This window comes from Anser brachyrhynchus (genome assembly GCF_964034855.1).
Source record: "Anser brachyrhynchus genome assembly, chromosome: 2".
Classification (NCBI taxonomy): domain Eukaryota; kingdom Metazoa; phylum Chordata; class Aves; order Anseriformes; family Anatidae; genus Anser; species Anser brachyrhynchus.
In genome coordinates this window covers 26,510,830-26,727,391 of record NC_137695.1, presented here as the reverse complement: position 1 = coordinate 26,727,391, position 216,562 = coordinate 26,510,830, and the positions used below count along the sequence as shown (strand labels likewise).

The 216,562-nt window shown below is 41.2% G+C and overlaps 2 protein-coding genes across 14 annotated transcripts; one reads left to right on the top strand and one right to left on the bottom strand.

Annotated features, from left to right (window-relative positions):
* The first annotated feature begins 15,513 nt into the window (after positions 1-15,513).
* LOC308190602 (serum paraoxonase/arylesterase 2) lies at positions 15,514-32,190 on the top strand. 2 transcript variants are annotated; one of them, XM_080582189.1, is made up of 10 exons: positions 15,514-15,682; positions 18,371-18,441; positions 22,972-23,027; positions 24,204-24,369; positions 25,422-25,548; positions 26,417-26,617; positions 27,278-27,359; positions 27,890-28,018; positions 28,821-28,989; positions 31,748-32,190. In XM_080582189.1, exons 1-9 carry the CDS (start codon positions 15,609-15,611, stop codon positions 28,977-28,979), a joined length of 1,065 nt encoding a protein of 354 aa, XP_080438315.1. In that variant the 5' UTR covers positions 15,514-15,608; the 3' UTR covers positions 28,980-28,989; positions 31,748-32,190. The 2 variants fall into 2 exon arrangements, with proteins under 2 accessions (XP_080438315.1, XP_080438316.1); XM_080582190.1 differs by lacking the exon at positions 31,748-32,190 and adding an exon at positions 29,636-29,951.
* On the bottom strand, positions 31,981-192,790 carry PPP1R9A (protein phosphatase 1 regulatory subunit 9A). 12 transcript variants are annotated; one of them, XM_080582169.1, is made up of 20 exons: positions 192,630-192,790; positions 179,601-181,279; positions 99,354-99,486; positions 98,743-98,863; positions 93,304-93,408; positions 78,261-78,396; positions 70,084-70,239; positions 64,715-64,768; positions 62,121-62,350; positions 60,702-60,798; positions 60,418-60,589; positions 53,377-53,534; positions 52,511-52,811; positions 48,296-48,383; positions 48,122-48,199; positions 44,816-45,014; positions 42,117-42,236; positions 40,170-40,193; positions 38,829-39,011; positions 31,981-37,836 (listed from the first exon to the last, which is right to left on the bottom strand). In XM_080582169.1, the coding sequence occupies exons 2-20, from the start codon at positions 181,053-181,055 to the stop codon at positions 37,624-37,626; spliced, it is 4,023 nt and encodes a 1,340-aa protein (XP_080438295.1). In that variant the 5' UTR covers positions 181,056-181,279; positions 192,630-192,790; the 3' UTR covers positions 31,981-37,623. The 12 variants fall into 12 exon arrangements, 10 of the variants coding, with proteins under 10 accessions (XP_080438295.1, XP_080438290.1, XP_080438293.1 ...); XM_080582164.1 differs by lacking the exon at positions 192,630-192,790 and adding an exon at positions 182,398-184,130; XM_080582167.1 differs by lacking the exon at positions 192,630-192,790 and adding an exon at positions 182,115-182,351.
* Between the last annotated feature and the right edge of the window lie 23,772 nt (positions 192,791-216,562).

Genomic DNA, 216,562 nt, shown 5'->3' with positions numbered 1-216,562 from the left:
CACTACAACTTGCTTGCCTTCAGTAATTTGTTTGGCCCTGCTCTATTCTCATAAAAATCTTCGTTAACACTAGTGAGCTTAACATAGAGAAAGGGAACAACTACAGGTACCTACTGCCTTTATATTTACTCTTTTCCTGTAAGCTGCATTCAGGTCTAACCTTGTCAAATCTACTCCCATAAGTACACTGGTTGTTTCACTACCCTGCTGCTTTCAGCACAGTTATATACAAGAATAAAGAAATAATTTTTTAAAAACAATAACAAAAGACTAGATTATTTTTTCACAGGAAGACAAAATAACTTCTATTTATTAGCTTGAAGTGTAGCAAAACCACATTGAAGAATATGAAGATAGGGAAAGCCATTGGTGGGGCAAAGGGAGCAATTTTTACTGTGTCAATATTTTTGCGATGTATCTAACTTCCTACCGACTTCTCCATCACCATACCACAAGGTGGCAGTTTGATTTTGAAAGTCAAAACTGATGTCAACCAAGCCCCAAAGCTGCCAAATATTCTGAACATCTCACTGTGAAACAATGTCTCATTACTTTCTTAAAATAAATAACAGTACTGGTATTAATGATATTTGTAAGTTAGACTTGAGGCCGCTGTGATGGGCACTGCAGACACTCACACATTATATCCTCTAAGAAATGTAGTTTCGGTATTTAGGATCAATTGTCTAAATTACACAGCTAACACAGGCACATTTTTAGAGGGAAGACAGCTCCTGCCTCCATCTCCTAAGCCCTCCTCCTGCCCCACACAGTGCCCCACAGCTCACCCATCCTCACAGTGTGAGCCACAGGCACACAAACACCCGCACCTCACCAGGGCTGGATCTGCCCCTCATAAGTGACTACAGCAGGTCAGAAGAACCAGGTGTGAAGGGTTGCAGAAAGAAGAAAAAAGGCAAACAGCACTTCTGGGGCACAAGCTGCTTTCCACTTCAGGCAACGGGAGTGTCACCATGGACTTCAGATGGGCCGCGAGGACCCTCTTGGTCAAACAAAGCAGGTTATCACAGGCCTGTTCCAAAGTCCATTGAAGTCAAGGGAAATATTTGCACTGATTTCAGTGGTCCGTGTTCTTTATTACGCTGGGCACTGGGCAGCAGAACTGAGCCAGGGAGAGCTGCCTGAAGGCGAGTGCATGAAGGTAACATCGGGGTGATATTATGAGATGTGTGAGTGGTGGCACAGGAGTTCATGTGAAAGCCAGAGATGTGATGGCTAATAAAAGACAAAGACAGCCTTAAGGAGAAAATGAGAAAAGATGTACTGGCAGGCTGTGTGGAGTGTGTCTCCTGAGGAGACTGAAGGAGCCAGGGCCCCCTCATTGGCACCTGCTGATGCAGAGCAATGATATATTGGCAGCTATACAACTTGCACCTCCACAGCAGTGTTGGAAGAGCTCTAGCACCACAGAGCCTTGGAGGTGAAGATCAACATCCTGAACTCTATGCTGGGGCAGGCAGAAAGCCAGCAAAAGGAAAAATGCTCCAAAAGAACGGTTGTGATGCAGCTGGAGTAGTGGAGGAGAAAATACAGAATATACAGCAATACAGAAACCCGTCCTAGCTGAGATCCAAGGCAAGCACAGCTCCCCATCAGCCTGTGTACAGCACCGCTGTCCCAGGGGCGATGGCAGTAGCAGGGGCCTTGAAGCGTTGTGCACACCCTACAGCGCTGAACCTTGCAGCAGTGTGTGAGCACACTTGGCTGGTGAGATTTCAACTCTATCCTTTCCTTCCCTCAGCAGATCACTGGCTAAAGCAGGTTAGTTAAGCAGTAACACTGCAGCCTCCATGCGAAGCCGTCTGGGCTGCTCGGAGGCCTGACATGTTAAGGAGGAAAATGTACTGACGTTCAGGTCTGTGTCCCCGAAGCAAGAAACATATCATTGAGTAAATCCGACGCTTTCTTCTCTTCTGAGCAGTGCATGCTCTTAAAAATGCTGCTGCAGTAGTGATCACAATCCGCCTGCTTTGCTGTGGCACTTACAGCACCTGCAGCACCAGGCCAAGTCTGCCACCCCACTGCCCATGCTGCTTACAAATCCCTTGTTTCTTCCTGGCTGCTCTCAGTTCCCAAGCTGGATAGAGCACAATCCTTTTATCTATTCGTATCACACTTCTTTTGGCAATATTTGCACTGATTTTTTTCCTTGTTGTACATCCTTCTGCCTGCTTTAGCCATTGTTATATTTTATTTGATTTTCTTCTTACAGGGTGCTGACTGTGAGTGTGAAGATTACAAAAATCTATTCCATGTTCCTTGCTTTATTTCTCAGTAGAATAAAAATATTAGAAAAATCTCTTCAGCTGTGCCAGGTGCAAACTATTTTCTCCAGGTGCTCAGCTTGTAAATCATCTTTTGAGAAAAGTCCTCTCTGTAAAATCATCCCTGTGGCTGGTTAACCTGAAACCACCTAAATATCATCAGTTTGGAATCCCCCTCTTGTTCTTTGATTCGCTGTTTCACTCTTGTTCTCATTCGCTAGGGATGGGGAAAAAAATGACACAGATTCCTCAAAGGCATTTAGACATAAGATTTCTGAGTCCCTGGAAGTCAAAATCCCAGAAGCGAGGCACCTTCCAGAGCCTGGGCATTCTAGTTTTGTCTTCAGTAAAGCAAGTATAATTTAGAAATATGTGTCAACAGAGGTGCTTTGTCTTAGGGACATGTGTGTTACAAAACCAAAGGTTGACACCAGCAGTCCTGAATTGGAGCTTCATGACTGAAAACTTCATGACAAAGGCTTAGCCTATTCTTCCATGGGTTTCTTTGTGGTTTTCATGAGTGCTATTTCCATCTTCAGCTCCAAGGATCTGCTTCCTTTGTTTCTGCAGATTTCTCCAACTTCTACTACCAGTGTATTTATTAGGATGTTCAGGAGTTACAGGGGGTTAGGGTTGCCTTAGCTACTGATGTTAGGATCTTAGCTCTTGAACTAAGGGTGTTTCAAAACTAAGGAATAATCTCTCAAAAATGACCACAGACAATATAATTAATAGTTTGTTGACCTGTATAAAGCATGAACCAGATCCAATTCCTTTGCAAAACAGTGAAAACAGATTCCACCTTTATCCACACGCAATGCTTCTAGGTTCTCTTTGCTTCGAAGAGCATGAGTATTGTAAACATACATGTATAGAAAGAAAAATTAAAATCTTATGATGAACAGCATCTTCAATGACTGGGAAAAAATCTTACCTAGCTATCTTTACTAGAAATTTTTTTTTAATCTTTTAGCTTTGTATGGTAGTATCTTACAATATTTAAAACAGTGGGATTTCGTAACCAAACTGACATGAATCTCTTACGCTTCTTTCCTCCTGTTGAAATGAAGCAAGGAGTATGGATTTAAATGAAGCCTGTGGAAAGCGTCTCTTTAAAGACAAGTGTTGCTTCACAACAGCGAGACAAAAATAATTCATTGCACACAGAAAGAGCCCCGCAGGTGGCTGTGTCTCTCCCACTCTCTTTCCGAGCTGACTGCGGCTTGGCCATGCTCCCTGGCAGGGCTGGCTATTGCTGAACTCTGACAGCTGTTGGCTGAAGACGAGACATTCTCATCAGGCTGTTTCTATCCACTCTGCCTTGCCTGCTGAAGTGAAATTTGTGCAGAGCTGAGCTGTTGTGTGTGAGAAGATTCCTATATATGTTTTGCAAGTGTGGCAAGGCTCTAAAATGCCAGACTTTTGGGGTCAACATACTGATGCATGGAGGAGTATTAACGCATTCAGCAGAAGCAGTATGGAATGACTATTCCTGCTCTCAGAGACTAAATTTGAACTGATGTTGAAATAAAGCGTGTGGAATAATCTGCCAAAAGGGTGGAATGTGTGAAGAGGGAAGATGAGATACCGCTAAATAAGCAGTGCATAACCACCAAGGCTAGATGCAGCAGAGATGCAGATAGGGACAGTGCAGGCCTGTGGTGGCTCAATAATCATCATGCACTCTGGTGAATGTGCCAAGGGTTTGGTGAATATTTTCAGTCTCCTGTGTTCTCTGTATTTCCCGCAGTTCCCTGATAAATCAGCCACTGATAAACAGCAGTTTGTTTGTTGCATTTCTAAGCAACAGAAGCTGTTAAGCTTGCTTCTTTCTAGTGTTAACACCTACCTTCCCTGAATGTGACAGACCAAATCATTAGCTGAGTAAGTAATAATACAGCTATGTTAGTCTAAGTAAGAACATGCATATTAGATGCGTTTTTTTATCAGTGCAGCACTGGATAAATCTTGCTTACACTGCAGGAATTCCAGCTCTTATTCACAGATATCAGAAATTTACATGAATGATGCAAGGCTGGCTTAGCCTTGATGGTATTGTAAGGGACGCAAAGCAAAGGGAATGAGAAGCGAATCCTTACTCTCCCACTGACCATCAAAGTGGAGGCTCTGTGAAAAAATTCTTACATTGTATCGAAAGAATTAAATATGTTGATTCACCATTCTGAGTCCTTTAGCACAAAAGCAGAGAAAACAAAAGCAAATATTTCTCCTTTAAGTTTACAGTTGCCTTGATTTACACCAGTTATTATAAGATTCCCTGAGGAAAGAAAATAACTAATGCTACCATTTATCTCCTGAGCTTCTGAATGACTGAACCATTAATATGCTAAAAACATCAACATCTTGCAGTTTATATTTTGATTCTCCACGTATTGGTGTCAGTAACGTTATATGGAATACCTATTGTAAAATTATATTCACTTTAATGAGGTCTAAATGCATTTACTAGACCTGTATAGAAAAATGTGCTTGCAGTATCAAAATAATTTTATTTCCATTTAAAATCTGTTACCATAGTGACTAATCACAATTTCCTCAGTAGCCTTGTCTAAGAATTGGTTGTAGGCTTTATTTTTGCTTTGTTTTATTTTTTCTCCTCTAATCTGTGGGCCAAGTACTCATTTAACTAATTTTTACTCTTTTTATGATCTGTCCTTTTCCAACCATATTCTCAATTAAGTCAGTAAGAGTTCAGACTGAGTTTAAAACAAAGGTCATGACTTTGGCTCTTCCTTTTCAATAATTACGTGAGAAATAAAAAGATACAACGCTGCACACTGTGTGCTTAATTTTATCATCAACAGAGCATGCTAACCTAGCATAAGAAAGAGTCCTGAAGTATCAAAAGCCTTGGGAGGCGGGTACCTTTTAGTATCAATATAATAGTCATGTCAAAGTTATGGTGAATTGCATCTAAAGCTGAAAAGCACTTGGAGAAAAGCCTCGCTATTTCAAGAAGGTTCTTTGTAACCAAGCCTTTTAAAAGATCAACCCACTTATCACTCAGTTGCAGTCCTAATCTTTTCAATAATGCGCTTCCTTTTGAGAAATGATAACTTGAAGTGGTGTTTATATTCCTGCTTGAGGTGTGTGTCTTCTTCCAGGGAAGAACAATCTAAGGAGCCTGCATACCACCCTGTTCTCTCCTCGTGAGGCTGCTGGAAAATTGTTGCACTGGGAGAGGCAGTGAGAATATTTCTGAAGCAACAGTCAGTAGGTAGGAGAGATGCCGTTACTCTTTTTTTGCCATCACCTTTCTCAAGACCAGCCTTGTTTTTTTTTCCCCTTGATGCACAGAGAAGCATAAGAAAACTATGCAAAGATAGATACAAGCTGGAGCAATTTAGCTGGGCAGATTATGTGACTCTTGCAGCATGATCACTCTGATCAGACAAGAATATTTTTGCCTCATGCCGCTGTGAGGGCACCATGGGGTGAGCCCTGCACAGGGGTCCCTAGGGTCGTGCAGGAGAGAGGGCTCACGTTCAGCCAGGTTGTGTGGCTCTTTATGGTTTTCCTCTGATTTTCACGCTTTCATGTCTGGTGCTGGTACTTCTCCCCACCAGCTGGCTCTGGCTGTCATCTTGGCTCCTTCTCATTCACATCTGTGACATTTAATGGCTAAATGGGAAAAATCAGCTTGAACTCAGCAAATCCCTCACACCAAATCCCTCTCCAGCCAGGAGAAATATCCCCATCACCATAATCTGTTCTGCTTTTTTTTTTTTTCTTTTTTTCTTAAATTCAGTCAACATCAATTTTTCAACACAGTTTTTTCTTCTGGTCAGAGTCCAGCTACACTGTAACTGACTACCTGTTTTTGGAGATCTGTGCTGCCGTGGCAGGGCTGTCCTAACCTGCATAAAGCCTGAGCAGATAGCCTTCAGCAACACGTAAACCACTGCCAGACAGAAGCAACTGGCAAGAAGGTGAAGTTTGCCAAAAGAATAGGCAGATAATATATTACCTGGACTATTAATGAATAAACCAAATAAGTGGTACTCTGCAAGGGCCATCCATGAAACTGAGGCAGCAACATATAGAGTTCAACAAAGTCCTTATGAGAGGGTAGCTACCAAGTGGCATAATATAAAGTATTCCACAATCTTCTATGTTAGTAGCATGTTCTCCTGTGTTTGTAGTAAATGGAAAGAGCAGTCTGGTTGCTTCAATGGTTGAATCTGTAAAGGCAAGCCAATTGTGAAAGTGACGGGAAAGACTTAACAGCAGTAATGATTTATGTGAGGTTAACGATAATCCAAACACACTGCTCTCAGCATGGCTGTGTGTGCGAAAAATCGATTGATACAAAGAAGATTAGAAGCATAAAATCTCTCTTTTTTTTCTCTTTTTTTTCTTTTTTTTTTTCTTTAGAAACTAGTTCTTGCCAGCTCTACAAAGGAGACTGTATGGGAAAACAGAATTAACCCTCTGTGTTTCAAACAGCAGGTTCTGCTTCCTGTGTATTGCAAGACAGAATTTCAGCTGGTATCTGCACTAGTTTATGCCTTTCTCAGTAAGGTGTCCCATGGTTTTGTGATATAGTTTCAGCCCTGACTACCGAGAGCTGCACGTACTTTAAGTCACTTGATGTAGATTCCTGGCTGAGTTCCTCATTTTCTGGAGAGTGGGATAGTGGGATGTGTTGTAGCATCTTTTCTGAAAGACATACAGATGTTTTAAAAATATTTAAGAACTTTTAATTCTCTTGAGAATGCCTAATATTTAAAGATGAAAATACAAGACTGGTATCTGCTGACTGTTTTAACCAGCTTTGACTAGACATATACAATGCACAACTCAATAATACTTTTTCTAGAGACGTAGTTCTTAAAATCCCCTGGTATTTTAACAGTTTGCCAGCTCTGAGAGGGTATTTTTTTTTTCTTCTATGTGTGCAGAACTTAGTGCAGCATCGTAGGGGTTTGTTACCAGGACTTCCAGATACAAGAGTAATATAAACACATAGTAGTCCTATAAAGAAATTTCCAACCTTCTTTTAAAAGTAAATTATAGATTTTTCCAAATGCAGTATTTTCATCAATACTTAGTTTAACCAGTTGTTTTTAGAATGCTTAGTAAAAATACACAGAAATAAAAGTTAATTAGTAAATAAGGAATGTGTCATGGTGATACTAGAAACTGCTTTCAAATACTGAGAAGAAATAGAACATTATTTTTCTTTTATTATTTAAATGTCTTATTTGTCTAACACCCAAATCAAACTTGTGATAAAAACATCTGCTGTGCTATTCAACAGAATAAAACGAATTAAGTTAATCTAACTGCTCATCACTTGGGAACGTGCAGTGAAAGAACTAGTTACCTTGTAAATATACCTGATTCTTGGAGGATAGGTCTACTAAAAAATCTGTATCAAAGTCAAAATCAAGCAATGTCTCCTAAAAAGTTGTTGGCAGCCAAATCCTAATAGTTTAAACTACACGATACCACACTGCTCGTGCTGTATGCCTGCTGAAGGGCTGCTAGGACCAGCCACCCAGGGTACTCAAAGCAGATGAAGAGAAATATCAGTGTTTCTGGGTATCAAGGGTCCAACGCCCCGCTCTGTGCACCTTCCAGCTCTTCTTTGTGTTTTCCCTGTAATGATATTAGGCAGAAAAGGCAAAGTCTAGTTTCTTTTCTAGAAAGTCCATCATGGCCTGATGGAATTCATGTACAACCTGCTGTTGAGCTGAATGAGGTTGAGAGCAGGGTGGAAGTTCACATCAGGCAGTACTCTGCAGCATCCCATGGTTGCCTTCTCAATCTGCCACTCGTATTTTACCTCCTCCAGAAAGGCAGAGTGCAGAAGGGGTGTTTTTGGACTGTGCAAAGGCTCTGGCTCCACCAAGGCCACATTCTTTGCTCCTTGGCACATGTTTGCATGCAAGAGGCTATGATGTAGCAACTCAGTGATTTCAGTGAGAGCTGGATCGGATCCTAGATTTTTCCCCACATTATCCGTTCACACTTTATGCTTAAAAGAGTAAAATAGCTTATGAATTCACATGAATTATACCTTTACATGTACATACGCTGTTACAACTGTGTATATCTGTATATATCCATATAACATTATATCTGAATGAAAGTATTTTGAGAGCTAAACAGTAAGAGCATTACCACAAATAGGTAAACCATCTTGTGTTTAGCAGTATAACTACAGGAATCTGTTTGCTTTTTCAGACTTACAGTGAGTATAATTTAAACGGACTCTTCCATGGGGCTAGTATTGGTTTTGTTTGCTCTTCTAGCTTAAGTAAATCTTAGCTGAAAGATTTTACACATTATCTTCATCTTAATTCTAGGGAAGGGTGGGTAATCATCCTGTGTGTAGGGACCAGATGTTACTTGCATACTCTATATTTAGTTGTCTGTCTCACCCTTTATACCCTGAGGATTAGATATCAGTATGTTTTCAAACCATTGCTTTATGACAGTATATTTAGTTTTCACATCGGTTGTACCAGAAGGGTTTGAAATTTCAGAAAACAAATCTAGACACAGACAGAAACAATAAAGCAATACCTGCGTAAAGTTCTTCCCACTGAAAGCAATGCTAAGAATGTGTCATTCTGCTTGCTTGTGCTTAGGCAGGCCCGTGGGCTGGGTTTGCAATAACCCAGCGTAACTGCCAAATATCTTTTAAGACTATTACTCAAAATTGCCAGAAAATACAAGCAGAATTGATTCTGTTACTTCTCATGCACTGACTCTTCTGTCTTGCTGTCTTGGCCTCCAGACTACTTTGCCTCCGTCTAGGTACGCTTCCCATGCTAAGGGAAATAGCTGCTCATTGCAGTGCTGCGCTCAGGTTTGTAAACACTTTGCTCTGTACACCAGTAACAAAGTGAATGATGAGGGGCTGTGGGAATGTGTTTACCCATATAAACAACCTCCCTACCACAGCAATTCTGTTTTCACTGAATCTGTGATTCTCTCACTGGTAAGGGAAGGACCTTAGCTGGAGCTCCCTGAGCACCCTGACAACAGCCCTTGCCTCTCCCCGCACATCTCCTGCCTGCAGCTGTACACGAATCTGTGCCTGCCCGATAAGAGCGTGGCTCAGCCAGCTCATTGCACACTGGGTGATCAGGACAAACAGGTCCATCAAAGACTTGTTGCCATCTCACCTGGAGGTGAGCATGTTAATTTTGGTCTCTGCTGGTCCTGGTTCTCTGAATATTCCAGTCATACATTGCCTATAGTCTTGATTCACCTCTAGAGTTTCAGGCTGTGGCTGCCATCCCTCCAATCAAGGAGTATGAAATACTTTCCATGACACAGAACTGATGATAATTCTATTATAATGTTCTGCTTTGAAGGTTTCCTTACCTTTGAGTCATGTAAAAGCCTCCACAGGCAACACCTACACTTACGTATTTGAAGCAACTCCAGTAATGCAAGTGTAACCAGGACTTGGAGCTGTGAGATTAAATCAATCTTGGTGGTGTTAAACTGGATTTACATTGATGTAAATCTGAAAGTAGGCTTTGGTAAACATGTGGGACAGTCCAGAAAGTGAGGAACCAGGGGTAGGAATCATAGTTCATGAAGAAACAAGCGCTTCTGTATTTATTCTTCATTTCCATTTCATCCTTTTCTTTATGCTGCATGGTGCCAATACAATTTAAGAACCCCACATTTTATAAGTAAGCTGCATATACTAAAACTCTTAACCAAAAAGTATCTATTTTAGCACAAAACATCTGAGCATAGTGTGTATAATAGCTTTTCTTGTTTGTTACAGGGTATATGTGTCAAGGCTATTTCTTTCCTTTCTTTGTCTTGAAGTATTTTAAAAGCTGTAGAATTTTAAAATCTCACTTTGTACCTTTTTACTGAGATATTGTACCCTGAAAATTCAGTGCTTGAATTTTCTTTTCTGAGCAACTTGCCTGTTACTTGCAATGCATACAAAAATTGCGGTAGCACAGAAATAATGCTTAATTAGGCATTTCCCTCTCGTTCCTTTTCTGTGTCATTGGGTTGTTCCACTTCAGTGAGAGGCTGTGATGGCATCAATACATCACCGCCACCACAGCAGACAGCAGTGAGCCTCCTGCGTTGTGGATGTCTTCTCATAAGGCTGGGCTGGACTTCACCGCACCTTCCACCGCAGAACACAACTATGTGCCATGCCTTGAATGCTGCAAGCACTGGTGCTCACACCAGTGTAGCTAAGCCTCCAAGAGACACTGGCAGTGGTTAATATTTGACAGTGCTTCAAATCTCACTGTTCAGGATGTTGTCCTGACTGCTTTTTTATCTGAAAGAGTGTGAAAGTAGTGTGCACAGAATGGGTTGATACTCTCGGTGCAATGCTTTTGTATCGCCTGAGACCCCTAATGAGCAGAAGAGTGATGAGGACAGGAACACGACTCACCTTTACTTGTATGTGAAGTCAAGTGGCTCCTTTATTTCACACACAGCTTTAATCTTTCAAAAGCTGCATGACCCTCTCCCTCCTTTGCATGACTGTTATCAGTCGTGGTGTTTGTTCAAGGCAGCTTGCAGCCAAGACAGCGGGATTTCACCTGTAAGTCTTCGGTATTGTATTGCAAGGCACACTACTAGCTCAGCATGCTTCTGCCTGGAAAAAGGCAGCATTATTTGCTTTATGCTTGTGACAAGGCTGAGCCATGGCAGCACGATCAAAGCCATCAGTAATACTCTGCACACCCAGTGCTCTGTCAGCAGCAAAGGGCAGATTGCCTGGGAGGACCTCTTTGACTTTTGATTTAGCCTGGCATCTCTCCAGCTTAGCAATTCTACCACCTATAAAATAATTAAAGCAGCTCCCTTCACTGCTGCTTCCAGATGCAGCAAGAAGTACTGCTGCACAGCAGACAGTAAACAAGAGCTGTGCTAGGACATAGCCTTGCTTGGGGCTGTTTTTGACAGTGACAGGTTTTGACATCTTGTCATCACCGAGAACCACTGCATTACCCCGTGCCATCATGAAATAAGCAAAATAAGTTCACAAACTTATTTGGACATCCACATTTATGCATGTGCCTCCGGGCTGCTTGTGGCTGACAGTGCTGGAGCCTTTGGTTAGTTCTGCAAAGGCCAGGTAGAGACCTTGACTCTGCTCTCCTCAAACTAGGACGAGGATGAAAGCCAGACTGTTTCTGCAAAAGCCTTTTCAACAGCCTCACGAACAAATCTGTTGATGTCATTTTGACATGGATTTTTCTCAGCAGTTGAGAAAATCGATATACCTCGGTGTCACTGCAGGAATGTTTTTACCTTTTTCTTTGCAAAGGCACTAAGAATCTGTATTCTTGAATCCCTTGAGATGCCAACTCTTCAGCAGGTAATTATCATAAATTCCAGCTTTCTAATTGGTGCCACCGTATTTACATATAATGGTGAGGTGTGAGCAGGGACTATGCCTTGCTCTGTGACAGCTGCCCAACAGCTGTAGGAATCTCTGCTCCCTGCTCTTGAATGGGGAGCAGAGAAATATATGTATATATATGTGTGTATTTTTTTTAGCTCTAGCAGAAATGAAGAACGCAGGGCTTAAGAAATTGCTGAGATCTTTGAGTAAGCAATCTGCAATTTCCCTTTGATCAGCTAACGGGGTTAAAATGGTTTTAGGCCACAGCCTTTGCAGAGATTTTTGTAATTTTTTGTGACTGGCAGCTTTTGAAGCTCTTTCCCTCATTTTTATCTTTCAGCATGCAAGCCACAGGCTTTGCTTGTGCTTTCTGCCTGATTTCATGGTAAGCAGTTTGCTTGCTTGCCAGATTTTATTTTTACCTGAAGCTGGTGCAGCACCTGCATGTCAGCAGCCATCTGATGGATTTGCCCTTGTCGTTAGTCCAGTCCTATGATCTGCATTCAGCAAAACTGATGGGTTCAGATTAAGATTTCAGCAGTCTCTCTTCAAGACATTCCACTTTGTGTTGCCATGTTCTGCTTATTTCTACAGTTAAGCTGTAGCAGCGTCAAGGTTGGTCTCTGGTTGCTTCCTCATGTCTGCCTTGTCTTCATGCCCACACGTCCTCTTCCGAATTTGACTAGGTATTTGTAAAGCAGCTCTCGGACGGTGACTGCTGTCTGACTCCTCACTGGTTATGGATCAGAATTGCTCTCAATGCCCTCCATAGCTTGGGAATTATTGCTCAATAGTCAGTACAATAATGATCTATTTCTAAATATTTTTGCAAGCCTCTTCCATCTAAGAGTGAGCTAGCACATCAGGAAGCTTTCTAAATTATTAGTTACTTATCATGAAATCATAGAACAATATGGGTTGGAAGGGACCTTAAACATAACCCAGTTCCAACTCTCCTGCCATGGGCAGGGACACCTCCCACCAGACCAGGTTGTCAAAGCCCCATCCAGCCTGGCCTTGAGCACCTCCAGGGATGAAGCATCCACAGCTTCTCTGGGCAGCCTGTGCCAGCGCCTCACCACGCTCATTGTGGAGAGTTTCCTCCTAACATCTAATCTAAATCTCCTCTTTTTTATTTAAAACCATTACTCGTTGTCCTATCTCTGTACTCCCTGACACAGAGTCCCTCCCCAGCTTTCCTGTAGACCCCCTTTAGGTACTAGGAGGCCACTGTAAGGTTTCCCCAGAGCCTTCTCTTCTCCAGGCTGAACAACCCCAGCTCTCTCAGCCTGTCTTCATAGGAGAGGTGCTCCAGTGCTCTGATCATTTTTGTGGCCCTCCTCTGGACTCGTTCTGATAGATCGGTGCCCTTCCTGTGCTGGGGGCCCCAGAGCAGAACGCAGGGCTCCAGGTGGGGTCTCACGAGGGCAGAGCAGAGGGGGAGAATCCCCTCCCTCGCCCTGCTGCCCACGCTGCTTTTGATGCAGCCCAGGATACGGTTGACTTTCAGGGCTGCAAGCACGGATTGCCAGCTCACGTTGAGCTTCTCATCCACCAACACCCCCAGGTCCTTCTCCTCAGGGCTGCTCTCAATCCCTTTGCTGCCCAGCCTGTGTTTGTGCTTGGGATTGCTCTAGCCCAGGTGCAGGACCTTGCACTTGGCCTTGTTAAACTTCATGAGGTGCGCATGGGCCCATTTTGTGTTGATACATCCTGAAATAATCTGAAGAGTCTAGTTAAGTTTGTCATGTTTGTGTTGTAAAAAATGCAATTAAAAATGTTTTAGCTTTTTAAAAGTTGCTTTGGTAACACACATTGTGTTTCATTAGTGCTTCAAACCTGATGCATTTTGAAATAGTTTGTTGTGAAATCCAAATCTGTGTGGACACAGCTTCTGTATCTTATCTCTCAAAAAAGATGATACTTGATAGAGAAGCAGGCATAAAGGGCATATCTTCCATAAGTGAGACATTTAAGGTTTCCAAAGGTTTTAGTAGAAATGATTTCCTTTACCTTTAGCCATGTGACTGTTACCTTTTGTTTACTCAGTGAGCTGTCTACCGTCCTACTGCTGTGAGCAGAGATAGAGAGGAAGACTAGGCATCTATGGAGTGCTACTCACCTGGTTCTCCACACGAAATGAATCCCCCCCAGCATATTTACAGGGGGCCTCTCTGCTTTCCTTGTCTCTAGAAGAGTCTAAGTGATTAAATCAGAAGAAGACATCCCATCTCCCTGCTCTGCTCACTCCCTCCGCTCCCCAGCTTGTTACATTTTCCCCTGACATGAACTCTACAGCTGATTATGTGCACACAACTCATTTCAGCTTTTAGCCATCATTCTACACAGCGGGAGATCACTCCCAGGTCTCTCCTGCATTCCCCAAAGGCAAAGAGCTCGAGAAATCGTAACAGACCGAAGAGCGGCGGGGGGTGAGCAGCAGGGGTTTTGTAGCATTGCCGCAGCTGCTCGGCCAGCCAAGGGGTGCTGGGGAGGGGGATGCTTGGAGGCTGGCAGTGCTGAGGGGCAGATCGCGGGCTGGCGGGGGTTACGCTGAGGAGGTAAGCTGGCGGTAAGCTGCCGAGACAGCCAGGCTCTTCTTTCAGTCAAGAGGGACTTGATGGGGAGAGACTTCAAGAGAGATTCAGTCCACCTACTGTCAGGCATCTAGAGAGCAGTTTTTGTGCTTGGATTAGTGACTGAAGGCTCCTCGTCTAATGAACGCAGAGAAATGGCCACTTTTTAGGGAAGACGTCGCAATCTGTTTTATACTCCTTTCATATGAATTGCTACCTCCATGTAACTGTTTTCCTGCCCTGACTATACAGACTGCCTAGGTGGTGTGATATTAGCAAGGATGTGATAAAAGCACTACTCACTTCAAGAGGAGACAGGGAACTACTTGAAAGCCATCTAGTGAGAGTTACTAAACAGGTAAAGCTCATCAAACTGAGCTGAAAATAATTAGAAGCTGGGAAAGAGACTTGGGGGATTAATCCAACTTGCCTCTCATTTTCTTATGTTTCCATAAGCCCCTGGCTACAGCTGCTGCTGGCTGTCAAGCCAGACAAACCCTTGGTCTGACACAGTAGGGCTACACTTGGCACCTTATGACCAACTCTGATGTCTACTCTTCATCTCCGCTGTTGATATCCACATTTTTTCAGATGAATGGCACCCACTTGGGGCCAAAAGTGGGACACAGGCAGTAAGTAATATGTGCTCTTTCAAATTTAGCTGTGATGTAAATAAATAAATGAAAAATAAGATGCCAACAAAGTGGTGCTGCAGCAGGCCGAAATACAGAAGCATTCTTCTGTAAGCCTTTTTACTCTATTGAACAGTATGTTCCAAATTGGTCACAATATGTTTTGTGATCTTACATTTTTATATTTTTGAACATATATGTTTATATTTCCAAAAGTTACACGTGACCCTGGAGAAGGCAAAGGGTAAAGGAAAAGGGAAAGAGCTGCTGAGGGAGCAGCCCTGCAAGGGCCTGCAAGGTGCGCACCCCAAAACGCTGCAAGAGCAGCCTGCTGCGTGGGGATCCCAGAGGAGAGCAAGGGGAGAAAGCTGCCGGTGGGAGTGGGGCGAGCATCACCCTTTGGGGGAAACCGGGACGTGGGGTCACTTTTGGGGGGAAACTGTGACATGGGATCACCCTTTTTGGGGGAAACTGGGACGTGGGGTCACCCTTTGGGGGAAACTGGGACGTGGGGTCACTTTAGGGGGGAAGACGGGACGTGGGTGCTCACGGACCCCCGTGAGGCCCGAGGGCAGAGGCACGCCACCAGCACCAGCCCGGCGCCCGGGGCAGCGCCGTGCTCCGAGGGGCGGCCCGGGGCGGAGCGGGGCGGCCAGGCCCGGCCCGGCCCGGCCCGGGGCGGAGCGGAGCGGGGCGGGAGCCGGCCGGGGCTCGGGGCTCGGGGATCGCGGCTCGGGGAGCGGCCATGGGGAAGCTGCTGGCGGTGGCTCTCGTCGGGATGGCGGCAGCCCTGGCGGCGGAGCGGCTGCTGGCCTTTCGGTGAGGGCCCGGCGGGGGGGCGGGGGGCGGCCCGGGGAGCTGCGGGCCGCCGGGCACGGCCCCTCAGCGGGGGCACGGCTGCCGCGGCCGCCGGTGGCACCGGGAGCGGGGCTGAGGGGAGCTCTTGGGTTATTTTCCTCTGGTTGACACAGCCCCTGTGTGGGTGAGCTCTCCTCTGACCTCTGCGGACCTCTGTGGTCCTCAGGTTGGAGTTGGATGATCTTGGAGGTCCCTTCCAACCCATTGTATCTATGCTGCTATGCCCTCCGGCTCTCTGAGCCATAAGCCTGCGGTAATTGCAGCTAATTGCAGAAGGAGGTGTGCACTGCCTGCAGCCAGACCCCCAAAACACAGGACCCCCCCCCCAGGCACAGGTGTGAGTGCACCTTGCGCTGAGTCCACGACTGCTGGCGACATGCAGTGACCGTGGGGATGCCCCTCTCCCAGTCCCAAGAACAAATGCCGTATCGGGAATCTGGTAAAGCCAGGTATCCTGTTAAAAGCAGGGTCCCCCAGCGTCTGTGGCGCTCAGTGGGTTTTCCTGCAAGTGGTGTTTTCAGCAGGCTGCGGCAGAGCAGCAGCCATCGGGCGGGCAGGGAGCTGGGCAGCGTGCGGCTTCTGATAGCGGCGTGCCCTGCAATCGTGGAGGCACAGCCTCAAGAGGAGAGCTGTTAGTCCCAAATTCTCCTGGCCTCCCTGCTACCCACCCCCACCCAGAAGGCAGGAATCCAGCAAAGCCCTTTTGCTCTTCGTGAGAGTTGGGTATATTGTGTCTGCATAGTAGGACACAAAAATCCCTGAAATGCTCAAAAGATAAGGCTTGAAGAACTGTTACAAGTCCTACAGACCTAATTCTTCTTAAATCGGGGTTGTTTATGCATCTGTTATGTTGCTGATAGCTGCGAAATGGTCTTGAGTAAGACTCGCTCAGTGGAAAAGAAATTCTTGTGTGTTACTGACTGAAGTGACACAGATTCTCCTATTGACAATTTGGAGTTGCTAATTCTTCCCTGAAGAAAGCCCTTATCAAATCTATGAAATCCGAGTGTGAATTATACTGTATTACTGGTTTCCTCAGAAGAATATACATGTATGACATTGTTCATATATACATGAACACAGTGTTCCTATGTGTATGTATATACGGGCATATATGGATTGTATATATATGAACGATATCTATATGACCAGTATCTGTTGTTCATATATGTACACAACGTTATCATTTCATAACGCTCTGTACTGATACAGCCCTCAGCTTGCGTACTGCTCGAAACAGCAGCGTGCTTCCAGAAAGGTGCTGGCGGTTCGAAGAGGACTGGGAGCAAAACCAACAGTTGGAGGTGATTTTCAGTCCTGTCAGGAAAAGGAAAGTTCTGGGACTGCTGAGTCTAGAGAAGAGAAGTGAAAGAGAGAGAGGTCTTTGAATATGTAAGAGGGCGCTGCTCAAGGAGGGGGAATGCCTGCTGTGTGCGTCTCACAAAGCGGGACAGGAGGCGGAGGACTGAAGCTGGAACAATGAAGCGGGTGGGGAGAGGTGCCAAGCACTGGGGTGGCACCAGCTGGCAGAGCTCCTGCTTTTCTTGAAGCTGCATCCCCCCCAGTCCGCACGTCCGATATGTTTTTGGAAGGCCAGCTAGCTATCTAGGCCATCTGGCTCAGTAGCCAAGGCTGCCGGAGCTAGATAAACTGACGCAGTTTGAAAAAGCCTCTGTATGTGCTGTAGGCTTGTGACCAGTGTCCTTTTGAATTACTCTCATTCCAGTTCACAAAGTGTTTCCCTGGGAATGCCGTCGGGATATCATCATCTCTGCCGGGCTGCTGGCTGGGTTCCTGCTGTGCTTTTGGCGCTGCGGGGCTCGCAGACCGCTTGGGGAAAACTCCTGCAAATGGGAAAGGGAGAAGTCCCAGGCAAGCAGCAGTGCAGACGCTGGGCGTGATCGGCCCAAGCCAGGGCACGGCTCTGCAGGGGACACCGGGGGCAAGCGTGGCTAGATTTTGCTGTGGGATCTTTGCATTCAGAGTGTCCTGTGCTTGGAGCAAGTACGTCCTCAACAGGACCGCACAGTGCGCGTGCAAAGAAGGATGCATTATTAGATGTTAGTCTAAAAGCTTTTTAAGATGAAGGGACAGGGAAATAAATCCTAAAAGGCCTACTCCCAAGTCCCACTTGTTAGGACATGAGCAGTCCTGCCTTGTAACAACACTGTTGCTGCTTTTGGATGTAGAATAAGAAATGGAGCGAGTAGCTGCTGGTGGCCTGGCCACCAGATGTAGCTGGAGGTTGGGGTAGAAGGTTGCCCTCTCCCCATCGGAAACGCTGGGCCTGACTGCAGGCTGCTGCTAGGCTTAGGTGGCTGAAACCTGAAGAAAGCGTGGCAGACCCTCGAATTATTTTGTCATTTTAGCTGTGGTGGGTGGCACAAGCTCATGAAAGCTTGTGAAACTCCTGAAGTGGGTCAAGCTCCTGGAGATACTCAGTTTAGGAGAATCATTTAATCTCTGGAAGTCTGTAACCACTGTGGTGGTTTGGAGCAATTGTTGTTGTCAGGTCTGGGTTTTGCTTATTCAGTAATTTACATCTGATTCATCGCTGAGATATGGCAGGCAATAAACTAAAGACACACAAGGAGTGTTACTTTCTTTAGAAGTGGCTGTGTGCTGTCAACCTGCTCTTTTCTCTTGCAGGAACAGACTCAATGCTGCACGGGAAATCGACCCTGTAACCCTCCCGAATTGCCAGCTCATAAAAGGGATTGGTATGTATTCAAAACCACCGAGTCCACTGCTTTTGTCTGGTCTTATTCTGAAACAGGTTGTTAGAGCCAGCTTCTCAGCCTGATCCTGAAAGCGCATTTGACTTTCAGACATACTTTGCTGCTTGGGCTTTCAGGGTAGGGAGAAGACACAGGGAGAAAATTATACTGAAAAACTAGTTTGTTTGGCATCCTGCTTTTTGTCATCGGTATTTAAAGCTTCTGTTCCTTTTTTTTTTTTTTTTTAATTTTATTTTTTAGATAACAAGTACCTTGCAAACGCGGCTCCTTCGCTAAGTCACTGAGTTTATTTGGCATTCGGATGAGGGTGTGCTGGCTGGTGGGGCAGGTGCCTTCAGGTGGCTGTCAGCTGGTGACAGCTCTAAGACAGGCCACGCTGCGAGGGTGGAAGCCTTCAGACGACTCCCCAGGCATGTGGTGAAGGAGCTGCCCGCCTGCTCCATGCCAGCCAGGGGCCTCTGGCTCAGCTCCTCATTTTGGGGACGTTTAGGATAGGACAGTGCAAACGGCAGACGGAGTTCAGCGCAGTCGCACGAAGTAGCTGTGTGGTTTCAGAGACCAAGGGGTCATATTTGTCGTCTTAGTCTGGTTTGCGAAGAGGTTCAACAGAGCAGCTGAAATGTTGACTTTGTACTTTAGGTCACGTGCTTAACACATGGGAATGTTTCTAACTTTTTTTTCCTTCTTCCGTTCGTATAACCCGAGTATAAAACTGATAGCTTTAAACATGTCATCCATCTCCCTTTCCCCCAGATTCTACTTTTTAAACGTAATAGAGCCTTAATGGCTTCTTTTTCCCCCTTCCGTGGTATTTTCAGAGATGTCTTATGTTCTGTTGAAATTTGCATGGATTTTGCATGGGTAATGAAGTCTTTGGACGAGACTTAAGAGCCTCACCTTTCAGCTTGCTGAGTCACTGTGGTGATTTCGTCAGTCTTGCTTCTTCCTCACGTCAGGAACACCTTTGTAAAGTCACATTACTGCAATGAATGAGTGTCTACAGAGTTCCTTCGCCTGGGGTTATGTGCAGAAGAAGTCATTAGAAATTGCAATTGAAAAAAACTTTCCAAGTCTTCAAGACTGAGCTGTAACTTACTCAAACAAGACTCGGGATAGTGCTTGTTTGATGATGATTTGTGTGTACATCACTTCTGAGTAATTATTTTAAGCACATCACTATATCTGTTTTACAAGACCTTTGCAAAATGCTTGCTCGCTTGAGGAAGGAGAGAGAACTGGAAATCGCAGCCGTAGTTTTGTTTAATTTCCAAACAATATCTCATTTTTGGTGCCTGACATTTACATGGGGATTAGGTGAGTTCTGAGAACCCAGCTCTCCTTGGAGGCTGCAGCAGATCAATTTACAGGGCTTCATTTCTGCTTCTCCACGGGCTCCTAAAACACCGGCCCTTCACACGGAGCCGTGCGCCTCGCCTCGGCTCCGCTCTGTCATTTGCTGCTCTTCAGAAAAATCAAACGGCGAAGCTCGCTCGGCAGGTCCAGTGTGGCGGAAATGGAAACAACAAAGGGTTGCTGCAGATTTAAAAGTTTGCAGGTCCATGCAAATGTCTTCTGAGATTCGTTTCATGTGACTGGGAGGGCTAAACTTCTCGGGGAGACCGAGGAGCCCTAGCGTCAAGGTGCTGCACAGGTAGTGCTGTTCAAACCAGGGCTTTTCCCCAGATCTGTACATTTGCTCACGTGGGTGGCTTTGTTTGAGATGTCTTTGTACCTGTGCATCTTGGTCCTCCTGGGCCTTTGTCCTTTAAAATTCTAAGATACTCTTGACCAAACAGTCTGTCTTTATTTTAATCTTTAAAATAGTCCTCGTAGCCTCTTAAGTGGGACATAGGTAACGGGCTGGGTCAGCTCTGAGCAAAACAATCTTCGGCTATCCACCGTGTACATGGAAGCACAGGCATCTGGTGCAGTCTGTTGCAATGGCTTGGAAAGCGATGTGTCAGTAGTAAAGGAAGCAAACCTGGAGTAAATGGAAAAATTCGCTAGTGGACCCTTTTATTTCTGCACAACTTCATCCTGCTTTCTCTCTCTTTTTAAAGACTTCGATCTGTTCTGCTTTTCAAATATTGTGCAATATAAGCAAAGATGCAAACATTGAGCAAAGAAACAAAAAAAAAATGTAGCTCATCCTAAAGCTCATTCACAAATAGGCAGAAAGGGATAGATTTGTTGAATAAACACTGTCTTCTGAATTTTATGGGTGTCTAATCATGTTGCTGGTTTATAATAAGCTAACCATATGCCCTGAAGTAATTCCTGAAGTTCAAGAAGTGACTGCATAAACTGCTGGAGAAACTTGCATTTTGGAAAGATGCCTGGGATACAGGCATGCTGTCTGCTTCCTTTGGGACACAAAACTCATTTTTTTTGTTAGATGCATCAGCAGAACACCGCGTACTACGATAAAATAAAGAACAGACTAAATCATGCTTCTAGGATAGACAGCAACTTTTCTTGGTATCTTGATTTAAAAAAAAAAACACAACCCTGCCTATTCCGATATTCTGGTGGACAAGCCCTCAGCGTGGCACAGCCGGGCACTGCGTTGCCCAAACTTCAGCTGTTTTGGACACCTAACAGGTCAGTTCCTCTCCCTTCTTCCACAGGTGCCAGTGAGGGCAGACCCTCCCATCACGTCCCCCCGGGGTCCCCGCAGCTCTGTCTCCCTCTCCAGCTCCTGCAGGATGCTGCTGAGCGAGCTTTTTCCTGCTTTTCCAACCCTGCTCGCCCTCTGCCACAGGCGCCAGGAGCCCAGGAGTGCCCCGAATTTGCTTTGCTCTGCAGTTTCTAGGCGGCAGTGAGTGCTTCTGCAATTCCTAAGCAGCGGGGCAGTGCTCTCGCTTCGCTCCTCTCCCGTCCCAAATTTGTGCTTTTTAACCACCCGCTGCCAGTGAGCTCTCTTGTCTCCGTGCTTGGCTGCATCTCGTTCAGAGGAAATAAATTACACCTCACGCTATTTGCCCGCTCACCAGCGTGGTCTGCCAGCAAACGCTGTCTGTCTAGCTCCTGTCACCACGAGCCTCTTGACGTTTATCCATGTTATCTTTGCAGCAATCCCAGCAAGTGGGGAATTGCCACCAGCCCCGTTTTATAAACGGGTCCAGGCTTGTGGAGCCCAAGAGCTGGGGCAAAGAAAAGGAGCTTGTTGCTTAAACCAGCACGTCAGTAGAGCTGAACATTCAGATTTTGGTTGGGAAATGCAGGCTCTGAACATCTCTGTGCCCGCTGCCTCCCAGCCCAGTCGAAATTCAGGAACAGCTGGGAGGTGGGGAGATGGGCTGGCTCCCCGCACAGCGTGGCTCGGGACCTTTTGCTCTTAAGAAGGCAGCGATGTTCAGCTTGTCAGTGCAGTGGGTGGCACAGGGTGGGGTCGTGAGGCTGTCCCCATCCCTTGTCCCTCCAGGGGAAGTCGTGACACCGTCTCCCCAGGGAGGAGGGTGCTTCTGGCACTTGCCTGGACGGGTGAGTTCGGGGATCCGGTTCCTCCCTGGGTAAATTGCAGCCTGGCCGGATTACTGCTGGGACAATTAGGACTTGCATACAACCAAGCTCTTCGCTCCCTGGAGCAACAGAGCTCCAAAGTCCGTGTCAGCAGCCCTCCGTGGCTCCGCTGCAGGCAGCCCCTGCAGGACTGCAGGACGTGGCTTGGGAAGTCCCCAGGCTGGGATGGCCCCGGTGTGTCGTGATAACGTGAGGCAGGGGAGGGCGTGATGTGATGGTGTGACCCACGGGGTGCAGCTGGCCCCTGGAGCACAGCTCGTCGGGAGCTCTGCTTGTGCTGCTGATTTGCTGGGGAGCGCTGAAAGGATGGGATGGCAAACGTGCTCCTGAGTCAGACGAAAGCTCTGTGGAGAGCACTTGATCAAAGCCTGAAATTGCTTTAGTGCTCTTACTGAAGGGCTTTTATTTTATGTTTTTTCTTAGCAGGGAAAAATATTGCAGGGGCTGCAGGAACTGGCGATATTGGAAGTGATTACCCACAGTTAAAAACGCGGTCTGCCTATTCAAGTCCTTAGCTGTTAAAGATAGAGCGGGTTCTCTGCCAGTCGAGAGCTTTAACTAAATATTTGGCTGTTCGTCTTAACGAAGTGTCCCAGCCCAGCCGCAAGAATCGGCGTGCAGAATTCCCTGGGTTGCCTGGTGTGAGCACGGGGGCTGAGGGATTCCCGCAGCCCTGCCCGACAGCCCCTCTGTCTGAAACCTGCACCAAGCGCTCGCTGCAGGGCTGAACATCCCACGTTGCCCGGGGGCTGCGGCGCTGGGGGCACCCCAAAGCCTCTGGGGAGAGGTGGTGACCCCGGGGCTGTCGCCTGACCAGGAGCGCTGCTCTTGCTTTCAACACCCTGCTGAATTTTTCCGCTGAGCTTTATCTGTTGTGCAGCCGTACCAGAAAGCGGCATTCGTGTGAGCTGGGATTGCGCTAAATGGGAGTTGCATTTTTTTTTTTTTTTCAGCGGAGAATTGTTAAGCTGTTTTATCTCTTTCTTGCAGAAAGGGGCTCGGAAGACATCGACATCCTTCCTAACGGACTGGCTTTCATCAGCTCCGTAAGTGCCCGCGCTCCCTCTCTGCGCAGGGGCCGGCCTGCGTCGCTGTCTGCAGAGGGCAGAGGTGAAACCCGCAGCACGGGCTCCTTTTCTGCCCCCCTGGCTGGCTCCTTGGGAACAGCCCGGTCCTGAGTCGGCTTCCCCAGCGTTTCCTTCTGCTTGAGCAAGTGCATTTCTCAACACAGAAGTGCTGGTGGCGGCTCTCACGCGTGTATCCCACTGCACTTATGTAACCCTGAATTTCTTTCATGCTGCTTGCTTGAAATGTTGAAATGTCAACCTCTCCCTTGTTGAAAAGGTGTGTCAGCTCCCTATCATCTTAAAAAAACCCACACGAAACACAGATTTTGTGTGCTGATTTTGTTGTTCCTGATTGTTTCTTTTAGCCTCTAGGCTATAGTTTCTCAAGCTTTTCTTCAGAATCAGGAGGCCCAGGGATTATTTTCTAAAACAAAAGCTGTTTTTGTTTTTATTTTTTGGATTTATGTGCTCTGGGGACACACAGAGAACAGTATCGTTGCAAAATTCATGGCAGAAATTGTGAGCTGCCACAGAACTGCCGCTCACCGTGGCTTTCGTTTGTTTCTGCTGGATGCGTTTGGCTGCGCTGGACTTCCAGTTTGTCCCCCGGTGTGTCAGTTCTGGAAGTGGTCTGAAACACAGGGAGAGCCTGGAGGAAGCGTGCTGCCCCAGGGTGGTTTTGAGGTCGGATGATGGCCCAGGGGGTGTCTTGGTGTCTCCTAGGTGCGGCAGTCCCATTCCTGTCCCTGACCCCGGTGCTGTGCTCGGTGCTGGCTGACGGGGACGCTCGGGGTCTGGCAGGGATGTTCTGTGCAGCCTGTGGGCACTGTGGTGGGGCTGGTGGCACCTCGGTGGTGGCAGGAGGATGCAGGGAGCTGGGAAGAGAGGCGGGGGGAAGGCTGTCCCGCCTGGGATGGGTGCCACCACAGGGTAGAAGCTGGTGCCCTGTCCCCAGCAGCGTGGCTCCCTCGGCCCTGTGACTTCAGGGTGCACGGGGGGAGCAGAGCCTGCCCCTCTCCCTGCATTGCGGCACGGTGGGGTAGAGCAGAAGGCAAGGCTGATGCACGCTTGCAAGCCCAAGCAAGCCTCCAGTGTTTTCAGCCTTGCGGTGCTCCTCGTACTTGTCATCCAAAAACGATTTCTTATATTTTACAGGGTTTGAAATACCCAGGATTAAAGAGCTTCGCACCAGACAAACCAGGTGAAATATTTTTGATGGATTTGAATGAAGAGAAGCCCAGAGCAGTTGAACTGAGAATCAGCCGTGGGTTTGACCTGGCATCCTTTAACCCTCATGGGATCAGTACTTACATAGACAAAGGTAAAGAGAGCTCTGACCTGAGGTGGTATTAAATCTCAGCCTAAAGAGCAACGGGAATCCCTTTGGGGTCTTGCATTGTAGTCCCAATAGCCTGCGTGCACTTGGTGGGGGAGAAAAAGGTTTTCAGGCATTTGGTCTCTTGGGGTTCTTTTCTAGAGGTCGGCTGCAAACTGCCTTTGCATGCAGTCTCAGCCTGTCTGAGACAGAAAGCTGCCCTGTATATTGAAAGGGAAGAAAACACGAGAGATGTTTCAAGAGTTGTAAGCCACACGAGATTTACTTTGCCAGTTTACATCTGTCTCACCCTCGGGTTCAAGGGCTTTCAGGAGACACATGCTTCACTGACTAGCAGTGAGCAGACAAGAGGCAGCAAGTGCTCTGCAGTGACAGGCCATGGCCACCACTAGAAGATCCCTTATGCTCTCCGTCCTCTCTTTCTCCCCTGTCCTTTCACTGAGGCTTTGAGCAAGACAATTAGAAGTCCTGCAAATGCTAAGAGAAAGAGACTCATTCCTGCAGCTTCACCTGCATACAAAGGCAGGTACCCTTTACAAGAAGCGCTACTGGAGAAATTGGTTGGCAGATAATTTAGGGTCTCACCTGCAGAGGGACTGCAGCTTTACAGGGAGTACAAGACAAGGCTTGAGGGCAGCTTTCTCAGGTGAGGTGGATAAACCAAAGCGCCCAAATTTGCTAGGGTTCCAGCCCTCCTTCCCAGCAAGCTGTGGCTATTTCATATAAGCAGTCGCTGTAGGGCATCAGATTGCAAAACCCAGTGGCCTGGGCACGGAGATGGTGCCCTTACTTAATTTCTCCCTTGGTAAAAATAGTAAAAATCTACTTTATATGGCAGTGCTCCGTAGGGTGAGCCCAGTCAAAGGGTAGCTGGAGATCTGGATCCGGTTGCTGTGGCATCCTGTATTGCTTTGTTACTCGTCATTCTGCTTCTGAAGAGCTGGGGGGAAGTGCACCAAAACCAAACCCAAAGTGTTCCATACTAGTGTTGCAGAGATCTAGTGAAATTCATCCTTTTTCCATTTCCTTCTTTTAAGACGACACCGTGTACCTCTTTGTTGTGAATCACCCACACCAGAAGAGCACAGTAGAAGTGTTTAAATTTGTAGAAGATGACAATTCTCTTCTACATCTGAAAACCATTCGACATGACCTTCTGACAAGGTACTGGAGCCAAATACAGTCTTCTCCCAGACGAACAGTAAAATCCGATGTAGGATGATTTTGGTTTTAGAGTATTATTAATAAGAAACATTTTCTCTTTAATCAGCTTTCTGCTTTCTCTTATTGATTACTTGTTATCCCTACCATTAAAAACTGTGTTCCGCCAGTCTCTTCTATAATGAGATTTTTAATAGTTGTACCACTAAATCACTCGTAATCTCCACTGCGACTGATGCCAGTGAATTAGCTTGGTTTGGCACTCACTTCATCTCTCATGTAACCCGGTCTCAGCTGATTGCAGATATGAATCTTCAGATACTCTATTATTCTGAATTTGCGGTGTTGTAAAAATAAGCATACTTTTAGCTATTTCTTTTTTCATTTCTTTTTGCGTACAGAATTTTCTTGCTCTGCACTAACGCAAAATGACTGTAAGATAAAGGTAGCCTGAAAGATAAAGTTGTCACAATTCCTACTGTTTTTTTCTGGTTTCCAGCTGAATGTAATCAAAAGAGAGAAAAAATTCTGTGGGCTTGTAGACAGGTAGCCAGATCTCCAGTTTATGTCCTACCATCCTGGTCAGGTTTCAGCACTGCATAGTTCTGGGCGTTTTTCCTTTCCCTTTCCCTTTCCCTTTCCCTTTCCCTTTCCCTTTCCCTTTCCCTTTCCCTTTCCCTTTCCCTTTCCCTTTCCCTTTCCCTTTCCCTTTCCCTTTCCCTTTCCCTTTCCCTTTCCCTTTCCCTTTCCCTTTCCCTTTCCCTTTCCCTTTCCATTTTCTCATTTTCTCATTTTCTCATTTTCTCATTTTCTCATTTTCTCATTTTCTCATTTTCTCATTTTCTCATTTTCTCTCTCTCTTTTTTTTCAGTGTGAATGATATAGTGGCTATGGGGCCAGACAGCTTCTATGCTACCAACGATCACTACTTCTCCGACTTCATCTTGATGTTCTTGGAGATGTACTTGGGTTTAACCTGGTCAAATGTTGTTTACTACAGTCCAAAAGAAGTTAAAGAAGTAGCAGCTGGGTTTTATTCAGCCAACGGAATTAACATTTCTCCTGATAAAAAGTAAGTTTCTCCTTGCCTCAGATTTTGTTCAATCAGACACAAGAATCCTGAAATCCTACTCTGGGCACAGAGGACCTCTGTGGTCAGTGGCTAAGCTGGCTCATACAAGGCAAGGTGCTACCTGTAAAAGATAAGCGATGCAAAGGGTTTGTAGAACAGAAGTCAAATGTCTTTAACTGCACGCAGTGTTTCCTGCTGTGCGTGGTGGTTTGTGTACAATTGGAGCAAAAGCTGTTCCATTTTAACCAGCTGATACAGAAGTTTGTGCATATTGCTTGCAAGGATCAATGGGGCGGAATTTCTGAAAGCGAGGAATGCTCTACGGTCCTGAAGTTTGTACCCTGTGTTAGCCAGTCGTGTGGCTCAGACAGGTGGCCTTAAATTTAAAAAATATAAGAAAAAAATAGATCTGGGGATATGACAAACCCAGGCCTGCTTCAGTGTCATGATGGAAGAATTGGCACAGTGTGAAGCTACATTAGTGTCTCAGCAGGCTGGCTTTGGTTCAGTGCACTCTGGCCTGCTTGAAATTTCTGTTACTATGCGAGGACTGTGAGCTGGCATTCCCTGCAGGAGGAGCTGGGTTTACACGTGAGGAAGTGACTGTTTTTGGGGGTCTGCTTACTCGTGCACATTGCTAAGAGGTGCTTTCTTTTGAAGGTACATCTATGTTGCAGATATATTAGATCATAAAGTCCATGTTATGGAAAAGCATGCTAATTGGAATTTAACCCATGTGAAGGTAAGGTGCGGCTGTTCCCAAAAAAAGAGCTACGTGCAGGTTTCAGACAGATTAGTCCCCGTGAGGCTTCACCTCTCAACCTGCTCACGTGTGAAGTTCTGAGCTGGAACAGCTCCTGCCGCGGGCTGGTGCCCCGCTGCAGAGCTGCAGGTCTTCACCAGCAGGTCCCACCAGCAGCAGGGAGGGATCCTGGAGTGCTGCTAGAGCCATGGCGAAAGGCTGCCTTGGGCAGCGTGGGTGAATCCACCAAGCACAAATAAAACCAACATCAGAATGGCTTGAAGGCAGCTGAAGGGGAAAGCTCAGAGCAGCAAGCAGGCTCCCAGCTCGGAGGAGGGGATAAAGCACACTGGGTGGGGGGAGACGGCCCAAGGGGAGGAGAGAATGAAAAGAAATCAACCTAGGTTGTGTGCAGTGAGAGTCGTGGATAAGCCTATTGATAATGACTGAAAATAAGACAGGCTTATACTTTGCATCCAGAACTTCTGATAGATTTAGTGTCTCTCTTGTTTTCTCTCTGTGTCGGATAGACCCTGCAGCTGGACACGCTCGTCGATAACTTGTCTGTCGACCCTGACACTGGGGACATCTGGACAGGATGTCATCCCAATGGGATGAAGCTCTTCTACAACGACCCAGAAAATCTTCCTGCCTCTGAGGTGCCTTTTGGGAGATGTCACTGGTCTCTGGGCTATGTCTGTGCCAGAAAGTGGCAATGTCCATATCATCCTGGTTTAACTTAACATAGAAACAGTGCCTGGCCGGCCTCTGTGAAGGCAAAGATGACGCTGGCTCCCAGCTGAGAGCTTCTGCTCTCACATGGGAAACCTGAGCAGCACTCCCTCAGTTTACAAACATCGATTCAGACCCTTTTGGGACAACAGAATAATTTCCACTTAGCAGTTCAGTCAGTCCGGACTCCTTAGGCTGCTTTCTGTGCAGCTGTGGTGGCGCATTCGGGTTTTGATGAACTGTGTTAATTACTGAGCCAGCACCTCTTTGCCAAAGGAAAGCACTGACTGAGCGCAAAGCAGGGCCAGAAGCGTTCTCTCTGGAATGATTTGTCTGTGCAAGTGCTGCTCATCAGCAGGTGACACTGCAGTCCTTCTTCCCACTGCAGTCCTTCTCCCCTCTGCAACCAGCGAGGCCCTGCCAGCGGAGCGCTAGCGGCGGGGCTTGCAGGTGCTGCTGGCCGGACGTTCGGTTTTAGAGCTGTCTGATGCTCCCTGTAAGACACTTGTCAAAATTACCCCGTTCGGTAGCAGTAGATTTAGGGTAGAGGGCAGTTGTTTACTCTGTCTGGAAAAAGAACCCGTGGCCCTGTCACAGGGTGAAACTGCTGCCGTACGCAGCAGCTGATCCAGCTGATTTATTTAAGTTAACGTCCGGATGTTCCCTCTGCCCTCGGGGGGGATTTCTACCCGCAGCACTCTCAGTAGACGTGTCCCCCTCCTCCGGCAGGTCCTGCGCATCCAGAACATCCTCTCGGAGGAGCCGGCGGTGACGCGCGTGTACGCCGACGATGGCTCCGTGCTGCAGGGCAGCTCGGTGGCATCCATCCACGATGGGAAGCTGCTCATCGGCACCGTCTTCCACAGAGCCCTGTACTGTGAGCTATAGCTGGTCCCGGGTAAGAGCTGTCACAGGGGGAAGGATTTAATTCCTTGTGAACTCACCTAGTTTGTGCTAGATTTCCTAAGGATGAGACTGTGCCAATAAACATTAACCAGAGCCATGGAAATGCATTGTAGCCTTCCTCTCCAGAAGAAGAGTTTTACGTAGCGGTAAAGGAAATGGAACTGAAGGTGAGAAACCAGCTTCTCTTTAGAGTGGAGTACCTCACGACAGTAACAAAGGGTAAAGCAGAAGTTCAAATTCAGATGACAAATGACTGAAACTGTCAGACTTCGAGTTGTCTGTTGCGACTGGATTTCTGGGCTTTGTCTGAGAAAATTGGTTTTGTTAATGAGAATTACTAACGACCAGTCTGGTGTGCTTTCTTGTCACTGACCCTGGCCTTCCCTAGGGACTGTGCTAGGGGTTCTTTCTCTAAGCCTTCCTGATCCGGGCTTTCCCTAACACTTCAGAAATCAGTGGAAGGAGAATAAATGATATTTTAGGCTCACTTCTTCCCTCTTCCCCTTTTAAACCATTTCCTAACATTACTTCACTTTCATGAGTCTTAATCCTGCTGAGAAAAGAGGGGGCATCGCTCTGGAGTGGTTTCTTACTGAGCCTTCCAGAGGGAGCTTAAAGAAGACTGTTTTTTTCTTAAGGAGCAGGAAACAAGTCCCAAAGACCTCCAGTGAAAAGCACATTAGCTGTCATTGTCTGTCACAGCACAGGGAGCCTTCGCGGGCGCTTTGCCACAGTGACTGCCACCAGGCTTGGTTTGTGCCTGTCCTGTGCCGAGCTGCAGGCGGTGCGGAGCGGAGTTCAGCACGGCTGGGCACCCACTCCACAGTCACTCATGGGCACTTATCAACAGCACTGTACTCTGCCCTGCTAAAGGACCTAGCTGGGTTTCCATCCACTGATGTTTTGAGGGTGGTGGTGGTTGGTCGTCGTTTTCAATAAACAGAGTTAAGCGTCCTCTGCAGCTGGCAATCAGTCCCGTGCTTTGCAGCGCGCACTGCGGGACGCCGGTCCTGGCGAAGCCGCCATCTGAACCACCGCTTGCCTGCCTGCCCCTGAGCGAGCTCTGCTTGCCTTAGCGCGGCTGGCCTCGCACACCGAGCAGCTCCTGCAGCTCCTTGTCCCACCTCTGATCGCTGCTGCTGCCTTGTGAAGGACACCTGTTTGCAGCTGCTGGGCTTGCCCCTGTGCTGCCCGGCACTGCCGGCCTGGGGAGCTGTGCCTACGAGGCGCTCTGCGTCCCACCTGCAGTGTCCCACCCGCAGCAGCCCTGCCCAGCGGGTGCTGCAGGGGCCTGGTGGTGGCTAGAGGTGGTGACGGGTGCTTCGGGCTGTCAGGACGCAGCAGGACGCCCTCCCCTCTTGGGCACAGCGCTGCGTGAGTCGCTCGGCGCACAGACTGTGCCCGCAGCTCCTCTCCAGCAAGGTCCAGCCCTAACCCGGGGAGCTGAGCGCTGCCCAGGGGCTGCTATCTGCCTCTGGAGGCTTTGGTAACTGGGGGCTGGTCCAGCTGCAGCAGGGTTTCAAGTTGTTTGCTCGCCACAGCGTGCAGAAGGCTGATCAAGTGCCGCTCCACTGCACAGAACTGGCCCCAGATGAGGATGACTTTTGTCTCATTCTTTGCAGGACTCGGCTTTAGCACCAGCCAACAGCACCACGTGCTCAGCGATGTCATTTACCGCAGCTCTGCCTTTGCTGCTCCTTCCTTAGCCATTTCTCTCCCCGCAGGATATTTTCAATTTCCCTGGGAAGCGGCGTGCTTTCCTGCAGGGACCTGCGGCTGAGGAACACACGGTGTTCCCGGAGCAAAGCAGCGGGACTGATCTGAAGGAAGGGCTCACAATAAAGAGGGGCTGGGCTATTGACTCACTAGTGATTAGCCATCAACATCTTGAGCTAGCTCTGTGAAATGATTGCTTTGTTTGTGTCACTATTTGTTCTCAAGTTCAAAGCGGTGGTAACAGAGCCGAAACACCGACTAGGCACTGTTTTGGGACTACATTTATGCTAACCCTAACCGTAACCCTAAGCCTAACCCTAAAACTAACAACCCTACCCCTAACCCTAACCCAGGCATTTCAGAAGCCAGCCTGCAGGTATCGGTGACAACCTGTACCAACTACCAGGACACAGGTGTGATGGCTGCAGGCTCGGGATGCTGCTGGGCAGACACATTTTACACGCAAGTTTTGGACTTAGAGCCTCAATGCTGTAATGTACCTATTTTAACTAAGTTCATCTGGTTTATGGGTTGGGGATGCTTTTATCTTCCTGCAGGTGGTGGCCGTATTGGCAGAAGGAAACCTTTGTGATTCAGCCACGGGGAAACCCAGGCTGGGTTAGGAGGCTTCCCATCCAGATTAAGGGCCGCATACTTGGCCTAGATTCGGCCAGATGTAAATCCTAGGGGCTGTAGTCACCAGACAAATCGGACAGTCAGTGCCCTCCTAATTTAATGCTTTACTAAAACAGAATAAATAAAAATACAGGCTTGTTACCATGTCCAGCAGGTGAACTGTACTTTGACTATGCAGAACATCCATTACCGCTAAGCTACACTTGAGAGTAACATGTTCAATAAACCAAAACTAACGCAGTTTTAAAGACAAACATCGGCCAGCATCAGTGTGAAGGCGGCCGATTTGTACATCAACCTGCGGCAAGACTGGCTGTACATTTCATCTGCATATTCAGATAAAAACGCCATTATCTTTCCTTACCCTATTTTTTTAACCTCCTTTAACATAATTACAGACTGTACATGATCCAACCTGATGCCTGGGAATCGCGGCCCTCTGGCCAGGAGCTGGGATTAAAGCAATCTTCGGCAGCGACCAGAAGGGAGGAAGGAGCAAGTGGGGCAAGGCTCCCCCCGCTGCGAACCCGGCGCGTGCAGCAGCAGCTGCCCTCCCGTGCTTACCACTTATTGTGTCTTCCGAAACAACCAACAACTGGCCAGGAAAGTGAGGACTCGGAACAAATTCTAATAAAGATTCAGGATTTCTCATTTTATTGCATTCGTTGTCTAACAACAATAATACTCATTGGCAAGAAATTTATTTACACTAACAAATTAACTTCAAACCACAAGGCTTTGTTGTTTGTATTTAAACTGTAAGAAAACAAAGGGCCACCATGATGTTTTGTTTTGATGTCTCCAAATAACTAAATATTAAAGAAAATTGTTTCGGGGAAAACTCAACAATCTATAGAAGTTCTTATTAACCAAGCACAAGGGAACAAGCTCAGACATGGCACTACTGCGTCTTTCATGCAGATGATTAGACACCAAGATGTACAAACAAAAAGTTCAGGATCAACATGCACTTCATATACATTTAACCTCTTTAAAAAACAACAGAAAAAGGAAAAAATCTGAAGCGCAACCACCTCTTCGACCGTAGAAAAAGAAACAACATAAGAAGCCAATTTTTACAGTGAGCACAGTGCATTTTAGACCCACCTCTGTCAAACCATTGCTTAACGCCTGCGGCAGAAGCACCAGTCCCACCGCCCCTTGCAACAGGAAGCGCGCTTTGTTATGAGGGATTGGAGGGCTCGGTGTCACGGTGATGGCGTCACAGCTTCGAAAAAATCACAGTCCTACAGGTGGAGAAGCTACAGTAAGACACGCGGAGGAGGTTAACGAAAGGGACTCTGCAATCCCGCCGTCAACTGCGATGCCTGGGTACGTCACGTTGGGTGTCACGCACTGCCCCGCTCAGAAACGAGCTGCTGAAAGCGCGCCAACAGAAACCAAAGTCAGGTGTAGGAAATATGAAGATGGGTTTTTGTTCCCAGAATAGTAATGCGGACACATCAGTCCTGCCAAGCTCCCCCTCACCACAAAACCACCCCAAGGCCAACAAACAGGAAGACCTCCAGAGGAGCGCCATGGGGATGGTTTTAACAGAACTCCAAAATCTCGCCATCTGCTAACTACTGGAGACCCTACAAAAAACACAAGGGAAACTCAGGGCGAAGGCTTCACTCCTCCGCATCCCCCCCAGCCCCGCAGCTCCCAGCTGTTGGTGAAGGGGCTGCATGGGTAGCGATGGCCAGACCTGTGCGCCTACACACACAAACCCACGTGCACCTATTTCAGGAGAAATCAAGCCACAAACAACCCGAATGTTTCATTTCTAGAAAGACCAATTCATTTCCTTATTTTCAGCCACTACCAAAACGAGACTGAACCTGAACCGTTCAACTCCTCTGTGCACTTTGCCCAACTCAACTGCTAAGGACTTACAAGTTAATTAAGCATGTGCCTGCTTCTTTCAAACGTTTATTTATTTATTTATTTTCAGTGTTTTGGCCCACGGCACAGGTTTCCTGAGGTTTTGAAGTGAGGGAGAGCATGGGATGAGGGAAATACAACTGAAAGGGTCCAGCCCCTGCGCCACTGGGTTTGATGATACCGCAGGGGAAGTGGCCACACCTAAAAAGAGCCAGATCGGGTTTTGCTTTTCCTTTGTAAACACATGGCTAAACAATTAACACATGACTTCATTCCTGCAAGCTTCCCTTAAATTTCAGCACTGATAAATAGTACGGGCGGCACTGCAGGGTCTTTAAGGAGCTACATCTATGCGCAAACCCTTTTGGTTTTCCATGTTGAGATGGTGCCTACAGTGGCGCTTCTTGGCTATACACGGCACTTCTTGGCCATGCACAACTAAGTAAGGATCCTTCGCCTTCCTACTGTACAACTGGCTTCTGCACTAGTAACAAGTGGCATTTCTTTCCCTGGCTTTGCATGGAACAGAATTAACTCTCCAAAATTGCTGTGCAACATCGCCCACTTCTTGCTTGCTGGCACATGAGCCAGAAGGTGGAGGGGGAGCAGCTCAGGAGGCCAGGAGGCTCTGATGGAAGTGATGCAGCTGAAGTATCCTGGTGCTGGGTGTCAAGCGCCTCTGAACGTCAATCAGAATGGAGGACTGGCAAGCCTCAGAGGCAAGCTGCTCAGTAATTCTTCTAAAACCCAGCTTTTTAGTGCTGGTTTTGTTCCACTATGAGATTTTAGCCTGTGATCGAGAACAGGCTCTGCTCACAGCAAGCACCACCGGTCCTGCTCAGACGGGGGAAATGCAAACAGAACAGCCTGGGCTCCTGCCTCACCTCCTGGTCCTGATCTGCCCAGGCAAACGGACACCTAATTGGGAGTTTTAACTCACAGCAGATGGCTGCAGGCACCCCACGTAGGAAAAACTAGCTGGCAGCAAGTGACACCAGTATGTCCGGGAGATCTGGATACAGCAAAGAGCCACCGTGCTCTCCTGAGCCTCAGCGCAGGACTTCAGGAATAAGGCGCCCTGCCTTGTCGCATCTCCTACTTCTCCTTTCCAAAGCTCCACGTCCACCTAACTCCCTTCTGCACTGCGGGCTGTGCCTGCTCCCTGCCAGGCTCGGTACCTGCATGTCCACAGACTGGCAAGGTGCAGCAGGGTAAGCACAGCCAGCGCTCACAGAGGTGACCCCACCGTGCAGAAGCCGACTTCTCCAGGCAGCTGCGTCGCCCCGCTGGGCAGCTGACACAGGGACACGGCTAACGCGAGCCGCCTGCACAGCACTCTGTAGCCAGCCCATCCAGAACAGCTTTAACTCCAGAAATAAACGGGCAAAAGTAGGCTACAGTTACATCTGCAGGTGAGCCCAAAGAAAAACTCTTTCCAGTCATTTAGCGTGGGGCATTTGTCTCTTCTTAATACCCCCCCACACAAACCATTAGGCTGACTTAGCACTGGTTTACAGGAAATTAAGCTGACAATGATGAGACATCCTCATCTTCTGCTTCGTGTATGTCATTACACAACACAAGGGGAGGAAATGCAACGCAACTTTAAAGATCCTAGAGAACAGGAATAAAAGTTTCAAACTGCTGCACCGGTCTTTATGTCTGTAATCTGGTGACATTTCTGTATGTCCCCAAAATGTTAACATACTTAGTAAAAGGAACCGCATAAATCTCTGTTATCACAGAAAGAGGAACAAACTCTTGACATTGCTTGGTTTCTTTTGGTTTTTATGTGTTGATCAATATGCATTTTATGGTTTTATTTTAAATTAAAGCTACTGCTTTTTAAGTTAGATTTTTTTTTTTTTTAATCAGAGACTAACAAAGTAAAATTACACATAGCAATAAAACCCACCGGATACTTAAAGGACTTAAGTCGAATTAGTTATTCTGCAGAATAAGAGCTTGATTTACAAAGAAATTCATGAGAAATTGTTCTAAGCAGCAAGAAGGAAAACTCCATGTATATGCCGAGCAGTCTGCTCAGGTTCCTAGGAAAACAGAGAACACAGAACAGGAACACCACCATAGATTACTGCATACAACCACTTAAACATTATAATGTAAACATAATTTAAAATCATCGAATGCATTTTATCAACATTGTATTTAAAATATTAAATTTCCAGTTTCTTCCAGATAACTTCTCTTGAATGTAAATTCAAAACCTCCTAAAATAACAGAATGTGAGTTTTATGAGGCTATTAAACATCTGTATATTTTTTCTCCAACGAAGAGTGCAGAAAGATTCATTTCAATGCAGAATTCTTGTTAGCAGGTGTATTTTTTTTGCCAGTGGTCTATCTCAAGAAAAATATCACAAGCCTTTAGAAATATTATGAAGTATTTCTTAAGGTAATTTCATTTTTGTATTTGAATAGAGCATACATCAGAAAGTTGTAGAAATTGGATTTGGAAGGAAAAATAAAGCTAAGACTAAATAGATCTGTTGTGCATTAGTTTTGAATGAACTAGGCTCTGTCAGCTGACAGAGCATTTTACACATCAAAGAAATTGTTACGATCAAAGACATTTAACTCTAAACATTGCACCCCAACTGTTTCAAATCTGAGCTTCACAGAACTCGACAGACACAGATCTGAATGCCATAAAGTACAGAGCAGAAGAGAAGCCAAGCCAAACTAAACAAACATTTTCTTCCAAAGAGTTCAATGTTGGCATTTTTTAGGCTGGCAATTGTTACGTTCAAATTTGTAACTGTGCATCAACGTCTTAAACAATTCACATGTTAACATGACTAACTAGATGGAGACTGCAACTCGCAGGATGCACAAAAGGAAAGTGATATTTTTCAAATACAGACGCTGCTGCATAGTTAGCTTTGACTAAAAGCAGTAATGTAACACCTTCAGCTTCTTGTTGTAGATATTTGCTGGTTGTCTTTCCATTCCTTTCAAGAAATACTGAATATTTTAATACTGCTCTTAAGAGGCAGTAACATTATCCACTGCTTCTGTCATAGCCAAAACTACTCAGCAGGCTTCGCCAATGGACTCACAGACAGGGATAATAGAAACCTCTGACATATGCAACAAGACCACTGTTAAACCATCCAAATATTCTACAGCCTACGCTTCAAAATTCTTGTTTTGTTAGGGATATTCTTTAAACACATCAATCAAAATAGTTAATACATGGCAGCTTTGGATTTAGTAACCTTCACCTCCAGGGCAGCATTGATCTTAACAGCAATGTACAGAATTTAATTTTAGCCAGAATCCCTCTTCTTCCTCTTCTTAAAGTGCACTTCTGTAAAAACTGAAAGTCTTTAGCAGACTCTGATAATGTTTCCAATGACAGCTTCATAACAGCACAGCACAAAACTTACACTTCCAATACTTATTGGAGAATGCATCTGAAGATGTGGTGTTTTTCTTGGAAAAAAATACAAAACAAAACAAAATAAGCCCAGTTTCCTGTTCAAAATACATGAAAAAGAAAGCGGAGTGTGCTATAAGAAAGTTGCCTACACACTGGGAGCACAAAGAAATTTATACAGATCTATATGCTGTGCTCTAGTTAGAAATTCATCCTCGCTCAGATACCTAAAGGATAAATGTTATCCTCAGATTTCTGTGTAAACCCACATAATCATTTAAGGCTTTGCCTCCTTCCTGGATTAACTATTGTACAGTTAACAGAAAGAGTTTCACCTCCTGTCTTTTACCCAGGGGGGATGTCAACTCTTCTGTCTTTATCTCCAGTGTATATTAAGAAGTCACTGAACAGTTGTGTATCCGGAGCAGTGTCGCTTCAAGGTACTGATGCAAGATGAAACTTACTCCAGTAGACGGAACCGAGTATCAAAGCCCGGCAGAGAAGCTGAAGTTCCAGTTAGAAAGTTAGGTCAGCTCCTATCAGGCAGAGAACGACTCCTTTTACCCAGCTGAATAAGCGTTCACTGGTTGCTTTGACTGGCCATCCTGTTCAGAAGAGGGGAAGCAGTGGACCATGCTCCTCAGCATCATGCTGGTTATTGAAGTGACCAAACACACAGAGCTCGATAGAAAAGAGTAGCTTGGAAGGAAACACCGCCACACAAATATGAAATCTGTTAGTTGTCAACAACAACAAAACGAACCGAGGGGCTGGGACTGTTTAACATGGCAACAACAACGAGCGTGAGCTGGATATGCGGGAAAATAAAACTACACGATATAAAGTTCCCTAGTCGTCCTATTTATAGCCCCATTTCTCTGTACACACTCGTGTCATGAATGCAAGAAAGCTGAAGGGGCAACAGAGTGGATATGAGTTTCTCTTCCCCCGAAGTGCCTCCACATCACTAACTCAGCAGCACTTCTGCTCATCACTGCTCATTAGTGCCCTCTGTTGCATCTGATGAACACTTGTCTGTTTTCTTCGATTTCCTCTGCAGTTGCTCTTGCTCCTTCTTCCGAAGCTTTTCCCTTTGCTTTTCCATTTTCTCTTGAGCTTTGCGAGCCTTCTCCAGGGATGCTTTCATTTCCTTTAGCTTTTTTTTAATGATTGCTCTGTCCTGGGAGGATGTCATACCAAGAGCCTGAGATGGGGAAAACAAAATTAAAAAAGAAAGAGATTTTCATACTGTTTAATCTCTCATCAAATTTATCATATTCTAACAATAACAACTCTTCTCAGGTAGAAGAATATCACAATTAAGCAAACTTGAGGTATAGTCAGATACATTACTGAAGTGAAAGTAATAACATTTTACACCTGTACTACTTTCCATGCTTTCCACTTCTACAATATTAAAGAATTAGGTCTCATTGTAACCAAAATTCTGTTATACTCATTTCTTTGATCAAACAAGACAAAGAAACATTAAAGTGTTTGCCTGAAGTCATTGAAATCTACACAGAACAAGACTTCCCAATTCCCACAGCTGTGTCTTAGTCAGAACCTCACTTGCTGTCTTTTAAAAACCCTAGAGTTAGTGAAATTTCAGAAACACCAAACTTTGACTTTCAGATATGCTGAGCCTCCCACAACTCCTTCCCGTAGTCATTTTTGACAACACCAAGCTCGTATTTTCACTACAAGACCCAATGCATACTTTATACATCAAAACTGTATTTAGTTCTAAGACAGTACGATTGGTACCCAGCCTCCAGTATCACAGTAATCCATGTCACAGTTGCTACTCCTGATGCATTTCTATTCACAATCTTCTCTGAATCACCTTCTTGTAGAAGAGAGCTGGATGAGAAATACATGCATGCAAATACCACTTACACGTGCTACTATATGAGTTGTGCATGCAAATATGGGTACATCGCGTGCACCCAGAGTTTTCACACAGCAAATGCCCCCTGTTTCTGGAGCTTCCGAACCTACGTGCACATGAGAATTTCTCCAAGTGCTGCTGCGGCTTTCTACTCCCTGTTTATTATTCTAGTCTATCACCACTCCACGGACAAGGGTCCTCTGCTTTCTGGATTCTTCCTTTTCTCTGAATTCTTGCTTCCTTTAAGATAATCTCCAGTGACAATAAATAATACAGTTACTCCTTAAGTCCAGTCAGGCAGTTACCTTGAGCTTACTCCCATCCAGCTGAAGAAGATGCTCCCCGTTAATGTTTTGGGCACTGAATTCAGACACGTACTGTTCAAGGTTGAGGCTCATTAACCAGTGGGAAACCTGCTGCACGCTCCACTCCTGAACAGCCCGGTTCTGGCACTGACTGTGTTTTGGAGACTGTCCGTCATCCAGGATCTGTGACAAAAACATGCTGCGTTATTATTAAGAGGGAAACGCCGACCAGAGACAGCATTCTTCTGTACAAGCCGCCAGCAGAGGTGCCTGTGCTATCTTTATACTGCTATAATAACAATTTCACGCCACTGTGTTACATCTGTATCTAGCCAGACACCAGAATTGATGCGTGGTACCTAAAAAGCTTTTTATTTATAAATAGAACAAGAAAAAGGAACTGGCATTCCCTTTAACACAAGCAGGGACTGAAATGGCCAGGTGGCACAATTTAAAACAGGTACGCTCCTACGCCATCTCAAGACTTTTATTCCCCAAATTACGATCTTTCTACCAGATGCAGTGAATTCTGCATTCCACTTCCTAGGCACATTCACCGATCTTTACGTTGTGTTTAAGCTATGAAACAGGAAATTCAGGGGGAAAAAAAAAAAAAGCCAACTCAGAAAACCAGTCTGAAGTTCAAAGCGGTGACACCGAACAGCCAGCGAGACCGATGCTACCCGTGGAGGACTATGGGATGACACAGAGGAGCGGTAAGGAACACACAGCAATCCCACAGCCCTGTCTGTGCTGCAGAGGAGAGCACGGACACGGCACCAGGAGGGGCAGGTGGGGCTTCAGCTGCTTTAGCCCCCCCATGTCCCCCCTCCGCCACTTTCTTCCCCCCAGGGTATGACAGTGGGGCCTGAGACAAAAGCTGCTCTGTTCAAGCTCCGGTCAGCAAAGCAGCTGCTCTGGGCTGCAGCAGCTGCCTCCTGTTCCTACAGCTTTTCCACCGGGTTAGACGATGCTGGAGCTCTTTCAGCTTCTGGTCACTCATTTCACAGGGACAGGAAAATGAGCGTTTAAGCTCTATCTTTTCCTTCTCGTGTAGCCAGCAGAAGCTTGGTGCTGCTGCTGCTTGGCCTGGTGGATGTGCTCTGACACAGACCCTCCTCCCCCTTCCAACACACACAAAAACTGCACTTTGCCATGGCCTTGAGAGGAGAGAGGAACTGAAGACGACGCGAGAAGAGGCAGTGACAACTGCGTGTTGTGCTCGAACGAGGGGCTTTGCCACACGACACGGTAAAACAAGAAATGCAAATCTGCAAATGAGACGACACATTGCCACGCGATGGTCACACAGTTCACCACAACAGCACACTGGTATCTCACCTCATCATCAATCATATCCAGGCTCTGAGTGAGGGAGCAACAAAGAAATGGGAAAGAAAAGCATTATAGAAACAAAATACAGAACATGTAACAGCATGTAAAAGTTTGGGCAAGGGCAGCACCAAGATTTGCAAACAGATATGGCTAGTCAAAAAAACAAAGAGATTTCTTTAAAACAAAATTATTTCCAGAAGCAGAGAGATTATGTTGAAAGCTCAGCACACACATGGTTTGGCAGCTAAGCCTGAGATTGTGCCCGTGAAACCCCTTGAGCTCCTGGTCTTGACACACTGGAATCAATGGGACCTTGCCTGATGGCTCCGATTGCAAGAGCAAAAACTCCTTAGTGAGAGGACAACAAACCACAGGCCCAGGGTTCCCTCCCTACCCTCTCCTTTAGTTGTTTTGTCTCCTTCAGATAATTATGTCAGATCTGCCCCAGAAGCCTGAGCGAAGGAGTGCTCTCAGCAATGCCCTACAGCGGGTTCAAGAGCAACGGCAGCCTAATCCCTGCCAGGGCGGCTGCACAGGTTTCCCCTGCAGCTCTCGCTGACCTTGCTGCCTTATTCACAGGCTGCAGCTTGGGACGCTGCAGAGGATGGAGAAAACACATTTGTTTTTATAGACCTGTTCAGACTTGGAATTTTAGAAGTGTCCAAGTAGAAAATCGAACAAGCCAACTGAAAGCATTCTCCAATTTTTAATTCAGCGCTACTGGGAACAGGGCATTATCACAATCAAATACATAATATAACTCGAAGGAAAAATGATAAAAGAATGAATTATATTATCAAGATAGTATCAACACTAAACAAAGCATTAATGATCTTTTTGCTGTCTTCAGTAATTCAAAGAATATACAGATTCCTGTCTACCACTCTCCTATGATTCTTTAAAATTGTTGCCCTTTATTATCTGCAGTAAGTAACCTCTAAACAATGGTTGGTCTTGCAGACTTCCATTTTGGCAAATGATGTTGGCATGGAATGGCTTTCATTCTTTAAACCTATGCAAAGCATGCCAGCAGTAATAGCACAAACTTAACTACTGTCATTAAGGAAAAAAAAAAAGCCACAGATGCTTAAAGTTCCTCCTCTCTAGAAAAATCCCTGGTTTAAATCTCAAGTGAGAAATATTAAGTTTGTAATGAGTGTTTATAAGAGAACAAAAGCACAGGCTTCTTGAGTCCACAGGACACATTGTCAGCTACTGTCAAATTGCACAGCTTCACTGACAATTGAGATAAAAAATAGAATCACGGAAACGTGTTTTCAATATATTATATTCCATTCAATTCTGTTACCAATTTATGGGGTTAGGAATGCTTTTTCACATCATCACTGTTCAAACATCTAGTTTGATGAACTGAGCTCAAATCCACTGTGTATGTGCAGAGCAAGCACAAAGAGGAGGCAAACTGGATTAACACATACACATTCTAATCACTATATACACAGTCAGGTACAGGAATACACAATAGCTGCATGTACAGGTCATCATTATTTTAATGTATGAGGGTAAAAAATAGTCTAGGTGAAGGTACCATACACTTCAACCACATTTATCCAGTTATACTGTATCTTTACTATCTCAAAACTGCCTCAGCTATGTCTTTTTTAGTGCATGTACATATAGGTCCACATATACATATTCAGAACGTAGGAAAAGTGTATTGAAATATGTGAGGATAGAACATCTCTTAGGAAACCAACTGCATTTTACAATACTGCATAACAATCCTATGATAATACCATAGGACCTTCATTTAAAATAATCATTATATGAACAACAGCAACAAAATATATAATCTAAAAACCAAGATTCATTTCCTTCTCTTCCCTTCTACTGCCTCAAAACATCCCTTCATTATCTGAGTAATTATCAAGAAAAATGCCACGGGAGAAAGAAAATGACTATTTCCCATCTTAAACAATTTCATCAACATACCTCATCCGATGACAGTGCTAAGGAGTGTGAGAAACCCGGGGTTTTAGGCTCTGCTCCTAAACCACTCAGATCAGCTGAACTTGTGCTGCTGGGGCTGAAATCATCGTTGAATGTGAAATTCTGTAGAGAAAAAAGATGAGTTAGAATGACCAAACAATCTCAAATGTGTAGCTAAAAGGGAAATTGGCTTTCTGTCTTCCAGGTTGGCACAGGTCAGGAGTGATATCAATTATGTACCAAAATAGTAACAATACACATGAGGAAGCCTAATCTTTTGTATTGTTAATGACTTATAGAATACACTATATTTTTGCCACTGTGTATTTCAAGAGACATCTTTGCCAGCTTAATGTCTCAGTGAGCAGTAAAGCGGCCTGAAAGCAATTTATAGACTTCCTCTTAAGATACTGTCTGTCATCATGGAGCTGTATTATTGCTTCTGCCGGTTAATCGATAGCATTTTGCTGTCCTCCAAATATTTAGGACAAGCATAGTGCACGCAGTAGTACAAAGAATAGGACAGAGGATTAATTAGCAGAGAGAAGTGAAAACTGCTATTGAAAGAGCAATGAGAATATCCTGTGAACCCATTTCTGATTCTTCCCTCTTTGCCTATACCTTTAGAAAAAAAATAAATTGAAAATAAAAGACATCTTCAGATATTGTATTGAATGTTATTGACTGAAATAATAACCATAAAACACCAAAGAATATCAAAAGTGTGCACATTTTTTCAGGAATGCAGCAAAATTACCATCAGAAGAATACAAAAATTAACATGTTAGACTGGGAAAGCTTGATTTGGGAACCATAAAAAAAAACACACCAAAATCTAAAAAAAAAGACAACGTAATATTCCATTTACATCAAATATACGGTTGATGATACAGACCTCTATTCTCTTTTGAGACCTCTAATTTCTACCCTATCACCCAAATGAGTATCAAACTTGATTTATCTTTGACATTCAGTTTTAAAAGAATCGATCCAAACGTCAAAACTAAAAAGAACAACTAAAAACGTATTCTTTTATCCCCCCCAAAAGACATTTGACCTATTTTATCTGAAAAAACAAGCCTTCCAAAACACCAAGTGTTGATCCTCTTCAGTTTTGCTGGAAATCCATCTGAATTAGTGGTATCATGCTGTGCTTTAAATCCTAAATAACAGCATAGATACTGTTAATTTAAGAACTTGTAAGCTTAACACAGAACACCAAAAAGCTTTCCTGTTCAGTTTTCTCACGCTTACTTTTAGAATTAATGTCCTGCTTTTCCTATTTCTTTGCAGTAGACAAGAAAATCTTTTAGCCCCCACAGCACTCTTAGGCCAGGAGTTCAACAACTATAACTCCTGTTGTGTGAAGAACATTTTTTTTTCCCTTTTAAGTACTCTGATTTTTCTTTTAACTCTATTTTGTGTTTCACTTCTACGTGAAGTTTTAGTCTTTTTAATTGTCTGTGGGAAAAACACAAGATAGCCAAGGCCTGCTAGTAATAATAATGAGAGAGCAGGATGAAGAAAAACTGAACACAACAACCTTCACAGCCTCACAGTAACTGTAAAAGGGTACTTTTTTCCCAAATTGAAAATTATTTTTACATGTTTGTTTAACAGCACAAACAGGATTTACACGTCTAATCCTCATCTTTCTTTTAAAAAGAAACCAGGTAGCTGATTATTATTATTATTATTATTATTTTTTGTCTTGAGACTTCATCCGTGGTCTTCTCTGTCAATCTGACTTGCACGGGCCAACCTTGTGCTGCTCTCCCTTCCATACGGCACAACCACAACTGTGACCTCGCGTGGCTTTGTGCACAGCAGAAGTAAGGTATCACAAGCTTATGGCACCAAAAGAAAAAGAAATACCCGTGGAAACAGCTATTAGGTACGTGCATATGCATGCCTCTGCAGCAGTCAGAGAAATTAGATTTCTGATTCAAATTCCTGTATATACAGTTGAGAACCACATCTGTTTCTTCCTACCAGATCGATATAAAAAGTAAATTGCTACAAGTTAAGAGAATACAGGCAGAGAAATATTTTCCAGAAGTGAAAATAAACACGAAAAAGCTAAGTATAGTACTAGAACTAAGGGTTATTTAATGAGTTATCATGCTGAAATATTCATGCACATAGAAGGGAATAACACAGATGTATTAAATCACAATAGTTCGTATTTGTAGTTCAAGCATCTTCATATATAGAATTAAATCCAACATCCAGCATGCATGACAAGCAGATTTCATTATTGGGGGAGAAAAAGGCAAATGACTGACAGCATACAACATTTCTTCACTTGCAAACATCTCATTTGAATACATTAAAAATGGGTAGGTATTCCCACAGTCAGTCCTGAAGAATGCAGAAAATATCTACAATTGAATACACAAATCTAGCATTTGTTCAGTGGATCCAAATGCTAATTTCCACTGGCACCACTTGCTTTTGTTACAGTACAGCACACCACAGTTAGTTTACTGAATTAATGTACATTAAGAGAAAGACAGAGTAAAAAGGCAGAATGTGGAATGGTACAATGATGGAGATGCTCTGCTCAGATGAACTTTTACCGTACAATGAACACCATGCACTGTTTATTGTAGTACTAACATATTGGCCTGTTCTTTTTCCAGAAACATGAAGCCAATTATGCCACTCAACACAGTGGGAATAAGGTAGTTTTTATTTTCTACCTTTGACCCTTTTTTAGCTGGACTTATATTTTCAGAGGAAGGTTCGGTTGAGCTGGTAGGTGATGGCAGGTTGCTGGAAGAATTGGATCCCTTGCCACTCTCTCCATACCATGTGAATGGTACACAGTGTGGGAGAGAGGAGGATCGCTCTGATAAAGATTTAGTGTTTGCTGATTTCTGCAGCATCTCTCTGGTGTTCCTGTTTAAGAGAAAGGAGCAGGAATTTGTGTTAGAGTAGCAAATACGAAAAAATGCTACAGAGGTAGTTAATTGTAAAAAGAGTGACATTCCACGTAACTGTGACTAATCACCAGAGGGGCATGCAGCTGGTAATGGCATTCTTGAAATCTCTCTTTTGACAAAAGAAGAAAAAAGTGTGTTCTGATTCTTTTTCTAACTCAAGCTCTCTCAGATAACATGTATCCAGCAAATGGGACAGATGCCAACCCAAAAGACCTGTGTTTTATTGTGAACCACCTCTAGTCAAGAAGCCACACGTTGTGCTGGTGCCTTTCCAAGCCCTGGTGGTGTCTCAGCATGATTAAATAGATCAGAGAGCACTGTCCCAAGCAGGCTCTGGTTCCCAGACAGGTCTGGCTTAGATTTGGACAACAGGCAGAACGAACCAGGTGTGCCTGTATCCACTACATAGATGTACCTTGGTTACAACACCTCAATGCTGATAGAGATCTTGATTTCAAAATTATTACATATTAAAAACACTAATAGAAAAACCTATGTAATATCAGTAGCCTGTCTCTTTGTACTAACAAATATTACAAGGGATAATGTGATCAAAGCAAAGGTATCAGTTATGAAATAAAATGCCTGAATTATTGGCATTTTATAAATATTTATATCATGTCAACAACATAGTATGCACATTAAAGATATCTGTTCAAAGTGCCTACATCAAAGAACTTATGCATATGTCATGTTCTCATATTAACTATATCAAGTTATATATTAATGTTAACTAAGCCTGCTTCAGAGCTTGAAATTTGTACTGCCCTTAGCAGCCACCAGCAAACTGCAATCATATAAATCTCCCCTCAGCTTCTACCTTCTGGACAGCTTCTAAATCATGATGAACATAATCCCTAGCTCTGTGTATTGTGAAACCTCTTCTCTGTATGGATGAAATGGAGGTTGTCAGAAGGCCCCCAGGCAGCGAAGCAGAACAAGAACCCTCTCCCCCTTTTGCTTTATAAAGGTAGATATGTCTGACACAGTCCCGTGCTCCCTCCTCATGCTCAGATATTGCTCGAAAAAGGAAAGGAAAAACCAATGATGTTGCCTCAATCACCTAGCGCCAGAATGGGGATTATATACTTTCTGCTTAAATAGGAGATTTTTTTATATATTTAACATCAGTGGTAGTCTTAGGAAATAATTCAGGATTTTCTTCTACACGTTTTGAGTGCTATTTTTTGGCAATGGCAAAATAATGCTTGCAACATACATCTGACAGCACGATTAATCCTATGTCAGTCAGTTGCTCTAATGGACATAAATAATTGTAACAGGATGCTGTCTTTTGATCATTTTCCTTCTTTCAAAGATCTTATGCAGCTTTGGAATGTAAAGAAAACATCCTCACATTTTTCTCAGGCAAATTCTGTGGAGTTACTAACAAAGCAAGTGACAACTGGTGTTTAAAAAGTTACACTGAAATAATAACATTTCAGCTTACAGATGCACAGTGAGGATTATAAATGCTTACAAATTTTGAGTTTGAAAGCAGTATTAAACTTTGTTTTTGGTAACTGCATCCAAACTCAGAAATATTCAGTAACAAACAATACAAATACCTGATTTATCAGATGGTCTAATAAGCAACTGATCATCTTATGCTGAGATCTGCTTCCTCCAAGGAAGATAACTATTGGATCTCACAAGCATCTGTAACATACCGTGTTGGCATTAGGAACACACCAGGTTCTGTGGGGTGTGCTTCCTACAAACAAGTGTATATTCCTTTCTCCCACGCTGTGTTTGATATTTAAATGCTACCCGGTGCTTAATGCCCTGCTAAAGGCACTAGCTGCCTTGCAGCTATGCACAGGTGCAGAGAATTTGGTTTAACAAATCTCTCTTTTCCTCTCTTCCACTAAGGAAATAATGAGCATTAATTGCAGGGCACACTGCAAGCACTTATGCCAGTGGAATTTCGACTACAACAGCTTTTCTGACACTCGCGTAGAGGTGCTGACTGCTGGAAGTTCTCTGAAGATCCTGCCAGATCCGTGCAGAACACGGATATATGCTGCGTTAGAGCATTGACAATTCAGTACAGCGTGCCTAAGGGGTAACTCCGGAGTCTAATGTTTCTTCTGCTTCTCTGATTTTATGGAGACTTGTCACTGGGTCTCCATGTGTTAGACTGTCAGCAAAACTCCACAAACTGTTACATACTGATTTTCAACTGCATACATTTTCTGAGTAGCATTTGAACTCTGCTTTCTTTAGCTAGCTCTTCTACCATGTAGGTTTTCTTTTGCATTATTTCCTGTTCAGAGAGTTTTTGAGTTGCTGTGTCCTTGGGACTTTCAGAATGCATTATGGTTGCTTAGCATTCCCAACACTTAACTGAATGCTTGCCTCTCATACCTGGAACCAGGTACCACCCCCTTTGTCTGGGACTGTGTCAGACTCATCAGTATACAAGGAGAGGCCTTCAGTAAAAATCCACACTAGCTTTTGCAGAAAAGATTTCTTCCTGACATTGAATGTTCATTTATTTATTCATTCAGAGTCTGGATGCCGATGATGTGGTCTCATCAGATCTCACAATTCCTTGCCTGAGAATTGGTGACATGGCCAATGCAGTCAGCATTTTTCCTATCTACTTTCAACTTATGATGTTTACCTTCAGAAACAAACTCTTCTGAAAGCATTCCTGAAGTGGGTGCAGTGAAGTTGTAGTGAATATCTGCTGCTCATCCTCACTCTGGGGGCTTTTTCCAAAAAACATGTGGAATTGTTAAGATTTCTGAATCAATGGTATTATTAACTTATTCTGAGTGTGTATGTATCTTGCAGGCCAGCTCTAATAATATATTTCTGCAAATCCCATCAGTGGATGCAATGGCAGAAGTGATGCAAGCCTCCAAGTGTTTTTAGATTATTGGTTAGTCTTCTCTTAGTTAAGAAATCTAGGTTTGTAAGCTCAGAAGGTTGCCTCAAAGTTTAAAACATATTATCTGAGGGCAGTAGGACTGTTAACACTCCCAACTGCCAGGATGATTAGGTTTTCCCAGTGTTTCTGGCATACCATTTCTTGCATACTCCATCTTTGACCCATACCTACTGCCACAGGTCACCCTAACAGCTTCTTTCTCTTTCCGCTTCTTGCCCTTGTTTGAACTCCTTCTCAAGGGAGCCCTACAACAATATTAGAAAACATTAGGAAATGTTTTTTTCAAATTTTACTTTCATTCCTTTCATTAAAAAGTATATTTTAAGTAACGAAATGCTTACCCAAGATCTGCAAGTTTTCGCTTTAGTTTTTCTGCATGCCCTATAGTAGGGAGAGTTGATCTTGCTGCCTGGGCACATGTGGCACCATCTAGGACACATTCGTACATGGGAGAATGTACATTATTATTTTTAATTGCTACTGATAGCTATTCCACTTTCCATCCATCCAGAACAGTTTGTGTATCTGTTCGTAATTAGATACATGTACACAATTTAAATATGTGCATTCTTCTCATTTTTAAGAAGATGGTGTGAAAAGGAATACAAACAGATTAATAGTTTCACAACTTGAAAATACACATGAAGAAATCTTATTTTAATCAAAGAAAATGAAAAAAAATTGTTTGAGCTTTAATGAATACGTAGTAAGACAAACAACAAAAGGGATTTACAGGTAAATGTTACAGCGAATCCATTTTTGAACTCAGCAGTTCACCTTTTACAGAAATCATGTGGTATGTGCTCTCTACTTCAAAAATGATTGCTGAAATCCTTTCTTGAACTTTGAAGCAGAGGGTACTTCTTATGATGGACAAGCTAGGTGATAGTTATCTGTTAACTACTCAGCTAAAATGAGTATTTAACTTGAAATCCAACCATTTCTATTAATAAAAAAATAAAAATAAAATTAAAAGTATTTTAGTCAATAAATTTGCCCTAAGACCTCTACCAATTTCTGATGGTTTCTACACAAACTGTTAAAACCTGAAGAGGAAATACACTGCAGTGCCCATAAAGTAAAAACAATGACTCTAACTATGCAAAGCACCCTGTGAAATCTACATGGCAGCTAAAACACGCAGCAGCTGAAAAAATCAGACACAGTTTCTGTGATTCTTAAACACAAAGAGTGCTCCCAAATCTTCTAGAGGGAGCAAATGAAGGTCAGTTATTTGTGTCACTTGCAATTTGGTGACTTTACAACGCGACCTCATATTTACAGTGGCTTTTAACCAAAACCACTGCTAGGTTTGTGGATTTCTCCTAAGGAGGCTGACAGAAATTAAGCCCTCAGAATTAGCCCAAAATACCACATGGCAGTGTATGTTGCTTTGTGGATAATATTTGGCTAAGTTTTCATTCAAGTAAAAAATCCAATGTGCAAGTGACTCATAAATCATTATGGAAAAAGCAGGAAAACAAGCCTCTTGAGACATCCATGCTCCAAAGGCCATACTATTTCTACTAACAAATGTTACCTTATGTTAACAAAAGCACTCAAGAACAACTGACAAGTAACCTCATGTCAAAAAAGTCAACAAATAAAAGCTCCCCATGAGGAAAAAAACCAACAGAGTAATACAAAATGACAAAAGGACAATGTCTCTTGAGAAGAAACCCACCCCACGGCCGGTGTGGAGAACCTTAGGCAAGGAGTACTTTGCACTACCTCTACGCTGTGCACACTGCTCTCTTCTCTCCTCAAAGATCTGCTCATGGTTCCTCTTTCACCTTCAACGTATACTTTTCATTTTATCACTGTCGAAATTGCCGCTTTCAAGAATAAAAGATCACAATGCCTCTTTTCACACTCTGTATTCACAGCCAAGCGGGGTTTGGGAGCTGGGGGGTGGTGGGCTTTTGGTGAAACATCTTAATGAAAGTAAATGAAACTATAAGATGCCCCGCTTTAGTGGTGGGCAGATAATAAAAACATTTAGTAACTGGAGGTTTTGCTTCCATAGCAGAGGAAATATTCTGTAGAGCTTGGCAGGGACACGTAGCAGCTACCAGCTACAGCCAGCTCCTGTCAGGCTTTTACATCACTCTGCTCCCACTCACACACAGCTTGGCCCAGCTGGAGCGCTTTGAATCGTGAGGATTTGCTGGGAAAAGCATTCATGCCGGCTGTGAGATATAGGGGAAGGTGGATCAGCTAGGCCCCTGTAATAGCTTCAGCAGAGGTTTAAACCTACAGGAGCTTGCATATGTGGAGGTACATACTTGCTGCTTGACTCGTGGCAGAGGCCACAGAGCAAGACTGCAGGGAGGGACATTTGACCACCCTGGAAGGGCGCATCTTCCCTGACTCCTTCAAGTTCTTCAGAGAGGGTGGCAGAGAGCTGGTTCCTCAGCATAAATCACACACAAGCCATTTAATCTATCACTTTTGGCCTCCGAGAGCTGGTGTAAGTGATCTGCAGATGATGGATGTGAACGGAGCCTAGCCCTAACTTCTTGTCTCAAGGTCGCAACACAGCTGAAGTCAGCCTCACATCAGCAGAGGATTACCCACAGCAGTCACCTCAGCTGCCTTGTCAAACAAGGTTGCACAAAGCAAGCAGAAGTGAAGAAAAAAGAATCAATCGCACTTGTACATGAAAAAGTCGTGCTTAAAAGACAAAGAAGCAAGATTTTCACCATTTTGCAACAAAAGTGATCTCCTGACATTTCAGCTTGTCTACAACATTCAAGATCTCATAAGAAAAAAAAAAGTGTGAGCTTGCTAAAGCTCACATTTGCTAATCAGAGATTAATCAGTGGACATGCATGTGTTCTCTTTCTATCTCTGAAAAAAAACCAAACTAGCTAAACACACAGAACAAATAGAATGACTTTTTATTTTCTGCAATGTTAGCGTTTGACAGCCCAATTAATAATCAATGAAAACAGTAACACTACAACACTTGTTGCAAAACAACCGCTTTAGGATATTGTTTGTAGAACTTATTAAGTGATTTTTTTTTTTTTTAATTTGAAAGAAAATTGCTCTGCTTTAGTTTTCACATACCCATTAGAATCTGGGTGCAGTACTCATTAGAATCTGGATACACCCAAAAGCACTGGTTGTTTATGTAATAATCGCAGTGGGGAAGGCATGATATCCTTCCTTATTTAGACATGGGTTATTTTTCAAACCTAAATTGGGAAGGAAAAAGCAACACACCAGGTGGAATATAATACCCTATTCCTTATACTATAAGGCTAGTCTCCACCAAATTTTTATCAAGATATTTTTTATACATCAGATGTAAATGCAGGAGTTATGACCCCATTGATAGAGTAATCGCATGCTTACGATGAGGAGTCAGGAAAGTCATGTTCTTATGTTCACACCCTTATTTTTCACTTGCAAAATTCAGGCTCGGAATTTAACCCTGATTCATGAAGAAGTATACAATTAGCAACTATACAATTAGACTAGCCATTTCAGATCCAATCTAAAAACTCCAGCATATATTAACCTATTCTAAGTTAGTCAAAACTCCATTAATCTGTCTTTAAAGAATTGGTATGAGAGCCCTGTATGATGATGAAGAAAACATAGGTTGTAGATGAATGGCAAGTCTTTTCATTTACACGGACAAACAAAAATCCTCATCAGGTTGTTCTTTTCAGTTAATTCCACTTAGTCAAAGACTATTCTGAACCTATCCAGGCCTATTCCTGCAGTTCTTACTCATAAACAATTTTATCACGTATTTTAGCTGATGTTACAGTTAGAGAATGCAATGTGCATAGGCAAGAATACTAATGTGGTGTAAATTGCTAATTCTGACTTTGCAAGACATCTAAAACAGAGGGCTCAGAGTTCTGTGCAATATTGTATTGCTAATGCATTGAATAAACAAGTATTTGAGAAATGGACCTCAACTAGGTATGATTGCATTGTGTTTCATCCAGTTTACATTCAAAGAATCTGAATGAAATAAATAACAATGTGGCCAACTTTTCTAACAAATCACTCCTTTTCTTTCTATAAATGCAGAGTCCCCAGCCACTGACCTCTTGTTTAATCTAGAGTCTGTTGCCTCTCTGCAATTAAAAGCTACAATCTGTTACTCTTGCTTTACACTCTTTCTGACCCTCCAAAAAAAGCATCTAGCAGTGCCAAAATCACATCATTCAAATAAGTACAATATGTTAATCCTGTTTCTAACACAAAGATGTCCTGAGGCCCAATAATTTTATGTTTTGAAAAAAATAGAGAAGATTTTCTTAAAGGCAACTTCCCCATATCTTTTTCAGAGTTCTAAGAAAGAAAAAAAAAAAAGAAGAAGAAGAAAGATAGCTGTTCCTGAACTCATTTTAACTTTGTCCTTTTCTTATACCATCATACGAGGTCAACTGCAATTTTCTGACTTCCAGGTAAACAAAAGAAGTTATGAGAAGATGGCCTTCTAGTTGCTACGGTTGTACTACACAATAGAAGTTCATAAATTAGATGTAAGTGAGCAAACTGATGCACCAATTTATTGTAAAAAATAATAATACCTTTATCTTGCAAAACATTCCTGCCAGATGGGTGACGCAAAGGAGATGCTTCAGAGCTGTGCCCAGATTTTGAAGGAGAGGAAAGTGGAGTGTGTCCCCGAGCATACAGGGAGAGGACACCTCCTTTGTGCTGCTGTCCTTCTTCTTGGTTTTCAGTTAGGTTGTCAAGAGAGATTGCTGCACTGCTAGCCACTGGGGAGAGGGAGGAAGCACCAGAATCTGATGCTGGTGAGGATGCTCTCATACATATGGGCAGTGGTGATTTTGAAATGTGCATGGGACTACTGTAACTGTTTGACGGCTGTTGGTATAAGAGATTATAAAGCAGGTTATACCATTTAGTAACCAATCAGAGCAAGGTTTACTTTGAACATGCACTTCTTTTATTCATTATTTATTCTTCTATTTGTTAGATACACTTTAGCAATTCATGTCATTCATTACCTTTTAATACCACATAGTGTTTATTGATATTTGCTTTCAGGCAGAAGTCAGAAGCAGATAAAACAATGAGTAAATATCATATCAATTGTGTTAACAAATTAACAAACAGAGAAATGTAGGACTTAAGTTCCTTCCACCTCCTGCGTAAATTAAAGAACCCACTTTGCATTATAAAGCACTCATAAATCAGGAAGGCCAGGACTCCTGTTAAAAACAGAAAAAAACAACCAAAAACCCAGGTGTGCTGACTCAAAGGAGACTGGACTCACACATCACTCAAGGGCATTCATAACGAACTGGCCACAGAGGAATGCATACTGCCTGTGCTACAATGCAAGGACAAAGACAGAGGATGAAAAGACTTACAGGGGCAATCTAGCATTCCAGAGGAAGCCTGAGAGAGAGGGCAGAGTCCTTCTCACCTTTCGTTCAAGACTGTCCTCTCCATCAGTTGAACTGATGCTGTCATAGAGCCTTGTTCTCGTCGGCCTCTGACGCTTGTTCTTCACGGAAAGCTGAGCTCGAGTTTTCAGAGCTTTGGAGTCCAGTCTCTCTGTTTCTGGCACTGCTTCATTGAAATCTGTATGAGAATATGATTTAAAGCTGTTTGTAAAATATATATCTTTTGGAATTAAACTAGTTTCTCCTAAGATATGACCTGCAATTGCTAACACATGCACTTTGCATGTTTTACTCACATGTGTATTTTTGGAATTGCTAATGGACATGCAGAAACCTAAACCTAAACCACTGACAGATCCAGATCTAGTAGCTGCATCACAATGAATCAACTGCAGAATTTAAAATTCAATAGGTTATTCCCAATGTTACGTGGGACCACAGCAAAACAATGTAGTTGTTAAGCACAGCTGCACTAGCCCAGAGAGCAGGGCCACTGTACTCCCCCAGACATACTTGCATGCGCTTGGTCTACAGAGTGCTCCCCACTCACAGCTTTAAGCAAAGCAATCCTCACATCACTACTGTTCAACAGACATTTTCCAGCATCTGGATGAATATATCGGTTGAGACCTAGTAGGCCAATTCATTTATTCCCAGTCCTGCCTTTCTGAGCCACCCAGAGGACATACTGGACTGCCACTTCCTTCGACAGCTGCCTCACTAAGCGTTTCCCTTATAACTTCACCAGTTTTGCAGGCTGCTTGTTGAATTACAAAAGAAATATCCAGAGCAATCCTCAGGCTGCTCTACATGTTATCATAACCAGAATGGCTGACAAATTTGAAGAACATGACTTGCTCTCTCCTGTACCAAGTGCCCCCCAAATAGCCTTGTACAATATGTGCAAATTATAGACGAGCAATGTCTGCAGTCAGTAGCACACAAAGCGCGATACATCTAATATCCAAATAATCAGATAACCATTTGGAATTGGATTGATTTACAAGCAGCCTTTTTCAGGATTATGAAACAAGTACTAAACTCATTCCTTTGGACCTTTGGACAGTGAAACAACTTGCTTGCTCTGTCACAATATCCCTCACAGGGGGGGACAGCAGAGAGAAATCTCATCCTCTTCTGGATGCTGAGGTAATGCATTGTGCAAAGTTATATGTGACAATGCAAATAAGGTGCCCAATTGTTTGCTCAAACCCTTCTGCAAGCAAAACCACCTTTTTATTAGTACTGGCAATCTCATTTGTTATTTCCTCCCTTATTGCTCTGTCCTCAGCACTATCATCTCCTCTTGCAGATCCTTCTTTGCTTTATTCAGAGTTCCTTCAAACTCCAAAAACTTAAGCGAACTTAGCTAAACTTAAGTAAAACGTTGCTGTCAGCACCATGCCTCATGGTCCCTCATACAAACCAATTAATACGAGCCACCTGACACAAATACAGCCTTGCCTCACTTGCTCTAAGATCACATCAGAAGCTCCTTTCCTTAGTGGGAGTCTAGAGGCCGCAATTATTATCATGATTATCACCATGTACTGTAGTTCTCTGTTTCCGACCTTCCAACAGCAACATATTTTGGCAAAATCATTAGCGAGGTAGCGTTACAGCTTTGCAGAAAGACCCCAGAGAGCTGAAATAAATTTTCACTGCAGGCAATTGCCAGAGATGTTCAATAAAGTTTATCATGACAGTCAAAATGGAATGGAATTAATCCACCCGGGAGATCCATGAAAGGCACCCTGAGTTATAGCCATTCAAGACAGGAATGGGAAGGCCATGTGCTGTATGCGTACATGACAGAAGGGACTCAGTTTCTACCTGATCAACTAGACAAACAACTATATTGTGTTCGGCAGGACATGGACTGTTAGGTCTGTTATTACTGTTATTATGCTGATCTAATAGCTCAAAACCCTCTGAGAGATTTACAACAAACAGTAATTATCCTAACAAAAATTAACAAGACAGTCACCAGAGGACCTGTGTGAAAGCTGGGAGATGTGCTCTACAGTCCCGTTTCTTAACCTCTACTGAGCTGCTGTGCTTTCTGAACAGCTGGGGTTTGTGTAGATGTTGTATTCTACCACATTTACTTTAAAAGATCAAAATGCAAAGGAAATCCAAAGCTGCGTTACTTTTATATATCATCATAAAAGAGCTGGACACTGTCACTCTCACACCTACTCCCTGTTGTCTTCATACATATAACTTTCTGCTGGAAAAAAACAAGAAATTCTGTTTCATCAGTTTTGAAGACAAAGTAGTATTACATATTTCCCCTTTCATCTGCTGCTCTAACACCATTATGTGATGCATGAAAATTGGAGAAATATTTCATATAAAAAATGGAACCAAGAAGCCAACTCTTCTGCCTAGTTTCAAAGTTGCCCCAGTCAAGAATGCCTTGTGAGGAAAGTATACTAAACACTTCATCTATGACTTGCCTCTACAAATAGAGCTGACATAACTGCTGTTTGCTTAGCTATCAATCATCTATTCAAATGAAATCTGAGTATTTCAGCAAATTTAACATTTTTAAGGCCGCAAGAAGGCAAAACATTTTTTTTTCACATTTTATGCCAGACAAGAAATAGATTATTATGGTTTCAACCTTCTTTCTTGTTCGGCAATCCTCAAAGTACAGATCAAATCAGAATCCGTTATGCTAATTTAGTTGTCTAAGTACTGCATTCCTAACACACTAATTAATTAGCAGCCGATCTTACTGACATCTTTGCTTTAAACAAAGAAATTTAGCTTTAAACAGAGACATCTTAGCCTTGCTGAATCCAGCAACTTTCGTAAAGCAGAAAATTTCCCACTGCTTTCCATGGCATTGTGACCCTCATTCTCAGAGACTGTGATTCAGCCGTGGGTGGAAAGAGCTTGGTGACTTACCACCGCCACCAAAATCGAGAGTTCTTGCTCTCCCTTCTGTGGCCACAGCCCCTTGCTCTCAGTGACACCCCTCCAGCCCTTCAGAGGATTTGGACCACAGCTCCTCTGCAGGCTGACTGAAACGCGTGAACCAGAAGAAACTATCCGATTTTAGTCTGACACTCCAACTTCTTCCCTTCGTAAGTCAGTTTTCTGTTGTTTTGGTGAATCGAATGAGTGCACCAGGTGTCCTAGTGCTAGAGCAGGACATTGGATGAGGCAGAACCATGTGGTCAGACAAAGGGATGGTGTGGGGTCTCCCGTTTCAACAGTGATGAGCTGTCAATTTAGCTCAAACTGTCTCTTGAAATCAGAGCCACAGACTGACTTAGTAAAGTCCATTACATAGCTGAAGAGTAAGACTCATTCAAAACTCACTTCTTTTTGCAGATCAATGTTGTCTTAAAGCACTGCAAGATTTCCAGCAGTCTCGCTTTTTTTCTCTGTGTTGAGTTAAACTCTAGATACAGATGAAACTAGAAAATTGTGTAAAATTATGTTTCTGACGTTATTTGATAGGATACCTGTCTATTGTCATGATTTGACCTTCTCAGGTCATTTTTTCTTTCAGGTGCACACGCTCCCATCCATTCATTCTGTTCATTGCTCAAATTATGCAAACCATCAACGTGGTACTGCGAACACTTATTTAACTAAGTGGTCACGTTGGCCTTGTTTAAGCGAATCACCCCCTGGGCCTGGAGGTTGCTGCTCCCTCCATGCCAGAGCCGGGCTGCGAGCTCTCAGAGCCAGCTCTCAACTTAACCTTGGTTCAGCCTGCTGCAAAAAAAATTGTTCAAAAGCATCAGGAAGGGCATTTTCCTAAGAATCTTCTAGCACACTTGGCAGCACGATAAATATCTCAGAGGAAAGTTATAACAGGGTCGACATTGCTCACAGAAACACTCTAACTGGACTTTCTTTCAGCGGGCCTTGAACCCCTCCACCGCAAAGGGCTTCCCTCTGCATTATTTCAGTACCACTGTGGAGTGGGAAAATGTCCTCCCACTGTGTTTCCATTATACAGGCTGATAGATTTCAAAACCTCCTTCTGTGAACTGATGCATCCCTGAGCATCCCAGGACACTCAGCACAACCATCGAAGCGGCTCAAAGGGGCATTTGGACAGAGATCAGCAAGGACTGTCCAAGCTGGTGTCGACACTGAACTGTCCAGATTTCAAATCCTTGGCTCCTTCCAGATCATCTGTGAATAGCTTGATTCTCTGCCGTGGACACAGCTTGTGACCACTAGAACTGAAGACTTCATCAGCTTTTCTGTACTCTCAGAACAAATCAAATATTTGTAAAAGAAACACAACCTGCAGGCTTCTGGTATTCCAATGCAAAACAAAGGACTCTGGGCTGTAACAGTTCTGATTTCTCTCTGTAGCTTCCACTGATGTTACTGGAAGCCCCTCACTATCAGGTTATGTTACAGCCCGAGGAGCCAGGCTGTCTGACGCGGTGTCCCCACGGCCAGACCACCTACGGGCAGGGACAGCCGTGCTCCTGCGGGCATGGCAGGCAAGCGCATCTGTTGGCTAGACCCACATGTATTACAACACAAGAATATAACAGACACCTCGGTTCACACTGAAGTGAAAAATGACATGTGCTTGTATCGTTTTAATTAACAGGATACCTGAAATATGTATTTTTACATGAGCTGATTTTTATGGAAGGCCTAGCTGCAAGCTTCAGGGTAAAAATGACAGGATGTGGCTGCGCACATGCAGTCTCATCCTACAAACCTAAAGCTGGGGCCGAACAAGAAGTGTGCATTATATTCTTTGAATAAAAACTAGAAAAGAGATGGCAGTGCTTTTATCAATGTCACGAAGATGCACAACACACTGTGCACTCAGGGAATCCCGATCAACCTCCAGAGACATCATGGGCTCCTCCTCCTGCCCTCGACAGCTCCTCTGCGAGAATGCATGGGGTGATCAGTTATTACACATATTGCCAGACAATGACAAGTCCTTTTCTTAAAGGCTTACATGGGAAAAACATGAAGATATAGGCTCTGTCTGTAAATGCTAAGTATCACTGCCTTACAGACCAACACAGACTTCAGACACTCCGATATAGAACTTACTGGCAAAAATATAAGGAAGTCAAAGAGTGCTACAGCATGCTTACAGATCTCTTTATTCTAAAGAAGTCCTTTTTCTCTTATTAAAAACACAAATTCAGCCTGGAATCTAAGATCTAACTATGGCTTTTCTACTTTCAAAATATCATTGATGACTATCTGTTTTTTCTATCAAAGAATTTGTTTTTGTATTCAGGTGGTTAAATTTGGGCAGTTTTAAATTCACAGATTGCCCGTTCTAGCTCTCACTAAACACTGGTTAACATTTTCCCAGGGGAATTTTGTCCCAGTGAAAAATTGCAGCTCTTAGAAATAGAAAATTTTCATGAAAATATATCGATTAAAAATTTGATTAGGAAGTACTGACATAGAGTTTTAATACTTTATAAAGATGCTTTTTGATTTTTTTTACATGTAGAAATTCCTTTCAAATTGTATACAAACAATAAAAAGTCTTATCAGAATTTAATTTTGCAGTCTTAGTGAAACAGAACATTCCACTGAACCGCACAAGGTACATATTGAAGAGGATGTCTGAGAACGCATTTCAGCTCCTGAGCCGTGGATGTGTGCTGACACTGCTAAAAATGTAAACATGATTTCTGGGAGGCAGGTAAACAAAACACACTTTCCTTCCCTGATGCGATCTACTTGTAATGCTTACTGAGTCTCTATGCAGAAATACAGACTTGTCACCCTGAGTGCTTTCCTGAACTTCAGAGACTTCAGGATAATAAACACTTGCTAGAAAGAAAAAGCTATGTGGAGATTTGTGGAAACCAATTCCACAAGGTCTGTGTATCACACAAATACTGTTTCAGAATGACAAGCCCTTTTTTATGTACATATATTATGTTAAAATATAATTCATATTGATTTGTCTGCAGAGCAATACTCAATTTGCTACTCCACACATGAACTAACTGCTAAAATAGCAATTTTAATAAAACACCCCTGGGATTGCTGGAAATCAACTTAATTGGTAGTGCAATGCATTTTTCTTCACCAGAAAAATAAATGATATTATAGATTACTGAAAATGAAAATATTTCTAGGAATGAACTCTGGTGCTCCCTTGTCATAACCCCAGCACCTGATTTCACACTGTCACTAACTACACAGTAACTATTGCTCCTGCACCAAACAATTTCATTCCAATGCTGTGAATCTAACATTGGCTTCAATTCTGCATATACCTCAACAGTAAGGAAACACTTGCAGTTACAGAACTTAAAACTCTAACTAAAGCTATGAAAGTTATGTGTGTATTTTTACTGGCACAGTCTGAAAAAATAACAATTTAGGCAAAACAAGTAAAGGTTACAGTTACCCTGCCAACAGAATCACAGAATCATAGCACCTATCCACATCTTACCATTACCATAAGTTGTTTTGGCTCTTTGATAATGTAGAACAAAGTCTAACAAATCTTATGCTGTAAATCAGGCTGTGATATAGACTGCTATTATTTTAATGAACGAACCAGGAAAGATTTTGCATTTTGTTCACAAAGGGCTCCATCCTGAGAAATGGTGAGCTCTACCTACACAGCTGCTTTTGATGTTACTACCAAGGTGGGATCAGAACCTTACAGAGATACATTCAAAATACTAAATTTAAGCTTGTTTTTTTAATTCTTGTAACTTCGTTCTTGTTTGATCTTTGGTGATTGGGTAATTAAGGATGAGTTTAGGAATGCAAGAAAGCACAATTTTCTCCTATTTTATTAACACAACAGAAATCGTGGAATTGAACCTACATGTTGATGGCATCTCACTGAAAATTCATTTAAGCTTTATGAAATCAACAATGGTCTTTATTAGCACATGCTAGTCACTTCCATTTCTTAATGAATATTCATTGTATAGTTATTCTGGAACTCTCTATTGTCATTATTTGGTGAACTCTGGAATAACAACAGCATTCCTGTGTTAGTGTTTCCTTTAAATCCTAAATGATAACCATACTATTTATGTACACATTACAAGAGTAATGGGTTGGTTCAAACAAACCTTGACTTAAACCATCCAGACAGGACACTTGCTTAGTATCTAGATTTTCCACTGGATCTCCTCTAGAAACTTCTCCAAAAGATGTCTGCCTTTCAAATATGTTGTTGTTATTGTTAACCTGGCTCCCGTTTTGCTTCAGTAGCCTGAAAACTTCTGATTCCAAGTCTCGTATCTGAAAGAAATTCAACACATTTTTACCTATAGCACACACTCATCTAGGTTTTTTTCTGTATTATCAGACAAAATTGTCTCATTCACCAAACCAATGAGTAAATAATACTCACACGAGCTTGTAAGCCTTGAACCTCTGCAAGATGTGCTTTCTCCAAATCTTCTATTTTCTTTCGTTCAGCTTCCTGGCGTTTGATGAAGTCAAGTTCTCTTAGGGAAAAAAAAAAAGAAAAAGACGTATTTGCTGTCATCAAAAAGCAATCAGATTCAAACAGAAAATAAGGTGTTCTGGTGTACTATATGTTAGACTACGCATCAGAAAATTCTGTCCTTAACAAATATTTTACTATTAACCTAAAAATAAGTATGAAACTGCAATTAGGACAAAATGTAAACAATTATTTATCATTCTACATCAATATGTTATGTGAAAATACAGAAATTTAAAAAGTAAAAGTCTCCATTCTGCTGTGGGAAATGGGATAGAATCTCTGTTTTATGAGAGTATGACTGTACTTTTTCAGTGAAAGGAGAGCCACAAGTTTTCAGGTACAAATTTAATTTTCTAGTAAGTTTTAAGGAAATCTGTTAGGTGTTTTTAGGAGTCTAAGATAGTTAAAAACAACGGACTACATCTTTTACTAATATAAAGTGGAATAGCAACAGAAAAGCTATACAAGCTCTATCTATCTATTTTTCCTACTTCCTTTTACTTTGAAAATCTAAGGCACTTATGATAAAAAGCACACGACATACCAGTTAGTTCTGGAACAGTCACAAAAGTCCAATATGGGTAATGACATTTTGAATATATATATATTTTTTTAATGGGACAGGATATTTACTTCTACACTTCCAGTTTTCACTTGACATTGCTGTACATTTTTGAGTTTTCTTTTTAAAATGACCACGTTTCAGCATTAATTAAAAAATGCTGCACAAAAGAATGTTTGGTGAATGGAAACCATAATAGAAATGTAAGATGTTGTTATTCTTGCTAGCCATCAGGGAAAGGGACCATATGAAACAGAAAGGGGCAGGTAACCATCAGCTAGCTCAACAGCTCAAATAATCCTGGCATCTACAAGAGGAAGAAAAATAAGATGGAAAATGTAACAAAACAAATTGCTTTTGCATTTTACATTAGTACAAAGCAGGAGTGAATCCAGCTGATATGTCACTATAAATTGCAGCAAACATTTCTAATCAAATGCTCTACTATGATTACTCTTGGTTATTTGCAACCACATTTAGTTATCTACTAATCCTGAAACATTCCAATGTGGAATAAAACAGAATAAATCTTTCTTTAGTTATAGTTATATTTTTCAGCAATACTAAACTAATACTTGAATAATACTAACATTTTTGTTTTCAATGAAGAACTTGTGGTTTTCATGATATAAAAGTGAAAAATGTTGTTTAGCTTACAGGAATTCAATAGTGGGTTGGTTTCATATATCAAAATATATCATATACATGTTTCCTATCTGGCCACTAATTCATTTGCTGAGCCTGGCGTAGCTGCTTACTTTTGCTGAAAATCCTTTATTAATTTCTTTGCCTTGTTATATTTCTTCTCCAGAGCCTGATACTGGCTTTGCGTCTCCTTGAGGTGCTCATTCACTGTGTGACACAGGGTTTGTGCCTCAATCCAGTAACTCTCTAATTTCATCATCCTCTCCTTATTCTCCTCAATGTTCTGCTGCAGCTGGGTCTTCTCCAGTTCCCACCTCACCTTCTCATTCTCAGCTGCCTGCAGCTGAACAAAACAGTATAGATGCCAGTCAGTAAAAGGGTGCAAAGTGCAGCCTAATAGATTAGGATGAGTTCAAACAACAGGAATAATGAAAATCACTGATTAACTATAAAAGTAATATGCCAGCAGAAAAAAGAGCATTTCAAGACTAATACGTACACTGATACATATGTTATTCTTTCTCATAAAATGAAGTAGAACCTTTTCTCTGTTTTACAGTGCGGCCTCATTGATTCTCTGAGATACACTAACACATTTTAAAACGTCAATAGTGGAGTATTTATGTAAACTGCAGGGTCAATCAGCCAGCACTGCTAATGAATTTTGCTCTGTGTATCTTGCTTAGGTGTCAGAAAGCTTCCATACCCTTTCATAAGATGGGTAAAACTTCATATTTGAGGAGGAATTCCATATTTAAGAACCATTTGGAAAGCAACAGCAAAAAAACACAATTGTGTCTAATCTATCTGCTTTTTCCCCCAAATTAGAGATTCTATTGAAATCTTACAATGCCTTTTTTCATATCATAATCTTGCTTAGTCTAGAAAGCCAAACAAAAGAGGCTGGAAGTAGAATAGAAAATTTAACATCAGGTCATAACCTAGGATTATTTTCTGTTTAAGCAGGCATTGAGTTTTGCATCTAACACTGAAACTACGCCAGAATTATTATGAGGACAAAGAGAACCTGTTATATTACTCTTGTTTTCTTTAAACTTGCTTACCACGTTGTAAGGAGCTAATCTTAAAAGGAAAACATATCCTTGCTGTTGTAGATTCCTGCTCTTAAAGGTGCGAATTCTGCCAGACATATCAGAACTGTTTAACTTTCTGATCAGTGTGGTTCCACTGCTACGTCCACTATTTGGCAAGTGAAGTCCAGTGTCTTTTTCCAAGTGACCTCAAAGAAGCCTGAATTTTACTGCTGAATTTATAATAACCCTTAGTGCCTGTGTAATGTTTTTTTTGTTGTTGTTGTTATTTTTTTGGTTGTAGTTAGGTTTCTTAATTTCCAAAAACTAGTTGCAAGTTTCAGCTTTTGGCACCAAATAAGGTTAGGGTTCAGGGTAGGGTATTTTTGCTCCCAGAATTTATGGAAGGAAACCCTGTCTTACACATCCCTGTTTACTTATCAAAACTGCTTCATTTGCTCTAGGCAGTTCTGCTCGCACCACGGACGATGCACACAAAACCAGAATAGGTTGTTTGCAATTTTAGTAGTAACACACACATAACCTAGCCACATTTTCTTTGGCTCTATTCAAAACACCATGTAAAGAAAGAAGTCCAACACAAAAAGATGTATTAACCCTAATCTTGCAAATGGATTTGCACAGATGAATGTTTACACCCACGCCATGAAGTCAGTGGGGCTTGGCACAATCCCAAGGGATTGACCAAGCAGCTCCAATTGTTAGATTGGAACTGGAAAGTAGACAGGAGAAAAGATTTTTGACTTTTTGAACTGAAATAGTACAACAGAAATTGTTATTACAGAAAATGGTTGCATTCAGAATTTGATTTTAACAATACTTAATGCAAATTTGATAAACGCTATGCAAAATGCATGGTGAGTGCAAATGGTTGCTAGAAAGAAATAATCATCTAAAATATTTTTCTGAAGTACAATTTTCTCTTTGTCTTCCTTTTATTTCCTTTATAATGTACTCAAACTGAAAAAGAAGGATGTTATTATAAAACCTAATTTTACTCAACAACAGAATTATCAGTTGACTTCCCATAAAGCTTATCCTAATACAAAAATACAATTTCTTTTTATTGCTATTGCAAATTCAATCTAATAACCAGCAACCAATTGTGAGATGTTTTCTGTTAAGCTGGTAAGAACACCTAGAACATCTATTAAAGAGAACTGCAACAGTAAGAAACAGCTCTTTTTCTTCTGTATATAAAACAGAGTTTAAATTTAAAACCTTTAAATATTTTTTTAAATGTCGAAAAAAGGAAACTAACATAAACAGGATATCTTAACATCACTAGTAAATAAAAAATCTACTAACTTAGGCTTGAATATTCAATCCAAATATAATCTAAAAACCTGAGAAAATGCATTAGAATTGTAAAGCTAGAAATCTGCTATTTAGTCATTACGATATTCCTTAAAATGTATGTTTAATTGAAGCTACACAAGTTGGCAGTTTCTCTTAATAGCAGCACTTAAGATTTTACTTGAAACTTTGAATAGAGAATATACAGCAAGACAAGATTTAGCTGAGCCACTGTGTTTCTTAATCTGCCTTTAATAAGGACGTTGATTTCTCCACCCACATAAAGATACATGTCTTCAGATCTGATTTTGCATGAGAGGAAAAAAATCAGCGTGTATTAACTGCATATTGATTCTTACCTTCGTCTTCAGCTTCTGAATTTCAGCTTCTGTAACTGCATGTTTGATTTGCAACTAAAATTGAAATATAAAATAAACAAGTGAAGTCACAGAGTACTCCAGTATTTTTAAAGCCTGTGCTGCAAGTTGAATACCTTATTACACAGCAGAAGGCCTTGAAGAGTGCTGCAGTGCAGTAGATTGTAAATTAAAATGTCTAGCTTGCAAAATGACTCAGACTGTGCAATCTAATTAAAGATAGGATGCCATCTAACCACTCATAATTTCAAATCAGAACATCCAATCTGTTTAGCAAAACCAAATGTCTTCTGCTTAAAAAAAAAAAAAAGAAAAAAAAAAGATGTTATCCTGCTGGGCTTTGCTCTCCTCTGATGTGAATGTGAAATATGTCCCAGTGCTGTCAGAAAGTCCCTCGATACTGATTAAAGCAGGCATATTACAAAAGAGCAAATACAGGAATAAGTGATTTAACAACTAAGGGAATTGGAAAACCTTGAGGGGATGACTCCACATGTTTGCTCCACGCAAGAAAAAAGGTAAATTGATGCTATCCTTCCCCACCATTAACTTGAGTTACTCCGCTCAAGCTAGCTAATTTCAAGTGAGAGCAGTTACACCGGGAAGCAGTAAAAAAACAGGAAACAGCATACAAGCACACAAAATGACTGCAAGTAGATTAACAGCCCCGGCATTGTGCTAAAGGTTGTATTTACATTGCCAAGCACCGTGCCACAATAACAGGGGATCTGTGCAGGGAAATGGTGGGTGCTGAGGACCTGGCACCCAGCTGCACGCTTTCCAGGGGATTTCTTTTGGATTAACCTACATCAGTCTGCTCCCCCCGAAACATCTTTGAGTTTAGTTTCACCCCAGAGGATTAATATTTGCCTGTTCCAGGAATACTCTGAAGTAGAAACTGAAGCACAGCTTCCAAAGTGTAACCACGATCCCAACGGAAATGATCATATACATGCACGTGTCCGACAGCGGCCTGCACCCGAATCCCTGCTGCTTTACTGCTTAAGGCACGCGATGCTGACAAACTGCTGGCAGGCCCCCAAACCCTACATCTAAAGCACTGTTTAATGTGAACCAGTGACTTGTGTGTTGTCGGGTGAGGAGCAAGGGCACGGGCAAAACCCGAATTTAGCTTGAGCTAACACTGCAGGGAAGACGAAACCTTAGTTCATTATTTATGAATACCAGGAATAGTTACGGAAAAGCATGTTTTACACGGTGGTTACTACTCTTACAAGACTAAAGGAAGCCTTTGGGAACAGTTTATGTTGAGCTACTGGTGAGCCTGAGGGACTTGCACTGAATCACAAAGTATCACCTCTTACGGAAGCAGTGGTTACTTTCTCAAAGGCCAGGCTGTTATTAAAAAAATAAATAAAAGAAGGTACAAACGGTTCAAAAGAGAAGTTCTTTTGGAGAAGAGGAATAATTTTCGAAATAGCAGGAGTTATCACAGAGCTGATTGGTACAAGCATCCTTGAGACAGGCCTAGCTGCTTTTGAAGTTCCATTTTCAGGGCACCTCTTGAACCCACTTCTTGCGGCAGCACAGGACACACATGCTGTCAGACAGTTTGGTTTGCAAATCAGCCTCAGCTGATCTAGCGGATAAGCCAAGTCCCTGCTGCTGGAGCATTACTGAATTTATTATGGGAGGAATAAAGGAGGCACTCATGCAACTGGTTCCACCTGAAGAACGGTTCAGAAATCTCCTTCCACCGGTCATTTCTTGATGTCTCCAGAGGAGAACGTGAGCATTTCTAGTCCCTAGGGTTGTCAGCTGTTACTTAAATTGACCTGACTTTGCATTAAAAGTATTATGAATGCTCTGGTGCAAGAGGTTACTTGCAATTTTTGAGCTCACTCAAGCCAACCTCTGCTCTGTAACTTGCAGAGACATTGATAACTCATTTTTCTAATTTTTCAATTTCTGTTGGTAGTGAAAAGCAACGACAAAAAATTACGAAAGAACAATCTCAAAATGTTATGGTGTTTATATAATGCCCAGACCTTTGCTTAGTTCAGGTCACTGAACCTCACATTCAAAACCTCATTGTTTTGGAGTGAGGTAAAATCAGGGGAAGGATGGACAAGATAGACTTTGCCCTTTGCACAGTTAATAATGAAATCAAAAGGCCAAGACTCAAAGCCTTAGGCTACCTGCTCATAATCCATCCCCATCTCTAAAAATCCCACAAACCAGTAAGCAGCATTTATACAGCTTATTATGACATACAAATAAACTCCAAATTGTTGCATAAATGGCAATCTGCTCAGGTACAGATGGTTTTAGCAGTTATTTTTACGCTCTCTGTTATTAAGTTAAAAAAAATGAATACTGAGCACCCAGTTGGATCATTGAATCTGTACATGGTACAGCAGATCCCGCTGAGGCAGAAGAAAAAAGACACTTTCCTGTCAAACAGACAAATGTATAAGGTGGACAACTAATTATGCCTGCAAAATATATGAGAAATACTAACACACTTATGGGTTAGACTGAACAATGGGCAAGGTGAATGATTTGACAAGCAAATTTGGACTCCACAGTTAAAAATATTGATGCAAGTTTTCTAACAGGACAACAAATATACTTTATTCCATGTCCTATATAAAGCCAGACAAATTCTTGACAGATATTATTTTGCATTTTTGTTTCCTAAGTCAATATAAATCTGTGAAGGCTTCATTTTAACAAAAGATATTTTGAATAATTTTTGGCAAATTAAATTTCAAAGATGTCTTAAAAGCTGATTTTCTTTAAAACAATACAACTTTTTTTAATATACTGAAAGAGAATATCTTGAATTCATCTAAGACTGCAAGAGGTAGAATGTGATGAAAAGCTATTTTCATCACATCAAAACAATACAACTTTTTTAAAAAAACAATATTTTCATCATCAAAACAACACAACTTTTTTTAATATATTGAAAGAAAATAGATTGAATTCATCCACGACTGTGAAAGGTAGAATGTGATGAAAAGCTAGTAAATGTTAAATACCTGGAGTACAATGGGAATGATAGCACCCAATAGAAACAAATAATATACATAAATTATTTTGTATAGTCATTGCATGTAATAATGTTATATATATGATATATTATAAATAATTTGCATATAATAATCTCTTTTCTATAGATTTCATTAAGATGTGTGAAATATAACATCTGATTCTTACATAAGATGTCCCTTCTCCCTACAGATCTTGTCCTTCTTTAACCATCACAGCTAAAATAAAGCTTCTAGCTCTTTCTATAAAAGAAGTTAAGGACAATCAGTCTCATTTTTTCTGTTTTACAGCCAGGAAAACAAGACACGCCGAAGTAGGGTGATTCACCCAGGAATGCCCACCTCTATTCTGACTTCCATTCCAAAAGCTAAGCATTTTCAAAGTATTTGAGCATATTTTTCTTTGCAAATACTGAATTCAACTAATTAGGTCAAACTATTACGTTTAAAGATTATGTCCAACCTACTTGTTTAATACTTTCGTTAATCTCCACAGTAAGAACAAGAAAGAACAGTTATTCTTTAAATACAATTCCAGAAAACACTGTGTGGGCTTGTGCAGTGTGATCGTGAACAAGTCCTCTAGTGTTGAAGAAATTCAGGGCAAATACCAAGAAAAATACATGCACGCACTCTGCAAGAGCCAACAAAACGCAGCTGTGTACTGTTAAATACAATCAGCAAAACAAAAGTGGCATGCTCCTAACAGCGATAACTGTGTGGGTTAGTGAAAAAGAGTCCACTCTTACGCAGGAACATTTAATGTTTTCTCAGGCTCTTATCCACACTTAATCTGGAGGATTCCAGAATCCCTTCGTCCGAATTTAATTCCCTACATCTGCATTTTAAGGCCATTAAGCCAGACCGGTCTACAGATAGCTGCATATCAGTTTGGACATGCTCAAGTACCTCAATAGCCCAAGTTGATGGAAAATGTTTTCATGCATAGTCGTACAGTTAAATTATTCAAAGGTCAGTGTCTTGTCCATCACAGCACTTTTGCTTTCCATAGCCTTGTTGCACTGGCACTGGCAGAATGGCAGCATCTTACCACCACATTGAGAAGATCATTATGCATGATGCAAAGTATTAGAAAATGAAGTCAACTGTTCTGCTAATTTGCCTGGACTTTGAAGTATGGAGTGAGAAATTTATCAGGTAACTAACCTAAAAAACTTTCAGGAAACAATGATCAAAAACAGTAAGCACCCAGAAGGTGAACAGAGTAGCACCAGAAAAAGGAAAGTCTGGTTGCTCAGTGATTGATTACTTTTTACATATTACTCTCACTGGAGACTAGTAAAAATACACATTACACTTCATAAAACACTGGTTTTGAGTGGAAGGAAAGGAAGAAGAGAGGACGGGAAGAAGAAAAAAAAGTGAGCCTCTCTTTTCAAGCTTCTGTCTGGGCCCAGAAAGCTTCTGCTGTCCAAATCTCCTATGACATTCTGGCTACTTACAGCCCTTCCATCTTCAGTGCATTTAGAAAGAAAAATGTTCTTTATTGTCATTTATTGTCTTTATTACTCTGGGTTTGGATAAATCCACCTGTTTCATGTCTTTATTTGCATCAGAATTCAGGAAAGTTCAGCAATAAACCACATCAAAAGCACAACCTAAAATACGGAAGAAATGTTTCTCAGAACTTTGGTATGCTACACGAGCTCGGTGGCTGTGATAACCATCACCGATAAAAGCTTCCGTTAGTGCCAGTGGATGCTACACAAACTCTACAACCGCAGAGGTTTGGTAAAGTGCCAACTTGAAACAGGTCTGCTTCCCCTGTCTTTTTAAACACGTAACTAAATATATAACACTGAGTACATTGATGAGTGCTGCATAATGGTACAGGAACTATGAAGAGTGCTGCATTTTCACTGAAATCTAATATTCATTATTTGATTTTCATGATTAGTTTTGATTGGAATCTTACCCAAAACATAAATAAATAAATAAATAAAAGAAAAAAGAAAGAATAAAACAGCAACTTGCTGGTAATGAATTAACTTACACTTTGTCTTCCTGGTCAAAAAATGCAAACTAAGTGCTGAGGTAGAATAACTTTTTGTGCTGAAAATTAAATTATAAATTATCCTCCATCAAAACAACAGTCATTGAAAACTGATGTTAAAAAACAAAACAAAAAAAACAAACAGAAAAACAGTTCTACTTCTTTTAAGCAGAACTTTTTCAGCCCTTCAAAAGTACCAACTATACAAACAGCTAGAAATCAATTCTAGTATTCAAGAGAAATACCAAGCACTGAGCAGTGGGATTGTTAGAAATCTAATTCCAGTAAGACATTTCAGAAATATTTTCTGATCTATAACTTACCTCTTTGAACTTGTGAGCTAGCTTGCTTGTGTCCACATCACTGGGGGAGAACATATCATCATTTTCAGGAAGATCAAACACTTCAATAGCCATGTCACCTCCTGGAAGGACAGGTCCCATGTCTTCATCTTCTTCATCTGTAGCATATTCCCCTGTCTTAATTTTATAGCATTTAAGAAATTCCAGTTATCATCTTATTAGGCAGACTATTCAAAGACTAATAAAACTTGTGGGCAAATACAGCATACTGCATACAAGAAAGGTTGTATTTTTGTTTAGCTATAATGCAAGCAGTTATAAATTCTACCAGATAAAATATAACTCCACAGTAGTATTTCAGAACATTAAGAGAGAGGAGAAAAGAGTATCTTAAGCACTATAGATTTCTAGGGGCCAGAGTTACTGGCTATACAGTTTTCATCCTTTTACAGATGAAGCTTTCTTTTTTCATAGGAAGACCTCTTCATTCATTCAATTCATTTCAAACTTAACAAGGAATCTTTTCCAAACAGAAATGGAAGCCAAATAGGATGGACACGATTTTGACTGGCCTTCCTTAAGCCATCTGGAGGTAGAAATTCTCCAGTGATACTCCACACTGAATTTGAAAATCCATTGGTTTGTTCTTTATAAACAAATTCAAGATATGAAAGTGACACCCACACAAAAAGACAACAGCAGAAAAAAGAAACCAAGTGTCAGAGACAAGTTTAGAGACAAGTTAAAGTTTGCAAAATTTTCACTCTGAGCAAGGAGCTGCTTTAGGTAGTTTTAAACAGGAAATGTGAGTGTCTCTTGGGCTAGTAAACGACGAGATGTGAACAATTTGCTGACAAAACAAAACTGAAAAAATCATAACCCACAATCGGCATCTCCAGATTAGACAAAAACAATAATATTGAAGAGAAAAGCTTGCAATATTAAAAGCCAAGTTGCCTAGACAATCTTTCACACATACACCTGTACTCATCTCTTCCTGTACCTAATGTGGCTGGATACCTCTCTGCTGCAGTGGGGCTCCCTCTGTAAGCCGCAGTGCATTGCACACAAATCACAAACAGTCTGCTGGCTATGCAAGTGTGTACAAACACATTCTAAAGCAAACGCTTCCTTTGGGGCTACATCTGGATTTATAAAGCACAGGAATAAATAAGCACATGGAAAAGGAAGGGTGGGAGAAAGGGTGCAGTCCTTCATAGGTTAATATAGTAATGCTTATAACACTGAGGTTTTGACAGAATTACACAAGTGTTTCTTCATGCCCTTTCAGCTCCTAATGTGAAGGTAAATAATATTAGTATCAGAACTGTATTCCCAGTAATGCTCAAATTATCTATTAATGCCATTTTTGTCAAAACAACTCTTCAAGAGGCAAGAAGTCAGACGTTCGAACAGTTCAAATCTCAACTTCCTACCTTAATTTAGCTTCCCAGCTGTCATTTAAGCTTCTGTAAATCTCTGTCATTTAAAAACTTGTGCATGCAAGCACAATGAGTGTAGATGCACAAGTGCATCTGCACACACAAATAAAAGAGATGTGTGTACGCATCTTAGAACATGGTGATACACTTGCAAATATAAACATCACCACTTTTTGGATAAATGGCACATGAAAGATCAATATATATATATTTTTTAAACTGCTGAAGTTAAAAAAAATAAACAAACGCAAAGCACATGGAAAATACAGAATGATTTGGTAAAGTAAGTGTTAAAAGAACTACCATACAGAAGGCAAACCACTAACATGTATGACCCGGCTATACTTTAAATATGTCACTGATACAGTGAGCAATTTCTTAGGAGAGTTGTCTCGGCCTTTATACATAAGTGGATATATATTCTGCGATTGAATATACACTAACCATTTATTTTATGTATTTTACATGTACTAAGAATCTCAGTAGCCTTCAAAAAACCCCACAATGTTAGCAGATGTTTTTACTTCTTTTTCCTTATTTAAGACAAAAACAAAGAATACAATCCACCTCATTCTGGAGTTTTCAGGCATGTTAGCACTACAGCTAAACAACCTTTGAAATTATATTTATCATTCTATCTAAGTCTCATACACACACACAACATCTTCAGTTACGCTATGCTTGTAATAACTTCTGTTTTCTCTTAATCCCCCATGGTTTACGCAGTTTCTGTCTAAACATAAAATTATACAGTTAATTTTCCTTGTTTTTTCCAAGAACATGCAACACCACTTTCACACACTACCAGGGGGGCGAGGAGCAGAACAATTCTAAAATCTCAGTGAAACGTCAATTAAATGAGTTACTGTGGGGACAAAATACTAGCTTAACTCATGTACTGTCAATTTTGCAGTCACTGTCCCTGAAAAGTGTATAAGGTGATATGCAACTATCATTTCTCCAAGAAAACAAACAAACAACCAACAACAAAGCATCTTGGCAGGTCCATCTGCAGGGGCAAGGAAATCTCTGAAGCATGCAGAGAGGAGGCATCCTGGCTCAGCTATGTGCGCTTTCTAAAGCAATATATTAATTTCATGCAAAATCTTATGTATATTTACCATTTTTAGTAAAAGACTAAAACAAATGAGTTTAGTTAAAACTGATGTCTCCACAGACTTAAAAGTAAAAAGAAATATTTCACAGAAAAAGAAGAAAAGAACACTTAAAATGGACTAAGTTATACTGGGGAAAACTTCAAGAACAGGCAATATTCTACTGGTCTCAGGAGCCACAGTGTTTGGAGACGGACATCAGGCACATTAGAATGAACACAAAGGAAAATCTTGCTGTACAGACTGAGTGTTGATGGGCACAGTCATTTTTGCTTCAATTAATATAAAAAGTAGTAATCAAAGCCAAACTCTGCAATTTGGTGGAGTAAACAAGACAGCGGGATGACACAAACACATTAGAGAGCAGAGAAATAAATGGGACTTCTGCTCTTGTCTTCAAAAGCTGTTCCCATCTTACAATCACACGAAGCACAAATAACAGGTTCAAAAGAACCGATGTGTGCTTTAAAGAAATAGAAGTTGTAAACTACAAAAAACATATTTTCCCTAAACGAATACTCGCTTTTACCTGACATGAACCTACTAAAAGTTTGTTCAGACCCACTGCCGGTAAGCTAGAGTGAGAAATTTAGTGTTTTACAAAAGCAGCCAGACACAGACAAAAGTTACTTAACTCCAAAATAACAAAGGGAACAGCAACTGCTTGAGGTTCCTCACAATTCATTTTGTTTTTGTAGTTGACAATGATATTTGTTGTACAATTGCTAATGAAAACTCACGTGCTCTTGAACCAAAACCTCAGTCTCTTTAGTCTCTATGGGTGAGCAAAATTCATCCATAGAAAACAGGTGAGCAGAAGTCTATTTATTGTACGTAGGCCTCAAGGTTTCCCCATCTGCAGGAGTCGCTTCTGCTCCTAGCCATTTAATTTTGCTATACACTGTCACAGCAAGCAGCATGAAATTATCTTTATGAACATGAACTGCATTTCCCACTTTAAAGGGGAAAATACATTATTCACATTGTTTAACTGTGTTGTACATTCTTGAAACAGGCTGAGCCCTTGCAAGCACAAAGGAGCAGCAGCACCAGCCAAGAAAAGGCAGACAGACCTTCCCAAATCACCATAACAAAGGGTGCATCAAGCTAAATGTTGTATAGAAACTCTCCACAGTCAGGGAATGCCATTTGAAGAATTATAAAAATAACTCAAACCCACCTCTTCATTTGATATTGCTGAGAGTTTATACTAAATTCTTTCAGAAGAGCTATATAATGCTACCGTATCAATCATTGCTTTTACAGAAGTAATTCATATTAATGATGGAAAAATTGCACTCTGAGAGGCCTTGTCTCGTAAACATATTTTCTACATTTAAGACATTCAAGCACATTGCACCATTCTTCTTTTTGCCTGTTTTGTGATATTCTTCAATGGTTTTAATGTTGCTTTCCTCTCAGAATATCTTGATAAATAAGAATTAAAAATGTAAAAGTACTCAAATGACTATTATTGTCATTAAAATTATACATCAAGATGTTGTTTCAAAGATGCCCTATAACTACTTGTCCGTGGCCAGAGTGAACAGAATTTGGCAATATGATGATAATTTCACATCCTGCATCACTTCAGGGCAGCAGGTCATCTGCTTCATGTGACTTTTGTCTTTCCGTGTTGAACACAAAGAAGATGGTATCATGTTCAAACTAAAATTCCAAGAAATGTCATAATTTGACTACAGCGTGCCCAGAACACTGTGTTAACACAGCAAAGTCAAGAGGTTTCAGTCAAGGATACAGATTCAGGTTTTATTTAGCATGCTAGGTAGGTAATACAATGACAGTGCCTATTTGAAAGCCTTCAGGTCTTGTTTTCTGACAGCATACAACAAATTAGAACGATGTGGGATTTTAGGAAGCCAGAGGAACTGGTGATGAGTAAAGTTTGCAGCAGGCTACCTAGAGGCAGCACCTGAAATGACATACTATCCAATATTTGAGCTATCAGCAGCTCAGAGGGAAATGCCATTTACTGCATGTACTGCTAGCACTGTCAGACCTAAGCAGTACATGAGAAATTACTGATGCTGCTGGTTCTGCTTCGCTCATAGGAACATACCAACAAATTGTGAGCTGCTGCACATTTATCCTGCTTGTCTTTGCATGGATCCCACTGAACATACCTTTTCTTTTTTGGAAAGTGTTTGCCACTTCTGCACAAGTTTCTTGACTTTGCTTGCAAAGACGTGAATGATGCAGCATTTGAAAGCATCTTACAAGCTGTGACAATCTGCAGCTCATTTTAACAACAGATTCTGAAGTATATGCAGGACTCTTCAGGGTTCACATTACTTTTACAGTACATGATGTTTCTTTTGGAAACACAGTGTATTAGCATGAATCTTCCCTACCAAATAACTGACATGCAACATTCCTGCAAGGTGAATGAGAAATTACAGCAGGCAAACAGGTATCTTTCTAATTCAGCATCTGACTGAAATCCAATGCATGCTGGTTGACAGAAGTCAAATTTTTTTCAGTATTGCTGCTGTATTAGAGAACTCCGATCCTTCTAGAATAATTAGATGATGCTTGGGCTACTATGAAGACTGTTAACCCTCAAAACAGAGGAATGCCAGACAGTTGGTGACACAGCAAGATAGCAGGACCTGAACGTGCCTGGAACATGCTCTCTTCCTGTGATTTGATCAGCTCACAACTTTAAAAAACACAGTCATCTGTAGTGACTCTAGGACTCAAACCCAGATTGCTGATTTCCTGCTCAGGAAACCTGATAAGCTATTGCTGTCTTTGAGGTAAAGTCTTTGAGGCTCAGAGTTTGACAGCTGCAATGGAGGGTTGATAATGATCATTTTCTTGTGTATTTATGTAGTGTTGTAGTTGGAGATCCATGCTACCACATTTTAAGAACTGTATGAAAATGAATGGAACGGTTTCATAGCTCTGAGACTGAGCAACTCTTGTATAATTCTTTGTCAACTATCTCGACATGTCACATCTTACACTGACAATCCACATTTTCCTGAGCTTCATACAGTCAGAATCACTATCACTGTGCGCAAATAGACTTGAAAGGTTAAGTTTTTTGGTACATTTGTGTATGCATATTCATTCAGACATTGTAAACTAATATTTTCTTGCCCCAAAGATGCCTTGCTTACCAGAGCCAAAAAATGCAAGGCTGGCAGTGGAGTCTGACATACAGCTGCATTTGCCCTAGCAGAGTAAGGTAAGCTCAAGTGCTGATGTTCATATTCAATAGCAAATAGAGCAGAAGTGCTTGTGGTGACCAAAAATGTCTTTGTACTGTGTTTAATGTGCATTAGAGCACATTACTACTTCCATTGTGATAATTGCCTGGTTGCAAGTTACATGAGTTTACTTGCAAGGCACAGTCAGGTGACAAAAAAATTGACACATTTTGACACAAACATTGAGGACTGCTGCAGGTTCCCAATACAATCTGCTTCTTTATAATACTGTTAATTAAGAAGGGAAACATGCCCCACTGCATACTTCAGCAACTACGCTAAATCCATCTATTCTGAGAACAAGGCTTGCCACCCATCTCCCATACACCATCATGTGGGAAATGGGTAGTAAACTTTGGTGATCCCAGTGTTGTTTGTTTTTGAGAACTGACACACTCCTTCATTCGTTCTGAAGCCTAATTCCTTCTCCTACCAGAAGAGATTTTTGATGACACGCTGGATCTCCCGCAGTAGATGTCTTTTGCTTTCTTCCTCCCCCTTCCCTCACATACTGCATAGAAGTCCCATTTGAACTGCATAAACATACACATCATAGTCACAGATGTGGCCATCACCCCCTGTGTAGTGCTATAATAAGAAAATGATGCCTTTAAGCCTGTTAATTATTTGTACTACCTTCATTTCTCTATGAATAGAAAACACGTCTTGCATTTAACATTTTTTGTGTTAAAAATTTATGTGGGGAATGGACCTTAAGAGTTTTTAGTTGCTGAATTGCATGAAGGACAACAAGACACATCACAGGAAGTGATGATACCTAGTTACTCCTGTCCTGTTTCACTGCTGTGCTGAGAAACCTTTGCATGGTCACCTGTATGGAAGTGTCACTGTTAGCATCAACACAGCAACAATACCTACTGAAGGCTGAGGTACTACCACAATCAGTATTGATCTACACAGATTTAACAATGTTTTCTTTATTGTCAGATGCTGAGTTCTGACATTTGCCTGGAGCATGAGGGCCAGCAAACCAAACCTTTGAGATTTTTGCAGGTAGATGTGTTCACTGTGTAAAAGGCTTAACCCATCAACTACCCATGTAGGTCTGCCTTCAGCTACAAATCCCTCTATGTGTACATCAGATATTTAGGAAACACCTCTCCTGCCAACAGAAAAGCCACCAGACTATGTTTAAGACAAAAACGATGTCATGGGTCTTCAAACCCTGATGTCAATGGCATGCTGTGATGAGTTGTGAGAAGTCTCATTTTCCAAAGGCTAGAGGGAATTGTCTCTTTTTTATTTCTGACCTATAGCTAGTTTAACAGTGTGTTTCAAAATACCCTCATCCAAGCACATCCTTATTTTACTTCAGAGTATTTTCCTCCTATTTCACTGTTTAGAAGCCTTGTCTCAGGACATGAAAGAATACTAAACTGAAATGCATCGCATAAACTCCCTATCCTATCTCCCCTTCTCTATCTTCTCCTTCTCCAAATAAAAGAAAAAACAAAAACAAAACAAAACAAAACAAACAACAACAACAACAAAAAACTTAGGCCTGGGCAAAAACTCGGTAATACATGGAGTCTGAGATTTCAAATAATATTGTTCCAGATCATGTGAAAAGAAGGTGGTATGCTTGGGCTATGTGGAAGTGATTTGTTACACCAACTGCTTTTTACCCTAACTTAACCTAGCAGCAAATTTAGGGGTAGCATAGTCGTCTCTGAAAAAGATCTCTCATTAATCTTTCTAAGTATCTTGACACTCAGGCATACTGGGAATTTTAAGAGAGCTGGAAGAATTTATGAAAAATAACTGAATAAAGCTGAAAGCTTCAGAACCTTTGTATTGGAACATCAGGCACTAATCATGAAGATCAATAAATGCTTCAGACAAGGTAGATTAATTCTCCATCCTGCGGAATAGCTGTTCACACAGAAACAATAAACAGTGCATGGAAGGAGAAGTCTTACTGGGAATTTTCAGAACATTTCTTAATGTTCTGAATAAAGAAGAACATTAATTATTCTAGGAAAAAATGAAAGGTCTAAATCTTTCCCAACCCTGTAGAAGTTAGAAGGTGACTTTTACCAGTTTTCACACACACAAAAAAGGTTTCAAAACATGCACAAGCAGATCAGCTTTATTCCCTGATTTCAAACAAAGCAGGCACCTTCAGAAGAGCAATGATTACAGAAGCATCAACCAATTTGATATGTGCTTTTATGGAACAAAAGAAATCTTCTAAGTCCATGCTGAAAAGCTTTGCAGTAACTTTGTTCTTCAAATCAGATTGACTGCCAAATCCTAAAACTCAGCAGCAGGGGTGATTGATGGGTGCACAGTTGACCTCTGAGTGACAATTAAAAAGCAGAAACCAGGAAAATAGAAAACAGAACATTAAAAACCACTGCATAATGAAACACTAGAAAGCGAGTTACCTCATCATCATCTGCATCATATTGTGCATAATGCTGTTCCAGGAGCTCTCTCTGGCGGCGTTCTTGTTCTAGAGTTTGGCTGATCAGCTGTGCAACCTCACTCACTTGTCCTGGTTTTTCTCGTCCAATTACGAACCTATACAAAACAATATTGAAAAAATGATTACTCCTATTGTTTTACCAAAGTTCTTGATTTTTACCTGTGTTTAGTCTAGGGAGTGGCCTTTTCTTCACAGATCCATGGCTGTGATTGCTTTAAACGTGCTCTGTGAACTCTGTTTGCCAGAAGGGCACCGCGTGCCGGACACTGAGTGATCAGACCATCACAGTATTTATAGGATGAAAAAACAAAAGTGACAGTGACCAGTAAAGCATTCACTCCAAATTTCAGTAGAAAAGATTTACTGAGGTTGAACTTCACAGATACAGACCTAGAGCAGGGCAATTTTTTTAAAAGAGTATCAGCTCTTCCAGTCCCCTAAGAGCAGCACTTTTCTCGGAGGCCTATGGCAGTGCAGAGGCACAGTACCAGCACGGACAAACTTCTGACAGCTCGCAGTGGAAGGAACGTGTGCTACGGTAACTTCTTTCTCCATCTTCTCATACAAGACATTTCTGAGCTTTTCTATTTGCCTTTCTGCGGTCTATAACAGAGAATCTATTCCCACATTTTTAAACCCGACCGATACTGTTTCCCTAACTTTAAACTGAATTTAAAGCTTTTATTTCATGAACTTCTGTTGCTAGGGAGCATTTTTCTCCACTGCGAGCTATCGCTGAACGCTGGAAGTGTATTTCCTTGGCTTAACAAAAGACATTGAAAGTTACCTCTTTCTTGGCTGAGACTTACAATTCTGCTTCTCAATTTTACTTTCCACAACTGAAATTCAGAGTTGGCTTTGATTGTAACCCTTTTTTAAGCACAATGGCATAACCATAGTTAGGTATTTTGCCACCTGTAGTATTAATTATAAAAATACATGATATGGTACTAACACTGTAAAATACTGAACAAAAGCACGATTTTAAAACGTCAAGTTCAAGGAGTGTTTTCTTAGCAGGCTAGAAAGACAATTAGGCAATTACAGATGAAAGAGGTATTATGCAGAGCTGAAAAGCATAATCAAGTGACATAATGCATATGATAAACTATTTGTTTCCACAACATCTGGCTCAAAATGATATATTTAATTTATTATTGGAACGAGAGGCAGAAGTATGCATTATACCCCGTGTTAAGAAAATGATTTTGATTAGTACTGCCTCTTGCTGTTAATGTCATTTGGGATTTGGCATCCATGCACATGTTCCTGTGAGTGGATGAACCTGAATCCATTTTGTATGCCAAATGATTTGTCAGACTCTATGAAGTCAGGCACTATAGAAAGGAACACAACATGGAGAATATTTCAACATCATCAAAATACGCAAGTCAATAATTACTTCCAAAAGGATAAAAAAGGTGAGAATGAGTGACTCTATTTGAAATGACACAAGGTGCTCTGAAAATAATTTGCAAGGAAGTGTCTTAGTTAAAAAACATTAATAAAAAGTAGAGCAAAAAAACAGGAAAAAAAAATGAAGTAAATAACATCACCATTTTAATCTTGATCACAGCAGATCACAGTCTGGCACTCACATGCTACAATTACAAAACATGACAGCAATGATAAAGACCTGGGGCTGAAAGAAAAAGAATGTTTCTTCATGGCCTCTGTTCTTCATCTGTTCTGCACACTGACTCATAGTCGGATCCTGTTCCCTCTGAATTTTAATTTTACAGCCAAGTATTACAAAGACTAAAACAGCCACGCTTTCAGTCTCAAATGGGAGGAACAATGAACTTTCAATATTACTACACGCAGTAAAAAAAGGATTCAACCCGTATTTGCCATGTATTTCTCTCTTCTATGTAAAAAGAAACTAAAAGAGAATATGGAAAAATAACTTCTACTTTAAATAAGCATCTTAAGCAAGGTTATACATGAGTGTATTATTTGTACACAGTAGAGATAGCATGTTTGTAAGCACACGAAGGAGATCACAGATGTGGTAAATTATGGAACTACAAAAAGTGATGTAAATATAATATTCCCTCCTGCCCTCTGCCTGGTAACTTCACCTCCCTTGGAAAATAAGATACTCAAAATACTTCACACAATCATTTTGTACACTGAATCCCTAGAACAGACAATATGTAATGGAACTGAAGTTTGATAACTCCTGATGATTTGGGATTAATTCATGAAGACTTCGGAGTTTTTACACTAGAAAAGGAATTTTTTCTGGTTTCCAGCTGAACTCCATTTGCAAATTAGGAATGGTTTTGACGCTGTAGACTGTATTGCAATAATATTTTCATACAGACAAGGAAGTTCAGGTAAGAAATAAAAATGTTAAATTTAATTATTTTTTTTCTCATCCCAAAGACATACACAGTTCATGGAGATTTTCAAGACTTGAATCATATGTCAGAATGAAGTTCCTCAATGACACTTGAAGCTGTTAGATGACACACGAATAAAAGCCTCAAAGCAATGACAAAATATACAGCAAATGCTTTCCAAAACAGAAATATGCAAGGAATCTTTCATTTTCCTACAATTTATTGCTTTAAAGTGAAACGTTTCTGAAGTGTTTGAAAATAAATATTTAGAAGCATTCAATCTGTGATTGATGTGAGTTCTAGGTACAGGATTGCAAACTTGTGAAATGGAATATAATGTTGCAAACAATTACATTTTTTACATACAAAACCAAATCTTTTGACATGTTACATTCCATGACCTTAATAATACTAAACCATATATTACTTAATAAAACTATACTATATATTATAATGATGTTTAACCTACAACTAAAATAACCCATAAATTTGTAAATGAAAGAGAGAAGAATAAATATCCTTCTCCTAGAAGGAGAAGCAGTTATTAAAATGCTAAGCATGAATTAGATCTTTAAGCCCAGAATGGCTTTAAATACAACTATCATAATCTGAAGTGCTTAAGTATGCAAAAGAGACATAAGGTTGTGATTCACTGACCAGAAAATTAGTCACTGAACCATAATATGCACAATTCAGCGAAGTGGCTAATTATGTATTTCCCATCACTCCGCCTCACCAAAATTAAGCACATGCATTTCAGACTTGATTAATTAGTCTCAAGGGCCACAAGTATTATAACAAAGACCTATAAATTCTATCAGCAATAATGTCTTTAAGAAGCTGGTTATGTTTCTGGATATGAGACAAATGAGGGTTTTCAAACCTTTAAACCTCATCATGACAATATTCCCCTTAATTATTAAAGCCAGGAAATGCAAAATAAAACCCAGCAAATCTGCAAAGCTGTACTACAAGCCACAACTATGCTAAATCTCAGACCATTACTGATTATTTCTGATGCCCACAAAACTGGAAGAGAGGAGGGAACGACACTGAGAAGCAGGGCATAAGCTGACCTTGATACTCACAGTTGCACATGGTATAGCTGAATTACCAGCTGTGAAATATTCTCTGTGGTTGTGGTGTTAAGATAAACAGGGATAAGGCTAGGAACATAATTAGTATTTGACTCTATTTCAAAAATAAGAAAACCTAAAGAATACAAAATCTGGAGAAACTGAAAATTAAAATGTAGTATTGGTGGTTAAGAAAAACATTCTACTGAAAGTGGCAGCAACACCAACATCTCCTGCAATCCAGTCAGGATGTAATGATTTTAAAGCAAACCCAGTATATGGCTTTCTGCATATTTCCAGCTTTTATTAAATAAGGAGCTGCAGACCTGTGCTTCTTGAAATAACAAGTGTGTATATATATACACACATACATATATATATATAAAACCAACCATGGGAAACAGAAACATTGTTGTAAGAATTAATTTAATTAAATAACATTTCCATTTTGCTAAGTACTTTCATACTGGAAAATGTGTAGAGCCACCAACTCTGTGACACAAACCTGAAGCTCTATAGCATGGATTTTTAGTGACTTATTCTCAGTGAATGATTTCTCCTAAAAATACTTCAAGCATTATGTGCTCAATTAAAAATAATTTAGCTTGGATTCCTTAAATACAACAAAAATTAATTAATTAAGAATAAAACAGATTCACTTTAAGAAATAAAGAACAGGTTTTTACTGCAACAGGATTCACAATGACATTTTATCTTCTAACCCTTCCTAAAATATAGTTTGGTCAATAAAAAATGCTTAGTAAATTTCATTGAATTTGGGGAAATTTTTACAGATTTTTTGAAGACTGGTTTAAAAAATGGCTTCCCTCTGAGCTTTAAAGCACAAAGCTGCTTCTGCTACCATTTATCTAATTTATTTCAAGATGTCTTTAATTACCTACCCTGGCTGCTTCCATTACGATAATAACCATATAATTAATCCAAAGAGCTAAAAGTGGTATGAACCCTGTAAGAAGGCAGTTTTATTTAGTTTCAGCAGTGCAAGCTGGAACTCGTCACTTTTTCACAAGATGGCAGCCTGGGACACGGAGGTCACAGACCGGACATCAGGAATTCACAAACTATGAGGTGCAATTACAACTGTTCAAATAAAATGATCTGAAACTTTAGAATCATTCAGGCTCTTTGAGTCACCGAATAATTTGGGTTGTATGGGAGCTCTGGGCCACCCCAGCCTCCCCCAGCTCAAAGCAGGGCCATCTCAGCCAGTCAGTCTGGAGCGGTTTTGAATCCAAGGATGGAAAAATTCTGCAGTCACGTTGGGCAACCGGTCCCAGCGTTTGAGTTACCTCATAGTGCTTTTTATTTTTGGATAATATGGAGTCAGAATTTCCCTTGCTGCAACTGCTGGTCCCTGCACAGAGTACAAAGACTCTGGGTTCACCCTTTCTACCTCCCACAAGGTAGCTGAGGCAGCAGGAAGATCCCTGACATCCCATCCTGCTTTTCTTCGGACTGAAGAAGCTCTTTCCTCCTCTTCACAGGGCTTTTTCAGCGCAGCTGCTCCCCAGCTCGCCAGCCCCAGCTCACAGTGATGTGCGGGCCTGTTCTGCTCCAGGTGCAGGGCCTTTGCCTCCTTTGCCTTTGCTGGACTTGGTAAGGTTTCTGCCAGCTCACTGCTCCAGCCTGCGCAGGTCCCTCTGTACAGCAGCTCTGCCCATTACCCTACTGACCACTCTCCCCAGTTTCTTAACACCTGCAAACTCCTAAGAGCCTTTCTGTCTTACGTCTGCCAGTCCACGCAGCCTGCCCTTGCATCAGAGACAAGCACACGTACAGCAACCTGTAAAGCTGTTAGCTGGAACAAAGGGGAACTGAGGGCGAACGGCAGAAGGAAGTAAACAAGGTTTGCCTGGAGATTAGCGATGGCAGTGCCTCGAAATGAGCACAAGCAAGCGAACAGCTCTGCCTGGAGATCAGCACCCAAAGTAACATGAGGAAGTAACCATCATCGGGAGGTGAAAGGGGCAACGACTGAATGAAGTCACCCAAGATCATGTAAGAAACATCTGATGCAGCAACCCACACAATGCCCAGAACAGGATGTTGACATGAAAAGCCAGCACAGAAGAGAGAACCTTGGTGAAGATCCTCCACAGAGCCTGGAGAAACAGCTGCCAGCGAGCTCAACTGCTGCGCAGAAACTCCATAGCCTCCATCCTTGACCCCACAGCCAGGGTGAAGTAAGCTGTGTGCTGTACCCCAGATTTGACGAGGGACAGCAGCACCCAAAGTTATCAGTCATTTCACCCAGCTGGGGGTCCTTTTGCCCAGTCAGCACTCGGGACGGGTGCATGGGAACATGACTTGGTGTGGCCATGGCATGCGCTGTAGGTAACGTGTAACAGTGATGAGCCGGGAATGAGATGTGCGTGCAGTATGTGTTGCCACTTGCTGTTGTTGTTGTTGAAATATTATTTTACTAACTTTGCTTAATTTTGAATTAACTTTAATTATCAAGTATTTAAATTGAACAACGGATTACTGATTTCACTTGCATAACCGTACTCACAACGACTGATCAACTGCCACAGCACTCGGTGACTAATCTGGTATATGGTGCATGGGCAGCAGACGCTAAAGGTATGGAGAGCCACATATGAACCCTTGCAGGAAACACGAAAATGGCCCTGCAAGAATGTCCAGGTCATTAATAAAGGTATTAAATAGTACTGACCCCGGTATTCATCCCTGAAGGAATGCTAAAAGTAACTGTCTGCCAGTTGGGCTTTATAATACTGTCCATAAATAACCCTCTAACACTCTGGGACCAGAAGTCCAGTCGACTTTCCACTCATCTTACAGACCCAATTTCATCAGATAGAAGGATACTTAAGGAGATCATGCCAAAAGCCTCGCTAAAGCCAACTTAAAATCTACTGCTCTCCCCTCATCCATAGAGTCAGTCAGTGGAAAAACTGAGGCAAAGCAATCACAAATTTATCTCCAACTTTTCTGCATCCACGGTTTCCTTCTTCTGTTGCTTGAAACCCGTCTTGTCGCCCTTCACATTCTCCACTAGTTTCAACTCTGGCTGAACTTCCACGTTTCTAATTCTGTTCCTACATGCTCGGCAACACAGCTACACTCTTCTCAGGTAGCTTACCCCTGTCTCCACTTTCTGTGAACTTTGTTTTGAACCTTAGCTGAGACAGCAGTTCCCTGTTCATCCATGCTCTTCTGTCACACTTGCTCAAAGCTACTGCACTACTTTTATGGTCCAAGGAGGTGTCCTCAAAGATCAAGCAGGTCTCTTGGGCTCTTTTACCCTTCAGAGCAGTGTCCCACAGGATCCTGCCAAACAGATCCCTGAACAAGACAAAAATTGCTCACCTGAAGTCCATAGTTGTCACTCTAATATTAGTCTTCATTCCTTTCCACTTTTTAAACTCCACTATTTCATAGTTCATCCTGCTAAAGCTGCCATCAACCTTCACTGAAGAACTCAAGAGTGCTTTCCTATTTGTGTGTAACAGATTTAGCACACTGCTCACCTCAGTTGTCCCACTGAACACTTGTTTCAAGAAGTTGGTTTTAATATACTGCACAAGTATCCTGGATTAACTGCACCCAACCATGCTGCCCTTGTGGTAGATGCTGGAGTAGTGTAAGTCCTATGTAAGTCTCTAACCATAACCTCTGAAATCACGTCTCCAGAGCCTTGTGACATATTCAGGGTCTTCTTCAGCAGTATCAGTGGTGCTGGTGGAAGAGCAGCAAACTAACAGCTTAAGGGCCAGAAAAGGCTCAGCAGTTTCTCCAGAGCATCTTGGATACGAGCCTCTGATAAACTATGCTCCTATCAACACTAAATGGGTATTAGAGTCAGACGATTAGAAAGTCATGTAAAAAAAACAGCAATATTAATGCACTTAGATTAATTATTTCCCCTAGAAATTCTAGGCCAGGGCCTCACTGACACATTAGCTTTATCCAGAACCACTTCAAAATTAGCCAATGGATTCAATCTTTTGGCACCTCTCCAGGTTCTGGTCCTTACACCACCCTGCACTTCTGAGAGCGCTGCCAGGGAGCGCTCTCTTCCATCTCCTCCAGCCAGTTTGACAGTTTCCCAACACAATACTTGTAAAATAGTTTTTCTTGTATACATGATAATCATTTAATCAGCATTCACTATAGCACTACACAAGCCTTACAGGAACAGCCTCCTCAAAGAAACAAACTTGTAAGTCTATGCTTTAATGTTCCTGAATGCAAGTGAAGCACGTATGCCAACTCTGTTCAAAGGGTGCAACTCCCACCTGGGAATGTTTCTACAACTAGACTGCAGTTTGAGGTGAGATCGGCCATCCCTCATCCTTACCCTTGCTGGTATCTGTGGGAAGCCAATCCAGGAAGTAACTGCACATGGGTCAGAAGTAAGCTGCCGAGTTAGGACCACGTCCACAGTCTAGATAATTACATGATCCATATTCTAGCCAAGCTGAACCACACTCACAGCACAGTCCCGGTGCAGCTAAATGCTCTTATAGCACCATCTTTGTGGCTTGCTGAGTTTTCCTACAAGGATGAATGTTGGGTATTTCTGCCCAGCTGTCACAATGTGCTATCACGTTTATCAAGGTGCACCAAAACTTGCCAGCAACTTCCACAGCAAAACATATTTCACTTAGAAGGATGAAAGACATTAGCTTAACAAACATTTATGGTGACATTTTGGTTGCAGTGGTATGTTACTATGTTTAGATTCAACTGACTTGAGGATAAAGTGATTCAAAACCTGTCAAGTTGTTCCTTTTTGCAGAAAAGGAAAAGAAAACCCACTCCTTATGAAATCCAGCCCGACTAAATCTTATTATTTCATGTTACATGCATTTTAAAAACAATGCCCTAGATACCTAGCAAAATAGTTTATATCTCAGCTAAAATGTTAGCATGAAGATGTATTTATATGTCATGCTTAAACATAGAATATCCTGTCCAAATGTGCAAATATTCCAGTAAGTAACTTGCCATAAAATTCAAACTAGCTAGATCTCAGGACACAGGGACTATGCTTATGCCAGTAAATTTAACAGTGCCAGGAAGGGCTCCCAAGCACTAGTAATTGGTCATCTACACTGTTAAATCACTGAAACGGTCTCTGGAACTATTTGGCCCAAGTTAACTAGTAGTCTACCAAATAAGACTCCGACAGTCCAGGAGGTAGCACAGGCTAGGAGTTAGCTTGGATGTTTCCAACAGACGGTTTGGATGTGGCCACTCTGCTCTGCAAGGTAAAAACGCTGAACAGTGTGAACACAGAGCACTCTGGTGCCAGCTGGCTTCAGCGCCCACGGGCAGTCTGAGGCACGCTGCACCTACTTGAACAGGCACAGCCAAAAAATACAAACAGCGCTGCTGAACATCCAGCAAAGCACTGATGAGCGCAGTCTTACCTCCCCAGTGCTAAGGGTTCACAGTGCTCATGAATAATTTTTCACGTTACGTTCAGCATGTTATGCCTAGTAATCTTGGAGAAGGGTTACCAGTCCTGATAGGTTTTATATGATGTAATCTTTTTGTAATACCATACCAGAATCAACAGGAGAAATTCACATTGTTTTGGTACGAGGCACCACAAATTAAGTTTCTACTGTGACCCTGATTCAGGTTTATCAAAAACTTAACAATCTGCTCAAGAATCAGAACATCCACCAAGCACAAATGGCTTCTTAAGCAGCTCTTTATAAAGTCCCAACACGACAAGCAGCACCGCAGAGCAAAGGACTTTTCTTTCCTTCTTTTTCTCTCCTTGGCTCTGGTACTTGGATTCAAGGAAACAGATAATGGCAAGAAAAGGAAGAACAAAAACATCACCTCCAGCCAGAAAAAAAAAAAAAAGACAATTTAATCTAGCTCTCTGATTCAGACACAGAGGTAGCATCTTTTGCTTTTGGCTACTGTCTCATTACCCGGGACTGGAAAGAAACAGAAATCTCTCCTCTGTCTTCTGCAGCATGGATCTGCATGGAGTATGGAGAACGCCAGCAAATGTTTAAAGGACACAGTTGTTTCACAGGACAAGAGCGAAGGCAGAGAAATTAAGAAAGCACAAAAGAAAATCTGCACAGGCGGGCGCACTGAAAAAAGAAAAGATGATTATCTAGGGAAAGGATCACAGAAATAAAGCAATGCTGTTCACGGTTACCGTGAGCAAATATCATTCCCCATGGGGGTAGACGGCTGTTGGCTAGATCCTGCTGTTGACTTCATCTGTCCTCTATACTGTCTGATTGCTTGCAAAGACACAACTATTTAAATTACCTTTCCAGATGTTATGATGTTAAACAAAAGTAACAACAGGCATGCAAATTACTGTTTTCTGAGACAGTATATTTTCCAGAAGGAAATAGGTTCAATGTTGGGGGAGGAATAGGCTGAAGAAAGAATAAATGATTTATCAAGTTTGTATTAATTAAGAAGTGAATATTTTAACTTTCTGCCCTTTAACTGCTCCCTGTGTAAGAGCTATCTAAAAAAGTAAAATCTTCATTCTTGCATTTCAGATTCCATTTGCTCTACAGTAAGAGATAAAGAAATTAGGCTATGAACGGGGAATATGGGTTGAGACAAAGTCTTACTTTGAATTAAAACTGTCCAGATAGAAGAAGGCACAAAATGGTAATAAATGATTCTTCATGAGAACAGAGAATAATTAATAGTAGAGAGCCTCAGGGTTTGACTGCTATTGTTGGAACCTCTTCTTCAATGATCTAGAAGATTAATTAAACAGCAACACAGCAAAATTTGCTAACTAATTATTTAGTTTCTTAACATAGGAAGATTTTGAGGCATTTCAGAGGAGTTTAATTAAACAAGAGTTGTTAAATTCACTGCTGGGTTACAATTAATACAATTAACTTCAAGGTGGTGCCTATCAGGAGAAATGTTACGGGTTTTACCCAGGTTCTGTGGGGTTCCCTGAAAACTCAGGAGCTGACTAGGAAAGCACCATGAGAGCAACCGCTCAGTGCCTAGCAACAGTTTGGGAAGCTGAGAAAATGCTTAGTCGCATTCAGAAGACAGGATATGGAAAGGAGGACACGGAATTTAAAATTTGCCTCTCTAATAAGACACTGAATTTGCTTAAATCTCTTAACAGAAACCTTCAGAGGAAAGCAGTAATGATAAAAACATACAAGCAGCATATGAAGGATTGGGATTGTCAGAAGAATCACTCTCATACAATCCCCTTTTTTCTTATCAACCCAGTAAGACTTTCTGGCACCCTGACCTCCTTTCCTGGGACCCTGTTCTTCCCACATCTGCAAAGGCATGAATCTTTGTCCTTGGTGAGGTTGCAAAGTGAAGTCACCCCCCTCCCCAACCACCAGTAATTGTTCCTTCATTTTTCACACCCTACTGAAAAAAAACACTTTTTTACTAGGAAGGACTGAGACTAGGTACATATAATAAAAAGCTGAAGTTTTCTTTGTGAAAGAACTAACTTTTCTCTCTTGTGGGTGTGTTGAAGAAAAAAATAAAAATCCCTGGAGGCATACAACTTCCCCTGTGAAGTTACTTTCTCTGATATGGACATTAGGGTCCCTGGCATCCTTGTATTATGATGAAGAACGAATGGGGGGATGAGTGAGGCCACCCAGGCTCAAGATCACCCAAGCAACTTCAAAGAACTTCAGGTCTGCTACTCAGCACCACAGTCCATGAGGGAACAGCAAGCTAGGACACAAAATAAGCTAGAGAAGCTCCATGACAGGATAGGATTCCCACTGTCAAGTTGCCTCCTTACCCTATATTTCACGAAAGGAGGCACCACTTGCAAACTTCGTGTTGATGGATTAGGTCCTAAATGGGTCAGAAGACGCACTGACCAATTAGTCACATTAGTCTGGTGCTGCCCTCTGACTGTTCCATGAACCCTATTAGAGAAGGGGCGACACTCAATGAAATAGAAAAACAAAACAAATTTCAAAAGAAAATTCCTCCTTTACACAATCAAAGATATTAGTAAACTAAACAGTTAAGCAAAATTACAAAGAAAACTTGATATTTACATGAATTAAAATAGCATTCATAGTTGCATTTGCCAGATTAGAGTCACGGGGATACTAATTCTTAGCCCTAAAGACAGAAGCTGATTGCCAGCTGGGATTATGGAAGAATTCCCTCTCCTTCCTTTGTCTCATAGGTTACCAGACTCCATCTGGTGGGTGCTGATTATCTCCCTATAAAACACTGTAAGAAAGAGTAAATTAATTTGTTATTAGAGAAGCCAAATTGGTTTGGCCAATGATCTTCTATTATGGTATGATAACTCTTCCAAATAGTTCAGCGCTCGAAACACTGGACGAGATAATAATAGATGCTTATATTTGCTCATTTTCTCCCTCCCCCTCAACTAGAACAGTTCAAAAGGTAAAAGTCATGTCTTCATTTTCACAGATTCCTTACTATGTCAGCTACAGACAGTTTGGATACATTTTTCTGGCAGATACATTGCAAAATCTATTCTAGGTCAATGACTTCCACTGTCAGGATAATTCAAAATGTTCAGAAGGCTCAAAGGAGAAAAATAAATCACTCAGTATTGGCATTATGCAAGCTTCCTGAAGAGATATTGACTGCATTTATTGTAAAAAATTAAGAAGTTGCTTTAGTGTCATTCCGTTCATGAATGTCCTTTCCTTGCAGCTGATCCCATGTAATAACCCTCACTACAAAAACTAGCATGCACTTTGACTAGATTCAGGAGAACACAACTGTGTATACATAATGCTATGGTTTACAAGCAGAAGGTGATGCCAGAGAAACGCACACCGATCTGTGTGTGTGCAGGATACCAGGCAGAAGAAAGGCACACACATTTATGCGATGATCACTAAAATAACTATGCTTATTAAAGCAATTCCATGAAACTCACTGAACTGATGCCGCTGAATAGCACAGGTGAGGTAAGTACGTGTGCAAATTCTCCTGTGAGGGACGGATTCATGAAGCTGCCTTGTCTTGGACTGGGTTGTGTGTGTGAGTGTACGTTGCCTATCCACTTGTACTTCAGAGGGGACACCCACATCAGGAAAGCCAGCAGGTATTTATACAGCAAGTCATTGCTCTCTTCTTCTCCAGAGATGCAAACAACCTTTTCCAGTACTCCTGCCTCCCCCAGTGACATGGATTATTAATGGCAGCTGCCAAGGGAAAGACTGCACTCAGAGGCCACTAGCACTGCTCTTCACACTTCCAGCAGGCAGCAACTAATGGCTGGGGGTGTGTGAGGGAACCTGCCCAAAAGACCCTCTTGTATTGCTCCCAGGGTTCCAGTTCGAACAGAGTGGACACCAAGGATTTTTCCATCTCAGCTCTACCACAGGTGTACCTGGGAAAGAGGATCTGACAGAAAACAACCATTCTCCACAAAACACATAGCAGGCAGGGCCCTGGTATCATACATGAAAGGAAATCAGTCAGCAAGACATAAATGCATTATTTCCTTTCATATCTAAATTCATCAATATTAGCTCTAGCTTACTTAACAAGTAAACGTTTAAACCTACGGTAAAAACAAAACCATCAAAACATCCTGAAATCTCTGTCTCCAAAAATAAACGCTTTCTGGAACCATTTCTAATTTTGAACAGCTAAAAATCAACACGGTCCATTACTGTCAGCAGAGCATCTGACAGCATGGCCATCAGGATCTGACCAGAACCTGGGCAGGACGCTGATGCCACACGATGCTTAGCAACATCATCAAGTCTCACTCCCAGTTTATAGGAAACCAGGAAAAAAAGCATGCATTTCTCAGCCAGTCTGTGTAAAACAGAAGAGTAATCTTTCTTTTTTTTTTCCCCATTAAGTTTTAAATGAAGCAAAAATAGAGGCAGTTGCACCACATCTAACCATTTCTTTCCTCTAATTATGTATATATTAGTAAGAGGCTGCTAACCAGACAGCATGCCAGTATGCACACAGATCCTTACACATCTATTTTATTTAATAATATTTAAGTATAATTTTTACTTTAAATTTAATAATAAAGTGATATATTTTTTTAAATCTGGTTGTGATACGAATGCATGTTGTCATTTTTCCTGTGAAAATACAGTATCTTAAGCTTACTTATGAGGAAAATACAGAAGCTCACACATCTCTCCTTGATAAATGAGACCTGTCAGAAACCAGCGATCCTTGCACACAGGATACCTACCTAGTATTCTTGACAATGTGAGCTCAACAGCAATGGAGAAACACTTTTTGCAGTACGTTATTTTATGACAAAAGGGTCTAGATTACAACCAGTCTGACTGTAATTTATACACCATGAGAAGATTCTGGGAGCATTCTGTGTGAAAATCACTTCACTTTTCTTCCTTCCTCGAAACCCATTATTTTTCCATAGAAGCAAGTATTCTATTCTGTAACTTATTCAATAATAATTTCACAGACCAAGCTGATTATGTGAGTACTTACCTTTTTCTTTTTGTTCTTTTTTTGAGTTAAAACATCAAACAGAAAATACATGTAACATTTGCTTTGTGTACTGAAACACAGAAGACATTATTCTCTGTCATAAGGATTTTATGTTCAGACGTCCCAGCTCTGCAGAAACCTAATAAAGTTGATACTCATTTTTACAGTCAACTTGGTAGGAACACTCACAGCATGTGTGTCTTCACAGAAATATGACCCATGTAGCTACAACCCTAAATGTTACACAAAAATATATTCACCTGTAATTATGCTATAATTTGCAAATTTTTTTTTTTTTTAAATAATCTCTTTTATAAAAAAAACCTTGATCAACCACTCCCACAACACTTTGCAGAATCCACAGTCCAGTATTATTCCTTAATGCTGTGCCGGAACAGACATGGGGTTTCTGTAGAAACCTGCATTTAACATCACTGGCTGGGGGGGACTGCACATCTTACATCCAGTAGTTTAGTCATGGTTCAAAAGAAGTCAGCCCCAAACTCATCAATTAAATGATTCAGCTGTACTCACTAGAGAGGATTTGGAGAGCAAACTGAAGGGTGCCTACAGAATGGTTGCTGCTTTGCAATATGCCAAAGATAATCCTGGAATTATTTTGTAGAGTTAAATGTTTGCTGAAATTAACAAGCTATTAAGCAGAAAAGCTATGTGACAGAATATGTTTTTAAATGGCAAAACAGTTCATTTCTCAGGAAACACTGTTCTTATTCATTTACAAACACTTTACAGTCATATTTACATTGATTTTCTAGGCTACTAAGTATTTTACAGATACTTGCGGTGATGCCTTTCAATTAACCACAGCCTAGGATCAGACAGTCAGACTCCCAGAGATGGTGTAGGGACACGAGGAACTCAGTGAAAGAATACTGGGCTGTAAATCAAGTCAGTACTCTCAACGCTACAGTGCCCAGTGCCCTTCTTCCTGCACTGGGGAGCCCTGGTGGGTCACTACCTTACTCCTCCAGCCCTGGGACAGTAGTGTGGCCAGCAGAGAGGGGACAAAAACCTCTGCTTCTACCAAGATAGACCGACTCTCCTATTAGAGAAACCAGGTAATCTCAAGCACTCAGTCACCACTTCTTACTTCTAAAATACTCACCTGACTTTTCCTTTGGTGTTTCTAAGAACAGTTGCAGCAAAATTTTGTGTAACACCAACCAAACTGATGCCGTCAACTTCCACAATTTGGTCATTCACTTGGATCCTTCAGAGGAAAAACAAATATATAAATAAGTTACGGAGTTCCTGGTGAATTCTCAGCAAAACTTAGCACACAGATCTTTTTTTTTTTTTTTTTAATTAGATTTTAAACAAAGACTTTAAACACAAAAGTCATTCATAAAATGACTGAGGTAAATATCACACACGCAAATCAAAAGACTTTCTTCCCTGAATTGAGACTGTGCCTTCCAACATAATATTGGCAAGTACTAGGAAACATTAGCAAGGGAGCAATGAAGAATGTATCTGTCTGCCCTTGCACATATCATAAATCCAGGTTCAAAGTTACCACTACAATTAACTGCATCAATCATCCAGTCATTTTCCCTGTATATAAATACAGCGATACAAATTCTTGCATTTGTCATATGACTTAAATTAAATGAGATACTTGAACAGTTCTTATATCATTCTTTCCGAAGCCAATCTTGAAAAACAGCATAAGACATAGCTCTGGTATTTCACGCTAATGGAAAAAAATGTGGTATTTAACTAAAACAACCTGCTCATCTGTAGAGAAAAGAGCTTGTGCATCAGACTTAATTGTGACCTACTCTCTTAAAATATTTCATCTAACTTGCTTCAAAAAGATGAATTCCCAATGTAAGAGCGATCATGGAGCACACAACAATAAGATCTAGGGGTGTTTTAACAAGGACTATCTGTGTGAAACCGAATACCAATTTACAGTTGATACACTGTTCGCTGCAGGAAAAGTTAGGAGGAATATAAAAAGCGCTGCTTTATCTGAAACAGGCATAGCTCTGAAGTCCCTAGAGCTGGCATAAGAATCATCTGGATTACAAATATTTGGAAGAAGGACTACTATACTAAACCGTCCTCTAGAGATACACAAACTCCTACTGCTTCAAAAATGAAAAAAAAAAGAAAAAAAAGAAAAAGCATCCAGAACTAGTCAAAGTGAGCAATTTTCAAGTACTTACACGGATGTTACTGATCCAAACAATATGGTTTATAAAGCAATCAAGAAACAGCTTTGAAAAATTTCACTTTAAATTATACGAAACTAACTAAATAAAGCTATTTAATTTCTTAGGAGATCTTAGTGATAAGATTTCTTTTCAAAGACACATTTTCATAGCAGAGGCCTTGAAAGAGGCTGAAGCATTTTGACTTGGGGAACATATTTCACTGTAAAGTCTGAGCCGCTGCTTTGCAGTCGTACATGTGTTCAAGCAGTGTCTTCAGTTCTTGGGACTCTGCTGATGAATAAGAATTACAGGATTTATTCTTTGGCAGCCTCACAACACAGAATGTCACTGTGTTCCAGGACGGTTCTCCCTTCTGTACATAAGAAACTCCTATCTTGAAAATCACATCAGGCATTTAAATCTCAATTATTTTTTTTGTGTGTGTGAAGCATTTAATAAATACACCTGTTACATTGGTATCTATTGTACTTGGATACTGTAAAAATTAATATTTTTACTGTAATTTAGCAAACATGAGGAGCAGTCAGATGGCAGCAGGTGTTCTAGGAAAGGAAGTTTAAGAAGCTGGTGCCTACTGAGGGGGAAGCTGTCACCTTCTTGGCTGAAAACTAAATAGTGGAAGAATAGATTCCTTTGTAACGGCAGTTCAGCTCCAAAACGTTACAAACTTCACTATGCAATGCTAGTACTGTTCACACAGATACACAGCACGCTATTTCAGGTGAGGAAATGTCATCCTAGAGAACCGTTGTCTGCAGCTTTGTCCATAGACTGCATTTGACTGATTCCGTTTGTCTTTCAGATTTTGTTTCTCCTTTCTTGCCTGTACAGCTCATAAATTCATTTCCAGCTCTTATTTTTATGACCATGGTCTTCCGAACCTCTCTTTTGATACATACACATATTTTAATTATACATAAGCATGCATATATATATCACACAACACACAATTAACATAATTAGCATTCAAATTATATAATTATGTTTAACTCAAAAAGAAGTTCCCTGTCTGTTGCCATGCAGTTGCTGCACTGCCCTGACTAAATCACTCTCACAGCCACGCTCTCCTGGTAGTTTCCCTCTGCTGCGGGCAGCCCCCCTCCAGCCCCCTCCCAGTGCAGCTCCAGACTTCCCCTGTACCCAAACCCAGCCTTAACCTACACCGCAGGCGGAGCACCAAACAAGCCACCCAAGCCACCCTCTAACCAAAATCTTCTCACAGCCCTATTCCCTGAGGAGCCTCCCCCTTTTTTGTTGGAAAGCCCCTTTACAGCCCCCTCCACCTGGAGCTCTAGGCTTCTTCTGTCTCTCAAATCCAACATGAAAGAAGAATTAGACTCAGCTTGGCAAAGCCTCAATTATAAAGGTTTAACTGCTTTTATCACTAATGAAATTGGTAGTTTTTCTGATAATTATTTTCTAATGACCATGACTTAAATCTCTGCCTATGTAAAGCAGCACTTCAGTAAACCAGCAACTATAGAAGTGAACCAACTAAAGTCAAATAAATACTTGCCTAACTATTGCTCTGTGTGATGAACTGAAAAATGTAACCTGTGCAGAAGCAAAGTTCAGAGTATTTTTCAAGTTAGTAACTATGCAATGTTTCAAAACAGTTGTTCTTTATGTTCTCAAAATACTCTGAAATGACTCATCACCATGTTCACTTGAAAGAAAAAGCTATCAAATTAGCTAAGATTTTATTTTTCTTCTTTGCTCTAATGACTGATTTTCTATTTTACACACTATTAATAATCACACTTATTAATGTGTTTCCATTCGGATTTATCCCAAAGTTAAAGACTCCCTGGTTAAAGACTGACACAAAATGCCTTTTAATATGACAACTACATACTTACTGCCTGTTTGTTTTTACCAACTTGAATCAAGCCTGTGCTTCTCAAGTATTGAGAAACCCTTTTGTACAGATTTCGGGTCTCCAAGTACTTTCTATCATGATTTGATGGGTCTTGCAATAAACGATGGGAATTATACTACAAATATTAGAATCATAGAATCATACAACCAGTTTAATTGGAAAAGACCTCTAAGATCATCTAGTCCAACCTCTAACCTAGCACTGCCAAGTCTACCACTAAGCCATGTCCCTAAGCACCACGCTGACGCGTCTTTTTAATACCCCCAGGGATGGTGACTCAACCACTTCCCTGGGCAGCCTGCTCCAATGCCTCACAACCCTTTCAGTGAAGAAATTCTTTCTAATATCCGACCTAAACTTCCCCTGGTGCAACTTAAGGCCATTTACTGTAATTTATTTATTGCAATTTATTTTAATAATAATAATTTATGTATTGCCATTTATTGCAATTTATCATAATACTTAAAATGATAGCTTCAGAGAGGCTGCTTGACGATTGCTCTTCAATTATTCAGAGTATCTGATCCAACCACTGAAATACAGTTTCATTTCCTGTTTGGAGACTTTGATTTGCTATCAGTGTTAATGATTAACTGGGCTTTTCACGAAGATGAAGTTAACAGGACCCTTTACAGTTGATGCACTTTATTACAGCACCGGCTGCTCCTGACTGAGAGGATTACATATCCCCTTCTCAAGTGAATGATCAGTCAGGCTCTCAAGGAAAATGAGAGCTCTATTTCTCAGCTGACTGAACATTCAGCCAGTTGAAAACCAACACAAATATTAGAATAGCCTAAGAAACATATATTTTTTTTTTCTCAGCTGACAAGCTCCTTTCAGAAGCCGTCTAGGGTAATGAAAGAAGAGCCTTGTAATTGAACATTAACTTCTGCAGCCCACTCAAACATGTGAATAATGTGAATAATACAGATCATCACAGACCAGGTGTAAGCTACTCTGATTTTTAACCATAGATTTTCACACACAATGCCAGTAGTGAGCTTAATACCTTTTGGCTGAGCTTGAGCATACCTTTCAGAAAAACTTTCACTTAAATTTAAAATAATGAATGAATTTATGACATCTTGAGGTGTCAGCTTCTCTACTTCCTCTCCTGATTTTTTAAACCTGTGATAAATCAGTACTTGGCCTTCAAGCTGGAGTCTTATTGCCAAAATCTGTTAAGACACCTGCAAGCCCAGTCTGGAAAAGGCTATGCTTTAATAGTTTCAGAGCAATGTTATTAAACTCTGCAAACCCCTGACAGGTAGAGTCTTCTGATTTAATTTGTGTAGGGCTTCCACAGCAGAACAACCTTCTGGCTGGCATTTTAAGTACACAGAATGGGTAATACATACCACTTCCATACTTTGCACGGGATGAAAAGTTAACAGGTATTCATCAGTAAGGAAAGTATTATTGCAATATAGTTTTTAGAAGACAGCATATAATTTAGAGTTTATTCTTACTCTTTTTACCTGTAATTGTGGTTAGTATTACTTATAACTACTATTACTAAACATTATATGAGTCTGTTTTTATATAAGTAGAGAATGCATAATAATAGATAAGTAATATTTTAATTGTATGCAAATTTGCAAAGGAATAAAACAATGAATTATATGGATTGGAAGATGTTTAAGAATACCTTTTATCATTAAATGATTACATAGTAAAGTGCTTTTCTAACTTCTAATGAGAAATTATGGCCTGCTTGTGGCAGGTACTGTGTAATACAGAGACAACTCTACCCCATATGGTAAGAAATACTGTATGTTCAAAAGAAATTATTTGAACTGCACATACCAAGTAAACAATTCTACAAGCAGACAGGTTTTCAATGAGCGTCGGCATCGTAGAAGACTACAAAACCCAACCCATTCCTTTAACGGGCAAGATTTATGGTGCAGTTTTCTATTGCAATCAAGTAATGCAGTTTCAGTGCTGCAGGGGTGAAAACTGAACTTTGGAGAAGTATGCATATTTAGAAATACAAAGTAGCAATCTATGTTAGTAAGCTTGAAAGGGAGGTGCATTTAATAAAAGTTAATAGCTCAGAAACACCAAATTATTTTCCTAGCCACATGTTGAGCAGAACTCTTTTTCATAAGTACTGATTATTTAAAGCTGGTTTGAAGCCAAAAGAACGTGGGACCTCAAAACCTTTGAAAACTAACCTATCTTCAAAAGTAATGTACAATTTGGAATCTCCAGCTTTATTCACATTAAAGCATCTTGCTTTTCAGGCAGTCACAAACACACATCCTTGGCAAATCTGTTCTCCTTTAACCATTTAAATTTTGCACCAAACTAGTGTCTTTTCATATATTCCTTCAGGTATTTGAACCATATCAATAAAGTCTCAGAATTTTACAGCTTTCAGTTATCATGATATACATTAAACTAACAACTCTTTCTGAAGAAAACCATAACACATAATAATTATTGCCGGGAAAGTTTCCAAATATTGAATCTAGTTTACCTGCCATCTCTTTCTGCTGCCCCACCTTCTGTTACTGTTTTGACGAATATTCCCAGTTTTTCAAGGCCTGCGTCTGCTCCGACTCCCATTCCAATAATGCTTATGCCAAGTCCATCTTCATCTGTGAAAAAGGCAAGCAAAGGCAGAAACTTCTTACATTTGATTTATACAGTTAGCTGGTAGGTAAACATTTATGTTTTGGTTCTTGGTTTTCCATGTAAACAATGTTAATTCCTTTTGATTCCCTTTCAAAGTCTTGTTATTCTATTGTATTAATTGCACACAAAAATATTGCCTTTGCCTTATGAGGAGCTTAGAACAACAATCAAGATTTTTATTCTCCCAGTGGAGAACAAAAACATCACATAAACCACTGTGTGCCATCATGTGTTAGGGGGGTGACACGAAACAATTTTCTTAAGAAAATAAAGAATTGCATGTTTGTTAACTGCTTCTTTAATTCCTTATTAAAAAAATCTTGAACTCCAAAAAGTCCAGGTGATTAAAATGGATTCATGGACGTTCAGGATAGGCTGTGTAAGCATGAGTGGACTTCCTCAGACCTGTAGATAGGTTTCACATGAACAGGAAGGGACGCTCAGACTACATACCTTTTTCTAGTTCAACTGGGAAGAGCTCCAGCTTTTCCACACGCTTCTCAAGTTCATATTCAGCTGATGCAGCTACTGGGTCAACTTCATCATTTCTTCTGTCATAGTCTTCATTGGAATATGTATTGAAAACCTGTGGAAACAGACCAAAAATCACTCAACTATCTACTCCAGAAAAAGTGCCAATTTATGAAAATAGCTATTGCTTTTGTCCTGTGATGTTGCAGAGTTTGAAAAGGCTTTTTTAAAGGCTTAAAAAAAAAGGCTTCTAAAGCTTGTTTTCATAGTTCAGATGCCAGAGTTTGCCAACCTAATTCACTTAACTGCCCACATTTGGCAATAATGAAAGAATACTCATTATTAGTAGTAATAATTTTACTGAATTTCAGTCCCACACTGTATCATGTTTGTTAAGTCAGAGAAAGAAAAACAATTTTCCATATCTCCTCTTTCCTCTTCTCAGGCACCCTACAGAAGATTCTATTACGTAGCCATGTTTAGCTCTATCACAGTTACTCTCACAGTGTAAAAAGGTGTATAGCTACACAGCTCTTCAGAAGGTGGCAGGAAGCCTTTTTTTTTTTGCATATAGCTGCACTTAGAGGCTACTCAACAGCTGCCTACGGAGCCAGGACACCAGCTTGCTGCCCACAGCCATGCCAGGAGCTGAGCTCCTTTCCTCCTGAGGCTCACCTGCCACTTCCGCTCATCAAAGACAGCAATGGACTTTCAATACAAACTAGGTACCTATTTCAAGAACAAAGACTGGTGTTTAATCTGTTGCTGTTAAATGCAGATAAGTGAATACAGACAGATAGTAAGAGATACGATACCTCAGACGGCAGTCTAGAAAAAACAGAGGTAAACATCATGATTTATCATGTGAAACAACTCTGAAGGTTTCTTTTGAGTCCCTTTCAATGATAATGACAACAAAAGTGAATTTAGAAAAAAAATGACAGTAGATTACATTGCTACTGACCCCAGAGTCTGTGTCTCTCCTATCCAGCTGTTTGTCAACAGAGGCTGTGAGCAACTGACTCCATTTCTGAAACCAGATGGATGCACTTCATACTTAGAGAAAACAAATGTTTTAAAAATAATCCTGCTTTCCATCTAAGTGACAAGCCAAGTGAAAAGAAGAAACAGGGATGATATTCCTTCACTGGGGGAAACGGACTGGCCCAGAGAAGGTAGACAAATCTGTGCCAGGTTTTCTTGGCAGACCCTCCATCACCTATAAACTAATAGCAGTGCCAAGGAAACCTTACAAATACTCTTGGGAAACATAGGAAGCAACCACATGCAAGTACTGATACAACTGTCTCATGCAATAAAGTTCTCATCGAAAAGCTGTTGTAGCAACTTACTGCACATTAAGTTCTTTTAAATAGTGAACATATTAATGTTGCAGTACAAAAAACTATTCTACACTACCACAAATATAGCATTTGTGTTATGGCTAACACAAAACAGCTGCAAAAAAACTCCAGATTTACAAAAAGTTGTTGTTGAAGCAGAAAATATATTTGTACTCCATGGAAATTTTAATTCCTGTGCTTTACATCAATGGGAAACGTTTAACAAATTGCCTCTTCCAAGAAAACTGACATGACGAATGTTTTACAAGAACCCACAAATATATCTTGTATTGTTTTTTAGCAATATTGATGCAAGAAAAAATCTGTTTTAAATAAATAATGATCCTAAGAAGCCTTCACAAATATATCTAAAAGATAAGGAAAACAAGTCACGCACTAAATGCTGTGTACTGCTGCTTTCAAGCCTTTCCCTAGACTTCTGTTTGGGGACGCACCGACTGCATCCGCATCCCGTGCTCTGTGAAGGCCATGACTGATGCGTTACCTGCAGCTCCTGTTAGCCCCACTCAGCGTTTGCACCGCCAGTTGAAATGGAGAAACAGAACAGAGGCTTCCCTGTGCACTTAACAGCCTGACAGAGGAATTCTGAGGAGTCTTTTGTTGCTCTCTGTTTTTCAGAGACCTCTTTTACACAAGGCAAAGCATTCTTCACGTTACATATTGCTGCTTGCTGCTTCTCTGTGGGTCTGAACACTTGAAGAGAGGAAAAATCATGAACATGTTTTTCTACGTAGGCAATGGCAAGCTAGAAAGCAACCCACAGATCTAATGTATGTAGCCCATATGTAGTGAAAAAGAAGTAGGTACAGGACAAAAAGGCATCCTGTTCATGGCACAGGTCTCTTCCCTGACACAAGACTAGATCAAAAGCCTACTCCCCGGCACCTCAACTTCTTGGTGAAGTACTTCTAGAGATGACTGTTAGCACTACGGGGTCCAAATCCAATCTTATTTACACTGACAATCAGTATAAGGATCAAACGGTGAAGCTATACCCAATTAAAACTTTAGTGAGCTATGGTTTGACCACAAAGCCCCTAGGTCTGAAATGCAGCAGAGTCACAAAAGCCAAGTACAGGTTAAAAAGTACTGCTGTGGGTTTAGCTTGGATTGTCTAATTTATCAACGTGATAAGAGAGAGAAACGCGTGTTTCAACTGTAGAACAGAGATGGATGATATCAAGGGAAATGGAGATACAGTCACCAGCTGATGAAGGATGGCAAGAGAGGCAGGTAAGTATTGCTTGCAGAACACAAAGATTAGATGAGGGTGAGGTATGGGGAAAGATTTTATCACAAAATGAGTATGTTTATTTCTCGATTCATTTTCATCATGTTAACTGGCCCCACTTGTTTCCTTTTGTTCAATGACCGCCATTAGTATATTTCAGCAGCAGCTTCAGATTTGTTGCAAAGAGACCGGATATGCTTCAGGATAATTTTCTTTTAAAGCCTCAAATCATATCTTGACCTCTTGTTTGGGATGATCTTTATTGAACCAGATTAGACAAAAACCATGGCTTATAGGATCTTGCTTACTTCTGTGGAATATTTGTATTTGTACACGAGAAGTGAATTAAAGATAGTACTGGTGGTGAATACTGTTACCATTGTCTTTAAATACAACATGCCACTCTTATCTGTCTTCTTATCTAAGCATTCAAAATGAGGCTGTAGGATCACTGATAGCATCAAGGTAAAAGAGTCTGTGTTTCCTATCTGGCATTAACTCACCATATTTTGTGTATTGGTCATACGACCTTGCCCATTGCCCTCAACATGTGTTTTTACAAGAAGAAAGAGGAAATTATATTATGTCGTTTACTTCATTTTGCACGATCACATTTAATGGTTGACTGATTCTATTAAATGAACCTACAGGTATTAAAACTAAGAAAAGGAAATTCGTGGTTGGAAATTTCTTCTTTGTGACAGTCTATCCCCCATAGTAACGAACCGCTTGTTCTTACAGACATGAGAACTGTCAGTCAAGACTTCAGTTTGCTAAAAATATAAAAGTTATGGTTTTTCCCCCACAAAGTATGCTTAGCTTAAGTAGGCCTACTTCACCAAGTCTGTCACCACTGTATTTCCTAGAGCATGCATGGGGTTGCAGATTTACAGCAACTTTCCTATCCCCTTGATTTACCAGAGCTGGTTTTGCCCTCACACTGGTTAAGTACCACTTCAGGAAAGTCTACTGAGCTGTTACTTAAAGAAAGCTCTTTTTCAGGAGTACTCAATACATCATCTTAATCTGTGTTTGCACCTCTGAGTATTTAGAAAAAGCAAGTTTTCATGGAATTTATCTTTGACATTTACAAGAATTTACAAAAACACTGAGAAGCACAGGAGATCAAAACCCACCGATAGCGACAAGCTAACCGATACTCAGGCTAAACGTGTCTGTCAAGACCAACAAGCCCTGGAGAACTGACTGGCTCACCCAAACACAACTGTTAACAGAACATACTTCTGTCTTTGCTAATGTGAAAGAGAAAGGGTCATCAACAAGTCATCTGGCACCAAAACAACAACAAAAAAAAACAACTGTATGATCCAAGAAGCAAATATTACTGACGGGCACCCTGGGTGGCATTGCCAGTGAAAGCACACATACACATACGTGACCACTTACTTTTCTTTCCAAGAGCAGAGATAGAGCACAGTCTAGAAGACACATCACTAACTGTAACAATACATGTTGCAGATCCTAATTCAGAAAAAGAAAAACATTCTGGAGCCAGCACTCATTTTAATGAATAAGACCAGGAAAATGCAACAGCAGTTGGAAACCGATTCGTCTGCGGAAAAGGAGAAATTATATCGGAAACCGATTTTGGAGCGTTTTCTTGTAGTTCTCGGTAGCAAGAATCTTTACAGAAATATGCTGGCAGTAATCAGGAGGTAGTAACAAATTTTAAGGAAGTAAGAAAGGAGATGAGCTACGAAGAACCACATGTGCTGTCCTCCCAACTAGCCAGCTCAGTGCTATGCTAACCATGTTATTAGTGTCATATACTGTAAACCCTGCAACATAAAAACTGACTCATCTCGTGTGTTAACAAAGTCCCAAACAGACAGAGTATGCCCTGGATACGTTTATACTGTCTTGGCATGTTGTGCCAAGGAGTAAGACCTGATCCCTGGCCCAGGCTCTGATGCCTGCCTGGCTGTTCGTGCTTTTTACCCAGGGACTAGTGCCTGCTGAAGGGAAGGAGCTGTGCGTGAGCTGCGTGTTGATGGGCTGTAGTACCTCTTTGCAGCAGCTGTTCTACCACCTCTGCAGTCACACAAGTCTCCGACACACTCGCAAACAGTCTCTCTTACGCACGGCTTGTGATCACACCAGGTCATTCCAGCTCAGGGGCAACTGCCAACATATGCTGGTGACCACTGTGTAATGCCTGCTATGAAAACATGCCTTCCACCCACCGTTGCTGTTGCTGTGATAATGTCTACTCCTCATGCCTCTGTCCAGAAATTAGAAACAGCACCTAAGATCCAACCCAGTCAGCTGGATCACCACGCACGGGAAAGCAGCACGGCAGAAAATGGCACAGAATGCTTCCAGTGGGCATTGCCAGTAAGTCATGCCTCAGGCATCAGTTCTGAGACAGGGAGTAGTTGTCACAGCCACTACCTCACTGTAACAATGCCACGTAAGAACAAGGAATTGCTGCTTTTCCCCAACATTTTCTTATTTCTAAAACTTCAAGGTAAAGGTTCTGTCTACCTGTTTTGTAAGAGGCCATTTTTAAAGTGATGCTAGGCAATGGACCAGTCATTATGACCTGTGCTCCCAAACCTATCGCTGCTGCTACGGTACGTGCTGCTGCTGGCCACCAACAAGCTGAGCTTGCCATCGTCGGTTAATCTTCAAAAGTATTCTCTGGTTGATGCAGAGTTGTCAGGGAGCAGAGAATGGCACCCGCCAGCTAAAGAGACTGGTATGGCCTTTATGAACAGTAAATAATGCTGAAGCCTCTCCTCAAACCTGCACAACAACGTAACCACCTCCTCTTTTCCTTTCATCACCGTCCTTGGGCAAGAACAACCAAAGACACCTAACAGGAGGCACCTCCTGTCTCACTGTGCAGAACTGAGATTTTCAGGCAGGTATAAAAAGCAAGGGATGATCCGAAATCCTCTCATTTTTCCACAGGTCACATTTTGGTTTCATGGGTCTTGTATGGAGCCATGGTTGCTGCTACAGCAGTCACACAGCATCAAGAAAATGAATGTGCCTTCCCAGAGAAACACCTGATGCTCATCGCTTTCGTGCTTTAGTACACAGAACAAGCTCCAGCATAGCGATAATTATGAACCTCCTTGTGTGCTATTTTTAAAGCTTGAAAAATTTGGCACACCTTTGTTCCCTATCTTCCTTGCATAAGCAGCAGCACACAAATAAATCATCTCCCTCCTCATCCTGGCAAGAAGCCCTGAGAAGGATCAGGTGTTCTTTTTGGTATACAACATTATGTGCAAACATCCAACGCAGGAAGGTGAATAATTACAAAAATGCCTTGTAGTTTATCTTTTAATAACGTATCCCCAGGATGTGCTATGTATTTTGTGGCAGCGTATAAAAGGGCCTAAGTGCTGTTGAGATAATGACAGAGGACTCTCACATGGAGGGAACAAAACTTGGCACAGTGTCCGTATTTGGGGAGTGCAGATCTTACGAGCACAAACTCCAACCCTTTGCATCACCCATTTTCTCCCCCAGGTGAATAAACTTGCTTGCCCTGCACTAAAATTGGGAGAAAACTGAAAGGTACAAACACTAAAGAGAACTAAGCAGCCTGATGCTACGGATGCATCCTCTGTCAACCTTCATTACGATGACAGCAATAACAATTTCCTTCTGCTGGTTCTGCCACGTACACCCCATTAACTTTGGGAAAAGATGAAAACTCTGAAGTTGTCTTTAATGCAGACATGGATGAAAATCATAAATATTCTGTACAAGAAGCATTATTGTTAATTTAATTATAGCTACAGCTGGAGTTTCAGACTGTCTCGTTTCAGTGATTGCACAGACAAGTTCTGTTTTGACTGGTAGCAAGAATACAAATGAGGAGACATTAATTACACCATTTTGACAAAGGACATTCAGAAAAAAAACAGTACAAGCTGTGGATGACACCTTCAATACTTTCTCAGGTCTTTAAGTCTCCAAAAGCAGGTAATGGCACCTCCCTAGCACCCGTGAGGAGAACAGCTATGTTTCCAGGTTTGTTGCAAGCTATTTCAGTCATTTTACTCTCAGCTCTTATTTCAAGAATATACTAAACTGGACTGCTGGGCTTCCTCCACTAAGGACGAAAAATTCTCTTGTGGGGAGGGAAGTGAGGAAGAGCAAGTGTCGTTCGAGGAATCAGACGTGTTTATGGCCATGGCGCTGATCTGCTATGCTGCACTCCAAGCACAAGCAGTTCGGAGGAGTGTTCCTGTGCTGCACACTGCAAAGGCAGGAGGCAGATGAAGCGCTGAGGACAACCCCTTCTGCTGTGCTTAGGAAGCTAAATAAGAGAAAAAAAACACAGTTTGACCATTCATTATCTACTGCTTGAAAGTCTCCCTTCAGTATAACTTCAGAGTGGAGAGCAAGCTCTGACAATGTCCGAAATGGGTGATTTCTCTTTGCTTTTCTTTCAAAGAGCCTTTTTCCTGTGATGTTTTCCCTTTGTTAAAGCAAAAAGGAGTGAGTCAGTGAGAAGGAGCCGCCAGAGGCTCCCTCCAACCCTCCTGGCTTTGTGCTCCCCTGAAGCCTGCGTGGGCATCAGCTGTCACACACGCTTCGGCGGGGAAGCACCGAGGAGATGAATCTTCCCAAGAAGCAATTGCAGGGATGAGACACAGATGGGAATTAGACAGTTGCAATATTGACAGAAACTGATAGTCTAACAGCAAAATCAAGTCTGGGCTTCCCCTCAGAAAGCTCTGTAGGAGAAAGATCTGTTCTAGGCTGCCTGAAACTCTGGCAGAAAGAACTGTACAGAATATTTTAGCCCCTGAAATCCTAAAAGTATCTGGGCCCCAGACTGTTCAATCCCACAAAGACCTCTTCTCACACATGACAGAGCGCCAGGAGCGACTGCTGCCACGCACGATCAAACTATTTAAGTTTTGGATGCAAAGCTGGAAAATATTATCTCCAGATACTCTTTTAGCCAACTAGCACTCACTACCAAGTCTTCTGTCTGTTTGCACGCTCCTGAAGACCGTGCCTAGTAAAAACCAGCTGTGGCACCGCCTGGCAGCACTGCCACCACATCTCAGCAGGCATCCATGCAGCTTCACTCCCCCGTCTGCAGCAGCACGTGCTGCATACGGCCAGCCCATGGGCAGAAGCACCCGCCTGACCCCAAAATGTGCTCGACCCTGCCCACGGGGACACAGGCATCTCAATGCACCCACTAATCACTTGGCATCCGTCATGCCTCTGACATACCTGGGGTTTTCCTTCCTAGTATGAACGGCCAGCCAGCCAGCCAGACTTCATTTTTGAGCTCATTTCACTCAACTAGTATCTTCAATTTTACACAAGGCAGTTTCAGGCCCAATCACGGAATTGGATTTGTTTTGGTGGTGCTGATGGATCATCTCCTGCTATCAGCGAGGAAAGGGTGCTCATTCTCTCTGACCTCATTACTGCATTTGCTAGGGTTAGATCAAGAGGTCCAACTGCATCAGCTCAAAGGGACTGCAGGGACTAAAAATAACCCAGCTAAAGCACTTGAGTCCTTCCAAGAAGAATGCATCAATGCAGAGCAGTGCAGGGAATACCTCTTCCACTCCAAATCCCTTACCTGAGCATTTTAAAGCTCTCACACAGTGATATTTAAAACATTTGTACCATGTATGGTTGGATGGAAATCTATCAAATATGTAGAATCACAGCTGCTTATAGAATCACAGAATCGAAGGGGCTGGAAGGGACCTCAAGAGATCATCGGGTCCAACCCCCCTGCCAAAGCAGGTTCCCTAGAGCAGGCTGCCCAGGTAGGCGTCCAGACAGGTCTTGAATATCTCCAGAAAAGGAGACTCCACAACCTCCCTGGGCAGCCTGTTCCAGTGCTCTGTCACCCGTACTATGAAGAAGTTCCTTCGCATGTTGGTGCGGAACTTCCTCTGATCCATTTTATGGCCATTACCCCTTGTCCTTTGGCTACCTGAATTATGGCCAAATCCGTTCCTCACCAGGTCTCCTCTTAGCTAGATTTTAGGACTGCAGCACTTCCTAACATTTTACACCTTTCTGATCACTCCTAAGTCCTGTGCGTACACCTGCTCTGAACTCCAGCATAACTTCAAATCTCTTTTGTAAGAGTTAGCAGTTAGGTAACAGCCCATCAGAGCAGATAAATAGAGCTCTTTTTACTACACCAACTGCATTACATGATATTTATTGACATGACACTTAATGCTCCAGTATAGACAGATTTGATTTCACTGTCATATTCTTCTGCAAGTCTTCAGTGAGATTTGACTTCTACATTGATCATCATCATCAAATTTGTGACCAAGTTTTGTTCACCACTTGCCCAGACAGACTGAAACAACTCGATCACGGTGACACTCCACTGGTAACCCTACTTCATTATGAAAAGTGACAACCTGTCCTACTCTTTCTTCTTCTCTTTTAACCTGTTACTACGTCAGGCAATGACCTTTCATTTAATCCGGTGACAGTTTAATTTTCTTCGGAGTAATGAAGATGCAGTGAACGTCTTTTTGAAAAATATCAGAGTACCAGCCAGATCTCGCTTACCTTCTGTCCCGCTAAAGCCTTTGCAGTACTGTAATGAAATTGTGAGGCAAGCCTTCTCCCTATGAAATGATTACACAGTCTGTGCATGTTTCCAATAATTTTTATTATAGAACTCTTTCTACCAATTTGCCCGGTATATAAACTAGCAATCTGTGGTTTTCTGTCTTCCACTGGAGTCTTGTTTTTTTAAACCAGTATTATCTTGCTGCCTTCCTGTCCTCTGGTACTGAGGCAAAGCAGTACATTTCGCTCTGTACTTAATACTCTGGTAATTTCATACCGGAATTCAATTGCAATTCTTGGGTAAATATAATTTATTTCTAGTGGTTTATTACTATTCATTTTGTCAATAGTATACAATTTCTTCTACCAAACTTTGAGATGATTTCTCTACTTAGAAACATCTCAATGCAGGGACTTTTCATAATTGTGAATGGCATCGCAAAACATCCATTAGCTTTCCTGTCAGGGCAAGTAGCTTCTCTGAGCAGTCCTGTAGCATCTTGGCAGTCATTTGGCTTTACCAATTTTCTAGCAAGCTTCCTATTCCAGAGTTTTGAGGTTTTATGTTTTCAGCAAACCATTCTTCAAAATCTTTTTTTCCTCCTTCTGTTCCTGCAGCCTCGCATACTTATGAAGTACAGGCTGCCAGGTCTTGTCTTCAAGTTATTAAATGACCTGAGTTGGGATATTTAAAACTGGCTTTAACGTAATTTTCATTCTGTATCTTTAATACATAAGATGTCCTGGTTTTTAATAAAGGCATGACTTGTTTGAGGTAATGCTCTTACAGTGGCTAATCCAAGAGGTGGGAATACTGCTCCCTAATGGCTTCTCTTCTTCAGTAATATCCATCAATATTTGTGTACCAGAGAAAAACAGGATGTGCTGCCGATACGTGACTGTGCATCCAAATTCCAGAAAAGAAACTCCACTTGGGGAGAGGATCAGAAACATACACAGGATGAATCTCTGGCCCTGCTGAAGGCACAGCTGCCAAGGCACACATCGCAACACCCCGAGGAGGGGAGAGCAGTGGTACCACTGGTGCCTGTCCTGCCAGCATGGAACAGCTGTCCTGGGTCTGCATCCCTGCACAAACAACTCTCACTCCCAACAAATCTGTTTCCTATCCCCTCTTAATGTACTTTATAACATCTTAATTGCAATATTCTCTAAAAAGATTATGTTTGGCTATATTTTCAGGCCAAATCCATAGCGTGTCGAGCTTTACTAAATATAAGCGCTAACCTAAAATCAGCAGTAACTACTAAATTATATACTCAAAAATGTCAAAATTACTTCACAGAATTACAGTATTGAATAAAAATATATTAACACCTGCTATGCCATGAAGCCAGTATTTTCCATTTCTACTGTAATTCATAAAATTAAACTATTATAAAATAGAAGGCAAATCTCATTAAGCCTATTTATTCTCTTCATTTTCAGTTAATTTGTTTTCTAATTAAGAAAGTAATCTAAACATATTTTAACATATTCTTTCTGTTTCAAGTATAAATACCAAAACCTCTTACTTTTTCTAGTAACAGTCCTTATCTCCAAGATCACGTTGTGTGAAAGGTATCAACTGCTTTCTCAGCCCCACCTTTTTCTCTGATAGAATGCAATAAAAACTCCATGTAGCTCAACTTTGACATATTGGTATAAAAATGTGGCCTTCTTGGCACCTTTACAGTAAATAGTAGGACAAATTTTCAGATTTCTGTTTCTCTGTAATCACAAACTTTCTATGTTCAAATAGGATTTTCATCCTATCCCATACTGCTACTTGAGGCTCAGTTCAAAGTGTGCGTTTTTTTTTTTTCAATCTGCTTTTATTAAGTAATTTTCTAGATTCAGAGAGGTTATCTACCCTACTAATTATTACTTATCCATTTTGCACTAGTTTTGTTGCTGATGTAATAGTTTTATTACAATTTACATAACTATTTGTCCACAGAGCAGAAAAATACAAAGTCGTTGCTGTTGGAAATTAGATGTGTGCCCCATGTGAAAACTTAATGCTGTTACTCTTAATTAAGATAGGTCAGAATAATTAGGAGGTAAAAATAAGCACTGGTGCTGAAGAGTAACACCAAAGTTAATACAGATCTAATCTTACAGAATAATAATATAGAATAAACCTAAAAAATGTTCCTGATCACCCTTAGGTTTATATTGTGCCATTAGAGATGAATATTATATGACAAAGGAGATAAAGATCACCTGAAAATATTAAGTTTTCACATCACTGCTATACAACTCTGCTCATTAAAGGTAAGTTAAATTTTTAAAGTAATAAATAGCCTTTCAGACGTAAATATTCTATGTTGTGTGTGCTACTCTAAGGATGATCATTGTGGAGATAAAGAACTCTCTTTTCTTAGGGTGAGTTTTCCTCATGCTTGAAGGGACTCATTCCTTTCTGAAAACACCCAGTCAAGAAAAAAAATCTGTTCAATCCTTACGAAACAGAAGTTGTGTGGAAGTATTGCTCTCTAGGTACCAATTCTTGTTTCACTCCATTAATGAGCCTGGGTTAACAGCACTGCTGCCTCCTGTACGGGAGGGGTGGGGCACAGATACCCCTCCGACTTCACCTGTGTTTTTTATTAAAGTGTATTTTTCAAAGCCTCAGCCTCTTTCTTCCACAACAGTGTGGATTGCTGACCCTGACGGAGATAACATCCAGCCCTCTGCTAATTACCCTCATGGTCATTGCCAAGCAACATTCCTCTTTTTCAGAGACTTTGGAACATGAGATCCCTGCAAAGCAAAGAGAGCCAGAACAATACTTGAACAAATGATCTTACAGAACAAAAGCAGCCGAGATGCAGCCTGCCCCACAACTCCTGGTGAGGGCAGTTCAGAAACAGAGGCTGAGAATGGCAGAAAGAGGGTGCCCTGCAGCTCAAGAGCGAGCTACTCCAACTGTGTCCACTGAACGCAAACTCCTGCTGAAAGGAAACTTCCTGGAGGCTGTAATTTTAACGGGGACAAACTTTGCAGTGGCAGAATGGGAACTTTCCCATGCTGCATCCATTCAGGGTTGGTCAAAAGCCCGCTGAGAACAGCTGGGACTGCAGCCCTGCACCAACAGTCTTCTCGGGGGGTTTCGGGGACTTGAGAACAAGATCGGGTCCTTTGAAACCAAATTAATACTTAAATACTTAACAAGCTATAAAAACCACAAAGCTGATCTGAGCAGCCTAGTCTTCCTTATCCATTCCCGTACCCCTGTTTGCCACCTTGATCTAGAGCACAGAGAACTGTGAGGTGGAGACCTGGCTCGGGTCGCGGTGAGGCCTTGCAGAGGGCTTGGCCTGGTCCCTCAGGGGGCGCCCCCTGGGCAAGCAGCAGTCCCACCCCACCCAACTTCTGGGACAGCACACACGCCATGAGAAACACAGAAGACATAAATCATTTTGTTCTTTTCCACGCAGGCAGCAAATTATGGCCTTTAGAGTGTTGCAGGCAAATATGGCTGTAAAGCAATGTTGGAAAACCTCCAGGTATTTCCCCATGGCAACAGCCCCTGATCCCCCCAAAACCAGTTCCCTCGATGGCAAATACTGAATTACTTCAACACACAATGTTTTATAACATCTCTCTGCTCTTTTTTTCATTTTAAACTCATTTCCCATGCTTTCAGTATACAACTCTAGGTAGTATCTGAAGATTATTACACTTATCTTTTGCTGAAAGGCAGACTGAGGGACGGAGCTTGCTTGTTCGGAAAGGCTCACCCTGCTCAGGCTTTGCAAGATCTCTGCTACTAAAACGCTGCTCTCGGGGAATCCACAACTTTCACAGCTATTAAGGCTACTGTGTCTCAGTTTTGTCTTCATAACTGAGTGAAACAGCACGGTGCCCTGAAACTTTCAGCTGACAAAGACATCTCAATATTCATATTTGAACATTCATTTTCTTTTTTGCATACACTACGTGATTATAATGCAATGAGCTTTTTTATTTTTTTTCCCTTTCTATTTCCCTTTCTTTCTATTTCCCTCACTATTTTTCTGTCATTACCATTACTACAAATGGGAAATTCCAATACCATCCTGTTTTTCTCCAATGTTAATGGTACACGCTGAATGATTTTCACTGAATTGTGCTTGATGAGTTTTGCAGATTTTAGATCTAAATCTTCTTGGGCAGCTTGCTATTTTTTTTATAATGCAGAGAATTGGAAGCAACAGTACAATGGGATGAAGTAATGATGAATGAGGTGACTCCCAAGCATCTTAACCATTATATATGAATCCCATGGAGGCTTTTTAAGTTTTGTGTACTTCACAGGTATGCTTCATATGTAATTCCTTCCTTTGTCCTCACCATGCCTTTTTTAAAGTCTATTTTGTATTACTGAAAGTCACTGACAAACATTTACATTGCAATTGTTTAAATCTTCCACTGCCTATTTTTATTAGTAATCCACAGTTTAGAAATAGAGAAGAAAAAATTAAGGGAAAAAAAATTCTAATTTTCTCTCATGTAGCTTGACAATCACATGCCCAGAGATGAGCTTCACTGCACTACACTTCCATAAAGCTCAGGGTTCCTCAGAAATCCTCTCTTGCCAGACCTCCTCCACAGATCCTAGACAGATCTAGGTACATGAATTTGGCAAGTTACTGCCTGTAGCAGCCTGGTACCTGAAAACCTCAGCTGCTTTGGCTGACTGTAAGTCCACTCCAGTTTTGGGGCAAAGAAAGAACATTTGTCTAGGCCTTGAGAATCCCTCTGCAGTGAAGTGAAGAAGCAGTTCCAAGCATGTATCTATAGCTATGCTATATTTAAAAATATATTACAATATCAGTAAATATCAGAATATTTAAGAACAAAATTCATTTCAAATGCAACAGCAGATATATTTTATCACTCCTTTGGCATGCCCTTCTATTGCCAAGGTAACAAACTAGCATGTTCAAGAACTCATTGTATTTCTGAATGTGAAAATAAGCATGCAAAAGAAAACATTTGTAGTGAACTGAGTTTGACAAATTAATTACAATACAATACAGCCCTACGACACAGCCTGTGAGCCAGACCTTTAGCATCTGAACGAGTTCAAAGGACAGGAGAGCATGAAACAAAGCTACAATTTCTTTCGCTAAACATCTATTCCTGAATCTGCTGCAGTATTTCTTCCAGATCCTCGCATCACTGCCAATTTACATCGTAACCGAGGGTGCTATTTTTCTTTTGCCTTCGTGAGTGCGACACACGAGCTGGCCAAGAGTAAATACTGTTTCTGGTACCAATTAGTACAGCCTGCCATACAGTAGCAATGTCACCATGAATCAACACTTCAGTATTTCTTCTGCCAGCAACCACTCGCTCCCTCAGTCTAGAAGTCAAGGCGTCCACATGCAGAGTACAAATGCCACTAATGTTCCCAGAGGCAAACAGCTGAAACAAAATATTGAATATTCATAAAACATTCTTAATTCTTGCTAAAATGAACCTCATCAGAAGAGATAAATTTTGTAATCTGCATATTTGCCAAAAATAAATCTACAGAAATAAAATTTGACAAGCAATTCATTTTGTTCATTTACACATTTCAGAACTGTTAGGAAAATAATTTGAAGAATAAAAACTATGCAAAAAAGTGATCGTGCACATTACATTTGAAGATTTTCTGAATAAATTATACAGAGGCAATTCATCCAATCCTAGTTTTATTGTGAAATTATGACATACTTTATAAACTGAACAAGAATGAACACAATGGTATTAATACACAGTGCTATCTACCCCTTTAAAGCAAAGAAGAGAGCGGAGGTGGAAGAAAAGAGTTAGGTGGAAACTGTCTGACTTGGTGTCCAAGTTTCTCAATATAGATCCGCACCTGTTCTGCTTTTTAGAGGTGCAAAGGTACAACTACCCAGAAGGTTTTATGACTTTCCCTTATACATTGCCTCATTTTTACCTGATAGTGCACTTGGTACTAATTGATACTGCTGCAGATGCAGCAAAGCCTGAATGACCAACCCAGCAAGGAGGCTCTCCAGCACCGTCAACCACAAGGGCTTCAGGCCAAGGCACAAGAAGCAAGTGCATATGCATGACGCCCTTTGGTGGAAGCCCTCCTGAATCTCTAACATTGTCTCACCACCACGATAAGTACGTTCATATAAAAATAAAAAATACAGAAATGCTTGGCTATTTTTTATTTGAAATTCTTACTTAATGAATTCTTAATGAATGGCTTAGCAACATAAAGATATTCCCACAGTGTAAAAAGGATGTGGGAAATTCTGTTATAATTTAGTAAGAAAAACTCAAAGATGTGATATACTCTTCCTTTGCACAGTGCCAGCACAGAGACTACTCATTACTTAAATACGGGGCTTAAGAGCTGAAACATGGCTTAAGTATGACACTAGGTATTAGGCAGCCCTTCCACCACCCTTCTGTACAGGGTAAAGGTAATCCCCCAGCTGAAGGTAGCATGTTACTGAGTTACTTATTTACTTTCTACTACAAGCATGTATTTTTGCACATTGACTAAAATGCTCGCGATTCTAAAGAATATAAAGCCTTTTCTACACTATTGCTATATTCACGTTAACTTTACCATGCAACAACATAAACAAGAGCAATTAATGCAGTGTTGAATTCATTTGGTAGGTGTGTTGCATCCACTCCCACCAGAAACCAGCCGTTCATCCTGTTAATGCCGTTGCTTGTATATAAAAATGGACAAACAGGCGGAAGCTAAGAGGATTAAAGGAAAAGCTTCTGTAACGCAGCAAAAGGTTTGCTGTATTTTGTAAACATCCTTCCAATGTAAAGTGCAAGGCAGCAGTCTCAGTGCCAGATTGCTACTTCACATCATGGATTTACCAATCCATTAATTGCACCTGCAGGAAGAATTCATTTTGGCTGACTGCATTTCTTCTAATGATAGTTTCACATTCACACTGTTTAGCACAATGAATTGCATCCTAGTAAGATGTAAAAAGTGCCTGGAGTAAGCAGGAGAATGTTTATCCATTAAGCATTCTGACCAAGTGTATTGTATTACAGTTAATCACTCCAATGCTTCCAAAATCGGACAGTTTGTATTTCCAGAGGAGTTTATTCTCCCTAATGCCTCCCTCCTAATGTTGTACGCAGGGTAAGAGAGACTGACAGAAGCCAAGAACAGGGGTTCCCTGATCTGACCATGAAACTGGTTCAAACAGGCCAGCTGTAAGTGCAATTTAAAAAATGGCATTAGCTGAGCAAGAAACAGAAGGTTACAAATGTGTGCATACAGTAGAGCCGAATGAATAGACAAAGAGAAGGAAGGATCACAGGGATAAGCTGGTATTAATGACTAAGGCTAGCTCTGGATGAGACTACAGCAATAATGCCGCAAAGTGGGGATTCAGAATAAATACATTTAAAGTGACTTGATTCAAAACTGGTTTTGGACATTTTTCAACTTCATCGTTTGCTACAACATCAGCACAAAATCTGACACTGTTCCCTTGAAATCAATACCAAAATTGACTTTATCAACCCCAAGAGGAAGAGATTTGTGTCTATTCTATGATTGTTTTTTACTCTACCCCTTATACTGTGAAAGAAACAAAATGAGCATAGAAACTACAATGAATCTACAATGAGTTTTACTTGCATGAAGTATTTACACAATTTTACTCGTGTTCAAATTTTCTGCATGAATTCTGATTTTATAGATGTTTCCTACCTATCAATTTGTGGTGGATTTGAAACGCTGGAGAGCCAAATGCAAAGCACAGCACCTAGTGCTGTCCATCCTTACAAAATCTTTGTGGAGCTACACAGAACCCAGGCTGCCAGCACCAAAGCTTTCCGTACAGCTCTCCATTTTTTCCACCGAAGACAGAGAGGAAAGGCTCTCATGCTGCTTTACAGGGCTGTTACTGCTGTAACTCGATAAAACAAAGCAGAAGACTTTGCTGGCCCCATTGACACCAGCTCCTTGTGCAGAAGGGTGAACATGAACCTTCTCCACCGATACCTGGTGGGAGAGGAAAGAGTTCTGACTCCTGCCATGCTCCTGTCACGCATTTGCATTTTGCTTTGGTTTGGTCTTGTAAAGCATTTTGGTATTCATTTGTTGTTGCTGTTGTTGTTGTTTTTCCCGCTGCAGGAACACATTGCTTTGCTGTTCTGGGCTTGGCCACGCACCTCCCTGTGCATGTCTGCATGGACCCAGCACACACGGAGACAGGTGGGCAGAGCAGCAGGTGGGGCACCGTGTCCGCACCCATCCACCGCTGGACACGAAGACAGACACGGGCGTGACGTGAGCCCACAGCTGCCCCTGCCACCCGCAAGCAGCAAAGGCAGCCACGGAAGTGGACGTACAGCCAAAAAACTCCTGGGTCTTTGTAGCTGACTTAACTGCTCCGAGCTTCCCGATTTCCAGGCTCAACTTCTTGACTTGCTTCAGACAGAAATAACCAAAGCTCAAGACAAGTATTTCATGCTAGGGAGGGGAAGTAAAATACACGGTGTAGCCTTCTGTCCAGATTTGCCCAAGTGGAGGAGGATAAAGCTCTGCTTATCGTTCGCAGAAACGAAGAACTGTAAAAGCTTTGGCAGAGCCTCTCCCCATTACGCCAGCGCGGGGAATGAAGCAGAGACATTCACCGGAGGGTAGGCCAGTTATTGCACATACGGCTGGTACTGCTGGTACTCACAGTAACTGCATTCTGGTTGCAAACAGCTGCACATTTCTCTTTAAAGTAAAGCAGACAGCGTTTAGTGGAAGCTGGACACATGCCAGACAACAAATTAAAATGGATATAATCTGTGTATGACAGGCTATAAACCCAGTACAGTAAGCCTTGCAATAATCTTAGCAGGATTTTAAGTTACCCCAACCTATGACAATGAATAAAGAGAAAATAAACAAAGATCTCTAAAAAATTATGACACTGAAATATTTTTAAGTTAACTGGTTTTTATCATCTAAAAAGAAAAAAAAAAAAAAAGCAAAGATGTGATTGTTGCCTAAACTATTATCTGAGGATGAACCAGAGGAATTCAGAGAACTAAACTTACAAAACTTTGCTAACGTACATTTAAACAGATAACCTACATTTAAACAGGTAACATATAACCTCAGCAATTTTTAAGAATCTCCAAGTAAAAAAATGTGTGTGTCCTTGTCCATGCTTTTAGGAGCATATCTTTTACAACGTTCTCTTATAGTTACAGTTTTAAGAATACCTATCAGTGCTGAAAGGCTCATTTTTTTTTTGGATCAAAATATACTTGATTTAACTTTTGTAGATCAAATATAAGCAAAAATAGAAAACAATGTAAAACAATCTTTGCAAGTCCTTTGATATTAGGAACAAAAGTCAGTACTAGCCCAAGAAAACCAAAGGCAATGAATTTAGCATTCAGTGGCAGATTGCACGTGACAGAGACAACCGGTACAAAGCGTATGCAACTCCTGGATGCTTTTTACCCCTAAAAATACAATTGTGAATAAAGCCACTGTTTTGGAAGAGAGAGTTAGAGACAAGGTAGTGTGGGAAAATAAAGATGTGGTTGGACATTGAAATAGTCTGCCAAGCTGGTAAAACTTTTATCTTGAAATCTTGAATTTTAACCTTACTGTTATTGATTAAACACTCTGAAATTCTAAGACAACAAAAGAGCACCACTTGCTTGCAAACAAAGTATTTGACAATGTAGCATAATATGATTATTTTAAAAAAGGCTTTTCTGTTGCACTAACAAACTGAATAACCACAGCTACAGTTCTGTCTATGAATCAGCTTGAGTTTTAGCTTTCTATTCCTTGCAGTTAAATAAGAACAGAAGCCACAGTGTTTAAAAGGATGCTATCACAGAATCACAGAATCGTCTAGGTTGGAAGAGACCTTCAAGATCACCTAGTCCAACCTCTGCCCTAACACTAACAAGTCCTCCACTAAACCATATCACTAAGGGCTACATCTAAACGTCTTTTAAAGACCTCCAGGGATGGCGACTCAACCACTTCCCTGGGCAGCCCGTTCCAATGCCTAACAACCCTTTCGGTAAAGAAGTTCTTCCTAACAGCCAACCTAAACCTCCCCTGGCGCAACTTTAGCCCCTTCCCCCTCGTCCTGTCACCAGGCACGTGGGAGAATAGACCAACCCCCACCTCGCTACAGCCTCCTTTAAGGTACCTATCAACCACTTTAGTCTCGAAGGGAAGAAATGTTTGCACAAATTATTTGACAGGCAAATGATAGAAGGGTTTGCCAAAAGTAAAAATTCATCCAAACGTACATACTGCTCAAGACCAACAGGATCAGCCACACACAGGTAGTGCAGGTCACAAGGTTATATCACACAGTTTGGAGAGAAGGACACTGAAAATTTAAGATAGGTTCCCTCCAGTTTTTTAAAAAATAAAACACAAAATATTGCCTCTTCGGAACTCAGAAATCTCCAGAAGCATGAACACCTCCACTGCAAAAGGCACCATAAGCTCAAGAAGCTACAATAAAAAAGAAGAGTGCAGAAAATATTGGAGAAGAGAAAGGCAGTCAAGTTTTAAATTGCAACTGCAACACTGGGGAGTGCAGGGCATTTATCATTTTACTTAACTTTCCAAATAACATTTTAATCTAAATGGCTGAATGGTTTTGCTGCCACAGGGAACATCAACAACATGAGGTTGTTGCAGAAAATGATGCAGAGAACTGGGAGTTTTATAACAACAGCAGTTACTGAAACCTGGGTGCCGGTACTTTGAATTAAAACCAACCTGAACATATCATGCATGTTTATGCCTATTTCTCATGAAAGGTACAAGACATTCCTTCAACTCGAGTTTTAAAAAATATTTTATTTGATTGAGCAGACCTTCTAGAAGTACTATTAAAGTAATCTTCCTTTACCCACGTTTATGTTGAAAGCCCACCTATCTTACCAGAAGGGCAGCTGTCCTAATCTGCATCAAATTCAAGCTTTCAAATGGTGAAGATACGCTATCTTCCATGCCCGAAGCTTAAGTTTATTTATGATAAATGTCATAACTCGATAAAGAAGGCACAATAAAAATGCAAACTGTAATTTTTACGTCTTTATGCTGTTAGGGTGAGCTAAGAAGCAGGAGATTTACGGAAAAGCCATCTTGCCTCTGTTTAGGAAAGAACTTTTATTTTATTAACCCAGAAGATCTCTCTGAGCTTTTTCAAGGACAGATGCTTGAAAAATACATGCACAAAATGGGTTTTATCATGTGCACACAAACCAAATTTTAGATACAAGAGTGGTTCTTCAAACTCAAGCTTTGTAATTGCTCTACCCAAGTCTTATGACTTATACTGACTTCTGCCAAAAGAGATCAGGAAAAAAACCCACTGAGCAGCATTAATAATTTAAAAACTGCCGCTTTGCCTTTCAAAAATCAAAGGCTTGATTAACTAGGGACTTTTGCAGGGAACCAGGAGGAGACTACTGCTACCTGATAAGCACCTCTACCAAAGCAGCACTGCTCTTGCCTAACAGACCACCTGCAATCCAAGGATGGAGAAATCGCCCCTCCACTATGGCTGAAACCCCTCAGGGGGCTCATCAAGCCTTCATGGTTGTGAAACACAAAGCCACGAGCCTACTCCTGGGCACAAAGCAGGCTAAATCTTGCCCTCTGGAATTAAAGCAGCACATGCAGGACAGCCGCAGCGTACCATCCATCCTAAGTGCTAGAAACAGCCTGAGACTGGAAGAAGTTTTCCCAAGTGATGGTTATGAAAAACTGTGTGATGCAAAGTAGTAAAAGCAAGCAAGCATTTTACTACTTTCTAACCTATTACTGACAAGGTGAAATAAAATACACACCAAACTGTTTGTGTTACCTTCAGTTGAACCAACAAAGCAGAAAGAGGAATTGCCAACCTCACAGCTGGCAATAAAGCAAGAGGAGGCACCACTCTCCATGGGCTCACTCACTTCTGTCTGCTTTCAATAAGGTCTTAAATTACATTTTTAAAGAAGAAAATTTAATCCACTCCGGAACAAAATGCTTTCTTGTAATGGCCCCTTAAGCAAAGTCGTGCTGCAGGCTTTTCATTGCATTTTGAACTTTTTTTTTTTTTTTTGCCTGCAGTTTGGGTCTCCAGGTGGGATGCGGTGCCCCAGCAGTTTTGTGATGTGGCTTTTGTGAAATGCTCCGCATGGCATCCAAACTCCTCCTGACAGTGCCGCAAATGACAGAGAGGAAAAATACAGTTCATCTACTCAACGAGCACCTGGGCACAGGCTAACAGCAAGGCTGAAGGTATGTGTGCAGCTTGTGCACAGTATCAGAGAAAAGAAAAAAATTACTTCTGCAGCTGGGATTTTTCACCAGAGGGGCTGTAGCGGCACAATTTTCTGCATGAAGCACATGATCTGAAAACCAAAATCACAACTTCAAAAGAGGCACAGCAGTGGGTTTTTTTTCGGTGAGATTTAGAAGTACATCTAAGAGAAATGGAACAGGAGAAAAACAGTATATTTCTGACTAACTTCAGTCTGGCGGATCGAAAACCTGAGAACAGAATGAGGCTGGAAGATACAAAAATGTCTTGATGCAAAGTTACAGGGTTATCAATGGCACTCTGTATTCTAGATCCAAACGGTATTGTTTAAATAAAAACAAGCAGTTTAGAAAAGTAATATATAAATGTAATTTCCAAAATACTTATTTTATTTTTACGCACGGCCCAGGGACTCCTGTCCTGCTCGGCTGGGGACCCGCAGCACCCCAGGGTGCTGCCGGCTGCGAGCAGGGCAATGAAAGCGATGGTCCCTGGATGCTCATCTCAGCAGCGCCTGCAGGACGGGAGGGAAGGCTTCATCTCCTTCATGTCCGAGGAACAACTGCAACATTTCTGGGCGCCTTTACCCACTGAGCAAACGAATTCATTATATTTAATCAAATCAGTGGCAAAAGGCAAATACTGCTCTCTGAGGAGCTCTGTTAACCTAAAATATTCTCTCATTTCATGACTGTCGAAGTTTTACGCTGTGAAGTAAAAATATTTAAATAGCAATGTGAGGCATGTAATAGAATACCAGTAATCCATCACATTTGCCATATCTGAAATACCTTTTTGAACAGCCAAGTGAATGAATGACACTGTCCGGACAGCTAGGTTCCAAGCGGACGATGGGAGTAAGGGCTCATCCTGCCTAACTATCACCTGGCTGTTTGATCTGCGAAGACAAGTTCCAGCGCTAGAGCAGCTACACGTTATATCTTAATTACATTCCTCTGCAATGAAACGATCAGCATCAAGTTCTGACCTGAACGTTACATAAATTACTTTATTTTCCTACAGGATGAGATGAATGCAGATGAAGAATTGATCATATCCTTACCGGTCCTCTATCTGTAACTGAACTGAACTGGGCAAAACTATATTTCATTATATGTTCATATCACGGATGAGACCAAACTGATATTGATTTTCTCTACAATAAGGCCAGAAGAACTCAATTTAGAATGAGATATTAAAAACAAAACAAAACAAACAAACGAAAAAAAAAACTGCCCAATAACCTGCCGGTAGAGTAATATTTCAAAATAGATATTTATAACTGTCCAAATATCAAATTATATACTATTACAATAATGCTACATGAACGTATTTATTGTTTTCTCTAGCCATCCATTAAAAAGACCTTATTAAAAACATTTTCCCAAAACACACTTTTTTCTCTAACTTATGATAGCACTTTGTACATCTAAAAAGCCATTGTCTCTCTCATGAGACATTCAGCAATTTTTTAAAAATCTGTATTGCATTTACATCACATAAACATACTTCTAATATTCAAAACATAGCAAATTCATTATATAATATCATATTGCTCCTTGAAACTATTTGTAGGATTTAACAGGTGAGGATGTATGTAGAAACATCTTCATATAGGGTGAAAATGGCTGTCAGAAAGGATGCAGCCTAATGCAAAAGTTTTAAATACTACTGTTAACACTGCACTATTCAAAATTATTTTAAGTGCCCAAAATTCACATTTTAAACAGACATATTTTAAGTTAAGTTTGGGAAAGAGGTGAAAAGAGGAAGCTGAGAACAGACCAAACCTTGTATTTTTACCCTTTGTCTCAATATTGCCAGAAAACTCAAAAAGTAGATGCTCACCAGTTCTACAAAACATCTGCAATAAAATGATACAGGTATAAAGACAACTCATGACAGAAAATGTCTTTGAGTTTTGTGTATTTGACAGTGTGTACCACCATTAAATTCTTATTAATAAAGAGGCTTTCATATAAACTATGTTAGGATAATTATAACATAATAATAGCTATCACAATACCAATTATTATACATAATATATTATTAATGTAATTAATGTATTATTATATAATTGTATAATCTAATTAATTTAATGCATATTATTAATGTATATTCTCATTATGTTATTAGTAAGCAGCTATTGTGAAAGACATCCAAGTTATATAATTATTTCCCATTTAGCTGAGGGCTAAACTCTAGGAAAATACATATATATATGTACATGCATTCGTTAATTTTCTTTTATTTCAAAAAATGTGGCCCCATCATATTTCATTTTATTACTACTTCCTCACTACCATCCAGTACCATCCAGTAACAGAGGAGACAAAGTATTTCACCAGTCAACCTAACAAACAGTAAGCACCATTGGCATGTATTCTTGATTCTGTAAGGTCTTATGAGTCTGAAAGTTGTGCAGTGAATGGAAGCAGAACTGAAGGAAGAAAACATATGAGTTCTGTCATTTAGGGCAGATTGAAGTATGTAACTTTTTGTGATTTCAGCCCCTCTCCCTTCAGTCCTTGTGGTGAAGACGTGCATCTGGAGTCTTCCCCTGCCGCTACGTTTTAGATGCTGTTTTGTATCAGCTGATAAACTCCAAATATCTTTCCCTTCCAGAGAGAAGCATGCAACGATCCCACAGAGGACCACGACGTGGTCAGTAACCCACAGGATGCACAGGCAGGCAGGCTGGCAGACCTGGGTACGAAGCCAAACCACTTTTTTTGTGTACGACAGCCACTTACTAGTTCTGCTGTGAAATTAAGAGAAAGCAAATGACATGTGATGGTGTGTTTTCCCCAAAACAAGAAATACACCAGTACCTCTTGATAAGAACATGACTTCTTAAAGCCTGTGATGTGGTTGCTGGTCAAACACAGTCTAGTGGAATAAGGAATTACATCCTTAGCTTTGTAAACTGAAGGCTCGTCTTTAGCATTTTAAACATCAGTGTTTTAAAATATTCCTTTCTTCAGACAAATTATTTTCAGAAAAATTATATATATATATTACAAGTTTGCTTGCAGTTGGGATATCAATAGTCTGGCAATCTCCTTTCCCTCGCAAGCCCATGACTGCAAGTACTGAAATAGGCAAAAGGAGATCAGAAAGCCCTAGAAAGATATTTCCATGAGAATATAGTTGAAAAATATGAAATATTTTTGAATATGAAAACAAAATATTCTGAAAAGTGCCATGCACTCCTGCTACAGAAGTTCTTGTGTAAACTGCCTAAAATGTTCTTCCAACAGAAAGACAACTGAAGAAACACAGGCTGCAGAGACAAGGGATTTTGGAAGCTACCTGGGATACTTGAAGATACCTGTTTGCTATGTTCTGAGGTAACTGAACTGCTGCTTAAACTATATACAAACATGCTCAAAAATAAACTAAATCACCTAATACCCTATTTTGTTCTACAGACCTTTTGTAGAACAGTCTTGTTCTACAAAAAGATTGTGCAACATGAACACTTCTTTGCCTTTTTCTCCAAATTCCTCCAAAGAAATGCAGAAAATTTGAAAACGCAGGGTGTAGGTAAGGTGTCCAGAAGCAGGGAACATTAAAACCACACAGTAAAAGAATTAATTAGCACAAACAGCCAAAATACAAACTTAAATTACAAGCAAATTGTTGGTTGTGCATATTTAAGTCAGAAAATACGTGTGCTGAGAGAAACTGCTCAAACTGACTGGTCAAAATCAGGAATCAAATAGCTCCAGGCTTAGCTGAAGTGGTCAAGAGTGATTTCCAGAGGGTCTCATCAGACCCTTGATCTGTATGGAAACTGACAGGTAAGCAGAAATGGATGAAAAAAGACTAGAAACAGATATGTGACTGAACCACTGCTATTTTGGAGCTACTAGCAATGGCCCTTGGGGCTCTCAGTAGCTAGATGTAATACAGAAAGGAGTCCCAGTATAATATTGAGAGTGTAAGGAGGGATTCAAACCACCACCATCCCCACCCAAACTACTCTCATACCACTGGACTAATACAAGCACACGGAAACAAGCTTCACCCCCTGTAAATCCATTAACGTCATGGCAAGTTTAAAGGCACTCAGAGCTGCCTTCCAAACAAGTCACAGAGATATTTCCAATTCATTTCAACAGTCAATATCAGGCTACTATCCAGTGGTTTGCAAATGCCTACCACCCTGCATTAAAGATTGTTCCTATGGAGGAATCACAGGCACCATGTGCTGAATTGGAACATCCTGAGGCTCTTCCAGTGGTTCTTCACCTGTTAAGGCATCTAAGCTACCCCGGAGGTAATGTATACCTGTTTATTTCGTTTTAGGGAACATCGTCCTTCAAGTATAATCAGGCTTCTCAGTGAGACAGTAAGTCTAGTCCTGCCTGCAAACGTCATGTTTCTCAATTACTAGTACATAAAAGGCAAAGATGAGGTTAAAGGCATCTAACGTCAGGCGAAAGCAAAATTGTTTGTATACAAACAGGAATAGCACAGAGATTTTGACTAATTCCTTTTCACCCTGTCCTGCTTCCTGACCCAAACACACAAAGGGACCAGGATGGACGACACATGCCACCTATCAGCAATTTTTAATTCAAAATTATTTTCTGTATTTTTATACCAAAGAACAACAAAATAAGGGTATGCCGCTGCTCTTTTTCTTTATAAGTATGTAAGGGGAAAAAGTTACTCTTTTGTAAGGAAGCATATGGTTTCCCCCTTTAGCGTCCGACACAAGAACATTTCCTTGTCTTTCCTATTTTTCTTTCTTATTTTTTAACATTAAACATTTAGGAAGCACAAGATACACATTTTATGCACTTTAACACAGATGTTTTCCATTTTCTTTGGTTAGCCAGATAATCCCTTAATTAAATATCTAGAGAATATCATAGAGAACCCTGAGAACCAAATTTTGTGTTTTAAATCACATATTCCTTTACTTTGTTATTTTGCATTTACTCACCCTGCTATGTAGGCATGTTGCATATAAAAACCTGTATGGCAAATATGAATAGTACCAATTATCAAAAACAAATACAAAATTATTTTACAAGATCATCATTTAAGTCACTGTACTTGTATAATTTATTATATCTGTATTTCTATATTAAAGGTGAAACAAACTTAATTTGTCAGCTAATTGGACAATAGTACTTTTACAGTGACAAGTCGAAACTAATTCCCAAATGTTGCTCAGACAGCAAAAGCATAAATGCTGACCAGCGAACAGCCCTCATATTGAGCCTTTTACTCCCACTGTTTACTGAAGACATTTCAGAAAACACGCAAAAAAAAAACACAACAGTGACTGTTATCCCTTAGTTAAAATGCATCATGTATCTGTACAGCAAACTGAATACTGAGATGAACTCTATTAATGAAAGCATTCTTCAAGATATACTTCCAACATCATCGCACTGCATTTTTTCTCTATCTTTTAAGAGAGACATTTTTCAAAAAATAATTACACATGTATACATTACAGAAAAATGACTTCAACGTTTCCTGTTATGGATAGGAGATTTATTTAGCATTCATATGGGAAAAGTATTTAGAAGTCTGGATATCCATCCCTCAACATACTTCTCTAGAGTAAAACATTGGATCAAACCCACAAACACATTTTTACTGAAGTAGAGAGGACTGCAAGATTAGGTTAAAGCTGCAGTATCTGTATCCTTTTCCAGGGCATCAAACACGAGGTAATCCCATTATTTCCTAATACACTGACTAATTTATTTGGCACATTAAAAATACCAGCAGTTCACCTTTGCTCACCAGTGAGGACCCTACAATAAACTGCCAGTGTTTCATGGCATCTACCAATTCTTGACTGTGATTTTATGTTCAGCAGTTAGCTCTCATATTAAAATCCACAAGGTAGCATAGTTATTAAGTGAAAGAAGGAAAACCATACTGAACATGTTAAATTTAGAAAGACAACCTTCCCCCTCCAGAAACGAAGTTTTGTAATAAAATGCCTAACAAACACGTATAAATATAATATAGATTATATTAATCTATAATAAAATTATTTCAGTATTGATGTTGATTTATATTTTTGTTTTTATTTTACATATTAGCATATTGTATATAAATATTTAACATTTGTATATTGATATTTTCCTATTAGAATATTAAATGCCTATATTAATATAATTTTTAAAAAGCATGACATATATAAAATACAACTTTCACAGCGAAGGAAAATTTGGATAAAACACGAGTAAGTCAGTAATGTATCTAAAATAAAGGGTGTTGTATTTCTCCTCAGTGGATTTTCTGTGGTTTGGTTGCTTTTACTTGAAAAGTGATCGCTTGAAGAGTCTCCCAGAATCTCCATGGAGAATCCAGGACAGACCACCCCAACCAGCATGCCAAGCGAACACACAGCAGTCCCAGCCTAGTGGACCCTCAAATCTGCTACAAATCATTCCTGGAAAGAGAATATCACGGAAATTTTAAATTGATGCTAAAATTGGTGTTGGCTGACTCAAGTCGGTCTGTAGGCGGTGTGAATTCTGCAGCACAGAGAACTCATGGCAGCTGGCAGGCCGAGAGCAGCGCTGGAGGCCCCTTGGCTGGGGTCGCAAGCCTGGATGTGGGAAATTCCTAGCAGAAGGCAGGGAAGATACGTCTCCATGAGGATGCTCAGACGTGGGAGAAGGTTGCTCAAAAAGGCTGGGGAGTCCCCTGGTCTTTGGGGAGACTCAAGGCTTGCCTGGGCACAGCCCTGAGCCGGCCTCATCTGCTCTGCGCCAGGGGGAGGAGAGGTCCCCAGGCCCTTCTTTACAAGTCCAACCAGTCCGTGCTTCTGCAGATGAACACAGCAAAATTCGGTGTTTACACATCAGGTAATTACATTTAGCAGCCCACCGGCAGTCAAGATTGAGATAAATCGTCAAATAAAAGCTTTAAAACCTCTTCTGAAGCGTTTCCTAAGAGTGAAGTGCCACATGTTGCGCCTGGCCATTACCTGCCACAAGGCCTCTCCATGGCCCTGCCTCCTTCCTCTGAAACCTGGCTGATGGAGTCAGCCCCAGGGGTCGACCGTCTGCTCTGCTTCCTCACACCACACGTGTGCCTTTTGGCCCACTCGCTGACGGTGACTTCTCTCCAGCGGTGCTATTTTTGACTGCCCAGCGCCAGCCTTCCCTCTTAGAGATGTGCCAGCCATCAGACGGATTTAGATACACAGCTCCCCGACTTGTGAGGGAAACCAGGCAGCCAGGCTGTAAATATCAGTCTGGTGCAACTGGAAAAACAATTTTGTGCCTTTGACGCGGGAAGTCCTTTTGTGAGGAGAAAGGGTGAGCGTTTGTGACGGGCTGCAGTGAGGGGAAGCATGGAAATATCTGCACAGCGCGACACAGTTCTCTCTGGCACTTTCTCATGGAAGTAAATGTTATTATTACTTCTCATTTCAGAAACCTCATACTTCGGGTGATTTATTTTCTCTTCCCACTACCTGTGTCAATTACCATGCATAGATCTCGCGCTGTATTCAACGATACAAGAGTATGTCCTAAAGCCCCTACAAACGCCCACCTATCAACAACATTTCATTCTGGGATGAGTGGAACTCATCAATTAGTTAAGGAATTTCATATTTCACCCACATTTTTTCCACCTGTGAGCTCTGTCAGACAATCCTTTATTGTGATACTATGGCTTTAATTTCATATAAATAATAATGATGTATTTGTAATCACAGAAATGTACTCTATTAGCTATTTTAAAATGGCACCCTGTAGGGGATATGTAGTCCATGAAACTCGAGTCAAGAACAACTCAATAGCATGCAACCCTGTACAAGAAAAGATTATTTATTTCTAAAACACCCGAAGTCTGCATAAAAATTCAGCTCCCCAGCTTTAACTTCAAGGAGACAGAAATAGAACTGCCTATAAAAATCTTCAATTTTTCTACAAGCCTTGCTGGAGAGCGTGAATTTTGCTTTTGTATTGTTCTTTTTGCTAGGAAGCCTACGAAGAAAGCAGTATTTGGACTACTTTTTAATTACTGCATAGATATTGCTGGGAGAAAAATCTACTAATTTTAGAGATTAGTATAATTATTTAACTAAAACTGGCATTGAAAAAAGGGGAAAAAAGTCTTGCATTTAAAAAAAATACAGAAGACTGATTACATCAGTGCTTGAAGAATTTATATTTGTATCCTGTGGGTTACTGTGATCTACTCAGACAATAAACAATAAACAGACCCTGCCGTAGGTCCAGTATGTGGTCAGTGAAGGGCTGATATATCAGGAAAGGCTTAACCTAGTCTCCCTCACCTGTTGAGTACCTAAGTGGCTTAGCAATTTGGTTCACTCTTCAAGTTCAATATAAAATACTGTGACTCCACGCAGTTCTCATTGCAAGTCCCTATGCACAGGAATCTAAAGATTGCAAATGATCTGTAATCCAAAAACAGAAATAAGAAAGATGTGGCTAATCTCTTTGTGAGGCACTCTCCTAAAGATTAACAGATGACTAGACTGCAAGAATATTAAAGACCAAAAGCTGAATGGAAGTAAGTGACTAATGGTATTGTTTGCTTTGCCTTCCTTTATTAAACACAAGTAATTCATTAGAATTATTAATTAATTGGCACTATTTCTTCATGGCAAGTTCAACTAAGAAGTTACTCAGATTATAGTTCAACTTTTGGAAATAAATGGAAAGGAGTCTCCCTCATTTATTCATAGTCTGTTTTATATAAGGGTATTTCATGCATCCTATCAGGGACAAAAATTCAGGACACTATTATTCTTAATCATACAGTGCAGATATTCTCTCTCTCCTCTCTTCCCTGTTTGGGAAAACAGCAATATTTCAGGTTGTGCATGATGTGTTTTTTCTTATCTTTCTGCAGTCTCCTAAGGTGCGTTTTACATTATCACTGCTTGCATAAACACCGTGCTTTCTGAAATGCCATTACTGCCGACAACCGCCATCACAGTTTGACGTCAGAAACACTGGGGGGTCAAGAGCTTCACATAAAATTTTAATCTGTTTCCAAAAACATTTCTTTTGCATCACCATTGATGCAATTTCTACAAGAAGCAGAGGAGAAAAACATGAGCTTCAGACTGTTCCACTGGATTATTCAGAAAACTGTTCAGTAGCAAACCAAGATGTTAGCAATACCCTATCTCAACTGAACAAGGTAGTCACACTGGGTAGTGGGATAAACAGAGACATAGAAAGGAAAGTTAAAATTATAAAATAAAAATTGGACATGGAATCGAGAGACAACAAAACACTGAATGGCATCTTCTAAAATAGACTGAGAATTGTTTCTTGAATCTCTTATTGGTAACGTAAAGATTGTTCCTAGAAGATACCCGCCTCTTGCAGACAGGCCTCTCTGCTTAGCATATTGAGAAACGAGCTAAGGCATCCTTTCAAACAGCTGCATTTAATTCAGCAGGAAAACTCCTCTGCATTGCACATACTTGTTAAATGCTCATACACCTTCAGGCGCAGCTCCCCTGAGCCACTCATAGCACCAAAGCCTTTTCACCTGCTGGCTCTCAGAGCAAAACCTCCCCTTGTGTTGCACCCGCTCCTTCCGAAACTAGCAGAGAGAGCACAAAGGCTTTGGCTCTTAAAAGAACCGTGTCCTCGTACAGAAGCCGTCAGTTCTCCCATTTGTAGCATTCCTAGATATTTTTGCTAAGCTATAAAAAGTACCTCTTTCAAATACATTGTGCAAAGAAGGAAGTCAAAGTTTATTGTCTGCCTAAAGTTAATTTCAGAAGAATAAAATTTCTCTCTTTCATTATGGAAAGAAGTATCTACCATCCTATGCAGACACTAAGAAAGGTAAATCACTGAGGTCACACTTCTTCATAGTTGCTTTTTCAGATCTTCTGAGCACTCGTCCAGGCGCTAACCCAAAGCCTGGTGGTACTTCTGGGACTGTAATTAGGATTCTGTTCCCTCAGTGGAAGCTCCAGATTTTACTCAAAATCCTTTATACTTATAATGGTGTTTTCTTATTTCTGAAGTAGTAACAGAAGAGCAAGAGCAGATTTGCAAGATAATATGAGCTTCTCACCACGTCGCAGGTCGGACCAGTCTCAGCACCAGTCCCAGCAGTGCCGTTTAGCGCGGTGGTGACAGTGCTGACCATGAGTGTTTTACATTCGGAAGAGCAACCAGGACAACCCACCTCTAACAAAAGGACCTGAGAGCAGCAGATCAGTCTACCTCAGTTTTTAAAAATTCCTGCCTCTTGTAAAATCTGGATGTACTCACGGCTACCTGATGTGGAACTAGTGAAGGTTTGCTTGGTGAAGCAGAGGCTGAAGCTGCAGCCTGTCCAGTGCTGTGCTCCTGCATAACCACACTGCTGGAGGCAAGGCTGGGAGACAGAAGGCAGAGAGGGGAAGAGATCTGGGAAGGCCCCCTCTGGTCTAAACGAAAGGCTGCTGGGAAAGGATTTAGACACACTCAGCAATGGGACAGGGGACCTTTGAGTTGAGAACAGCATCAGTTCATTGCCGCTTCACAATGAGATAAATGAACGCTCCTTCTTGAAGACAACTCTCTCAACAGAGTTTTTTGGCATCCTTTTCCATCCGTACCCTTTTCTGGGCCAGATGCATGGAGCTCATTCCCCTTTCCCTACCCCTCAGCTCTCCAAAAACACTGCAAACATAGGCTGATGACCAGAGGTGCCACCAGGGACTGCCGTGATCCCAGTACAGCTGGTACTCCCAAAGGGACCAGATTACAGGCTGTATCTATGTTGGTAAATAACAACTAATGCTAACAATTTAAAAGCACAGCATGCCAGAGCTTGTGCCTAAGTGCAAGCCCTGCTTAGTCTCACAGGACAGGTACAGCTTTGCAGAGAAATGATGTCTGCAGACATCAAATAGGCCACTGCCATTTAAAGGAAACAAAGAGATACCAAAATCTACTCAAGTCTTCTTTTAATAAAAAGGGATGGGTCGGACAAGAAGTCAAACCAAATGCAATTAACCTTCAGAAAGGCTAGCACTGTAAGATAAAACAAAAGCTGATCATATGCAGAAGGAAGATGTGCCATAAAACCTAACCTTGAATCAAATATTGCCAATAAACTAAAGCTGACTTCCAGCACATTATTAGATACTTCTGTGTCTCTAAAGGCCTTTTCACCCTCCACAATAGTCCACTGTAATTGTCACATGGTAATCAGATCTGTTGAGTATGCAGGAACTTGCTCCCTTTCAAAATGTTATGCTGCTTACAAAGGATTTTATTCATTAAAGAGATTAATAGCTGTTCTTTGAACTCCCTCTCCTTCACCCAAGTCTGTGCTGACTGCCAGGCCACTGCTGACTGAAAGAGTTGAGAAGGGCTTCAGGGACTCGCCTGGGAGGACAAAAGCGAGCTTACATGAAAAATCTTACTGGGTATCAAAACTGAAAAGAAATTCCCAAGCAAATATGATGTCCTTATTAAAAGAGACAAGCCATAAAAAACACGTTTTCAGTAATACAAGACAAATATGATGGTGATTTCTTGTTCTCCATTTCATGCACTTGAGAATCAGATGATTCAGTCTATGGTTAGGAAAGCTCTTAGATAACCATGAGAAACACATCACAGAAGCCTCTACCACAGAGAGGTAAGCAAGGACCTCGTTGTGCTACAAGACTTTATCCCAACCACAAGAAATCCACAAGAAAACAAGCAAGGGCATACTTATGCAATGTAAATACTTAATCATTGCCTTGCTTTTTGGGAGGGGTTGTTAACGTAGGCTCCCTGCACAGATGTGAGGTGGTTATTGTTAAAAAGAACACAGAAATTCTTTGTTCTTTTTCTGTTTATAAATGTTTTCTTCACCAAACTTTTAAAATTACATTTTAAAATCACATCTGAAACCTACTGGGGGAAGCAAATACAATAAATTTTCATTTACTCAAACATATAATTTTATATGCATTCTGATGTCCACATCAGTATGAAAGAGAGTCTGGAAGAGAATTTAAAGGCTGTGGATGACAAATGCTCGCTGCAAGCTGAGTTAAGTACCTACATTCTTTTAAATCTAAATAGTTAAATTTAAGTAATTAAAGAAAATGACAATGTTTGGAATTGCCGTAATGCTCTTAAAATACTAAATTCATTTATTCTAAATTCAATCCCAAATAGATAATCTCTAGCATTAGAAGAAGCTTGAGAAATGTCATCCTAAGGCTGTATTTTCCCATAAATGCTTTAACATCTGAAAATGGCAACTCACTGCAGGATAGTTTTCATTCCCCTTCCTGTAGCTTTGTAGCTCTGTAGCTATTGTTACCCTGATTTTGGTTCAAGAAGTGACATTTAGGGAAGCCCAGGACTCTTGTTTTAAGAGAAGCAAGTCTGACCAAAAAAGTAACAATGCCAAAAAAATAAAAATACGAAAGGATTACGGTGAACTAGTGGCTTCCAACTTAATTTCCGTCTTGGCATGCCACCTGGGTGTTTATTCAATTAAACCTCCTGATAGTTCCCATTAAAACACTGAACACCTCTGATACACGGCAAACTTTGGTCAGAAACGAAGACGATGAGACAGCCGTCGTGTACGTCACAGCGGCAGAACTTCCCTGGCTGGCCTCAGCAGAACCCCAACACGCTTGGCTCAGTACTTGCCACAGGAGCTACCATCTAAATGATGAATTCATCTAAACTGAATACAGTCATAATTAAGCACGGACAGAAATAAAACATCTAGCTGATTTGCAACTAAACAGCACACGACAAAATAAAAGCAGCTATCACAGCACCAAGAAATATGTAAATGAATGCTGAAGCACAACTGCAAGCCTGACGTCGTGAAACTTGGGTTTGAGGAAATCACTGCTTCTCTGATAGCTATGCCAGACCCATTTGCACCGAGTTTGTGCCGTAAGAAGCAGAAAGTCGTTAATAATGGCAACAAGAAGTCAATGCAATTAATAGGGACTTCTAGGATGTTTGCCCAGATGCAAAGATCCTTCCTGCTCGAGCGGTCTGAGGTGCCATGGTGCTATGTCAAGCTGACAAGCGGCTCTTCTATGATTGTTTGAACATCTGGAAGGCAAGAAGAGCCTGCATGCTCTCATTTCCTCTTCTTAAGGGACAATAGCTAGCTCTGCACATAAGAATTAACACTAAAAGTCCGGAAGTAAACAGCACTCAAGGTATTTTAAATGGAGAAATCACATTGCAATCAAATCCAAAACAATAGCTAGTTGCGGCTTTCAGAATAACAAGAGCAATGTGCAACAAAAATACGGGTATTGCTTTTACTTTACACAACACGTACCCAAAATGACAGCAACACTTTACTGAACACTTCCCACATGCACTACAGTCCATTTCACGTATCAGGACATCTATTCTTCAAAACCATGCTCGCCCCCAGCAAGGCCCTGAGGGAGCGCAGAGCCCACGCTCCTGGGCAGGAAGGCTGTGGAAGATGAAGGGCTGCTGGCCCCAGGAGACAACAGAACTCCTTAGGAAAGAGAATTGTGGAAAACAGACAGATAAAACACCTGTAAAGCACATTTTCTCCTCAGATAAGAATTCAGTCCACCTTCCGTTCCAAGTCCATGGAAGACTCGCCAGCAGCAGAGAGGTTGCTTCATTTCTGCCTTTTTTTTTTCTCCAATCTACTTATTCCAAATTAGACAACTACTGGAGACTGATGTCCTGAGGATGGACCTGGGCTTCAGCTCCCCAGGTCCTGACCAGCCCTATCCATATTCCAATGGGGAACAGGTTTTTAAAATGGAGGTCTGCATAAATGTGGTGTTTGATCTCAGCAGCAGCAACAAAGCATGAGGTTGAAAGGGGTAAAAAGCATTTAAAATGACGGTTTTCATGTGTCTGTTTTTACCAAAAGCCTGTATCCAGGTGGTGACCCTGCCCACCCCGTGCACTCCAGCAGGATCCATGACACCACCACCAAGGGCTTTCCATGATCAGTAACATGTGAGCTCAGGAAAAGGGCTATTTTTGTTCCCTCACAGTTCCTTTACTGGCTCTGATTTTCCCTAAGCAGCTCAGTAGCTCAGCAGAATGCTCCAGCTTATCAAAGCCGAGTGACTCTGCTGAACATCGTAACCTTCAAGCAGCTGAGAAGCGTCCTCGCTCTGCTCACTGCTCCCTCTACCTCACCCTCCTAAACCTCTGATGTTTCAAGCCAGTACAAACACACAGTAAGCATCTCACTACGTAGGTGCCAGGCATATTAAAACGTATAGAAGTAGCCCCTGTTTGCATAACTACAAGTGCTCCAGAAATCCTCAAGGGTCAGCTGGTTTAGGTTACACGCCCCGCATTTTCTTTCCTTCTATTGTCAGCCATTAAAAAAAATCACAAAACCAGAAATACATGCCAGGGGAGGATAAGGGATGTAACTGTTCTCGTAAGGGAGATAAAAAAAGAACAAGGAAGTATAGCACACAACAGAAGGAAGCAAAACAGAAAAGACCCCTCGAAATCCTTAACAATGAACTCTGCTTGTATTGAAGGAGATAATAAGGTGACCAACCCATCAGTATGAGTACAAAGTTAGGTGTAGAAAGTGAAAGACCAAGATTTCATTACCGAAACAAAAGATGCCACTAAACCTCTGGCAGGAAGGCAAGCGCAACCCATAAACAGGAGTACAACCAGGCAACTTGCATGCTATAAATACTGAACAAAGAAAAATGATCACTCATTCTTTGTGACAGCTGCCACTAGATTACAGCAGTCACAGCAGCACTGTAGACGCTCAGAAGCAAAACTACAAAAATACTCACTGAAGTGGCCTTTGTTTTTCAGGTGTTTTAATTAACACACCGGTTTGGGGTGCTGCTTAAGTCCACTCCTAAATTAATTACAATTCTATGCTGTGTGTACTTTGGTGCAGGCAAATCTCCTAACTCTCTTTATGTCCACGAACTAACAACAACACACTTGAAGGCTAATTTAGAAAATCAATTTCCAGTATAAAATAATTAACTATCTTGGGGGATTTACTTCCCATACAATTTACCTACAAGATCTTATATATTTGTTTTTGGCTATGCACGAGCTCTCTATTTTCCCAAAGCAGACACAAGGTTGGGTTTGGTTTCTTTTGCTAATTTGAAAAGATTAAATGAATTTTGCATGTATTTGATTGCTCTTCCTTAATGTGTACACAAAAGCAGTGTGCTATGACCTGTGCTGCTGTTCCTGAAGCCATTTTTCCACAAGCTAATTGCTCCACAGTACACTGAAACTTCATGCTCATGTGTAAGCGCCTTCCTGATCAGGCAAACTTCATTTCAAAAGCAACTCAGAAAACCTGTGACAATTTACTGAAGGCAATCATATCGGTAACAAAGAGAAACTATTTTATTACGCTTCCTGTGCAGCCTGCATTTGGCTTGCTCTGATGTTTTGGAAAAGTAGGAGTTGTTTCAGAAAAGCAAAACAAAACAGGACTCTCCGTACAGATAACATCAACAGAGACACGCAGCATTCCTCTTTCCTAGTAGTTTTGGTAAATCCACAGGTCTCATGTAAAGCTTAAAAAGAAAGCAATGAAAGCCACAGCCAACCTGAGGCAGAATGGGCTTGGTTAGAGAGAAGGAAATTCTACAGAGGGGAATTACCTTAACAGCTGGGTTTTTCTATTAACATCTCTTCTACATTTTAGAGATTTAACACAAAAACGTAAAGCTGCAGAACTATCTCACAGGGAAGAAACCATCTGCAGAAACCAATCCAAAGAAACTTCTGCAGGGAATGCACGCTAGCGCAGCTGGCAAAATCACCGTCTTACAGGAGCAAGCTTAAAGTTTGCTAATTTTGCTTTTAACTCAGGATATTTCCTTTCATTTCTGCAGCCTTTTATTTTTTCCTTTCCTGTCTGCTTGTGCTTTAAATAGCATTTGTTGGCCTGGGACGACACAGAGTCAGATTTCCTGAAAAGGGACTGTGATTTTCGTATCAGCAGCATCTGATACTGTGTGTTTCCGGCAGATAGAGCAGGAACACCACCTGAGTTCTGCAGTTGTGCTCTGGATGTTAAGTGCCACCTGAAAGCTTGAGAGATCACAAATCTGTGTCTTTTTGCCAGGTAAACTGATCTCTAAGAGTCTGCAATAGATAACTCCTTTTTTTTTTTTTTTTTTTTTTTTTTTTGAGAGCCTTTGTAATCCAGATTAGCCCTGTGACTCGGCCCTGTGCTGGAGGTAAAAGCACGCAGCCCAAGCCCAGCAAAGTTGGGCTGAAACCACAGGTCAGCAAGAGCAACCCACGTCGTACCTCCGGAGCTCCTGGCTCCTCCTGGGACGCCTTATCTCCATCCAAAGAACTGCTCTTTCTGCAATTCGTGATGAATACTTTTTATAGCACAGACTAACCCTCAGAGTCCGCACTGCAGCAGGAACTGTATGCATGTGTCAGCACGGTACCTGATTTCTGAAAAATATAATGATAATGTGGAGATGACAGATTTATCCAAGCCCCTGTGTAAACAGGATTCAGAGAAACAATGTTAAACTGAGTTATGTGACTTGATACAATCAACACCTTCCGAAATCCAAATCAAGAGAGAACACTGCAGCATTAAGTTAAATTACTGAGTTCAAGCACAGGTTATCCCCTTCACCTTTAGTCATAACATAAATCCCTTTGGAAAGTATTAATTTCTGGCTGCTTAACGATGATGTTTAAAAACAACTGCATATTCAACTCAGCAGGTCTTTCCAAAATCCCAGCTGTGACCTAGTGTTCCTACTGACTACTTTTGACAGATAAAGTTGCACCTAATGTTCCTGTAAAGTTTTCAGATGTGTGTGTGACAGGACCCACAGAAAGCGAGGCACTCATGAAAACTGCTTTGATTCTCTTCTGCCAGTGTCTTCTCTCATTTCTTTCATTGGAATGACGCTTACTGTCTGTAATCCTCCACCAGTCACCCTGCTGAAGTCCTCCACAATCCTCTCCTTTGCCCTACATTTTCCCATTCTCCTTACATGACATTACAAGGGAGAGTGTTTATGCCACGTAATTCCAGGTTAGCAAGCTAGCTTTCCTCTTGAAACAATGGGAGCAGCACCTCCACCCCATGACTCAGAGCAGAAACCTAGTGAGGAGGAGCATCAATCCAAACGCACGCCCCCAGGAGAAGGGACTACAAGTGCCTAGTAGAGCCTGTAACCAATATGAGTGGTTTCTAGACAACGTGCGTTGGATACGTCCCTATTTCTTCCAAAAGGCCAAGAGGGGAGAGTCAAACTATACTGTCAATAATTCAGAGCAAGATGAAGAGCACATCACTGCATAAAATCACAACTACAGCAAGTGGAAATCTGCTCAGAATGAAAAGCACTGATGTAGAATATGATTCTAAGCAAAATCATTCTTTTTGTTTAAGGAAAAAAAAAAAAGGAAAAACATTCTGATTAACGCCTGCTCCTCCAAAACTCACGGGTCTGTATGACAAGTGATCTGCCAGGAATTTATTCAGGAAAAGCTAAAAGGGGGCTTCAAAGTCTCAATTACAAAGCGATCATAGGAGACAACAATTCATATCCAGATGAGGTCTTAACAACCACCAAGACTCTTCCAACCCATTGTCAGGGCACACTGGAAGAGTTTACATGGACTCTCGGACAAATGATTAAAAGGTAATTGCTCCTTCCTACTTTTTTCCTTTCAGAACACGCTGAACAAGCACTGCGGTGTCTCACACTTTGCCCTTGGAATAAATTTTCTGTGGTGTGGCATCTGCTCCAAAGATTTAGCTGAAATCTTAACAAATATATTACCTAATTTTTAGTTAAAAATATTTTGCATCTGTTCACTTCTAATAGGACTGAGATGAAATCCATTTAATGACTGATTCTACAGAGTTTCAACCAGACCTTGATAGATTTACCGATCTCAGCGGCTTTTCTAAGATTCCTGGAACTCAAAAGCAGATGATACAATTTCTGATGGTTTTCCATTTTGCTATACTGCATTAAAAATTGCAGCTTGAAGCAAGTTCTCAGAGCTGAATTAATAGCTCCTGGACACAGCTTAAAATGGAAAACTCCGATATAAACTACAGCATCAACATCAAGGTTAAATTCTCACAGCATCCGAGCCTTTCAGCAAGGTTTTTTCACATGTTTTGACTGTATTTTCAAGGTCCATTTTTTTCCAAATCCTGTTTGGACCTTACGTGCTGGTTTTACACAGGAGCATCATATGAGAGCAGTTCTTCAACTGCCAACAGTGCCATTGCTCTTACCACCAGTAAGGTGCTTCTGATCCTTTTAAAAGCAAACTTGCTTGGAATTAGAAAACAGAGAGAAAAGGCACAATGCTTCATATAACTACTCTTGTCTTTGCTGACAATCACAGACACGTTATTTGCTATGCAAAATACAAGACTCACATTTCAAAATATATATCATTAATAAAAATGGATATATTTTCCTCCACACGATCAGCTTTTCTGCTGAAAGTTAACAGAAATCGAGGGAAAAGGAACATCCTTCTGTTCACCCTTCCCCCAAAAGAAATAACAATTACCTTGTGGTAAATGTAATTATTTGCCAGAATTATAGAGAGAACATTTAATTTAAGCAAGATCACATTATTTAAACAACAATAATTATTGGGCTTGCCCAAAGACATTTTCTCTCCATTGCGAAGTCATTAAGGACAAAACGGTCAGGAGCTTTTCATACGGTATGCGTCATGGTTGAATAACATAAAAACAGTAAATATACAGCCTCGAGTTTAACGGAGAGAATTCTGTAAAAGCTACAAAGAGATTCTGGAAAGGTCCCTTTATCAGATTTTTTTCAGCTGTTTTAAAGCATAAGCTGTATATAGTCCTCTAATAGCAGATACATTTGCCCAAAGGATGCCATCAGATTGTTCTCTTACCTAAAAATAAATTTCACTTAATGCTTCAATAAATGTTTGTACACACACTTAGCTCTCTGATGCCTCCAGGTATTTATGTGCAATACACAACCGTGTGTGTGCATGAGCACGTACATGCTTTCCATGCTGAATTTCTCAATGCAACCCTTAGCATTCCCATTAAGGTCTTCCAACATTAATGAAGAAAACTTCCTGTCTCATGCAGTATGCTTTCACGTGGCCTCTAAGAGTTATTTAGCTTTTCATTTTCTGAATACATGGTAGTAATTTATTGAAATGTACCATTCCCTATTAATTCCTGGAAGTTCTGCTGCAACAAACTCCTCTTACCTGTTAAGGACTCCAGTACTACTTTCCCCTAATACTCTGACATGGGCTGTGCTTACTTCTCCATCCTCACGTAAAACATACTGGACAACACAAGAACTTTCATCACCTCAGAGGGGACAGCTGATCACTGGTATGTTCACTCAATTCCGGCACTGCATCACCTGAACGCAGCCACCCGGCTGAGCAGATGCAGATTTGCTGCGTCCCAGGAAGGATTAGAAAAGCATTGCACACCTTGCAACGAGTATATGGGAAAACTGGTGTCACGTTAGTCCTGATTTGGACTAAAAACCAAGAAGTGAAGAAGTTTTTCTGCTTACCACTGTGCCATCCACAGCATTTAAAGTATTTTTCCTTTAAACCAATTAAGGTATCAAGATCAGGATAGCAGTATGTCATCACAGTATCTACCTGGAGGTATAAAGAAGCAGACACATAACAAAAGCCAGGGAAATACATCTGATTCATATTAAGAGTCACTCCAAGTATTCTAATAGGCTGGGTATATTTCTAAAGAAATATAAAAGTTCAGATTTTTTCCTTACTTTGGTACAGATTTAGAAGAACATATGAAATTTTCCTAGAGAAAGAGCAGAATATACCAAACTTTCACTTCAAAATGAAAAAGCTACTTCGGACAAAAATATGTAACCAGATCTATTTTTAGCATTTTACATTATTAGAAGAAATATTTGAAAAGGACCATTTCCCAAAGGGTTAAAGAGCACCGTACACTGAATTTAATTTCTCTAAATTATCACTCTCAAAAATACTTGGAAAATCTTAAAAACAATGGATCGCTGCACTCTACCGTAGAAATTTTCTTTGCATTCTATGTAGTCCTTGCTTTTTTTTATTTGCTTAAAACTCTCCTGAAAATCACAGTGACCAAGACAGGCAAAACCTTCTGGTCATTGCTTGCAAACACCTTATTCTTTTTAACTGAGAGTTTGGTTTAGGGCTACTTATTTTTTTAAAAAAGCACAATGTATCATAATATCTTTATTGCAAGTAAAATATATATTAAAACTTTGCTGTTTTTTGCTATTTTTGTCAACAAACTCCACGAAGAACTTCTCACAATGAGTTCTTCATCAAGTCTCAAATAAAATCTTCCCTGATAGAGAAGTAATCCTTCTTCACAACTTAGCAGCTGTTTAATTAGCAAACAAAATGCAGCACTAACAAACAAAGGCAGCAACCTCCCTCCAGGTGCTGCGGATGAATGAACCTAAAGCTTGGGGGATGTTTTGGGATGGGCTCGATGAAGATCTGCTGCAATTTGATAAAGCTCTGCTGAAACTTGCAGGCTGCACCCACAAGATGCTGTCCTCTTTCTCCCTTGGCTGCATGTGTCTCCGTTTCCTTCACATTCAAACCGGTCATTACACAATCGCATGCTCAGAGATCAACACCTCAGAAAGCTGCATGACTTTATGAGGGGATAAACTGCAATATCCAACAGTCAGTTCTCTTTGAAGGTCCTGATCTACTGCAGTTTAAAGAAGCTGAACCGGTTTTAGTACGGTGAGTTACTTCCTCCTGCTAAGCTGCAACAAACAGATAATAACTTTGGACTTGGACACAGTGAACACACTTCTCCTTTTCTTCCATGTTTTCCCAGAGGTTGTCTCTTCTAGGCCTGCCCTCTTTAACATCTCTCTGAGACGAAGCAGCAAGTGCAAGTAGTTTGCCTGCTGCCACTTCTGGCGAAGGATGGCTGCTGCTGCTAGCATCAAGGGCTGCCACCAACCTGTCGTAAAGCTTGTCTCGGATCTTGAGCCTAGCGGAGGTTCAGGACAGGAAACACAGCCTTACAGCTCTTGTACGCACCACTTATCAAGATGCTGATAACAACGCAGTCCCAAATAAATCAAAGAAAATGAACAAGCTGTTAGCTATAGGGGGCACTTCAAATATGACACAATATGCATTCAGTCACTGAAGACTGAAAAATTATTGCAAGCAATTCAGCAAGATACCCAGAAAGAACAAAATGCTCTCAGTGAAACAGAAATCTTACCGTCAAATGAACTCGTTCTATTTGAAGGGCTCTAAACTACAAATAAACCTTAAGAAATTCAATATACATACATGTGTACACAAGTCTTAAAGAAACATGTTAAATCAAGTTCTCAAGCCAAAGTCAAGAACATTGTAGAAGTTTATTTCTATTCTGCTCTTTTTGGCAGCCTCTGGGAGCTGAGTTCATGCAAGACTTGACCAAAACGTACTACAGGCAGGAGCAGCAGGTGCATTCATTTTCTGTTAATGTAAATCCGCGATATCTTTGCTGAGACTGGAAAAAACGCTGCTGTCACTGCACTTTGAGTTATGAGAGCTGGCGTTTTACATGGTACATGTTACTTGCTAAATCACAATTACAGCCACACAAAACTTGCGTCTATGTATTCACATCTTACAGCATTTCCTCCAGAAAAAATGTGGATTAAACTTAAGTTTTTACAGCAAACAGTTGATTTCATGAGCTTTTGCTCCATCTTACCCCTGAGAAAAGGCTGCGACACAGGAGCAAGCTGCAGTTACACACCCCACTCCTCAAAGTCAGAGCAATTGTTTTCAATTCCATCAAGTAACTGAATCACAATACAACACTTCAGAGCCATTACTTGATTCACATCTACTTCTAATTCAAGAATTACTTATTTCACGGAGACAGCTTGCATGGGTTCTGGCCTACTGAAGCAAAGGTATCCTTCAACTGGGTCTATAAAAGCATGCAAGTTCAGTAATTATCATCATAAGCTCCTCATCAATAATATATAGCAAAAATTTTACAGTGGTCAAAGAAAACGTACTTATTTTGCACGATGAGTAAGCGTATCCTCAGCTCACTGTCAACAGAAGAGCCAGTCTCAAGTTTAATAAAAACAACTGGTTTTGACACATACAGTTAAGATACAGAATTTGAAGGTGAAAGTGAACTAAACACGTGTAAAAATGAACTCAAAACAGCTGAATACTCCACAATAAGAAGTCCTAAAGACTCGTTCTAAAATACTGCAATTTAAAACCAAAACAAACAAACAAACCCTCCTTTTATATTTTAAGATCTCACATTTAAATACAGACGGATTCCTCTAAATTGTATTCTTCTCTTTTGTTTTACATTTTTTAAATATTTTAGCACTAGTCACTACAGTTAAAGGAAGGGGAGTAAAGACACTTTTCTTCATGCTAGTACTATTATGCCTTTTTTGTACTGCTGCCTACTTCAGATCATATTTATTACCAGTGGTTGTAAAAAGGACCTTTCTCTATATAGATCAGAAAAGCTTTAACTTCAATCCTGCTTTATCTTATAAATTTGCTACCTACTGCTTTGTACTGAAAAATGCATCCACATAGCACATTCTGTTTTATGGGAATCTGCAAACATTCAAGACATAACTGCATGAATTAGAGGTTGCAACAGTTTTAATAAACATTTTTCCTTTTATAAAAGCCTAATACTGAAATTGTATTCCCTTCTGCCATTTGAGACTCTATATTCAGTGAGCTCCTGCTTTCCTAAATTACATTTTCTCATGATACAAGTGCATAACTTTACTGTGTAGGCTGCAAATCTGGTGGGAAAAAAAACATTTTTTAGAAATGTCGAGTACTATCCGATTATCATTTTGTGGCAAGTTTTCCGCCTACATTAAAACCCACAGATAGTAAAAGTCAAAAGGAGCTGTGTTACACACCAGCTTGGCTCCAAAGGGAATATAATTACTGCTTTTGTGCTGAATTTAGTGGCTTTTTTTTAACCACTTTACATTTCCAAAACTGAGCCCGGAAACAACTGTATTTTAAACCGCTTGTGTTATATTAAAATATATGTTTCCCAGCAGCCATGTTGTAAATTTTCCCAGTTACTCTGGATTCAGAATATTCCCAACTGCTCTACAGACGTAATACTATTTTTGGTTGAAGATTAATGGCTAAAAATATTGACAGCACTATTTTTTTAAAAAGCAACCATGGCCTCACTGGTGCTGCAGCTATTTGGGCATGGGATGAGTACCGCCGGCATCGTACCCCGAATGCTGGGCATCCCGCTGACCGCAGCTGCACCAAAAATGACGTGCTGAATGGTCACAGCACTTTGCTTGCCACTCCAGAGCATCGGTGCAATGACACCAAGCCCTGCAGGGTAGGCAGGCGACAGGGCAAGCTGCTTGTGTGGCAGGATCTGTTTGAGGCTGGAGTAGGTGATCTTGGAGGTCCCTTCCAGCCTAGATGATTCTGTGATCCATCCCAAGGAAAATCCAGGCTCTGACCCTGCACAAATTCAAAGTCGTGCAACTCAGTTCAAAGTGGAGATGAACACGGCCCTCAGACTTGGCTTCAGGGGATCTGGGCTAAAACACTTCTGAGCGAGCAAGCTTCGGGGTAGATCCTTGCTTTGACTTCTATTATACAAAGTGTTCTGCAAATAACAGCAGTTATTTCTTCGAGGCAATTATACATGTTTTAAAAAGAAACCCTTATATAAGCCCTTCACAACTGAGGAAAGAGCAATTAACTTGCATAATTGTTAGCTTGGACCTGTAGTTTCAGTAATGCAGCTCAGCATGCCTTTAAAACGGTCAGACACGGCCCGTTAAATAGCATGCACCGCGAAACACTGCCATGGTGGAGGTTCACCCTCTTTTAATGCACACACAGCCCCGTCGCTGCAACAAACGGAGGGTAGGTGGAGGCAGAGATGACCTTCAAGAGCAGTCCTCAGATATCAATGTTATTTCCATAAATTTTACTCCCCTCCTCAAGACAGAACATTTCTCTGTAGTATTATGGTTGGCTGAGCAGCGCTGGAGGAAACGTGAATTAAAAATCCCATTAGAGTGGCACACGTATGACTCCATACAAGTAATGAGATATAGAAATTTCCATACGATCTGAGCTTAAATAAGCATCAAGGGAGGTTTGGAATGCAAGTTGAGAGGTATGTATTAATCATTAGAATAGAAAATTTAATTCCAAAAAAATAAAAAGAAGTAAAAATTGAAAAAAAAATCTATCAGAATCTTTTTGAAAAAATATTTTTAGTGAATAAAGATCCCGTTATTTGAATATTTACAGATGCTCAGCATTTTATTTATGACCCAGCAATGCTCTGCAGGGAAAACGGTGATGATGCTGTGCTGGTCATGTTATCGCCTCTCCACTGCAGCTTCAAGCAGGAAGAAAGTCTAACGTGTTGGGCCAACTGCCCTGCCATGACCCTGATCCCTAACCTCATGTTTCTGAGCTCTACATTTGGGATGCTCCTTTTTTTCCCCTTCTCTTTTCAGCACTTAACATTTGTTTTATTTCAAATGGCACCTGAATGTATTATTTAAGTACTAAAGTAACTGCATGTGCAAATGTATGCTCTTGCTCAGTAGCTCTTCTGCACAATTAATTATTGAAAACGTAGTAAGAATTGTTCAGAAGCAGAACGAACAACCTGGAGGGTAGCTGCTTACCTTCACTGGAGACAGGTGAGGCTCCGTCTCCGTTACTGAAACTCTCTTTTGGTAACAAAGCAGCTACCTCACAGGAACATCTCGTGTAGGCATGCTGCAGCAGCACAGAGTGGGATTTAAAGCAGTGCCATTCCTTTGCACTTTTTAACGCACTGCAGCGCTCAATAAAGACTGGTTTGCACTGACAGAGTCAATCAGCCAAGGGAGCTCAGCGCTTTAATTGTTCTCGTGTAAAATTACTTTGTTCAAGTGTTCCTGATATACACAGGGCGGGTAATCGGTAGAACTCACTACGAATTCCAAGGCTGCTTCAAATCTGAGCCTCTCTCACCTCTAAGCACCTTAATATTAAAATAAGGTACCTTAAACGGAGGATCGTTATACTCCTCTCTGCTGGATGTAAGATGAATATTAAAAACCCTCTGTGCTGAGTCAGTGTGAGCAGACACCGCCAGGGAGTAGCGAGAGGGCAGGCGGTCACCAAGTGTGATGCTGAAGCACAACCTTACAGCCTCTGGTGCTGGGCCTGGGCCTTCGTCTGCCCTCCCGTCCTCCTCCTCGTGCTCGGTGCAGCCCTGCCTGGGGGGCAGCTCCCATCCCAACCCACCTCCCATCAGCAAAGAAGGGTCAGAATCAAACCACCATGGGGGAAATTAACACAGAAATACACTTCAAATGCAGGACTGTATTTTCAAAAGCAGCCTGTGGTTTGGGGAGCAGCTGCTTCTAAGTCCTTCGGCTTGAGATGTCTTGAGCACTATTTTCATCTCAACTGAACATTTACCGCTCCCCTGGAAATCAGCAGGAGAGGTGGGTGCTCAACATCTCTGCAAAGCACGGCAGTGCTTTTGCAAGGGAAAAATGTTAAATCTGAAACATTTAAAATTAGGAGATCTAATTGCTATCCAATTTTAGGAACAATGCAAAACAAACAATGTCTTGGAAATAAAAAAAAAAAAAAAGAAAGGGTAAATTAGCTTAAAAGAAAATGTAGGGAAAAAAGCAGCACTTTGAAATGCACATCGTTTCCACATCCACAGACTCGATTTTTCATCGCCTTGGGGATGTGCCAGCATGTTGAAAAGATGAAAAACAACGTTCTTCCAAAGGGGTCACACAGGCAACATGCTACCAACCCTCAACAAATTAATAATACAAATGGTTTTACACTTATTTGGGAATACTTTCGATTAATAGGGCTCCTTGAAAGGTTGTTGGATATTTTATTATGGTGACATTTCTACTCTGCGTGCAATTTGTACTCTACAAAGATCTATTTTAACACACAAAAAGACTCCACTAAAACTGGGTATTTAGGTCATTTATATTATTGCAGCGAAGCGTCACTTATTCTGTCTGATACTCCTAACCATTCTGTCATTTGCCAAGAGTGATGTTTGCACTCAGAAAACTATGGCGAGTCAGTAAAGGCAGGCGGGATCTGACCTGAACTGGCACCAGGGTTAGGAGCGGGGAGGGAGGACTTGAATCTTCACTGCAGGCTGTGCCCGGGCAGCAGAGCTCAGTTTTCCTTCTCCTCACCACAATTCCAGGATTGGCTCTCAACAGAAGCAAGGAAGGAAACAAGGAAGGAAATTTCTACTCATCAATGAAAATTTTGATAAAATAATTCTAAGCAACACGAGCAGAATATGCTGGACAGCTAGTAAAGAGTTTAAAGCGACCACCCAGGAGACCTCTGAACAGAAGCAGAAAAGGACCAAACACCTGGTTTACAGTCACAGCGGGCAAACCACGATCACCACTACTTCATCCCCATAAGCTCTTGGGTACCCTGGGTCTTCGCCAGCTCTGCCTGCCGTAGGTGTCAGACGGTTGCCTAAAAGCCAAACCATTGTTAACGATAATGCTTGGCATTATACAAAAGGAGTAAAAATTTCTATTGCCACAGCCTTTAGGCCTGGGGAAAGAAAGGATGAAGAAGTCATTGGCAGCATCCTCTTCAAGTTTGTTTAAGGACAAGCGGGATTCAGTCACTGCCAGATGGACTAGGAATAGTTCCTCTGCCTACAGCCCTACAGTACAAGCACTAAGACAAGAGAGCTTTGGGAAAGAGGGGAGGGAGGAAAGGGGAGAGAGTCACTGAGTCACTCTCAATGCACGCTTGCCTTCAGCAGAGCCCTGGTCTCCTGCCACAGGGCTCCAACACTCACAATCTTTTGTGATCTTTTTGGCGATGATTGCAAATAAAACAAAACCCAGGAATGAACAAATTTAAAATTGTAAATGTTGACATGTAGGTAGAACTGTAATATTTATTCTAAAAGCTAGTGACTTGCGTCTTCTGTAACTCAAGCGGCAGTGAGCAAGCTTGCTTATGTTTGCTTTTTTTGGTGCAAATTCAGGTAACCACAAACTGTATCCATGCAGGATGCAAGTCCAGAACAATAAAACCCATAAAAGTAACAGCACGTGTGGTTATAACTATAACAGTTGGCCTACAAACTCTTCATTTTCACTGCCTACTGGACTCTCTGGTCTGTAGATGGCTGCTATTTTCCTTTTGCTTCTTGTTTCTTCTGTCTGTATCAAAAGGACGTCATCATTGCAACTTGCCTTTATCTCCTGCCACTCTTAGCTACGGATCAGACCGATCTATACTGGCATTTCAGCTAGCAAAATTACTCCAAATCCCTTTCATTAATGGACAACTAAATAATGATTTCTCTCAGGCAGTAATACTTCTCGTCACTTTTCTGCATCCGTGTACTGATAGTGGAAAACAATGATGCATCCTAAACTGCACCATCATCGACGGTAGCACAGTAATATCCTTAATAGTCTTCAAACTGCTTTCTTTTGAACAAGACAAACAAAAGAAATCCATTTGCTCAGACCTTTCACGAACTGCGCATTTTGAAATTTCAAGTCAAAATAAAGGGCATAGATGCTGTGATCAAAGAGCAGCTGCTAGCTTAATCCATCAGTAAAAGGATCCAAACAAAAGCTTAAACTAGCAAAATGACAATAATGCAAAACGTTGAGGCTAGAATTTCCATTTGCTGCAGAGGAAAATGTTCCTCTCAAGTAAGTGCAGAGATGTAAAATAATCTGCAGACATTATGATGTTTATGAATCCTCAGCTTTGAAGCAATTCATTGACAAAACCATTACAATCTACTACACAGCAAATGTAGTGTCTTTCTGGAGATTCATGCTGCTTCTCCTTCACTGCTGCTAAAGAAAACACCAGATTGTTTGGGCTATGGAATTAAGAGAGAGTGCAATTATTTTTTTTTTATTAAATGGCTTGTGAATCTAATTGTTTATTTAATACAACCCATGGTGCAGGTAGCCAAGTGGAACAGGTCTTATTTACTAAAATTAATGAGATAATTTTTTAGGAAAAGTTATTGTGAAATGCCTGAACAAAGAATGAAAATTACAGTATGAGAAGAGCAGGTTACAGTCAGCTCAGAGATGCAACGTAACAAGATGAATGAAGGACTGTTCCCAGGCTGACACCTGAATTTGAGAGCAGAGTCCACAGCTAAAAAGATTACTTCTGTCCCCAGAGGCCTGGGAACAAAACACTTGGAGCAATGACAAGTTCATGTTTGAATTGCTGCAACTACAATTACAACAGGAAGAACACCACACACCTTTTTTATGGAGTCATTTCTGCCAGGGCTGTTGATCTTTTATGTTAGTGCAACACAAAGAAATTTTGCGAACTTTATTTCCAACAGAAATTAAGAATCCAACCCAAACCAGTGTTTTAACAACTCCTGAATTTATGGAATTGGCAATGTGAACAGGAAAGAAATAAGATGGTGGGAGACAGGACTTTTTTTTTTTGTACATAGGCAGGATGAACACAGAAAGGCAGGAAGATGATCTGCTCCAGACCTCCTTACATTGAAAGGTCCTGGAGGCACTGACCACTGATGCACAGCCTTGTTGGTACACACTGCATGTTGAGGGTTTCTGAGGTTGCATTCAAAGCCACAAGGTAAGGACAGACCATTCAGGTCTCCTAAAAGAGATTTGTCCAAGTTTGTGTTAAACACTTAGGCTTCCCAGTGCCCTGAAATCAAAGTAGCCAGTCCAGAGCAAGCTCACTTTAACCATAGTGAAGCAACAAAGCTCAACAAAAGAACATTTTTGACTCTTGGAGCGTTCAAATTTTGAGCACCAGCAAACAGAAAGGATAGCAAAATTGCCATAGTGATGATTATATCAAATGTAGCTCTAAGATACTGATTTTTACCTACATATAATAATTCAAATTAACAATTAAAAAAACTTAATGTGCAATTTAGTACTTCTTGGCTGAATATGATGTCCTATGACACTTGGTCTTCCCACTTGCTGATTCACTATAACCAAACTAGGAATCACTTCGCAGCCGTGACTACGTACCGGCCACCTGCATAGCCTACCCCATAAGGGAAGACGAAGACATGAAGCACCTAAGCTCCCTTGAGGCATTAAAAAAGCTGATTTAAAGCCAATTTGATTCAAAATACTTTTAACTGGAACAAATACAATATTCTGATATTTTAAATCACAACTAAATGTTTCAATTTCTCCCCAACAGTTCTTTTCAGCTATATACTATTTTCACTAAAACTAAGTAATTGCAGATTATTTTATTTTGGGGATGTAGTCATCATTTTCCAAAACAAGGAGATATTTTTGACCAAATACATGATCGTTTCATAAAAAATATAATTAAGCCAAGTTCACAGCGCAGAACTGCTCATTCTTTAAAACACAGTGAATAATTGTGTTTGTTACTGTCTAAAAGTAGATCAACAGACTTCAAAACATGGACTTCCAAGATGATTCACTCTTTTGAGAATAATGCTCCATTTTTTAAAAATAGCACTGATTATCAATAAGCAAAGGTAATGCTTTATCAGAAAAATCTGACATCCACCAGAAGACACAGTTGAAGAAACACAATCTGGATGCTTTACAAACCTACCAGCAATTTACAGACTATTCCAGACAGCCTCTACATTGATCATATCATTAGCTCGTGTAACCAGTCTTACCTTAGCAAAGTATTATGGGTTTTACCCTTCAATATGTAGGATTTGCAGCCTTTTGGAGCACAGAAGAAATGATTTATATTGAATCTTCTCTGTATTTTCACATATCTTTTTCCATTTTCTTCTAATGCCTGTGCTACCTACATGGAGTGGAAATCTGTGTCTGCCCTCAGAGCCACCTATAATTCAGTACATGACTCATACAGACATACAGTGCTTTGAAAGAGGAGAAAAATATACACAAGTATGTGGTAATGTAACAGAGCATACTAATAAAACACTCTCCAACTCTGCTTTAGCGTGGTTTTGAAGCACACTAACATTCTTTTAACTTAGAGAAGTGCTCTGTCCAGTGCGCTGTCACCCTCACAGTAAAGAAGTGCCCTCTCATATTCAGCCAGAATTTGCTGTGCTTCAGTTTGTGCCCTTTTCCTCTTGTTCTGTTGCTGGGCACCACTGAAAAGAGTCCAGCCCCATCCTCTTGACACCCTCTCTTTAGGTATTTGTACACATTGATAAGATCCCCTCTCAGTCTTCTCTTCTCCAAGCTAAACAAGCCCAGCTCTCTCAGCCTCTCCTCATATGACAGAAGCTCCAGCCCCCTCCCTCATCATCTTCGTAGCCCTCCGCTGGACTTGCTCCCAGAGCTCCATGTCCCTCTTGTACTGGGGAGCCCAGAACTGGACACAGGACTCCAGGCGATCAGCTATTAAATACTGACAATTAAATAAAACTAAAGTGGCAGTGGAACTTCTTAAAACTTTTAAGATTAAACTTTTCTGTGCAGGGAGCCCTAAAATGAGGAAACCAAATTCACCTATCACCAGCTGCAAGAGGCAGCATCAGGTGCAACCCCCTTACATGGAGATAATTAAAACAAAACATAGGAAGGCACTTTGATTTAAGCATAGCCAGAGTTAGAGGCAGAGACAGAGTGGTTAACCTCTGAAGCCCACCAGAGTTTCCTTTACCAACTGTAGATATCAAAACGTAAATGCCTGTAGCTGAGCTAGCTAGCTAAGTTAACTATGGCTAAATTCACGGTCAAGGTAAAGAAGAAACAGGGCCATTTGGAATCCAATTTGGCTGTTTCAGACATCTCCCTGAGGGATGATATTAATTACACTGACTAGGCTGACTGCACTGTCATTGTCTATAAACCTTAAGGTTACTACCTCAGATCAGCTTTTACCGACTTCTCTACTGCATCTACTTCTAGTGAGGTAGCACTCACTGTTTAACAACATGCATTTCTCTGTACTTGAGGTCAGAATAAAAAACTAGACTGTGTGGGACCACCTCAATAAAAAATGGAGATATTTTGTCTAGATGAACTTCAGAGGTACCTTACTCATCTCTACCCACGACGATGTGAAAAAAATGAAATACCAATGAAGAAGTAAAACAGGATTTCTTTTTCTCCTTATTCAGGCTGCCTGTGACCTGAAAAGACAGCGAATCAGCTGTTCATGATGGAAAGCTGGCTCACGATGCATTTGCCTAGAAACGCACATGGTGAACAACACAGCAAAGGAAGGCAAGGTGCCTAGCTGTCCTCTGCAGGATTTATCCCTCTACTTTTAGATAGCATCCACTGGTGCAAGCACATCAGAAGTCTCTGGTACCAGGTTTCTCAGTTCGGTTTAATTAACTCCCCTGACAGAAAGCAGGATAGCTCTGCTGTAGTTTTTCATAGAGAATGAGCTTAGCTATGCAAACAGAACTATGCTCAATATCAGTGGGATTTTATAGCTGACAAGTTTGTCAGCTCTAACACGTTAGAAAAATCCATAGCTCTTGTGTGATAGATCTGCCAAAATGAAGTGAAAAAGCATGCATCTGCAAGCATTAATTTCTTCTGTCACTGTCTTGATCCAGCACATAGAGAGAAGCTAAGGTATTTCACTTACGATGTTATAATATGGGCATAATCCTGAAGGCCCCTTCTAATTCTTGGACCAAACCCTGCTACTGCAGGGTACTTGATAATCTCTTTCACAAACGTACTGGAGTCCATCTTAAAACTACCTGTATGCCTTCTATCCTCATATGAAGATTCAAGGCCCATTGGTCAAGTATTAATAACTGGCCTCTATTTTCCATCCTGAATCCACTCTCATAATGGCTCTCTTGGATGCCATTACTGTCAGCTCTGTCCACCTGACCATTTCAGTGCATATTCAAGTTTCTTTAATGCAAAACACTGGAACTCTAAACAATTGCTCAGCCTAGTTTTTCCCAGTCCCTCATTACCTGTACTAGAAATACCTCAGCATATATCTCTAAAAACACACTTAGAATCATGGAATCATTAAGGTAGGAAAAGCCCTCCAAGATCATCGGGTCCAACCATCCCCCTACTACCAATATCAACCACTAAGCCATGTCCCTAAGCACCACGTCCAACATTTCCTTGAACACCCCCAGGGATGGTGACTCCACCACCTCCCTGGGCAACCCATCCCAGTGCCTGACTGCTCTTGCTGAGAAGAAATGTCTCCTCATTTCTAATCTAAACCTCCCCTGGTGCAACTTGAGGCCATTCCCTCTAGTCCTATCACTAGCTACCTGTGAGAAGAGGCCGACCCCCAGCTCCCCACACTTTCCTTTCAGGCAGTTGTAGAGATCAATGAGGTCTCCCCTGGGCCTCCTCTTCTCCAGACTAAACAACCCCTGTTCCCTCAGCCACTCCTCACAGGACTTGTGCTCCAGGCCCTTCACCAGCTTCGTAGCCCTTCTCTGGACATGCTCTAGGGCCTCGATGTCCTTCTTGTAGTGGGGGGGCCCAAAACTGAACACACTGCTCGAGGTGCGGCCTCACCAGAGCAGAGTACAGGGGGACGATCACCTCCCTGGTCCTGCTGGCTACACTATTCCTGATACAAACCAGGATGCCGCTTGCCTTCTTGGCCACCCAGGAACACTGCCAGCTCATGTTCAGGCGAGCATCGACCTGCATCCCCAGATCCTTTTCCTTTGCACAGCTTTCCAGCCACTCTGTCCCCAGCCTTGGGGTTGTTGTGGTCAAAGTGCAGGACGCGGCACTTAGCCATGTTGAACCTCATCCCATTGTCCTCTGCCCATCAACCCAACCTGTCCAGGTCCATCTTCAGGGCCTTCCTACTCTCCAGCAGATTGACAGTTCCCCCCTAACTTGGTGTTGTCTGCAAACTTACTGAGGGTGTACTCATTTCCCTCATCCAAGTCATCAATAAAGACATTAAAGAGGATGGGCCCCAACACTGAACCCTGGGGAACACCACTGGTGACCGGTCACCAGCTGGATTTCACTCCGTTCACCACCACTCTCTGGGCCCAGCCCTCCAGCCATATTTTAACCCAGCAAAGAGTATACCTGTCTAAGCCATGGGCTGCCAGCTTCTCTGGGAGAATACTATTGGGAGACCATGTCAAAGGCTTTGCTGAAGTCTAGGTAAACTACACGAACAGCCCTTCCCTCATCCACCAGGCAGGTCACCTGGTCATAGAAGGAGATGAGGTTGGTCAGGCAGGACTTGCCTTTCATGAACCCATACCAGCTGGGCCTTATCCCCTGGTTGTCTTGCACATGCTCACACACACTGCCTTTAAATATAAACTTGCTAGATAGACACATAGCCTCAATAGACTTACCATATTAATCCTATCATTGACAGAGAATACAGGTATTTCCTTCTTTCTCCTGAATTTCCAGGAGGTATCAGTCATCAACCCAAAAGCGCATAACAGCACTTCTGACTGATTTTAACTTCACATCTATTACACCAATCTTCAAGGTCTACTGGTTCTTCTTTTTCTGTATTGTTTATATCTGCAAATTTTACAGGAACAACTATCTCCACAGTTGCTTTTTTGTCATCATCAGTACTGAAAATATTCTTCAACTCTTGAGAAAGTCTATCCAGCAACTTCTCACTAGCTTGACTGCTCTGCTTTCAACAGTGACATGACCTACACACCCAATTTGCTACCTGCGTTACAACTCTACAGCACCTGCAGGAATGAAACTGCTGTTTTTTCTATTTAAATTGAACTTACACGAACGTTCAAAACAAGTTTCACAGCTTCACAGAGTGGTTGAGGTTGGAAGGGACCTCTGGAGGTGACCTGGTCCAACCCCCCCACTCAAGCAGAGCCATCTACAGCCACTTGCTCAGGACCATGTCCAGACAGCTTCTGAACATCTCCAACATGGGAGACTCCACAACTTCTCTAGGCAGAGCTCACACACAATCTCATACTGAAGAAGTGTTTATTTATGTTCAGATAAACAGCAGCTACTGATTCATATTCAACTCTACCAGGGCCCCAGGTCCTTTTGCACCAACTTGCTTTACAGCCAGGCACCCCCAGCACATCCTGGTGCCTAGGGTTGTTCTTCCCCACGTGCAGGACTCTGCACTTCTCCTGGTTGAACTGCACGAGGTTCCTACCAGCCCATTTTCCCAGCCTGTCTAGGCCTCTCTGGATGGCAGCACAACCCTCTGGTGTATCCACACTCCTCCCAGCCTTGTGCCATCTGCAGACTCGCTGAGGTACGTGCTGCCCCATCTTCAAGATCACTGAGGAAGATGTTGAACAGGACTGGGCCCAGTACCGACCCTGGGGTACACTGCTGGTTACTGGCCTCCAGGTAGACTTCACGCCACTGATCACGACCCTCTGAGCCCAGTTCTTCAGCCAGTTTTCAGTCCACCTCGCTGCCTGTTCATCCAGCCCATAATTCGGATTGTGTGTGAAAATGTTACAGAAGACAGTGTAGAAAGCCTGACTGAAGTCAAGGTAGGCAAAATCCACTGCTCTCCCCCCACCTCCCAAGCCAGACACTTCATCCATCACGGACGGTTACCAGGTTGGTCAAGCATAGCTTCCCCTTTGTAAATCCGTGCTGACTACTCCACATGGCCTTATTTATTTTATATGTTTTTAAAACACTGGAAAATATCATGTCTGTAATCAGGACTTCAGTAGGTAAAAATGACATAGTTACATCTTTTTTATGTAAATTTACATCAACTGAGAATTCATTTCAGTCTAAAGCATGTTTTTTCTCATTTCAGGAATACATTTTTTTTCCTAAGTAACAAAGTAGATCACATGTGATTCACACACTTATTTTTTCCCAGAGGCAAGGGGAAAAATAAGAAGAAAATAGATTCTATGCACACTTTCTAACAACATCTTAACGTTTCAAGAGATTTCTTATGAACTTTAACAACCAGCAAAAAATCCCTCTTAAATCCTATTGCCAAATCTTTGGTCTCTAATTATTCGAATCTTAGTAGGTAATTGTAAGTGTACTAATCAAGCAAGAAAAACTGCATTACTTTCTAGCTAAGTACATAAATCCTGCTCTCAAATGTTTTTCCTTCCAATTAAGCAGTTTTTAAACTTGATAAAGCTTTCAGAGAAAAATACTATTGAAAATTCCAGAAACTCTTCTTACTTCAGATTTCGGGATGAAACTTTGTTACCTGAATTCCAGAATAAATATATCTAACAATCATATATAAGAATTCTGTTCACCCTCAGGAAATGTTTCAATGACCTGAATATGTCAGAAAGAGGGAGAAGCAAATGACCATACTGAAAAACACGTGAATGAGAAAACAGTAAACCAGCTATTTACTGTGCCACTGTAAATAATTTTTACCACAATTCAGCATATGCTTAAAATTACTTAATTACTATTTAAAAACCATCTGTGATGCACAATATACGATTTTGCTACATACACTGTCATAAAGCATCATCTCAAATACACCAGAAGGCAAAAACATGGATTGCTCTGCCTAGAAAGTACAATATCACTGTGAAGTCTCGTGGGAGACAGAAAGCTTTCTCTTATCAACACTTTAATTTTGAAGAAAAGCAACTAAAAATAACAGATAAGTAGCTTTATATTGAGAATAAAATACCATTCTGATTTTCAGACTATTATTCAACTTCCATGTTTATAGTTAAGATCGGAAAAAAATAGTTTAATGAAGCCTTATATCATTAGAATAAACTACCAGGAGATAGGGAGAAAAATCAGTGTTTCTGTGATGTGCCAGAAAAAAAATGGAGTCAACTTTTAGTGTTTATTTGTTACATAAGTAAAAAATTGAAATTGTAATTGTATGGAAATGAACACAAAATTGGCAACTGATCAGTGAAAATTAAAGAAGAAGGAAAAGCTAAAGGGAAAAAAAAGTAATGTCTTATTGTTCTTTTTATTAGTGCTTCACTGAAGACCAGAAAAATACAACTCTCAGGAGAGTCTACCCCAAGGAAGCTGGGACTGCACAAATCACTAGATTGGGTAACAGAAGAGATGCATGGCCCATCCTACCCGCCAGCTCCAGGGCAGTACCACTATGTGTGTGCTTAAGTTCCTCTTGGTGACACTGCGCAACAGCTGTTTCACGCCTGTGCAACCAGATGTTTCTGAACTACCACTATGCAGCTGCATAATTTAACCTCCGACGTCAGCGTACAGCTTTGTGCCTCTCCATTATTTTTTTTTTGTTTGCTTGTTTTTGCCTGCAGTCCGGAGATATTTATATCTTTTCAAAATATACAATAACATTAGCCCTTGCTGCTGTGTTTTCAAAGGCTAAAATGAAAAATAAGCACAATGTGTTACTTGAACTTAATAAAAAACTCTGAAATTCTGATACATCTGGAACAAAGAGATTAACATTCTTCAATTAAGACAGGAGAAAGCTTGCTTTAAATTGATTTGCACTCAGTACATACTATTTCATCAGTTCAGAGATTAGATGTATGGGTAAACTGGTTTCCAAGGTAACTGGACTAACCATGGGGAAGTCATCAGGGTGATAAGTAATTCAAAAAATTCGGAAGGTACCATGCGGAAATGGAAGTCATTGAACTGTGGCTACTAAGATAAACCTGAGATTTACTTATTTTACATGAAGTAGAATAGGATTACTTAGAACAGTGTTTCTAATGTTTAAACTGCAAGGTCATGAACGGTGCCTGAAAATCTGACATGCAGCCAGCGGGGACGGTACAACGAGCACAAGCATGAAATCACTGACGCACGAGCTTCAGCGCTCATGCATCCCAAGACATCTCGGAAGTTTTTGCTGCAGTGCTATCAGGTAGGGTAAACCAGCAACACAGACCCAAGCAGCAACAGGGAATCTGAAAAGTATTACAACAGAGAAGACAGCTGAAGAATGAGTGTTAGGCCTTGGGAGGTCTACAGTTAAGTTCTGCAACAAATGCCCCTGAAAGAAAGTGAAATCAACAAACGTGGGCTTCTGAAGCCTGATACTGGTTTTGTTTGGTTGATTGTTTTGTTTTGTTTGTATGTTTCTTTGTTTTTCCCCAGGTTTAGAGCTCTAGGCAATGCAATTCTTAGAAATACAGTGAGATAACAACAAAGCAAAACATTTTGCTTATTTAAATGTTTAATTCTTACATGCATGCTTAAGTATCACTAAATACAGTACTTGAAGATTGCAATTTTGGATTTGGATACCATGATTCAGCAAATGTTTAAATTGAATGTACAAACTAGAAGGAACAAGCTTTACAGACACTGAAACAAAACAAAACAAAACCAAAATCCTCTGTCATTTGGAGCAAATTAAAACACTACTGAGTAATGAAATAAAAATAGCTGGCTGTAGATACTACCTTCTAGGTGTTTGCTTCCCGTCATGCACAAATTGCACAGCGTATACCAATTTGCAATATATATCCATACTGCAATTTAAATGCAAGGCAAAAACTGAACCAAACAGTATCTGTTTGCAGACAAGGTTTTCAACTGAAGACACGCATACATACACAGCTGGAATAAAAGATTGTGTATGCAAAAGAGGAAATTAAATTTTGAAGAGCAATAATCAGCCAAAATAGGAAAAATGTGCCTAAAAAGAAAAAAGCAAATAAATTGGCCATACATGTAGATGCCCTCATCCCAAACCCACACACCCTCCCAACATGCCCCAGTGGCAGCGTGGTGCTTTCTGAGCAAGCTTTGTGCAGAGATGGGTTATGGAAGAGACCCCAGAGAAGCACCTCCACCTGGAGGTCAGAAAATTTCCTCCCGGTGCACTACCATCCTCCTGTATGTACCCTTTCCACTGGCAGCACAGGGATGAAAGGACCATTCTCTTCCACAGAGGTGGAAGAGGGGCTTTCTGGAAAAGCCGTGGTGGGGCAAACACTCTGACGCGCAGCCAGGGCCCAAAGGCACAAAATGGCGGGCACGTGAGGGACAAAGTCTGTCGCTGTGCCAGGGCCTACTTGGGCAGCTCATTTTATTTGCTTTAAATACGTCACCATGGCACACTAGATGTGATGGATTCGCTGTTGTTACTCTATACTGTGGGAAAGTATGTTACTTTTTTTTTTTTTTTTTCAGTGCTCCGAATAGCATTTCTGAAAGCTTTTGAAAAGACATGGGAAAGAAAAGACCAGCTCATATCCGAAATACTTTTCAGAGCTCAATCCTCTAAGCTGCTTCTCAACCTAGAAACAGCATCACCTACTGCAAAAATTCAGGGTGCTTCTGCAGGAATATAGGCTGAAATAGCTTTGCTAAGCTTTGCACTCAATGCAAATATCCCTAAATTGCATGAAATTCTTGTATGCTGTTATATGCATCTCGTGTGCTAATTTTCTAATTTTCAGTACCAGAAGGAAGTTTGATACAGCACCAAGATAACCTGGCATAAATATCTTGTGCAAAAATATCTTGAGCAGATTCAAACACAAAGTCCTCCAGGTTATATAATGACTCTGAAAACTACTTAAAGAACACAATAAGGAATACATTTTCTTAACTTATCCACACAGAGAAAAGAAAACCTTTTAGCTTGGCTAAGGAGCATTCACCACACTGGGGGAAGGCATTAATTTTGGCCTCACTAACAGCAGGACTCTTACTGCAATTCTACATCTGCCCACAATTTAGTAAAACAAAAACAAACAAACAAAAAATCAAAGTCTGGGGCACAGAGCAGTACAAAAGCAAAAAAGGCAGGTCTTATGATCTTGATGATACTTCTTAACAGACTGGAAGTCCAGAGAGCTTCTCAATGGGATGGAACGATTTTGTTTGTTTGCTTAGTTCAACATCTCTGCATCAAGCTTCCCAGCACTTTCAGTCATAGCTTAGCACAGGAACAGTCACTGCACTTGCTGTGTAAACATGCCTTAAAACACCACAGGGAAAAAAAAAAAGCCACCATCTGTAAAAGAAGTAAAACACCATACAGCTGCCTCTACAGAATGGCACAGAGATGAATCGGTCATCCCCTGCAACTGCAGGAGAAAAATCCCTGATCCTTTAAATGTTGCATTCTTCAAAAAAGCTTACCGGAAGTCTGCACACAAGCCCCAGCTTTGGTCTCTGGTCTAAGGAGAAGAACACACACTTAACTTAGTGCCCCAAACAGGATCCTACATACTAAATGCAGCCATGAGAGGAATTCTGCCTTTGAATTGTAAGTCTTCTAAATTATGCCCTTCAATTGCCATAAATAAAATGTTGCCAAACCACCAAATAAATTCTACAATGTAATTACTTCTCTCTGTTGTACTGGATTCTTCTAAGAACATAGCTTACTTATAAATGATTCTAAAAAATTGGTATTTATTTGCAAGAAAGGTGTCACTACAACAAAGTGCATCTTTGATTCCTCAGCAGAAAAAATCATCTGGTGTTCACAGTTGCTTGTTGAATATAAAATTATTAGTAAATTTTATATCCATCCATCAGCATTTGGACAGGCAGGCTATGGAGAATTTATTCGGCTTATTTTATGTAACTTTTAAAGTAAAAGAAAGTATATGACTACATGGCAAGGTAGATTAGTCTCTTACTGAGCCCTGAACTGCTACAAGACTGCTTTTGGTACCAACCTGCCTAGCATAATTTTAATTCATGTACACCAAATTTATACTGCTGCCTGCAGTAATATATACACATAGTCCCCACGATGCTCCCCCAACTCTTAAATCTCTTTTGTTTCCTGTACATAGCTTGATACTGTAGTACAAAGCAAAGGAGTACGGATTCTGAGAATTGTAATTTGTTTCCTACTTCTATTGGCCAAGCATATAATTACATCCATGACAGCTAATATTTTCAAACAAGTATCAAGTCACATTGGACTGCTGCTGTGAAGAAAGTCAGCACTATCATAAAAACACTAGGAACTCAAAGTGCACGTTAAATCTGCTTTCTTTTACCTCCTGCGTAGTAATTTCAGTTTCAGTTCTGCCAAAGATACCATTGCTAATAAACCCGCTCCTGACAGCCAGTTACACGTGAGCTGCAATTTTGTCCAAAGTACACATTAGCCACTTTTTTTAATTTCTGAAGCCTGCCTGCACATTTACTGGGGAGCTATTAAAATTAGAAAGGTATGTTTTGGAGGTGTTGAAGACTGCAGAGAAGTTCTCTTGAATCAAAACAGTGAAGGACAGAGCAGAGGTTCAGCAATGAGGCAAGCACTTCAAGAGATGCAGCTGCAATCCCTGGCTCTGGCCACAGAATTCATCTGTACCTGATTTACCTGCAGATAAGTGATCGTACATTGTAATTGCAAATCACATTTTCTTTCTGACAACAATTCATTGATATCATAAGATTCCCAAAAAGCAGTTAACTGAATTTTAACGTGTTTATTTAGCATTAAAATTCGAAGCTCTCAGTTCTACTCCTATCTCTTCCACTAATCTCAGCCGCATAACTGAGAATTACTTCATCTTCCTCCATTTCTCGCCCTACTGCATTATCTATGGGGCTGATTTATATTCATTATGCAGACAAGGAGATATTCTGGTCACAAAGTGAATACCTCAATAAGGCTCTGACTGTATGTCAGAAACTGGGCAGCTTTAAGACATGAATAAGAAAATCTATCCCAGTCATCCGAGTTTCTTTATTCACTGAAGTTTTATTTCTCTTTTTTTTTTCCTTGGGATTACACCCTACATTCAAATTGCATTAGAGTAGTAAAGTTAAATATTATTTTTCCTCATCTCCCAGGCACCACTTTTAAATAAAACAATGGGAGAAACAACCTAAAAAGGAGTCAGGATTCAATTGATACTGCGTTTGAAGAAAACAGCATGGAAAAGGATCTAGAAGAGGTGGTGGTTTGAGAAACAAACACTGTTTGTTATCACTAACTGGGGACTATACACAGTAAAGTATTTATGGTCTTATTAGCTGGTAAAAGCAAAATACAACATTTTTGTGCTGACTGAATTAAAAATCTGGAGTTCAGCCCTTAAAATCCCACAAAATCCAAAGGGAAATTAAGTTGTTTTAGGGATGCTGCTCCACTAAGTAAGCATAAACATCACCATGGCCCTGCCCTAGAGTCTATGTACCAGGTACTGCATCCTCTCTACGCTCTTTTGCGTCTTCCAGCTTACACCCCTAATAAGAGCTGCAAGCAGATGCCTCCCTTTACTCAGGAATCAAAGCCTGCAATTCTCTCTGGAAGGCAGGTGACCGTCACATTTAATCAAAAGAAAGGGAAAGACCTGACTCTGTTTTTGAAAGCCTGCCCAGGAGAGAAAGAGATGGCAGTGGTACACTGTTACAAAAAAGGCCAAGCGGCTGTGACACTCAACCACTACGTGGCAGTTATATTCAATTACCTTTAAGTTAAAGAACCGTTTTTTAATCTATTAGCTCCTTATATATTTAATTTTAAGGAGTCATTCAGAGAGTCTTAGATCAAAAAAAGCTGCCCTCGGTGTTGAAGAGGGAATAGACTAAATATTAAGCTATACAATCTTTCATGTTCCTTCCAGTGACAGGATCCGCAAATTCTTTCTGTAGAGATGGTGGCTTTGGTCCCACGTTCAACAGAAGGAATGGAAGAGCACACTATTTAACCTACAGCATGGTGTTTAGGTAGAAGCCCTCCTGCAAAATGACAGAGTAAGGTCTGAGTACCTCCCCTTCCTAGGCACTTGCTCCAAAGACAGTTATCTTTTTTACAATTTATTTTATTAACTGCGTGCACAAGCCAAAGTTTTTATAAATATTGATTATAGATTTGCAACACACCTGGAAAAGCTCCCAGCCTTCATGAGACAATGTATATGCGCTCCAAGATCACTAAACAAGAAACCCCATTAAGCAGTAACAAAGGTTTTCCCGGCATCTTCTTGATCAGCTTAGAGTTGTGATGTGATCGCACACAGGAGACTTGCTGACTAGTAATTAATCTCATCAAGAACTGCTTTCAACTGGAGGCGCTACGCTCTCTTTCATGAAGCTGATGGCATTTGTTAGAAGCTGTCACCCAGAAACAGGATTTTTTTAGTTATACATAAAAAGTACTGAAAGCTAGAAACTTTAAGTCATTTGCTTTCTTTTCAAAGTAGCTTTACATTTTTTGAATACTGCTAGATACTGAAACTGCTTCCAGCAAAGCATTAGCTCATCCTTTTGCTACCCTGACATATACCTGAAGCAGACTCTTTTTGACACAGCTCCTGTAACTAGATGAAGGGACCACCTTGCCGGTACTTGGTATAATTAGACAGCAGGCTACACACTCAGCACAGTGTTTTAAGACTCCTTGCAAAACAGACTGCAATTCCCAGGGTTTGCTGCTTTGGGAATACAATCAGAGCAAAGAGTAAAGGCCAGCCCACCCCACAATGCTCAGATTTTGTTTTTTCATCAGAGGTATTTTGCTGTGGCTTTCTTTTTTTGGTTCACTCTTTTCCAGCAAATGAGCTGTCAAATCTTTCTCTTACAGCAGACTGTAGACAAACCCATACATTTTTCCTTAACTATGATGTGAAATTGAAATGCCTTCGTAATGCAGATCCAGTGCATCAGTAAGGCAGGACTGTAAAACCGAAGTATTGCTAAGTCACTGAAGTGGTTCTATAGACAAGTCCACATTAAACTTCTACACTGCTGGAATAAAACTGAAAAAAAATCCCATATCCATGATGCGTATCTTCTTATGATCTTAGCTAAAAAGCACCCGACTATATCATTGCTATGCTCTTAGCACAGGTGGGAAGCGCACTGGCAATTCATGCACAGGTTCTCTCCAAGCTTTTATGGTTGCAATTATGCTTACATCTTTAAGAAAAAATCCTATAAGTCATCTCAATTTAGCAAGCTTTTTAACACTGACATCATGTTTCACTTTATTACACAACTCCCAAATTTTTTCTGGTCCGAACTTTTGCTCACTCACATTTGCTTCTTTGCGTTTACTTGCTGTCACACACCTGTGAGAAAAGGAAGCACGGCGTGTCAGTGCAGCTGTTATCCTGATGCATGCTCTATTCACCACTACCATAAGAAGAGAAAAACTAGTATCTGTACACTTCTTCACTGGCATCATCATGTCTGTACAGTTGCCCTGTTATGAACGCATGCTCATACCTTATTTTCTGTTCCCTGCGCGCTAACCAAATGGTGCAGAAGACCTGGCACATGACTCAGTTGTGTTGTAATGTCAGCTTCCAGCACTGTCATCTGCCCATCTCACATGGTATGGTTTGCTGGTGCACTAGTTCAGACACACCATGGCAGTGAACGCCACCATAAATTCAGGATTTCCTCCCCTTCCCGCTGTCCCCATGGTTGGTACTTCATCATGTGCTGTCAGAAATTCTTGCATGCGATCTCAGTGATCTGAATCAGAGCCAGTGCTGTAACTACTGAAAATCTGCTGTCAGTATAAATAAGCTAATTTACTGATCAAATTCATGACAGAAGCAGGACAAAGTGCTGTTCAGTATCAGGGAGTCCCTAAAATATCTTATTTCTGATGGTAACGCTCTGAGTTCTGCAGCAAGTGCACAAATATGGATATTAGCACAAGCAGCTGATTCAAAGAAAGGTATTTTAAACATAGTTTATTCTACAGTTGTATTTTTTCCAATTAATAAAAAAGGAGGTCTAACAGGGATCAGGGGGCAGTCATCCTTCTCTGCTGCAAAAGATAAAATTTTGACCTTCAGTTTCTAAGTAATCCAAGCCAGTCTTTAAAAGACAGCTCATATTCAGAAAGTCAACAAGAGGAGCTGTATCTTGGAATTCCAGTGCTAATGAAAGACAAAGAATCGGATCTAGTATTTCATGATTATAGTAACAGCCTTGTTAAATAGAGAACAAAAAATACCTTATAACAGATCACACCATGCTTATACTTAAGACATTTTTACTACTCTCTCCTAGTAGATTTACCTTGCACTGTGAAAATTTTTGCAGATAAAGCAAATCCCACACCCCTGGGAGCATTATGTTTATCATAAAAGAATAATTTACACAGTTTTTAAGACAAAAATTTCTCTTTCAAAACCTTTTGATGAATTATTGCTACAACATTTTACTAGTCAAATATCTGCATACACAAATAAGTGTGTTCTTTTAATTTTTACTTTTCTGGGTGAACAGGTATGTATTTTCAAAAGCAGATCTTCCGATAAAAGCTGGCCAGGCGAAGCAAATAATCCCTACATCAATGACCAGAGAAGATGACGATTCCTCTCTTCTCGGGTGTCAGCCACAGCTAAGCCAGGTTTAAGGAAAACTGCAGTGGAACCTATGGCACACCTAAACTCTGTTGTCTCACACAATAAAGAAGCAAGCTATCAAAAGCAAAGAAGAGTGAGATCAGACAGGAAGATCTGTGGGAGGAAGAAGAGCAGTCACAGAACAAACAGCATTTACAGAGCCTCTCTAGATATGAGCCCTACGGGATACCACTCATCACCAACCTCCACACAGACATTAAGCCATTGACCACAACCCTCTGTCTGTGGCCATCCAGGCAATTCCTCATCCACCAAAGAGTCCACCCTTTAAATCCATCTCTCCCCAATTCAGAGATCAGGATGCCATGTGGGACTGTGTCAAAGGCCTTACAGAAGTCCAGTCAGATGACATCAGTCAGTCTTCTATTGTCAACTGATGCAGTCACTCCATCACAGAAGGCCACCAGAATGGTCAGGCACAATTTGCTCGTGGTGGAGCCATGCTGACTGTCTTGGATCACCTCCTTGTCCTGAATGTGCCTTGACATTGCTTCCAGGAGGTTCTATCCCATGATCTTCCCAGGCACAAAGGTGAGGCTCATGAGTCTGTAGCTCCCTGGGTCTTCCTGTCTAACCTTTTTAAAAATGGGAGTGATGTTTCCCTTTTTCCAGTCACCAGGGACTTTGCCTGACTGCCAGGATTTTTCAAATATGATAGAGAGAGGCTTGGCAACTCCATCAGCCAGTTCCCTGGGGATCCTGGGATGCATGTCATCAGGGCCCATAGACCTGTGCCTTGATTGATAGGGTCCTTAATTTTTACCCCCAAGCTCTCAACCTGTTAGTGGCTGTTTGGGACAATTCACACGTAATTCCCTGTGGCCTCCTAAAGTGTTGGTGTTCCCTGGCTCTTCTCTGTCACTCAGAAGCACATCGCCTTCCCTCACTGAATCTCGTTTAAAGCTCTGCTAACGAGGCCAGCCAGCTTACCGCCCAGAACACTCTTGCCCCATCTGCTCAGGTGTGCCTCACCTGGTGTCAGCATGCCCGGACTCTCAAACGTGCGTCTGGAATTGTAGAGATCAAAACCCTGAGTGTGGCACCAGCCACAAAGCCATTCACCTCATCCCTTTGTCTCCTTCTTCTTGGGTCCCAGTCAACAATAAAGTGGAAATTCCATGTATTTCTTATGTCCATTGCTTTCTAATTAGTTTCTCACTCATTGAAACACTTTTATGCAGATAAACCTGATAATATACTTTAAGGTAATATAAAATATATTTTAGAGCCATATCTCTTACAAAGAGGATGAATTAGGATCTTGGTATAAAATGATAACAAAATAAAGACATAGAAAGGATTTACATAAAGTGTTATGATTGAGTAAAACAAAGTGTGATGCCGATGTGAAGTCAGGAGATAAAGTGAATGAGGACATGAGCAAACTGAGAATGAATGAAGCTGCTTTGCATTTACAAAGCTTAGCAAGTTAAATCTGACATATAAATGTTTTCATGCTCATCTAGATCATTTGTATTGTCATTCCAAAAAATACAGCGTGAGACAAAATCACAGCAGTTATACAAGCCGCAGTATTTTAATGAACATTCTCCCACAAAAGAAAGTAACTTCCAGTTAATAAATCAGCAAATATTAATTAATCGGTTCAAGTGCATTGCTGAGAGCACACCAGAACTGCCTTGAGCAGCTGAGCAGAGACAGATGCAAAATGCGGTACTGCTGACCTGTTACAGGCAGAACAGACATACAGTCTACAAAATTCAAAAGAATATTTTTTTCACTTGAAACCTGAACAAAATGGAAACAGACACAGGAATCTTTTCTGATTAACAACCGCTTCCATGGAAAAACAACAACACACATATCACTAACAGAAGATAAAGAAATCACACAAAGAAATCCACAGACAATGCTTTACCAAAATAAACTCAGTAAGAGAAAACATAAAAGGCACCACGGAAAATTCTTCAGTCTTTCCAGTGACTTTGCTCTATGTAAAACAATGACAAAAATTCATGAACTGATAGTTAAAAAAGAAACTTCTCTTTTTTTTCCTCTCTATTTTTTAAAATGTAATGCAAAATGTCAAGTATCTAGCCCTGGAAAACAAGGTAACAGAGAACAAAAACTGAAACGATGTCTTAGGCCATCAACAATAATAACCACAGCCTGGCAAATACCCAGAATCAATATAGGGAAGGGGGGGAAAAAAGAAAGAAAGAAAGAAAGGGAAGACAACCAGCGACCAAATTTTTTTTTTTTTTAAAAAAAAAAAAAAAGCAGGCTGCAATGATCAGATAACATCAGGAAGTCAATTGAGGCAAAGCGGTAAAGAAAGGTTCAATTTCGTTTTTCAGATAGTGCTGTACCACGGGACTACTGATGCACTGGTAAACGGCATGGATTAATAACAAGCATTCTCCAGAGCTTAGAGAGACACAAGTTCCTTTGGACTATGCAAATAAAATAAATAACAAAAATCATCTATGAGCACAAGAGACCTGCTTTAAAAGATCAACTTTTAAGCCGGAAGTATAAAGAACAATTTACTCTATATTCCTGTCTTTCTGTTTTAATCCCTTTATTCAAAATGCAACTCAAAAAAAAATCCCACTAATCTCTCACATGTTTTTCTAAATTGCCATCAGTCATGTCCAGTGATACCAACTTACTGGGAGATCTTGAACTTGATGAAATTAGCAAAATGCCTTTTCCATCGTTATTGGAAGGATTTCGTAGGTAAACTCGAAAACGTTAGCAACTCAATACATTTTACTAAGTAATTTTGCAATTGTAGTGAAGCTGTACAGCACAGAGCAGAATTATTTACCAATTTAACCACAGCTTTTGAGTACATGACCACACCTGAGCATTCATGCTCTAATTCTCAACAGAGCTAACACAGCTGAGGGACAGGCGGTGAGAGGAACACGTATTTAGGCTACTGGCACGTGTAAAATGTCAGCAGGCTTTGCCTCTGCTGCAAATGAACATTACCCATCAACAGTTTTATTTTTCTTCAGGTTCTTTCGAATGTCTCTTCTAAGTCATAAATATTGAACTAACAGTACTTTTTTAAACATTTCCCAAATCTTTTTGTATCGTTAAATATTACTTATAAACTTAGGTCATTCTGTTCATCCTATACACCAAAGTATTTACAAAATAAACCCATCTTCGAACCCTTTTTTTAGACAGTTACTTTGATTGACAAACAGGAAACATTGCTGTGTCTAAGTTCTTGTTAACAGGAAATACTAAAAGGCTACGAATAATCCTTAACCTAAACCCACTGTCTGTTACGGGTAATACATGTATATATGCACAAGGATGTCATCCAACTTGTGTCACCAACTAAGGTGACATCCTGTATGCTGTCAAATCAACAGCGCTGAAGTACTTCCCTTTGCCTTTTTTTTGTAAAGTGGCAAAATGCTGCATCTTCTAGATACTTCATAATTGTTTGAAGTCCAGAAAAATTCAATATTGTGGCCATGTTCTAGAATGAAGCACCATCTGCCATATAATTCTACAATATTTAATAGTGAGACTAATTAGCAATTAAAATACAAATTATCAACAGTGAAAAAGAAGGGATAAAGTTTGAAGACAACTCAAAAAACAAGCCAGGACTTCCCTACCTAAATGTTTATGACATTTACAGGAAGGAAAAAACATAAGAAACCTCTTCATCCCCGAAATTTATCTGACCCCACTCCACCATAATTACAAGTAACATAATTACAGATAACAATTAAAGCTGTATTCAATGAGGTCCTGTTAAAATATTCATGAATGTTTAAACAAAAGTAACTATTACAAGCAGTGAAAGTCATACAGGAACTGCTGCATCACCTTTGGATTTCCAAAACCATGGATTCTTATTGAAATGGAGAATCATCTAGACTGGAAAAGACCTTCAAGATCATCAGTCCAACCATCAGCCTGACCTATCAAGTCCCACCACCAAGACAAGTCATAATGTGATAGATGAGAAGTCACTTACCGTATTTTACAAATGACAAACTTTAAAGAATTAATCTTGGATGCAATTCAGCTGCTTCCTTTGCCAGAGGTCACTATCAGGAACATAATTACTTTTCTGATGTAAATGAAGCCTTAATCACAGGGTAGCTGAGGATGGAAGAGACCTGTGGAGGCCACCTGGTCTGACCCCCTGGGCAACAGGCCAAGGGTTGGCCACCCAGAGCAGGGTGCCTAGGCCCACGTCCAGGCAGCTTCTGAAGATCTCCAAGGAGCAGACCCCACAGCCTCTCTGGGCAACCTGTGCCAGTGCTCGGCCACCCGCACAGCACAGACGTGCTTCCTGATGCTCAGGGGAACCTCCTGTGTTTCAGGTTGTGCCCACTGCCTCTGTCACTGGGCACCATGAAAAGAGCCTGGCTCCATCCTCTTTGCACCCTCACTTCAGGTATTACACACTGGAGTGATGATCCCCCTGAGCTTTCTCTTCTCCAGGCTCAACAGTCCTGGCTCTCTTAGCCATTCCTCAAAGGTGAGATGCTCCAGCCCATTCACCATCCGAGTGGCCCTGCATTGGACTCTGCAGTGTGTCCATGTCTCTCTTGCACTGAGAAGCCCAGCATACCCAATGAGGCCTCACTGAGGCTCAGCTGAGGAGAAGGATCACCTCCCTCAACCTGCTGGCACTAGGTCACACTGGCTGGTGTCCACCAGGACCCCCTGGTCCTCTTCTGCAAGGCTGCTTTCCAGCCAGGCAGCCCCCAGCATGTCCTGGTGACTGGGGTTGTTCCTCCCTCCCCAGGTGCAGATGATCTTGGCCCTTCATGAGGTTCCCATCAGCCAACTTCTCCATGCTGACAATTTTCAACCTACCTCCTGTCTGCTCACCCAGCCCACAGTTCATCAGCTTCTCCACAAGGATGTTCTGTCATAAGCCTTCCTGAATTGAAAGCAGACAAGCTCCAATGCTCTCCCCTCATCTACCAAGCCAGTCATTTCATAGTACAAGATTATCAGGTTGGTCATGTGTGTCTTCTCCATTTTAATGGTCAAGACTTACTGGTAATGACTGTGTCACGCACTGGTACTTACAGATAGTAGCTTTTGGTAGTCATTTTGGACCTACAGCTACTAATGTTGGAAACTACTTTACTGGCCATAAGGAGAGAAGAAAAAAAAATTACAACTCAGTTTAAGGGGATTTCCCCCTCCCCACATCTTAAATATTGACACGAAAGCAATGTGCAAAATATCAAGAAGGCAGTTTTTAGGTAGCTTTCCGGGTTAATAGAGGGGATAAAACTGAGCAACTACTCCAAAGGAAAAAGGTGGGCAAAGATGAATAAAAAGCTGTGTGGTCTGGTAGCCTCATGGTCTTCAACACCATACTGAAACATTCTTGGTTTCATTAGTACACTTTGCCACATTTCTAAAATACCAGCTTATAACTACTGTTTTTTTTCCCTAGAGTGCCCAAAATCTCCAGAATCAAGACTTTTCCCTGGTTTGCCCTTATACAGTATTAAAATATTCTAAGTATTTTGTTTAAGAAGTCCATGCACAATAAAGTCTACTGGACAATTACCCACACTGACATTAACAAACAGGTATCTCTGGCTTCTAGGCAGGCAGAGCTATCAGTAGAATACTTGAATATGTCAGAATCCACATACCTAGAGAATCGAAATATGTCAATATCTGAATATGTCAATCTTAAAAATGACTGCAGACTTATAAAGATGTGAAGGTGATTACAAGCTGGATAAAACCTTGAGAGGTTCTTTTACCATGGAGGCCACGATCTAGATGACTTAGACGGAATTTGATAGTATGACTTTTAAGAGCCTCTATAGCTCATTGCCTTTAAACAAATAATGTGAATACTAAATGCATAATACAGGAATGTTATCAACTAAAAGGCACTAGGCCTACATGCAGCACAGTCAGAATATTAAAAGATATCCTCTCAACGAGAACCGGCATCTTATGCCCTTGAGATCATGCACTGAATAATGAGGTAGATGGAAACTGCAGAGAGGAACATAAAAAAGTTACAGATGTGCACAGACTAAAAAGCACTGCTGCATGTGCGATAACACAAGGCAAACCTCTCGTAAGAGCTAAATTCCACATTCACCCCTTACCCTGACTTTACCATATGGAAATACCCGGGCGGGCTGACAGGTCCCCTGAATCAGTTCTGGTGAGCAAAATTAGCTTCTGCTCTCACTAGGATACTTTCCCTATGAGAAGGACACCGGAGAACAACAGGTATCGTTTTGTACCGTTTAACTGCAGGAGTGGCAGGTACTTTTTTAACAGATTATTCGTGGCCTGCAAATTCAACAGCACTGAAGGCAATTCCATCCCCCAACAGAATTAATAGACACTGTTAGACAATACAATAGCCCATTAGGAGAATAGGAAAAGAGAAGGAAATTGTCTGTGTCATTGCCTGCCATTACAATGCTTTAATCCTACTTGGAAAATGCTCAATCCCACCTTAAAAGGGGAACGCTGCCACTTAGCCCTCAGGTGCTTTTTCTTTATGAATATACCAGAGATGCAATTATGCTCTTTTTCAAGACTTTGCCATCCCTCAGTGAGCAAGATAAATTTATTAAGCCCCCTGTTTTATGATGGAACTCACCAAGAAAAAGAAAGATTAAGAGCAGCGAGTTGCTGCAGCTCTGCTGCAAACTCGCTCGTCTGAAGCAAAATTCAGCACAGTCCTGATGAAGTCTCCTTAGTGAGTTATAAAAAGACTTTCAGAAGTTCCCTACCGCTACCAAAATATGTTGCTTCACGTATCTAGAATGCCATTTCCCTTCCTCACAGCTGCATTACGCTGCGGGTTGCCGCTGTCATTCTGCGCGAACGAGTCGCAGGGTGGCTTTCTCCTGAGCTCTCTCCCTACAAATGAGGGAGTTTGCTGTGAAACTTCTTAGCCCATAAATCCACCTCCACAACTCAAGTCTTCCCAGTCACCCGTATTTTACTGCAATCCTTCTATGCAATGGCAGGCTTCCCCACTTGCTGCCATAAGCAAGTGTCATTAGCATGCTCCCACTTCCAAAAAGAGAACTACTGAAATTTTTTAACAAGGTCTTCCATCTCATCAAAGGCAGATACTAATTTAGTCTGACATATGCTACCTCTCATAAATCCATCCACATGTATTCCATTTTTCCATTTGCCTCCCTGACTTCAATTATTCTTTTTAAAGTTTCTTCTATTGCTTTGCTATAGAAAAAAAAAAAGATTAATAATTTTCAAGCTGCCAGAACCACCTCTACTACTCTATGTTCTGAAAAACAGCTGCTGCATTTGCTCTTTTGCAGTTAAATTACCATCTCTATGTTGATAGTGCTGTTAGTTCTGTGTGTTTTGAAATGTTTGCTACAAGACTTTCTGAAACACAACTTCCTCCTTCCAGCCCCCATCAAACCTGAGCACTGGGAACTTTGAGATTTCATCTTCGTTTCACTCGAAGAATTTCCACTGTCAGAGTTTCCCCCCGTACACACTTATTTCACTCTTAATCGTGACCCTACGTTCAACGTGACCAACTGCATCAAAAATGAAGGCAAAACGTTAATATAAACTGGGGATGATAGCTCTAATCATAACCTCCTGCTTACTGCATGATGCCCCGCTTCCTGTCTTGTTTTGTATTTAATGGATAAAAAGCTTTCCACTACTTGGATTATATTCCTTTACAAGGTCAAACTCAGCTTGATTTCTGGCAAGATCTTATTCACCCTTTAAAACTTCTGAACTCTCTTTCATTTTTTCGAACAACCACTTTTGCCACTCCTTGCAAATTCTTGGCTAGCTTCTGATATTCTCCTTGGCTGACTTTTCTTTTAGTACGGTCCATGATTCTTCTGCTCGTGTACTCTGCCTTTTCCTGGGATGCAAATCCAAATACAGTTTTTCTAATTCTGAATCAAGGAGGTTCCAAGAACCCCACCGTTAGTTCCCTTATCTCTTTGTTTCACCTAATTTCAATCTATTTCCCTATGGCTTCTCAGTCTGCATTTCTGAAATACAAAACCTTTAATTGGAAACCCCTTTAAATTTAAACCACGTAAACCTCTGATTCATTCAACCAACCACTCAGCGCAAACTCGGTTTCTACAAACGGCTCTTCTTGAATGTCCCAATGATTACAAACCCAAGTTCTAAGGAACCTTATTTGTGTTTAGTTCAGCAACTGTGTGTGAACATTGCATCCAGGAATAACCGGTCCCTAGACCTAGTAGTGAAATTAAACTCTCCACAATATATTGTGCTAGAATAATAGCTTTATTCTATTTACTGTATTCCAATATAATTTCCTGAATATTTAATATAAGAAGACTTGTCTGCACCTGAAGTTACCATGTGAAAGCATACAACCCCACCTCAATAATGCACTTCACATATGAGATAACCATGTAGGAGAGACTTACCTTTTAATACCTAAAACAGCAACTTGTGCTGGAATGCCTTATCCCTTCCTTGTTGTTCTTCACCTGAGAGCATCCAGTCTTTGAATGCTTAGTATTTACAGGAAAATATTTATTGTTCCTTTCCCTGACAAAAAATAATAAAGGTTCTGCCAAGATTTTTCATAACAAGTGTAATTGAAATATAAAGCCAGGTCCCAGAAATGCTCTTTATATTGTACCACCAGCACAAAGAAGTTTTAAATTGTTAACTTTTAAAAATAATGAAAGTTAACATCACAACCTCTGATTACAATACAATACAACCTATTGTATTACTACTCTGTAGAGTTCCCTATGCCTGAAAAAATGCATAAATTCATGTTATGTGGCAGAATATACATAGCTCAAGCTACCCAAACAATAGCTCATTATCTAAAACTACTTTACAAATGGGGATTAATAGAGTTGCTAAACATCTTGCTGTCCATTTTACAGAGCTCAAATACCAGCATAAAGGTTCAGTGACTTATTCATTATTACAGGAGAAATCAGCGCCAGAGCCTAAGGCTATTTAATTCCTAGTCTCATGCTTCAGCCAAAACCACCTTCCTCTCCTAATGCTGTAACCAAAGCATGGACACAGGAGCTAGAGTGGAGAAGCAAATTTAAGGAAAGAGCAATACCCTTTCAGTGATTTCAGAAGGAAGCTACATATCTTTATTTATCTGTAAAGATTCTTAAGCAACCCACTCAAAAATAGATGAATTTCTCAGATTCTGTACTCATTTTAAATATAACATAGCCTGCAGATCCTTCTGCAAGTGCTGTCTTTGACATCCACCTCCCAGAAGTGCCCTAACTCATGCCAGGACTACTTCATTTAGAGAATCATAGGCTCACTGAGGCTGGAAGGAGATGTGGAGATCATCCAAATTCACCTCCATATTCACTTAATTGAAACATGCATAGAAGCATGAGAAAGACCGGAGCCTGGGACCGTAAAATGCTTGTGGACAGGTTAACTCTGACGTATGACTTCCTGATCCAAAACAATTCATCAGCATCATAACAACCATGGGTAAATACCATACTAAATGTTGAATCAGCCAAGAAGTATTTCCTTTTTCAACACTGAAACTTGAAAATGTTTTCAGCATACCTTATTGTGATGTTTATTAGACAAAGAATAATAATATTTTGGAGAGTAATGATTTCCAAAGTAATTATAGTGTCAAATTGTTTCAGACTCATTCTTCACCACAATTCACAAACCTGAATATGTTTTAATGAGAGAAATGGGGAATAGCTATAGGAAAAATTTACTCCTTCAACTGATTTTTAAATAAGAAAAAACCCAGCATATAGTTCCTAAGAAATTTCAAGACAACTCCAGTAAATACAACTGTCATTTATACTTTACACTAAATTACGGCCATGGCACTTCTTGGAAAACCTCTTCAAAGGCTCAGTTGAAAAAAAGAGAGAAGCACGAATTCAGATTCCTGAAGAAAATGTGAACAAAACACAATCTGGAAAACTGAAATGCCATACTCACCTTGCACCACAGAAGAGAGAAAGAAGCTATGAAGCACAGACCCAAGTGATTACAACCCTTTTGTATAAAACTAGCCCTAGCATGGAGGAGACATCTGCTGTATCCCTTCCATTCCTCTTGGCCTCCCTCCCACCTTGGGAGGCCCCTTGTCCCACCACAAGTTGCCCTCCCCAAGCCCTTCAGCCGGGCAGGACAAAGTCAGAGCAGCAGAAACTTGCACAAGGGGGGGTCAGCAGCAGACACCAATTTCTCCAAACAGCTTTAAATGGTTCAACACGTATCTTGTGCCAGAAAGAGGGCACTAACTGAAGATGTAGCCATCAGCTACCAAGATACCAGACTTGGGGGAAGAAAGGTGAGCATTTATCCTACACCTTAACCCCATCCAGGACAGAGGAAGGATGGCTCATAAAGGTCTATGATTTGGAAAATTATTACATTCCCATGTGCTATATGAGGTAATGAATTGTGCACTGCTGGCCAAACCTGCCCAATTAGTCTGCGAAGTTTGGGAAGCAGCAAATTTTGTGTCCAGAGACGGGCTACGAAGCTGGTGAAGGGCCTGGAGCACAAGTCCTGTGAGGAGTGGCTGAGGGAACTGGGGTTGTTTAGTCTGGAGAAGAGGGAGACCTTATTGCTCTCTACAACTACCTGAAAGGAGGCCGTAATGAGGTGGGAGTCAGTCTATTCTCCCAAGCAAGAAGCCACAGGACTAGAGAAAATGGCCTCAAGTTGCACCAGGGGAGGTTTAGGTTGGATATTAGGGAAAATTTCTTTACTGAAAGGGTTGTGAGGCATTGGAGCAGGCTGCCCAGGGAAGTGGTAGAGTCACCATCCCTGGAGGTATTTAAAAGACGTGTGGATATGGTGCTAAGGGACGTGGTTTAGTGGTGGACTTGGCAGTGCTCAGTTAATGGCTGGAAGAGATCTCCACGATCATCAAGTCCAACCTCAATGATTCTGTGATTCTCTAGAGCCAAACCCCAGGCAACTCTGCAAAAACCAACAAAAGACCAATAAACCACAGAATTTCTGTTTTTGTCTTCAAAGAAAAGCATCCTGAAAAAAAAAAAAAAACACATTTGATTGTATTTTTTCTCATCACACTTAGGTATCATTTTCACCTCTTCCACTTGGAGTTTCAGTCATACCACTGAGCAGACACCAAAAACAAACAGGAGGATGGGTCAGTGTATCACTGCATAAGCACTCAACAGACTATCAACACACACATACCATGTTAGCAACGCACACACTCATGCCGACTCCCACTAAGAACACCAATCCTTGGGTCCTTGTAGACTTTTTTAATGGACTGGTGCGGAGCTGACTTAAGCTCCCCGGAGGTGCACAACTGCTCACGTCAGTGATGCGACACTCCAAATACCAAGAAATTCCCCAAGCCTGCCGTGACCTCTGGGCAGCCACCTACCCCGACACAGACAAGATCAGCAACCATAACGCACAGTCCTAGAGCAGAGTAAACGGCCCATGAAGCACAGGATCCATGACAGGGAAATTACAGGCTCCAACAGCGCAGAATTGTCAACGGTTACTGGCTTGAGCGCTTCTCTTCACAGCAAGTTTCTAAATAAGTTTCCTGCTCAGGCAATAAGCAGAATTCAGTCTTGATCAATGTGATAAATAAAATGCTATTTGTTCGTCCTCCTGACTATATTTCAATACCTCTCGCAGTCCAAAGCATCTCCACTAAAAAGACAAAAGGCTTCCCCTAAGCGGTAACAGAATCTCCTTGCTCTTCCATCTTAGCGCTCTTATTTCAGAGCTCACCTGTAGAAGGAGAGAGAAGGAACAATACCGTGAAATTCGCACTAAACATCTCAAGTTTGGATTGGACTTATAATACCGCTGTGTAGCAGAGTAGTTGAGCACAAATTGCTTTATTTTAACAAAAGCAAATTGGTTTTCAACAGTTCAGAAAATACTCCTAAGTTGCTTTGTGTTTTCTTCTCTCTCAGTTATACTATGCATAAGGCAACTTCTAAGAAAAGTATTAACAAAAGACATTATGCACAGTAACACATTAGGTTGTCAAGAACGGAAAAATTCTTACGCAGTTACCGTCTCTTTGGCTAGCGAGCATCATTTCCATGCACTGGGCAGCTGAAGAGAGTGGTTTGCTATATTTGTATGCCAAAAATGCGAGAGGGGACAGAACACAAGTCCCCCTTGCTCAGCGCACTGACCACTGACACGTATTTGCTGAACAGAAACTGCTTATCAAAGGTGGGTGTTGACCTCCTAGCAGTGTGCTGAATCAGCAAGGCTGTCAAAGAGGCGATGCGGGATCCCAGAGGATCACAAGCTCCCGAAGACCCCCAGGGTTTTCCCCAGCTGCCCTTCCCCAGGTCCCTGCCCGCTGTGATGCTGCGGCCAAGGGAGTCGCGGAGCGCAGGAGGAGAGGGGGAAGGCTAGGCAAGCAGCTTGTCACTTTCCACAGCTTCTGCTGCACTTCTTCCTCTTAGCGCGAGCCTTCCTCGAGGTCTCACTTCTGCTTTCCCCACGTGCCCAGCGGATTGCACATGTCTGCGGCGCCCGGGACAAAAAGCACTCGCATGGGGACCTCCCGACCTCTTCCACACTCTTCTCTCTAAATGCAGCTTTTATTCTGTTTTCCTGCTATCTACAATGAAGATGCTAAAATAATTAAAGAAATGATTCTTTTACTTTGGGTAAGCTCATTAAGAACGCTCTATTCCAAAAGCCATGACAAATGGGCTCTTTCATTACTTCAACAAATGACTTTTAGAGCTTTTTCCAGATGGACTGTTATTATCACTTGATAACACATAACATGAAATAAACATCGCATGAAGATCTCAAGAAGAAAAGTGTTTTATCTAAATAAAAAGAGAATATTCTTGTAACACTTGAGCGTGACAGCATAATTCAGACAGGCCACAGTAATATACCAAAGCAGCAACACCACTGTTGGCTCTTTCAAAACAGGAAAAGCAAAATTTCTTAACAGCTCAAGAATAATATCAGTGTAGTTGCTTTCTGAATTCTTATATTGTGGAACTGTGATAAATATTATAAAGCAATTTTCTGTGCATGATTGATAAACTTTTCAGAAGCAGAAACGTCATCTTGTCTGTTCGGACAGCCTGAGGGGGAAGGGGAGGGAGGGGGGAACTTCCATAATCCTTTGTAATACAAGTTTTCTCTACTTCATCTCCAAAAAATTTAAAGAAAACAGACTAGTTTAATTACTCGAATAATCCAGAGGGAGCACAAACACTGTTTGAATTTTTGGTGAATGACACAAGCCTGAATAAAATACTAACAACAACAACAAAAAAAATCCATTATCTTGGCTCTGAATATTTTGTTTCAGTGTAAAAAATGGTATTTTACAAGCTCGAAGAACACAAGACCATTCACCTTCTTCCACCCCCTCCCCCCCCCCAATAAACAAATGTGGAAACCTGGTTAATTCATTCAGATTAAGATTTCCGAATGCAAACATATATACTTTACCCTAACACAAACCACAGATGGTGTAAAAGCAGACTTTGCAAATCATATTCCTCCATGTTCAGCAGTAATACTTGTTAGCCGATTTAACAAATTTCATTAATAAAGCCACACAATAACAATAAAGTACATTTGAATCAAAGATTTTAAATTTAACAGTGTGTACATTTCAAGTACTCCACCATATCTGGCTCTTTCAAAAGCCATTTCTGGAAAAATGACTCTGTTTTTGCATTGTGCACTTGAGACCATTTGCACTGCTTGGAAATAAAATGCTTCTATAAGAGATCCCTGAGACTCAGTAGTCAAATGCTGGTATAACAAAGCACAGCTAGGTATTCCTTCCTAGCTGAAAATACCCATGACAGTCTACATTCTTAGCCGTAATTTCAAGGTACTTAAAAAGAAAGAAAAAAGAACTTTGCAACAAACCCAGCCAGGTATTTTAACCAAGTGACTTTTACCTTTCTGTAGCCTCTCACTTGCACTGACAATATACTAAATATACATAAATAAGGGTTTAGTAAGGTTTAAAAGAGTGAAGATGCTACTAGAAAAGACGAGAGCAATTCAGAAAGGACAGTAACGGCCCTCTGCCAGTGAGGGAGAGCCACTCTACAACAGTACACTACATTTCATGACGCAGTGTTTAAACACAGTGACTTTAAAGAACATCTGGGGAGAGCTGAAGAAAAGCCATCTGATCTAAAGAAGGCACAATTCCAGATGAGAAAAACACAACAACGAGCACAAAGGCCACCAAATACCCCCTTCCGTGCTTCGCCATGTGATTATAGTTGAGTTGTGTAAGTCAAAATGTGCACGTTAAAATTCTCAGAGTCCGTAAGCCTCGCTGTCATTCTCAATTTCTGTGAGCTCAGTCAGCCATCAAGTAGCCTAGGAAATGACACAAGCTCATCAGAGCTCAGCTTCCTTACTTCATTTAAGATTACGCTCGCTGGCTGACTGTAATAAAACCATATACCAAGAGATCCTCTGCAATCTTTTCAGAGCCAAATTCAGCTGTCAAAGCGTACTTCACATAAAGCTGTGTCTGAAAATCAACCAAACCGCAGGAAAAGAATGTAGGAAAGTTTACCTTAATCGGAGCACGGCTAAACTGTATTTTTCTGTTGGCTGGGATTTCATCTTCATCTGGCAATCCATTAATTTCAGAGTATTCCATATCAGGTTCGTAACAGTTATTTTCGTCACTGTCATCCTGATCATCCTGTTCAGTACCTGTCTCTCCCCAGTCCGAATTATACCTCGATCGTACCCTATACACATTGTAGTCAGAGTGCATGTACACATGGGAACTCTGAAAATTATTCACATCTTCATGCACTTCTTTTTCACTTGCATCATCATAATGGGTCTCGGTGGCATCTGAAACAGCATCTGTTGCTAAATCTGAAACTAAATTTCTCGGTGCTTCTGCAGCTTCGGGTCTATCAGCGATACCCTCTGCGTGTTCTGACTGTTCCTTTGGTCGCAATGGAATTTCTGCCTCTGTTTTTGACTTACTCCTCGCAGAACTGTCCACACATCTTTCGCTGTCAAGTACCGACTCCTGTTGACTCACCACGGAGCTCTCAACAAGGTCAGCACTTGCTTCTGTATTCTTTTTTACTTCTTCAGTTGTTTTTGAACCTGACGGAGTGCCTGTAGACACCTTCTGTCTCGGTGCTGACGGCGTGCTATTCTGCTGAGAGTGCTCAACAGACATGGGGCCTGCAGCCTGTTTGGCTGGCGGAGACCACGTGCTGGCATCTTTCAGAGGACTGAAGCCCTCCAGGTTTGCAACAGGGGAGGAGATATTCGCGACAGTGGAGGAGAGGTTTAGCGGGTAGCGACCAGTTACGGAGTACTCTTCGTTGTTCTCTGCCTTTTCTAAAACGATTACGTTGTGTGCGTCAGCGTTCTCAAAAACGGCGCTGAGCTGACTCACAGTTGGGGAGACGGTCTCTGTCCTGGGGCTCAGGCTGTCCAGGGAATCGGTGCTGCCCCTGTGAGACTTAGAGCTGCACCACTCATCCGCAAGCTCGTTGGACGCTGCTTTCTCTTTCTTTGGGGAATAGCGATTGGAGTGGCCCATTTCGTGAGCGTTTCGCTCAAACATCTTCCGAGTTTCGGTAAACTTGGAATAAGAAGGACCATCATGGATAGTATCAAACCTACTAATCCTTTCCGAAACAGAAGATTCCAATTTTACAATTGAACCGTCTGTTTTTTCTACAAATTCTTTGGGCCTGATTCGTCTCTGAGGCGATGGAGGGCCACCCTTCCCCCTGGTTTTGGGGGCAACTCCAGCACTCTCAGTGGGCTCCATGCCCATCTGCATAAACAAGTTCTTAATCCTATTGACATTTGAGCCATATTTCCTTCCCCTGCTCTGAGAGGCCTCTCCTTCCTCTTTCGTTTTTTGGTCTCCATCTGATTTCGGTTTGTCAAAGGTGCTTTTCAGTGCCTGGAACTCAGTCCTGTAAGCATTCCTGTGAGGAGAGGCACTCCGGAGGGTTGATCTCTCTCCTGAAGACTCCGTTTTCATCATGTTTACTTCAGGGCTGCAAAACCAGCTTACATAGTTTCTGCGGTGCCGCTCTCAGTCATCTGCTACAACCGAGATCCTGCTTGGGAAGGGTTTTTCTTAGGAGGCAGTGCCCTGCAGCGGGGCCATCCTCGAGAGAAGCTCTGGAGGCAGGTATCTAAGCACACGCAGCCAGTTGCGACAGGGCAGCACGAGCGAGGACTTTGGAGAGCACCAGCAGATTCAACCTGCAATAGAAAGCAGGGTTCTCTGAATTGTCACGTACTTGCACTTCCCTAAATCTAAGCCGTGATTTCCCTTTGCAGTTATTCGACAGATTTACAAAAGAAGTGGAAAAAACACAAATCTCACACTACACCAACACGTGGAGACTCGTCAGCCCAAACTTCTGCACGCTGATTGCTGAGAAATTTGCAGGCTGGGGCATCGCTCGGCAGCGGAGGGCTCACAAAGAAGTACGGAGCCACGGGCACACAAGCAAAGGCAATATGGAAACGCTACTTCCGTTACCGAATTCTTCCAAAAAATTAAAAATCCCAAACGCCTGAGTTACTTACGAATAACCATGGCAATACGTGCCATCAACCGGTACGAAGTAATTCGCGCAAACGCGACGGCTCTGCTTCCCCGCGGCGCCGCGAGCCGGCCCCAGCTCTCTCAGGGAAAGGGTAGAAATGCCATCGCAGGCGAGGCGCTCCGAGAGGCTGCTCCCCAAAAAACGGCCCGGGGAGCTGCACCCGAACTTCGCATCCCCGCCCGCAGTGCCCGCAGACGGCCGGAGGTCCGGCCGCACGAAGCTGCCCCTCGACGGGCCCGAGGAGGAGCCGCAGGAAGGGGGCTGGGGTCGGGGCCGCTCCCGCTGCCGGGGGGCTCGCAGGGGCCGCTCCCCGGAGCCTCCCGGAGCCCCCCCCCCCCGGTGCCTGCCGGGCTCCGTCTCCTCGCCGTCCATTTCCCCGCCGCCCACCCCCGCGCCGATGGCTGCGGGAAGCCAACTTCAGCCGAGGGCACGGCACCGGAGCCCCCCCGACACCCACACCCCCTCCCCTCCCGCGGCGGCAGCACCTTGCGGCGGGGGCCCCGGGGAACAAAAGCCCGGTGCCAGGGGCTCCCCCGCCGCCTTACCCGGCCGCTGCCCCCGCTCCTCCTCCTCCGGCGGCTCTGCGGAGAACGGCGGCTGACAGCAGCCGGCAACGGCCGCGGCGCCTCAACGCCATTGCAGGCGGCCGGGGCACCGCCGCGGAGCGGGGGAGGAGAAGCCGCCGCGCCCCGCCGCAGCCGCCCGCCCGCCCCCCTCCGCCTGGCACGGCTCGGCTCGGCTCGGCACGGCCGCTGACAGGTGCCTCACCTCCCGGGCCAGCCGCAGTGGTTCGCTCCGCCGGGCGGGGAGAGGCGGGCAGGCGGCCGGCAGCCCTCCCGCTGCGGGCCGGCCCCGGGCGGGTACCGCCGAGCGGCGGGGCCGGGCACGGCCGCCCTCGCTTCCCCCCCCCCCCCCCCCCGCCTCAGCCGCCGCCGGCGAGGCTCGGAGCCTCGGTGTGCAGGCCGAGGGGTCCCTGCGCGGCGGGGAGGGGAAGCCTGCGAGGCGGGAGGTGCGGCTCGAGAGCCAGCCGCCTTCCCTCGCCGGCTGTGCGAAACGAGCCACTGAACCCTGCCGACACGGAGGAGAAATGCGCCCGCTGCAAAGCCGGGCGCGGCGCTGAGCAGCCCCGCCGCCGCCGCTGGATCCGTCCGGGGGCTGCTGGAGGGGACGGGGGGGGGACAGGAGGGACGGGGGGGGACAAGGGGGACAGGGGGGGACCGGGCATCTCACAGCTCGCCGCTCTGGGCTGTCGGCACCACAGCCTGCTGGCCCCGCGCCGCCGCCACGGAACCTGTAGGCAACGGGTAAAATTGGCAGCCCGAGCAGGGAACGGCCGGTAATCGCATAGCGACTCCCAAGCAAAGTTCATTAAACTAATTGCGGGAAAACGGCCTGGAAAACTAGTTGCATAAACGTCCAGAAAAAAAAAAAATGGCCTGGAGATGTGCGTTGCAAATCGTGAAAAATAATTATTAGGCATACAGAATGAAGGTGCCAGTGGCTGAAAATGAAGACATCAGGTATATAGCCTTGCAGAGTTAATTCATTAGTTTAATGAGACTGAACATGGCGGCTATACCCTTAAGTGTTCACAGGTGTCGATCTCTGGTTAATCTTATTTGCACCAAGGGTGCGCAGCTCAAAATGTTGGCCTCGATATCCAGCACGTTTAAATTGACAGGAAAGCAACAAACCTTTTAATCGTGGGGTGGTGCATGGCTTCCACTTGGGATGCGAGGAGAGGGGCACGGCCAGAGGCCAGGGGGTGTCCGCTGCCCTGGGGGCCGCTGAGCATCGCCACGCCACGGCAGGGAGGAGAGGAGGCCTGGAGAGGGAGGCAGTCCCTGAGGGTAGCGGCCTGTGAGCTCCACATGCCGTTACAGAAAGCCGCCCGCCTGAGATCCCATCCCAAGGCAGAAGGATGAGGGAACGCTGGTTTCACAGCTTCTTGTGGTGAGGAGGCCGGTGGGAGGTTGCCCGCACCAGGACGAAAACTATTTCAGCTAACCAGGACACCCCCTGTTAAATGCCAAACCATCGGCGAGTACCGCAGATCTGAGGATCTCGGCAGGGCCCTTCTGTTGGTATGATTTTGTAGCGGAAAGCCTGTAAGAACACTAAGAGAGCCGCTTGACTATTGAAGAGACGAACAGAGAACTTCAAGTCTCCTTGAAGAGGAATAGGGACACAGCAGAAATTTGAACATTTTGTTTCCTTTCTGATTTTATACTAAATATGCAGAGTGCTTGAAGATCTTAGCATGTACTAGATGTGTATCTGAAGAGTTTTATAATTCACATTCACAAGCAAAAAAAAGTGACACAAGCAAACACTAAATGAGATGAAATAATTGAAGCAATCTTAAAGAGACTAATTAGCACCTAATTATGTAAAGATATCCATGACCGTATCCAGAGCCAAAAATATTGTTTAAATGATTTTTATAATAGAAATTTTGCAAACAAAATGGACACTTCTCCCCTCCTAATAAATATATTTAACAATGTACCCAAGAAAACATTCATATTATTTCATGGCAAAATAGTGTAAACTCTCTCTAGGTTATGTTCTGGTGGAGAGCAGGGAAACTTGCTGATGCTCACAGCAGGAGCACACAATAGATCCCAAGCTTTCCATGATGAGAGAGATGATATATTACATTTTGATTCTTCTTATATGTGTTGTAAGTAGACAGCGTAGCAGTTCAAGCAGACACTACCCAGCTTTCACACAGAATCTAATGCAAAATTATTTTAAGTAATTTCATGTTCCACCAATGCCACCTCATGATCACAACAACCAAGACTTGTAGAAACTACTGGCAATTTTGGCTGCTCAGTCAGAGGCAGTTTGGACCTTATTTAGGGGCTCCGACTCTGGCCACGGACACCTAAGCTATTCACACACACGAATCACTTACAAAATGTTTTTCAATCCCATCTTTTATTTACGTAGTGTCTATGTTAAAGAGCATTAACGTAGTCTCAAGGATAATAAACTGTATTTTGTTTTGATTAGAACATCACTTTTCAAGAGAGACTCTTCATATGTGAGCGTGGCCTTGCACCTAACTATAAAAATCACAGTTGTGTGTCCTTTTACATTTTCAGTATTTCTGTGACAATCCGTTTAACCAGAAGGTATTTTTAGACTCTGCTAAAGCATGACTGACATTTCTGTTAATTCCTGAGGAACACTAAAATGCTGCAGAGCATACTTTGGGGAAGATAAGAGACCAAGGTCCTCCTTTTATGTTAGTATAAATTCAGACTAACTTCACTGAAGTTACAGAATTCCTCTGCTTCCCAACCAGTGCAAATTTAAAATCTGTTCGGTTCAGTATTTGCATATGCTAGAAAATGGCTAGAGTCATTTTACTTGCGCCAGAGTAACAACTCCATTCAAACGATCATGAATTTGCACATAGGACAGGAAGAGAGACCCCAGCTGTTTAACCTGACAGCATCACTTCAAATTGTACTCGGTATCTTTTTAAACCAGTTTTTACACAGTCCTCCAAGACTGAAAATAATTGATCTTCAGTTTATTCTAGATGTGTGAATTATATTTACTTACAAACATGACTATTTGGATGTCATCGATGGGTTGTTTTGAGTCACTTTGGTGCTTCTAAGCTACTCAGGTTTTGAGATAACAATTTATTCATGCAGCAGAGTGGCAATGCAAGTTTTTCTATGTGGCTCAGGCAAAAAAAAGAAAGTCATTCCATCATCCATCTCCTGTCAATGTCTTTCAAGTCCTGAAAGATAATATCTGTATTCACAGGAGTAAATGGAAACTATTTCCCTCCTCTGATCTTTGGCTAAGAAAGCCCCTATCTGCTATCCCACCAGGCCATTGCACGGGAGGATTTACTTCCTTATACATATCACAGCATAAGCAGAATTGAGTTCTATTTTTAACACTCAGACATGAATTTTTATTACATAATCTACTTTAAAGAAAAAGAACAATATATATATACATTTTGGAAGATAAGGTAAGTTCAAGTTAGGGTTCCCCTGTACCAGAGTAGCACCAGACTAAATTAAACAACAAACAGCTGTAATAAGGAGTCGATAAGCTTTAGTTTCAAACATTTACAATGTGTTACTGCACTAAGTGTAATTCTTCTCTATAGGAAGGCATTAATAGTTAAAAATGGGAGCTCATTAATACCACTAATTTGGCAAGAAGATTGTGCTGTTTTTACACAGAACATGTCAAGCTCAAGAATAGAGTCAAAAAAGAATAAAAAGAACTTTGTTCTGAATGAGCTGAAGAAAACCAGAGGTAATGATAACAAAACTGCATATTCTAGCAGTTTACCAGAAAGGCAAATATTAGCATTATGAGGGCCTAAACTCAGACTAGTAATAGCCTTTTCTCAATTGCAGTGAGGAGACCATCACGTCCATTCTCAAACATTCCACATTTAAACCATTTAAGAAATGTACAGTTATGGCTAGAAAACAAAATGGAATTTTCAGAAGGGAAAGATGTGAATTACACTCTGAGTGCAACTACTTATTGTTGAAATAGTGGTTTTGTCAATATTAAAAGCTAGAAATCTTAAGAATGCTCAAAAGGGCTGTGTTTTGAGGTATGCAGCTCTAACGCCAGCTCTCAACACTGAACTCTGAATTTTTAGCAACTTTTTAGCAAAACACGGAAAATTATCAGTTACCAGCCTAGCTAGATCGATGCCAGCTACTTGCAGAAAATACACGATCTCACGGCAAAGGAAAAGACTACATGTTCGGTCTGTTAGGAGCTTACTAAAAACCAAACCCTGGCAAAACTTCATGTTAGGTTCTTCGGGTAGATAAAATATTAGAAAACTTTCCAGGAAACAGCTATTTGACAGAATGAGTAAAATACTTATTTTAGTATGGTGAATGGTTCCTGTCATATACCTTGATTCTTCAGACAAGTGTTATATGTAGGTACATGGCATAGAGAACTCTGTCTCCATACCAACATCAGCAAGAAAGAGTCAGAGCTGGAAAAGTTAGTGCTTTAAGTGTTCCAAACCAGGATGGCTAAAATTTGCATCTCACATATTCTTGGTTTACAACGTAGAAGTGCTCAAGGCCAGGCTGGATGGGGCTTTGGGCAACCTGGTCTGGTGGGAGGTGTCCCTGCCCATGGCAGGGGTTTGGAACTGGGTGGTCTTTAAGGTCCCTTCCAACCCAAACCATTTGGTGATTCTATGTATCTGTGATTCTAAATAAGGTAGTTATGTTTTCCATAAGTGTCACAGTCGATTAATCAGAAGCAGAAATAATAGATTGTTGGGAGCCTCATAATAATTTCATGATTAATATTGTTTCTTAAGGTACACACTTTCTTATTATAATAAAATCCTTTTTCTCTTGAAAAATTTTCTTGACAGAATCTAGAATAAAGAAAATAATGGGGTTTGTCAGTCTGTGCAAAAGCATTATCTCAGAGTATTTCTTGTGTGGTAAATATCCCCTATTATTCTTAAAGAAAGAGCACGTAGTGAGCCAGAGGAAAATTGGGAGGACAGGGAGAAGTATACCGGATGCTCAGAGCTTACAAGTGTACTTGATACAATATAACACACAAGTAAATCTGATTACTGAGTTCAGTAATCATTACCTTGCCTAATCAGATAATGTTTTGTGCCATGAGGAAGAAAAGACGGCAATTTTAGCTTTCATTTTTTCCAAGTGACTGACCATTCAAATTTAGTTGTACTTTGGAGCCTTCTCTCATTCTGGAAACGGCAACAGATGACTTCTCAGAGAGAGAAACAGAGGCTGGAGTTCATAAAATGCAGCACAACAGCGCTGCCTCGCAGTGTGAAATCCATTGGCAAGCAGGAAAAATATTTGTCTGGATTGCTCCACCCTGAAGCTGATGAATATGCCTAGTTTGGGGCTCACATTGTAAATAACCCGTCCCAAGCCGTCCAGGTAACATTGATCTGGCTGCATTCCAGATGCATCTGTCTCACCTTTTTCCTTTTAAAAAATAGTAATTAAAACAAATACAAATATAATAATAATAATAATAAAAAACACAGCTGTTTAGCTAAGAACAGTAATCTACTACTTCTGGACTGTACAACAAAACATAGTTTTCCCATACCTCAGTTACCTGCCGCATACTTGGATTGCATTTCCCCCTGCCTTACAGGTACTGTCTAACTAATGCACCCTCAGTGAAAATACTCTCTCAAAGCTAGATTTGGTAATCAGTTTAATTTAGTGCACAAGAGCATTCAATACTTAATTACTATGTTCTATACGGCTATACAAAAGTAAGTCAGCTTAAAAATAGTCAGTTATTTTGGAAAAGCTGTGCTCTTTGCCAAAGCATAGAAGCCCTATTACTATGCTGCAATTGCTGTAAAGAAACTATAAAGATATTCAAGTTACCAGTTAGAAGTGCCTACAAAGAATAGCTGTGAGCTAATAATAAAGCACTTGTGTAAAGGGAAAGAGAAATCATAAAGGGTGACCAGTTCATCACACCATTAAAAAGAAAATTGAGAACACTGCCATCATGTTGAAACACAAAACACAAGAATTAACAAATCAAAGTCTACAAATTTACAATGACATCTTTAATAAAGGGTAGGAACACTCACATTAATCAGAATAGAATTACAGAGGAATAGGATGACATCGATATTTTATAAAACAGAACAAGCAATTGCATTAGTCTGAAGAGAAAAGCTTTTCAAGGACCTAGGCCTTTGCCCAAGACAAAAATACACAGGAACAGCTCCTATAACATAGCCGGCTTTGAACAAGCAAAGCCACCAGGAAAACAGATAAAAGAAAGATCACAGTTCTACATGCCGAATAGCAGGTCTAATATTAAACTCTCAGGTGTCTAATATATATATATATATATATAAATCTTAGATAATGACTTTCGAGGTTAGTGAAGAGCAGCTCTTTGGCTCTCCCTATCGGATGAAAGGGGCAACGCCTGGCTTGTGGCAGATGTGTTTCAATGTATTGATGCGAAACAATCTGGAGTGGAAAAAAAGTATGGTGTCTTCCTTGCTCTTAAGGGTTATGTTCCATTAGTTGTGTGATTATAAGTGGAAAGGTGCATCACTAGACATGGGGAACCTCTTATCATTTCCCTGTTGAGTCAGTGAGAACACAAAAGTGAGACCAGTGATAAAATGATTTTTCTTCTTTAAGAAAAAATCAGTTGAAATGCTGAGTAGGTGGAAGCTAGCAGGAACACAAGATAGAAGGAAAATGAAAACTTTTATTACCTGGAATAGTTCTACTTTTTCTTCAAGAAAAGGGCTGCATTCTGGAAAGCTGGGTTAGTTATAGTTAAATTGGTGCAATATAGATTTCTAGTAATCACAAAGCAGGTGCACAACCTCTCAGAGAGAAATTACCCATCTCTAGAAGAATTTGAGAAGCCATGATTTGGATCAGCAAGCATTAGGATAAGCCTGCAAAATGGGTGTAGGCAATGGACCCCTAGCTCTGCCGAAGGAGAAGTGTCTATCTAAAACAGAGGCTAAAAGGACTCTTGCTACTACAGAAAGATATATTTACGCACAACCCGCCCATCCATTTTCACAAAACAAATTATGTCTGATCTGGTCGTCTGTAACTTTACTGTGAAATGACAGAGAGACTGGAGAGCTCGGGTGAATGGCACTGGAGTCTGAGAGGGCCACTGTTTATTCAAGTGCCCCCTGTCAAAGGTGACCATTTTCATTCATTCAGGCATGGAGTCATGGGTGCGTTAGCACAATAACAAGATCACTTAGTAAATAACCGAGTAGCAGGGCTTCGACCAAGGCATTTATATGTGCTATTGCCTGGGCAGCAGAAGCAGATACTTCAAAGAGGCTGCCCGAGTGTGCGTTTGCTAACAGTAGCAAATACACCAACACCAAGAAGCCTTTAGCGAGTGAGTGGGAGTGGATGCAGAACCAAGAAGAAACAGAATGCAATTTTAAAACTGTTTTAGCAACAGTTTTGCGTAATTTGAACAGTTACAGTGAAATTCTTTATAATGGGGTCACATAAGTTGTTTTTCCTCTGTATCGTGCTGGCATTGCTATATATAATACATCTCTTACAAATGACCAGCATCTCCAGGCAATATCTTGTCGTCTAAGAAAATGGCTGAGAAGAAGGGAGGAGAGAGGGCTGGACTGAAGGGTGAAGGAAGGAAAATGAGATTACGGGTTGAAGCCAGTTCAGACCTGCTACCCAGCAGTCTCTATTAGTTTCATACTGTGCCATGTGAAAGAGAAAACACAGTGTTTAGGAATAGATGGTGAGGAGGTGGAGGCAGAAGGGAAATACAGATGGGTACAAAACTGCCAACAACGTGTCGAATTTGAGAAGTTGTTAAGGAGTGCATGAGGAGCAAAAGAACTTGGCCTTTTTTATTATCCATCTATTTAGGTCGTAATGGAGCTTTCAGATAAGGAATAACAACATTTATTTACATCTGTACAGCAGTTATGTCTAGAACACGGATATTCTCTCTAGTGTCTGCCTTTCCTACCAGGCATGAAATCTATCTCCAGCTGGGGCGGGTCATACGGTAGAAGCACCACCTAATCAGTCTTAAAAAATCCCTGCTGTAGGTAAACAGTTTTGCTTAGTACTTGAAGAGCTCCAGCCTGCCTCGTAGTCGGAACAAGGAAAGAAGTTTTTAGAATGTAAAAGGAAAGAGGAGGCTCAGGCAATGCGGGAGTGATTAGCTTTCATGGCAGTGCTCCTCCCAGATTGCACAGAGGACTGAATAAGGGCAAAACACTACAAACAACAGGGAAGTTACTGGAATGGAAGAGGAGAAGAGCACTCCTCTGGTCTGAGAGACTGCTCAGTCAGCTTTGCACAACTGCCCTACAAGAGCAGGTAGAGGTAGTGAAGAGACTGATCTGATCAGGTAAAGAAATTCCCGTGTTATTCCACCGCCAGGAAAAATGTAAGTAGATATTTAATATAGTATGAGGTAGTAGTAACTCATGGTGCTACTACTAGTAATGCACAGTGCCATTCAGCGAAGGAAAAAGAACACAGTGCACCAAGTCTTCAGAAGCAGCTGAGAGAGTGGGAGTTGAGATCAAACCTAAATTCACCAGCACTACAATTCGCCCATGCACAATGTTCTAAGCAGTTTGTAAGTGCTTTGGAGAGGCCATCTAAAGCTATACATAGATGCGTGCCTGCAAACGGGTACCACATTACTATCTTTGTAAAAAAAAAAAATAAAATAAAATACGAGGATGCTAGGCATAAGTTTAACTATGACCATTTTTCACTTCCCACAACTGTAAAGCTGCCAAGTCCCGCTAGATGCCCGACTAAGAATTTGTGGACTGCTGGAGGGAGCATTCACCAAGTAAGGGAGTTAGGATTTTTTTTTTTTTCAGGTTTTCATTGCTCTCCCTTGTCTCTGGATAGCAGATGATAGCATTATCATTGATGGATTATTAGTTAACAGTAATATTCTCAGGAATCCTAATTATAAAAATTAGGTAAGTGTCAGAACATAGGGCACACCAGGTTGGCCTGGTGTATTAACTGCTTTAAGTTTAAAAGCACAACTGAGACAACTTACCAGGAAAAAAAAAAATAGTAAAAAAGAAAATTCTTTTCTATTGCAAAGAGAAAACATTAAATTCTGCTGTCTTAACTACTGTAAAATTCACATTGTATTAAGACATTAAATTCTACTTTCTAGGAGGAGAAAGATTAAGTCATCAAATTATTCTAGGGCTTCATTGAATTCATTATGTTTAAAAATTATGGGACGTGCAGTAACATTGTGGATGGGTAAAGAGAAGACAGAATGTATTTCTGACTATATCAAACCATCCTCATCACACAAAAAGGAAATGTCTGCAAACCTCCCAGACTGCAGAGAGCACTGGGTTGTCTGAAAACTAATTTTAGAACTCTAAATCTCTACTGTAAAGGTAAAAATATGGGCAATACACACATAAGGGTCAGCTACTTGTTTTTAGGCAGGCCTTCAGATTGCTGCCTGAAACATTTCCTACTGCTCTTAAATGCTTTTTGGTTTTATTTTAAACAGATTTTCTGCAGCTTACAAACAGAACGGCTGAAATAGCAAACTCACTAAATAGCCAGCAGAACTACCTCTTGGTGACAGAACAAAATGGAAGGAATTTTGAATAGTGAGGGGGCAAAGGAGGAGATATTTTAAGGAAATACAAATGTATACGTTACTACTTGGGCCTTCCTTTTAATATGCTGAGTAAAACTGGGGTTCAGGTAAGTAAAAGGGTAAGTAAAACATCCCCCAATGGACAGTATGCATCTTATGTTACCCTGAACCACAAAAGAGAAAACATTGTAATGATCAAAAGACAGGCTGTACAAGTTACTTTAGGATCTCCAAGTACAAGTCATCATACTTTTTTTCCCCCTTAATTTTTGTGGGGTCTATTCATACAGATATGCTTCAGAAAAACTTTTTAGTTTGGTATAAACAAGCTTTTACTGTTTTCTCCATTTACACATGGCACTTATCCTTTCTGTCCTTGAGGTCTATGACCCGACAACCAATGTTAGCAGGAACTTTAGGGATTCAGAATCTCAAGCCTGGACCTTTATTTTTTTTTTTTCTGACTTTACACTAAAACCTTTGCTCTTTCAACTCATCTTATTGCAAGAAGGAATGATTTCTGCTAGTTTACACTTTGAGGAGACTGACTTCCTGCCCACCTCCACTCTTTCCCTTTCTTCCCCTGTCTTGGTAGATATAAGCAATTTGATCCAGTGCTCAATGAAAATCACTGAGCAGGCAGCTTTCTTTAACTCATTGCCTTTTCCATTTCATTTTTAATGAGTATAAACTTGAAATAAAAAAAAAAAAAGCAAAGCATAAACTTGAAATAAAATATCCAAGTATCTGCTATTAACAGTTAGAGATGCACACTCTGTCTCAGATTAGAACTACCTGTAATACCTTTTGCCACAGAATATATGATGATCCATAATACATACCAGCTATCCTCGTAGTCAGAGAAAGTAATCCTAGAAATCTTGAGTTTGATCATGACTTCCATTTCAGCAATAAGTCAATAACAAGGTCCTCATGCATTCAATACCAAAAAGAAAATGAAGAACTTTTTGCTAAAGAAATAAGAAAGTTCTCAAGGAGATAAATCAGTAGGGGTATGATCATCAGGCCACATAGGTGGGGAAGTTCATGAAATTTTGTTGTAGGAATGAGTCATGAATTCTTCACTAACTGATTCATCTGTAGCACATGAAATTTTAAAGAGGACACATACAGAACAGTCTGTGTTCTTCATGGAAGACTCAAAATTGGAGAAGAAAAATAGATGCTACAAAGGAGAATTAGATTTTTAAAATTAGTATGGTAATCTTGGGTGTGATTAAGAGCTTAACTTTTCATCTTCTGAGAGCAGACCATAACTCATCACAAAACAGACATTGTTTTTGAAGAGTAATTGGCGCAGACTACACTGACTTAAAATGTTCTGTAAGTAGAGATTCACCTTAACTTGGAAACTGTTCACATCTCATGCACTACTGGCTGCTCTTTGTTGCTTTTGGAGAAGGGAATTGGGATTGTATTTATTTATTTATTTAACACACCTTACTTAGGTGTAATTGATTCTCTTATTTCAAGCCTATGGAAAATAAACTGTACCAAGTAACAAGTTAATGGAACCTAGTATTTTCTTAAAAAACAGAAGTCTGAAATATCGGGCTATGTCACAATTACTTCTATGTACAGTTTGCAAGCTGATTTTGTATATTTAGCCAATGGCAAGCAGTAGGAAATTACAGAGCTGGTGCTAATTTTCAAGTGCTTATTTCTTTGTTTAACCAAACCTGTACAAACAAATTCAATGAAATCCCCACCAGAACCCTAAGTGAAATGTTAACTCTTCTCAAACTTACTGAATGGAAATGGATACAGACCAAAACCAGGAGTTCTGCCACCGGACTGTGCCCACGTAGGTAGAGAATGGTGGCCAAATCCCCATGAACAAACAAAGCATAACCTGCTCCACAGTAGGTAGGTGTAGGAACTCTCCCTTTTCCCTGCTACTTCTTAGCTGAGCTAATCACAGCTCATAGTAAACACACAGGAGAAAGCTAACTACTAAGCCCCCCCTGTGGCATTATCCTATCCTCCCACACACAGTGGTCTTCCTCTACAGGGCTACAAAGCAAAGAGCAGCATGAGAAAAGCTTCTGCACCTCCCACATCGGGATGCCATGTTTATACAGAGAAAACAAGGAGAAGGTCATCTCCGTGGCCCTTCAGCAAAGAGCCTGTAGCTTTGCCTGCCTGAACAAGGGGCAGCTAAGCTTGCAGTATTGTTCTCTTCTCTTTACCCATGCACACAGACAAGGGTTAGGTACACAGGGCCACTGAGGGAAAAGCAGATGAGGAGGGGAAGCCAGCAGAGCATTTTTCTCTGGGGCTTTTGTTTTGAGAGGTCAAGGAAGCCTGTCAGCGTGGTACAAGTCTCCCAAAACACAGTCACAGACTCAGTCTTCCTAGAGCTTGAGTGGGAGAACTGGTGGGAACATTTTGCCCCTTGAAAAGAGCACAGTATAAATCCCCAGCAGACTGCTGTGTAAGTCACAGCCGTGTTACCGAGGACAAAAATGTAAACCCACTTATTAGACTAGATCACCTTCTAGCCTAAGTCAGCGTCACTTGAGTCATTCTGCACCAGGGCATCTGCTGAGTTCTGTTCTGTGAGCCTAACTCCTCTGCTACAAAAACCGAACATAAGACAGCCTTTAATTTCAGTGAAATCAGGAACGGATCAGTCCCGAGGAAGGTTATGCTTCCAGCATAACGAATCACATTTGTTTCTTGGGTGCTGATTTTCCTCTTCCTGAACAAATTCCTTGCCTGTTGCTCTAGGATCTTCTGGTCTAAGACTTATTTCTTCCCTTAAAAAGAAGATACTTCAGGAAGTGTTACAATAAGCAGAAGACCTGATATTTTTTTAGATACAGACAGTATCATTGGATGCTTATGCAGTTAGAATAATCCTGGGATATGTCATACACATTATAAGATCTACAGAAGATCAGAAAAAGAAATGAAATAGCTTAAGCAGCAGCTGGAATAATGATAGATGGGTTGTAATTCTTTAGCTGCTTCCCACCATTTTAAAAGTTGAAGTCAACACTAAGACTACTCTTTTCCCCTCTTACCTACCTTACTTACACTTTTAAGGTTTACATTTCATGGATTTAAGGACTTTCAGAAATAGAGACCTCTTGTGTGAAAGACTACCTAGTGGTAATTAAGTGACTTCTTGCTAAATTCTCTAATAGCTGTCTCAAAGGTTTCCGTGGAGTAAAATATATTTGGCATGCAAAACTGGAAGAGACAACATAAAGCATACATTGTATCATTTAAATAAACAATAAAAATATTATTTGTTTATACAAGACTACATAAATATGCAAAACTTCCCTGACAGACCTGTCTGGCCAGGCAATTAAAATAATTCTACTTTAATGCCTCTACCCTTCACTGGGAATCAGACTTTTTTTTCTTTTCTTTTCTTTTTTAATTTAAAATGAATACTGTAAGTCTTGCAGATGAAAACTTGCCCCAGCATATTGACATTTAACATGAATGTCACGGTAACAAGCTCCTTTTAGACAACTCTTGCAAGATTCTGTACAGTCCCTTTTCTAACCTAGTTTACATTTTAAAAGTTCCTGCAAATTTTCATCTCATAAGGAAGTTCAAATAGTAAAATACAGTAAAACAAAGATGACTGACAAACGAGTGTGATATCAGACAGCAAGCACACAGAAAACAGATTTTTAATGATTATAAATTAGTTGTTGCTTGTATTTCTTCAAAGACTCTTAGATCCTATTTTACTTACTGAGAACACATCATTTCCTTGGATAGATAAGAAAAAAATGCATATGTGATAGTTTTGCCTTCCACTGAGATAGAACACTTTACAAAAGAGTAAATTTTGTATTAGTATTCACTTACCAAGATTTTCAGCAGTGAAAAGAGCTGTATCATTAACTCTGACTTGTACTGTGTCAAAATATGATGAATTCCAGCAGTGGGGCATATCACGTGCCATTTAAGATGGATACAGCCATGCATTAATCAGCCAGGACTACCCAAGTACATCTCTAATCTAGTAGAAATAAAAGCTCTCAAGGGGAAAAAGATGGCCTGGTACTTCACTGAAAGGTTTCCTAAACCACCTACATTTGTACAATAAACTGCAGGATCTAAGGGTCCAGTGCAAAGAACACCACAGGATATAACCATAGCTACTAGAGAAAGTCACCGTAAATTTCAGATGTGATTCTCAACCAACTTAGCAGCACACTAATCTACACAAAATATTTATTTCAGTGAGCATGATAGCAACTTACGAGAAATGAGTGTCTCATACAGGTCTGCAGATTAGTCTAATTAAAATGAATTAGCCAACTTAAAGTTGGATTTTAAGTACAGTTTTCCTATGAAGGCAAGCCCACTTTCTTGGAGCGTTGCCCACATTTATCACACTTGGACACTTTGTTCAGAGCAGACATAACATTTTTGATAATATACAGTCTGTAGGATAAAGCCGCAGCAGTTTGTCATGGGTGGGCTGATCCTCGCCCACTTGAGTTAGACAGGTTTCGTAGGACTTGTGAGAACAGCAGAGAGCTTCTCTCATGATTAATAAGCACGCAGCATTGTTCGATCTCCCAGGAAACGACGCTGTTTGATTTGGGCACACTGTGATGAAATGTCAAGTGTATCAGCCCTGTCCTTTGTTCCTCTATCTCCTATCAGATGTTTAGGAACCACCACCATTTCTGCTGTTTTTATATGATGATCATTACATTCTCTCTCACTGCACCACCCGGACCTTCAAGGTAAGCAGCAGCTCTGATACCTCCCAAAAAAATACGAAGTGCTTGAGATTTATGATTCATCAGCGGTAACAGTCTGTGGTTTCTCCTCTAATAATCATCTTGCCTAAGTGTCTGCAGTCAGCAATTAAGGATCTAGCTCAGAGAACATTAGGGAACAGAGTGTTAAGCAGCCTACCAATATTAGTGTCTGGTGGCTCATTATCATACTCCACATCCACGACAAAAACCCACAAGCCTGTTTTACAGACTGTAGGAAAGAGAAGGAGCAGACTCTTCACCAGCATCGCTTCAGTTAGGTCAGCTGGTCAAGCCACACTGAATTTCAGCGATGTCCTTCACTCCTGGACATTGGGGCTAGTACAGGGCTCAAAGCGGATTTAAGAACTGGGTAAACACTTGTTTCAGTCAAGCAGTAATACGTGAATACACTCTGCTAGGCATTAAAAACATGGAAATACCCTTCACTTGCGTTTACCTTTGATCATGAGGCCTGTCCTGGGCAGTAATTTAACATGAAGATGTGTCAAAACATACAGCAGAAAACCCAATACCAGAATTCAGGAACAAAATTAGCACTACTTTGCACTTTTAAACTGTACACCTCTTTTTTGAAGGGTCTCTGGGCATAGCTAAGGGTGCCCAAACAAAATGACCCCAACACAGCGTAACACTTCACCAGAACCCCATATTCCCTAGCTGCACTTCATCTGCCACCCCATCCAGCTCCTGAATTTGGTATTTCTTGATATTCCTAGTAATACAACTTTTTTTTTTTTCCTCTCAACAGCCCATTAAAACACTACTTAAATACTGAAAAATCATCTTACACTTTTTTAATGCAAGCGTCTCATTTTATTTTAGCTCCATCCACAAGCTAAGAAAAAATACTTACAATTTGAGTCCTGGTTTTTAAATATAGTAATTGCCTACAGTGTTTAAAACATACTAATTACTGGTAACAGACAGAAATGGGATTTCTTAATTTAGTCACTGGATTAAATCATTAATCACGTCCATGTCTGATATATTATACAATGCAGAAATAACAATATCTGTTCTCCCATAGGATCTATCATTTCAACTAATTGGGAAATTTTTTTTTTGAAACACTGTAATGATGTTCTATGTATACACTTTTTATCTCTCCTTATGCTTATGAAGTAGAGATCAAATCATTGCACAAAAGTGTATGTTAAGTACTTAAGCTGTAAAATGGCGGAAAATCAGAGGATGGTAAAGAATTTAAAAATGAGTTTAAAAGAAAATGTAATTATTTAAACATATCTTGCTATTTACCCTTCTTTAATTCAAGTTTTGAATTGTGTTTAAAAATCCATAGTACTGATCCAAAAGGTCTATATAAGGAATACAGTTCTGGTCTATGTATCAGCATTTACAGAAAACTGGAACTTTGCTACAGGATTTTTTGTGGGACCTGCTTACTTTTCCTTTTGGAGGTCATCTTCTGTGACAGTTATCGCGAATCTTAAAAAGGGCAGACATTTCTCTTTCCTTTCTGTACTATATCTCCACAAGAGCAAAACTTGGTGTTCTTGTCTCTGTGATCCTTCACAGGTTTTCTCAGTATTTCAGGACAATGGCAACCAAGTAATGGCCACCTTAGCAGAGCATCCCACTGGAAAGCAGTGTAACTTTAGTCACTTCCTACCATCTCTTGAGGGGGTCGGCTCCCGTGGAATCACAGTCACAAGGAACAACCCTCGCTGCAGCCAATATTCAGTCATGGTAACGTGCACTTGATGTTGTGCAAAAGCCTGGACAGTTCACTTCTGGAGAAAAGTCAATGCCAGCACCTGGAAAGCTGTTCCCAGGATTTCTGCAGGACCATTCAGCAGCCTCTGCTGTGTTGCATTCATGAAGGAGCCCTGTACACCTCCCAGCCTTCTTGTCAGCTCACCTCCTAGTGACCACAGCTCCTTCCTCATCTTCCCTGGCCTACAAATGTTTGCATTCAACAGAGAGTTTCCTTTTCTATTGCTCAGGAAATCAAAAAGCACAGGTGAATATACTGGTTTTCCCTTTCACTACAGCTAGTATGAACCCTACAGGTATACAATGAACACTTGGCTCCCTTCCAGAGGCCTTTTTTTTTTTCCTTCCTCTCCTTCAAAACGTAATAAGCTCTAGTGCCTTCCATTAAACACTGGAGAAGTAAATCTTTGTCCACTGGTAAAAAGCAAGATTATTATTTGACTGTTTCGAGACTCATCAGTTCTCATTCTCTGGTTCCCATGGAAACTATCCCCAGTGAAGTTTGAGAGGGGCTATGTGCACAGCAGAAATGCCGATAATAACGGAGAGAATTAAGTTTCTGCAGGAGGAAACCTTAAGTCATTTTGAAATTTTGTCCAGGCCTTGGATGGCAAATCATCAACTCATTTCATTTTTGCCAAATAAAAAAGAAGAAATGAGTATTTTGCCATGTTGATTTTTAGTTCTTGAGATTTTAAAGGAAAAAATAGGTATTGGAATAAGGAAATGCATTTTCTCTGAACAGGGATCAGTATAATCAGTGTAAAACAAAAAGTACACTATTAGGCTGAAATTAGTCCAATAATAGACAATGTTTTATGGGAGACTGTATATCTAATTTTATGGGTAAAATTCTGTCATCAGAGGTACATCTACAGTCTCTCCTGATTTTGTTTCACTGAACCTGTGCTATAAATTAATTTAACAGAGTAAGAATTAATATATAATTGTTGGAAGTGGCCCAGCATCCTCAAGAGAAGACAGAGGTAAGGGGCTACATTTAAAAATGCAGAGGAAAAAAAAGTAGGAGAGCTCTATTAAATTCTGATCCTTGATGAATGAAAAGCAGTAGGTTCAATAATGACAGTACTTAATAAAAAAATCCTATGCTTAAAATTAAATCTAATTATCTTCTGTAGAAAGAAGTTATGCAGATTTAAAACAAGCTCGATGATTGAAAGAAGTGGTTATAATGATGAGCAATGTTACAGAGACCTGACTATCAGGTAAAGTATTACAAAAATTATGATTAGTAACTATTTTATATCTTTTTTTTTTCTTTAACGGATTTGGAAATAGAATTGGCACTAGCGTGGAGCCCTGCTCAGACAGAAGTTAAAGCAAGCCAGTTAAGGGTACAATCAACACAGACCTTGAACACCTCCATAATTGTATAGCAATTCCAAAACCATACACCAGTCAGCTGCAAGTGCTTACTCCAAGGGGCACCTCTCATTTAAACCTAAAAGTTTTTGAAAAAATCTGCTTCTGTGTGAGGAGAAAATGAAGCATCTTGGTAGCTGTGTCACTTGCCTATTCTAACTGAAGACCCCGAACCCCCAGGCTCCCAAAGAACACAAGACCTGCACTGCGAACATAACAAAACCTACAGCAGGAGCCCCGAGCACTTCACAAAATGGAGAGGTGAACGTTTTCTTTGGAAACACAGGCAGAGAGAAAGAAATTGTGGCAGGCGCTCATCTTCACCCAGCATCCTGCTGGTTAGTACGCTCACTGGAAATGCAGGAGGCGACCAGGTTGAAGGTTTTTTAGCAAGGGGTTTGTATCCTGCCTCGAAAACGTGCTTACACACCAGACTGGAAGGTAGGCTGAGCACTGGGAGGGGAGCACAACACATGGAGGAGGAGAGCGTGTTTACCCCCGAGCAGCTACAGCCGCCACCTGAACGACAGGGCTACTGGTTGCAGCCCTAGGCTTGGACTGGGCTTGGAGCTGAGCTTAAAATGCACAAACAAGTCTGAGAGCTGGGAGCAGAGTCCAAAAGTTACCCCTCCCTGCTGGGAAAGCCAGGCCAGGAGTCATCCTCCCGCCGGCCCCGGGGCCTCCCGCATTCCTCGCGGCCTGCTCACCCAGCCTCAGCACCGCTCCCTCCCAGCCCCGGCCTCCCCGTTGGGCACTTCCCCAGGGCCTGGGAGACGCAACCTCAGCCTGCCCACGCGAGCAGCAAGCCCTCACAAACCGCTCCGTGTAGTGCTCGAGGTACCGATCCGCGTACGAGCGGTGCGAGGAAGAGGGAAACCACCAGAGGTTTTTTCGCCTTTATTAAAAAAAGACACAGAAGGATGAAAAGCGAGGACCAGAGCTGAGAGAAGGAGCACTGCGTGCACCAGCAGGAGGGGCGGCGTGCCAGTGGAAGGAGGTGCCTCTTGCCACACAAAGCTAAATGCCAAAGCTGCAGAAGGAGGCAGGATTTCAGAGACATCCCCATCGCTTTAATTGGCTCACAGGGGCTTCCTGCCGAGCACGCCGACTCTTTCAGATCACCCTTCCCCATGTGCAACATATGTCACCCCAACTGCTTAACAGAGGCAATTAGGGTGCCAAACCCCAGAAAGTTATGCACAGTAGCCCTTTTTCCATTTCTTCACTTTCTTTCACCTAGCCTTCAGCCCCTACAGAGCTAAGCTTTCCATTTGTTAAAAGTAGAAAGAAAATAAGCTTTCTGTTCCACAGGGATAGCAAGGATAAATGTGCTGAAGATCGAGATGCTCAGACACTACAGTAATGAGGGCTGTGGCACAGGATTGACTGGACAGAGATAGGATAGAAACCTGAAATCTTCCCTATGCAGACAGCAAACCTAATGAAGGAGAAAAGAGTAATATGAAATGATACCAAATGACTAGAATATAGCACTGGTTTAAAAAGACTGACCCACCAATATTGTGGGAGGAAAATATCCCTACAGGCTACACTAAAATCACAAGCTTTCTACACAAAAGCAAAAAGCAGCAGAACCACCCTCAAAATTCTCTCCTAGTTCTGCTGCCTACATGAAGGAGAGACAGTAACAGCCTAGGCCAGTACTTATCCCCCCACAGTGCTGCAGCACAATAAAAAAGGAAAAATCATTTGGAACTGACACAACCAAAATTAGATATAATTTTTTATCCCTGAACTGGGGAGGGGAAGAAGCAGATGAACGAGAACAGAAGTGAAAAGCTTTGGCATAAAGCTGAGTTGGGCTCTGATTTTGACCCTGCTGCTAGAGCTGCCTGGAGAAAGACATTTCTGCTTCACAAAAGCTGAGATTTCAAAATCTGGCTTGAAGCCAAACCGAGATGGAATTTCAAAGCTTGTAGCCTCCAAACAAGAATTTTGGAAAATAAGCAATATGCTTCATTTTCTACTGAGTAATGATCCTACAATACAAAAGCAGCATTTGTTATAAAAACATAGAATTTAGACTTTAGCGTCAGAATTTTCTATTTTTGTAAATGTAATTTCAGTCAAATCTATGATTTGACAAAACACTTTAGAATAACTGTATTTTTTTGATGAAATGGTCTGTGAAGTCTCTGTCTGTACCTACTCAAAAATAAAATACATGAATGAAAACAACAACAACAAAGTAGGAATTGGACACAGATCAAATCAGAATACAAGTAATAAGCATGAAAAAAGACAAATGTTTGAAAACATGAGAATGAATGTAATATAAAGAGGCTATGTGCAGGTGAAAGAGTGTGTCTATCCATAGATATTCAGGGTTTCAAAATGGCACCAATGGCCATTTGAAGAACACTGATAGGGACAAGCCCAGTGGAGTGTGTGTATAAAGCCTTAATAATTCAGTAAGATAAGAACAAATATATTACAGTTTTTCATCAAATTAATTAGTTCCTTTCTCCTGGTTTTACTGAGCTGTCTCTGCTTGATCACTGCACCACAGAAACAGACCTCAGCATCCCTTTGTATTTACATCGTTTTAGCACAGATTGACAGCAGAGCCTCACTGCTGTAAATAACAGAAGTCACAGACTGAAGCCCAGAGATAGCAGATCTAAGGTTTTCTATCCTCTCCTTCCCTCAGGCACACAAGTACATTTGGGAAGTTGCCCATTTTCTAACTGAGTCACATAAACTCTGTTTTACATGTAGAAAAAAATATGGAAAATAGGAGAGATGGATAAAAATAAGACCCGTCTGGGAGAACCCAGAAGTTTCTAACATTCACCGCTGTGTACAGTTAAGAGCTGTGGAGCTGCTCAGCAGAGGGCCTAGTTTGGAAGCCTAAGGTTGCCATCTTTTGGAATTGCGTGTGTAGTGTGTAGCTCCCACTCAGTGCCATTTCATGAGGTCAGGAAGCTGCAGTAGCTTAGTGAAAGAATTTTTTTTTTTTTTTTTAATCAGGCAAATTACTTGCACTGAAAAACATGTGTTTTAATCAATAGTAGCATCAGACTTCAGGTAAAATTTCCATGCTTTTCTTGTCGTCAGTACATACACAACCTGGGTATACTCAAAATACTTCTACAGCTCAATATGAAGGACCCCAAATCAGCTAGTGCCTTACATGTAAATACTGCATCATCCGCTTTTTGAAGGGAGCATATGGAAAGGCTTTTTAACCTCCAGCCAGTCCATTCCTGTGCTCCTTTAAAGTCTCCCCTTCCTCACCTTGGAGGCAAGCCAGCCTAGTGCTTACTCTGGAGTCTTCCAATCTCCCTCCTGCCATGGAGGGCCTACTGCCACCCTTACTCCCTCCTCTGCCCATCCCACCCTGCTCTCCAGCCTCTCCCAGCTGTGCAACTTGCAGCGCTCTCAGAGAAGGTGCCACCCTTACTGTCCCTCATCCAGAGTGCAGCAGATGGGACAAGAGGCAGCCTAGAACCAACAAGTGCCCTTGCCAGCGCAGGATCCAACAACTGGCAAGTTAATTAGGCTTCTTTCCAGAATCACGATAATCAATTCTGCTCCTCAGCTTCAGCAGGAGCTGTAACTGAGACTAATGAAGTTTTTGTTTAAAGATATGGCACAGAAGTCATGTGCGCCACATTAGTGATGAAAATAACATCTGTATGGTGGGTATGCCTGGCACAGTTGGTGACTGAGCAAATTGAAATAAAACCCTAAATTCACTCTGTTGGTACAGTTCTCTAGTTTCCATCAGACCAAACTATGTAAGTTGTTGGCAAGAAAGGCCAACACGTTCCCAGGCTGCATTAAGAAGAGCACGGCTAGCAAGTCAAGGGATGTGATCCTTCCCCTCTGCTCAGCGCTGGTGAGAAACACCTGGAGTGCTGGGCCCAGTGTTGGGCTCCACAGTACAAGTCTAGCATGGACAAACTAGAGCAATTCCAGCAAAGTGCCATGATGAAGATCAGCAGGTTGGATTATCTGTCATGATGAGAGGTTGAGAGAGCAGGGACTGTACAGTCCAAAGAAGAGAAGGCTCAGTGGGAGCTTATCACTGTGTATAAATATGTGATGGGAGGATACGAAGAAGGTGGGAGCAGTTTTTTTTCAGTGGTGCCCAGTGACAGGACAAGAGGCATAGGCACAAACTGAAATACAAGAAATTCCACTTAAATGTAAGAAAACACTTTTTGACTGTGAGGGTAGTCAAACACCGGCTGGCCGCAGGGGCTGAAATCTCCATCCTTCCAGGTACTCAAAGCCCAACTGGTCATGACCTAAGCAACCTACTGTAGATGACCTTGCACTAAACCAGGGTCTGAAATTCCCGTCAGTTCACAGTGGCCACATACTTTCTTTCCAAGCACGTCTCTATGCCTCTCTCCCCTCGGAGGCACTCCTTTGAAACTTTCTCAAAGTTACAGTCCTATCTAACCTTCAGTTCACGCCATAAATCTCTTCTTCTATGATGCCTGCAAAATTTGATGATGATTATTGGGTCGTTGATGGGTTGCGACTACTACTAACTGAGGCATTCTCACTGTTCTTATTAATTCTCCTGTGTTTTTGTGGGTTTTGGTCATCTTGTTTTATATTTAGGGTGTAAACCCTTGGAGTTAGGACTGGCTTTTTGTTCTATGTTTAAACAGCCTCAAGCACTTTATGCATTCCTAGAGTGCCTAGATACTATGGTAACAGCAAACAGTAGTAAAACTGATCCGTGGATGTAAGTTTGAGAAAGTACATTATCTATCACTTTTATTTTTAGATACTTGCTCAAGAAGCTTTTCATCATGGAAGATAATCATTTCACTTAGGTTTAGCCATGTAACTGCGAGAGACCTCATGGAAAGACAGATAAGCATCATTAGCAAAGCATTCATCTCGCTTATCGCAAGAGACCTATCTCAGCCTCGCATGTACTGCCCTGTTCTTTTCACTTACTAGAAAAGGAGCATAGACACCTAACATTTAGCTGGCTGATATTAGGCAAAAAGTCAACCTTAGTCAACCTCTAGTGGAGACATGGATCTATATACTTACCAGTAAACACCTAGCTTTGAAAATTTATGTTTCTATAGCCTGGACAAAGTAACATAGGATTTTTCTTTTTTCCCAAAGAATGGCAGGGAGGAATATTAAATGTCTTATAGCAACCCATCATTCATGGGATTTAGCTATAAGATCATACTTTACCACTTAACTGTCTGTCCTCACAGAAGCTGATAGGAGATTCCTATCTTCATCCACTTCTCATTGTGCACTGAACCTGTGTTAACAAACAAGCATTTTTCTCACCACAGACTGCAAAGCTGCTGTGAAACACAAAAAGCCACTCAACTGAGCTGTTCAAGTTTCAGTTAAAAATGCTGCAGATCTGGCTTAGGCTTTCCTAAAAGATATTCAAATGCTTATTAACTTAGGACACACTGGAGTAGCACAATAACCTAAAATTCTGCTGAGGACTCAGAAAGGACTGTTAGAATAACTCCAGTCGTTCTGGTAAGTAAGTGCTCCTGTAAATGGCATTCAGTATATTAGCATTTATGTTTGGGTAAGGAAACAGCCTGTTAGAAGTAATAATGGATGACTGTTGTGATATATGAAATAATTGACTCCAACAGTCTTACAGCCAAGCAATTAACATCCTGCTTTTCAATATAACTTAAGCTACGCAATAATAGTGAGAAAAATGTATTTTTTTTTTCCTCAACATACCAGCCAAGGCTGTGCAGTGTCCTACACAATTTGCAGCTAATACTGAGTAAGAGATTTAGAGAGAGAACTTTTTGTTTCTTTGTTGTGAAATTCAGTCATGCAGGGAGAGAACAAGTGTATACTATTCTTTCAGAAAAAAGAAGCATCTGTAATGATTGCCAAGAAAGAGTCACTTGCTCTCTTAATGAAGTGCAAAATCTTGGTCAGGGGTTGGAAATAAATTTAAATTGCATTTGTATTTCAGTAGGAACATTGCAAAAACCCCTTTATGGATAAATATAGCCATCATCTCCACAGTTAGCCAAAGAAGGCAGAATTAATTTTGGAGCTTCCTATGCTTTGTAAGTTTGTGAGAATGTAAATGCGTCATCGACAAAGGTTAGACCTCTTCATTGTTGTTTGAATGGGTGGAGAAGGAGAGGAACTGTGGCAGGCAGGATTTAGGTTCAGCTTTAGCAGCTTTATCTCATACCTAAGCATGATTTTACTCACTAAATAGACTTAGTGATCCTAAAGTGTAGGTAGATACAAAAGATTACAATTCCTTTTTAAATAAACACAGGGAAACAAGCAGGCCTTCAAACATAAATATCAGTTCAAGATTTAGTGTAATTTTAAAACTTTGATGGCAGCGCACTGCTCAAGATTATTCTAAAAAATCTCATTTTGGAATATAACTTATGTTCTTCTTCTTCTTGATATTAACTCATAAAGCCAAAGAGTTGGCTAAACTGTCTTAAGATGAGTTCAAGTTACTGACATTAGAAAGGAGGTGGTGATATGAAAATGAAAAGTAGCTAGTTGAACTCAGGGTAGGCAACTGAAGTAAAACTGAATGTACTTTCCACATTTTTGTTTCTTTAGTAATTATAAAACCCTGTGTGGGATCTTTTAGAGAGAGAATCCACTTTAGTCTGTGAACGTTCCCATGCCAGTATTTAAAGATGTAAGACAAAGCTCAACCATACTGTAGCAGTCACACTATCAACGCTGAAAGTCAGGCATTCATTAACTAAATAGTAATTTGATCATGTAAGTGAGCTCTTACTGCAAGATAGGGCCTTTCTTGTCACACTTATGCAAATTTGTTAAACTTTCTGCTTGCAGAAGAACTGTGCACTTGGCCTATATAGGCCAAACACTTGTTACATGATTATTAAAAGTTCTTTGTTTCTAGCTCCAAGGTAGAAACAAAAGAGAAAGGTACTGAAATGCCAATTAAGAGCCATAATTTGCTATTTCACACCTACTTAAATATCAGGATCTTCAGTCTGGCAATTTCAATGGGAATATTGCACTCTGTTCAACTATACTTACCACCCAACTATGTTTATAATCTCACAGCAGTTGTCCCCATTAAAAAGCACCTTTCTGTGCTTTTACAGTTCCAGCATCCTCCTGTTTGTCAGAACAACGCATCTATCATTTTGTAGTCATTCTTCTCTCCCACCATTCTCAATATTTTGCCAAGTCCTGTTGACTCCTCCTTTACAATAATATGTCCTCAGAAAATAAGTAAGTCCCTTCTCTCGTTCCCTGTGGCTGAAACCTTTGTTTGAGCTCTGATCGTCTTTCTTCTAAAGTTCCTAAGCTACTGCTACCTCCTCTGTTGCTTTTTACTCAGTACTCCCACAGTTGCTGTAAACCTTTTCCATAAAAGCAATCCCTATTACAAACCATGAATCACCTCACTAGCTTCTTCCATCCTGGCAAGCAAGTATTTCCAGTTCTGTTTATCCTATTCTTTCTGATATTTCTGATTGTTCTTTCCATCCTATATCCAATTGCATTGGCACTTCCAGTCCGACTCCATTCTGGCATTGGTACCGCTTCCCATGCAGCAAACTTCCAGTTTCCTTCCCAAAACACATCGCTACCATGCATATGATTATTCTACATATGTCCTTCTAGGAACATTTTCACACAAGAAAAGCAGTTTTTGAATATTCCTGAGCCAAACAAGAACTTCATCACGCAGCTTTCTACACAGCCTGTGTGACAGGCTCACATTAGAACTTCACGGAGAATTAAATACTGTAATTTCTAGCTTAATGCAGCTGATCTACTACATAAAGATCCTCCTACACAGTCAGCTCTTTCGTGCAGAGATTTTGTCTATGTTCTGACACTTTGCTGAGAACATGTATGTCTTCAGTTCATAGAATATCGGACATTTATTCTTCTAAAGGCAGAATAACTCCCTGCCTCTCCCTTCCTTCCAAAAATACAAACTATCCTCCCTCTCTTCCCCCCAAAAGCTAAGCAAACATCTAATTAATGATTAAATGACTTAAATCGCTAACTTGCCTGGTGGCAATAGTTTTAAAACTTGGGGGCTGTTATAGGCTTGGAATATATACATGGAATTATATGTAACTATACTTTTATGGAGAAAACACTCAAATTTGTTCTTCTGATAGACAATGTGAAGTGGTCTAGCCTCTATAACATTGTGTATTCAGAATAAAATAAAACTTGATCTTCTTGTATGATAACTGAGCTTATAGTTTTAAATGAAGCTAATTGTGTCTTACCAAATAATGAAAAACGATCTGTGTATGAGACTGTTCCCAAACTCCCGTGACTCAGAAGGCTGGCAAGGGTCCCAAAACTTTAAAAAACACGGAGGGCAGCAGTTTTCTCCTGCTCTGTTGCAAGTGCCCCTGCGCTTTGTTCAGCTTACCGAGTCACTTCTTTGTAACTGTACTGGCGTTTAAAATACTTCAGTTCTGCTCTCCGTCTGGAGCCTTACAATGCAGAGAAACTCTGCCCAAGTCACATCACTGAGCAGCTCTCTGCTCCACCTTCATGTGCTGTGGACTCATGCATGGCTGTTAACAAATGTGGTGACCAGACTGGGTAACAAACTCCAGGGCTTTGCAGAAATGACTGATCTGCTTCAGAGTACCCACTCTCTTTACAGTCTTATTTTTAGGATTCCATTTACTAACTTGGAAAACTTTTCCTGTCATTGTTTTCCCTGAGTTCCAGAATATTCTGCAGGTTGTGTATAGCTCATTATTTTATTTGCAAAGTTATTATTTGTCAGCTGGTTAAAAACTTCTAACACAAATAGAACTGTCACCCTTGGTACTGTAAATAAACATATAGCTGTTTTTTATGATGGCAAATAGAAAGTATCTGAGACTTTCCTTCACTAAGCTCACTCCTTTAGGCCACTTAGAATTGAAGTGCAAACACATTCCTCATTTGCTCCTCAGACCCAAACACTTTCTGTGATCCCCCACCCCAAACAACTCTAGTTAAATCCTCACCTTTCTACCCTTCACCAAGCTCTACGTCTTCTCTCTCCTTTGTATCTCTTTACCTGCCTGGTAACCTCACAATTACCAAAAATCACAAGCAATAAAGGCCTAAATAACCAGAGCAACCATGTATATTAAAGGGAATGTATCAGAGAAAGGAAAAAATACAAATGAATCAGGCTGACCTTCAAAACTTGTATACTAACGCCTCCTGACATCATTCAGGGCATTTAACTCCCTTGGTACCCAAAACTACATTACCTTAAAACAGTGCCCCTGCCCAAAGAAGGTTGCCCTGTGCTTAGTTACAAAGCAAATATATTTATGAAAATGCTGTTCTTGTGTAGATTTTAAAAGCTGAACTTTGTAACCTGCTCAGTTTTCCTCACCTTTTTTTTTTTTTTTTTCTCCTTTTTGCCTGAATTGCCTTCCCCTAGCACGTACAGCTTCTGGGTGGTGTTCTCACACCCGTAATCCGTCTGCACACCTGTGCTAGGGAGTCAGAATCCTTCTGCATCTCACCTCAGGAGTCCTTCCCTTTCGTCTGTGCAATGGTACGATCTAACCAGAAGAACAGATATATGTGATACTCAGTTCCCTCTACAGTCGTGTATCACTTCTAAGAAAAAACATAGCTTTTCTTGGCGTGAGGAAATGAACAGCCCAGGGTACAGTACTTCCTGTCACACAGCAGATGTCACACTACCATTTGATATACATCAATAGTCACTGAACAAAAACCTAAAGACATTCTCTATTTTGGGGGGGATGAATAATCAAGTAGGCCCCTTCCAGTAAACCAGGGTGAACTCCTACTGTGACTAGACTACTGTAAGGTAGAGAAAAGCTGTTTGCAGTGAGCTACTGCCCTTTAAACAAGAACATTAAGTGCTCCTTGCGAGTTCAAATTGCAGACCCAGGCTCTCTTTGTGCATCACATCCTTCACTTGTAGGAATGGCACCTGTAAGTTCCTTGACACAGCTCTCCTAGGCTAAAGAGCATCCCATTTATCTGCAGCACACCCCCTGCAAGGAACCACGCAGATCCGCAGAACAGGCCCTGCCTCTTGCACTGCTTGCCAGAATCTTTTCACAGTTGCCTGCTTGCTGCAGGCACTCACTGAAAGGTCAGAGCTAGCACAGTGCTGTTAAAAGGTCTCTCTCCTTCTCATGACGGCAGCACGGTGACAAGCCTAAGAGACTCCAGTCTTGGCTGTGAAATGTCGATGTGGCGAGATGGCTCGGTTACCTCTAAGAGAGGAAGGAGGGGAGAGGATGACAAAGGGCAAAGGAGAAAAACAAGCTCCTAAAAGCAGTCTGGAGGGAATAGTCACTCACAGACCGGAAAGGCAGGCTGAAGTGTAAGAGTGTGGTCTGTGAAACATTTCATAGCAGAATAAAAGCAGCTCCTGCTTCTTTCCTCTGCCTTTGGAGTTTCACAAACCAGAGGCATGTATACTATTGTCAGTTCAAAAGTCATCTGAGCTGGCCTCTGCAGTACAGTGGAAGAGAGAAACCCCGAATCAAGTTCTGTGATCTATTAAATGTGAAGGCTTAAGCACTACCAGGTATGTTCATGTCTGTAGCACCGACCCATAAGGCACGTTGAGGCTGCCCATCATGGTCCAGCTCTGACTCCCGCTGAGGTGCTTATGATGCAGACTCTGGTTGTGTTGCCTGCCCTACGCTGGGTACTTACTTAGCCAGTAACACAGAAGCAAGATTTAAACTCAGAAACACTCCAGAGTAGTGTCAAGAAACGACACGAGAGACAGCACACAGAAAAGCAGAGAGGTCTAAATACTGTTCCGCAGTTTTTGCAAATCTGTACACAAAAGAACAAAGCCATTTCTGCAGGAACATGTTAAACAATGTAAAGTACATTCAAAGAAATATATTACATACACTGTCATGCACAGTTAAACAAGAAACATGGATGAAAATCCATGCATACAATTTGGAATATTATTTTAAACTTTTCTGATTTAAAATTTGATGTATACATTAAGGTTTGGTTTTAAATATTTAAGAAGAAGAAACAGAGAGATTTAAAGGTAGACATTCTAAACAGATTGGAGAGGGAGAGGAAGATATGTATGTGTCAAACAAAGATTTAAATCTCCAAAGCAATTCAGAGTTGCTGTGGGAAATGGAGGCCTTACTCTACAGAGAAAACATGCTCATGCTAAATATTCAGAATGTCAACCCAACAAAATAAGATTAAATCAAGAAGCTTTATGTCTATGGTCTGTGTTTGGTATAGAAACTGTTTTGTATGTGCAAATGGAAGATTTTATGGTGCAGAGCTACATTTCCAAACAATGAAATTCAATCTCATTTAAAATCCACATTTGCTAGCAGTGCAAAAACTAAGGAAATGACAGACCACAATTTGACTTACAGTTCTGTAATAATGCTATGCTTACGAACAATCTCCTGCAAATTACTTTGAATCAAAAGGCAGCAAGAGTCTATTAGAAAACAATATGAAAATGCTTAAATGATCCACAACTTTTGCATGTGCATGAAGGCAAAACACAGTGAGCTGCTAGGAAGTTGTAGCACATTTCCATGTGACAATTACAAGAGCAAACCTGGAAGAGTCAGAAAACACCTTTCTTCTCTTTCTGCAGAAGCTGAAAAGATACATTTTGAGTCCTTCAGAACTGAATGAGAACATGTCATCCACATGTATGCATAGGACTGGATCCAGAAATCTGGCTATTAAGAAAAGTTTTGCCAAATTTTCACAAAATTTGCACAAAATCCTTCCAAATATGAGGATCACAGGAATTCTTACATATTACCTCTTCCTTCTACCCCTCCCCAGTAAGAGACCTAGATCTGCTGGCATGGACAGTTCACAGTGGACTTGCCTTCATTCACTAGATAAAAAGCACAATTTGCACTCTACTGCAATAACTGCACCCTTTTGTCTATGTTAGCTAATTTAGTGTTCACATGATTCGCCATGATCAGCTATGAAAACCTCACTCAGAGAAAGCAAACCTGCCCAAGTAAAAATCCTGAACCATGAATAACCCTGAAAAAAGCCCTCATGTATTAACTATTTGGGCCCCCGATTTTGAAATGATCTAATTTTGCAGAGTGCTCAATTCTCAATTCCTATTGAAGTTGATGATTGCAAAGGACAAGACCTGTATAGGCCACCCCTTTGCAGATTCATTTCTATTTCCTTCGATCGCATGCCTTCACCTGCCTGGTCCTCCACTTCTCTGCCTGAAACCCTCTACTCCAATGACTCGTTACATTTTTCCCCTCATCAACTATGACGCTTCACAAGCTGATATGTTTGGCAACTGAAAGATATTTACTTTGCTAGTCAGACAACACCGCAACACAGCAAAACAGGATAAGCTTCTCCTGAACAAAGTATGTCTTACTTGCCAAAAGATACAAGCATTCGATATTTGAAGACGTAGGAGTTAAACAACAGAGTCACCTGAGCACAATCGTGTTTTTATGTGGCATTTCTCCTGAAAAGTACACACACCTGGCTCCCTTGGTACTTATTCTCTGCAAACCAAATTTTAATGTTTGCTGCTGTCAGTCCATATATATCTCACGAAAACACATCTATACCAGACGCAAAACTAGTCTAAGATCCTGGAAATGAACTCCACACTACTCAAAGCTAGTTGAGATATGTTTAGATAAGGCACGCCTTTGGATCTCAATTTAGACATAATTGCGTTCAACAGCACTGGAACAACAGCTGCATTCCTCTCTTCCAGCCTCCACACTGTCAGTGCTACAAACCTGATTACTGTACTCTGTGACACGCTCTTTGTTTGTTTAGTCTTTCTTAACTGCTTCCCTTAAACTGCCAAGTTTGATCTGGTTCCATCCACGTAAGGTAACATCTCACGCAAAAACATTGGAGAGCATACGATAGTTATTTAAAAGAAAATATACAAGTATTTCATAGTTCCTCCAAGCAAAGCTTGTTCTGGAACAGAAAGAAAACTTGTTCTTTGTTCTGTAAAAACCTTGGCCCTTCTTCCAATCATAGCTTTCAAATTTCATGCCTTCAGGCTGCAAACATTCCATTTTTCATCAAACCATTTTCTTAAATGTGCACACAACACTCACATCTGTCACAAGCTTTTTGCTCTGTTCCTTTGAGGCGTTTCTGCAACTCCCACACTCTTGGCAAGAACCGACTCCAGGTACAAAACCAACACACTCCTCTATTCATCATCTAGGATATATGATTAAATTTCTTTCTTCAAAGTTGTTGCCCTAAGCTCTGAGTGTTGACTCTCCTTATGTGAGGACCTATACCTCATTCAGTGTTGGCCCACGTTTCCACCTCTTTGGGCTGAGAGTTCATAATAAAGCTGGATCTGTATGCTGCATACCCCAGCCAGATCCAAGCCATACGCTAAGATCCAAGGTTTGGCACCTGCATGAGATCCTACTCCACCTCCCAATTTGTTCATAGACTCTATCTTGACGTAAAAACTGCTTCTCCAAAGAAGCATTGATTTATTGCATCAAAGAGAATGAAGGATTTAAGGTCACATGCATACACCGTCTCACTTATGTATAACAGTGCACATGAAGCCCCTCAAAAGTATGTGCAATGTTCATAAATCAGAAAAAAATTATTGCCAGAGCTGGACATGAAAATCTACTCACTTGCATTTGCCACTGTGCTCACCTAGGTCATTGTTTCTCTAATAGTTTCTTCTGAGCTAGCTCTATGCATCCGGGGAGTGTATCATCATGCAGATACACTCCAGGGCCTATGCTCTGCGGAAAAAAAAAAAAAAAAAAAGTTAATTCAAAGTATAAATAATCTCTTATTCCCACGAGCAGGACCTCTGAAGTACAGAGGACCCTTGTTAGTTAAATTATCCATAAAAGGTGCATAGCTTTAGGCAGCCACATGTCAACAGAACTTAGAAGTTCTCATTTTTCAGCCATTTACTCTGATAATTGTGTTTCACATATGCTTTTGAAGAGACACCCACTCTTACCTTCTCAGGTGGGGGAGGTTTGCCTTGATGTGAAATGCAAGAAAGGCTGAAACAAGAAATCTTTGTAGATAACTTAAAACTTGATGAACAATGAAGAATCACTTCAGAATTTTTAACTAATTTAGTCATCACACTAAACGATCTGTTCAGAATTTAAAAGAAATTGAGCCAAATTTAAGAACCAAAGATTTAGGAATAGCAGAGCTCATGGAAAAAACAGGAAAATATTATTATAGGGACACTTAATGCTGGGCTAAGTAGCCACATAATCTGAGTACTACAGACATTTAAAGAATTTCAGATAATGGTTCTGGACTATTTTTTCCTCCATGTTACATCAGTGTATGCACTGTATTTATTTTGTGACATTCTAGAAAACATAGCCTTTCCCAACACAGAGCAAAGAGAGAAAAAATAAACTTATTGTCTGTCTAGCTGTTTTTATGTTTTCTAGAATATTAATTCTTTGAATATTAATTATAGATTATTGATATATATCAACATTGATATATATCAATTAATTAATCAATGATTATGATATATAATATTAATTATAGATTATTGATATATAATATATATGAATATTAATTCTAGAATATTAATTCTTCTAGAATATTAATTCTTTGAACCAATATGCTCCCTAAAACCTTTGACCAGAGGAAAAATTACATGACAGAAATCAGAGTCCACAGCTTTTTCTTTTAAACTAAGGTATTCCTTACTATTCCTTAGCATCCCTAAAGTATGCCCTCAGCGAGCACTCAGTCACAGTGACGTTTGAAACGGAAGTCTCTCGCGAGTGAAAAGAACATCTCAATACTGTCCCACACTTGCTGCTGCCCTGTGGCAGAGGGAGAGGTGGAAAAACGTGGGACATATAAACAAAGTGGCTATAAACAAAGTGACAGGTCTCCAATGTTGACAGGAACCAATATTGCAGGTGCAGTCGAGTGTTTCTCTGAAAAGTCACAAGAACTATTCAGACACATGAAACTATAATCTCTGTAATAAAGTCAAAGTCACTGACACACGGGGCTACTGGCTATACACGTGCTGCTGCAGCGAACTCAAAAGTTGCCTGCGGGCTGTTTTAACTTAGAGTGTCTAACTTCTTCCAGCTTCTTTTTATTATTATCATTATTGTTTATCACTTCCATATTTGGACATATGCAACCCTCTTTCTTTGAACACATGGTATTTTCCAAGATAGATGCCAAATTCTAGTGAAAACTAGTACATTACAGAATTCAGTCTTTTGTGCTCCTCTTACACATTTGAAATTCCAGGAAAAAATATAGAATGCATGGGCTAAATCAGCTAAAAACAGAGTTCATAAAAATCTACTTCTGTTCAACTCTGGAAGATAATTTTGAATAATGTACTTTGTTTTAATAAGCACCCGTGGGTTGCATTTCAAATAACGTTAAAGTCTAATTTTTTAAGCCTAACTTAAAAGCCTAATTTTTTAAGATTTTTTGTTGTTGTTGTTGTTGCATATAGTTTCTGGTAGCATTGCTGCATATAAAATGCAGTTAAACACTGCATAAAAACTGTTTACTGCAATCACAAATTGCCATAGCAATGTGCCAAACAGCTTCCAGTCAACACTATAAAGACAGAAGTATGAAAGAAAAGAGAATCCTTGGAATGTAATGAAAGGTGTTGTTATAAACTTCCAAGGAATGGCAAACAGGAACAAGAATTTTAGTTATTCTTTCTTGTTTTACATAATAACAAGTATATTAGTTGTTATCTTTAATTAAAGTTATATATAGATACATTTTTTTCCCCACAACAGTGCCTTAAAAAAAAAGAAACCAGAAAAAAAACACACACACAGTTTTTTCCCCTTAGGTGGGCTGATCTTCAGAAGCATTAAGCACTTGCAAGATTTTAGTATCTATAAAGATCAAGCTGCAAGCACCCATGCTCTGAAAGAGAAAGAGGCAAAAGGATTAGGCTGTATTCTGCCTGCATGAAGTTGACTGCCTGCTGTGTCTGAAGAAGAAAATAAACCTTCAAACCAAACCCGCAGAACACATGCGGATACAGTAATTGGGACTACTGCATCCATTAAAAAAATAAGTATTTATATTCTGGAATTAAAAAAAAAAAGCTAAAAAGTACTTTAGTATGTGTTAGAAGCCAGCTCTTCTACTCACCAAAGGAAATGCACTATATATGGAGGACATCAGTGCAGCCCTTTCCATTCATTCTATAACAGCCTGTCTTTTAGGTTATGGTAGAAGGAGAAAGAAATACTTCCAGAAGGAGTATTTTTCACCAAGATCAAGTCGTTGGTGGCTGATGTAAACATGTTGTCTTGTCCATGTTGTGAATGTGAGTAAGGACAGAATTCTTAAAAAGTGCACAGCATTATCCAGAGTTTCTCAGGGCTGTCAAGGGAAGTCTTGCAGGGCTAGGTGAGTGCTGTACACTTCAAAATGCCTGCCTCAAGATATGACTAAAAAAGAAAACCCAGATATGCACCCACACCCAAGGGCTGCAGCGAAGGAAGCAATGGGACAAGGCAGGCCCACGCTTCTTCACAGATCAATGGCACATAAATGTTTCTTCTCGGGCAGTGTATCCCACAATTTTAGGTGAGTGTAGCCTTCTTTCCGTGCAGACTGGCAGAACAACGAACACTACACTGCTGCTACTGCATTGAAAACCTATGATGTTGACAGTTTTATAGCATCTATAAGAATAACATCTCAACATGATACAACTTGGAAGGAAAATGGTAATTAATAAGGTGATGACAGTACAGGTGTTTACAAGAATCAGGCCTTTTACTAGCGTCAAGATTGTTGTTGGAAAGCTATCAGCTTTCTCTCTCATTAGTTTAAACATTACCATCACAGGATGAGCTAGCTATCTCAGATGGTTG

What these genes read in the sequence shown, in the direction of transcription:
- LOC308190602 (XM_080582189.1), top strand. Translation starts at nt 15,609, where the DNA reads ATGGGGAAGCTGCTGGCGGTGGCTCTCGTCGGGATGGCGGCAGCCCTG. An exon ending in CCAGCTCATAAAAGGGATTG is followed by an intron (nt 18,442 to 22,971) that starts GTATGTATTCAA and finishes TCTTTCTTGCAG; the next exon opens with AAAGGGGCTCGGAAGACATC. An exon ending in AAAATCTTCCTGCCTCTGAG is followed by an intron (nt 28,019 to 28,820) that starts GTGCCTTTTGGG and finishes CTCCTCCGGCAG; the next exon opens with GTCCTGCGCATCCAGAACAT.
- PPP1R9A (XM_080582169.1), bottom strand. Translation starts at nt 181,055, where the DNA reads ATGATGAAAACGGAGTCTTCAGGAGAGAGATCAACCCTCCGGAGTGCC. An exon ending in GAATGTTTTGCAAGATAAAG is followed by an intron (nt 48,384 to 52,510) that starts GTATTATTATTT and finishes AATGTGTCCTAG; the next exon opens with ATGGTGCCACATGTGCCCAG. An exon ending in CGAAAACTTGCAGATCTTGG is followed by an intron (nt 48,200 to 48,295) that starts GTAAGCATTTCG and finishes ATATTGTTGTAG; the next exon opens with GGCTCCCTTGAGAAGGAGTT.